Source organism: Neomonachus schauinslandi, chromosome 8, assembly GCF_002201575.2.
Source record: "Neomonachus schauinslandi chromosome 8, ASM220157v2, whole genome shotgun sequence".
In the NCBI taxonomy this organism is placed as follows: Eukaryota; Metazoa; Chordata; class Mammalia; order Carnivora; family Phocidae; genus Neomonachus; species Neomonachus schauinslandi.
In genome coordinates, this window is record NC_058410.1 from 103741069 (window position 1) to 104029426 (window position 288358).

The window sequence follows — 288358 nt, forward strand, 5'->3', positions numbered from 1 at the left end:
CAGGAATCTACATTTTCAAAAAATACCCTCATGATTCCCATGCAGGTAGTCTATGGAATACACTGTGATGAACAGGGCTCTAGGGAGCTGATGTTAACCAGATACTTCCACTCTGATTGTGCTTAGTAGTTAGCTTACCCCCAGTTCCCTTTTTATAAGAAAATTAGAAGATCATAGCAGCCTCCAGTTTCCTGGTGGGGACATATAAGACGTTAAGAATTAGAAAGATCTTCAGTACAGAAATCCACTTCAGAACACCTCTAGGAACAACCTCTCTGGGGACCAGCTTGAAAACTCACATTTTTAACAAGCATGAGGGTGAATCCTACATGGAAAATGGGAGACTCACTGACCTTTGCAGGCAACTCTATTTTGCACTGCACCAAGACCAATTCCAGTGGCCTCCATTGGAAAGCCAAGCAGAGACTTTCTACTGTCCTGGGCACTGAGATACCCGAAAAGCTCCTCTCCATGTCCAGGTGGGCATTCAGTGGGTTTGGCTTCAGCTTTTCTTCCTTTATAGGACCTAAAGAACACATGGTGGCCCATATTTCATGCTGCGGGGAAGAATCAGACAAGAGGCTTACTTCATTGTTTGCCAATTCTTTTCCCACTTATTGAGCCCTTGTAGACTACTTGCGGTTGAAACAGACTCAGCAGAGAGCTACAGGATTGCCCCCTGATTTTAGGAAAAGTCCATAACCTCTGATAATTACAAGGGTCATCACTGCCCAAGAGGCCAAGTTCGACCATGGCATCTGGGAGGAAGACCAAACACATGGGAATTGTTGAGTAAAGGGAAGACACAGTTGGGAATGGGCTTTCCTTTGAAAGGAAATGTGATTCTAAAGAGAAAGAGGTCCAACTGTTTTCTACCGTGAAATGCCAAAACCAAAACAACTGAGCAATTAGTTTGATGTCTTTTATCCAAGGGAAAACAGTCCACAGATTTGGGGAGCACTGTGCCTCATAAGCAGTGGAGTGCTCTTCCCAAGGGATTTTTGGCAAGAAAGAGTTTTATAAAGCGTTAGAAGCAGCAACACAGAAACAGGACATGATCAACTGGGGTGGCATATCTGACCTTATTTAGAAAGATCAAGGAGCAAGGAAGTAAGTATAGAGCCCCGAGTTGGCTTGGCGTTTGGGGATTGGCTGACTGGATACACTGGTCAAGTGGAGCATTTACAGGATCACAGAAGTTCGGTTTACTGATGTGGCACCCTGAACAAGAGTGGCTCCATCTAGCCTTGGAAATTTATTTCAACACTACTGTCCCCGAAGTTAGGGTACAAAGAAGCAAGCTTAAATTGCAAAAGGGACATTTAATTATTAGCTACAAAGACCTTCCTGGTCATCTGAGGATTCTTGGACTCTTAAGCATTTTAAGGACTGAGACAGTGTTAGTCATAGAGAATAATGCCAAAGCTACAGGCTGGGGTGAGGCAAGCACCAACAGATGAAATTCTTCAGAGAGAGATGATGTTGGAGAAAGAATGGGTGAGGCTTGGTTTGGGGATTTTTCTTTGTCCTGGGAGAAGTCATTCAGTTTTGAGATCATTTAATGGAAGCAAGATGATGGTAAGTCACACGTGTAACTTGATCCAGAAAAGAAGAAAGCTAACCCTCTTAGAAAACAAATGGGAATTTGCAGCAGATTTTTTTGCAGGCAAGTGGCCAGCAGCTCTGTTTAGGACCAGCTGCAATACCTGACACCTTAATAGAAATCTGAATTAGCACAGGGGGAAGGTAATGGGAGGGTTTGTATGGGGACATTATTGGAAATTCTAAGGGTCATTAGTCAAAGTAAGTAGACTAGCTAAGAATGTGAGCAGGTCTGCTCACATTCATAGGCTGAATTAAATCTGTAAACATAAATTTATCTTCTAATCACCAATGATGAGAGCAGGAAGACTACCGTGGCAGCCACTTTGCAAAACACACATGAGGACAGCTCTGCACAAACATGCAAGCAAGTATGCGAGTCACTGACGGCCTGTGAATGGATGGACTAAGTGACTCCACATAACAGGAAAGGAAGAACACTAGCCACCCTTGGGTTTTTCAGTTGAATTTCTGGGAAGAGCAGTTTGCTAACTGCCTACAAAGTTTCCTACCTTGAATGCCATTTCTTCTTATATAAATAATAGCAATTATTATGATAATAACCAGATGACCTATTAGGCACTGATGACCAGGCAGGCCCTGTGTAAGATGCTTTACATAAGCCATTTCATTAAATTCTCATAACAATCCCATAAGGTAAGAATTACTGGCCTCATTTTACAAGACTAAGCTCAGAGAGGTTGTGTATGGTACCCAGAACCTGAAAACTATCAAAATGAGTTTAATGATGTGGTTCTCTTTCCAGGGTAGTCTCCCTTCTCAGTTGACTAGCTAGACTGCCATATTGTGTTCATTCATTCATTTGTTCATTCATGCATTTGTCCACACATTTTTTCTTTAGCACATCCTCTGTGCCAGACATCATGTTAGGCATTGGGGAAATAGCCATGAATCAGACAGACACTCTCCCTGCCCTCATGGAGCTTAGATAGAGGTGAACATCATGGGAGAGTCAAACATCCCTCAACATGTTAGTAGATCCCAAAGTAAAGATGGATCAAAGGTAAATAGTTGAACAAATTGTGATGTATTCATAAATCACAATAGACTTCTAGTAGGATAAAATAGAATGCACAATAAAATACTGTCACCATGGAATACTACTAAGCAATAAAAAAAAAAACCCACTTGGACTACTGGCACACACAACATGGATAAATCTCAAAAGCATTATGCTAAGCTCTCAAAGTCAGATACAATACTATATGCTGTATGATTCCACTTATATCAAACACCGGAAAAGGCCCAACTATAGTAATAGAATCCAATTCAGCAGTTGCCAGAGACCAAAGGGTGGGAGTAGAAGGAGACTGACTACCAAGGACAAAAAGAAACTTGTGAGGTAATGAAAATATTCTGTATCCTGTGTCAGTGGTCACGTAACTGTATAAATTGTCAAAAACCAAGGGATTGTATGCTTAAAATTGGTAGATTTTATTGTATGTACATTATATCTCAATAAAAAGGACTTAAAAAAATCAGGAACTCTGGGGTCCACATCCCACCTCTTCCACGAATGTACTGGATAACATTGGGTGAAATACTCAATCTATGTTTTGGTTTATTCTTTTATAATATGGGGCTAGTGGGACTTGTTCCGCCTCTTTTATTACCATGTCAAGAGAATTTTAAATATGGAGAAATGTGTTCCCATGTATCAAATGCTTTGTAAAGATGTACTTTAACTGTTATTGTTTCTGCACTGAGGACTATGCTATCTCCAAATTAGAGGCCTAGAATGAATTTAATTTCATAGGTTTCATAACAGCTTGGGTTTTGATCTTGTAAGAAGGGCAGCTTCTGAGGCTCAGATAGAGTTTCATGGTCCTGGGTCCACATGTTTTAGAGAAGACCCAACCATCTGCTTTGGATTTGGACCATCAAGTGGCTGAGCAAATGGAAACATGTTCTGAAGCTTTTTCCCAATCACCACACATCCCTACATGATTAACAAGTCCATGTCCCCTGTCTGGCCGGATGAGAGACAAATGCTGAGGGTGGATCCATGGATCCTGGTCACAAAACCAAATAAGCAATTGATGGCTGGCTGTATGTTTAGAAAAGCTCTTGATTCTTATCCAGGGATTTATCTCTTTACTGCCAGCTATTTTCCTGAAGAAACAGAAATGTTTTATTCTCAATTCTGAAAGCAATACTCATGCTACTCATTTTTATTTTATTTTATCTTATTTCATTTATTTTTCAGTTTAATATGTGACTAATTATTTTGCAATTCCATGCACTAAGAAGGAACATGAGTAGCACAGAAACCCAGCTTGATACAGTAACCATCCAGCTGGTATTTGACCCACTTACGAAAACGCACTTGGGTCCATGGTGGACGCCAAGGAGAAAATCAAGAAAAACATTGCACATTTTTGTCCTCAAGGCCCTTAAGTTTAGCTTTTCATGGGAGTTCAGCCTTTTCATTTACTAGGTCAGGAAAAAAATGTAATAACATGCCCATTATGGAATATTTAATATTTAAAATTTAAAAATACATTAAAAAGAAAGAAAAATTACCACAAATCCCACTTTTTAAAAAAACTTATATATGTATATTTTATAATATAAATTTTTATTCACTTAAATTTTGACTATCAGGCCTTTCAAGGAAACAGTGAGTTAGCATGTCATCTATTTTTCCTAAATTATCTTTCTTGAGAATGTTTATCGGTGCTCAATCTTCCCTCAACAGGCTCCCACCAATGCACTGCCCCATCAAAAAAACTGGGGGCCCTCAAATGCTTCAGCTTTTTTAAAAATAATGTTTATTCAGTTTTCTTATAAACTTAATTTATGGTTATAAACTTAATTAGTAGTTTATTTTATAAACTTAGTAGTTATTCAATATGAAAAAACTTGAAAACACCATAGGAAAATGTTAACTTTAATCCCACTACCCAAAATAATCATTGTTAGCATCTTGGTATATGTCTTAGAATTTTCTCCATGCTTTTTCTTTTTCATACAAATGCTAGTTATATTACATTCATAACCTGCCTTATAAATGTTTCCCCATGTCAGTAGATATTCTTTAACAACATGCTTTTCAGGGGCTACATATGATTCCACTGACTGGATATACTGGAGTTAACTTACCAAGTCTGTGTTGTGGATATAGAGGTTATTTTCGGTTGATTTTGCTTATCACAGTCAACGCTACAGTAAATATCTTTGCATTTGCAATTGTATGTACTTTAGGTTATTGCCTTAGAACAAATTCCAGTAAGTGAAATTGTGAATCAAATGTGTTAAGCTGTTTTATTTTTTTTAAAGGAATGTAATTTTAAAATGATCTCTAATTTCCCCACCCTCTGAGAGCATGTCACAAAGGGGAAGGTGGTTTGAAGTCCTTTAGCCAAAGATCCTAAGAATGCAGAATTAACTCTTTAAGAGGGACACAGGATAAGACTTTTTAAGGCAGCATAGGGACATTCTGAACTCACCTGGTCCTGTAGACACACTGAATCTACAACTACATATGGATCAATTCCCTCTGAAAAAGACTTAAAAACTAGCAGAACAGCTCCTCACAACAAACAGTAAAAGGGCTACCTCCAAATGGGTAGGAGTGACAGAGACAAGGTCTCACCTAAAACCCCACCCACAGTGTGCCAACCCACAATCAGGAGGGGTCTCACAAATTCAGAGCTTCTCCCTAAGAACTGAGGGGTTCCTGCCCCACATCAAGACACCCCAACCCTTGGGACCTGCAGTGGAGGGATGAGTCCCACAAAGTGTCTGACTCTGAAAACCAACGGGAGCTCATGCTCAGGAGGCACATTTCTTAAAGGGTTTGTGCACAGACTCACTCACCGCAGAGACACGTGCAAAAGCAGCACTTAGGACAGGGAGCCAGACTACAATGTGAAGGAGATCCATTTGCTGATCTTAAAGCATCTTCCAGAGGAGCAGAGGTCTGCTGATACTCTCTGTAGGGATGGGGCACTGCCAGGAATCATTTTTGTGCTGTCCCTCTGCCTTGATATTGCTGGTGGGCGTGCGCTGGCCCTGCGCTCTCCCACAACCTTGCTCAAGGTGGTGGGCATGTGCAGCCCACACAGGGGATGCTCCTTGATTGCCTGGCTCTGGTGGTAAAGCTGCTTGTGTTCCTGGGTCCCAAGGGACTGTAACTGTAATTAGAGAGAGCGTTTTTTGTGAGGCTAATACCCCCAGGGCACAACATAAGCAGCAGACTAAAAATATACCCCCTTTTCTACGAAAAAGGCCTCTATACTTGTCTTAGAGCTTCAGCCTAAGAGGTTGAATTCAGGTTTTCCAGATATCTAGAGGTTATGGAGGAGCTCTCAGGGAATACAGGCTGGGAAATGCCATGTTTGGGCTCTCCCTTGGCCTTGCTACAGCTCCTGGTATCTCCTAGAAAGGAGCTTTTCACCCAGGGGATGCCCGCAGAGCTCTGGTCTGGAGGCCAGCAGAGGTTACTACTGCAGTCCCACAGGACTCTATATATTTGCATACTTTATTTTTTTTATTTAATTTTATTATGTTATGTTAGTCACCATTCATTACATCATTAGTTTTTTTAAATTTTATTATGTTATGTTAATCCCCATACATTACATCATTAGTTTTTGCTGTAGTGTTCCATGATTCATTGTTTGCGTATAACACCCAGTGCTCCATTCAATACGTGCCCTCTTTAATAACCCATCACGAGACTAACCCATCCCAATGCTCTGGGGGCATCCCCTGGGTGAAAAGCTCCTTTTTGGGAGATACCAGGAGCTGTAGCAAGGCCAAGGGAGAGCACAAACATGGCATTTCCCTGCCTGTATTCCCTGAGAGCTCCTCCATAACCTCTAGATATCTGGAAACCCACCCCCCTCCCCTCTAGAACCCTCAGTTTGTTTTTCAGAGTCCATCATCTCTCATGGTTCATCTCCCTCTCCGATTTCCCCCACTTCATACTTCCCCTCCTGCTATTTTCTTCTTTTTTTTAACATATAATGTATTATTTGTTTCAGAGGTACAGATCTTTGATTCAACAGTCTTGCACAATTCACAGCGCTCAACACAGCACATACCCTACCCAATGTCTATCACCCAGCCACCCCATCCCCCCCCCCCCCCCCCCACTCCAGCGACACTGTTTGTTTCCTGGGATTAAGAATTCCTCATATCAGTGAGGTCATATGATACATGTCTTTCTCTGATTGACTTATTTCCCTCAGCATAACACTCTCCAGTTCCATCCACGTCGTTGCAAATGGCAAGATATCATTCCTTTTGATGGCTGCATAATATTCCATTGTATATATGTACCACATCTTCTTTATCCATTCATCTGTCGATGGACACTTTGGCTATTGTGGACATTGCTGCTATAAACATCGGGGTGCACATACCCCTTCGGATCCCTACATTTGTATCTTTGGGGTAAATACCCAGTAATGCAATTGCTGGATCGTATGGTAGCTCTATTTTCAACTTTTTGAGGAACCTCCATACTGTTTTCCAGAGTGGCTGCACCAGCTTGCATTCCCACCAACATTGTAGGAGGGTTCCCCTTTCTCCACATCCCCGCCAACATCTGTCATTTCCTGACTTGTTAATTTTAGCCATTCTGACTGGTGTGAGGTGGTATCTCATTGAGGTTTTGATTTGGATTTCCCTGATGCCGAGGGATGTTGAGCACTTTTTCATGTGTCTGTTGGCCATTTGGATGTCTTCCTTGGAAGAATGTCTGTTCATGTCTTCTGCCCATTTCTTGATTGGATCATTTGTTCTTTGGGTGTTGAGTTTAAGAAGTTCTTTATAGATTTTGGATACTAGCCCTTTATTTGATATGTCATTTGCAAATATCTTCTCCCATTCTGTCGGTTGTCTTTTGGTTTTGTTGACTGTTTCTTTTGCTGTGCAAAAGCTTTTTATCTTGATGAGGTCCCAATGGTTCATTTTTGCCCTTGCTTCCCTTGCCTTTGGCGACGTTTCTAGGAAGAAGTTGCTGCGGCTGCGGCCGAAGAGGTTGCTGCCTGTGTTCTCCTTTAGGATTTTGATGGACTCCTGTCTCACACCGAGGTCTTTCGACCATTTGGAGTCAATTTTGTGTGTGGTGTAAGGAAATGGTCCAGTTTCATTCTTCTACATGTGGCTGTCCAATTTTCCCAACACCATTTGTTGAAGAGACTGTCTTTTTTCCATTGGACATTCTTTCCTGCTTTGTCAAAGATGAGTTGACCATAGAGTTGAGGGTCCATTTCTGGGCTCTCTATTCTGTTCCATTGATCTATGTGTCTGTTTTTGTGCCAGTACCATACTGTCTTGATGATGACAGCTTTGTAATAGAGCTGAAGTCCGGAATTGTGATGCCGCCAGCTTTTCTTTTCTTTTCTTTTTCAACATTCCTCTGGCTATGCGGGGTCTTTTCTGATTCCATACAAATTTTAGGATTATTTGTTCATTTCTTTGAAAAAAGTGGATGGTATTTTGATGGGGATTGCATTGAATGTGTAGATTGCTCTAGGTCGCTTTGACATCTTCACAATATTTGTTCTTCCAATCCATGAGCATGGAACGTTTTTCCATTTCTTTGTGTCTTCCTCAATTTCTTTCATGAGTATTTTATAGTTTTCTGAGTACAGATTTTTGCCTCTTTGGTTAGATTTATTCCTAGGTATCTTAATGGTTTTGGGTGTCATTGTAAATGGGATCGACTCCTTAATTTCTCTTTCTTCTGTCTTGTTGTTGGTGTATAGGAATGCCACTGATTTCTGTGCATTGATTTTATATCCTGCCACTTTACTGAATTCCTGTATGAGTTCTAGCAGTTTTGGGGTGGAGTCTTTGGGGTTTTCCACAAAAGTATCACATCAGCTGCAAAGAGTGAGAGTTTGACTTCTTCTTTGCCAATTTGGATGCCTTTGATTTCTTTTTGTTGTCTGATTGTGGTGGCTAGGACTTCTAATACTATGTTGAATAGCAGTGGTGATAGTGGACATCCCTGCCATGTTCCTGACCTTAGGGGGAAAGCTTTCAGTTTTTCCCCATTGAGAATGATATTCGCTGTGGGTTTTTCATAGATGGCTTTTATGATATTGAGGTATGTACCCTCTATCCCTACACTCTGAAGAGTTTTGATCAAGAAAGGATGCTCTACTTTGTCAAAAGCTTTTTCTGCATCTATTGAGAGGATCATATGGTTCTTGTTCTTTCTTTTATTAATGTATTGTATCACACTGACTAATTTGCGGATGTTGAACCTACCTTGCAGCCCAGGGATAAATCCCACTTGGTCATGGTGAATAATCTTTTTAATGTACTGTTGGATCTTATTGGCTAGTATTTTGGTGAGAATTTTTGCATCCATGTTCATCAAGGATATTCATCTGTAATTCTCCTTTTTGATGGGGTCTTTGTCTGGTTTGGGGATCAAGGTAATGCTGGCCTCATAAAACGAGTTTGGAAGTTTTCCTTCCATTTCTATTTTTTGGAACAGTGTCAGAAGTATAGGTATTAATTCTTCTTTAAATGTTTGGTAGAATTCCCCTGGGAAGCCGTCTGACCCTGGGCTTTTGTTTTTTGGGAGATTTTTGATGACTGCTTCAATTTCCTTAGTGGTTATAGGTCTGTTCAGGTTTTCTATTTCTTCCTGGTTCAGTTTTGGTAGTTGATACATCTCTAGGAATGCATCCATTTCTTCCAGATTATCTAATTTGCTGGCATAGAGTTGCTCATAATATGTTCTTATAATTGTTTGTATTTCTTTGGTGTTGGTTGTGATCTCTCCTCTTTCATTCATGATTTTGTTGATTTGGGTCATTTCTCTTTTCTTTTTGATAAGTCTGGCCAGGGGTTTATCAATCTTGTTAATTCTTTCAAAGAACCAGCTCCTAGTTTCGTTGATCTGTTCTACTGTTCTTTTGGGTTCTATTCCATTGATTTCTGCTCCGATCTTTATTATTTCTCTTCTCCTGCTGGGTTTAGGCTTTATGTGCTCTTCTTTCTGCAGCTCCTTTAGTTGTAGGGTTAGATTGTGTATTTGAGACCTTTCTTGTTTCTTGAGAAAGGCCTGTATTGCTATATACTTTCCTCTTAGGACTGCCTTTGCTGTATCCCAAAGATTTTGAACAGTTGTGTTTTCATTTTCATTGGTTTCCAAGAATTTTTTTAATTCTTCTTTAATTTCCTGGTTGACCCATTCATTCTTTAGTAGGATGCTCTTTAGCCTCCATGTATTTGAGTTCTTTCTGACTTTCCTCTTGTGACTGAGTTCTAGTTTCAAAGCACTGTGGTCCGAAAATATGCAAGGAATGATCCCAATCTTGTGGTACTGGTTGAGACCTGATTTGTGGCCTAAGATGTGATCTATTCTGGAGAATGTTCCATGGGCACTAGAGAAGAATGTGTATTCTGTTGCTTTGGGATGGAATGTTCTGAATATATCTGCAAAGTCCATTTGGTCCAGTGTGTCATTTAAAGTCTTTATTTCCTTGTTGATCTTTTGCTTAGATGATCTGTCCATTTCAGTGAGGGAGGTGTTGAAGTCCCCCACTATTATCGTATTGTTGTCAGTGTGTTTCTTCGCTTTTGTTATTAATTGCCTTATATAATTGGCTGCTCCCATGTTAGGGGCATAGATATTTCCAATTGTTAGATCTTCTTGTTGGATAGACCCTTTAAGTAGGATATAGTGTCCTTCCTCATCTCTTATTACAGTCTTTGGTTTAAAATCTAATTTGCCTGATATAAGGATTGCCACCCCAGCTTTCTTTTGGTGTCCATTAGCATGGTAAATGGTTTTCCACCCCCTCACTTTCAATCTGGGGATGTCTTTGGGTCTAAAATGAGCAGACAGCATATCGATGGGTCTTGTTTTTTTTATCCAATCTGATAGCCTGTGTCTTTTGATTGGGGCATTTAGCCTATTTACATTCAGGGTAACTATTGAAAAATATGAATTTAGTGCCATTGTATTGCCTGTAAGGTGACTGTTACTGTATATTGTCTGTGTTCCTTTCTGGTCTATGTTGCTTTTAGGCTCTCTCTTTGCTTAGAGGACCCCTTCCAATATTTCTTGTAGGGCTGGTTTCGTGTTTGCAAATTCCTTTAGTTTTTGTTTGTCCTGGAAGCTTTTTATCTCTCCTTCTATTTTCAATGACAGCCTGGCTGGATATAGTATTCTTGGCTGCATATTTTTCTCATTTAGTGCTCTGAATATATCATGCCAGTCCTTTCTGGCCTGCCAGGTCTCTGTGCATAGGTCTGTTTCCAGTCTAATATTTCTACCATTGTAGGTTACATATCGCTTCTCCTGAGCTGCTTTCAGGATTTTCTCTTTGTCTCTGAAACTCGTAAGTTTTACTATTAGATGTCGGGGTGTTGACCTATTTTTATTGATTTTGAAAGGGGTTCTCTGTGCCTCCTGGATTTTGATGCGTGTTTCCTTCCTCAAATTAGGGAAGTTCTCTGCTATAATTTGCTCCAATATACCTTCTGCCCCTCTCTCACTTTCTTCTTCTTTGGGGTTCCCAATTATCCTAATGTTGTTTCGTCTTATGGTATTGCTTATCTCTCGAATTCTGCCCTCGTGATCCAATAGTTGTTTATCTCTCTTTTTCTCAGCTTTTTATTTTCCATCATTTGGTTTTCTGTATTACTAATTCTCTCTTCTGCCTCATTTATTCTAGCAGTTAGAGCCTCCACTTTTGATTGCACCTCATTAATAGCCTTTTTGATTTTGACTTGGTTAGATTTTAGTTCTTTTCTTTCCCCAGAAAGGGTTTCTCTAATAACTTCCATGCTTTTTTCAAGCCCAGCTAGTATCTTTAAAATCATCATTCTGAACTCTAGGTCTGACATCGTACTAATGTCTGTATTGAGTAGGCCCCTGGCAGTTGGTACTGCCTCTTGTTCTTTTTGTTGAGGTGATTTTTTCTGTCTTGTCATTTTGTCCGGAGGAGAATAGATGAATGAGAGAACAAAATGCTAACACAGTAACAATGTCCCCAGAAAATATACTCTAAACAAATCAGAAAAGACCTGAAACCAGGGGAAAAGAAAGAGAAAGAAAGAAAAAAGAAAAAGAAAAAGATAAAAACAAAACAAAACAAAACGAAAAACAGAATATGATCAAATATGATCAGGCTGGTGCATAGATCAGTGCCACACACTAGATTTTGGGTGTATTTTAGTCTGTTACAAGAAAGTGCCTCCCAAAATTTTAAAGAAAGAAAAACTTATATATGTACAAAATAAGGGTTAATACTATGAAGAGATGGAATATGACTGTGAAGATGAAAATTATAAAAGGTTTTATAAAAGAAATTGGTAAGATAAGAAGTTGGTTGAAAAAAGAAAGAAGAGGATTTAAAAAAAAGGTGGGGAGAGAATGTGATCAGGCAGGAGACTAGAACAAAACCATACACTAGAGATTTAGGGTATATTTTGATCTGTTAGAAGAAACTGTATCTCAAAAGTTTAAAGAGAGAACAACTTATATATATATGCCAAAAATAAGGGTAACTACTATGAAGGGATAGAATATGACTCTAAAAATGAAAAATAAAAAGTATTTTTTAAAAAAGGGATTGATAAGATGTTGGTTGAAAAAGGGAAAAAGAAAAATTCAAAAAAAAAAAAAGACAGCTAAAAAAAAATTAACTTTGAAAGACTAAAGAATCATGGTAAAAAAAAACCATGAATTCTATGTGCAGTATTCCCCTAGCGCTGGAGTTCTGCCATTCTCATTGATCGGTAAACTTGGTCTTGGCTGACCATCTGGGGGAGGGGCCTGTTGCCATGGTTCCCAAGTGTCTTTGCCCGAGGCCAAGACCTCTACAAGGCCACTCCTCGAATTGCCCCACCCTTGCGGGTCGGGCTAAGTAATCTGCTCGGGTTTGATCTCGGGAGCTTTTGTTCCCTGCAAGCTTTCCCTATAGCTGTGGAGGACCAGAGTGAAAACGGCGGCCTTCCAATCTCCGCCCTGAAGGAGCTGAGAACTCAGGGCCCCGCTCCTCAGTGAGCCCCCAGAGAAAAGCAGTCGATCACTCCCGTCTCCCCAGTCTCCGGTCACACTCTGTGCTCACCCGGCCTGTGACTGAGCATTTCTATCTCTGGCACACAACCCCGTGTGGAGTTTCCAAACCCCACAGATCCCTGCAGTGTGCTCCCGTGCCACTCCTCCCGGGGGAGGAAGGGGAGTCTCCCCGGATCTGCTGCTTTTTGGGTCCCTGCTGGAGGAGCAGTGGCCCCACTGTGCCTCGGATCACGGTTTATGGCAACCCCGAGCTGAGAGCCTGTGCCTCAGCTCCGTCTCTGCAGCTGGCTTCCCCACTCCGATACCTGGGAGCTCTGCTGCAGTCAGGCACCCCCGGTCTTTCTGTGACCCCGAGGGTCCTGAGACCACACTGTCCCGCGAGGGTTCCACCCCCCGCTTAGCCACTGGAGCGACGTCCCTCAGCGGAGCCGACTTCTAAAAGTTCCGATTTTGTGCTCTGCGGCTCTATCATTTGCCAGAAGTGGCCGACGGAGGCCCCCTCCCCCGCCGTCTATCCTCCCGAATATCGCCTTGGATTCACTTCTCCGCACATCTTACCTTCCAGAAAGTGGTTGCTTTTCTGTTCAGAGAGTTGTTGCTATTCCTTTCTTTGATCTCCTGTTGAGTTCGTAGGTGTTCAGAATGGTTTGATCCCTATCCAGCTGAATTCCTGGGACCAGACGAAATCCAGGTCTCCTACTCCTCTGCCATCTTGCTCCGCCCCCCCAATACATGCCCTCTTTAATACCCATCACCAGGCTAACCCATTCCCCCACCCCCGCCCCTCTAAAACCCTCAGTTTGTTTCTCAGAGTCCATAGTCTCTCATGGTTCATCTCCCCCTCTGATTTCCCCCCTTCACTTTTCCCTTCCTACTATCTTCTTCTTCTTCTTCTTCTTTTTTTTTTTTAACATATAATGTATTATTTGTTTCAGAGGTACAGGTCTGTGATTCATCAGTCTTACACAATTCACAGTGCTCACCATATATATTTGCATACTTTAAAATCTTCTGCTAAGGTCTGGCTTCCAATCAACCTGAAACTAGGTACTAACTGAGATACACCTTGCCCTCCCATTTGAAATATTGACAGGTCTTGGCACACCCTCAACAACTGGGACCTATCAAGAATAAATCAAACTGCTTAGACAATCCAAAGGTTTAAGACACCACCAAGAGCTAGGGCAAAGTGGAAAGATAAGTTCACCTCTACAAGGCCACTCCTCAAAGAATGAGAGAGATGGCTGTTTTGCCTAATATATAGAAATAAACACAGACAAAATAGCAGAATGAGGAAACAGAGGAATATGTTCCAAATAGAGAATTAGACGAAACCTCAGGAAAAAACCATAATGCAACAGAGATTAGCAATTTATCTGATAAATAGTTTAAAGTGATGGTCATAAAAATGTTTACTGAACTTGAGAGAAAAATGGATGAATACAGTGAGAACTTCAACCGAGATAGAAAATATGAGAAAGTAGCAAGCAGAAGACACAGAGCTGAAGAATACAATAACCGAACCAAAAACTATGCTAGAAATGTTTATTAGCAGATGGATGAAGCAGAAGAAAGGATAAGTTACCTAGAGTACAAGGCATTGTAACTCACCCAGAGCAGCAGAAAGAGAAAAAGAATTTAAAACAGCAAAGGTAGCTTAAGAAACCTATAGGAAAACGTCAAGCAGAATAACATTTGCATTATAGGGTTCCCAGAAGGACAAGAGAGAGAAAAAAGGGATAGAAAGCTTATCTGAAGAAATAATGCCTGAAAATTTTCCCCACTTGCGGAAGGAAACAGACATCCAGATCTAGGAATGCCAGAAAGTTCCAAATAAGATGAACCCAAAACAATTCACATCAGGACACATTATAATTAAAATGTTAAAAATTAAAGAGAGAATCTTAAAAGCAGCAAGAGAGAAAAGCTTGTTACACACAAAGCAGCCCCCCATTAGATTATCAGCAGAGTTTTCAGCAGAGACTTTGCAAGGCGGAGGAAATGGTAGGATGTACTCAAAGTGCAGAAAGGGAAAAACTGCCAACTGAGAAGACTCTCCTTGGAAAGATTATCATTCAGAATTGAAGAAGAGATAGAGCTTTCTGGATGAACAAAAGCTAAAGGAGTTTATTACCATTAAACTGACCTTACAAGAAATGTTAAAGGGACTTCTTTAAGTTGAAAAGAAAGGGCATTAATTAGTAATAAGAAAATATATGAAAGTATAATTCTCACTGGCAAAGGTAAATATACAGTAGAAGTCGTGGATTAATCACTTACAAAGCTAGAATGAAAGCTAAAAGACAAAAGTAGTAAAAATAACTCTAACTACAATAATCAGCTAAGGGATACAAAAATATAAAGATGTAAAATGTGGCATCAAAAACATAAAATGGGGGATAAAAATATAGGGTTTTAGAATGTATTTAAACTTAAATCACCATCAACCTAAAATAGACTGCTATACACGTAGGATGCAAGCTTCACGATAACCACAAAACAAAAACCTATAGTAGATACACAGAAGATAAGAAGAAAGGAATCTAAGCCTAATACTAAAGAAATCATTAAATCACAAGGGAAGAGAACAAGAGAAGAAAAGAACAGAGAGGAACCACAAAACAGGCAGAAAACAATGAACAAAATGGCAGTAAGTACATACCTATCAATAATTACTTTCCATGTAAATGCACTAAATTCTCTGATCAAAAGACAGAAAATGACTGAATGAATAAACAAACAAACAAAAACTCAAGATCCATCTATATGCTCCCTACAAGAGATGCCCTTCAGCTGTCAGAACACACACAGACTAAAAGCGAAGGGATGGAAAAAAGATGTTCCAAGCAAATGGAAATGAAAAGAAAGCTAGGGAAATTATACTGATACCAGACAAAATAAACTTTAAAACAAAGACTATAAAAAAGACATAGAAGGGCATTATATAATGATAAAGGGGTCAATGTAACAAGGGATATAAAATTTTAAATATTTATTCACCCATCATAGAAGCACCTAAACATATAAAGCAAATATTAACAGACGTAAGGGGGAGAAAGTGACAACAATACAATAATCATAGGGAACTTTAATATTCCACTTACATCAATGGATAGATCATCTAGAGAATCAATAAGGGAACATTGGCCATAAATGACACATTAGAATAGATGCACTTAATAGATAAGTACAGATTATTCCATCACAAAGCAGCAGAATACACATTCTTCTAAAGTGTATATGGAATGTTCTCCAGTGTAGATCACATGTTAGGACACAGTACAAGTCTCAATAAATTTTAAAAGACTGAAATCATATCAAGCATCTTTTCCAACCACAGTGATATGAAATTAGAAATCAATGACTAGAGAAAATTGAAAAAATCACAAATATGTGATTAAACAACATGCTACTGAGCAATCAACAGGTTAATGAAGAAATCAAAGGAGAAATCAAAAAAGTACCTTAAGACAAGTGAAGATGGAAATATATGTATCACTATATTGAACACCTGAAACTAATAAGACACTGTATGTTAACTAACTGGAATTAAAATAAAAACCTTTAAAAAAAAGTTTACAACACAGAAATACGGCGCAATACAGTCAATATATTTAATATTATTGTTAGAGCCATTCTTTCCTATGCCAAACTTTAAATGATGAACTAAGTAGGAGACTTTCTTTTGAACATCCCAATAAAAACTACACAAGAAAAATGTTTAATGCCATACATAATGTTGATCATCATGGGATGTTAACAATTGAAAAATGATTCTCAACTGCACGTGTTATGAAAATCCTATGGAATCCTGGGGTGCTGGGGTGGCTCAGTCAGGTAAGCGACTGACTCTTGATTTTAGCTCAGGTCATGATTTCGGGGTCGTGAGATCGAGGCCTGTGTCCTCCTGCTTGAGATTCTCTCGCTTTCTCCCCTGCTTTCTTGCTCTCTCTCTCTAAAAAAAGAAGAAAAGAAAAAAAGAAAATCCTATGGAGTTCTGAGTCACAAGTTTTCATTTGCTAAGCTGCCAAAAATTCCACTATTAGCACACAAAGGGTTGCTAGAATCGATCATGTTGCATAAGATGCTGCTAAAACTACCCAAGGTAAAAAAAAACCCCTGAAAATGCCCAGCACTTATTATCACAGACTTAGGTTGTAAAGCAAGCGCAAAAGACTAATCAGAATTTGGTTTTTAAGTAAGCAGGCATTGTTTTGAACTACTCTTACCGATCCCTTTGGACCAAAATGACTAGAAAGAAAAAAAAGAAAGAAAATGTAAATACAACTTACCAAAGTCTATGGGATACAGCAAAAGCAGTTTTAGGTGGGAAGTTCATAATGATAAAGGCCTACCTAAAGAAATAAGAAAAATCTTAAATAACCAACAAATTTACACGTAAAGAGAAAGAGGAGCAAACAAAGCCCAAAGTTAGTAGGTATTTTTTTAAGGAAAGAAAAAGAAGAAAACAAAATGATTGTATAATGTTTTTGTGGCTTACAAAAGGCAACACAAAAGTGAGGACTATCAGCACAAATAACCTGGACAAAGCAAGGTCCATTCTTCCATTCTCTGTTAGATGCTATGACACAAGCCATAATACATGGCAAAATGTGTTCCCTGTAGTAAATCCTTCAAATGAGCTAACAGGTATGAACACAGATATGACAGATCTCTTAAGGAGCAAAAGAAGTCAGCTTGTGTTATCTGTGTGTTGCAACCAGAACAGAGAGCCAGTTTTCAGCATCATTACTTCACTTGATCTTCACGCAAGCCCTCGGATATATGCTATGGACTGAATGTATGTGTCCACCACCACTGCCCTTAAGTTCAAAGCCCTAGCCCCAATGTGGCTGTATTTGGAGATGGAGCCTCCAAAGAAGTAATTAAGGTCAGGTGAAATCCTAAGGGTAAGGCCCTGATCCTTGTAAGAGACATCGGGAAGGCACTCCTTCTTTTTCTGAATGCAAGCATTGAGGAAAGGTCACACGAAGAGAGAGCAAGAAATTAGCCATCTGCAATCTACGAGGAGCGCTCTCACCAGAAACCAAATTTGCCGGCAACTGGATGTTGGCCTTCCTAGCCTCCAGAACTGTGAGAAAACAAATTTCTGTTATTTAAGCCCCCGAGTCTGGACAGTTGGTTATAGCAGCCCCAAAAGACTAATATCACATGGGTATCATCACTATCATCTATGTTATCGATTAGAAAATTTTGACCAAGGAAGATTAATAATTTGTACAGGGTCACACAATAAGCCATAACCAGCTCTCAAATTCAGCTCTGTCTGATGCCACAATCCATGTTCTATCTGCTTTATCCCCTTCTCTCTAGGAGGGGAAAATGGTGACGATTTCAAGTGTGATTTGAGACACTGTATTCAGCCCTTCTAGGCCCCAAGACATGTCCTTTATCAGGTGTCTCAGTTCCTGAAAATCCACCATTAAACAATCTTTGTCCAATGTTCCAAAGTCTTCTCCCACTTTTTGGAACCTCCTATAAAATTCTGAAACCCCTAGAATGCATAATATTTTAAGCAAGGAATCTGACATGTAGCCCTTTCCCAAAGGTATAGCCTACCTGAAATGTTCAGAACATTGCCTTTGTCTAAGTATCAAGACTATGGGCCAACCAGTTGCTCCCCAATGCCATGATGTTACAAACATCAAACAAGGAGGCTTGAATCAATAAGAGATCACAATTAAAACTAAACATAATTATTACGTGATTTAGAGCTACTAAATTCTATTATAATTTCATCTTGAAACTGGGATATAATGAAAGTTTATTGAGAAAAATATGAGAGAACAAGCCTTCCGTTATACCCTTGACATTTTTTTTTTGAAGTCCCATCAACACTTGCAAGCCAGACACAGACTTCTCTAATCCTCTTGTTATCAATTAAATATCCATGTGGACACACACTCTCACAGAACATTTCAGACTATGTGGCTTAATCCTACAAAAACATGTAGATAACCCAGCCATTAACTTTTTTGGTTATCATTTCAAACCACCATTCATTTAAGCCTGCTCTTGTTCTCCTATTCCCTACCTCGGTTACCATCCACCCAATGGCCCCAAACCAGAAACTTAGGCACCATCCCTGCCTTTTCCCTCTCCCAGCAATTAATCTCAGTAAATCTGTGGATTCACCCTCATAACCAGCTCTCAAAACTATCAGCTTCACACCCATCCCAAGATCTCCCCATCCCACCTCAGGTGAGTATCATCACTCCCTTCCATGACTGCATCACCCTCCTAACCTGCCTCCCCACCAATTCACTCTACGTGGGGTGGGAAACCTCAAGCATGTTTAAGGAATACAGAACAGTAGGGTATTAATAAATGTTTTTATATTTACCATACTATCTATATGTGTTTCTCTTGACACATATCTATATAGTTGCTCAGCATGTGAATGCTACTTTCATGAAAGGTCTTCAATTCTTGTCAGCACCTCAGGGTGTGATGTTTTATGGTTTGAGGACAAGTCACTTCAATTCTTTGAGCTTTGGTTTCCCTATCTGTAAAATGATGTTATACCTTAACATCTAAGGTTATACCAACATTCTGAGGTTCTTTGACGTCTTAAATAGGCTCAGCCACCCACTTTCAAGGTTTTATTTACTTTCGTAATTCAGTGCTAGGGATTCAGTGTGTACTTTGGTGAGGGACGTGCATCGTATTTAAGACTTTTAGAGCTTCATGACTGAAATCTTTCTTTGGTGTTCTATAGTCCACAAGAGGGCACCTACTTTCTAGCAAGTTGAACATCCGAGCCTTGGCTTCACAGAAATCATCTCTTAAATTTCGGGGAAATTTCAGTTAACACAGAATTATAATTTAAACTGCGCCTGTAACCTATTGAGATATTTCAAAAAATAATTGTTAGTACAGATTGATTTCAATTTTAAGAAAAAGTATCTCCACAAATAGGTTGAATGTGTGATTTTACCCATGATATTGGGGTTCTGGAATATATGAAATTCATATGAAGTTGGACTTGAAGTTCTATTCAAAACTATAGAGAATCCCCTATTCCTGAGCCATGTTCCTACTTAATGGCTGTGTTTCCCATTTAATTCTGCTTAATCCACCCCAGAGGGTTTTATGGAGATTAATTTAGCGTATATGAAAATGACTACCTGAATGTATTGTTAAAGGCAGGAGTTTATTGCTGAAAAATAGGACTCAGGATGTGTGTTAATTATCTTAACTATAATCAGATATTTCTAGAAGAAAAAGGTAAAATGAAATCATAACAAATCCAATTTTTCTGAAATGTATTTATTTGAAATCCCCATCAAATAGAAGAAAGGTACCCACATAAATAGCATGTCTGTACTTAGCAACATCATATTTTTTATGTTACATGGTGGCTTTACCAAAATAAGGACACTGAGTCAAACACTTTCATTATAAAAATGATTCTGGGCACAATTCTTCACAAAAACAACAAAATATTTTGGAGAGCAAATAAGCAGTTTTGGGAGAAGATTCTTCTAACAATTGAGTGAAGTTGATTCAAAAGTGCACGGTTATGGGCCCCAGGTAAATTATAGGGCAGTTTGGTGGTGAAGGTGTGGAGATGATGAAGGGGTGGGGCGCAGTGGGTAGGGATAAGGGAGGGGAAGGGGGGGCGGGGAGACCAACTGGAAGGGGTCTGAACAGGGCAAACAAACTAATCAAAGGGACATTGTCAGGCCAGAAGACATGAGGTCAGCACTTCCCACACCAGAGGGCAGCTGCCAAGCCAAGTGGACTCAAAGAAGACTCAGAAAGTCCCATCAAAGACACAGCAGTCACCCAGAAGGATGGTCAAGGCATCGGGAGAAGATGTGAGAGATGATGTCCACAGGACTCCTTAGGAGGTGGCACAATTAGTTGAAAAACATGGGCTTTTTCAATTTGGGTTTGAGTGACCTTGAGAACAAAGATTAACATCTCCCAGCCTCAGTTTCTTCAACTGTAAGATGAGGATAAATAATACCTACCTCTCAGTGTTGTAAGGATGTCATAAATTAATACATAGAAAGCCACCCATGGTAAGTACTACAAAGACATCACCATTATCATGGCTCTCCTCTCTTTCTCTTCATCAGCATTTGCATCTTTATCATTATCCCCACGGATTGTTTCCCTTCTAAGGTCTGATGAGGAAAGTTCTTAAGTGTCCTGTGGGCCTTCCCACACATGAAAGCTAAATTGAACAAAACTCTAATAAAGTTTAACATACACCTTCCCTGTGACCAAGCAATTCCATCCCTGGGTATTTACCAAAGAGAAATGAAAATGTGTGTAAATAAAAAGTCATGTACCCAATGTTCACTGCAATTTTTTATTGTAGTAAAAACATTTGACATCAGAGCTATGGTTTTAGCAAAATTTTAAGCGTAAAAAATAAGTATTGGTAACCACAGGCACAATGTCATACAGAAGATCTCTAGAACTTATTCATCATGCATAACTGCAACTCTTTTCCCATTAAATAACAACTCCCAATTTCCTCCTCTCTCCAGACCCTGGCAACCACCATTCTATGCTCTGCTTCTATGAGTTTGGCTAGTTTAGATACCTCATATAAGTGGAATCATGCAGTATTTGTCCTTTTGTGATGGTTTATTTTATTTAGCATAGTGTCCTCCAGATTCAGCCATGTTGTCCCATATCGCAGGATCTCCTTCCTTTGTAAGGCTTAATAATATTCCCTTGTGTGTATACACCACATCTTCTTTATCCATTCACCTGTCAATGGACAAGCAGGTTATTTCGATATCTTGGCTGTTATGAATAATGTTTTACTGCAGTTTAATTATAATGACCTCAAACTTTAAGCCACTCAAATGGCCGCCAAGTGGTGAATTAATAAATAAATTACTCTGTATTTACCCAGGGAACAAACTACCGACACAATCAGTAACATAGATGAATCTCAAATACATCATGCTGAATGAAAGAAGCCAGACACAAAATAAGGCATTCTAATGATTTTACTATATGAAGTTGAATACGCCAAACTACTTTATGGTGACAGGTATCAGGACAGAGGTTGGTGGGGCAGGACCAGGGTGGTACAGACAGACTGGGAGCGGGCTTGGGGAAACTGTCTTGGGCAGTGGGAATGTTTTAATCCTGTTTATGGTGTAGCTTTCACAGGTACACACATTACACTGTCCACTTAAGCTTTGTGCATTTGACTTACGTAAATTATACCTCAATAACCTTGTAGTGCTCTGGAAAAATAAGAAAACCAGACAAACAAGTCTGTGATATTTAGCCAAGAAGCTCTCGCAAAGCTAAGCTGAGCGACCAAGATATAGTGAAGGCAGCACGTGCAGAGCTAGCTTTCCTGGCAAACAGACAGAAGCATATAGTGATGAATAAAGCAAGAGCAACTTTCCAGAAGAGTGAGCACATCCACAGCCATTCAGAAAAATAATCAGCTGACAGAGGCCACCCCAGCAAAAGGATATCCTCTGTGAAAGCTGAATTGTCATCAAGCATAATCAAGGTCCGTGAAAAGGGTTGATGGGGCACATCCTGAGCATTTGTCTATTTTCTATTAATGTGTCTATCACTTTCCCACCAGGTCCTCTGCTCTCCCTCCAAAGTACATCCCTAATCCGACTGCTTCTCATGGACTTCGCTACAGCCCAAGCCACCGTCATCTCTAGCCTGATTATGGCAATAAGCTCAAGTGACTGGTGTCCTTGCTTCCACCCTCGACCTCTACAACCTATCCTCAGCACAGTAGCCAGAGAGATGTACTCAAAACTCCGCAATAGTTTTCCGTGATCCTTAAAATGAAATGCCCAATTTTCACTGTGGTCCCCAAGGTTCACATGAACCTGCTGCTGTCCACCTCTCCAACCTCAGCACCTCCCCTGAGGCACCCCCCACTGGCTTCCTGATCCGGCCATAGCAGCTTCTTACCCTAGCTCAGATGTTCTGGACTGGCCCTGGATACTTATTATTCCCTCCACCTGGAAGGGCCCACCAACACAGCTTCTTGCTTTTACTTCATTTAGGTCACTATTCAAATGGCCTCTCCTTGGAGATAACTTCCCTGACTCCCCTTTATAAAATGGCACCCCTACCCACCACTTTTCTTATGAACCTGGATGATGGTTAATTTTATCTGTCAATTTGACTGGGCCACAACGTGCCCAGGTATTTGGTAAAACATTATTCTGGGTCTTTCTGTGAGGGTATTGTTGAATGAGATTAACATTTAAATTGATAGACTGAGTAAGCAGATTGCCTTCTATACTGTGGGTGGGCCTCATCCAATCAGTTGAAGGTCTGAATAGAAGAAAAGGCTGACTCTCCCCAAAGTAAGAGAGAATTCTCCTGCATGGTGGCCTTTTAACTGAGACATCCACTCGTCCTGCTACTAGAATAGCCTGCCACCTTTTGGACTTGAACTGGAACTTTGGCTCTGTAGATTTTGGATTTGCCAGCTTTTGTAATTGTGTTAGCTGATTCCTTATTACTTCTCTTCCTGCACCCCCAAAAACTGTTGCCTATGTGTATGTCTTCTTCAGAAGAATCCAGAGCTCTTAACCACATGGCTATGCTGCCTTCCAGTGGCATCTCTTGCTTGGGTTATTTCAGCACTTTCCTAGCCCTGCTCCTGTTCGTTTGCCATGTCACATCCAACCCTACCTAAAGCTCCTCAGAGGCTTCTCACTGCCTTCAGAACACCATCCAAGCATCACACCATGGCCAATTGTGACCTGGCTTTACAACCCCACCAAGGTCACCCCCCATGGTCACCATGTCCCCTGGCCTTCCTTGCTCCTTCACACACATTATATTTCAGCCTTGTCAAACGTGCTTTGGTCCCTCAGACTCAACACATATCCTCTATGGCTGGCCTGCAGAGTTCTCGCCCGACTCTCCTGCTTGCCTCCAGCCTACCCTTTGGTTTTTCATTCACATGCCGCTTCCTCCAAGAGGCCTCCTCGGACTTCTCCAGACTACTTTATGAGCTCCGGATAAGCGTTCCTAGAGAGCTCTGGGCCTCCCCTGTCACAGACCATCACCTTCCTTGGTTTTAGTAGTTTAACTTCCTGCCTTCCTAGCTGGACAGGAACTAGTCTCTTTCACTTGCGTTAGGACAAACAACTAGCATGCATAATATACATTGTGAAGTGGTTGATTGAATTTATGAGTAATAGAGATACGATTATCTGCCCTTAAAAACCCACCTACCCATCTGTATGCAGTTTCTAGAAAAGGGAAATCTACAGAGAAAGAAAGCAGATTGGTGTTTGGCAGGGACTGGGAGTGGGAATGGGGAGTGCCTGCCTAAAGGGCAGGAGGAATTTCTGGTGTGATTGAAATGATTTAAAATTGGATTGGGATAATAGTTGCATAATTCTATAAGTTAACTAAAAATTGTTGAATGGTACACTTGAAATGAGAGCCATAGCCATGGCGTGTTAAGTTATACCTCAATAATTTTGTTTTTTTTTTAAGGAATGCATCCAGTGTCTGTTGGCTCTTTGCCAGCCAGCTCCAGAGATTTTTTTTCTGATGGCGGGAAAGACACCCCAAAATCTTATGTAGCTTCACATTTTTATAAAAGCAATAATATCCAGACTTGACATTTCACGGTTTCCTACGCCACTCTACCTTCTCCGTGGAAGGTTATTTTGTTACTTGAGATTCTTCAGGATCTGCACTCATCAAGTTTCCCGGCAACAGATAAGGAAGCCCAGAATCATGTAGCCATGAGCATTTCTATACTGAACATTAAAAAAGAAATCTTTGTAGATGAATTTTCTCAAAGACTAGCACGATGTGCGCATGTGTTGGACGAGGCCAGAGAAATGTCCCGGTGGGAGCAGGCCAGAGATGGGAAAATGACTCAGACCGTAGAAGCTCTTTTCTCCAATTTCTGAACCCTTGGTGGAAAGTTGCTAAACAGTGATGTGATTGCAAGGGGATAGAAGTTCTCTGATTTTCCTTCTGCAAATGGAGCAAGAATTTGGAGCTCTCGAGCCCAACATGGGGGAGCCTGTGTGGGAACAGGCAGGCCTTAGGACCCCAGTCATATTCCAGGAGGAGCTCCTTCTTTGCCCTGGTCTGGTCAAATGAGATGGGACAAGGAATGACTTGCTGAGGGGCTTCTGCTATACCCGTGAAGGTGCCAAGTGCCAGGACAGCATGCCGCAGGGCCCAAACTGAAGAACCATGCTGCTTCTCAGGCCCAAGATCCCTGGACGGCTCAAAGCTGGCTGCCCCCAAAGTCTCTGGATCCTGTGGAATCTGGGACTGCCCGAGGATTGACGGCAGATCAGCAAAGCTAGCAGGGGAGAACACTCCACCATTCCAGCCTCAGGCTGTCTCTTACTGGGCATTTGCTCGTTTGCATAGGAATTATTGAGGATAACTGATTGCCATGGAGTTGGTTCATGTCATTTTATAAGGTGGAAGAAACAGGTCTCAGGAGAAAGAGCGATGAGAGATTACTGGACTGGAACACAGAAGATCTGAATGCAAGTTCTGGTTCTATGACTAATCAGCTTGTGACTTTGGGGAAATCACGTTTCCCCTCTGAGCATCTGTTAAATGAGGGGCTAGATGAATTTTAAGGGGTTTTTTTTGACTCTGATAATAAGAATAGTACTAACTGTTATCTCCTAATCATATCCCTAATCAGAGGTGCCAGGTACATTTGCATTCAGTCCTAAGAGACAGGCATAATATTCACTGTTTGCAAATGATGAAAAGGACGATGAGGCTGGCTAACCGAATTGCTCAAGTTCAAAGTGCTTGAAAACAGAATTACTTGGCCTTGCCCAAATGGGTCTTCTCTATACCAGGTCTGGAGACCCAACTACACAGCAGAACGCTGAGGCAATTGTTCCTTATTTCCTGGGCTCAGGGGCACCATCGACATTTCCAAAGGCCACTCGCTGCTATAGAAAAGCCTCTAGATTCCCTCCTCCAACATTGTATTTAGAAAACTTTTAAGCATAAGAAAAAACACCCTTATACTTGTTTTCTCCTAGCTCTCATTGCTTACTTTGCCACACCTCGAGCCACCTAGCCTCTATCCCTCTCTTTTTCCATGGATCGATCTTATTTTTTATGGAAGCCTTTGATTTTGATTAATTTTGAGAAAGTCTTCTCCCATCAAATTTTCTCAGTCTTTTCTCCTGGCAACATACGGTTCAGTCATTACAAGAGCCAATGCAGCAGGCAGGATCCCGCCCTACGGATGAACAATCGGGCTCACGAAGGTAAGCCCCCGGCTCAGAGTCACTTCGCTGAGAAGCACTGGTCCATCTCTCTCAGGCTGAAGCTTAAGACTTTAAGCCTTATGTTCTCATGCCCTCTTACATGGCACTTTTCCAAACATGGGCGTTATGCCTTCACTTTGACCAATCTTTGTTAATTTCCACTGGGGATGTTTTTCCGTAGGCAATTAACATCTTTTATAGCCAAATGAAACAACAACAACAACAAAACACCTCAGGGCTTATTCATTCTACTATGACTAGAACTTTTTTTTTTTAAGATTTTATTTATTTATTTGAGAGAGAGAGAGTGTGCGCGCATGAGCAGGGGGAGGGGCAGAGGCAGAGGGAGAAGCAGGGAGCCCAGCGCAGGATTAGATCCCAGGACCCCGGGATTAAGACCTGAGCCAAAGGCAGACGCTTAACCGATGGAGCCACCCAGGCGCCCCTGCTATGACCAGAACTTTAAATACAGTATCTTAAAAGAGAACATGTAAATTATGTGGCCCTTCTTCCATAGAGTTTAATATTTACAGTTTGATTTTGAGTATGTGTTTACACGTGGAGTGTGTATTTGTGTGTATTCCATAACTTTACAAATCTGTGCCTCTGAACTCAGTTCACAACCTTGTCTGGGTTTTATTTATTTCTTTGTTTTGTTTTTATGTTCTTGAAATAGTAGGGGAAGAAGTTCCATCAGGTGCATACGTGTGAGTATCAGCACTCGTGTGATACGGGATTGCTCAGATGGCTGAACGTGCCTCTCAAGACTCAGGCTTATTACCCTCAACCCGTCAACTTGGCTCAAACAAGTAAACAAATTCCCTTGCCAATCCGACTGAGCAGAAGGGCGTTGTCCACCAGAAATACCTTAGATGAACCAAGACCCAATCACCATTTGTATTTTAGGCTAGTCTTCCCCTCTGCTTTCATTTACATATGGGTGTGTCTGCAGTTATGGGAACCATCGTAATTCAAATCTTACCTTCGAAATGCTTAAGTGTTTTGTGCCATGAGTCCCTTTGGCCATCTGGTAAAGCATTGGACCTCTTCTAGAAAAAGGGTTTTTAAATTAAGAAAACAAAATGCAGAAGATAGTAAAGAAAACTAATTTTATTAAAATGCAATTATCAAAATGGATTCTTCCAGAAGTTACTATAATTTCCAACTAATGACGAGTGTTAATGTTATTTCAAGCTATCTGAAATATCATCTGGATATTTCATAATCTGAAATGTCATGATTTATAATATGATGTTAATATTGAATGAAAATTTATGAGATGTCTGTGTGCAGCAAAGTCATAGAAATTGTTAATATTTGAATTTTGTTACCCAAACTCACAGTTGAAGGAAATGCTAAATACCAGTCAGTATTAGTAAAAGTAAAGGTGGTTTTTTTCCTCCCCCAGAGAAGTTTACATATGTCTGAAATTCTGTGCCATCACAGGAATGCTTAGTTTGGAAAGGACGTTAGCAATTCTGTCTCAGGAGTTCTAAACCTAGATGGGCTTCACAATAATTTAGTGAATATCGGTGCTCGCTTCTGCAGCACATATACTAAATAGTGATTATCGAAGAAATAGAAATTCCTGGAACCTAACCATGACTTACTGAATTAGAGTCTCTGAAGTAAAATCCATGTATTTTTTATAAATCCCAAAGGTGATTCTGATGGATAGCCAATTAGGGAATTCACTGAACTCTTAATATTTCCAAAGAATTTCTCTACAAATTTCTGATGTATATTGCCTTTCCCCCCCCTCAGCTCTTATGGACCTCCTGGTATTTTGAAAGTCTTTATCTCAGTGTATGAGTTAGGTAAACATTAATTCCTTCCTCCTATAAAAAAAGTAAGGTATAATTTACATACAGGAACGTTTATATTTTTTAGTGTATCATATAATCACACAACTACAACAACTATCAAGATATGAAACAGTTACATGACCCTAAAAACTTACCTGTGCCTCTTTGGAGATAGCCTTCCCCTCTATCTCCAGTCCCTGGCAACAACTGGTGTTTTCTGTCCTAATTGTGTCTTTTCCAGATTGTTCTATAAATGATTCAAACAGGCCTTTGAGTCTGGTCTTCTTACATTTAGCATAATGCATTTGGGATTCACGCATGTTGTTGTGTGTATCAGTCTGTCCCCTTTTACTACTAAGTAACACTTATTTCATGGTATTGATGGACCAAGTTTGTTTAGCCACGCACCAGTTAAGGACACTTAGATTGTTCCCATAATTTCTGGCAATTATGAATAAAACAGCTATGAATACTTACATACAGATTTTATATGAATGTAAGTTTCATTCCACTTGGGTGCATATCTAGGAGTGGAGTTGCTGAGTCATATGCTAAGTATATATTTAACTATATAAGAAACTGCCAAAATATTTTCCCAAGTGTCTGTATCGTTTTGCATACACACACGCACATGCACGTGCACACACACACACACACACGACAAACATGTTCATAACAAAATAAGGAGGAATACTCATGAGAGTAACTGATCACATGCTCATAGTTGGTATTTGTTACTACCTACTTACACTACCCATTCTGGATTTCCTTTGCCTTCAGCAAGCACCTCAGCTAGTCATGGTTCTGATAACACAGAGAATAAAAGAGAGTAAGCATTGCTAAGAGGGTTATTTAAAATGGAGGATATTGAGGGGCACCTGGGTGGCTCAATCAGTTGAGTGTCGGTCTCTTGCTTTCGGCTCAGGTCATGACCTCAGGGTGGTGGAATCAAGCCCCATGTGGGTCTCTGCGCTTGGTGGGGAGTCTGCTTGGGGTTCTCTCTCTCCCTCTGCCCCTCCTCCCAAAATAAATAAATAAATCTTAAAAAAAAAATAAAACGGAGGATGCATGTCTTCTGTCTCAAATTCTCAGAATTGTTGAGAACTCGGCTAAAATTCAGTTTAGAGGGGTGCCTGGGTGGCTCAGTCGGTTAAGCGTCTGCCTTCGGCTCAGGTCATGATCCCAGGGTCCTGGGATCGAGCCCCGCATCGGGCTCCCTGCTCAGCAGGAAGCCTGCTTCTCTCTCTCCCTCTGCTGCTCCCCCTTGCCTGTATGCTCACTCTTGCTCTCTGTCTGTCAAATAAGTAAAAAAAATAAATAAATAACATCTTTAAAAAAGAATTCAGCTTACAGGTGAGGAATCTAGAAAAGTTGAGCAACCTGACCGTGATCTGCCACCTGAAGGTTAGGACTCCCTCTAACCCAGGCAGGCTTTCAGGACTATAGGAGTGTTAGCCCGGTGGCCTAGTGCAAGTCATGCAACCTCTCAGAATTGCAATTTGTGATGTCACTGGGGGATAGTAAGACCTGTCTCGCTGGGGCGTCATGAAGATTAGATACAAAACATGCTTAGTACAGAATCCACATTGCAGCAATTTCTTCATGGCGTCTGCTTCCTGTTGTTCCCATTTACTATGCACAATCTCTTTCTCTTCCCAATGCCTCGATGAGATGAACAATGAAAGGAGGAGTCAGCAAGGACAGCAGGAGGCCATGGGGGTATGGCCCCAGTAAAGGACCTTGAAAACACTTATCAGTTTGGTCCAGGTGTGTCTGGCCAATGGAAGACAGACTACGAGCCATGCCATGAAACTAGACAGGGCATATTTATGGACTGGACAATGGAGAGCCTCATTTGACCCATACAGGGCATTATTCCTGGCCCACTTTGGGATTCTTAGGAAAAAACTGAGCCTGCTCCTACAGTAACATCATACCCATCACAAGGACCTGCTACAGAGTGCCAATGGCAGCGTTAGTCCACACATCTCATCTCGTCCCCACTGCAACCCCAGGAAGGAAGGATTATTTTGCCTATTTCATAGAGGAGGATATAAACCTAAGCCCACTTGACTCATAAGCCCATGATCATAAAATACTGTACTTATTAGAAAAGACTGCTGGGCAAAAAGGGGGGAGAAATCAATTCAATAGACTGTAAGCAAAAGAGGAAATATTATTATGAAAGCAGTGTTCCACAGATTTCCTGAGTACAGAACCAGAACTGGAAACTAGAAAGCTGTGCATGTGCATGCGTGTCCCCACCTCCGACTCCACCGCAGCCACCATCTTTTACCTCAGTCTTCTCTCTGTCTCTGTGGAGCACCGTCCGACACTTCCTCAGCCCTGTGTAGAATGAGCCACTCCATACTTCTAAGGTTATATGCTACTGGTCTATCCTCTCATGATTCCTTTTCAACTTACCAGGAGAAGAATATTTTAATTCCCCCCCCCCTTTTTTTTTTATTATCCAGGTGGGGATGTGAAATCTGAGAGAGGCCACAGAAATTCCTGAGTCCAGCTTACTCCTATGGGTAAGTCTTGTGTATCCTCAAAATGTGCTCACCCATCTCCATTTGGACACCTCCAGAGCAGCCAGTTTCATTGTGGGAGACCTGGCTGTTAAAATACCCACCTGTGTATACTGCTCCTGCCTCTATTAATTCTCCTCCAAGGAGCATACCAAGGCTGAGGGGGGCAGGTCTGGGAGGCAGGCTCAGCCCCCAAGGTTTCCCAGTTCCTCCACCTGCCCCAGGCCCTGGCCCATGAGCTCTGGTCATCAATGTTCCTCTAAAATGGGTGCCTAACCACACCAGGCGAGACTGCCACCCTCCACGTCCAATCTCTGGGCAAGATTTCCCTGCTGTTTTTTTCAGCCCAGCACATGGCAGCTGGTGCTCAAGGGGACATATTATTCCAGAGGAAGACCTGCTGTGGGTAGCTCAGGGGCCAGAGGCAATGATGAGGACAGAAGTGGGAGTGGAGACCCCTCTGCTCTTGAGGATGCACAGGGAGGTAGCGACCCACAGGAGGGCCCAGCCAAGAGGGGAAGTGCAGAACCCAGTCCCGCCCTCACCTCCCCACCCCCTGCCCAGCTCAGTCACAGGCCCTGTCTACGCCTTTCTGAGGATGTGGCCAGTGCTGAGGGTGGAGGGGAAATTGTGGAGAGGGGACTCTTTGACGTGGCTGAGGAGAATGAGGGCCCAGTGAGGGAGGGGCTCATCGGTGGAGGGTGGGGGGACCCCTGAGAAGACTGGGTCTCAGGATGAGGGGGGAAACTACAGGCCTTTCTCTTTCGCAACTCGGGGGTGCTCAGTGTTGCAGCCTGGGCCTTTTCCCGCTCCACCCCCACCCCGTCTCCACCTGTGATCCTCTGCATGGGCTGTGGCGAGCAGTAGGGGGAAATGTGAACTCTGAGAGAGGATGGACTCTGCAGATGTCGAGGGCACCGGGGGGCAGGTCAGGACAGAGTTGGAGACCCCCCTGTACCCAGAGCTTAGTCTCAGATGCCAGAACCAGCTGGCTCCCAGGAAAAGAATCCGACTGGTCCAGCTTGAGTGAGGTGTCTTCCGAAGTTCATACGCCGGTAGAGGACCAATGGGAGCACGGCAAGCCGGAACCCCCTCTGGGAGCTGCTGAGCACAGAGAAAGGGGATTGATGCTCAGGATGGATACAAACTAGAAAAGGTATCCTCCACAGCTGTACTACTTTCCTAGCAGAGGTTCAAGCATTTATTCATTTCAGAGAATTCAAACCAAGCGTGGCCTGTATTAACATAAGCATTAATTGAGGAATGTGTAATGAAGATGTTAGGTGCCCAAAGACATTGATTTAGGTAGAAAAACTAGTAAACCTGGCATGTGGAGTAACCAGTTGGAGTGCACCAAGCCAGCTGCCTGGTGGAGACCCTAAATATTTTCTGGTTTCTACAGCAGGGCTGTCTGATAGGCCAAAAAACAAACAAACAAATAAACAAAGCAAGCCAGCCGTGTAATTTTAAACATTCTAGCAGCCACATATTTTAAAAAGTGGAGAGAAAGAGGGTAAAATTCATGTGAGTGATACATTTTATTTAACCCAATATCCAAAATATGATCATTTCGACCCATAATCAATAATATTGTTAATGAGCTGTTTTACATTTTTTGTCCTAAGTATTCAAAATCGGGTACATATTTCACATGTAGAGCACATGTTGGATGCGACATTTTCACTGGAAATACCTGATCTGTATTTAGATTTCCTAACATGTACACTGAACAAGTAGGGCCGTAATCACATGTTCCAGTTTTTATGCTACCTCTCATTCGTTATGTGGGATGGAACTAATCCTCGTCCGCGTTCCCAGTTCTTGCTCACCGAGTTGGTCTATCGCCCAGATTGTTCTTCCTATGGAGAAGAGATCATTGGTAAAAATGACCAGGCTGGGATTGTGAATCCCACGAAGGAAAATCGTAGCTGGAACCTGGGAGCTACATTTGTTCATCTCTTTGCTTGGTTTACGTGACAACAAATCATTTTTGTCGCAGATTAACTATACTGAGTATGTAGGAGATTTCTGAGATTTTGTTGTTACTTTTTTCTTTTCATTGAAACCATCAGGTTTCCTTAGGGACAGTGCTTTCGTTGCCCCCCTGAAATTCTATAATGGCACATAGCAGGCCAGGGGATGCTGACGGGCAAATGACTGGTGACCACATACAAGCAGCGAATGCTCGGCCCTTTCTGGCACTTCCTGTGGATAGCGCGTATCAGCAGGGTGGAAACAGCTCGGTTAGAGAACACCCAGCAAGGTTTCAGACCGAATGCCAGGTCCTGAGCTACCGGTAGTTAAGGCGTCTGGGTAATGGTCATAAGTAAAATCACGTAAGGACAGCACAGGTCTCACAACTCCTATTCTGGTCCAGGGACCGTCCCCCGCAGCAGACATGCGTGCTAGAGCCGCCGAGGATGCTCTCCTTCTCACGCTCTTCTCTCCTTCGGATGGCCCGGCCTGGTGGGGCCTCGGATTGTCTTATTCTTTTTCTTATTAGTGTTTTGATTCGAGGAAGGGAGAGACAGCTCCAGCTCCCTTTTCTTGGCATCCCAGTCTTCGTCCTGCTGGTCCAGAGGCAGCCCCTTCTGCCTGGCGGTGCGCCGGTGGTCCCGGCACTCGGGCTCAGCCCTGGAGAAGGGGAACACGGCGGCCCTCAGCCCCCCGCTGGCCGGGAGAACCTGTCCCGGCTGCAGCATGGGCCCCTCTTCCGGCCCTCTGCACACAGCCTGGCCACGCCAGCAGTCCAGGGGAGAAGGAAGAAGGTCGAGTTCGAGCATCTCCCAGGGCACCTTTAGGGATGCCTTAGACACTAAAGAAATGACTGGGAGATGGAGAAAACTGGCAAGCCCCTGAGTGGGAAGTTCTAGAGCTACCAGCATCTTAGTAGGTGGAGGTTTTCCTTCATTTCTTTTCCAATTGTATTTTTTCCTAAATATAAGACCATGTCTGTCCGTTGTGTAAGATTTTAAAGTATGGAAACATGTACAAAAGAAATAAAAAATACTCATAATCACATATGTATGGTATGTATAGATGGATTTATGAAAAGGATAGCTAGGTGATATATAGACAGATGACAGATACAGAACAATAGAATAGATAATAGAGAAATAGGTGAATAAACCATCATATACACATGGACAAGGGGAAGCATATGAAAGTATCATCTGAAGTAAAGTGCAAAGCATTACAAAAATCACGATTCAATCAGAAGACAGGAAACCTGTTTGCCCCTCAGCCCGCATCCCCCCAACAAGCTAGAAGTGACCGCTCCATATTTAGACCACATGGTACCCCTCCTCTGCCCTGTTCTTTTGACCTTTTCCACTTTCTAGCTGTATTAGTGCTATTTATGTAAACAAGTACCTCCTCTCTCAGGGAACTTAATGTCCAGCACTGTCTCTGAGTCATCTTTAAATCCCTTTTAACATCTAGTTCAAAGCCATGGGCATGGTAGGGCTCAAAAATATTTGTGAATGAGAGATTTACTCAGAAAATTGTCAAGTACTATCTAGGTTTCTTCTGAAATTCTCTTATATCCTTTCTCTTCATTATCCTAGCCCGGGAGCCCACCTGCTTGCAACAGGGGGTGTTAAGAAATTCCTCAGTGATCCCCCATCCCTCCACTATCTCTGCACGTCCTCACACATACACACAACCTATGCACATTTCCAACTTGATGCCTTCACTCCAAATCAAGAATCTTTCTCCCTCCTTCATTAGTCAGATCTTAGCTGTCTTTCAAGGTCCAGATTAATTTCCCCTTAATCAGGATTCCTTCTCTCTGAACCGTCTTAACTGTCAAAAGGGAAGTTCCGCGTGGAAGATGATGATAACTAGAAATGACTTACACGTGATGTGGCTGACCTTTGTTGTTTTGTCGGCTCAGCTCTGCTTGCCCACTTTTCCTGGTAATGGCACCCTCCCCCCACTCTTTGGAGAACCTCTCCTCTTCCATTTCAGTTATGCTGAGATCGTGTATCACACTCATCCACCCACTAGTCACTGGGGAGGGGCTGAGATTTTTGCAGAGAGAGTCAGCAGAGGAAAGCCAAGGACAGGATCCCCAGGAATTTCAGCCTCTAAAAGTCATGCAAGAATAGGAGCTCAAGAAAATCATGAGAAGAAATGATCAGATAGGTAAAAGGAGAAATAGGAGAGAATAGCACCAGAGAAGAGAAAACGTTATCCAAAGAGACACGCCAAAAGAGAAGAGTAATCAGATATCAAATTAAGTGGAGGTAAGACGTGAGTTGAGAAGAGGCCATTGATTTCGCAACAAGGATCTCCCTGGATGAGCACTGATTCAGTACAAAATGGAAAAGAAGTGCAAAGGTGGATGAGGAAGACACCCACATAGATTAACATTAAATTACATAGATTAACATTTAAGTAGCATAGAAATGCAGGAAGAGTTCGAGCCCCATGTAGGGCTCCATGCTCAGCGTGGAGTCTCCTTAAGATTCTTTCCCTCTCCTTCTCCCTCTGCCCCCCCCCCAAATAAAGAAATAAATCTTTAAAAAAAGAAAGAAAGAAATGCAGGAAGAAGAAAGAAACAGCAGACAGTAAAAGGACCTCTAAATGTTTGTGTGTTTGTTCAATAAGATCTATTTGAACATGTTCAAAGGTCAGATAGGACTGAGGGGGGAAGGAATAGAAAAAAGCTAAAAATACAGGAGAATAAAAGATGCAACAAAGAACACAGGAATGATGACATTGTAGGAGATATAAAGATTTAGGTCGGGGTCTATATGGAGGGACAACATGTAGGAGGAGGTTTAAACATGTAAACCCTTGGCTTCAATATTCTCTATGCAGTAGAAAGCCTACTTTCTGAGGGACAGGCTGAGGTATGACAGGGATGTGAGCTGTCAATGAAGGAGCAGGACAGGGAGACAGATTGCCAAACTGTTCCGAGGGCTCAGCTGAAGATAGAATTCCCAGAACTTCTGGTGGTGCCCATGAACTTATTCGTGGGTTTTTCTCTCCCAGACCAAGCACAGGAGTGAAGATGGAGACTGATGCAAGGGTGGGAATTCTGGGTCACATGGTACAGGAGGACAAAAGGTTGGAAATTTAAGAATCATGCGAACAGAGAGGAAGAAGTAGTATATCACGGTGTCCAAATGGGAGACAGATGGAAGATCATGAAACCTTCAGGCCGGTCATCAATCAGGAGAGAAAGAAGCAGTTGAATGAGAAGAGGTCTTGATGCACACAAATACCTGTGTGATGATCCAGGAACTGGCAAAATGAAGAAAGGTCACAGAGTGATATGTTAGAGTTTTTAAACGTTCAGAGAACAATGTTGCAGATGCTGAGGTCCACAATGGATGGAGGTCACTGAATGTAGGAGATGATGCAGGAATGGGGAGAAGAGTCTTCCAGTCAGGACTCAAGGTTCTGCTTTTACCCCTCAAATCAATTTGATTATGATTTTGAACATTTTTTTAAAGACTTTATTTATTTATTTGACAGAGAGAGAGCACAAACAGGGGGAGCGGCAAGCAGAAGGACAGAGAGAAGCAGGCTCCCCGCTGAGCAGAGAGCCCGATGCGGGGCTCAATTCCAGGACCCTGGGACCACGACCTGAGCCGAAGCCAGATGATTAACCGACTGAGCCACCCAGGCACCCCTGATTTTGAATACCACTGTTAAGAGAAAGTCTCTTGGGTTACTTCTACAGATATCTAACCACATCGTAAGCAACTCTAGTTTAACTTCTGGAAGATAACTTCATTTGCACGTTCTTAGAAGGGCATTATACAGTCATTCCCCCTTCCCACTGTGAACCGCCCTATAGATAGATTTTCTATGGATCTCATTTTGGTTTTCAAGCAACGCTGCCCTCATTCACTTACTTTACTGCCTCTTATACGAATTACTTATTAACTCAACCAGATTATAAATTCCCCAATTTTATTTCCATCCCTCCCAAAGCTGTACCTGTCAAGTACATAATTGATACTTAATTCTATTTGAATGCAGTGGGTGAGAGAAAAAAATTAACAAGTGCTAGAAAAGTCTTTGGTGAGTGTGTGAGTAGAAGATTCATAGATGAATAGAAGTTTTAAAAGGTAGAAGGGCCCTTACAGCTGATAGCCTAATTCACCAGCTTCCTTTTTAATATGAGAAACCTGAGGGTCAGCAAGGTGGCTTAACTTGCCCAAGGTCACACAGCTGGTTGGAATACCTTTCAGGGATCTGAAGGGGCTCCACGAATCTTCTACCATGACCCATTTTCAAATTTGGTGCCCCACCTCTCTTATCTGAGATAATTGTTCTATCGTCTAAAGCAATAATTATAATAATTACATATTGTTAAAATTATTATAAAAATGTGTCATTATAATAATTATAACTTTGGTATAATAGAAAAACAGTAGATTTCACATAATCTAAAACAATATAGTTTCCACCCAAACTAGTCATTTCAGGGAAAAGAAATAAAAACAACAGAAACGACAGTCAGCTGAATTTGCTCGTTTCATTTTCATGGACCTCAGACCACTGAGTCGGCAAAGACCTTGACCCCAGGTTCCTGTTTCTCTACCATTTCTCTAACTGGAAATAAATGCAACTTACTTATCCAGGAACGCCACACAGGCGGTCTGCCCGTAGATCTGTGCGATCCTCTTTGGTGTGTCTCCAAAGAAGTCGGGGGCATCGATGGCGGCGTGCAATGCATGGAGAACCTTGAGCACATTCACATGGCCTGACTCGGCTGCAAAATGAGCGGGAGTCCAGCCCACATCAGTTACCAGGCAGGGCCTGGCTCCATATTCTAGAAGGAGCTGCATCACCTCCATGTGCCCTTAGATGTACCAGGAAGAAACAGGAGGAGGTTAAGATTAAAATGTCTCTGCCTGACTAGGGCCAGACGTAGCCTGGATAGTGTAAAAGAAGGGATGACACTTGCTTTGAGGCCCTTCCTGGTTTCCTAGCATCATCCTCTCCTCCGTCTCCGTCTCTTACCTGGGACTCAGAGCCCCACCGTTACCTCAGGAACCTTGCTCCCACCAGAGTCCTGGGCTCTGCACATATTCCATCTACTCCCTCCAGGGCCCTCCCTTCCCCTGTTCATTCCCACAGGCCCTTCCTAGGAATCTTGCTTCCCCTCCCAAGTCACCTCTGCATGCCTATGTGGGCACTGGTAAGGCTCACTCCTTTTGGCAGCCTCAGTGGTGATTCAAAAGCAAGTATTTTGCAACAACATGGATGGAACTTGAGGGTGTTATGCTAAGGGAAGTAAGTCAGAGAAAAAGAAATATCATAGGATCTCTCTTATATGTAGAATCTAAAAAAACAAAAAGACACCAAGGTCAGAGGTACAGTGAAGAAACTGGTGGTTGCCAGAGGCAGGGGCTGAGGGGTTGGAGAAATGGGTAAAGGGGGTTAAAGGGTACAAACAATCGGTTATAAAATAAGTAAGTCCTGGAAATGTAATGTACAGCATGGTGACTATCGTTAATAATACTGTTGTGCATATTTGGTAGTTGTTAAGAGAATAGATCTTAAAAGTTATTGAACGAAAACTTTTTGTAAAAAAAAAAAAGCTTTTGTAACTATATGTGGTGACGGATTTTAACTTCACTTACTGTGGTGGTCATTTCATAATATCTACAAAAATTTCATTACGTTGTATACCTGAAAGTGATATAATGATGTATCTCAATTATACCTCAATAAAAATATTTTAAGTCTCACCTACTTTATAGTTAGATTCAAAGCACAGGCTTTCCATCCACAAGATGTGGGCTCATACCTGCCGGTAAGTAACACTTGCTAACTGTGGAATAGCAGACAGGAAACAAAGGTCTGAGGCCCAGTTTCCTCATTTGTAAGTGAAAAACGTTATTACGGGCGCCTGGGTGGCTCAGTTGGTTAAGCGACTGCCTTCGGCTCAGGTCATGATCCTGGAGTCCCGGGATCGAGTCCCGCATCGGGCTCCCTGCTCGGCGGGGAGTCTGCTTCTCCCTCTGACCCTCCCCCTCTCATGCTTTCTGTCTCCCATTCTCTCTCAGATAAATAAATAAAATCTTTTTAAAAAATAAAAAATAAAAAATAAATAAAATCTTAAAAAAAAAAAAAAAAAGAAAGAAAAACGTTATTACTTACCTCACCGAGTTCTTGTGAAGTACAAATGACATCACGGACATAATGCATACAGCATGATGCCCAGCGTACAGCAAACGTTCACTCAAAGGGGCTTCAGTACAGTTACCATCACTTTGTACCCAAATTTCTGCAAAACTCTCCCAGCTGATTTCTCTGCGGCTGGTCTTGCTTCCAGCCAAGGCATTCTCCATACAGAAATCCAAACAGGTTTTTTTAAAAAGCAAGTTGACTATAATACTCTCTTCCTTAACGTTCTTCAATGGCGTTCTATTGCTGAAGGCCTTGACAAGCCCAATGGCTGAGTTTTTGCCACTACCCTCCTCCAAGTTCGTAACTGAGCCATGTGAGGGGTGGGGGATACAGCAGTGAACATGAGAGAGTCCCTGTCCTACCTTTCCTGTTGGAGGTCAAGAGGGCAGAGCACTAATATTAATTGAGAGCAAACTATGTGCTAGGCATGTACACCCATTATCTTAGCGAATCCTCACCGCAAGACTCCAAGATAATGACGGTTCCCACTGTGTAGGTGAATAAATTAAGGCCTAGAGACATTAAATAACTTGCTTAAAGTGCTACAACCAGTAAGTGGTGTTGCCAGGGTTGACATGTTCCATTTGGCTCTCAAGAAATGTTCTTTCCACTACCGCACACAGACTACTGACTGGTAACTTCATGAAAGGTGGACTCAAAGGGATGGATTTTACCCAGGCATTGCCCACTCACCTTTGATTGCAGCCCAGTGAAGTGGGGTTCGGTCATTCCAGTCCACATCCTTGTAGTTTGGGTCACAGAGACCTTTTTTCAAAATCTTTCTCACTAAACTGTAGTCTCCTGCAGCCACAGCTTGGTGGAGCTTTGTCATGTCCGACATTTTGGTCAATTCCATGACCAAAAAAAAAAAAAAAACCTATGGGAAAAACATACTGCTTAGGAAATTCTCTACAATTCTTTATTCCATAGGAATAAAGTGATTCCATAGGATTCTTTATCATTTACTTTCTTTCTTACCTCACAAATTTGCATGTGTGTATTCTGCTGAGGGTGTATTTGGATTTCAGCCACTGAGATTAGTATATGCCAGTCCCCTACTGAAGAACTATCAATGGCTCCCCTCTGCCCCCAGGAATATAGGATGAACTCTTGGTTTGGGGTTTTCTATTTGGCCTCAAACCACTTATCAGTGTTATTCCCTACTCCTATTCCAAACTGTGTGATTCTGAATTAGTTGTGCAATTCTGTGCCTTACCTTTCTCATCTATGGCATGGGTATAATTTGTCAGAGTTGCTGTGAGGATACAGGGACAATCCATGTGAAAAATTTACTGACTGGACACAGAGCAGGCACTCCATAGAAATTTAATACTATTGGCACACCAATTCAGATGGACAAGATGTAAACATGCAAATAAAATGCTTACAAGCTTTTTACAGCATTAAGACATAAACTGACAATTCTTAAACTATAGTCTACAGATGCTTAGGAATCCTGACTCTTTCCAGGAATCCATGAGATCAAAACTATTTTCATTATAATATTAAAATGTCACTGGCCTCGTTCACTGTGCTGACATTTGCCCTGATGGTTCAAAAGCAACAATGTAGAAAGCAGCTGGTACCTTAGCACAAAACAAGGCCATGGCAGTGGCACCGAACTAGATTAGCAATCATGGTATCCTTCACCAGCACACACAGAGTCAAAAAAAAAAGGAAAAAAAAAAAAAAGCTAGTTTCAATAAGGAAACTAAAGTAGTAAGAGTTCTTTTTATAAATGTTGACCTTTGACTACATGACTTCGTAAAAAATGATTTTAAAATATTGCATAACAAAATGTGTCAACATTTGGAAAGTCTGCATAACTCCGTGAACAAAGGACAAGCGTATGATGTTACAAAATCATGCATGGGTAAAGAGACTCATTCAAGATAAGACAATGGATTTTAGTGAGACACAGTATGAAAAGTATGAGATTGTTTTAGATTCCAACTTACTTGTAAAGCACTACCACGTGTCCAGTTTTGGTGTAGTATTAAAGACAAATATCCACAGTTATCTGAAAAGGTTATAAAATACTCCTCCCTTTTCCAATTTTATATATGTGTGGAATCAGATTTTCTTTCTATATTTCTTTTTTTTTTTTTAAGATTTTATTTATTTATTTGACAGAGAGAGAGAGAAAGAATAAGCAGGGGGAGCCCTAGGCAGAGAGAGAGGGAGAAGCAGGCTCCCCACTGAGCAGGGAGCCCAACATGGGGCTCCATCCAGAACCCTGGGATCATGACCTGAGTCGAAGGCAGATGCTTAAAAGACTGAGCCACCCAGGTGCCCCTTCCTTCTATATTTCAACCAAAACAACAAACTGAATGCAGAATAGCTAAGAATACATCTGTCTTCTATTAAGTCACATAGTAAAGAGATTCAACTACATAAAAAATAAATAAATAAATAAATAAATAAGCTGTTCTCACTTCTTTTGCTTTAGAAAATATCATTTTTCATAAAAATATCATTCATCTTATTGTGTATTAGGCTTACTATGATTTTGTAAATGATTTAATAAACATTTAAATTTTTTCTAATAAGGTTAATATTGATAGCTATAATCCATATAAACAAAAGCTCTTTGGGGTTCTCAGTAATTTTTAAGAGTGTAAAGGAGTCCTGAGACCAACAAGTTTGAGAATTACTGATATAAACAAATAAGGGGCTGGGACAGAAGAAAAGAATGAGGAGAGAGCCACTTGAGGTGGGGCTAGCAGGAATGTCTCTTTGATCCCAACATTTAAGTTGAGATCTCAAGAAGAGTTTGGAATCAGCCAGACACACTGTGGCCCAGCAGCGGCATCACCTAGGAATTTATTAGAAATGTGAATTACTGAGCCTCATATCAGACCAACTAATGTACACTGAAATACGAGGACAGCCCTAGAATGGGAGAGAAGTACATAACACAATTAACATCCAATCTCCTAAGTGTTATGATGGTGGTGATTTTCTGGGGATAGAGGGAAAGGACCATTCCCCAGGACTAGGAAGTAAAGGCACTTTTTTCTGAAAGTGACCTAAGCTGGGTCCCGAAGGGATGAGTAAGAGTCATCTTGGGCCCTGGCAGTGATGGAAGATCCAACTCAGGCACAGTGTGTGTGGGGGGGGAGGCACATTCTGCAAAGGGCAAGTGGCTCCAACTTTGATATACAGACCAAGGATCCACAAATGTTTCCTGTAAAGGGCTGGGTACAAAATTTTTTTAGCCTCCGTAGGCCAAGAGGCAAAAATCAAGACTATGATGTAACATTACATAACTATTATGTAACAAGAGAAAATCTCCAGCCAGAGATGGGCCATCCTGGGGGAGGAAGGGGTGGTGGCGGTGGGTGAACATGCTTTGTGCTCAGTAGCCCTCAGCTGGTGACAATCTCAGGGGGAAGAGCAACCAGCTTGAGGGGGAGGGGTCTGGCTGGTAGGATGGTTACTTTCCTTCTATCCCAGGAATGCCCAGATCCCAGCATGCCCTCTCTCCTTTCCAAGAGCCCAACCATTTCAAGTTGAAAGCTGGTGGGAGGCAAGGTGACTTCAGTGAACTAGTTCTATTGCTCAGTGCCCAGAAACTGCTGACAGCAGAGTTCCCGAAGTGTAGGTGGTGACCAGCAGGGCCCTGGGCAGAGGCCAGGCACAGCTGTGGGCTCAGGAGACAGACTAGGAGCAGACTTGGGAGCAGCTGGCTTCCCAAAGCTCACAGGCTCGCCCACTAAGCGCTACCATCATAGGCGGTGGCCACGGGCCTGAAAAAATGGAGTGAGCCACACTTGGCCTGTAGACCATAGTTTACCAACCTCTGGTCTATATAAAGTATCTGGGATGTAGGTAAAATGCAGATTCTGGTCTAAGATGAGGCCTGAGGTCCTGCATTTGTAGCAAGTCCCCACAACAACTACTAGTTCATAGACCACACTGAGTAGCCTTGGCTCGCTGGCTCTACGGGAGGGGGGAGACCTGAGGTAAGGGAGAGGCACTAAGGATGTAGCTGCTCTTCTTCCCTGATGGACTACATGAGAATTACTGGTGGGTTTTAAAAAAATAGAGGCCTGGGCCTCAGCCTGCAGTGCTTCAGGGAGTTTTTTTTTTTTTTTTTAATTTATTTTTGACAGAGAGAGTGTACAAGCAGGGGAGGGGCAGAGACAGAGGGAGAAGCAGGCTCCCAGCTCAGCAGGAAGCCCGATGCGGGGTTTGATCCCAGGACCCCGGGATCATGACCTGAGCCGAAGGCAGATGCCCAACAACTGAGCCACCCAGCCGTCCCCCCATTTTTTTTTTTCTGTAAACAATACCTTTGAAAAAGTATAAAAGCAACTACGGATGGGAGAAGATATTTGCAAATTACGTATCTGATAAGAGACTTGTATCCAGGATATATACAGAACTCTTACAATCCAACAATAAAACAATAGCTCAATTAAAAATGGCCAAGGAATATAAACAGAAGTTTCTCCAAAATAATATGCTCCTGAAAATACGCCCAAAATAATAAGCACATGAAAAGATGCTCAACCTCATTAGTCATGAAGGAAATGCAAATCAAAACAACACTGACACACCGCTCACACCGTCTAGAATAACTGTAATCAAAAAGACAGACATTATGAGTGTCGGTGAGGATGCAAAGAAGTTGAAACCCTCATACATGTGGTAAGAATATAAAACAGTACAGCCGCTTTGGTAGTCCTTCAAAAAGTTAAACATAGAGTTATCATATGACCTGTAACTCCACATTTAGGTATATACCTAAAAGAAATGAAAATATATGTCTACACAAAAACATGTATACAAATGTTTACAAGCAGCATGATTTATAATAATGAAAAAGTGGAAACAACCTAAATGTCCATTAGTGGATGAATGCATGAATAAAGTGTGGGAGCTCATACATATAATATTATTTGACACTAAAAAAGGAATAAAGTTTGACCCCTGCTAAAACATGGATGAACTTTGAAAACATGCTAAATGAAAGAAGCCAGGCACAAGAGACCACATATAGTATGATTCTATTCATGTGAAAGGTCCAGAATAGGCAAATCCATAGAGATAGAGAGTAGATTATTGGTTGCCCAGAACTGGGATGAGGTAGGGGTGGGAAGTGACTACTAGTGAGTATAGGATTTCTTTAGGGGTGCTCGCTTTGGCAGCACATATACTAAAAATAGGATTTCTTTGGGGGATGAGGAAATGTTCTAAAATTAGACAGTGGAGCAAAGCAAAGTTATGCTTTCATAACTTTGAATATATTAAAAGTCACTGAATTATATCCATAAATACATGAATTTTATGGCATGTGGATTATATCTCATCAAAGCTGTTTAAAAAATGGTACTATTAATTAGAGGTTTTCTTTAAAAAATTATTTGTAGAAAACACCCAATTCACTAGCCTACAACTGACTACTGAAATTTAGCAAATTCGCCTTCACATAAATCTTTGTAAATTTGATTAAGTACACCTGAATGTCTATCTTTCTGGTGCAGGGGTCTAAATGTAAAAAAGTAGTCAGTAGATATAAGTTCTAATAAACATGAATGATCTATAATAACTAGTAAACATCTGAAGGCAGGAGTAATGTAAAAATACTTACTACCTTGTTTGAAATCTGAGGCTCTCAGCACTGGCAGGCGTCTTAGGGGCCAGAGCTTTGTTGTGTTCATGCCATGGAAACTGGCCCCTCCTTCCTCATTAAAGCTTGCCAATCAACGTCAGCTTCGGGAGGGGGTGCCCGCTCCTGGAGAAGGGCCTGCCTCTCTGCCTGCACCCAAGCTGGCCAACATTCTGGTCAGCTTCTCTGGTCCTTGACAGCTTCTCTTCAAATAGCGTTTGATCGAAATGCATGAAAATTGAAAGAAAGAAAAAAAAAAGATTGCCAGTCCACAGGGCACTGTGAGGGAGATAAGCTGCTTGGGAACCACCATGGGGTGGTGGAGACAACAGGGCCCCTCACTTTCAAAACCAGCTGTGAGATCTTGGGCAAGGCCCTTAACTTTGGTGAAACACATACTTCTCACCAATGAAATGAAGTTTTAACTCTTTTCTCATAAGGCAATGAAAGCTGAATAGCTGAAATAATTTATAAAGCACCAGCAACAGGGTACAGGAAGAAAAGGAGGGAGGAAGAAAAGCTTCAGGTCATTTCTCCTTGCCTCCTCTCTTTGATTCCTTACTCTAGCATCTGCTATCTTTATGATGATGCTGGTCTAAAAGGACTTCTTCCAGCCTTCCTTTTGCCTCTCTCCCTCCCTCCTTTCCTTCCTTCCTTCTCCTCTTCCCTCTGCTTTTCCTCTTCCTCCTTCTCCTCCTCCTCCTCCTTCTTCTTCTCCTTCTCCTCCTTCTTCTTCTCTCTCTCTCTCCCTCTCTCCCTCCCTCCCTCTCTCCCCCTGCCTTATATCTGCCAGACACTGTGCTGGGCCTGTGGAGAACACGGCACTCGTGTTCCTTTCTTCTTTGAGTAGAAGAGAATCCAAAGTAAAAAACAGAATATTGAAAAGCATTTACCATGCAAATTCAGTATCCCATTAGCAGATCCTACTTCTTGTAGTGTACAAAGAATTAATATTTTTGTAAGATCAGGATTTATCTTGGTCTTATTTTTATAAAGCTTTGTGTGCTATTTGTGTCAAAATTTTAATTTTTTTAGAGTGTGACTGAATAAATAACTTCCATCTGGGGTTAATGTCAAAAATCTACCCTCGAGGGTCTCTTGCCCATATTTTGATAGGTCACAGAGGCCACTGGGTAATATCTGTGGCCCAGCCATTTATCTTTGGTCACACTGGCTCAGACACTGGGACTAACATTTCTGACTGAGGTGACTTCCATGGAGTATTTTGTCCATAGAAACCATTTTTAGATCTGGAAGAGACTCTAGAAATCATGATTCAAAAATTCATTTTAGAGATGAGAATGTTGACATCATGTTATTTAATTAAAGTCACACTGATACTGTGCTTTAATACATCTCTTACCATCTCCCCCACCCTCACTAAGCTCAGAATACATAATAGATGCACAGTGACCACAAGTTCAAGGGTGGGCTGGGCTGCTTTGCCATTCCCTTGCATATTTACTGCTTACTGTTGACCCCTGCTCAGGACACTGCGATTTGATTTTCTTCTACCTCCCTCCAACTCTAAAGAAGATAATAATAACAAACCCATATAGACTTTGTCCTCAAACCAATACTTGTGAAGGAGGTGATACAGTGAGGAAGACAGAATGGTGACCTCGCACCTGGGAGGGACAGGAAGGAATGAGATATTTATTGAATGCTTTTGTGCATCAGGCATTGTTCTAGGTGTTTTAGGGATATTACTCATCAATATATATTTTTTAATTTTATTTATTTATTTGAGAGAGAGAGAGCACAGAGGCAGAGAGGGAGAAGCAGGCTCCCCGCTGAGCAAGGAGCCCGATGCGGGACTCGATCCCAGGGCCCTGAGATCATGACCTGGGCTGAAGGCAGACGCTTAACTGACTGAGCCACCCAGGCGCCCCATTATTCATCAATCTTAATATCAAGTTCAGAATATAGTTTGCACACAAGGAAATTGAGGCTCAGAGGGCTTAAGCATACTCAGGCCAGATCTGTCTACTTCCGGTTGAGAGTTGAATGTGAGAGCTGGTGAGACTCAGCGCCTGACAGTGTTACTAGTGAAGCCAGATGTCAGGGAATTTCCAGGGTTCCTGTATCTGAGACTGTGAAGGTGAGTGTCAGATTCCATTTGTGGCTTCCAAATCATTTGTTCCCTTCTGTCTATGTCCACCCTGTAGGGGTTTTCATGGAGCCTCCTACTCAGGGAGGGGATCTTTGGTACCCGTCGGCCCTTCAACCTAGCATCTCTTGTCCAGACATTTTAAGGCATTGCACTGTGCCTTGTGGGGTTCCCGAAATCCTACTCTCACCTTGGTAAATAGTGCCTGTATCAAACACTCATCAAGTCATCCAGGTTGAGGGGGCCACATGCTTCCTGCCAGGATCTGGACCAATAAAGTAGAAATTCTACTAGCAAAGGGGATGCCCCAACGTGGAGTCCAGAATGGCTGCATGTAAAATGGATTGAACACGGAAAACCTACGTGAAAAGGAGGCCAGATCCTGGAGAGCCATACTTGCCCTGTCAGGATATCTGGACTTTATTTCTCCCCATGTACAACAGGAAACATTGACAGGGTCTGAGTGGGGAAGTCAGATAATTGTAAGACATTTTTAGACATTTTTAGACAATTTGCCGCAAGAAGGTGTAATGTATATGCACAGAAAGACTTAGAAGGCAATCAAAATGCATACACTGTGATTCCGGAAATCCATTTCTAGGGATGCATCACAAGGAAATAATTAAAAACAGGCACAAGGATTTAAATGCAAGGATCATTACTAAAGTACTATTGCAAAAATTAAAAATGGTAAATAACCCACATTTCTAGTAAGTAACTCAAATTTCAATAAGGGAAAATATTATATAGTCTCTTAAACTGATACTACCAATTGGCTTGGTAAAATATTAGGATTACATTGCTAGATTAAAATAGGATCTTAAAAAATGACCAATAATTTGGTATGTGTGTGCTTGCTTATATGGAGAAATGGTTAATAGGATATACACCAAATTGGTATTAAAAACTATTTTTCTGGGGCTCCTGGGTGGCTCAGTCAGTTAAGCATCTGCCTTTGGCTCAGGTCATGATCTCAGGGTCCTGGGATCGAGTCCTGCATTGGGCTCCCTGCTCAGCGGGGAGTCTGCTTCTCTCTCTCCCTCTCCCTTTGTGCTCTCTCTCTCTCTCAAATAAATAAAAAAAATCTTTAAAAAAAAATTTCCTATAATGAGCATGTATGACTTGTGTAAACAAAAGAAACATTTTGTAATTGTCAAGGGTAGAGCTTTTGAGGACCTTGATTAGTGTAGTGACGGCAGGAATGGGAAGGCGGCGTTGCTGACACCATGCCTATAGGCTCACATAACTTGGCCACTGGATAAAAAAGCCAGCTGATCCTACATTACAGTGCCACTAAGAGAAACCTGGGAGTCTTGGACGTAGCACAATGCTTCCTACATCTTGATTGAGGTTAGTAAGGCTGTTACCAATGCCTTGGGCAAGAAAAAATGTCCTGGAGACCAGTTTGGCAAGCCAGATCATCGAGTCCAGTTACTGAACGCATACAAACAAGTCACTGGTGACATCCACAGTTTCAGGGTCTTTAAGTAAACTAAGTCTACAAAGGGTATGTAGACACTGCCAAAGAAGAAGGAAGGCTTAGCCTGGCATTGGAAAATGAGTTCAGGAAATGGCTAAAATATTGGAGGTATTCTTTGTCTTCTCTCCATTTTAGAACTTTAGAGACATGACCATCTGGGACCTGTCATCCTCTGGAAATGAGTGCTTCACCTCTGAATTCTTGTGCTTCAAACACCAACCATGACCTTGTACCTTTCCACTTCTGTCACTCTGCCTCAGGGTAGGTTCTTCCAACCCACTCAAGTCACCCATATTTTTCAGTTACTCCTGGTTATTCATGTTATGTATGTATGTGTATTGATATACATGAATTCTCTTTCCCATATGCATATAGATATATATGTGTGTATGTTTGCGTATACGTATACATAGATATATTTCAAGTGCTCACTCTGTTTGCCAAATATTGTTCTAAGCAACTTACGTGCACTATCCCTTTCAGTTCTTACTGCAACCCTGCAATACAAATGCTATTATTATTTCTATTGTACAGATTAGGAAACTGAGGGTTTAAAAGGCTATGTTTAATGCCCTGAAGTTTCCTGTGCCAGAGGATAAATATATTGTTCAGGTGGATGCTGGAGAAAAAGAAGATGTAAAAAGTTGTGCTGAATTTTTGTCTCTCTCAAAGGCCAGGATTGAGGAATATGAAAAAGAGCTGGAGAAGATGAGAAACATAATTCCATTTGATCAGATGACCATTGAGGACCTGAATGAAGTCTTCCCAGAAACCAAATTAGACAAGAAGTATCCCTATTGGCCTCACAAGCCAATTGAGAATTTATAAACTTAGGTTGGGGAGAAAGCTCTGGCCCTCGTATTGTAAATGCTGGACATTAAAAATAATGATACAGTAAAAAAAAAAAAAAAAAAAGGCTATGTAACTTGCCAAAGGCCTTGAGAGCTAGTAAAGGTAGAGCTGGATTCAAGCCCAGGTCTGACTGACTCAGCCCTTTTAATTACTCCACAATGTCTGGAAAATTGTCAGGAAGATATGTACCAAATGTTCAGTAATTACTTAATCAGGTTGGGGTTGGGGGACCCCCCCACTTTCCATGTTTGTTATTTTGTTTTGTTTAGATTTCTAACAACAGGAATGTATTACTACACCTTAACTAGAAAAAAAAAACCTTCTTTCAAATTACCATCAATCTTATTTGCCTTTGGCCAATCTGCTCCTTTCCAATTTTCCAAGACCAGATAAGCCTCCTCTCTGGCCTTGTTCCTGGAATAACAAACATCACAGGGAGAAGCACATGACCAGACCGACTTACTCCATGACTAAGGAGTGAATTCCAGCCACCATGGGGCTCAGAAAGCTTCAAACATCCTCAGTCAGAGCCCATGACCATCCCCCAGATTGTGACCTCATGCTCTCTCTCACCCAAGCTACAGCCCTATCTCTTTCCTTTTATTCTCCATCAAATATCTTAAAGGTGGTCTACACTCCTTGTCATTGTATCTCCATTTCTACTCCTTACTGACTCTCTGCCTTCACCCTTCTATTATGATGCAATTAGTTTTAGCAGTCATATGCCTTCCTAATTGCTGAGCCTCATGACACTTCCTTCAATCTTCATTCATCCTATTTAATCAACAGTGTTGGTGATACTTACCTTTAAAAACCTCTTTTCTCTCTTGACTTCCGCAGGACTTCTCTCTCCCATTCTCTATCCTCACTTTGACTAACCTCTCTCAATTTCATTCACTAGCTCCTCTTCCTCCTACTGTCCACGATTGTGATGTCCTTCAGAATTCTGTCTTCTACCTCTGCTTCCTCTGCAAACCCTTGATGGCTAATCCCATGCGTTCTCAACATTTTCACTTCCAAATAAATGACTTGTGCCCAGAGACTGAGACTGAGCTTCAGATCTGCGTGACCAAAGGCCCAGGAGATGGCTCCACCCAAAGGTGCTAGCTCACTGTAGGGGAAGAAAGGCTCATTTTGTAGTGTTTGTGGTTTCTGTGGCATGAAGCCCTCCCTCTGTCTGATTTCAAGATATCAGTGTGAAGTCACTGAATACAGAGCTGGAAAGAAATGTGCCCAGACAGCTGCTGAGCAGGAATAAGATCAAAACCACCCACCACTTGGGCAAGTGGCAAAGGCTCTCAAACATTTTTTTGACATATGGTAGAAAATACATTCTATGTCAGTTACCTATGTATGTATACAGTGAAAGCAAAGTTTCTGTGAAACAACACTTAACCTTATCACATGTGAAATACTTTAAAATCTGTCATGTTCCATTTCATTAAAAAATATTTGTCTGGAGGGCGCCTGGGTGGCTCAGTTGGTTAAGCGACTGCCTTTGGCTCGGGTCATGATCCTGGAGTCCCGGGATTGAGTCCCACATCGAGCTCCTTGCTCGGCGGGGAGTCTGCTTCTCCCTCTGCCCTTCGCCCCTCTCATGCTCTCTCTCTCTAATAAATAAATAAATAAATCTTAAAAAAAAATATTTGTCTGGGGAGGGTGCCTGGGTGGCTTAGGTCTTGATCTCAGGGTTGTGAGTTTAAGCCCATGGAGCCTACTTAACAATAAAAAAAAAAATTTGTCTCAACTCACCAAGTACATTGAATAGGCCCTTAATGGTTCATGGCTCCCAAATTAAAAACATCAGCCTCAGGTCTTTCAGACTCAATGTATACAGAATTGTGTTTATTATCTCACTTTTACAATCTGTTCCTTTTCCCAATTTTCCTTTGTCAATTAATGGCTCCATCACCTACCTGGTTTCCCCAGCTAGAGATCTCAAGGCCATTTTGGACTCATCCCTCTGCTGTCTCCTTCACCCCTTGCTGATATCTCTTAAGTAGATCTTCCTATCTCAGTTCCCACTGTCACTATCCTAGTTTATACTATCACCTTTCACCCCATAGCCTCCTAATTCGTCCCCTGTTTTCAGTTTCTCCAATCTCAATGCATCTTTTTTTAGTAGAAAATTGTCTTCCAGAAACCAGTAATGCTACTGCTCAGCTTACAAATGTTGATGGTTCCCCATTGCCCCAAGACATTTTTCTTTCATTTAGAAAACATTTTTTTGGGGGGGGGGGCAACTACTGTGTGCTAGGCTCCATATTGGATGCAGGGGAATAAAAATGACATTAGACCCTGTCATTAAGGAGCTCACAGTCCAAACCCCATTGCATTACTCGGAAGACTCTGTTGGTAGTGCCAACTTACCTTGTCATCCTTCCCTTCTGTGCCATCCTATCTATACACCTGGGGCTTGCCAATTGCTGAATGGCAAGTTCCCAAGGAATATCGTTCACTTTTAGGCCCTGTGTCTTTGCTTATGTAATTCCACATTCTGTTCCAGCATGCCACACACTCTTGCTCTCTTTCTTCCAGATGACTTCCTACTCATTCACAAAAGCCACTGTCTTAGGGAAGCCTTCCTTTTCACACATTCCTATTCTTGAAAAGTTTTAAATACTTAATCACTGTAATCATGTACATACTTCAAATAGCTAAATTGTTCTAAAGTACTAAAACATAAAAACCAGGCCCTCCCACCTCAGCCCACCCCAACCCCAGTCCAATTTCCCCAAAGATAATCACTCTTACAGTGTTTCTTGTTGGATTTCTGGTGATCTCCATGTGTTTCCAAAATAATATGCTATACTATTATTTCTTGGTGTATCATCTTAGGCACCATGTAATTTTTAGTAGGAGAGTGAGCATTTAGCTCACAAACACACTGGCCCTACCTTTTCTCTTCCCTGAGCCTTCTGATAGAATTACATCTGTATACTCAGGCTCTCTGCTCTCTCCGCTGCAGAATTACTATGCATCTAGACCTTTACTTCTGTCCTACTAACTGTAAACAGTATCTCTTGACTCTCAGTTTTCTAAAATGAGTCCTTTAGTAACCTAACCTTCTGTCCACCCTGCTTCCTACTTCTTCCTCCTTCGACCTACCTACCTTTACTTTTACATTTAAAAAATTAATCATATTTCCATTCTCTTGTATAATCATAGTTAATTCTACTCTGGCTTGTTTATAAGGTGATTCTAAAAGTTGAAAACCAATAAGCAATGTTCCCACTATGAAATTATGTGAATATTGTTCCTTATAGTCTAGTAGAGTGCTCTGATTATACTTCCTTCTCTGGGCCATTCAGAGAAGTATATTCTTGGACTTCTGGCTTAAATGTAGTCTCTGTGTTTAGATACCACCCAGTAGTCCAAAATCAATCTCTTGTAAGCTGTGTCACACTGGTAGTATGCTTTTTCTGGACATTTCCTCCCTTGGAGCTCCTACGTGTAATTTTTAAAATTTTAAATGTAATTAACTTAATGTTTTAATTTTTTCCTTTGCATCCATCACCATCCAAGAGCCCCAGGGGTTTCCAAGTTCCTAATCAAAATTTCAGTTTTATTGAATCCCATTTTCTCCTCCAGTTTATTATTTTCATCAGGATAGGTTGGCTTCCAGGCTAGGCCTAGCTGTCATCCTGGAATTCCCTTGCTCTGCTCATGTGTGGTGGAGCCTCTTTTCCTTGGATCCTGTGCAGCGAGGATAGTTTTGACTTCTACCCTTTCCAAGGACAATTAATAACTCACTTTTCTGAATTTTCACAGTCCTGTGTCTACCTAATGAGACAGCACTCTGTGTTGTGATTTCCTTAGCCGGCAGGACACAGTCTGAAATAGTAACTGACATGCATTGGCCCTTAATAAATACTATTTGAAAATACTCTTAAACACATTATTACTATTTATTTTTTTTTTAAGATTTTATTTATTTATTTGAGACAGAGAGCATGAGAGGGAGGAGGGTCAGAGGGAGAAGCAGACTCCCTGCCGAGCAGGGAGCCCGATGCGGGACTCGATCCCGGGACTCCAGGATCATGACCTGAGCCGAAGGCAGTCGCTTAACCAACTGAGCCACCCAGGCACCCACATTATTACTATTTAATCCAATATCTTGATTGAGGGGAGAGTCATCAGTTTTGCTTATATTAAAGAAGTATATAAGCACTGTTATGTTGATGGGAAACAGGAGTAAGAAATAAGAAACAGCTCAACAAAGAATCAACTTATAAAAACAAGTACACAATTTTTTCCTTTCCTACATAATATTAAAATGAAATCCATATCAGACCCACTTTTTAATCTGTATGTCCGTGAAAACTTGCCATTCTTTTGGAACGTGAGGCCCGTTCTTTATTAATTTCACTGGACTGGGTTGCCAGATAAAAATAAAGGATGCCTAATTAAATTTGAACTTCAGATAAGCAATGAAGGATTATTAGTATAAGTATGTCCCATATATTGCATGGAATATACTTACACATACCTATATATAAGGTTTTTTAGCTTTTGGTTGTTTATCTGAAATTCAATTTTAACTGGATATCCTGTATTTTTATTTGCTAAATCTGGCCACCCTACACTGGATATTTTCTCAGGGCACTAACCTGCTGTCATCAACCAACCACTGTCATCCCAGCAGAGAATCTGGTCTGATTTTGATGGGGAAAGCACAGAGCTGGCATTGAAAGAAACAAATAAAATATATCATACTTGCCTTCCAGACCTGCTTTCAAAGTCCACCACCTTTATAGCTGTGGCGCTGAGTCTCCAGCTTCTTCATCTGGTCTTAAGGTCAAAAGGAGAAGGTCCTTAGAGATCTCTTAAGTAGGGCAAAATGTACCCTTTTGTATTAATATTAATATTATATTAATATCACAGGAGGTTAGCCCAGGAAGTACAGGAAAATGTCATTAAGCTGATACAGTTTTGTTTTTTTTTAAATTTTATTTATTTATTTGACAGAGACAGAGACAGCGAGAGCTGGAACACAAGCAGGGGAGTGCGAGAGGGAGAAACAGGCTTCCCGCTGAACAGGGAGCCCAATGTGGGGCTCCATCCCAGGACCCTGGGATCATGACCCGAGCCGAAGGCAGCCGCTTAAGGACTGAGCCACCCAGGCGCCCCAAGCTGATACAGTTTTATTTAAATTTTCATCTATGGTTAGGTTTAAATAAGTCACTGCTTCTTTAAAAACACTGATATTAGGTAACAGCGTGAATGTTTCCCAGGTGCCCGCTCTGTCCTAGCATTTCAGCCTCTGACTGATGTATTTTGATTAGCTCCATTTTACTGATGAGGAAACTGAGAAGCTGAAGAGATAAAAACAAAAACAAAAAACTGGCCCAAGTCACACCACTAAGTGTGAGAAATGAGCTATAATCCATGCCTTGTTACCATAGAGTCCTCAGAATAAAAATAAAATAAATTTCATCTGCAGTTCCGTCACCTCACCAAAACCCAAAAATCACTATTTAAAAAAATACAGAACTTTCATAAGGTCGCCCATAAATTTCCAACTATTTTCCCGGAGTCTCTAAATGAAACTTTAAATGAATACGTTTTAATTAGAAGGTGGACCGAGGAGAAAGCATTGGAAAACGAAGGAGGGAATTTCAGCTAAACCCCAAGTAACTGGATTAAACCGAGTTATGAGATTGCCCCTTCTCCCAGCATTTCGCGTCAGAAATGCCCTTCTGATTGCCCTCCCCTGTAGCTCCACGCAGAAATGAAACTGAGCCAGCGGCAGGCCTTCCAGGCCCAGGCCCAGCGCATGGATTTCTGAGTTGGGGGTCTAGCGCACAGGGCACGGAATTGAGGAATGGGCACGGTCTTTCAAGATTACACATGGAAGCAGAGTAACTCGAAAGTTGGTAAGACAGACCAGGTTGGCTCGATGCCGAGTGAAGCAGGGAGCAGATGCGATCGGAATGAGGTCTGCGAAGAGAAATCGGGAGGCACAGCACGCGCCCTCTGCACGTTTGGGTCCACCCCCGGGCGCGTTAAGTTAACTCGAGGGTGCGGGTTGCGGGACCCCGGGCCCCGGGGCCCGTCTGGGTGCGCCTGAGCTCGCTGGCGTCCCAAGTGCCTCTGCCTTTAGGAGGCCGATGGCCACACGCTCCTCCCCGTCCCTCCTCCCGCCGCGTCGGGGCGGACCGAGGCCCAAGCCGACGCGCAGCCCACCCACCGGCCGCGCGCCCGCGGCGACTGAGGCTGGCAGAGGCCCCCAACGCTGGCGGCGAGGAGCAGTCAGGCTCGGCGCGCTCCGGTGCGGGGGCCTTGGTTCCGGCGAGCAGCTCACCGCAGCACCCGGGTGAGGAGGGAGCGCGGGCCGAGGCGGGAGGCCGCGGAGGTGCGGGGCGCGCTGGGCTCGGGCTGGACCCGCGCAGCGCGGGAGGACCGCCATCCCCGAGCGGACAAGGCCACGGGCGTGGGGGGCTGGGGGTGGGGGGCAGGAACCGCACCATCTCCGGCCGGGGGCCGACTCGCTGTCCCTGACCCCTCGCGACAGCGCTGGGATCTTTACGGGGAGGGTGACGGAATTCGAACCCAGTTCTCTCAAACCTTTCCCGGGGGAGGCAACCCTAACCTAAGAATTCGGTGCCGAGAGGGAATCGGGAACAGGGAACACGGGGAGATTTCTTATCTCTAGATCTCCGCTGGGACAAAACAAACAAAGGAACACCTCTCTTTGTGGAGTATTGCATTTTCCGGAGCCCAGTTCAGAGTAGCTGTTGTAGGACCAGAATTGTAAGAACAAAGCACTACCTCTGTTCTGCTCGCTTGCTCTGCACATCCCAGAGCTCCCCCACCGCGGCTCAGATAAGATCATGCCTGCTCTATCCTGAGTAAAGGGGAAGCTTGCTTATAAAAAGTCAAACAAAATCAGGCGGCAGAGAACACTGTCTTCCCCATCACACTCTGTAGAAGCTTCTAGCTCCCCAAACGAAAAGGTCAGGCTTGCATTCAGGCCTGTGGTTCTTGGGGTTGCTGCAGAGGTGATGAGGAAGGAGGGAGGGAGAGGTGTGTGGGGCTCATTAAGGGGAGCTTGCTGGGTTTTTCTGAAGGACACAGGAGCTCAGGTTTAGGAGAGATTTGTGTGAACAAATCAGTCCTGTGCAAATTACCTTTGACCCAAGTGAGAATCCTGAGCTGGGACACTGGTATGTTAAGTAGGAGCTGGAAAGTGTATCCCTTAAAGTGTCGACAATCCCAAAAGGCTCAGGACCAGATCTTGGGTTCCCATGCAACTCAGGGCCCAGGGTATTAAGTATTGACCACCACAGGGCATGGGTGAGCTGCTGGCACCCCAGGGGATTTCCTCACAGAGGGAATTCTGGTGGTCCCCTAGAAGCTGGTGAGAGAACCCACCTCCTTGGCATTTCCCAGCTTGCACTCATTGCCGGTGGGCCCAGAGGGTTCCTTCCCTTCCCCAGACATTCCTGCAGGAGTTGCTGCTGTGGACCACATGGTGATGCTCTTCATGGAACTGGGCCCTTTGTACTCAAGGCTGACACCGGGAGTTGTGAGGGTTATTAATCTGGTTCAGCCACTCATTTTACAGTTGGGAAATCCCTTCTGAGGTGTGATAAGGGCTTGCCCAGCACCCCAGGGCTTTCCCAAAAACAGACCCCTCCCTGGGCAGCTGGTTTCTTATTTCCTCTCCATTGGACGTCTGTGCCCTTTGAACTTCAGTAGTGAGGAATATGCATTCCCTACGCAGTGAGGTTTCCCCGGCTAATACAGTTTACCATCCTGTTTGAGACTCTCATCATAGAGCAGTAAGGAAAGTGCTAACTAGGTACCTGAGCAGGCGTGGGACCCCTTAGGAATGTCAGCTGGAGTTTAGGAATCTGTATTCCTTTCAGTGACACCCCAGAAAATGGGTATTTCCTGGAAAGGAAGGTGATCATCAGGTTATTTATACCTTGGTTCATCTTAAGGCTCATCTGATAATTGGCTTGACTGACCTCTTGAGACATTGAGAAATTTCCATGAAAGTGAACCGTTGAAGAGAAAGTATTGAGTGAAGGGCACCTGAAGGGGAACATCCCCTTCTAAAATTGCATTGTCCCAGGGTTCTGAGGAATCTCTGTATTTTAAAGGAATGGGCAGCAGATTCTTACTGCCTCTTTCTATGAAGCCAGGCACCTGCCATGTGCCTTCACTGTTACTTGCTCCATTTTGCAGGTATGACTCATAACACACTAATAGAAACAGTCTAATATATACAGGCTTGTAGTTAAAAAAACAACTTAGCGGTTGAGGAGAAAGAAGAAGCCTGCTATTAAGAACCAATACTGATTGGATTAAATGGCCTAGTTGATTCCTAGAGCAAGTTTTTTGTTCATTCCTTCTTTGGCTTCAAGAGATATTTATTGAGTACCTACTATGTGCCTGGCACTGAGTACAGAGCAGTGAGTAAGACAGATGTGGTCTCTGTCCTTGTGGAGTTCACATTCTAGAGTCGAGGGACGAGCAAGGTAAATTCAGATACTACTAGATGTTTTTGGAGAAAAAGAAACAGAGTGCTGTGGTAGAGTACTGTGATGTGTGTGTATGTGTGTGTGAGAGAGGGCAAGATGGCCACGTGGGAGGGGCCCCAGCTTCTTAGACTGGGTTTTATTTTATTTTTTTTAGATTTATTTATTTATTTATTTGAGAGAGAGAGCACGAGAGCAAGCAGGGGAAGGAGCAGAGAGGGAGAGGGACAAGCAGACTCTGCACTGAGCCGTGGAGTCTGACATGGGCTCAATCTCAGGACCCCAAGATCATGACCTGAGCCAAAACCAAGAGACGCTTCAATCAACTGAGCCACCCAGGTGCCCCCTTAGATTGGGTTTTAAGGAGAGATTTTTCTTTTCTTTTCTTTTCTTTTTAGGATTTTATTTATTTATTTGAGAGTGAGAGAGAGCAAGAGTGGGGAGGAGGGGCACAGGGAGAAGGAAAAGCAGACCCCCCGCTGAGCAGGGAGCCCAGACGCTGGGCTCGATCCCAGGACCCTGAGATCAGGACCTGAACTGAAGGCAGACGTTTAACCCACTGAGCCACCCAGGTGCCCCCTAAGGCGAGATTTTTCTGAGAGATGACCTTGAGACGAGCCCCCAAAACACTGACAGATTGTTCTGGTGCAGGGACTCACAATCACACAGGCATGACAACAAGCTCAGTGCGTTCCTCGCATAGTCGGAGGGCAGTGCGGGTGGAGGAGTGAGGTTGAGGGCCAGGGGCCAGGTCACGCAGAGCCTCGTAGGCTGAGGTACGTACGCCATCTGGACTTGAAGTGCAGTGGGAAGCCCAAAGCAGAGGCGTGTTGTGATTCAGATTGTTTCAGAGGTTACTGTGGGTGCACTGTGAAGAGCGGCTCATAGGAGGAGAAGAAGAGCAGTAAGGAGACCTGCTCCAGGTTTATTACGGTGACCCAGCAGACCGTGGTAGCAGTAGGTGGGCAGAAGCTGTTTCAGGAGGTCAAGTGGGAAGTTCTTTTATGCTTCTCTCTCAGATTTCCCATCTACCTAGGGACGATGACATTGCTACATCTGGTCCACTTCTCTTGTAAAAATAAATAAACTAGTGATTACACTCTTGAAGGTAAAGTAAGACTGTATTACTATTATTTGCAAATGATATGTGACTTTGAATTTCCTGTGCTTCATTTTCAAAAATTTTATAATAAAATTCTTTTGACTTTTTTATTCTTTACAATAAATTATGTGTCTTGTACATAAAATGCATTTTGATCTGTTCAGAAGGTTGATACATCTTAACTGTTACCCACAAAATACAGCATCCTAGAATGGAGTGAAACTAATTCTACAATACTAGTTGGCTTACTTTGGGGAGTTAAACGTGATTAGGTAGAACCCCACATAGAAGATTTGAGTCTGGAAACTGGAATAAAAATTCAAAAGGAAGTTAGCATGTTTGCCTTTGTCCTGGATACGGCTGCGTGCAGATATCTGAGTGCAAAGATTTGTTGATCATTGAAAAGCTATACGTGGCAGCAGAATTTCAGGAGAGGGCTGTGAACCAGAGTTGAATAGGATTGTTTCCCTTAGTGAAGCACTCTCTCTCACAGAGGACTCTTGAACTTTCTGTGGTTGATCACTGACGAAAGTATAGAGGGCCAGGGAAGAGTTTTGAAGTTGTTTACCAACGAGCGTAGGGATGACCTTCTCAGGGACAGGACAACTAACTGCCACAGGGAGGCAACCCTCTTTCTCCTTCCTGCCTCATTTTGACGTGCAGCTTACTAGGAAGAAAATAGAAGTCCTTCCTCGTTTACACGGTGTGCAGTGGAGGATTCTGCTCTTGGTGACTCGATGGACTCCTGGTTATCTTCCCCATTAATGATTTATTGGCCAGAGCATCTGATTTCAGCTTGAAGTGGCTCGTCTGGTGATTCAAATTGCAGACAAAATATGACAGGGATTGTGGGATCTGGACAGTCCCTTAGGGTTGGGAGTGGTTGGGGCATCTTTAAGGGAGAGGTTATCGTTTCTCCTAGAGGTGCCTAATTATTCTGTTTGATTTATGTAATATTTTAAACTGTTGAATTAGCTGCTATCCTTTAAAAATCAGGAGATTTTACATAGAAATATGATTTTCCAGCTTTTCTTGAAAAAAATCTAGTAATATTAAAAATCAGGAGATTTTACATAGAAATATAATTTTCCAGATTTTCTTGGAAAAAAAATCTAGTAATATGGAGCTCTCAACCCTACACACACACAGTCACTCACACACACACACACACACACACACACACACACACACACTATGTGGCAGCATCAACTGGAACAGGATGGTGGTGTTCCTTTTCAGATGGTGTCCTTTGCCACAGTCCCCACCACTGTTTTGTCTATCACTCATGTCCGGTTTAGCTCATTTGAGTTACCTGGCTGGCCCTCACAGGCTTCTGTTCTTAAACCTCAGGTTTAGGGCTACCTAGTCCTGCCTGTCCATCCCCCTTCTACCTGTATCCAGTGCAGGAATCCCTTTTTCAGGATCCTTGCAGGGAGTCGCCAGACCTGGACCTAAACTCCTCCTCTGCTCAATAGGATAATTGTCGAAAAGCTCCTGCTACAGAGCCCTACAGTCTGGGTTCACATTCGCGTCCTTTTTCTGTAGAACTCTAGTGGTCTTCCCCAGAGCTTCCCCGGAGCCAACACCCCTGGTGCCTTGAGCAGCTCCTCATATGACTCTGTTGCCTTGTTCCCTCATCAGTCTGGTTATTGTTCAGTGGTTGTCCTTTTGAATAAACTTTCAGTTGTAAAAGCCCTTACAACCTGCCCAGTTCAGTGAGATGCGGTTTCACTGGTGTGGAATATACAGCTAGGCTCCCAGGATGGCAGCAGACTGCCCAGTGGTCTTAGGTAACTTTTAACATTTACGGCCTTAACACTAGAGAGGACACCAAATGTTAGGAAACTGGATGCAGATGAGTTTCTATTTCCAAAATGGGAGTAGAATTGATTAATTTTGTTTTATTTGCAGCTGTTAAGAACTTAGGCTTATCAGTGTCTGTTTCATTCAATTACTCCCACAACAGGGAACTGCTTCTTATTTTGCTTTTTTGACCCTATCCCTCTTCTTAGGCTGTGAAATGATTACACAAGAGTTGTATCGACCATGCCTGAGATAAGAGGCTTCGCACACTTTTGCAGAAGTCACTTGAGAGTTGGACGTTTGAGATAATGTCCAGGTGAAGTTTTGATTCTCTTAGCTAATATGGGAGAGAGAAAATAATATGAATAGAGTAGGTACTATCTTTTCTCTTTCCATGTTTTGATATTGGCAAGTATGAGGCAAATTTGCTGATGTTTTTTAAAAGGAGTCCTATATCTTAGAAGAAGATGGAACCTTGGAGTCAGGCCACACCCATCCATCCATCCCTTCCCCCACACACACACCTCCGGCGCCCCTGGCGGGGGGCCAGTTAGTGGTGCCTGAACCCTTCTCGTGACAGAGCACTCTCCCCACACTGTAAGGTATACATACCTTACATAAACTTACATAAAGTGCTTCCCTAATGCCAGTTTCAGAAGGAAATAAATATTTCTTCCGTATTAAATGAGGATATAGTTTCTCCAGTCTCCCTTTAGACCAGGGTTCCTCAGGCTCAGCATTACTGACCTTCTGGGCCAGATATTTATGTTGTGGTATCTGTCTTATGCACTGTACGATGTCTCGCAGCATCCCTGGTCTCAGCCCCCCCGATGCCAGGAGCTGTCCCCTCCCAGGTGTGACAATCGAAAATGTCTCCAGACATTGCCCAATGTCTTCTGGGTGCCCCAGTTGAGATTTGCTGCTCTAGGATGAAGTTTGGCCTACTTCAGAATGAAGTAAATACTGTTTCCTTTATCAAAGAAGGTATAGTTGCTTAAAGATATTGCTGGTAGAAAAATGTATGAGGTCATCTACCTCTAATTATGAACAGAAGTTTTCGCTAGATCCAGAGCAGGGGAAGGAATGGGTATGTAAAGCTACAGAGATTTGCACTTTCAAAATTACATCTCTCCATAATTTTTGAATATTTGAAGAATGAATATGTAACACTAATATAAGAGAAAAACAAAATATACTGCAACTTAAAAAAAAAAGTAATACATTACTTTGGCATCGGGCTCCCTGCTCGGCGGGAAGCCTGCTTCTCCCTCTCCCACTCCCCCTGCTCGTGTTCCCTCTCTCACTGTGTCTCTCTCGGTCAAATAAATAAATAAAATCTTAAAAAAAAAATAAAGGTCTTGTTGATCTGCCAGGATGATATTTTATCTAGTGATCAAGGAGTCAAGATTGAAGAAAATGCTTTTTAGGTTTTATTATTTGAAAGAGTATTGATTTTTGAAAGTAAATATTCTCATTGATTTAAAATATTGGAAAAGAGAAAAGAAGGAAGGATTAAAAATTACCTTTCATTTCTAACTACAAACTCTTCAAAGAGGGTCAACTTTGTAAATATTTGCTATTTCTTTTATATATTTTGGGTCTTCTTGTTCTTATTGTTGGCCCCCCCCACACACACACACACTCCTTCTTCTTCATCTTTTATGTATCTGAGATCATGGCGAATCCTCTTTATTCTCTGCATAACATTTTACTTAATATTAAACATAAAACTCTTTATGGTCATACCAACTCTACTAAATATTCTTTTAAAATTATTTACTAGTAGTAAGGCAATATGTTTGGTTGTAAAAGAAAATGTGAAACATCATGGGAATTCTATCACCATAATTCTATCACCCTTATTTATTAATAGTCTTTTAGGGTGAATTTTTACACAGTAAATTCTATAATCTTTTTTCAATTAAAATTGCATAGTAACCTGTTTCCTAAGTCATAATGAATTGTTTTGTAAGTAACTGAATAAAATCTCATGGATGATATTCCCTTATTATTTGAAGTTCTGTAGGGTTTCCCCGTGTGTATGTGTGTGTTGGCTCCCATAAATAGAATTGGAACGAACACCAATAGTGCATTATATTTTTAGGGTTTTTCTTCCCTGTGAATATGATTTTTTGTGTGTGCTGATCTTAGAAATGAAGTGAAATGGTCAAAGGATATGGACAATTTAAGGCTTGCCAGATTGCCTTCCAAAAGTCAGGGTACCTATTTATACCCCCACTGGAACTGCCGACTATGCTTTGGTAAATTTCACAAATTTCCCTGTCCCCCAGCTTTTTGTTTACCAGTCATTCATCTGCCTGGCCAGACAGGTCTTTCTCCATAAAAATGTTGTATTGGCTGGAGGTGTCAGTAATGAACCTTCAAACAGTATGATTAGTTACATTGCTGTACAAAATGTTTCAGTGTCATCACCTTGGATTCTCCAGTTGTAAATGTCCAAAGTCAACAGTATACGTTTCCGGTCCCTAGTTTGCAAACGTAAATACAGATCTAGCTAACTCAAATCCCGCGGTTGAGTAAGAGGTCCTTTTCTGTAGAAAGAGAACCATGGGAGTTAACAGACTCCTTATGAATTATCCCTCTGTGTTGGGATTCAGAGGCCTCCCTTAGTCATCCTCTCAGACATCTCAGTGACCATCGGAAGTTCAAAGAAGCCAGTGTCCGAGAAAGCCAGGGACTTGGAGCCGTTGATTATAGTCCTTTGTTCAGAAAAGCAAGAAGCACTATTTTCATTTTACTCATACGGGAGATGTTTGGTCATATTGATCTAAAATGTGTAATACTCCCATAGAGGATTGGTGATCGCTTATAATAAAATCGCATGAAACAGCCAAACAGCTTTACCTAAGAAATCAAGCTAGAGAAATAGATTTGAAACCACACGAATGTGTTGTGAAGGTACATAGGACTGTGAGACACTTGAAAAGGTGAAAGGTATTGGACCTTTCCTAGGAGCAGCTTCAATCTATTTGGGGAAAGAAGATGGACAAGATATTTCAGTGTTAAGAAGTGACATATAGGGCGCCTGGGTGGCTCAGTTGGTTAAGCGACTGCCTTCGGCTCAGGTCATGATCCTGGAGTCCCTGGATCGAGTCCCGCATCGGGCTCCCTGCTCAGCAGGGAGTCTGCTTCTCCCTCTGACCCTCCCCCTTCTCATGTGCTTGCTCTCTCTCATTCTCTCTCTCTCAAATAAATAAATAAAATATTTAAAAAAAAAAAAAAAAAAAGAAGTGACATATAAATTAACCAACACGTAATGGTGTGGAGTGAGAGTGGTTTGGGGGTGCTGAGGAGACGCTGGGGGGAGTTACTTTCAAGGAGATCAAGCCCCCTTGACTGAGGAGGAATGAGGCTGGAGCCTGGGACTGGGAGCTGGTCATAGAGAGGAGAGGGTGAGCTGTGGTCTGGAATTAAATCAAAGGCAGAGAGAAAGGCTTCAGAGGGAGCGTCATCCTGGTGTTTCTGTTTTCCTTAGAGAAGGAGCGTTTACACCTTCGGTTGTAGGGAATAGGAGGGCAGCGTGAAGGAGAGTGCATCCATTTAAGGAGCGAAGACTTTCACCTAATGGGGAGAGGTGAGCTAAGGAGTAAGGAAGGGGCTGCCCTGAAACCACTGGGACACAGGTAGACTGAAGTGTGGCCTGGGGGGCACAGCTGTGTTCAGCGGCTGCGCTAGGCTCTCGCCCCCTGTACTTTCCATCCCCTGTAAACCCCAGACGCACACACGCACGCGCATCCACACATGGCCGGGCTACGGTCAGACGCACAGAGCATTCTGCGGGGCCAAAGTCATTCCTCTGCTAGCTCAGCCCATGTTCACTGGACACCTGCTAGGAGAAAGGCCCGCGATGCTGGGTGCTGGGCGCGGCGGGAAATGTCACTGTGAGACAGACGTCCACACTCGGACGTACGGCTTGTAAGGGTCTCTGTGTTCTGCCCCCCTCAATTTTTTTTTTTTTTTGCCAATTAAATACAGTTTTATTTAAGACATTGCATTTTCCACTTAACAATACAGTGCTTATAAAGTGCAATGTTTACTTCCTTTCCCTGTGCATGTATTCCATATTCAAGTATCAAGAATGCCCAGCTCCTGCGTGACAGCTCCTGGGAGGGCTTTCCACGCCTCGCGGCATCGCGCACCCCCTGGAATTGACCATCCTCCTTTGTGTCTACACTGAACCCACTTTTATCAAAGCATCTCAAACCCCAAGCTGCATTTTAAAGAAATCCCTGGCTCTCAGCCAGGGATTTTTTTTATATATATATGTGCCAAAAATAAGGGTAACTACTATGAAGGGATAGAATATGACTAAAAATGAAAAATAAAAATGTTTTTTAAAAAAGGGATTGATAAGATGTTGGTTGAAAAAGGGAAAAAGAAAAATTAAAAAAAAAAAAGACCGTTAAAAAAAATTAACTTTGAAAGACAAAAGAATCATTGTAAAAAGGCCATGGATTCTATGTGCAGTATTCCCCTAGCGCTGGAGTTCTGCCGTTCTCATTGATCGGTAAACTTGGTCTTGGCTGGCTGTTCTTGCTGATCTTCTGGGGGAGGGACCTGTTAAAAAAAATAATAATAATAAATAAATAAATAAATCCCTGGCTCTCTCCATGCCTCGTCAGCACTTAGCCAGAGCAGGGTGAAGACCTTAGAAGCTACAGTGCTGCAAACACTATCCCGACCCCGTCCTCCACGTGTCATTCGCGACAAAAGAACATAAAACCCGGATGTATTTAGAGTAATTCATTTACAGATATTTTGATTCAAATATTCTAAAGACATTTATCAAGACTGGAATTTCCTCCTAGCTTCGGAGTCCTTGCTGCACAGTCTCCCTTCAGAGGGTGTAGGATCCTTATTGTAGGAGCCAGCCATACACTTAGCACTCGGTGCTTGGCACATGGGTGGTGTTTAGTAAATGTTTGAATGGATGGATGGGTCAGCGGATGGTCTGGTGTCTAGGCTGTCGTGATATGAGACATCATGGGGGAAAGTACACACCATTACAGAGGAGCAAGTATGTGGGCATTGTGGGGGGAGGGGGTTGGGTGCTTCTGGCTGAGGAAACCATCCAGGGCATCACAGCAGAAGACCCCCAACTAGATTACGGGGGGAATACAATGAAAGGCAAGTGTGGTGGTGCATACATATCACAAGTTGAATACATTAATGAAGAATTCACATATCTTAGTAAACTTAAACCTATACATAAGACAAAACCTCCATATGCTGTTAGATAAACCTACCTGCTTAGCAAGGGGGCTCATAGTTATAGTTATTTCTCCTAAAATAGATGGTTTTCAACTCCACTCTGAATTGAGCATGTAGTTTTGTCCCCTCTCCTAGATAAGGTAGCCCTCTCCCTGCCTGTACCCACTTGCTCTTTATGTAGCCCCCAGTGGTTCTCCACCAGGGGCAGCTCCAGCTCCCAGGGGACACTTGGCAAAGTATGGAGACATTTGTGTTTGTCACCACCCCGGGGGGAGGAAGATGCTACTGGCTTCTGGTGCATAAGGTCCAGGGATGCTGCTAAGTATCAGGACAGTTCCCATGAGAAAGAATGAGCTGGTCCCACACATCAGTGTGCAGAGGATGAGGAACTCGGCGGTGCAGGGGCCTGTGCTACCCATGCTGTGTGGGGCCCTCGGCAGGATAAACCGAAACCCACCAACTTTCAGGTCACGGGCTCTTTTCTTTTCTTTCTTTTTTTTTTTTAAAGATTTTATTTATTTATTTGAGAGAGAGAATGAGAGACAGAGAGCACGAGAGGGAAGAGGGTCAGAGGGAGAAGCAGACCCCCCGCTGAGCAGGGAGTCACGGGCTCTTTTCTTTCTCAGAATGTAGTCTCTAGAGTCTAGTATATTTTGCTCCCAATGGATCTAAGCTGGTTCCTGGTGAGGAAGAGGAAAGGGACACGCGCTGAGAGTTGCGTTTGGCGCTGTGCCGGCGTGTTCCCTCACCCCATCAGCCTGATGACACAAGTAGCATTCATTCCACCTCATCAGCTGGGAGAATGAGGTTTCAGAGGTGCATTGACTGGCCAAGTTGATCCCTATGATTACAGACCCAGGCCTTTCCTCTTGCCCTTGTCCGGAGCTTGACGGGACCCCACGTTCTCCACAAGAGCCCAGGGGCACCTGCCCTCCAGCGTTGGGCTCGCTGCTATTGTAAACCTGATGACCTAGTGACCAGGGGACAGGTATTTTGATCCCAGCTTGACGACTGATTTGCTGTTTGGGTCCAGGCAAGTTTTTTCCCCTTTGGGGGCCTCAATTTCCCTGTACATAAAACAAGGGGATTAGATTAGTTAGTGTCTAATGGTTTCACCAGAACTGGACTAGGTTATGTTCATCTTTTTTTTTTTTTTTTAATTATTTAACTTTTTGAGAGAGAGAGAGAGAATGAGCAGGAGGGGCAGTGAGAGAGGGAGAGAGAATCTGAAGCAGACTCCACAGGGGGCTCGATCTCAGGACCCTGAGATCATGACCTGAGCTGAAACTGAGAGTTGGACACTTAACAGACTGAGCCATCCAGGGGCCCTATGTTTATCTTTATCTGGAGCACAAAACCAGGCACTCTTGGTTGGAAGCATATTATTCTCTTTTGTTTGTCATCCCACACCTCAGACCTCCCTCTTCTCCCCATCCCCCGACACTCTGAAACTCTCTTAGAAGCCTAGCACCATGCCTGGCTCATGGATGTTAATTTGAAATTGTAATAGCCACAAACCACTGATTTTTTTTTTCAGGAAAAATACCTACCCCAGACCTTCAAAATGAAATGAAGCACACCTTTCTCCTAAAATTATTGCTCCAAAACAAAGCCTCAAATCCAATGTTATCTCTGAATTGGGCCAAAAATCTCTAAGGGTCCAGCTTCTTTCTGACAGGAAGCTGTTTGTTTAGATTTTGTTGCTCAAGTAAAGAGCTAGCGTTTTGTTTGTTTTGTTTTGTTTAATCTTTTTTATATCTTTCTTTATCTTTTTATATTTTTATCTTCTATATATTTTTATATTTTTCTTTTATTTTCTTCCTGCTCAAGCAGTGCATGTTCCTTGTTGACAAATTAGCAAAGTACATGTTATATAAAGAAAACTAGAACCACCTATAATCCTACCACTTAAATATAACCACTGAGAACATTCTAGCTTTATATGCATCTAGACTTTTTTTCTACTTGTGTATAAACCTACATCTTTAAATGAAAACAAGAGCATATTACACTGATAGTTTCTACTCATATACCTCAAAGGGCTGGGCTTATTGATCAAGCCTCCAAAACCTGCCAGTCATTTGAGTCAGCAAATCACTCCAAACCTCAGTGTTCCTAACTGTAAGATGGAGGTAATAGTACCTGCCTAACTCTACTCCTTGTTGTGAGGACTAGCGATGACATTACACACACAGCTAGACAGCGCTAGCACATAGTAGGTGCTCAATGACAGTCATTGATACCTCATTTCACCTTTTTAGATTTCTTAACTAAATCAGGAATCAAGTTTTGATTCAGAAGGTCTGAGTGGCAGTCAAAATACTTCTTTGTTTAACTTTAGGAGTTTCTGCTAAGATTCAAGGAGACAAAAACCAAAGCCATCAAAGTTGAGACGCTGGAAAACCAATCTCTGAGTCTCTTCTCAGATACCTATGATATGTTAATCAGGAACATTGGTCGATGTTTCCAGAAGCAGGCTTCATCAAGTCCTCCTCCAGGTCCAAGGTGTTCTCATTCAGGTTTTTAGACAATGTAAATTGAAAATGCATATCAAGATCCTCTTTCCTATTACTTCTACAGCTTTTTGTATAACATCACTAGTTTAATTTTAAAAGGGCTTCTTGTCCAGAATTGCCTGTTTCACTGTTAAACTTCCTGAAAGAGGACTGGGTTCTATTGTCCAAAACATAGAGGAAAAAAATTGTTTCAAAAAACAACAATTTTCCCATTTTTGTTTTTATTTTTTTATTTTTTATTTTTTATTTATTTTTTTTAAAGATTTTATTTATTTATTTGAGAGAGAGAGTGAGAGAGAGAAAGAGCACAAGAGGGGGGAGCGGGAGAGGGAGAAGCAGACCCCCTGCCGAGCAGGTAGCCCGATGCGGGACTCGATCCCGGGACTCCAGGATCATGACCTGAGCCGAAGGCAGTCGCTTAACCAACTGAGCCACCCAGGCGCCCCCCATTTTTGTTTTTAATGATGAGAAGAAGTTGCATCTCCAGAAGAGAACTGTTTGCATCCCGTAAGTATTGTCTATTGCCTAGCTCTCTTAATCACAGAACTTACATCGCAACCTATACTCTGAATAATTCAGACTCCTAGTTTCTAGGCTATCTCTTCACTGCAGTGCTGAATGGTAGAGTGCAGGCTCGCTCACTCTTGTCGGAAGCTTGGCAGGCAGAGGGTGCTGGGGTAGCCAGAGTGGATTACTGCCCACAGGATCGGATTTGAAAGACTTTGAAAGGCCTTTTTTCCTCCAACGGAAATATAAAATTCCAGAATTTTCCTCAAGGAAAATTTTCAGGGGCTTTGATAGGATGCCCCCAGGAGACCTTGGCTCAAAGAAAGGGCTGTTATTTGGAAGTTGATGAGGAAAGCCTCATGAGCACACCAGAACCTCTTAGCAGCTTGTCAGACTAGGGAGCTGTTACCTTGAGAAACCAAGTAAGGAGCTGAAAGGAGGGACATTTCATAAGTCTTGAGAAGCAGGTGGTAGAGGACAAGAGGTAACCCAGGCCTTTTGAGGGCCCTAGCAGGCTACAGAGGGGAAGAAGGCCAGTGAGTACAAAGTTCCCGGAGAAATATAGGAGAAATGCTAATTATAGTGTTTAGGGGTTGTTAGAGCCCTTAATAAAACTATAAGATCTATTCAGCAGAACCGCCTATGGACGAAGGGGATGATGATCAAGGATGCCTTTTCCTGTTCTTATCTCAAGGTCTTGATTGATGCACTAGCTTTTATTTCTTTAACATTTATTAAGCAACTACTTACCTAGGGGCACGCATGCTGGTAGCAATGCAAAATGAGTATGCTAACATTTGCATTTAGCTACATGCAAAAACACTGTTTAATGTATATTTGTCATTTAATCATATGGGTTACCATTATCCTCAGCGCCTTATTATGAGGAAATAAGGCACAGGGGATTCCATAGTTTGCAGCGGGGTCACACTACTAGCGTCAAGGCAGGGATTCAGACCCAAGCAGTTGGGCTCTAGGCCCTGAAGCCCAAGTAAATGACCCCTACCCACTTCAGTGTCTGGAGAAGTCACACCTGGTGTGAAATCATCAGGGCCTGTTTCTGGGCTACCTGAGAGCCCACACCAAAAAGAAGATAGGATCCTTCCTCCTCATTCAAGACGTATGTCCGAGTGCTTGCTCTGTACTGGGCCTTTTGTTAAGTTGTAACAATAAATGGCCTGTGGGACCAATCCCTGCCCTGGAGGAGCTCACAGGCTACTGGGTGAAGCAGTTCTGTCCACAGAGCCTCGTAGCAGAGGCTGCAAAGTGCCCACATGGGGACCTGTACAGAACGCTGTCAGAGCGGAGGGGGCGGCCTTCTGTGTGGCTGGTGGCTCCCTGGCCTGACTCTGCCCAGACAAGAGCCTCTGCTGGCTGAGGTGGGAAGCACCTTCTTCTTTGGTGCCCTTGAGGAACCAGGCCCAGAGAAGGCCTCCTTTCTTGACTGTAGGGAAACTTTGGTGATGATTGTCCACTGCGTCGGACCCAGCTGTCTTGCCACCAGTTGGGGACAGTCTTGGCACAGCTTTCCCCCCCTGCTCCCCTTCAGAGCACACCGGCCTGAGGCAGCAGTGGAAGGCAGGGCCTTCCGAGGCGTTTGGAAGGTGGAGGAAGGAGAGGGACCCCATTTGGGTCCTTCTCTCACTCAGTATACTGGGGTCAGAGGAAGAAGACCTGCCCTCCAGTCCTGCCCGCAGATAGTGACTGTGTGACTTCAGGCTGGACCTGCAGCTTGGCTTTCACTGATCTTCTTCCCCCAAAATGAAAAATGCAGGGTGCTAAAATTTGTTTCTGAGTTATGTCCGCTACACCTTTATTCCCACAACATTTTGTAAAGACTCTGTTACAGCATTCATCATAATCGTTTGAAAGTCTCTCAACCCACTGGAATTTTGGAGAGAAAAATCACATCGATTTTAAAAACTTTTTTTAAAAAAAAATTTAGAAATCCTTTTATCCCAGGGATAGACTGACACATTGGCATTCCGAAAATTGAATAGGTGAATACATGAACAAGTGAATGAATGAATAAGGCAGCCAACCATTAAATTATTTAGAGGGTTACTACTTTGAGGACGAGAGCAGACAGCACATATGATAGGCTGGTGAGAACCTCTAAACAAATAGTACTCTCTGGGCACCTGGGCTCAGTCAGTAGAGCCTGTGACTCTTAATCTCGGGGTCGTGAGTTTGAGCCCCACATTGGGAGTAGAGTTTACTTAAATAAAAATAAATAAATAAATAAATAAATAAAAATAATAAATAGTACTCTTTTCATTCCATTGTACCAGTTTTCAAATACTACATTCTGGGCGTGGCTGTGTCGGAATCCCTCAGGAACTAAAGCACAGATGCTCAGACATGCCTGGAGATTCTGAATCAGTAGGCCTGGGGTGGGACTCAGGAATCTGTCAGTATGCTCTCTCTTTTTTTTTCTTTTTGAGAATGTAAGCTTGAGCGGGGGGGTAGGGGGTGGGGGCACAGAGGGAGAGAGAGAATCTTAAGCAAGCTCCACGCCCAGCTTGGGGCCCAACTGGGCCTTGACCTCAAGACCCTGAGAACACAACCTGAGCCAAAATCAAGAGTGAGACACTTAACCAACTGAGCCACCCAGGCGCCCCAGGCAGTATGGACAAATGTTCCCCAAGAGCCACTATAGCTTGCAATGGGTCAGGGTGGGAACTCCAGTGTGCCATTTCACCTGCCCTTACATCTGCCCTGCTTTGCAATGTCCACAATAGCCAAACTGTGGAAAGAGCCAAGATGTCCATCGACAGATGAATGGATAAAGAAGAGGTGGTATATATATATATATATATATATATATATATATACACACACACACATGCAATGGAATATTATGCAGCCATCAAAAGGAATGAGATCTTGCCATTTGCAACGATGTGGATGGAACTGGAGGGTATTATGCTGAGCGAAATAAGTCAATCAGAGAAAGACATGTATCATATGACCTCACTGGTATGAGGAATTCTTTTTTTTTTTTTAAAGATTTTATTTATTTATTTGAGAGAGAGAATGAGATAGAGAGCATGAGAGGGAGGAGGGTCAGAGAGAGAGGCAGACTCCCTGCTGAGCAGGGAGCCCGACGTGGGACTCGATCCCGGGACTCCAGGATCATGACCCGAGCTGAAGGCAGTCGCTTAGCCAACTGAGTCACCCAGGCGCCCGGTATGAGGAATTCTTAATCTCAGGAAACAAACTGAGGGTTGCTGGAGTGGGGGGTGGGGTGGGAGGGATGGGGTGACTGGGTGATGGACACTGGGGAGGGTATGTGCTCTGGTAAGCACTGTGAATTGTGCAAGACTGTTGAATCACAGATCTGTACCTCTGAAACAAATAATGCAATATATGTTAAGAAAAAAAAAAGAAGAAGATAGCAGAAGGGGAAGAATGAAGGGGGGAAATCGGAGGGGGAGACGAACCATGAGAGACGATGGACTTGAAAAACAAACTGAGGGTTCTAGAGGGGAGGGGGGTGGGAGGATGGGTTAGCCTGGTGATGGGTATTGAGGAGGGCATGTTCTGCATGTAGCACTGGGTGTTATGCACAAACAATGAATCATGGAACACTACATCTAAAACTAATGATGTAATGTATGGAGATTAACATAACAATTTTAAAAAGGGGGAAAGTAAAAAAAAAAAAAATCTGCCCTGCTTCAAGCTGAGGACCACAGGCCATGGCAGCGGTACAGGTCTGGCAGGAAGCATGGGGAGAGCAGAGCACTCCAGTCTTGCTTGGAGGACTTGGGGAAGCTCTTCTCTCACTCTTCCTGAGATTGTTACAGGGAAGATGTCACGAACCCCAAGGAGCTGTGACCAGGCAAACTTCCTTTGGGTTAGTGTGATGTTTCTAAAAAATCTCTGTTGACCTCCCTGTGTGTTTCACTTTGCCTTCCTTTTTCCTCATCATTGTCCCTGTGATTTTCCAAATGGCCAAATGACACTCCTTTTATTCAGTCATGGGCTGTGAGCACTACGGGTGGAATTTTCTCAAGCCCTCTGCTCATGTCCCTGTACATACTTTCTGTGGATGATGTTATATGATGAAAGACCCAGTTGTGACTGTCCATCAGCAGGATAGTGCTGGAGGCTGGTGAGCAGATAGCCTGACTCTGGTTCAGCTTCTTCTGTTGGTTATTCGGGAAACTCAGTAGCTGTTTCTCTGGATTCAGACACAGTACTCTGCGGTTTCCAAGGGTTCTGGCATGTTGCTCCAAATACAAATTAGGGCAAGAACAATGAGACAGACGCTCATCTCTTCAGAGAAAAATTTCTAACTCTTTATTAAGTCATCTTTTCAATCCAGGACGTTCCTGAACACATTAGCATCATTAAAAGAACCGTGTTCATTAACTTCAGAAGATTATCATTTTAGGGTGAAGAAAAATCGGTGCTACCCAAAGTTGGTGTGTTGTGCTTAAAAGCAGGGACTCAGATATTCTGGGTTCAAGCTCTGCCTCCAGCCCTTGCTAGCTGTGTGATGAGGACAAGTCAGTTAAATTCTCCTTGCCTCGATTTCCTCATCAATACAATGGGGATAATTAAACTTCCCTTACAGATTGTTTAGTGATGACTGAATAAGATAACCTGTTCCAGAAACTGAAAAATGCTGGGCACATATTAAGCCTTCAAATGTTGGCAACATTGCTATTTTATTTAGTGAACAAACTTTTTAAAAAAAATATTTTATGGAGCGCCTGGGTGGCTCAGTTGTTAAGCGTCTGCCTTCGACTCAGGTCATGATCCCACGGTCCTGGGATCAAGCCCCGCATCGGGTTCCCTCCTCAGCAGGAAGCCTGCTTCCCCTCTCACACTCCCCTTGCTTCTGTTCCCTCTCTCGCTGTCTCTCTCTCTGTCAAATAAGTAAATAAAAATCTTTAAAAAATTTTTTTTATTTATTTATTGAGAGAAAGTGAGAGAGCAAGAACAAGGGGAGGGGCGGAGGGAGAGGGAGAGAATCTCAAGCAGACTCTGTGCTGAGTGCAGAGCCAAATTTGGGGCTCAGTCTCACGACCCTGAGATCATGACCTGACCTGAAACCAAGAGTTGAGCACTTAACTGACTGAGCCACCCAGGTGCCCCAGTGAACAAACTTTTTTGAGCAACTCCTAAGTGCCATTTTAAAATAAAAAGACAAATTATAGTGCTAGGTACTCATATGAAAAGACTCTAAACATACTATCAAATTAAAAGTGTATCTTGAAGCACTGGAAACAAATTTTAAAACTATTTTATATACGTATATTTATATGTATGCATGTATATGTGTGTATTTATTCTATATGCATGTTCAAGCATAGAAATACATCTGGAAAAAATCCGTTATCAAGTTATTTATCAGTGAAGAGACAAATCAGTTTTTTGAAGGGAGAACTTCTAAAGGGTAAAGGTGATAGACCAATACAAGATAGTTTTTGCTAATAAGATGTTAGCATAGCGCCCAATTGTAATATCATTTCTTATTATCATGAGTCTAATATGCTGTTTGTGGGACTACAAATATTCATTCATGAAGTCTATAAACATTCACGCAACACGACTGCATTCCAGGCCCTCTGTTAGGCAGTGGGAACATACATAAGACCTGACCTCTGCCTTTGGGAAGGTTTCAGTATAGGAGGATTATAGAGATCCCCCAAAATAAAACATCATCAGCACCAAAACAGTCACAGCGGCAGCAGTATGATCATTTCATAATTGTGATGGAAACATTCGCCAAAACTTACGGAGTGTTCACTAATGTGCTAGGCATGCTTATGGATATTATTATGATTGTGATCTATGATTGTTACAGTTACTATAGTTTGATGGGCTATTCTTTTTTTTAAGGATTTATTTATTTATTTTGGGGAGAGGGGGCAGGAGGGAGAGAGAATCTTAAGCAGACTCCGTGCTGAGCACAGAGCCCAATGTGGAGCTTGATCTCACGACCCTGAGATCCCAACCTGAGCTGAAACCAAGAGTTGGACACTTAACCAACTGCACCATCCAGGCGCCCCTTGATGCTATTCTTTATAACCAAACCAGACTGCTACAGAGTTAGAGAGTGAGTGACCAGAAACCTACTATGACTGCTAGAAGTGTTATTTCTGTGCTCTACGATCCAGCATTAGCAAGGATTTTGCCACCCTGATGCCTTTCAAAAGCCCAGTTCAGACAATGCATGTTGCTTTGTTTCCAGGTGCTTTCTTCCCTTAATAATATATAAAGTCGTGTTGCTAGTACCTTAATCGCACTGATTTGTCAGCCTATTTAAGTCCTCTTTATTGCGTGTTTTTTTTTTTCTTTTAATAACCTGCCTTGAAGAAGGTTAAGCTGAAACCACTGCTCAGCTTCCAAGATGTTGCCATCCAAACTGCATGCGCTTTTCTGCCTCTGCAGCTGCCTCGCCCTGGTCCATCCTATTGACTGGCAAGACCTAAATCCTGTTGCCCATATTAGATCATCAGGTAAGAGGTCTCTTTGTTCAAGGGCTTGAGCAAATGGCCCGTTGCCAGACTCCACGTGGCCCCAGAGCAGTTGCATGTGTGGACTTCTAACCAAGTTTTATTAGAAGGAGGCTCATGGAGACCTTGTGTTCTCCTGGGGTAGGGGCAGAGCCTCACTTGCTCCTCATTCCAACTGAAACTGAACAAAGTCCTGTCTTCTTCAACATCAAGACTGCAGGACAGAACCAAGGTGAGGCATTTCCAGACAAACTGGAAGCTCAGCTCGCAACCACCATGGAGAACTTCCTCAACCCGGCCCCTTATCTCTCTCGCCGCCGTAACCTGCTGTCACGCAGGCGCAGTGACACCCCCCCCGCCGCCCCGCCCCGGCGCTCCCTCAGAGGCAACTGCAAAACCTGCTCCCATGGAGGGGGATGGACAGGCAGTTGTCGTGATCAACAGGTGTAGTCCTGATTTGTTCTGGGAGGAGATGTGAGAAAACGGCAAGTTAGGGTCTTGGGGCCCAGAGGGAAACAGTATTTTCGCTGTCATCACAGGAAGAGGTAGGGACAAGCTGAAGAGCTCCGGGTGAGAATGAACGTGCATCTCTTGCTCTTTCTTACCTTGTGGTGGGAGGGAAGGAGAGGAGGTGGAGGTTTAGTCAAGCCCAGAAGAGGTGGCCAGAGTGAGGCAGCCATCTCTAGACAAGTACATCCGCCATCACTAAGAAAGATCTTTACTGCAAAGAGATTGCTTCTGGAGCTTTGCGAATGCCTGCAAGTCCCAGAGCGTTGTGATCCATGCTCTTCTCTATCCAGCTTCCCCTCAGGTGAACCACGTAGGTGGCTTCTGAATGGTGTCACAATGTCTGTGGCCACACACCTGGTCACTCTGGATCTACCTGTTCAGGTTTGATGGGTGACTCCTTATTGTAACATTTACAAAAGAGCTTTCATCACCCTGTGCCTGATAAATATTGCTCTCCTTCATAGTTAGGGAAGTAAAAGCATCCGTAGAAAGGATTGTATGTTGTATCTACATTTGCATAGGAGATGGCATAACATCTCACAGGTCCACTCATTCAACAACACTTATCAGGAAGCTGAGGCACCAGTGACTGAGACAGTGAGCTTGTGGACAAGCTCAAGGAGCTTCCAGCCTAGTTAAATTAATTTTCCCAGTACCTTTTCCAAGGATTGGAAACAAGTAGCATCTTACATGATGAGCAGATTATCAGCGAGGAGACATTTACATCAGGCACTTCTTGTTGGTACAGGGTGGGAATTTCAAAACATGTCTTATATCCCCCTCATGTTTGAAAACCATTGGAAAACTGCCATTGGCCTGGCAGAAACTGGGGAAAAGAGACACAACGTTATTCATCTTTGTAGCCCCAGCCTTGAGCCCAATGCCCCATTCTCAGTGCTCAAAAATGAATGCAAAAATATTTTGTAAATTATTAGAAATCATTTATTAAATAAAGTATTAAAGTAATAGATAATTGTTTATATTCGTCTAGCCAAATGAATATAGAGTAAGTATGGTTATGCAGGTAAAGTAGGGGCTAGAGATATCCTTTTTGTGAGTGGAGGACGTAAAGCTGTGTAAGAAAATGTCATATTCCTGGCATATATACAATCCGCCTCAAAACCCAGGAATGAATATCAGGAATACTTGACAAATGAACACCACCGGAAATGTGTAACAAGATTCATAGCACTCAATGGGTTCTAATGCTCCTATTAAGCTAAAGTTAAAGAAAAATAGGACTTGACATGCATAAGTTTATTTTATGTGTAACAAATGAAGTAAAATATTTATTTTTTTACCTTTTTTTATTATGTTCAATTAGTCAACATACAGAACATCATTAGTTTTTGATGTAGTGTTTAACGATTCATTAGTTGTGTGTAACACAACAGTGCTCATCACAACACATGCCCTCCTCAATACCCATCACCCAGTTACCCCATCTCCCAACCCCCCTCCCTTCTGTACCCTCAGTTTCTTTCCCGGAGTCCAAAGTCTCTCATGGTTTGTCTCCCTCTCTGATTTCTTCCCATTCAGTTTTCCCTCCCTTCCCCTGTGGTCTTCTGCTCTATTCCTTATGTTCCTCATATGAGTGAAACCATATGGTAATTGTCTTTCTCTGACTGGCTTATTTCACTTAGCATAATCCCCTCCAGTTCCATCCATGTCGATGCAAATCGTGGGTATTCATCCTTTCTGATGGCTGAGTAACATTCCATTGTATATATGGACCACATCTTCTTTATCCTTTCATCTGTTGAAGGACATCTTGGCTACTTCCACAGTTTGGCTACTATGGACATTGCTGCTTTGAACATTGGGGTGCATCTTTACCTTTTTTTTGAATAGTTGTTATTTATTTTTTTTCACATTTATTCATCATTTTATTTTTTTATATACAACTAATGAATCGTTGAACACTACATCACAAACTTACGATGTACTATATGCTGGCTAACTGGACATATATAAGTTCTGAACCACAAACTGCATCCTCTAAAGGGTGGCCATTCAACCTGACAAGTCTCCTCCTGCCTCATCCTTCATGATGAGCCCTGATGAGCCCTGATCTAACAGATGGTTCGAGAACAGGAAATCCAGGACCATGACTGGATTAGCTGCAGGCCGATGAAACTTTCTGGCAACCGCCCTGGCACTGAACAGCCACAGGGCTCTGTAGACCTACACCCCAACCCGGGTCAGCTCCAGGTTTCCTGAGGGGTCAAGTGTCTCAGAATAGGCAGCCCTGTAGCCTCATCTTGACCTGTGGCTCCTGAATGCTGAGTGAGGAGGCTTTGGGGTAGCGCAAGTTTTAGAGAACCAGGGTACTCCCAGGTGACTGAGAAAGGTTCCCAGAGCCTATGAGGCATTGAGATCTCATAAGAGAAAACTTGTGTGACTCGGAACCCTCCCAGGGCTCTAGAACTGAACTCCTACTTCCAGAGGTAGTAACTCCAAGGCAGCTGTGTGCTCTCTGGGGCTCCTCCTCAAAATGTGTGAGCCAGAGTCCTCCCCCCTCCAACGCGGTACTGTCACATCAGGGCTGATGTGGGTGGCAGTGCAGCAGAAAACAGCCGCTCCTCAAGGAGGGAAAGACAGGTGTGGCGTCTCCCTATGGATTGGGGTCTCCCTGTTTTCGCCACAAATCAAGGCTTGGTATACAGTCTTAAATGGGAAAGAAAGAGCCTTTCTAAATAGGACTGAAAATGTTTGCCTTCTGGGTGAAGTTGTTTTTCTTGTTTTTTTGTTTTTTGTTTTTTAATGTCTGAAGAAACACCTTGAATCTGCCCAAAGGGAAAATGGTATGGTCTAGTTTAGATCTGCTAACACTCCTCTAAGGGCTTAAATCTGGGTAGCCAGAGTTAACTTACTCTAGGTAAGGGCCACATAACATCAGTTGTCTGCTGATTATGTGTTGTGTTCCGTGCTAGGCACTTGACTTACATTATCACTTCATTCTTATAGCTGTCCTGCGGCCTGGTCAAGTGTTTTTGCCCCACTTCACAAATGAGGATAAGAGAGGGGAATGAATTGCTTAGGCCAGAGCATTATAGCATCAGAGGTCTAGCTGGAATCCAAAATAGGATCACCTGGCTCTAATACCCCAGGTCCATTCAGCTCCTGCCTTCCTTGGAACTCCTTCCTTACCTTTGGACTATGAATTGTTGACCCATGTGTCAGACCAGGTGGTCTGGTACCCTAGCCTAGTGCTTTTTCAACTTTAATAGGCACGGCTTTTCTGAGTCAGTAGCATTGGGCTAAGGCTAAAGATCCTGCATTTCCAAGCTCCAAGGTGATGCCGGTGATGCTGATCCATGGACCAACTTTGAGAGCAAGCCTTATGTATTGAAGGGCTTGTCACTGGCAGGTCTTCACACATCACTCACCAACATGAAAGATGGACTTCTTCTCATAACTCAAAACCTTTCTGGGTGATGCCCTGTGACATCAATGTAAGTTCCATATCTAACATAGCTCCAAGTGTCTCAGTGGCAGAGGCAGAATGTGATGGAAAGCTTGAAGGAGTCTAACAGAGAAATAGACTCTCACAGTCCAGTAAAAGAAAATATGTAGGCAAGCTGAATCAAGAAATGCGAAAGTCTGGATATAGTGATATTTGGACTCACCATCTTACAAGTAAATACGGACTTGTATGGGGTTTAGAAAGGAGAACGGATAAAACTGTGCAGGTACTTTGAAGAGTTTTGGCACAAAACAGGGAGAAACAAGTTTCAAGAGTGGGTGGGTAAAAGGATATATGCCATAAAGCATTTGATGCAAATGAGAGCCCAGTGGCAATGAAAAGCTTAGCTCAGCTCTCTTCACGAATGTTTACGGAGCACCAACTATGTGCCAACATTAAGATCTGAGGACCCAAAGACATGTACACAGCTCTTAAGAAATAGCCTAGTGAGGGAGACAGAGTATGCAAACACATCATTTTAATATATAGGATAAGAAGAATGATAAAAATATATATAGGAAAGTGATTTAATACTGAGGTTGAAATGACTAAGTCTAGGGAGTGAGGGAGGGCTTCAGAGAAGACCTGACATCTGATCAAGATGTTAAAGGTTGAATAGGAGTTTGTCATTGGGATTTCAAACACAGGAAATAGAATTTATTAAGGTGCAGAGGCATCAGACAGCTCAGTGTGTAGCTTGTGCTGGAGCATGTGGAAGGTAGATAACTTAAAGGAAAAAGCAGAAGAAGAGGATAAGGCAGTGGACCTTCAGATCACAGAGGGTCTTTCTTACAGTGCCCAAGAACTTTAGATTTAACTTGTGAACCTACGAACATAGTAAAGGGCTCAAAACATGGAAGATATTGTCTTCCCTTGTCAGAGTGGTGGTCATCCTCTTGGGATAGAGAGTACAAATGCAAGAAAGTGCCCTGTAGAGGAAAGAAATTAATGTACTTTTAGTGAGGTTGCTTCTCCAGTTTGTTCCAGTAGCAATTTTGTATACTTAATTAGTGGAGACCCAAATACCTATGGGGAAGGGGAAGGGCTATGTCCACCTCTGTCTTTATCCACACACAATACTTTGCTTACATCAGGCCCTCAGTAATTATTTGTGTATTTTACTAGTTGGGTAAAGAAATGAAGGAGGCCAGGAACTAAGGGGTGTAACTTGTTTCCCTTGGAATTTTCTTTTGCATAATAAAGTCTGGAGTGTAATGAATGACAGTGAGATAATATCTACCTTTTTTTTTCAGCATGGGCCAATAAGATACAAGCTCTGATGGCTTTTGCAAGCGTTGGCCAATCTAAAATTCCCAAAGGAAATGGATCTTATTCTGTCGGTTGTACAGACTTGATGTTTGATTACACTGAGAAGGTAATGCTTTGATTAATACCACTTACGCTTATATTCTAATACTGACTGTTACTATTTCCCACTAGAGGGTTTTAAAACTTGCCCTTGCCCTCACCTGAGAACGACTCATTTTGCTATTTGTCTTGTCCCATAAGAAGCCTTTCGCTAGTTAAGTCATTCCCCAACTTGTTGCTGTCACCTGACTAATTTATCAATAAACTCTCTTTATTTTTCCCATCCTTAATGGTCGAAACCAACATGCTCATACTTTCTTTTCACGCAGAAAGCATATTGTTCTATTTTGCTTCTCTGTCTACTGTATTTCAATCACCACAGCAGCTTAAAAAAGTTTTCTCTGGACCTCTCTGTGAACAACAAAGGTATTTGGGTCTCCACTAATTAAGTATGCAAAATAGCTATTGGAACATATTGGAGAAGCAACCTCACTAAAAGTACATTAATTTCTTTCCTCTACAGGGCACCTTCTTGCGTTTGTATTATCCATCCCAAGAGGATGACCACCACTCTGACACCCTTTGGATCCCAAACAAAGAATATTTTTTTGGTCTTAGTAAATATCTTGGAACACACTGGCTTATGGGCAAAATATTGAGCTTATTTTTTGGTAAGATTTCCATTGATCCTGCTTTGTAGGCTCTAGAATATAAGAAAACCTTGAAAACAGCCAAAGTTTCCGGCAAAGATCAAAGTAGATTTTCTCCAGTCTAAACTTAGTATTTCTTAAAAGCCCAGATAACCATCAGAGAATCAAGGGTTCTCATTTGGTTTGTTCTGCATATATTGGGGTAGATGGAGGGAGTGAAAGTGTCAGACTTTCCGATTGGCTGTAATATCTGTCTCTGGCTGGTCTTTCATTTTCCTGCTTACATACTGTGGGGGAGCAATAATCTGGTGCGTAAGTAGCAGGCTGGCTGAGATGCCCAGTGCCCTGGATACTCGGTAGGAAGGTGAAAGCTAATTTCTCACCTATGGTAAATGAGAGACTCTACTCTCATTCCCATTGCCCACCCCCAAGGAACCAGCTTCTCTCACCAAGACAATCTGTTGTGCATTCATCACTTCGTTTGTCTACATATCACTAATATAGATGTTTCCTTCCTTATCTGTTTGACCAGACACTACAGTTGGGCCAGTGTTAACTATGTCTTCAAATTTCCCTCTCAAAACTACCTACAACTTTTCTTTTGGCCTTTATTTTAAACATCTCCTTGGGGTTTTCTTAAAAACCACTTTATCACAGAAATATGGAAATACAACTACACCTCTTTATGGTGTTGAATAAGTTATAAATCACTTTACGTATCACTTTATAAATCACTTTGTATATCACAGAGCGGTCATCACATCCAATCTTCATGACTCCATCTCCATTTTATAAATGAGAAAATGGAACACAAATAACTGAGCATAGTAATGACAACAGCAATTGAGAAGTGAAGGAAGGGAAGACAATATCTTCCATGTTTTGAGGCCCTTACTAATGTCACGAGATGGGTGCTTTGCATATATTCCCTACTTAGGTAACATTCTCACAAAAGCCCTGTAAGACATCATTTGCTCTATTTTACAAAAGAGGATGGTGAAACTCAGAGAATTCTTGTAACTTGCTCAAGACCAATGGTAAGTGGGAGAGCTGCATCCAAAACCACAGCTGAGTATGAAGTCAATGGTCTGTTCCTCTTGATCATAACCAAATTAGAATGAAAGGAGTCCCTGATTTGAAGATTCTGGTTCTCAGTGTAATGCTCCTGAGGTTCAATTTGGTTTCAGAATATTCCCTTTCAAGTTTTGCCAACACCTGGGATTGGTACTACCCTGAATTGAATACACCTATAAGAAGGAAAGCGTCTCATCTTAAGCACAGAGCTGGCAGTGGGAACTGATGATTAATGATTTTTTAGTCTTGAGAAAAACTACATGCTTCAGGTCCTTGGTTGGTAGGTATCTAGTAGCAGACTTTTTCATGAATTTACTAGTAGTACATAAAAACATAAATATAAATTCCATGGGTCAGGATTTACACTAAGAAGATGTAAGTTAAATTAACCAGCAACATTCAAGTTAGAGAAAACACTAATTATCATCTCTCATTGTCTAGGTTCAATGACAACTCCCGCAGACTGGAATTCCCCTCTGAGGACTGGTGAAAAATATCCACTAATTGTTTTTTCTCATGGTCTTGGAGCATTCCGGTAATGTTTGAAAGGCTGAACAATTTTAATTCCTAAGGACCAATGACCAAATGCATCCCCCCCACCAAAAGGAGAGCAGATTTTAGAGTATCATGCTGGCTCCTGTCTTGGAGGAATTGGGGTTCCTCAAATATTGGCTGTGGTCTGTTGGTCAGTCCAGCCCTATCTTGTCAAGTAGTTTGTTCCTTCCTTCTAGCTCATGGGGACTAGCCTCATGACAAGAAGAGAAGGGTTTACATTTTTGGCTGTCACCCTGCTATATTATAATATCTACACTCTCAAAACCACCCACTGGGTTAGGTCTTCTGAGAAATTGACACCAAGATTGGATTACCTGTAAAAGACATTTATTGAGAGAAATGTCTGTGAAGGATAGAGGGAATTGAGCAGGAAAATATAGAGAGAACCTTCAGATCGTGATGCAGCTTGGACACATGAGAAAGAGATGGGGAATGGAGAGATTGATATAAAGAGTCTCAGATTATAGCACTCTTCAAGGAGAGATGGGACCAGGCCACCTGAGGGAGTGCTTGACCAGAAGTTGCTCATCAAAGGAGTCCTGCATCTCACCAGAATGGGCCTACATTAGTACCTACGCTTTGCCCAGTCACTGGGTGCAGCCCACAGGAAGCTTAGCTGGTGGTGGTGGATCTAGAGGGACAGGGGCTGGGTGGGGTCTTTAATGAACTATGCTCTCTGTGGCATGATCTCTGAGTGGCACATTTTCATGACCTCCATTCCCTCTCCTCTTCCATCTTCTCAGCTGCCTACCCTTCTTTCTACCTCAGAGGATTGTAAGACTTTCAGAAATAGGTGGCTTTTAGCTGGCAAGAAGTTGGGTGGTATCTGCAATAGAAATTATCTTCAGGGGGCGCCTGGGTGGCTCAGTGGGTTAAATGTCTGACTCCTGATTTTGGCTCAGGTCATGATCTCAGCGTCATGAGATTGAGTCATGCAGCAGGCTCCACACTCAGTGGGGAGTCTGCTTGAGATTCTCTCCCTCTCGCTTTCCCTCTGCCCCTCCCTCTGCTCATGCTCTCTCTCTCTCTCTTTCTCTCTCTCTCAATAAATAAAGATAAATCAAAAGAAATTATCTTTGGTACTTTAATTGTAGTCTAGCTAGTTATTTGATTTCTACTTCATCCGGCCTGCTGCCTGTTTCTATGAATAAAGCTTTATTGAAACACAGCCACTTTCATTCCACCTTTCGCATTGTCCGTGGCTACTTTGGTGCTACGACAGCAGAACTGAGTAGCTGTGACAGATACTGTATTGCCCACTAAGCTGGAAATATTTACGTCCTGGCCTTTGACAGAGAAGGTTTGCTGATCCCTTCCTGAGTAGGTTGCGTATCTTCAACAGTAGAAGACAGAGTTCCTACTACCTCCCTTTTGTTCTCTATTGCCGTTTCCTATTGAATGCATGATATGAGAAGATGGTGCAGAATGAAGAATGGAAAGGGGGCATGAATGCAGTTGCTTAGCACATGGTTCTGTGTCCGATCATTTAAATAAGAGTTGGCCTATGTTCAGTCTTTACCCTGTTTTAGACACATAGTTACAAGCACTGAACATGTATTAACTTACTTCATCCTTACAGTAATCCCACCAGGTCCCTCACCATTACAGAGGAAAGATCAGTGACTTATCCAAGGCAGATCAGTGGTGGATCCAAATGCAGGGATTGGACTGCAGGTCCCGTTCTCCTAAGCACGACACTGCACTGCCTTCCTACATATGCTGTCTTACGGAAACTTTATAAGTGTTCTAAAGCAAAGGCGTTGTTAGTCCCATTTTACAGGTGCTGACAAAGATTCAGTAATTACCTAAAGTCATATAGCTGATAAGTAGTGGGGCCAAGATTAAAGCCCAGAACTCTCAAAAGTGATACTTAGAATCACCGCATCAGGGTTTCTCAATGTTGGCACTACGGACGTTTTGCAGGAAATAATTTCTTATGGTGGAGGGTGGTCCTGTGCACTGTAGGATGTTTAGCAACATCCCTCTACCCACTAGATGCCAGTAATCCCCTCTGCCCAGTCATGATGATGAAGATACCTCCAGACGTTGTCAAATATCCCCTGAGGGGCAGAGCTGCCCTCTTCGAGAACCACAGCTATCTGGTTTACTCCCGGGCACTACTACGGGGGTGTAATGGCTTCCATGTTCCCAGGTTTATTAGGGGACCCTGGACCTCAATGCTTTCCTCTTTATTTATTTATTTATTTATTTGAGAGAGAGAATGAGATAGAGAGCATGAGAGGGGGGAGGGTCAGAGAGAGAGGCAGACTCCCTGCCGAGCAGGGAGCCCGACGTGGGACTCGATCCTGGGACTCCAGGATCATGACCTGAGCCGAAGGCAGTCGCTTAACCAACTGAGTCACCCAATGCTTTCCTCTTTTTGTTTTGAAGGACAATTTATTCTGCTATTGGCATTGATCTGGCATCGTATGGGTTCATAGTTGCTGCTGTAGAACACAGGTAGGTCACCTGGGCTCTAACTTTCAAAAAGATTCATAAAAAAAATCAATGAAATTGTCAACTGTGGTTACATGATGAGGAAAAAAATAAAAGGAGACTGAGTTAAACTGTCAAGAGTTAAAAAGCAGCTAGCATTTCTGGTGTTTATTGTGTGCCCTGTTCATTCACCATCATTTAATCTTTGTAAGAACACTTTTAAATGGTTACTATTATCACTGTTTTAAGGAGGAGGGAAACAAAGCTGGAAAAGGGCAAGTAATTTGCCTCACCACATGGTGAATAAGTGGCAGCCCTGGGATTTGATTTCTGGTGTGAGTCTCCAAAGGACCTCCTAGAATTGTGAAGATAGAATGGGTGGACTTGACCTGTAGCAAAGACGTTTTCTGAGACCTCCCTTGGGGGACCTCTTTGACTTTAAAACAAAGGTAGAGTGGAAGAAGACAGGGAAGTCAGAAAGATCAGAGTGAAGTTGGGGGTGGGGAGCATGGGAGGGGATGGAGAAGAGCAAGAGCGAGTGTAAGTCATCGAATGAATCTGTTTGCATTGTAGAGATGGATCCGCCTCTGCGACTTACTATTTCAAAGACCAGTCTGCTGCAGAAATAGGGAACAAGTCTTGGCTCTATCTTCAAAGCCTCAAATCAGAGGAGGAGGAGATGCCCTTACGAAATGAGCAGGTAGATGGCAGCAGGAGGGGAGGAGGTGTGGTGACTAAAAAGCATATGCAAAAGGATGATGCTTGCTCATGTCATTTACATACTGCAAGGTGTGCTCCCCACTCTCCTATTTCCTGTTCCCCAAAGACCTGTCAGAAGATTCTGAGTGATAAAATTCCCTTAATGATAAGCCTGGATCATAGTAAAAACAAACATAAAAATCCTGAGAGAAGACAGTACATATTCAGAAATCTTTTGCCGTAGAACTTCTAATTTTAGAAACTCAGAAGTGCTAGAAAAGAAACTCACAAAGATCCTCCCTTCCAAGGCGATATTAAAGACAGAGATGCATGCAGTATGGAATGGTAGTAAGAGGCCAGGCCTTAGAATCCAACATTCTGTGTTTGAATGCTCATGCCATCACTTCATAGTGGGCTGATCTTGGACAAGTTACTTACGCTGTTTTGCCTCTATGCTTTATTGTTTACAACATAATGAATAATAACAGTATCTTTTTCGCAGGGGTGTCTGGAAGATGAGGTGAGAGAAAGCACACTGGCTTTCACCTGTGGGCCAGACTTTACAGTGGGTGCTTTACCTATATGTCCTTGCATTTAATCCCACCCACATTTCACCGAGGCATTATCACACAATAAGTGTATCACACAATAAATTACCACACAATAGATGGTGTGAGCCCTGAGCTCACACAGCAGGTAAGCAACAGAGCTAGGATTTGCACTAAGCTATAACTACCTGCAAAGCTAGAGCCCATGTCATGATGCTGGGTTGTCTTCCAGTCACTAATCACTTGGATATTTCCAGTTTAGAAGCAATCAGCCACGTTTCCCACATGCAACTCCTACACAAACTCTAAAATAAGTGTCACAGCTTTTTACTTTGTCATTTCCTTTTTCTAATAATCGTATTAGGTACAGAAAAGAGCAAAGGAGTGTTCCCAAGCTCTCGATTTGATTCTGGACATTGATCGTGGAAGGCCAGTGAAGAATGTATTAGATTTAGAGTTTGATTTGGAGCAACTGAAGGTGAGCTTAAGAAAAAGCCATTTCCCTTGCCCTGTCGTTCTTCATTGTTCCTTTTCATCTGCTTTTCTACTGTAATGCAAGGTATGACATGACAGAGGGCTACAAATTAAAAAAAGAAAAAGGATATGCGAAATATTACAGCAATGAGGAATGTATTACGTTGCACTAGATATGAAATGGCCAACAGCCAGCTTTGAGCTACAAAAATAGCAATTTCTCTGGTTCAACTCATTACCTCCAGGGGAAGTCGTGTAAGTTCTTGGAGGGCGCTTGCATGTTTTTGAGCTTGATCCTGAAATGGTGGTCAAAAGTTTTCAGCAGACTATTGAGAGGGGGTGGAAGACCATCAAAGTGGACAGCATGAACAAAGACCCAAAATTGTGTGTGGAGGATGGAGTACAAGGGATAGAGAGAATTAGAAGTACTTCAGTTCAGGCAGAAGATGATGGTCTGTTCTCCTGACACAGAGAAGAGTTTTTGTCCCTTAGCCAGCCCCTCCCTCTCCTGCCTCCCTGCTTTTGTACATGTTGTTCCCTTGGCTTGACACATTCTTCTCCCTGAGTCTTGCTTGCTCTTCAAATCAGGCATCACCTCCTCCAGGAAGCTTTCTTGTATTCCACTGCCAACCCTGGGCTGGTGAGTTATCTATCACGTGTGCTCCTTGGCACCACCCTGATGTATTTGCATCACGTATCTGTATCTCTTTCTCCACTGGTGGACTGGGAGCCCACTGAAAATGGTCTACAGTGCCTGGCACAGAGCAGGTGCTCAACAGACACACATGAAATGAACACATGAATTAAACGTGGAGTGGGGAGAGGCAGAAGTCAGCAATGATGTTGGTGTTTCAAGTGTGGGTGCCTAGGAAGATCATCAGGTTCACTTCTGAACTTCTATGAATGCTCAACATGTGTATTTGTGTGTATATATATGTATATGCATATGTACGTGTATGTATATGTGTGTGTGAGTGCATGTGATTGTGTGTGTATTTCTCTTACAAGAAATCAGAGTACTTAACCATGTCCATGAAATGAGTAAGAATTTTATAATTTGAAAAACCATTCTATTCTAACCAGCTGTGAGAGAATGATGAATATGTATCGTGCTTTTTCATATAGGACTCTATCGACAGGAATAAGATAGCAGTAATTGGACACTCTTTTGGCGGAGCCACAGTGATTCAGACTCTTAGTGAAGACCAGAGATTCAGGTAAGAGAAGGAGGCAAAGAAAGAAAACAGTAAGTTACTGGAAGAGGCAAAGCGATAACCCACGTGAGATAGAATATTTATCAAATTCTTAATGAGGAAAGGATCCTTCAGGGTTTATAAGTCTGTTCTTTTGCCTCCATAAAGTACCTTATATGAATTTTCCCAGACAAAAACCATCTACTTTGCTTGCTATTAAAAGCTTTCCCCATTCCTATATATTTTCCCTCATCATTCTTATTTATCTGCTTAAGGGCTTAATATTTTCACTTGGAAATTTATCCTTATATATACATTTTATCTATGACATAATGGTTGTGATATCAGTAGTGTATCTTATAGTACTTCTAGACTTCCCCAATACGCAAGGCATTTTTAAATTTTTTTTTTCCATCTTTAAGATCGATAGAGGTCTTGGGGCACCTGGGTGGTTCAGTCAGTTAAGCGTCCGACTCTTGGTTTCAGCACAGGTCATGATCTCAGATTCATAAGAACAAGTCCCAAGTTGGGCTCTGCACTCAGTGCAGAGTCTGCTTGAGATTCTTTCCCTCTTCCTCTCCCTCCCCCTCTGCTCCTCCCTCCACTGGCTCTCTCTCTCTCAAATAAATAAATAAATAAATAAATAAAATCTTCTTTAAAAAGATGGATAGAAGTCTTAAATTACAGTAGGTGAGAGTCAGGACCAGACACCAGTCTTACAACTTGAAAAATATTTTCTTTCTTGAACCACGGCATCACAGACTTGATGAGATCATGAAGAGCCAACCATCTAGAAAATGGGTAGGACCCTTTATGAAACTTCATCTCACAAATTTTTAAAATCAGTTTCCATAAGGGAATTCTCTTCTTTTGCCCATTTAGCACATAAAGTGGAGTGTCCAAAAGGTCCAAAAACATAGGATAAACTTACTTGTAGAAAGCAAGTTACATTTTCAAATGATATACCCAGTATGTTTTTCTTCAACCTCCAGACACTTTTCCAGGTGAAGTACCTCTAAATATAAAGCAACTGGTCCAACAGTTAACTGTGAAAAAGGCATAATAAATCGACTGCAGAGTGTCCAGAAGGTCTGGAAACATAGGGGCAATAGGGCATATATTGTATGTCTTCAGACACTCCACAGTTTTGGAGAAATTGTTATTTAAGAATTTATTTTGAAAGCAATGTAGCAAAAATGAATAAAACATTTTAAAGATACTATATCTTTCTAAAGGTCACAATTCCTAAATGTCTCCTAAAGAAAATGATTATATAATTCCAAGTCCGCTACCTTATAAAGCTAATCATATTCCCTTCCCACACTGAGGTATAATACCAGTGAGATAACCCATAATAAACCAGGACGGTGTATGCCCATTAAACCTAACATCATTAGAAATTCCACATGTCAGTCAGCGTGTAACCAGCCTTCTTTTGTCATTGTCCCCAAACTCCTGCAGGTGCGGGATTGCCCTGGATGCTTGGATGCTTCCGCTGGATGATGAGATATATCCCAGAATTCCTCAGCCCCTCTTTTTTGTCAACTCAGAACGGTTCCAGTATCCTTCTAATATCAAAAAAATGGAAAAATGCTACTCACCTGGCAAAGAAAGAAAAATGATTACAATCAGGTAAGTATTAGTAAGTGATTTATTTCATCATCTGAAACAGAAACTTGAAACTTGGATAAACACCAAAAGATACCATTTGGTAGGCATGATAGAGTTGTTAAATTCATTGTTTAGACTTTCAGTGAGGGAGAATATTAGATAATTTCAGGGTCTAAGTGCATTTATGCTTGCTCTTTTTTAAAATGCAGATGTTTTGAGTAGGTTTTTTTTTTTTATGTTATGTTAGTACATCACTAGTTTTTGTTGTAGTGTTTCATGATTCATTGTTTGCATATAACACCCAGTGCTCCATACGATACATGCCCTCCTTAATACCCACCACCGGGCTATCCCATCCCCCACCCCCTCCCCTCTGAAACCCGCAGTTTGTTTCTCAGAGTCCATAGTCTCTCATGATTCGTCTCCCTCTCTGATTTCCCCCCCTTCATTTGTCCCTTCCTTCTCCTAATGTCCTTCATGCTATTCCTTATGTTCCACATATGAGTGAAACCATATGATAATCGTCTTTCTCTGCTTGACTTATTTCACTTAGCATAATCCCCTCCAGTTCCATCCATGTCAATGCAAATGGTAGGTATTCATCCTTTCTGATGGCTGAGTAATATTCCATTGTATATATGAACCACATCTTCTTTATCCATTCGTCTGTTGAAGGGCATCTCGGCTCCTTCCATAGTTTGGCTATTGTGGACATTGCTGCTATGAACATTGGGGTACATGTGCCCCTTCTTTTCATTACATCTGTGTCTTTGGGGTAAATACCCAGGAGTGCAATTGCTGGGTCATAGGGTAGCTCTATTTTTAACTTTTTGAGGAACCTCCATACTGTTTTCCAAAGTGGCTCTACCAACTTGCATTCCCACCAACAGTGTAATAGGGTTCCCTTTTTTCCATATCCTCGCCAACATTTGTTGTTTCCTGTCTTGTCAATTTTTGCCATTCTAACTGGTGTAAGATGGTATCTCAATGTGTTTTTGTTGTGTTTTTTTTTAATATTTTATTTATTTTTTTAACAGCAATAGAGACAGTGAGAGAGGGAACACAAGCAGGGAGAATGGGAGAGGGAGAAGCAGACTCGATCCCAGAACCCTGGGATCATGACCTGAGCCGAAGGCAGACGCTTAACAACTGAGCCACCCAGGTGCCCCCCAATGTGGTTTTGATTTGAATTTCCCTGATGGCTAATGATGTTGAACATTTTTTCAGGTGTCTGTTAGCCATTCGTATGTCTTCTTTGGAGAAGTGTCTGATCATGTCTTCTGCTCATTTTTTGACTTGATTATTTGTTTTTTGGGTGTTGAGTTTGAGAAGTTCTTTATAGATCTTGGATACCAGCCCTTTATCTGTAGTGTCATTTGCAAATATCTTCTCCATTCCATGGGTTGCCCCTTTGTTTTTTTGACTGTTTCCTTTGCTGTGCAGAAGCTTTTTATCTTGATGAAGTCCCAAAAGTTCACTTTTGCTTTTGTTTCCCTTGCCTTTGGAGATGTGTCTTGAAAGAAGTTGCTGTGGCTGATGTCGAAGAGGTTACTGCCTGTTCTCCTCTAGGATTTTGATGGATTCCTGTCTCACATTGAAGTCTTTCATCCATTTAGAGTTTATCTTTGTGTATGGTGTAAGAGAATGGTCGAATTCCATTCTTCTGTATATAGCTGTCCAATTTTCCCAGCATCATTTCTTGAAGGGACTGTCTTTTTTCCATTGGATATTTTTTCCTGCTTTGTAGAAGATTAGTTGACCATAGAGTTAAGGGTCCATATCTGGGCTCTCTATTCTGTTCCATTGATCTATGTGTCTGTTTTTGTGCCAGTACCATGCTGTCTTGAGTAGAGTTAATGTAAGTTCTTCATATACTGATAATTAAAATTTGCATTAGGATACATGCTATTTTTATTTAAACACAGGAGCAGGCTTATGCATTTGGGGGCTGGGGTAGGGAGAAGTATTCCATCATCAGCCTAGACTAGGAACTCTTTGGGAAAAAAGGCAGAGCACTGAGATCTGCAATGTGTACCTGTTTAGAAAGAATATGAATTTATAAATTCCCCCAAAGCTATAATCGGATGCCCTTGAACATCAGTGATATGCTGATATCATGGGTGTGAAAAAGAAACCCCAATAGAGTTTTGAACTCACAGTGTGATGTTCCAAGGTAGGGCTCATCCCTCTTCTGAAACCTGGTTATTTCGAAGAAGAAAAAAAGAGGGGGCGGGAAGGAAACATAAACCGTATAGGCAGTAAACCCTACGGGGTCAGAGAATGGTGTGTTCTCCACCTGAGCTGTTCGGGAGAGGCTGCTTAGAAGACATGGGAGTAGAATTTGTCTTGAAGGATCAAGAGACTTTAGAAAAATAGTGAGGAGGGTCTAGGTAGTTTAGTTAAGGACCTCAATTTAGCTTCAAGTTAGTTAAGGACTTCAATATTTGGATGTGCAAGTCTATTTAATTTTAAAACAGAAATAATGCAGAATGCCTAGCCTGCCTCAACCCCACTTCTTTACTAGACTCTTACTCTACGTCTTTTCCTTCCTTTCACTGCTAGGAACCTGGAAAGAATAGTCCATCCTTACTTCCATTTACACTTTTTTTAAATTAATTTATTTTTTAATTTAATTTTATTATGTTAGTCACCATACAATACATCATTAGATTTTGTGTCCATTTACAGTTTAATTCTTGTGGGCTAGCTTCCAAAACCCCCACCAGTGTACTGAAACTGGCCCTACCGAGGACATAAAAGGCCCAGCAGCCTATTGCAGCCTGGACCTTGCTCTCTGCATCCATTTGACCTTGACCTTGTGGACTTCCCCTATTTCTCCTTCCCGGGATACTACAACCCCGCTCTTTGCTCTCATCCTTTAGACTGCTCCCTCCCTTTCTCCCCCACCATCTCCTCCTGAGGCCATTCCTGCCCTGTTGGTAGCATCCGGGCTTCTGCTCCTGACCCTGCTTCTCCCTGCTTTGTGCTTCTGACACTCAGGTTGTGATTGGAAGCAGGGAAGAAGGAACAGGAGGCAGGTGGCCCCGGTTCGGGTATAGATAACAGAGGGTGGTGGTTGGCTTATAAGCAGCAGCAAAATGAAGAGGAAGAGGTGCACCAGGTGGGGCTGGAGAGATGTGTTCTAACCTTGGTATCTCTTAGCTTGAGCCAGGGAAATCTGGGTAGAGATGTCTGGCCACACACTGGGAAAGTAGAGAATTTGTGTATTATACATGAAATCTTTGGAGTAGATAAGATCACCCAGTGGGTAAAACTTGGTCTGAGAACAGAATCTTGAGGAATGTCTATATGTATGTGAAGAGCCAGTGGAGAACAGAGTGGTCAGGGGAAGAAGGGTAGGTACAAACAAGGGAAGAGAAGGTCAAGGAAACAAAGGGGGGGGAAAAAACCTGCAAGAAAGTGTCAAATGTCTCAGAGGCAGTAGAAAATGAGAACTAAAAAAAGGCCATTGTACTTGATGTTAGGCTATCGGTGGATTTAAGGAGCCTCATAAATGATACCTATAAGATATAAGCTTAAATAATACAAGGAAAATGGTTTTTTTCCTTAAATCTACTTAATCCCAGGCTTATGTGCAGTGTGTTTTGATTAGCATCAAGTAAGAAGTTAGGTGGTGTTGGTAAGCAAATATAATAGGCTTCTGGCTCTGAGTACACAGTCCCTGCAACATGTAATACATTGTATTGGCTCAAAAAAAAAAAAAAAAAAAGAGCTGGAATCATTTCTTCTAAAGCCAAGATGCCAAGGAAGACTGGAATCTTTATCTAGAAGGGAAGATGAATATATACTCTAAGATCCTTATATGCACAGCCTGTGACCCGCAAATACAGCTAAAGAGATCAAATCTACAAGTTTTATTCCCTTAGTTTCCAGTAAATAGCCAGCTAGGATACTTCCTGCACCCTAACTATAAAAATAATTTTGCCAAACTATGTGATTTATAAATGTCTCATTTCTCTTTCAGGGGTTCAGTCCATCAGAATTTTGCTGATTTCACTTTTGCCACTGGCAAAATAGTTGGATACATATTCACCTTAAAAGGAGATATAGATTCAAATGTAGCACTTGATCTTAGCAACAGAGCTTCATTAGCATTTTTACAAAAGCATTTAGGTAAGAAACTAAGAGTATTTCATGACATAAACCAGGTGATTCTTAGGGCAAAACTGTCCTAATCCAGCATTAGTCCTGTTTTAACTGTCTCCAGCTGGTTTACAAGGTAACATAGCAGTAAGTCAGTCTGAAAACAAAAGCGTGAGAAATTTAATTCCGCTGCTGTGCATGCTTTGTATCCCAGACTGCAGCAAGTCTGCCTGTTAAAGGGAATAGTTTTTCTGTGCAGACTTGGCAGACTCCCGTGCTGAGTGGCCTGACAGTCCCATCAGTGTCTAGTCCCATCTCTTACTCAGAAGCCCCAGCCGTGGGCAGCTCCCAGGGAGGGGAGCTGGTCTCCGTAATCATCTGTCACCAGTGAGGCTGTGCTGCCACCTAGAGGCACTGAGCTGTTTCATGCTCTCAAAAAGTTTTCTATGCCTATTACCGTTTCTATTTTACAGGACTGCAGAAAGATTTTGATCAGTGGGATTCTTTGATTGAAGGAGAAGATGATAATCTTATTCCAGGGACCAACATTAACACAACCAGCCAACATGTCACTCTACAGAACTCTACAGGAACAGAGCAGTAGAATTTAGATTAAAAGCACTTTTTAAAGTCTTGTTTAAAAATGGTCTGAAAGTATGTGTGTGTGTATGATTTTAATGTATTTTCTCAAATAAATCATATTGTAAAATGTAGACTATACCATAAAAGTGATTGAAGCTTGGACTAGGACTTTTTTTCTTTAAATGTAAAGAAAGACAGATGTATATCAAAACCATGCCAGCCTAAATTTTAATTTTAGTAAAATGATGCTTTTTGGTGTCAAAATCACGACTTTTACATTACTTTAGTGGACAAGGGTATCAAAATGGGCACAATGCTAATGAAAACATGTTGCAATGACATAATCCTCCTTAAAAATACAATACAGGTTTTCATGACTCCCCCCCCCTTTCTTTTTTTATTGTGAGTAGAATTGAGTTTTAGCAACATGGTATTCTAGGTAGAATTTGGAAGCACTTCCTTTTGACTTTTGGTCTTGGGAAGAAAAATTAGATCAAGCAAATGATAAAAGCATTATTTTACCACAGGATTAGGGATACTAAACATTTCAATATGGTAAATAAATGGGGAGTGGCCAAGGGCAAGAATATTGGAGACAAGGCAAATGCAGCAGATTAAAATGGATTAAAGAGAGTTGATAATCTGTTTGCCTTTACTTGATTATCTCTGGTGGATTCTACCTACTCAAGAAAGGCGTGTAAGACAGGCCAGGGATTCCAGTTATAATACATTATTCACCCAAAGGCTGTGAAGGATAACAAAGGAAACATTCAGAATTACTTTTAACTGGTTGATTTTTCCAGTTAGTTTTACTTATGTTCTTTAATTCTGTATGAAGTGGAAGCAGAATAACACAATACGGGCATATGTTGCTTTAGTGAGCATTGCAGTTTATTGCATTTCTTACAAGTTGAAGGTTCAAGATTTGAGTGGAGGAAGTAACAGCAGGTGGGGTGGAAATTGCAAGAGAACTTGGGGCGCCTGGGTGGCTCAGTTGGTTAAGCGACTGCCTTTGGCTCAGGTCATGATCCTGGAGTCCCGGGATCGAGTCCCACATCGGGCTCCTGCTCGGTGGGGAGTCTGCTTCTCCCTCTGACCCTCCTCTCTCTCATGCTCTCTGTCTATCATTCTCTCTCTCTCAAATAAATAAAATCTTTAAAAAAAAATTGCAAGAGAACTTGATTCAAAGTGGGGCCTGAAGATGGGACTGACTTGCTTTATCATCTTATGATAAAACGTGAATGGCTGAGGAGTAGCTTCTTATGGATGAACAAAGAAAGTGGTTTCTTGAGATGGAATCTACCCCTCGTGGAGATGCTGTGCAGATCGTTGAAATGACCACAGAGGGTTTAGGATAGGAGTTACACTTAATTGAGAAAGCAGCAACAGGGTGTGAGAGGACTGACTCCAATTTGGAAAGAAGTTTCTGTGAGTAAAATGCTGTCAAACAGCATGCGCGAGAAATCGTTCATGGAAGGAAGAGTCCATCGATGTGGCAAGCTTCATTGTTGTCTTATTTTTTAAAACTGCCACAGCCAGCCCAGCCTTCAGCAACCACCCCCCTGATCAGTCAGCAGTCACCAACACGGAGGCAAGACCCTCCACTGACAAAAAGATCACGACTCACTGAAAGCTCAGATGATGGTTAGGTTATTTTTTTAGCAATAAAGTAGTTTTTAATTAAGGTGTGTATATTGCTTTGTTTAGATAATGCTATTGCACATTTAATAGACTACACTGCAGTGTAAACATAACTTTTATATGCACTGGGAAACCAAAAAAGTCATTTGACTCACTTCATTGTGGTATCTGTAGTGGTTTGGAACTGAACCCATGTATCTCTGAGGTAGGTCTGTATATGGAGGTTTATATAAGCATAAAACTTTATGCTTATACATCTGGGAGTCATGAGAAATGGTTTTTGTTTCCTGAGGAATATAAAAATGTGTGCCACTCATTAGTTAAGTATATTTTGGCTTAATGATGGTCTGGTTCCTATGAATTCTTAATTGTTTAGGCCTTGTGAACAGGGATAATCAGGACTTGGTAAGCAAGCCTGGTAAACTATTCCATCCCTACCCCTTGTGCTCAGTTAATAAGTAACTGTGTATTTTGATTTGACACTTTAGGCTATCTTAATGTTTCAGGGTGCAAAAACACTCACTTTGAGAAGTTTGACTTCTCCTATCCTATAGCCATTCTGATTTTAAAAATTTTTGAAGAGTTAAACTCCTTAGCATGAAACTGAAGGCTTTCTATAACCTGGCCCTAATGTATCTTCACTGACCTTTTCTGCCACTAATCCACATCCGTATCACCTGCAGGAATGAACCAGACTTGTCTATTCTTATCCCAGGAACAAGCAATATGCTTTCTACCTCAACTATGTTTACTGCAAAACCCTCTCCTTTCTACTTATTGAAATTATACCCAGCTTTCAATGTCCTTAGTTCTCACTGTTGCCCCACCAGGCTTCAGGGTCTGATAATGTTTCACAGACGTACATCTTCCCCCGACCTTCATGTAGCAAACCTCCTTATTCATTTTAGAAATGGATAACACTTCCAATTGTCCTGATGTCTCATTCAGTAATATCTTTTTAAAATCCTTTGTCGGTGGTATATGCAGATGCTAAAGGAGAATATAACCACAAAAAAAAGATCTAATGAGTTAAAACTTAAAAATATAATAATGACCCAATGTGCACATTGAGTATCTTTCAGGGAAAAGAATGCTATTTCCAGTCTTAAAAGCACTTCGAGAAAGGTTTTACTATCCCGCTTGACAGATGAGGAAGATCAGGTCTCAGAGGCCGTTTATAACCTGTCCAGGTCACATATCTCGTCAGCAGCACACGGCTAAGAGGTGTCCCACAGCTAGGATCTGTACCACCAGCTATACAAAACCCTGTTTTAACAGCATGGGCTTTGAAGTTAGATGGGTCTGCGTTTGATCAGGTTTCTGAGGCTCTCCAGCTCTTTGGCCTGTAGAGAAGTTATGTAACTTCTCTAAAAAGCGTCAGTTTTCTCACCCATAAAATATGGACACTATTGCCCCCCCTTGCGGTTGAGAATTAAATGAGAAATGCACTTACAGCACCCGTTGAGGGACTGACCTATAAGAGCTAATATTGACGACTGCTGTTTCCCCCATTACTACAGATAATCCAGAACCACAGATGTTCCAGAATCATATTTCCTTTTTAATAAAATGAAACCACCACACCTTTCAGGAGAAACTTTATTCACATCTGGGATCGTATTAGAATACTTCCAAAATCAAACGGAGTATTAGTCAAATGTTTAACTAGATAGACAAGGCAAAGCTTCAGAAACAAAAACAAAAAATCTGGAGGAGTTACTGCTAACAAAGCCATCCCTCAAAGTAGCATCATATGATATACTTGTCATAAACCTATAATTTTCTATTTTAATTTAAACACTATATTCAAAAGAAACAAAAATGGGGTTGTTTATTTTTTTTTTTTAATTTGAGTAATATGTTAGCAAACTGTTTAGCAAAATAAATCCTCCTAACTGATTAGGAACATAACACATTTAAAGGGAGAACAAAGACCCCAGATCCATATATACAGCAACACCACTATAAATCCACTGCATAATCACCCTGAGATCTATTTTGTTTTCAGTGCATATCAAAGTTTTCAAAAATGACAGCTTCTTGTGATTACATGCTCTCGATAGGCTCAAATGCTCTGTCAGTCTGGGTGAGATGCCACTTGTTTAAGAGCAGTTTCTGACTGACTGGCACATGTATGGATCCACTGTTAAATCTATATCACCTCCAGACCCCTTTTCTGGAAAAAAAAAAAAAGAGAGAGAGAGAGAGAGAGGAAAAAAAACCTTCAAGTTGAAAAAGAAAGAAACAAGAAAATTATTTACATGGTGCTATCACAACAAATTTAACGTCCTCTCAAAATGGTGAGAATTATTCTGTGGAGAAATTCTCGCAGAGATTGCTGTTGTTGTTTTTTTTCTTTTAGTAATTTTGTTCTACACTCTACCTATTATCAAACAAAGTTTCTCTAAAATATTATAAAATTGGCATATTTTGTATTTTGCTAGAATGATGTTAGCCAAGCTGATAACCAAATAGTTCTCTTTCATTAGTATGTATTTTTCGAATAATACTATAGCCACCCAGAGCTGATTTCCTTCTCAGTGTACCTCAATTCTAAGAACCAGTGTGCTGCTTATGAACAAGATCATGCAATAACCAGTAACTTTCAACAAATTGGATCTTATGAGCTAAACTGAAAACCCAGAAAGAAATTCCAAGAGATCATTTCACATACAAAGATCATTTGAATGTATGAGCTAATCAACACTGGAAAATTCTCTAAAGTACTTTAAAATATAAATTTATCAAATTCACAATGTAATTTTCAAGATGAATTCAATCAACAAATAAGTTTTCTTATAATATTTCAAGAAATCCTCTTCTTGGTTATTTATCCCCAGAAGCACATTTAATATTTCTAACTAAAGAGTTTTGTTTTGTTTTTTCTACTACTGACGTCTAAGTAAATTGGTAAACCATTTTTATTTGAGGATTCATGATAATGGTATCTTTAAGACTTAGCAAACTGGTGATAACAGTTATTTTATTTTAAAAACACAAGTTACCCTCAATTGTAGTATCAACTGATGACATAAAGTAAAGGTCTTCCCCCCCGTTTGGAATATAGCCTAACAGAAGGAACCTTTGGATTACTACCAATTTTTTGTTACAGACACAAAATGATTAAAATCAGAAAGGGGACCATAGATCAACCAGAAAAATGGTAAGCAATGAAAAACTTACCCTTTTAAAAGTATGACAATCTGATTTTATAGCAAAGAATCATCCGAGTACATTTCTATCTTTCCAATACTCATTTCTCTGAAACATGTCTACTGGAGCATCCAACAGAGGGAATAAAGTACCTTTTCCAATTTTTAGCTCCCAAACCGATAACTCTGGTGTCTGGTACATTTTTCAAAGGGCTACTATTCAAACACATTATCCATGGTGAGCCACACATCCTTTATTAAAGACTTGATGAAGAGGGATATTTCTCCTATATTCCTTTCAACAAATAATAGCACTGTGTGTGTACATGAGGCCTATACAGAAATTAATTCATGAGACATATTCTTACAGTGAAATGAAATCACTCAGATGAAAAAAATTTCTAAAAAATATGTAATCAGAAAGACTCCCAGATCACAGTGCCTTGACATATTACCAGAAAAGTCACGTATAATTTAATACCTCACAGTATCCACTTTTTAAGGAAAACCAGTTCATTTGTAGACACATATGTAAGAGTTTCTTCAAATTTAAGGAAAGGATCATTTCAATCTCATTAATAACCAAATTTTAAAAAGAAAAGCCTTACTCATAAGTAGTCTCTATATTTGCTAATCGATGTAAGGCCAGAATTATATCTATACTATTTTATGAACACTTTGTCTTAAATTGTTACCTTCTATTTGGCAGGTATAGGGTAGTTCATCCAAACAGAATCTTATATGTATCTATCTATGCATTTGGCTGTGGCTTCTTGAAAATTAATGAATGGAAAAGATCACAATGTAAAAGAACATTTTTTTAGTAAATACTGATGCAATATAAATGAAGCAAGTTGTTATTTTTGACAAGTAAACAAAAGCATGGAATTAATATAAGGCAGTAGAGAGAGATGTTCAATGATTTTTTATAGTGGAACATTTTAAATGACCTCAATGTGCACCACTGGGAGAAATGGTTTAACAAGGGACTGACCATTCATGTCATATAATATTATGCAACTATGGCCTTCTGGTTGCAGCCAAGGCAGAATGAGCCAACTACGGCCTCTCTCTCACACTGATTACAATTAAAAATTCTGGAAAGGGGGATGCCTGGGTGGCTCAGTCAGTTAAACGTCTGCCTTCAGCTCAGGTCATGATCCCAGGGTCCTGGGATGGAGTCCCACATTGGGCTCCCTGCTCAGCAGAGAGTCTGCTTCTCCCTCTGCCTGCTTCTCCCCCTGCTTGTGCTCTCTCTCTCTCTGACAAATGAATAAAAAAAAATCTTTTTTAAAAAAAGGTAAAAAAAAAAAGTAAACTGACATTGGAACCAACAAACTCAGGAGAGACAGAACTTGTGGTATGAACCTAACAGTTGATCACCTGCTAAAACAAAAATTTCAATATTTTCTAGAAGATTTTAACAGGATCCAAAGTTTTACAACATAATATTCAAGACATTCAGGACATAATCCAAAATTATTCAACATACAAAGAATCAGGAAAAGTTAATCATTTTTCAAGGCAACCATTAAATGGCAAGCCCTGAGATGACCAGGTACTAGAACTATCCGACACAGATTTTAAAGCAAGAAGTTCAACAAACTCCAAACAGAATAAACTCAAATGCCCAGAGATTATAATGGCATAGGAACTGCCCACCATATAATTTTAAATGAAGAACATAGCATATAAAACTACGCAGAATGAAATAAATTATGCTCAAAATATGCAGATGATATACTTACATTCCATATAAACAGAAAAAAATTATGAAAGAAAACAAAACTGATCAATCTCTTTGTCTTGGATAGATGTATTACAGGTGACAGATACTTTTTCCTTTTTAACTCTGCCATTTTTCCAGATTTTCTACATCAAACATATTTTATAAAGGTCTCAGACATCAAACAATTTTCATGTTTAAAATCCCTCCAAAAAATCAAAGAGTAAAACATTAATAACTGGTTTGCCCAAAGGGATACCTGGCATAAAATCCAGAATCACTGATTTTGTTACTGCTGTTTTTCATTGTTGTTATCCCAGTATTAGTATTTTTTTTTCTCCATCATTCCCAACACAAGGGCTTTGGAAATAGCTTAAGTCATCTTTCAAAATGAAAGACAATGCTTTCGTTAATTAGTGTTTATATAATTCCATACCTCAAATGGACTCTTATCCAATTTGGGTATGCCATTCCAAACGTCCTCAGGGTTCACTATCTCCTCCATACCATTTGAAAGGTTCAAAACCTGCAAGAGAAAAAAAAATTAATAAAAACTGGTAGTTTCCAAAAACTGTAAGTGATTTATGGACCACAGCAATCCTTCTTCAAATGAAATACCTCAAAAGGCAATGAAAATAATTTTATTAAACTTCAATTTTACATTTCAACTCAACAGAACTTCTGTTCAATTAACATATTGTGTATCTATGCCTAGAGATCAAAGATGGTTAACAATGAGATCTCAAGAAGTTCAAAATTTTGTGGAGAAACAGACCTATAAGAAGAACATTACAATACAAGGTAGAAAGTACAGACTTCTGTAGCAGGAATAATAGGAATAATATAGGTATCAAGCCAAGGTTTTTTGGTAGGAGGGGGAGGGTGAAAAGATGGAGAGATTTAGAAAATAATGCTAGCGAATGCTTCCTGGAAGAGGCAGCGCAAAATGAAAATGAAGTTGCAATGAAAATCTTTCAAAAATAAGTGAAAATTAACCAGTCTGGGAGGGGGATAGAATACAAGTGAATAGAACTACATTACTTAATATATCAGAGGAGCCAAGTAGAATGGTATACATAAGAGAAATCAAGCAGTTTGATGTGCATCTAATATAAGGTACAAAACATAAACATAAGGCTGGAGAATAATATGGACACTCAAACCTAGAGCACTTCCAGGGCCTCTAGAGGACCATGCCATGTTAATGAGCCTGACTTTTCTATCCTAGACTACTGGTTCTCAAATTTTAATGGCATAAGAATGCACATTCCTTGTCCTCCCCCCCAGATATTCTGAATCAGCCAGCCAGGGCAAGATCTAGGCATCCACAATCTAAGAAACACAGCAGGTGATTCTGATACGGGTGGTCTTCAGATCACGGGAGAAGCACCATCAACTAGAAAGCCCCAGCAAGTTTTACATGCAGGAATGCCCTACTCAGATTTGCGTTTGACAAACTTCACACTGGCAGTGTAGAGAATCAACTGAGGAAGACTAGAAGTAAACCAAATAGAAGGGTAAATAGAGTAATCTACTTGTAAAAATGGGACTTAAAACAAAGGCAGTGGCATTAGGCATAAAAAGTTTTAACTACGTGGTAAGAAGTGGAAAGTGTAGAACTTGGTGACTGATGGGATTTCAGAGGCAAGGGAGATGAAAGAGCCTAAGAAGGTTTCTTGCTAGGATGCTTATATATGAACTTTGAAATGACTTTTGCACTGCACCAAATTATCAGGGGGAATGATCCAGAAAATGTCTGCTCAATTGCATTTTCTAATCTGGTCACTTCCAGTAAAATTTCCTTAACAGTCGCCAAGTACATTTGGAGATGAAACACTCCCACTTCACTTACCCTTGTGCCTTCTTCAGCGATTTCCAGAATCTCACATTTAGACCATGTGTTTCTTAGATTTGACCACACAACACATTTGGATCCAACAGTAAATCCTTTCAGAGTGTAGGTTTTCTCTGGTTGAGCTGCCAAATTGAATAAAGCCTCAATGCATACCTCTTAATCCCTTGATACACAAGCAAAGCATTTTCTTAATCTGCACTCACTATTCCTATATAATCAGCATCATGTCTGGTCTGAGTCTGTCTCTTTTCCTGAATTTTTATTTTAAATTCTCCCGGTGCCCCTTCCCAATATAATTCCTTACGGCTTTCTTCAAAAAACACCACTATGATGTGATGTGTCTTTTTTAGGATATGAATCGGATACTATTGCCACATGTGATGTGGTCAATGGTTACAAGAGCCATTTCTTTTTTTTTTTTCTTTAAGATTTTATTTATTTATTTGACAGAGACACAGCGAGAGAGGGAACACAAGCAGGGGGAGTGGGGGAGGGAGAAGCAGGCTTCCCACTGAGCAGGGAGCCCGATGCGGGGCTCGATGCAGGGCTCGATGCAGGGCTCGATGCAGGGCTCGATCCCAGGACCCTGGGATCATGACCTGAGCCGAAGGCAGACACTTAACCACTGAGCCACCCAGGCGCCCCTACAAGAGCCATTTCTTTAGCGAAGCAGCATATTACAAATTAGCAGACATTCTTATCATAAAGCTATTACTTATTATTATTTAAATGTGGCAATGAGGACTAAAAATCTAGGGTAATACTTAAATAAACCACAGTATATCCACAGAGTGGCATACCATAGAATTAAAATATTTTGAAAGCATATTTAAGGGATTAAAATGCAGGATTCAACACTACGATTGTGATTTGTGTTTAGTTTTGAAAACTGTACGTAAACAGACACACACAGGGTGAAAGACAATAGCAAGCAAGTGCATTGCAGCTTATCAATGGTGGGATTATGGTAATTTTCATTCTCCCTAGACTGCTGCTTTCTCTCTTTTGTAGAATGGCTCATATTTAACAATATAAGAACTGACTTATAAAAAGTCTAACATTGATTATTTTAAAAATCCTAAAAGTTAGCCATTTCTTGTAACTTTTAAATCTTACTAAGTAGCCAAGAAAACATCAGTAAGTGTAATTTGTAAAAAAGCTAATGACAATAAATGTTCTCCAATATTTACTCATGGCTGTTCTCTTGTATAGTTAATATAAGCTCCCTAAATCTAGTGTTTGTTTAGGGGTTTCTAAATCAATGGCAAGGTATATGCATAAAAGAAAATAGTTAAATTTGAAAACTGCCAAAGTGATCCCTATCATCAATTCATGCCTATAGTTGTGCTTAGCAAAGGAATGCTGTTTTTTTAAGACTTACCAAAAAAATAACCCCTTGATTTTAAAGCTTGTTTACATTTTAAACATAATTTCTTTTTGGAAACACTGATTTAAAGCATTCTACTTTTAAACACAGTATTAACAATTCAGCATTTCATACAGCATGATTCCACATTGATTTCACAACTTAATCTCCCCACATTTAAGATGCCCTTCATGAAATCTAAATCTGATTCTCTTTCCAGGTTCTAAACTTTTTCCCCCAAAATTCATTTAAAAAACCAACCAAGACAAAAATAAATAAATAGTCATTATCTTTGAGACAAATAAGTACTTTTCAAAGACACGGAGTTAAATAAAGTCTGAGGAATCACCTACCTAAGACATGATCTTGTAAAGCATTATCATGGTGCTTCCTTCCGGCTCTGGATTCTTCTTCAGAGAACAAAGTCAATGATGAAATGGCATCTCTATTGTTATACTCTATAAATTCTTCTTTATATATATTCGTTTCAGTCTGCATGTTGGGATCACGATTCTTCCCGTGTAGGTGCAGTGGTGACCCGCGCTGGTCCTCGAAACATTCCACACAACTTGACTCTCTTGTGTCTTCCGTACACGTGGGTCCTTGGGCCTTCTGACCAGCTCTGAGCAACACAGGGTTTATTCTGTCATCCAGACACAGCTGGGCTGTGGGTAATGCGAGTTCCAGCTGCTTCTCCACGTCACAGCTGAGGGGAAGCCGCACCGTAAATGGCTGCAGGGTGCCTTCTGGGTCACAGCCCTGGGGCAGCGGCGCGATGGGAGGCCCCAGGCCTAGCTCTTCCTTCTCTTCGTCCCCAACAAGGGAATGCTGTAACTCAGTGGACTCCAGTTCCAGGAACTCTTTGGATTCATCATCAGGGGAAAGGGGCACCTCAAGGGAGTTCAGTTCTAGTATCTCCTTTGTTTCGCTCGCCTGCGGTAGTAACGCGTTGAATCCTGTCATGAGGTATTGGTCATCAAACTTGGCCTTGTCAACCAAATGGCACTCTATTTCACCTTCCAGGACCTTGGGGCCAATTTTATCTTTGCATGGGTTTTCAAAAGCTTCAAAAATGTTATCAGTGTCAGGGGCATAGAATTTACTTGGCTTGGTTTCGAGAATGTTGAAGTCTTTTTCAACTCTTTCAGAGAGCTCATCTGTCTGTGGCTCTACATACGGTGTTTTCTCTTGTCCAGCTTTACTACTTGGTTTCTTAAGTCCAACCTCAGGACTGAGGGACCCAAGGGCTCCCTTTATCTCTGGGCCTTTTTTTTCATAGGGCAGATCACTGTTACTAATACCAATCTTAGAATATTTCTTCATTTTCTCATTAATACTCTCGCCTTTGCTTTTCAAGTCAACAACTGCTAAAGGGATATTACAAACATCCCTTTTGATTTCTAATATTGTTATCTCCAACACATCTTCTGTTACTATTTCATAAAAGTAGTCATTTCCCTCCTGAGGGCACACACCTTCTGAAATATTAAATCCTGAGAGGCAACATGGAAAGGCTTGCATGGGGACCACCAAAAGTTCAGAAGGAATGTTCCAGAGGGCTTTGGGGTCCACACAGTCTTCAGTGTTTCCAAAGTCTACAAGTCTGACGGATACAAGATAATCATCACAAATACTGGTGATAAGTGCCCGATAATAATGTCCATCTTCTCTATATCTCACTATGCAAGGATCTCCAATATGAGGGCATGGGACACAACTTCGCCTATCTGTTACCTGTTCTCCAGCAGTTTGTACTTCTACTTCTAAATACTGAAGTTTCTCAGTATCGGCAAACTGACACCAAAAATACTCCGGTCCATCTATCACAGTGGCATAAGCCCTTATCATCTTCATCTTTGGATTATACCAGTTAAGAAACAGTGAAGTGTCAATGTCAGTTTTGTTTACAGACTTGGAGCAGGCACTTTTAATTATTTGATTAGAAAGTCCTACTTGAGATTTTTCACTGAAAGCATATCTGCTAATCATATCTTCTGCTATGATCCCATGTTCATCCACAAGAATAACTTCCCATCTGCCTTGAAATTTAACAAATTCACATCTTATTTGAACCTCATCTGTCCTTCGAGAAAAGTAATGCATCATTTCCTTACATTTTAAAATCTCAGGGACCCAAAGTCCCCTCAAGGAGCAGTGAATGCACAATCCTGGTAACAGTGCATTCATAAGGTCAAGCTTACCTACCTTGTTAGTATGAACCATAGAAACATTGCCATAATCTATAAATTGTACAGAGAGAAGGTCATTGGGTTGCTGTTCCTTGACCACAGCTCGATACCATAAACTGTCTTCTGGAAAAATGGCACATATTACATCTCCTCTCTGCAAAGGTGGACCTGAATAATATTCTGGCCTCGTTCTAGGATCATTTAACCTCTCTGAAAGATGAGTGATTTCAGCTTCATCTTCTGTTAATTGAACATAAAAGTCTGAAAGGTCATTTATATGAGAAACATACACAGCTGTTTTAAAGCCAGGCATTATAATCTTCTGAGGGAAGTCAGAAAATTTTAAAGGCAAATCTTTGTTATATAAATCTCCTATGTTTCTCTCTGAAGGAGTAGCTTCTAGTTTTGTCGCTTTCAAAGGTGGCTCAGCAAAACTTTCTTCTTTCTTTTCTGGTGTTAGGGGACACACCTGATTACCTTGATTTCCCACAGAGTCCTGATACTGAGTGACTATGTCTGTCTTTGTTGAACTTCGTAAAATCTTGGTTTCCTTACATGCTGAGGTGACCTTAGATTTGTAAGATTCTCCCAATATCTCCATACTACGTAATTTGTTTTCTACTGATTTACTTATGTACTCTGTAGGCGACAACTTCATATTTTGCTTCTTTATTTCAAGAGTTTCAGTTGCAGCAAGGAGTGCTTCACTTTCTTTTTTTTTTGTCCCGCCTTTGTAGCCGAGTAGCCCTAACTTCTCATTAATGTTAGCATTAATTTGAATACTGTCATCATATAGTTCTATAATCAGTCTTCCATCTGGATCTTTTGCTACAACCAAAGCCTTCAATGACTTATCTAAAATAGTCTCCTGAAACCATGTTGTAATTTCTTCTGGTATATGGTCAGGAATATCAGATAATGAACATTTAACAGCTTGCATGGGCAAAAGTAAGACATCATATGCATCACTAGGTATTGGAAGCAGATCCTTGTTTGTTACCACACAAATGTTTCCAAAATCCACAAAAAAGACTTTATTTGGTTCTTTTTCTATTATTATCCCCCTATACCAGTTTCCATCAGTATACTTGGCAAGGCACAAGGTTCCAGGGATCAAGGGAGATGTTTTTAAATTCAGCAAAACTTTACTTAATTGTGTAATATTACAGGACAACTGTTCTAAAATACTCGCATTTCTTCCCACTTGGCAATAAAATGTCCAAGGGTCATCAACATGTGTTATATACACGGATTCTTCACTTCCAATTTTCATATCATGTGTCGAATAGTAGAAAGAATGTAACTGAACAGAGGCCTCCAGAGGCTTCTGAAGTTTAACTGGTCTTGCGAGTCTCTTTTCTACCAAAAAATGGCATGCGCTCTGAAAGGGTGTGAGCAAATCCACAACATTAAACAGTTCATCTTGTACTGAAGCCAAAGCAAATATTGTGCATTTTAATTCGAGATTCTCTTCCCATGCATTGTCAACAAACTCACTAAAAGCCTGTATTGCCTTTTCATCCCAAGCAAAAGAATTTTGACCAGTTGGTTGAATTAAATTATAAAGACTGCACCGAAAAGCCTGAGCCTTAACCTTGAGAAATTCTTCACTAATTGAGTAAATATTCTTCACAGATACCATTTCTTTGTCTCCATAATCCACGAACATTACTTTGACATGCTCTGCAGATTGTGCCCTGCTAATCACAGCCCTGGACCATTTTCCATTTACTGTTCGTTTTGCCAAACAAGCGGGGGTGGTCCCCTGGTAAGGAGTAGCTGTGTTCTTGCAGTAGTCCTGGATATTACACATCAAAGTTTTAAATCCTTGAATGTTCCTGGTCAGCTGACACCAGAAGTAGCCAGGGTTTTCAACATAAGACACTTTGACTTCTACTGTACTTCCAACTTTCAGCTCTCCTTTACAAGAAGAGCCTGGCTTAATTTCCAAGAAATTCTGTATAAGAGAAGAATAAACAGATACTCTTTTCTCTTTTTCCTGCACAACTAGTCCAGTTGGAATATCTGTAATGACTGTTGTATCAGTCAAAATTTCTGAAACAGATGTAGTTTTATTGTCGCTCTTGGCTTTCTGTTCTACTTCTACCTTTTTGGCAGGAGATATTTTATCATTCTCAGCAGTAAAATGGCTTGAAACATGCCCTGGAGAGTGGACATTTCCGGGAATATTTTCCTTTGTTTCAAATTCCTGATACTTGGCATACCCAGCTTGAGCAATTACCTTACTAATGTTTTCTTCCCCTGTTCTTGATTCATCAAGAATCTCAATAACATATTGATTATCCTGCTTATCAAGGACATGGATAACTAATTCTTTGTGGAGTACGGTCTTTTTAAAAAAGGAAACTGCCTCCTGGCTCCAATTTTTCCCCAAAGGCCAAATATCTGCTAGTGTGCACCTGAGAGCCAATATGGGTAGCCGCCTAAACTGGGGAAGCAACATCTTCACGTCATACCAATCCACATTTTCCAAACTGCCACGGTCAACTAGAAACACATCCACACTCTTGTCATCTAATCTGGTGACCATAGCCCGATAATAGCCGTTTTCTTTCCATTTGACACAGCAAAGGTCATCGGGTTCGGGTTTCAAAACTATGCCATCCAGCTTACTGGCTGAGGAATAGAAACTGCACATTCTTCTCATCAACTTGCTGAAAGTGCTTTTGTGTTTCCTCAGCCTAATCCAAAACTTGGAAGGATTTTTCACAAACTCCACCTGGGCATCATAGAAGGCATTTATCTTTAACCTGATAGATCTTAAGGCCGGGAGTGAAATCTCTTCATCCACTTCTTCAGCAGGAGACTGAGACTGAAAAGCTGTTTCTTGTTCTTCCTCCTCCTCCTCCACTCCCTGGCTCTGAAGGAACCGGTCGGCCAAGCAACAGGACTGGACTCCGAAGACACAATTCAGATTGATCCCATCTTCTCTGTACAGGGTGACATAATAAACGTGCTCAAAGGAACAGTAAAATTCAATCTTTGCATTCACTGCCTGGCCCAGTATCAGGGCCTTCAGGTCACCGACCTGTGACCGAGACCAGCCTCGCCCACCGTCCCAGAGTCCATACAAAGCACAAGGGTAGGTCACCACGGGCATTCGGAAGTACGCAGGCAGCAAATAGCGGAGGCTACTACAACTCACTAACTCCTTCCTTCCATAGTCTACGTGGAGCACTTGGGCACAGCGCTGGGGCCGAAAAGTCTCAAGCAAGAGCGCTCTGTACCAATGTCCATCCAACCCCCAGGATGCACACGGAGAGCCAGGCTTGTCTGGGCTCTCCTCCCTCTCCTCCCAGGTGGCACTGGTAGAGTTCTCATCCCCCGTCCCCGGGAAACCCCGGTAGATCTGGGCCATGCTCTCGGACAGGCGGTGGATCTCCTGCGAGAGGCTCCGGAGCTGGCAGTGAATGCGGTGGGGGTGGCACACCTGGGTCACCACCACGGGCTCCGTCACGCCCAGCTGCAGCTGCGGGTAGAAGTAATCCAGGCCAGGCTGCTCCTGCTTGGGAGGGACGCGCGGGAGGGCCGGGGCCCCGGAGCCCATGCTGACGGTGGCCGCCGTTAGGTAGCGCTTGAGCAGCGAGCGGAAGAGGCGGTCGGGCACCTGCCGCGCCAGGCCGAGCTCCTGCATCTGCTGGAACAGCCCGGGCACCTCCAGAAGGACCAGGCGATGGAGCAGCAGCACGTCCAGCACCCGCCCGTGCACCTGCTTGCCCTGCAGGCTGCTGAGGAAGTCCACGGCACTGGACGGCCAGTGCTGGGGCTCGCCCCCACCTCCGCCGCCCGCCGGCACTAGGCCGGCCAACACGCAGCCCAGCACCTCGGACGGCAGGTGGAAGAAGTCGCTGCGCCCTGGCGCCAACGAGCCCGCGCCCGCCGTGATGGTGCGGCCCTCGTCGAGCAGGAAGACGCGGCTCTCCTGCGCCTGCTGGCTGACCACGCGGCAGCGGTGCCACATGAGCCCCACCTGCACCAGGCACAGCTCGCCCGGTGAGGCCGAGGCACCGCCCAGCGCCCACGGGCCGCGCGTGGCCGCCGCTTCCTGAATCTCCCGGCTCAGCCGCACGTACTCCTCCCGCCGCTGGCCCACCAGCCCCCAGAGCTGCACGGGGATCACCTCAGGGTGCACGTCCACGAACGACACCCGCAGGACCAGCGAGGCGCCCGGCGTGGGCAGCCCGGGCGTGGAGCACATCTCCGAGGCACGGCGCTGCCGTCGGCCCCCGAGCGGTCAGGGCGGCGCGTCCGGCCCGCCCAGGCCCCCGCGCCCGCTGGACAGCCCCGCAGACCCAGGCTCAAGGCACAGAGGGACCGGGAGAGACGCCTGGCGAGGCGTCCCCTCGGCGACTCGCCCGACGCCGCGCTCCCCGGACTCGCGCCGACTGGTAAGACCGGCGGCGGGACCAACCGCCCACGGTCGCGCAGCGCAGGCATTTGCTGCGCGCGGCGCCCGGCTTCCGGGCGCGGGAGGCGGGCCGGGCCGGCCGGCGCGTTGCAGGGGAGCCGGACCCCCGGGGAGGGCGGAGGCGAGGCCGGGCGGAAGGGGTTTCGAGGGCCGTTCCGCGGGCCACGCGGTGGCAGCTTCTCAGAGCGCCTTCCACCGTGGAGGACGCGGAGGGAAGGCCTGGCAGAGGGCGGGGCGCTGGGAACACCCCTGAGTTGCTTGCCTTTCGGCCGGCCGCGTAGTACTGATCGAGCCCCGTGTGCCCGGCGCGGTGCTAGGCTGCGGAGAAACGGGAAGGAGACCTGGAGGCGCCAAAGGCACGTGCCCGGGGCGTTAGGGCCCGAACTCTCAAGAGGGCCCCGCGCTCCCGGGCTGAGGCTGAGGCGGCGCGAATGCCCTTGCGCCCCGCGGCGGAGGGGGTGGCTTGTGCACCTTTAGGGTTGTGACCCCCAGCAAGTTGCTTACCCTCTTCCATGAACCCGTTCGGTCACTTGAATTGATAGAGTTGTTGGGAGGGTTACAATAAAGTAAGAATATACTTGGAGACTGTTAAATCTTCCTTCTCCACAATTACTGGTCTGAGTTTCCCTGCTTTTTTGTTTGCCTGGCTCTGGCTTCCCAACCTTGGAGGCATGTATTCTTTTACTCACAGAGCTGGCACAGAACCGGACTTAAAAAGGGGGGTCTAGAGGAACGGAAGAAACATGACTCGATACTCTTGCTGTATCTACTACGGCAGTGGACCTCTTGGCTGGACTCCTTGTTCTGTTCCCCCATCTAAATCTTTTTTTTTTTTTTAATTTATTTATTTGGCATAGAGAGACACAGCGAGAGGGGGAACACAAGCAGGGGGAGTGGGAGAGGGAGAAGCAGGCGGAGTGGGAGAGGGAGAAGCAAGCTTCCCGCCGAACAGAGAGCCCGATGTGGGGCTCGATCCCAGGTCTCTGGGATCGTGACCTGAGGCGAAGGCAGACGCTTAACGACTGAGCCACCCAGGCGCCGCCTCCCTCCCCCCCCCCCCATCTAAATCTTAACGAAGGTAACTCTCAGAAGACTCGGGGAGGGAGGGGAAGGGAACGTGCAGGCAAACTGTGAGTAGCTCCCAGAGATGTCTATAGTGGATTTTCGTTCATTTGCCAAGTCAGGCACATTTGTGGGAGTTTCTTATGTCACTCCTTCACATTTTGAAATATCGAATACAATGTAGATAAAATCAAGGCAGTGCTTAATGTAATCCTGGCCTAACAGTGTAAATCTTCGCATTTTCAATCTATCCAGTTAGATGTAATCCCATGTTGCCAAAGCCTCCTGTGCTTTTTTCTTTTTTAAAGTTTTTATTGCTTGCTTGTTTGCAAGCTCTACATCATGGGGCTTGAACTCAGGACCCTGAGATCAAGAGGCACATGCTCTAAGGCACTGAGCCAGCTAAGAGCCTCTCCTGTGCTTACTTTTTAATGGCAGTTGTCCTTGAGCATTCCTGGCACCTATCATGGGGCCTCGGAGATGTGCTCCACGCCCGGGCTGCCCACGCCGGGGCAAATTCACAGAAACAGAAAGTACAATAGTGGTTACTATGGCCTGGAATAGGGGAGAATGAATAAAAGAATCATTTGATTTCTTTAAAAAGTTAGATTTTTATCTGATAAACTCATCTTTGAAAATTCAGTTTTATTTTACAAATTTAATTAATGCTTTATATTCATGATGGAAGAAAAATAAACATTTGATTTAAAAACATCTAGCAAGATCTAGCTCTGATGTCCTCTTCCTCTACTATCCACCCAGGTGGAATTGATTATCCCTTCCCTTTTACACACCTCTGTTATATTTAGTGTTTGTGACATAATGATATATCTATCATGTCATGCAATTGTTTACTATTTCTCTTCCTACCAGAATATGAACTTCTTGAAGGCAAGGACTCCTCTCATATATTTAATATTCTCAGTGCCTAGCACGATATGGAACTTTTAGTCAACATGCAATAACTGTTTAACAAGAGAATAAGTAGATTACCTGGCACTGTGTCATTTATGGTGAAAGGAAGTTGCTCATTATAATATGGTCTTATTATCATCTGGAATTGTTTGATCATCCCATGGACTAATGGAGATTTCAATTCTCTATATTAGCTCAAGCAGTATAACCAAACTCTGATGGAGACTGCAGGGTTGTAGACAGAGTAAATGACTTCTGTTTTCTATCGAACTTGTCCCCCAACCTCCTTCTATGGTTCAGGGCCTTTACTCCTGGATAACAGCGGCATACCATTTGGCCATTATAGGCTGAAAGCCTTTTGCTCCCATCTTCCCAAATATTTCCAATGTCCCACGTCTGTGTCTAGGAGAGGTAGCTTTACTTGCTCTGTATTGCTCTGCTGCTGGACAGGGAACTTAAAAAATCAGACCACTGCACGTGAAGATTAAGCTTCTGCTACCACCATCCATCTCTAGAACTTTTCCATCATCCCCACCTCTGTTCCCATTAGACATTAGACACTGACTTCTCATTCTCCCCTATTCCAGGCCATAGTAACCACTATGTACTTTCTGTTTCTGTGAATTTGGTTATTCTAGTTATCTCATATAAGTAGGATCATACAATATGTGTTCATTTGTGTCTGTCTTATTTCAACTCAGCATATTGTTTTCAAGATTCATCCATGTTGTATCATGTCTCAGAATTCCAATGCTTTTTGAGGCAGAATAATATTCCATTGTATGTGTGTGTATATATATACACACCACATTTTGTTTATCCATTCATACTTTCATCTGTGGACATTTGGGTTTCCACCTTTTGGCTATGTGAAAAATGCTGCTATGGACATTGGTGTACAACTATCTGTCCAAGTCCCTGCTTTCAGTTCCTTGACTAGGTACCTAGAAGTGGACTGCTGGGTCATGTGATAATGTTATGTTTAATATTTTGAGGAAACCCTATACTGTTTTTTATATAGTAGCTACAACATTTTGCATTCTCACCAGCAATGCCCAAAGGTTCCAATTTCTCCACATTTCTCACCAATGCTTGTTATTTTCTGTTGTTGATGTTGTTGTTGTTAATAGCCATCCTAATGGGTATGAAGTAGCATTTATGAATTTTTGCATCTATGTTCCTAAGAGACATTGATCTGTAGTCATCTTTTTTATAAATGGATTTAAGCATTTTGGATGATAAGTAAAAAAACAAAAATAAAAACAAATGAGAAGTCAAGGCTGTCCTGAGGTTTCTTGGCTGCATTAGTGAGTTTGTAGTGCAACAGAAAATCCTGGAGCAGGACCAGATTTTAAAAGGCAGGGAGGAAGGATTTGTACAATATTTTTTGTACAGATATTTTTGTACACTATACAGAGGTTTGTACAATATTTGTACAAAATTTGTACAGTATTTTCTGTAATATTGGGAAATGTCAGCTCACAAGGACTGTGGCCATCCTGGAAGAGGTATATAGTTGACAACTGAGAAAACATGACTAAAGCCTGAGAACTGTGTAAGGGCCAGAAACACAGATAATGGCAACATCTATCATTTACTGAGCAATGGTGAATGTTTGGGAATTACCAGCTTAAGTGTAGTAGCTGAAGTCACAGAACTGCCTGATTCTTCCTAGAGACAGAGAGTGAAAAGTGACAAGAGGGCCAAGAACAGAACCTCAGAGAACCAAAATTTAAGTACGATGCAGCAAAGAAATGGCCAATAGAGACTGAAAAATAGTAAGCAACAGAAGGAAATAGTATCGTGGAAATCAAAGTAGAATATGGTATTAAAAAAGAAGAGAATGACTCTCCAGTGTTTCAAGGCATTCCATTGTTCTCTTCCTCCTCTATCCTCAGCCAGTGACTGTGCCCATCACTGTAATTATCAGTTGTCAATCCTTTTTAGTCACAGCAGAACTGGACTAATAGGAGAACTGGATCACTAGCAGAGATGGATTTATTTTAAATTAATAAATTTATAGTGACAAGGCATAAGCATTCTTTTTTTTTTTGCTAATATAAAGATTTCAAATCTGATACCTAAATTAAGCCAATTTTTATTTCAATTGTGAAAAGTAAAGATTAAGGTTTAAGAATTATCTCTAAATTTGCTATTACCATTTTAACTTAAAAATACATCAGGACAAAACCATGCCAGGACAAAAACAAAACCTTTTACAACCAATCAGGCATTTTAAGACATTTATTTTAAAAATCAGAATAATGCACTAGATTTACTCACATATATTCCTGTTTGTTACCAGATACTTTCAGCAAACAGACATCTTTAAGCATCTTCATCTGCTTTAATCAAACCTTCAAAGTGGTTCCTGCTGCTGTTGACAATCACAGCAGCCTGTTGGGGGTAAAGTACGGGGAGAGAAAAGTAATCATGTATTCTTCAAAATTCAAAAATAATAAAACACTTGAGTGGGTAAATGTGCATTTGTATGATACCAACGAAGGCCAAAATAGTGATGTAATTTCCATACACACTGTAAAAGGAAGAATAATAGAAACTGGTCACATTATTAACTACTAACTAACCAAATATTTTGTATTAAACTATTAAATTCTCGGGTTTTTTTTTTTGTGAAATAGCTATTTAACTATTGAATATTTCTTAAACATTATAACAATTACATATGTTTAAACACACACGATCTTTTGAAAATGCAGTTAAGCAGTATGGTAAAGAATCTCATGAAATCACCTGTTACTGACCCAACGTTAATTATTCTGAAGGTAGGAGAAAAACAACATATGACTTTATCGTGTTTGCTCCATATATACAGACACACATCCTCAGTAAGGGAAGCAGTAGGAGCACAGAGGTGTTGAAAATGTGGAAGTCTTCCGAGATAATTTTAGATATTAAAGTAGGCTTTAACCCAAAAATGAGCATGAATGGGGGGTAGTGATGGGAGCAGAGTTAGGTGGGGAGCACAGCAGGAGCACTGCATGAGAAGCAGCCAAGTGAGGAGCATCTCCAGAGAAAAAAGTGGAGCAATGCATTTGCAAGGAGGTCGAGTGCAGGTATGCAGTGAAATGCAAGGGGTAGGAAAATGGCTTGGAGTCAGAATGAGAGGGTCCTGGATGTGGCATTAAAGATGCAGTTGAAAGTAAGAACTTAGGGTAACGTGCCCAGAGTTGCCTGAACAAAGAGAACTCTGCTACTCTGTGAGGGAGGATTTTCTCCTGAGACAGGCCACCCATATAAAAAGTTTGTATTATACTTTAAGGCCTGAATAAACCTTAACCAAGTTTGAAATATGAGAAGTTAATCAAATTCAGGAAAAAGCAAATCCCCACAAATTTTTTAAAATCCTGGCTTTTTTCTCCATGACATCAATATAATGCTCACCCTCAAGTATATGCAAGTTAAGATTCTAGAAGATTCTAGAGTTCAGTCACTTCCTCATATAAAGAAATGGAAATCAAGAGAAATGAAAGGACTTGCTCATAGTTATGTTACTTTGTCAGAAGTAGAACCCGAATTGGATAAAGTTCTTTAGAATTCATGCTCAATCTGCCCTCCGCATTACCTGGCATTTAATAATAATATATATTTGTTTGATAGTCATTTTTAAAGAGTCCTGGTTTAATTGGGGAGAAGAGAATTGATTACCCCCCTCAATTTTTTAACCATCATGTATTAAAATAAAATACACTTTTTTTTCCAGTGGAGGTTCTGAGGGAATCCGTTTTCATTAATGAGAAGAACATGTAAACTATTTCAGTTGTAAATAAATGGTTGTGCTTAAAAAGGTGAAGATGACGGAACAGAATTTTTTTTACATTTAACACCTCCCTGAATTATTTCCTTTTTTTATTTCCTTAGCAAAAGGAAATTTCAGACTAGTCTATGATAGATTCTTAAAATAATGAAGACAAAATTAATTGATTTATGTTATATATAATTGTAATAAATTTTTGTTGAGTACCTAACAGCAAAGAAATGCTACTAATGAGAGTAAAGATTTATATAAAAAAAAGACATGGTCCTACCATTAGTGGGTTATAACGAAATAGGACTTGGAGCACTTGATAAAGACACTTTATTCCTTACTAAAAGCAAATTTAAGAAATGTTATCTCTATTTAGATATACATACTAATTCACTTATACATATAAAAAACAATTGTATATAACTAAAAATAACTATTTTTCAATGAGAAAAAATCATTTGGGAAGAGAAAAATGTGGAAGCTAAGCAAAACAAACTTAAATGCTAGGTATTCAATAGTGAGGATAAATACCATATTCAGTAGTATTATAATCAACAAGTGAGATTGAAATGGTTACGTCTTTTAGTATGGACACAAAATTACTGAAATTTTTATTCCTTTTTATTTATTGTGGGTTATTTTGAAGAGGATCAAGATGATTTCAAGTTGGTAAAGATAGAGCAAAATTCCAAGACACATTAATGAATATGACTTCACTGGAAAAATATGAAATGTGAAGAGACATATGTGTTAGATATAAAGGATTTGGTCAGAAGGTGGAGGTCCTTAATGTTCAAGCTAAGGCATGGTGACTCCATTTTAAAATTTGTGTTAAAGACAATTCAGATTTATTTAAAATGTATAAGACAGAAAAATGTCATAAAGACAAATCTTTTTTTGGAAGATTCAAGAGCACTGGACTGGGTTGTTGTGAAGATAACATAAGGTATTGACTGTGTACTGAATTAGTATATAATAACTGCCAATTATAATAATAATAATTAGGAAATCTATATTTTTATCCAGGCTCTGTTATGAAGTAACCTATGAGCATAAGCAGCTCTACTTCTCTGGGCTTCTCTTTCATAACACGTAAAATGAGAGGATTAAACCAGATGATCCCAAGGAGTCACTTCAGGTTAAAAAATTCCAATTTCGTGTTGAATCCAGATATCAAGGAACAGTCTCAGTATTTAAAACAGTGTTTTCACCCCACGCCCCTCAAAGAATAAAGCTAAATAATATTTTTCATGGTCCAGTTGGTATATTTTGATCCAGTCTTTACTTAATTTTAAAAGTTATAAAACATGAAAACCCAAAGAGTTCCCAAAGGTGGTCCCAATGCAGAACACTTGGGAATTTAAGTACATAATATTATTTTAAATATATTTAACAACTCAATTCATACAGATTGACAGATGCAATGGAAAAGTAGACCACCAACAGATTTTGACTAAACTCCACATTCTGAAAGTTTCATAGAAAAACAATAAGCCACTGCATATTAGTACATCACATTAAAATATATTTTAAAGTATACTTCCCCTTTTAAATGGCAGTGATTATACATTAGTGCAACCACAGAGCACTTGTAAACTTTTTTTTTGTTCAACATCCTCTATGTCCATGACAAACTTTGTTGGGTTAACTCCAAGGTGTTTCTTGGGTCTAAGCTTTTTGAGTGTTCCTATGCCTCCAGAAATGCCCACTGTCTGAGGTTGGGGGAACAGGTGGCATATAGGTCAATCTGAAGAAAAATCTCACCTTTCTAAAATAAGAAAAGGGTATTTGATTCAATGATTGGAGACATAAATGTATACCATAGGCAGTTTATACTCATCGCTCATTAGGCAGGAAGCTTTTCAGAACTGGGTAAGATTCAGGCTAGAGACAGCTTCAGTGTGATTTCTGAGTTCTCTCTCTCTGGCCCTTAGTGTTAGGGAAGGAGAGATGAGAAAGGATGCCTGTCTGAATTGGCTGACTTCATCTCAGCCTTGCTTTTGAAATGCCCCTGAAAGGCTGATAATAACAAGTTGCTTTATGAAAAGGACCTACCCACCTAAGCTTTACTCAAACAAGCTGCATTTTTTTATATATCGAGATTCTTGGGGGCCAGAGACAAACTCTGGTTGCAATGGCATATGTAACAAAGCAAATGCTCTTCTCTATGTTCATCAAGACTCAGTCTGTGGCTGTCGGGAAGTCCTTAGCATGTGCAGTGGAGTGCTAGTCAATAATGCAGATCTAACTAAAGATGGGACACTGCCAGAAAGAAGCTTCTCTCCTTGAAATCCAAGTATCATCTCAACTTGATGTTTTTTGTCCTCTTGGCAAGAAAAGGTACATCAACTTCCTTCACCACTAGGGAAATTCAAAATGTTTATTCATGAATTTTCATTCACCTCCCTTTAATTTACAGTATGTGCACTTTAACAACAGAAAAAGGAGTCATCAAATTTCAATTGAAAATACTGACAACAGTTTAAATATATTTCTGAATCACTACGTATGTATGTATTCTTCCAGATTCCTATTGTCTACTTCAGGTCTGAGATGCTGTCTCCCTTTTGGCAATTCTCTAAGTAGGCTCCTCAGCATAGAATAGCATCTCAAAGGTCAAATCTTCTCGCCCAAGATAAGTGCTCAGGATTCAAATCTTCTTGAAATTCTGTGCCGGGTCTCATTAGGTGGCCTTGTGTAATCCAACCAGATTGCTTTTGAACAAAAAGAGGAGTCAAAGAGAACTTGGGTTTCCAGAGAAAAATAAAGTGCTGCCCCCTATAAATCACAGTCTCTGTGGAGTAAGGTGTCTTCCTAAAGAGGTAGAAATAATAGGGGTGTGTGTTGTAGATGCCCATATTTCAATGATACTGAACACAGTATCTTTAAGGGCTGCATCTTTAAGGGCTTAAAATGGACTGACTCCACTCATCTCTCTGATTTTTTCATAAGTAAGCCAGAACACCAGTGACCAAGGGGTCTGAAAGATTAACCAAAGAAGTTAGTGCATATTTCAGAATGATTATGAATATTCTACATTTATGCATATACATCTTTGAATGACAAAGTAATTTTGAATCCACTTAGGCTGAAAACAAATACTTTGGTATTTCACCTTTATAGAGCACTTTATAATTGACAAATATTTTCATGTCTTATTTCTCATAGATTTCTCTGAACAATTTACAATAGAAAGGAAAGGTAATGATATCCCTATTTTACAGATGAGGACATTGAGGCTTAGCAATCAAAAAGCTGGAGTATAGGCTTCTGGCTTCCATTCTAGGGTTCCTTCTACTGAACCCTTCCTGGCTAAGAGGCTGAGACTCGGTATGCCTGAATTGTAGACTGGGCTTCTCTGTGTGTAGTTTGTCTGTGGAGCGTGACAAGGAGACAGTTAAGAACTTGAAAGTGAAGATGAAAGATTATCCTTTGAGAGTTAGATCATAAGCTCAACACCTGATATATCACAAAATGGATATAAAATTTCACATTAAATAGAGAAAAGAGTTTCCAGCTCAGAAAGACTTGACTAACTTGAATGAAGGTATAACCGCATCAAAAGGAATTATAAAGGGATGAGGTTTTTCAACAACAGAAGATAAAAACAACAGAGACACAGAAGGAAATTGCAGAGGAAACACTGGAAGTAATCATCAGAGAAAGGGTATCTTGGATCCAGTTCCTGTCTGGTTTGGTTCATAGGTGATAGGTAATATTGACCAGAGAGAAACTATCATACTAGAGTCAAAAAAGAAGCTTGAGCAATTAGAATATAAAATGTATTTGGTTAGAGAGTTTGCACAGCAATATTTATGTCCTGTGTTTGGAAATACTGAGCATGTTACATTGGGAGACAAACTTTACCAGTGGATTTAGAACACATCTTGGCTAGTTAAATATAATGGAGACATGGACAAAATAAAGAATATATATATATATATATATATATATATATATATATATAATGTTCTTGTGACAACAAAAATGAAGTGAGCCAGTGATATAACTGCAATCAGATCAAGGAATAGAGGTCTTAGTTAAGAGTGGATTATGTAATCATTCCTAGCTGCTCTGGTAGTCAGACTTCTGTATGCAAATAAAGTAAATATTAATCAGTGAGTGAGCAAAACAAGGTCATACTACCTTTACCTAGTAGAAGGGACTGAGGTTGAATTTAGCTGGGTTATGAATAGAAGTTAAACAGGGAGATCAAATAGCCAATAACAGCAGTATTATACAAATGGCGTATACTGAGCCGCTGTGTGGGAGCACATGAGGGCATGGCATGTTTACTTGTTTTTTCTTCCCTAGCATAGTTATAACACGGTAAATAATGCAAGTGTATATGAACCCGTGTTGTCTGCTCTGGTCTGCCTGTTGGAAAACAGAGTCCTTCTCCGTGCCTTTTACTGTGGGGCTGAACATAAGGGCTCTTGGGTATTCCTAAATACTAAGATTATGAATAAGCTCCTCCTGTTACTATTCTATGTTTAGCAAGCAACCTTCTGATTATAACTTGCCTTCACGTATAGCTTGAATTTAGGAGGAAGCACACTGTTCAGAGGACTTCAGCATCTGGATCCCTTGCCAAGTGTGTTTCTCAACATGAATGAGTCAATACTGTGGTTTGATCATCAGTTTCAGTGAGTTCAGTTGAGGGTGAATCTGTATTTGCAAGGCCAATTTACTTGGAAGTGCCCATGAGTCAGCTTTTAAACTCAGGGTCATACACTGTGGCAGATCAACAAGGCAGTGCCACCCTGGTGACCTCTGGTGGTTAGCCAGCCTTTCTCTAGTAACATCTCTTTACCACTACACACTGTCTCTTTCCCCTGACAACTTTTATAACTAGCTGCAGGATGTGGAGACACTCCGTATATTGTATTAGTTAGGAGCATGGGTTTAGAACTGAACAGACCTGTGGTCAGTTCCCAGCTCTGCCACATACCAGGTATATATATGAACTTGAGCAAGTTTCTTATACTTGGAGCCATGTTTTTCTCATCTGAAAAATGAGGATAACACCACCTGTTTCCCTAGGTTCTTATAAGACTTAAAAACAAATAATGTGTATAAAGAGCTGAGCACAGTGTCTGTCATATATGACGTACTTTTTTTTCTCATTTATACTTCTTGAGTCTCATGCATAAAGAGAATGGGTCAGATTAAATCGTCTCAGTGTTCCTTTGTCTTATTCTCCCTGCCCCCATACCTCCTGACCCTGATTCTGTTTTTCATTAATGGTCTCACCATCCTTACAGTCTTCCACACTAGAAATATAAAAGTTCCATTTCCTTCCTTCCCTCCCCCACCTTCTACATAGAGTCAATTATTAAATCCTGTAGAGTTAACCAAAAATGGCCCTAGAATCTGCATTCTCTCCATTTTTACAGTTATCTCCAGGCTAGACCAAGACTTCCTTTCTTGGGTTCTAGCTTTCAGTGTATCTTCTACATTGCTGCCAGAATAATCCTGTCCCCAAACAAACCTTAGTACTTTGCTCCCACAATTAAACAGCTCCTTGCTTACTACAGGTTCCACATAAACCACTCAACTTGCCCCACAAGGTCCTTCTTAACCTGGTCCTTAAGTACTTCTCTAGCATTCTGCCCCACCACATCCCCTCTGAGGACCTGTTCTTCAGCTATACTGAATTTTCTGCAGTTGTCCAAACCTGTTGGGTCCACACATGACTTGATGCCTATGCTCGTGTTGCTCCCTCATGCCTTTCTTTTTAAATGCCCACTGATCTTTCAAAGCTCAGATCAGATATCATCTCTGTGAAAGACTTTGTGACTTCCTAAACAGGCAAAGCCATTTTTTACTTTACTATCCATGTTCTCACCCCATTTTGTTCATACCGTAAGTAGAGTACTAATACAACCTGCTTAGTAAGACCACGTCCTCTGGAGTCAAACTTCCTGGGTTTGATTCCTGACTCCGTTAAATAATAACCACCTAACCTGGCCAAGTTATTCAGACTCTTTAAGCTTTTGTTTCTCCTCTGTAAAAGACATATGATAATAACCTACTGAAGAGATTATTGGGAGAATTCCGTGAGTTAAGCCATGAAAACGATTAGCACAGTGTTGGTGCTAATACCAAGTGATTTAATAATATTGGCTTTATTATTCCTGAAATTTTAACTACTTACATGTCTGTCTTCTCCAACACATTATAAACTGCTCTCATGCAAAAAATAAGCATCTCACTCCTTAGTGAGATAGTGCCTGGTTCATGCAGGCCAAATCAGGATCTTCCTTTCCATTAAGAAATATCCACAGATTTGAGATAATTTCAAGGTATAATCAAGACAATCAAAATAAGGTTTTATACTTGGGTACACTTTTGTATCAGATATTGCTAAGGGCTTTGGATATTAACTCCATGTCAATAGATACCCACTATTGCTTGGTGATGTCATTTATTCCCAGAACTTCAATTCCCATCTATATGTAGATGGTGCTCACCTCTAAAGCTCCATCCCCATATGCTCTGTAAGATCCAGATCGATATATGAAGGAGCCATCTAGACATCTGTTCTTAGATGTCCTATGAATACCCAAAACTTAAAAAATCTAGAACTGTGCTTGCTATTCTACCACAGAATCTTCCCTACAAATGATCTCCATGTTAGGAAACTACATCATCTGTTGCTCAATTTGGGAATCTGGGAATGAAGCCCAACTTTCCTTATCTTCTCTGACCATTTTCCCCTCCCCATCCAGTCATGCTTCTAGCTCCTTGCTATCTCCTAAATTATTTTTTGAATCTTTTTCTGTCCCCATTGTAATACTCTCATGCAAGCTATCATTATGTCTCATCTACCACTACTCCGGGCCTTTCCCACATGGCAGCCAGAATGATCTTTTTAAAAACATATATGTCATCAAGCCGGTGCCCCTCATACTTACGGGTCCTACAGCCCTTCCCAAACTGGCCTCTGCCTCTCTCTGGCCTCATCTTGTGCCTCTCTCATCCATGTCTCCATGCCTTGGCCTGCTGGGTTTCCTTCAATTCCCAGAACTCATTATGTTCTCTGTCCACTCCAACTATCCCTCTACCCAGAATGTTTTTTCTGCTCCTTTTACCTGGCTAAGTCCACTCATTCTTCAGAACTCAATTTTAAAGTCCGTTCTCCAAGGAGGTGTTTCTAATCTCCAAGCCTAGGCTGTATGTGCTTGCTATATATTTTCATAACACCATGCACTTTTCCTTTACCACTCGTCACTTCTAGTTTTTTATTCAGTGTTTGGCCTTACCTAAATTAGAAGCTCCAGCACTAGAGCAAGGCCTGAGATTCTCCTGTTCATCCCAAAGCCAGGCATTGAGTACAGGGCTTTGCATGGACTAGGTGCTCAATTAATATTATTATATTGTGTAAAGTGTTGATTGTTTGAATTTCTAAATCCATGACTAGTTCATTCTTTCAAATATGTTCTAACTTACAAAATACTTGAGTACCTTATTTTTATTATATATCTTATGTTACTTGAATAAGTCTATCTAATTCTACATCTTAGCTTACCTCAGTAAAAAGTAATATCCAGATCAAATAAAAATGACATGCTTTCTTACTAAGCCGAGCTTTGTGGTAGTAAGTATTAATGGATATGCAACATTTGCCGGCAAAGTAACAAATTTTGTTTGAAACAGTAACATTTTCATAGGAACAGTCTCTAGTATAAAATCTTTATACCTGTCCCAAACTTACAATACTTTGGCTAAATGGACTACTAAAGGTTTTACATTGCAGAAAACCCTATCCACTGGCTTTATAACAGAATGTCAACCTATTCATTTCTAGATGTAATTGAATTATTTTACTTTAATCCAGCAAGGAAGGTGATGGGACTCTGAGGAGAGGTAAAAAGAAAACAAAAAGAGATATAAAAAGGAGAGAAAGAATTGTGGTTTGGGGGAAGAGCCATGCTAAAAACCAAAAGAGAAAAGGGAAAATATTTGTGTAGATTAAAAGCAATTTAAGTACAAAGAAAACAAAAACAAAGGAAGGAAAAACCTGACGTTACCATTCTCAGCCAAGATGGTAAAAAGCCTTTATATAGACTCATGAATCCTTCTCCTTGAACAGCCTGAATCAAGCAGTCAGTTGATGATTTATACAAAAGTCCCCTAAAAAGGAAAGTGGACAGTTTGCTAAACTTTTTGTGTGTAAATAGATGTATAAATAACACATAAATTAAAAAATAATCTAAAGAAACTTACTATAAGGAAACTTAAACATTTTCTGCTATTTTAAAACAAATATTTGTGGTTCAGTATATATAAATCACCTCTTTCGAGTTTAAAGATAATTTCTTTAGGTGTCTAAGGTTGACTCTTCGGATTCATCCCACCCTTAGTCTTATACTTAGAATTCACTCCACCTGATCTCTTCCAGAGAGAACATACTGTTTTATATCAAATCAAATTCTCCATGTTACCTGTAAGTCATAAGCTTCTGAAGAAAGTGCTCTGTAAATTCTCAGCAGAGTATATTTTCATAAACTCTTTGAAAACAATAAAATCACAATAAATACCTTGTGTCTAAAGAATATGATCATTAAATTAACTTATATCCCCAAATGCACAGTATTTTTCCATCAGACAAAGAGCAGGTAATTACATAAAAACAGTTTGCTGGTTGAAGACATGATCACACAGATATATTTCTATCAAGAATAAATACAAGGAAACATCTTTAAGGAACATTATTGTTACAGACATTTGAACACATGGAGAGTGATGACTTTGTATCTACCTTCCTTGTTTATCTCGTGGTTGATTCATTATTCGGCTTTTGATGACATCAGCAGGGGTTCCCAGAATAGAAGCTACCAGTCCAGAACATAAACTATAAATACAAATAAATGAATTTGAAGGATAATAAATATAGCGGTTTCTAAATTGTAAGAAAAGGAAATTTGATAGTTAGAAAGAATGGAATACTAAATATATTACTGTATTATTCTTCATAATAATCTTACTTTTGCTTAAAATCAATGCTTAATGAAATCATTAGAGGTAGAAAAAAATAAAAACTTTTTAAAAAGAATGTCCAGTCAACAAATATACATTGGACACCTACTGGTGACAGGCACTCTTCTAGGCAGTAAAGAGGACACATGGGATCCTGTCCCTGAGGCCCTTACTTAGGAAGAGGCAGAGAAGAAATGAATAATTTCAGATGCCGTTAAGTGCTACAAACAAAATAAAATGGGATAGCATGATAGGGAGTAACTGGGTGACAAGCTGTCGTGGAGAGGCTCTTGAGTGACAGCAGAATGGTGAGGAACAATTATGTAAAGACATGAAGGAAGAATGTTGCAGGCCAGAGGAACAGCCCAGGACAAGCCCTGACTCAGAAATGGCCATGGTGGGCTGAAGAGAGAGAGCGGCCGACACAGCCACGGCATCCTGAAGGAGTCCAGCCAGATGAAAGATTGAAGAAGCAGGCAGAGATCAGCCCATGAAGGCTATTGAAGGATTGTGATTTTATTCTAGATATGAACAAAAGTCACTGAGAGGACCTTCCGCAGGGCAATCACCTAATTTGGTTAATATTTAACCAATAAAAAAATCACTTTGACCAGTTTAAGCCTCATTCACTAAGCTATTCCATTTGAATATAATCTTACTTTCTTCTGTCCATCCTAAGGAATCTAAAATACAAGCCTAATTATAACATTTTCCCCTACTTTATGCCATCTAAGACTCATTCCCTATTACCTGACTTAGCTCATACACTGGCTGTCATACATATTACTCCAAGATCATATCTCTCTTCACCCATTACACTCTGACAATATAACTAAGTGTAGCTCTGTATTTACCATACTATGCAACACCTCCATGCCTGCACCCCTACCTAACTGGACAATTCCTGTTTATCCTTCAGTCTATGCTCAGGTATAAAGTCTAATGAGTTTCTGTTTATCCCTTCTCCCTTTGTCCAACAAGGTTAATGGCTCCTTCTTGTCAGTTACTCAGAACAGACAAAATGGCTGTGGTCAACCTACTGCAGAGTCCGTCGCAATTCAGTAAATGAGTGACTAAAAAGTTAAGAAATCCCTAGTAGTTCATTATACTTGTGGGCATGAGAGGCCATACAGAGCATGAATTTCCACAAACTGAAAACCCACGAGCTGCTTTAAACTTTTCCACAAGAAAGACCTATGATGAGAAAAGGGGTGGTTGACCTGAGTCATGGAGAATGAAGTCCCGCATCCCATAAGCTGAATCTACAGAAACTGGGATCAAGGCAGCCTGAATAACAGCTTATGTTTGGCTAATGGAAACCTGGAAAGGAAAATTGTGAAAAACTTTTAGGTCCTTCTGGGACATCAAATACCTCACATAAATAAGGACCACTGACTTCTGTCCCAAGGCTTTTGAAGTCTCTGAAGGCTCTATGGCAGGGAAGTTGAACTACCTTAGGAATCTTCATACTCTCTCTTACTCTAAACTGCTGTAGCAGAAATTTTGTCTTCCTCTTTCAGGTCAGGATTTATAATTCAAAGGGGAAAATTACTTTAGAAATACTTGAATTCAAGGGAAGGAACCCACATAACCTTTTTCACATTACAGCAAATGACCCAACTGTGCATATAACGTCCTGGGTCTCTGTCCACACGACAGGTATTGTATATGTGGAAAGAGCTCTTGTTTCACCATATACATTCCAGTAGGTGTACACTACTGCTCTTTTTATATTCTTTCCTATTAGTTCAGATTCTTTGAAAGTTTAATACCATTGGTTTTAATATACCTTAATATTTTCACAAAGGAACCTCTTAACTAACACCTAATATAGTGTGATCTGGCTAGACTTCTTTAAAACATAAATATTAAAAGACAGAATAATGTATTCAGGAGGCCTCAAGGAAGATGGTATCTAGAGTCAAAGGGAAAAGATAGAGCAATAAAAGGAACATTGATTTCGCCCAAGTTACTTGCACTGAAATGGACATTGCTGCTTTTTGCTATTGGCCTTCATCACTCCTGGCTAGCAACAGCCCAAAATGAAGCCGAGGACACAGCTGAAGTGATAACAGACAGAAAGTGACTGGGCGAGTCTTCTGATCTCTCCAGGAGGCCACATGGCTATCTGCAAGACCAGGTTCAGATACTCCATCAGCACTGTTTCAGAGAAAGCCAGCCTCTTAAGGATGAACTAAACAAGCATGCTCATGTGTCATCTTCACACAGAGTAAACTCGCCTTTCTTACAGTTTTACCTCTCAACAGCCTCATGATTTAAAAAGAAGAAAAACAAGGTTATCCTGCTCTTTCTGTCCTATATCATTTCCTAACCATTAATTCAACTCCCTACTTTTCCTCTGTTTCCTTGATTAACATAACTTGCTACCTGCCTTCCCACCTCACTAAAATCCTGGCTTGTCTTTTCTGCTCCTGCCCTACCCCAGGACTTTTTACTTACCCCATTTTTAGAAATTGTGGTAAAATAGACACAACATACAATTTACCATTTTAGTCATTTTTAAGTGCACAGTTCAGTGCTTACACCGTTTTTATTCTTCTTTATATCAAAATTTTTTTTTTCCTTAGGTGTTGGATGTCTCATATAAGGCTCTCTGGTTGTACAGCTACAATCCCCTTCATTTTCTTCTAGGACACAGTATCCAGAACTTCCAGACCACATAGCACCATTTATCTACTTAGATTTGAGTTCATCATTAGCAACTTCTGAGCTGCCTCATATACCACACATATTCATACCAACCCATTTAAAAAACTGATCCAGTGGGTACAGCTTAAAAAGGAAACAAATGCCCATCATCCTAAAACCTGAATTAGAGAAGAATAAGACTAAGTTATTTCACATTAGGACTGGAATATATACAGCTGGAAATCTTGTTTTTCCACAAAAGACAGATCTGTTTGGTAGGGTAGTATATGTTAGGAAGATTTACACCTGCCAGGAAATCCATGATTCTTTGGCTAGATGTGGTATTTCAAAGACCATTTGGATAGAAACACAATGAAATAGAGTGTTAATATCAATGTGGTACTATAGGACAGACCTGAATATCTTGCTTCTGGAGTAGATCATAACACCAGAACAGACCAGCATCTTGAAAGATGAAAACGTCTCACAAGGTGACTCAGCTGGGTAGAAACTGGAGACAAAAGTCTCCTGGGCAGAGTGAACAGCATGAACAAAGATAGTGCAAGAAAGATGGCAAGGGTAGATACAGATATAATACATATGTTTATCAGGATGGAAATAAGAAGTGGAAGGAGGCCAAAATCCTCAGTTTTCTCTGAAAGAGGAGGCCAGACTATTGGCTACAGAAAGTCTGGTGTAGCTTGTGAACAAATCTGGGTGAGAATGTGGAATGGAAAAGAATGGTAAGCAAAGACATAGACAAAGATTGCTCTAGTAGCACTAAAGATCACACTTATTTTAAGAGTGGAGGAATGAAGAAAAACTACTCTAGGAATATAAAGCTAAGGTGAATCTGAATTAGGAATTGCTTATATCTATATATCTCCAAATCTCATTGGTTCAACACTATTAATATACTTTTGGGGTCATCTAAATAGCATAAAGCATTCTGGAATTTGGACACAAGATCAGAAGCTAAATGAAATCACTATAATGTTATGAACACTAGACATCTATAAAGTAACTCAATCTAATGGATAATCTGAAATTGTGTTGCAAAGAGATAAGATACTGCTCCTTCCTGGAGTGCTCTTCTTCCTGTCTCTGTCAAGAGCTACAGCCCTTCAAAACACCTAATTCTAGCTCCTTTATAGGCCCCTCCAAGTGGTTATTTTTTTCTTCCTCTTCTGAATGCTACAGAAACTAGTCACTTTGTTTCAGCATTTAAGATTTTATTTATTTATTTGAGAGAGAGAGGGGAGGGGTAGTGGGAAAGGGAGAGGGAGAAGCAGACTCTCTGCTGAGCAGGGAGCATGACAACGCAGGGCTCAATCCCAGGACCCTGGGATCATTACCTGAGCCAAAGGCAGATGCTTAACTGACTGAGCCACCCAGGTGCCCCTGTATATTTTTATATTTGTCTTGTTTTCCCCTTGGTCAACTCCCTTCAAAGGAGCCTGGATTACCCTTTGTACCCACTGCAGGGCCCTGCAGGTGCCTTTATCATAAAAGATGCTCAAACATATCTGTGGAATTGAATTGGAGAATTGATCAACAGAATCTGACCCCAGGAGGGTCCCATCAAGGTGCAAATATTTGGGACCGTTTGATATGAAACATTCTGCAATTTTGTCTCTCTCTTCCCCATTTTAACTGCAAAAAATTTTAAGAAAATTGTTCTTTTTAAATGTACTATCACATTACTCTAAGGGTAATATCACTAGATTCTTGATCAAAAGAGACAAAAGGTTAGAATTTATGCCAAATATGAAGAAAAGTAATATAGAAAATAATTCAAACTAAAATAATCACCTACCTCGATAAACCATGAGTCATGATATTGTCCTCAAGTGGTGTATTCAGTACCAAATAGTGTTTCACTGTATCATAAGTGGTTAAATCTGGCAATAAAAAGAAAAAGAAGGCTGAAATATTCATTTGGCAATGAATTTCTTTTATGTTTAGAATATATTAGTCTTAGGATGCCTGGGTGGCTCAGTCGGTTAAGCCTCCGACTCTTGATTTTGGCTCAGGACATGATCTCAGGGTCATGAGATCGAGCCCTATGTTGGGTTCCACGCTGAGCATGGAGCCTGCTTAAGATTCTCTCTCTCTCCCCCTATCTCCCTGTCCCTCTCATCCCCCTGCTCACATACACACTCTCTCTCAAGAAAAAAAACATAAAGAATAGGTTAGGCTTGGGGCAGGAATGTGTACAAGGATGAAAGATACCATTATCATTCTCAAGCATGGGAAAGCGACCTACAGATGGAGGGGGAGAAAAAGAGGAAGAGAGACAGACACTCAATTATATTGTTTGAACATCTGAATCCAGCTATGCCTAATGTCAGCTCAACCCCTGGACTTCTTAGTATTTGAGATGATAAATTCCTTTTTTAATCCTAAGTAGGTTGAGTTGAAATTCTGTCACTTATAAATAAAAGGTCCTGGCCATTATTCTACATTAAGCTTTTTATATTTTTTTTTTCTAACGACAATGAAGAGCTGTTGAAGAGTTTTAAACAGGGCAGTGATATATTACAACTCTGGAGTTTTATAATGACTACCTACAGTGAAGTACAGGAAGTAATTATAAAGAGGCAAGAATGGATAGATGCATTTGGTCATTCACCAAATATGTGTCTACCGTGTGGTAGTAGGCATTATTCTAGGTGCTGGGGTAAGAAGAGCCATCGACAAACTGAACAAAATCCTCATTCTTTGTTGAGGGATGAGACAGCAAGCAAATACGTAAACCACAGCATTTCAGATAGTTGTAACTGCTCTGAAGACAAATAAGGCAAAGAAAGGGGATAAGAATATCAGAAGGTGGAGAAGAATGATGTATGTGAATTTTAAAGATGTGATCAGGGAAAGCTTCTTAATAACATCTAAACAGAGACCTAAAGGAAACATGAGGAAATAAACCTTATAGCTATCTAAGAAAGGGTGTCCCAGGAAAAACAACATATGTATTATATCCCTGAGGCAAAAGTCAGCTTGGTATGTTAGAGGAACAGCAAGAATACTGGTCTAACAGGAGCAGAGTAAGCAAGGGCTAAAGAAGTAGCAGAGTCCAGAAGATGGGGAGATACAGAAGCCAGGGCAGGATTTTGAGCAGAGCAGTGATGACTCTGGATTACTATTTACACGGACATTTTGGCTGTTCTGCTGTGACTAGACTACAGGGAAACAAGACAGATTAGAGATGAGACTATTGCATTTATTCTGGTGAGAGATGATGATGGTTTGGATAAAGGAGTTGTGGAGCACTGGTCAGATTCTAGATATGTTTTGAAGGCGGAATCACCAAATTGAATAGAGAGGGAAAGAAAGGAATCAAAGATGACTACAAGATTTTGAGCTTAAACAGTTTGAAGGGCAGAGCTGCCATTTTTGGAGATGGTGAAAATGAGAACTGACTAATTTAAAATGTTTTAAGTAAGATGATGGAGTGGTGACCTTGATCAGAGCAGTTTCCAATGCATGGTGGGACAAAATGGCTGTGAGGTAGGTATAGGAAGATTAGTTTGGAGGCTTCGTAGTGATCCAGTAGAAGGAAGTAAATAATGCTTGGACAAAGGAGTGGCTCCAGGGATGAAAAGAAATGGATGGATGTGAGATATAGCTAGGAGACAGAAGTGGTTGGACTTGGTGACCGATTGGCTATAAGGAGTAAGTGAAAGGAAAGAGACAAAACTCAGGCCTAGGTTTCTGCATTGTTCAAGTGAGAAGGTGAGATATCATATATTGGGGTTGGGAAGAATGGAGAAGGAAGTAGTTTGATAAACGAGTTTGGTTTGGACACAAAGTGTTATATTCAAGATAACCCAAATAAACATGCTGAGTAAATAGCTGGAAGCTGGAAGAGAAATCTGAGCTACAACAGATTTTGAAGCATCAAATTGAGAAATTACAATCAGTAAAGATTCCTGATAACTAAAATAGCTACCAATATGATGCAGTAGCCATGGATGGACTGAAATAGCAAAATAAAAAAAAAAAAATAGATTTACTTCCTTTGATGTTTAAGTGATATGTTACTATAACCCTCAAAAAGGCCATTCCTGGGGCGCCTGGGTGGCTCAGTCATTAAGCACCTGCCTTCGGCTCAGGTCACGATCCCAGGGGCCTGGGATTGAGCCCCACATCGGGCTCCCTGCTCGGCGGGAAGCCTGCTTCTCCCTCTCCCACTCCCCCTGCTTGTGTTCCCTCTCTCACTGTGTCTCTCTTTCATTTTCCCTTTTTTTTTAAAAAAAGGCCATCCCTTCATTTCCTAGAATCATATAATTTTGGTCTTAGAAATAATCCTTTCATTCAATAATACGTTCATCAAATGTTTACTGACTACATAAGGGACTAGTTAAATAATGATAAATAAAACATCCTTGTCTTCAGGGGACTCATTATTGAGTGGAGGAGATAGACACACAGTAGAAAGCAATGGAATGAGGTACAAGTGACCACAGAGATAAGCACCAGGAACTACAGAAACTCATAAAAGGGGACCTCACACAACACAGATAGGGAAGGGTGGTTGTAGGGTTCAGGAAAAATACAAGGTAGAGAGACATTTCAGCGGAGTATGAAAAGATCTGCAGAAGGATACCAAATAGAAGAAGAGGGAAGTTGAGAAAGTAGAAGATGAAGAGCAGCGTGATATGTGCAGGCAGAGGAACCTTCTAGCTCATGACTCTCTGCTTCACTCTTTACTCCTGAATCAGTGAATTGCTCAATTCCCTGAAGGCACCTGTTGGGCTGTAAAGACCTTCTATATTAATGTTATGAAATTTCCACTTTCTTCTGTGAGTGATGAGAAACCAGTAAAAGGTTATAAGGGTCCCAGTAACATGTTCAGACCTGTGTTTTAGATACATCCCTCTGGATACTGGGTATAAATTTGAGGACAGAGGAGAAGACCAGCCTGATGGCTATGGCAGTGCCCTAGCTGTGTGGCTTTGATAGTGAGAATTGTAAAAAATGGTCATTTTAAAGACACTAAGGTGGTAGGTATTGGAGAGGGTACACTTTTAAGAAATATTTAGAAGACAGAAGCAAGGGATGCCTGGGTGGCTCAGTCAGTTAAGCATCTGACTGACTATGAGAAGTGAAGGGCAGGATGAGTTAAGGAAACGTTCAGGTTTCCAGTCTGGGATGCCTGCTGCACAAGCTGGGGGAAGAGCTGGACATTCTGGATATAATGATTGTCACAAGGTTACATGTGCCAGTTTGGATCTTGGAGGAGAGTGTGAGTAGAGAGGAGGCCTTAGAAATAGTTTAGTCCTATCTCCTTATTGTCACAATTTGCTTGTTTTAGGAAATCCTTTTCATAGATCACCATGGAGAAAAGGGAAAATACTCTAGAGAAAATATTCAATTAAGGTGTTACAACATAAAAGAAGACTGTTGCCAATGTATATTACTAAAAATAATAAAATAGAATTTTTCATTTTCCCTGATGTCAGTGCTTATCATTACAATGGTGAAGGCAGTTAGGACTTATCAGAGTTCAATAAAGTTTCCATTACCTCCCATATTCACCAGTGCTGCTCTTTGTATATTGGGTACCCAGCCTGCCCAAAGCCCACGTATTCCTCCTTCAGATAAGATTTTTGCAAATGCATGATGCACACCACGAAATCTAAAGGAAAAATAATAACGAAATGTGAAAAGTCTATGCATTTCTGTGGAATGCAACTGGATAAACTTCACCTATAGCTGTTATGATTTGGAGTAAAATAACATCTTAATTATCCAGAACTGTTAGAAATTTTTAAAAAGTCAATCCTCACATATTCTCATAAAAGAAATGACATTTTTAGTCCAAAGAGTAGGGAGGCCAATCTTATAATAGAAGTTCTTAAAATTGAATACTTTTTTGGCTTATAAAAATTTACTACCCTATCCTGATTTTGTTCATTTTTTTTTTTTGTACACAGGTGAAAAATGGTGCTGAACCATGAATCAAATCTGGAAACCTCTGTTATAAAATAAGAGTCTGGGTTTTATATAGTCAGAAATACCTAGAGTCCAATGCCACCTTTACCACTTAGTAGCTGGGTGGCTTTTACTTAGGTACTACATTCCCTGACTCTCACCAAAAAGATAATATGACATATTTATTGGGCATGCATAATTGCTATAATGTTACATGGAAAGTTATATTCACAAATGATGGTCATTGTAGTTAAAATCTGTTATGCACTTGTTAAGCACAAGACTTTTTATATACATAAGATAAATTTTATTCCTTAAAACTCTATGAAGTGTGAATTTACATTCCAATTTCCATCTGAGGAAACTGAGGCTTAGAAAAGTTAAGGAACTTGACTAGGGTCAGAGCTAAAATGTGGTAAAGGCTGAATACGAATCCCGGGTTGTCTGACCCCAAGGTTGATGTTTTTTACAACAATAGGAAATGTTTTTTACTACTATATCAAACCAAAAATTTCCAACAGTGAAGACAAAGGAAGGGGAAAAATTGATGAGATGAGTTAAAAACTCAGATTTTTCTGGATCCCAATAGTTCTCTCCATATAGCCAACCATGGCAACATCACTTCTTCCTGCTACTTTAGTAATTAATTAGAAGTTGTTACAAGATGACAAAATGGGTCCTGGGATTCTGTAAACTACTTGGTTAAGTCTGAGTGGTACCCTTTTCTCCTCTGTGGTGGGTGTTCTCTCTGTTTGGAGGGCTCAAGGGGGGCCTGGACTGCCAAGCCCAACCTCAACTTCCACTGAGCCAGCTAGAGGAGCAGCACTGTGAAGAGCAGTGGTCAGTGAGAGTGGTGTGCTCCCAAAGGAGGTCCCAAACCCTCCTTCACCTCTGGCCCAGCCACAGACCTGCAATGTTCAGAGGAGCAGACCTCTTCATACTCAGCCCAAGGCATTCTGCACTTTTCCTCTTTTCTGGGAGAGGTCTATCAATCTCTAAGATTTTGCCCCTTTCCCAGAGAAACAGACTAAGTGGTATTTTAATAAATTGTTGAACATGAAGTCCTTTGAAGAAAGGCAGACTTCAATAATGTAGAGTAATGCAACAGGAGAATTTTGTATCACAAAGGCCTAATAAAAATCTTCCTTAAACTTGGGGAAAAGAGGAGGAATGGCATTAGACAAGGAAGTGGGAAGAACTTGCAAGGTCAATCTTACTATTTCCCTTCTTTCAGGGATAAAGGGAAAGGAACCTAGCTTTTAGCCATGGAAGAGCCGAGGCAGTCTAACTGTCATGCAAACCTTCTGAACAGTCCCTTTTAAAGATAAAGAAACAGAGAGTAGGAGTGCTAAGTGATTTCTACAACACTAAACCACAAGAGTAAAATTGGGGTTCACACTGGGGCAAATTGCAAATTTTAGTGATCAGACTCTTTATATCAAGCTGTAATGGGACAAGTCTAGCTGATTAGGCTGGGAAAAGCAGCAAACAGCTACGAACACATATAATTTTTCTGATAGAGAACACGGGCACCTTATCATGCAATGAAAAGATCCGTGTTAGCCCTCCTCTTAATGAATACATCCTCCAAGTTGAAAGAGTCAGAATTAATGTCTTCACTGAATGTTGGATTACAAAAATGCATAAATCAGTAGGTACATGTTCAAACTATGACAGGGGGAAGGAATGGAATCAGTTAACTGGAGAACTTACCGCAAAGGTTTTCCTTCAAGTTTCCTTTTTCCTTCCATTTGCATCTGAACCTTCACTAGATCAGTTGGGTTGGCTAAAAATTGGCCAACAACACCAGCCATCATACCTCCAATTACTGATTTCCTAATTACAAAGGGAGATACATTTTTTAATAGTTTCTGTTAATTTTGCAAATTTTGTAGTGAACAGAACCAAGCTGATCCAGCCCCTGCATAGGGGATTTAAGACAAAGTGAAGAAAAGGATGGACATACAAATCACAGAGGAAAGTAGATGGTTTGTCTGTTTATTGAAGGGAGGGTTAAAGGACTATAAGGAGTTGAAATTCAAATCTGGTTTCAGCGGCCTTCTATGGCCTGAAATTCAAAAGAAGGGCAGTTGCTTCAAAGTTATAAATATCTGAACTAACCATTTAATTGTAGTTTAATTCTGACCACAGGGGAATAAAAACAGCATAGATGTAATCAGTCTAACACACAAAAGCTGGTACGTCAGAGTTTGTAAATTACTATTTTAGTAGTTTTACAAAGTAAAGGGGGGGTTGATAACTTTTTTCTCTTCGAAGAAACTCTCTCTGCCCCTAGACTCTTCCTTCTCCTCACTTCCCAAAGCCAACAGTGATCAAATCTAGACTACTATACTTAAACGTGCTTTGAATCCATCCCCTCCTCTCCATTCCAGCTACTTGTGTTGCAGACCAGACTCTGATCATCTTTTACCTTTTCTTTGAAGAAAAGGGATAATTTCTTTCCTTTTACTCTAAAACTATATTTGAAGAGGTACAAATGGGTATAAAGTAAAAAGAGTCCCTATTATGAGTTCCCTTCCTCTGAAGCAATCACAATTACTAGTTTCTTATGATTTCCTGCACATAATAATAATGCATTCACTGATTGCTTATTATTTCAGGCCCTGTTCAAGCATTTTAAAAAACATTTATTTTTCATATCAACCCTATGACATTAGTATTACTGTTAAATCCTCTTTACAGATAAGGAAACTGAGGCATAAAAGCAGTTAAAGGACAGCTCAAATCACACAACTAGTGAGTGGTACGGCCAAGGTGTAACAGCAGGAAGTCTGAGCGCAGACCACACAGTCTTAAGCACTAAGTTACAATCAATAGTTTGTGTACACACAAATGTATATGTATAAATACTCATTTTTAAAAGAACATATGTAGGGGTGTCTGGGTGGCTCAGTCGGTTGAGCCGCCAGCTCTTGGTTTCTGCTCAGGTCATGATCTGGGGGGTCATGGGATCAAGCCTCACATCAGGCTCTGCACTCGGCTCGGGGTCTGCTTGGGATTCTCTCCCTCTCCCTCTGCCCTCCCCTTCCCCCACTTGCACTCTCTCTCTCTCTCTAAAATAAATAAATAAAATCTTAAAAAAAAAAGCACAAATGTAGAATGCCAGGTTGTATACTGTTCCACACCTTAATTTTTCCCTAATAATATCCTTTAAGATATATTTTTCCTAATTATCTCAAAAGTTATCAATTCATATAGAGCTGCTTCATTTTAAAAAAGTTTCATAACATTCCATTTTATGGACACATAACAACTTATTTAGACAGCTTAACTTTTAACTAATAAATCTGAACATTTACATGGCATTTGATAGGCCCTGCAAATTGTTTTCCATAGAACTTGTATCAATCTCCATCAATACCAACAGCCTAGGAGAGTGCCTGGTTCTCACAATGATGAACACAGCACTGTTTTTTTCTCTTTGAGAATGTCATAACTACTGCCTCCACAGTAATTGTGACATAATTCTAATTGTTTAGGCATCTGTCTCTATTACTGTGTGCTCAGTGATGGCAGGGACTACTATCTTTTTCATTACTCTAGCCTCAGTATTGGGTACAGGACAGGCACACCATGATCACTCAATCAAAAATACCTCTTGATTGAATTGTTCTGACTGGGTCAAAAGACATCAAGCCCATCTACCCTGAGAGTTGACTTCACAGTGAAATATTTCCTTTGAACCCTTTATACCTTTCTCTTCTGGGGGGAATTACAGAATGTAAGGATTATTAATCTATCTCATCACTAATTCTGGGAAAACAATTAGTATAGCTTAGTACATTATAATTTTTTTAAACAAAGCCAAGAGATTTTACCTGAAAGGTGAAATTCAGCTTACTGCTATTTTCTTATAGTTGTGACTTAGATTTTTTTTAGCCCAGAAAAGATATTATAGACATCCTTATAGGTTAGTCATATAAAACCTACCTCATTCTTTCAAAGCTGTATATTATGCTTCCCTGTATATATCAAAATTTATCTACTTCCAAATTGATAGTTATTTAATTTTTTTAAAAAATTACTATTCTCAACACTGCTACAGTCAATATCTGTGTGTGTGTGGGTCTGTGTGTTTATGCATAGGTACGGGTATTTCTGAATGTGAGTATATCATAAAGGAAGAGCTGCTGGGTCAAAAGATTATACATTTAAACACTTTAACAGGTACTATATTCTCCAAAAAGACTATATAGTAACTTACATTCCTGTTAACAGCTTAATGGCTAAAAGATAGTTTTAATTAGTTTCCCTGATCACTGGTGAGGTTGAACATTTTTAAATGTTTAATGAACATTTATATTTTTTCTTTTGTGAATTTTGTCTGTTGATATCCTTTCCCTATTTTCTTTGTGTTTTTATATTTTTTTAATTTATTGGTATGAGTTCTATGTATATTATTTATAATAACTTATTTTTGTTTCTGTTACAAATATAAGTGATATGCACTTACATTCATTATCTCATCTAATCCTACAAAAACAAAAGCCTGATGGTAGGTATTACTTCTACAGCTAAGAAAACTGAAGATCAAAATGATAAAGTAGTTTAACCGGATTACATACGTACTAGTAGAGCAGGAATTTGAGCCTATCTCTGTGTAACTCAAAAGCTTGTCTCCCAGTAGAAAGAGGCATGAAGAAGGTGCTCTTTTAATATTGGGACACCTGGGTGGCTCAGCCAACTAATATTGGGACACCTGGATGGCTTAGCCAGTTGATCTGCCTTCGGCTCAGGTCATGATCCCAGGGTCCTGGGATCGAGTTCTGCATCGGGCTCCCTGCTCAGCGGGAGGCTGCTTTTCCCTCTGCCTGCCGCTCCCCCTGCTTGTGCTCCCTCTCTGACAAATAAATAAATAAAAGCCTTTTTTTAAAAAAGGAATTCTTTTAATATTAAAATATTAAATAATATATATGCAAAATTTCATATACATATGCAAATGTATGTTTGTGTACAATGTGCAGTAAATGCTCACTTACTTGGATTTATATTCTATTTATTATTTTAAGCCTATAACTTGAGGCAATATGGGTACAAATACAAAATTTTATACAAATCTAATGGATACACATTAGTGCCTTAGGGTCAATAGTATATATTATTTTCAAAACAAAACTTACCAAAGGGGATAATGCTTATCTTCACTTTTGCCAAATACAACTTCACGAAGATGTTCGTAAGTGACCATGCGGCCTCCGGAGTACACTGTGTAGAATGGATCATTTAAAAGGTGAATTCAGCTAGATGTTTAATAAAACAAGAGGGCATTTGACCTGGCCAGTTGATCTCTCTAGCTAGGTTGTTCTCTCATGCACACGTGGTCTTTTCTTGATGTTTCTGTAAAGGTGGCATGCTTTCTTAAGCCTCAGGCCTTCTCACATGCTGCCTGATTTTTCTTGAATGGATTCTTCCTCTCTGCTTTGCTAACTCCTCCTAGTCCTCCAAGACTCAATTCAAAGAACATGTTTTCTAAAGAGTGCTCCCTGACCTCCAGTGTTCTAGACTGCCACTGCACCTGCCAAGCTTCTCCTCTGTTCCCCCAGAACTACCCAGGCATACATTGAATATGACATTTATCACATTAACTAGAGATTAACTTGATTTTGTTGCTCATCTTTCCATCAGACCATGAGCTTTTCAGGGCAGGCTTTGTGTGTTTTCATTACTCTATGTGCCCTAATACAGAGCTTGGTACACAGCAGGCATTTTCATTTAATAAACATGCATAACTTCACTGGATAATTCATTATATTGGGGTAACTTTTTCAGAAAGTTTGTCAAAAGTATGAAATGAATCTTAACTGTAAAGCTGTATATGATGGTCAACAAAATACAAATGAAAAGAAGTGAAACTCAAAGCAAGCATGGGAAGCAAAGGAGAAAATATTAAAAAAAAGATTGGGAAATAAAAATCATTAAAATCAGTACATGGTATTCATAGAGAGCACTTTCCTTGATATTTCAGGAAGTCTGATAAAATATTTTAACATATTCACAAATACACAAAGCACTAAAACAACAATAGTCTCTGTACACACTTCTGGAAAGCTCTTGATGAAGACACTCTAACTCACTCATCTGAAGAACTGAAGCTTTAAAAATCATAAGCTGGTAAGTGTTAGTACTGGACCCTTTTCTGGTCAAGGGTCCCTATGTACTTGCAGAAATATTATGAACATAGAGGAGAAGAATGCCGCACCTGTCCTACCTCCGTTTGAAGCCAAGTTTATGTTCTCCTGTCCACAAGCTGAAAACCCAACAACTATCTTTGTGAGTGCCACTGGAGAAGCAGAGCAGAAAAGTATTCTCACTGGCTGTGGCACAGTTACAATTATTTCCTTTTAAGAGTGACTAAAGGCCCACACAGGTAGGTAGGTAGCCTTGGGAACTGAGGCGAAAATCAGCTGCACTGCAATCACTCAATTGCCAGTATTGGATCAGTCATCCCTGTGCTCTTTCAGAGTTGCCTAGTCTGTAGTGTATGGGACAAAGACTAGTGATATTTGGCATTTTAGTCAAATATATTTTAGTTTTCAAAGAACATGAAAAATTTAAATTTTGTGTTTTAAAGTTTCTAAAGTGGAGGAAAATATCAATTGCTCATTTTTTTTCTTAAAAATCTTCGAACATTTAGAGAAGTAGAGAAAATAACTCCCTCTGTATCCTTGAGATGTATCAATTGCTAACATTTTTGCCATACTTGATTCATTTTTCTGCTTAATTATTTTGAAGTACATTACAGACATCATGACAGTTCATCCCTAAATGTTTTTATATGCATTTCTAAAAATGTAAGGCAATCATTCCTTAATAATTGGTGGTTAATTTTCTTAAGAGACTATTCATTTATCACTGTAGTAGAAAAAACTACTGGATTTGGGCACAGCTAAACACAAAACCAGAGGACACAAACACAGAACTCATAACAAACTTACCAGCTGGAATCAAGATAGATACCTATGTGTCTGTAAATGGCAGGTGTCACTCCTTGCCAAAGCTTTAGAAAGCCTTCTTCTTGAATAATCCCTAGGGCTGTGCGTACCATGCCCCTATAGGGAGCAGATTCTCTTGCACTGTCTCCCAACCGAGCAAGGGCAGCTTCTCCTTGCATTTGGAGTCGAGTTTTTGTGAGATCGAGGGGAAAGGTTGCTAATAAAAAAACAAAATGAGGGGGAAACCCATAACATTCAGAGAAACAAACAAAAATTCTAAAATTCTAAAGTCACAGGACTAATATTTTAGTCACCACAAGATCAGTGATTCTCAAATTTTAGAATACATCAGAATTAGTTAGAGAAATTGTTAAAAATTATTTCCTAGCCCCATGCCTATGGATTCTGAGTAGGTTGATGGGGATTTAGAAATCATTTGATTCTTATGCACTCCCAAATTTAAGAATCACTGTCCCAAAGCACCCCCACCCCCAGATCATCAGGAAAAAAAGTGACAAGACTTGGGTTCTTTTTACTCAGAAATTTCAGCCTAAAATCTACGTTAGTCCTTAATTTTTGCTTTCCAATGGGAATAATTTCAGATATCCATATTCTGTGATGCTCCTTTGACTGCACCCATGATTAAGACCCAATGTGACTTTTAGAATACTATACTAATTCTGATAGGTTCATAATAAGTGCAGGTGAAGCTGCATTCTGTAATTTCATGGGTGATATTCACTGATCTGAAGTTTGAGATACAGAAAATGTAATATAAAGTTTATACAAGGGCAGCATGCTCAATATACTTTCAATTAAGGCATATATTGAGTTCTTTTTCCAGTACTGGGTTTTATGTGTGGCCTCCTCATGAGGACCAATTGTACTTGAAAAGTTTTTTTCTAACGATTACATTTTGAATTCAAGAATACATTTTACCTTGAAACAGTGAAGCTAACTGCCCCACATTAGGAAGATCAAGCTCATAACTTTATACTCATAATGTCCCGAATAACTGAAGTAATCAGATTCAGGTAAGTTCATGAACATTATTGACATTACATGAGTCTTTTAAATGACCACCACCTGATAGAAAATCATAGTTATGCTTTTTTCCAAGAGAAATCAGAGTAGGGGGAAGAGAATATTAAATCTTACCACTGGTCTTTGGAAAAAATATCTTGCTGATAGTTCCCCTAAAACAGAAGTAGTTTGCATGTAGAGAATTTAAACAATGCCTTATTAACATACGAACCCTGAAAAAACTATATAGGTTCTTCTATATTAACATGGGTTATGCCTCTCAAAATAATTCTGGTTTCCTTACTGGTTACTTAAATAATGTTTCAGGTTCTGATCCTAAAGTGTTTTGTACTCAAAACCATCCCATATTTTGATTTCCTAACTTCCCATCCCCAGCCCCCACACCATTCTCCACAAACCTTTAACAAAAGGAATGTTTCTTTGCCATTGGTCACAGGGGGAAACATCAGGTTAAAAAAAAAAAAGCTGGAAATATTTAATTCAGCAATCTGATTTTAAATTTTTTTTGAAAAAAGTTGAATTGTATTTCAGTAAAAACAGTGGATAACAGAAATTTTTCCCATCAGCTTTAAGAGAAGAGAAAGAGAAAAAATAGAGGGTCCAAAGGGCAAGAGTAGAAGAGCACAAAGGGCAAAACAATGGATCCTGTGCTGGCTGTGCTGGAAATACAAAATAAGTTAATTTTAGATGAGGACAAAGTAACATTTTCTAATGATAACACACCAAAACTGTTGCTTGTTTTGTTTTTTCAACAGGCAAGAAAATGAAAGGGTAATCTTAAAATGCACAGCGAAGGCTTCACAGGGAACACACAGGCACTCTGCTCACAAAATTATTGGAAGGAACACCACCTGCTCATGCAAGGGCACCATAATTCTCCCTAGGTGGCCTCGAGTTTTCTCTGACTTGCTTATGCATAGGTAACTATCGGTCCTCTATGTTCTTACGATATTTAATGCTTTCATTATAATCAGTAGCACACTGAAACTGTCTGTCACTGCATGTCTCCCCACCCGCCTGTAAGAAAGGTCAGGGCTGAGTCTTTTAAGCACTATCACCACAGTCTAATATTGTAGTAATTACAACAATGTTGCAATTAATAGGTGCCCCGCCTTGGATTTCACATTTATATATTACCTACTTCTCAGACTCCTGAAACGTAGACACAGTATAGATGAGATAAGCTCAAGGAGGACAACTGGCAGATGTTGAGAAGATGCTCAGTAAGTGACAGGTTAATAACTTAAGTCCTACGAGTCCACAAGAGATAATGACATGGTGAGGCTATGTAAGAATATAAACCAGAGAGATTATTTCAATAAGGATGAAGAGTGGACTGTGTTTTTAAAAGGTCATCCTCACAGATGGGAAAATGATTCCTATAGAGAAATGACAGCTCTTGCAGCTCCCAAGCGTAGACATTCAGACACAATAGCACACCTCTGAGGGAGACGAAATTGGAAGGAAAAGACCTTAGTGACCTCCAGTGCCGCCTCGTCGCAAAGCCAGCCTTGTCCCCGCCCTGCCACAACGGCCAGGCAGGTGTGCAAGAAGAGGGCGCAACCCAGCGGGCCGCACACCCCGGGGGGCCGAAGCCGCCCGCCGGTGCCCTCACCCCCCACCCCCAGCGCGGCACCTCGACGAATCGCGGGGGAGGCCCAGGCGGGGGCGGCCGGGTACCTAGCTCGGCCACGGTAGCCGCGCAGCCTGACAGGAGGAACTTGCTCGCTCGGGGCCATCTCTGGGCAAGCGGCAAAAGCCTCTCCTCATCCTCTGGAACCGACATTCAGCAGCAAGACGGGACGATAATATACCCCTTCTGGCCGGCGCCCAGCGCCACGGCTGGCCTGCCACTCTGCCAGGGCCGCCCGTCCTCAACCGGCGAGGGGTGGAACGGAGACCATTTCCCTCGCTCGGCTCCGCCAGCCGGCCTCGCGAACCTACAGCTTTCCTCGCAGCCCCGGGCTGGAGAGCTCCACAGAACTGATAGCTGAACAACGCGAAGCCCATGAGGCTTCTGGGAAATGTAGTCCCCCGGACTGCGCGCCTCTTGGGCGCCATTCTCTGATTGGCCGTGAGCGAGGCTTACTCGGCGCCGCCAGCCCCGGTCTCCATGGCAACAGAGCAAGTTCTCCCCCCGCCTTCCACCCCTCGGCACCCGCACCAGTTTGGTCCAGCCCCTGCGCTGGGTCCAGCGTGGCCGGGTCTGGTAAGACTAGTGGAGGTGGGAGGAGGGAGCGATGATGCAGAAGTCATCTAAAAATTGGGGCGGGGAAAGGAGGCTACAGTTAGGAAGGCAAACAAACTGCGGAAGTTGTAGCAGACAAGTTGGGAGGTCCGGTAGGTGCCCCCTCCCAACAGGGAATGAGCAAGTGCCACGGCGGCAGGACTTTTCCCTTTTCTGATTCTGGAAGGTGCTAGACAAAAACATGGAACTAATTTCCCCGACAGTGATTATAATCCTAGGTTGCGTTGCTCTTTTATTATTCCTTCAGTGGAAGAATTTGCGTGGACCCCCGTGCATAAGGGGCTGGATTCCTTGGATTGGAGCTGGATTTGAGTTTGGGAAAGCCCCTCTAGAATTTATAGAGAAAGCAAGAATCAAGGTATGTGGCCTTAGCAGGTGGGGTTTCCGGAGGAGGTAATGTTTTCTTTTTTATTTTCTTTTTTTGGATCTCAAATGCAACATTAAAACACAGGCAACATACCTGCTGTCCACAGACGATCATTCCTCAGCTATCAACAGCTAAACCTTATGCAAGTTTTTTCGAAAGAAATGGATTTTTATTGGTTATTAATAGATTTTTATCAGCTTGTAGCTTCCTTTTTGGAAGTAGGTATTAATTTATAAATGCTAGTTACTTCATCGTAGTTTAAAAGTCCTAAAGGTACACATATTAACTAAACACTTGGCAATAATTCGGAAAGACAAAAATGAAATAAGGTTAATTTAAATTTATGAAAACGTGTAATAAATTAGTATCCTAACTGAATTTAACACCAGGCTGCTGTAAAAATTACTTGCAAACTTAGTCTTCACAAATTTAGCCCGCACTGTATTTTCAGCTGGTGTTATTATTTGATGATGATGAGATCCATTTTCACTGCCTACTAAGGAGATTAGTAAGTTGTTGTAGTAGATGTTTTTGTCCTTAAAATAGCTTTCAAATATAGTGTATCTTTCAAAAATAGTATGTAAGTTACTGCCAACTTTTTTCCTTTATTTCAAGGAATGCTTCAGTGTACATTCCCGTGTGTGTTGTGGGGTTGTGCTTTTGGCACTTATCCAATTGTTTCCTCAGAATAAATTCCTAAAAGTGGAATTGCCTAGTCCAATGACATGAACATTTAAATTGTTCATGTTATTGTGTCACTCTTGCAAAAGAATGTAACAATATACAACTTTTCTTGATCTTTGAGTGTAGGGGATTGCCTAGTTCCTCATATTCTGGCCCACACTAGGTGCCATAATTATTAGGAGTTTGATATAGGAAAAATGTTATATTTTAAAGGAATATTTCTTTGTCTTCCATAGCCTTCCTTAGTCATGATTTTGATAAATTTTAAGGAAAGTTATTTACAAGCATGTGTCAGAAGGTCAAGCAAGGTCAAAAAGATTATTCTGTTTGCTTCTAAAAGGTTTGTAGTTTTCCATTTTACGTTTAGGTCTGTGATCCATTTTGAGGGTTTTTTTTTGTTTTTTTTTTGGTTTGGGTTTTTTTGTATGGTAAAAGTAAGGGGTGAGGTTACTTTCTTCCCCATCTTGATGTCCAGTTGTTCCAATATCACATCCTGAAGGACTGTCCTTCCTTCATTGATCGCCTTTGCAGCTTTTCAAAAATTAATTGGCCATATATATGTAGATCTATTTCTAGCCTTTCTATCCTAGTCCATTGATTATATACCCACTCCTTTGTTAATACTACACTGTCTTAAATACTCTAGTTTTATAGTAAGTCTTTAAATCAGGCAGTGAAAGTTCTCCGTATTTCTCTGTAATTGACTTGCCATTCAAGATTATTTGCATTTTACTCTAAGTTTTAGAACTGGCTTGTCAATATCTATCATAAAGACTGCTAGAATTATGAATGTAAGTTTGTTAAATCTATCGAAAAATTGGGGGAGAATTGACTTCATAACAATAGTAAGTCTTCAAATCTATGACTGCTGTGTATCTCTCCATTTATTTAGCTATATAATTTCTTTCAGAAGTGTTCTGTAGTTTTTGTGATGTGGTCTTGCCTGTGGTTGTTAACTATTTTATATTTTGAGGCTATTGTAAATAAGATTGCTTTTACTTTTGTTTTCCACTCGTATCCTGTTGAAACATAAAAAATACAACCTGTTTTCTGTATATTAACTTTATACCTTGTGACTTTATGCTAAATTCAGTTGATTACTTCTAGTAGTTACTTCGGAGATGCTTTAGGATTTTTATACATAAAACAATGTCTTGTAAACAGATAAATTTACTTCCTTTTTTCTGATCTTGATGCTTTTTATTTCTTTTTTCTGTATTGTAATCAGTAGGATTTCTAGTATATTGATGAATGCAAGTGGTGAGAGTAGACAAGCTTGTCTTTTTCCTACTATTAGGGGAAATTGTTCGGTATTTCACCATTAAGTGTGATATTAACTGTAGATTTTTCAAAGGTGCCTATTTCAGTCCTGACCTTCGGCCCACACATAGAATTCATAGATGCCACCAAAGAAATAAATAGTGACTTATTATCTGTTCATGTCCATCGTTTCCCAGCTGCCAGTGAAATCCTTATTTCACCTGATTCTACCTCATCGTACACAGAAACAGAAGCATCTGCATTTGTTTTAAAAGTTGCAAAGTATTCCCTGAATCACAGTTTACCTAAACAGTGACTTAATGATTGACATAATTTGTTTCCCATATTTTGCAGTTATAAATATTGTAGGAACAAGTGTCATTTCTATGTGTGAAAATATATCAATAGAATGAATTATCAGATTGAAAGTATAAATGCATTTATAATTTAGAGTGAAATAGGAAACGTTTTGAGTGTGTTGAGCAGAGGAATGATGGGCTCTGATTTAAATCTTAAAGTTTCACTTTGGCTGCTCAGTTAAAAACAGGAATGCAAGAACAAAAGAAAGAAGATAAGTTGAAGGTTATTGCAATAATCCAAACTTAAGATTATTGTGGTTTCGGAGACTGTGGTTTCAACCATGGTGATGGCAGTGGAAATTTGGGAAGTGGCTGGATATATTTTGAAGGTGGAAGCAGCAGGATTTACTGGCAAGTTGCATGTGGTGTGTAAAAGAATGAAAAGGGCCCACGATGACTCCAAGAAGTTTGGCTTGAGTAGCTAGAAAATGAGATTTGCTGTCAAGTGAAACAGCCACAAATACAAGAACTTACTGGAAGGAAAGAAGTTATCAGAAGTTCCACTTTAGCTATGTTGGAGTTTGATAAAAAATAAAATAAAATAATTAAAATTTTAAAAATTAAAAAAAAGATATGGTGAGATATGTTGGAGTTTGGGATGTTGATATCCAAGTGGGAATACTGAGTTAAGCAGCTGGATAAATAAATTTGGAGCTTGCAAAAGATGTCCACTGATGCCTAGTTTCAGTCTCTTCTACCAATCTTCTATAGCTGTCATTTCCCCTGAAATTCTTTTCACATATTTATTTCTATTTAATGTTTTTTTTTTTCACATTTCTATACTCTCTTTTCCTTAGATTCTTTATTTCCTGTGGGTTATAGTCTCCCTTGTGCTTCTCATCATTGTCATCTCTCTTTCTCTTTTTTAAGATTTTATTTATTCATTTATTTGAGAGAGAGAGAGAGAGAGCACGCATGAGTGGGGGTGGAGGAGAGTGAGAAGAAAAAGAATCAGACTCACCACTGAGCATGGAGCCCAAAGCGATGCAGGACTCCATACAAGGACCCTGAGATCATGACCTGAGCCGAAACCCAATTGGACACTTAACCAACTGAGCCACCCAGGCACCCCAGTCATTGTTATCTTTTATTCAAAAATGTCTTTATTGTTTCTTTCTTTCCTGCGTTCCTTTATGTCCTAATTTTCCTCTTTTGTCTAGGTGCTTCTTCCATGGCTTCTTATATTTCTTCTTTGCTTATTTCCTTTGCAGTTGCAATTATTACATTAATTTTTTTATTCCAAAAATAATTTTATATTACAGGTTTTTTTTTCTCCTTCTTTTATCCATGGACATCTTTTTGTATTACAGGTTTTAGGTACCCCATGGAGGAATGTTTTTTTTGTGTTACTTCATTTTTAAGGAAGTTTTTCTTTCCTTTTTTTTTTTTTTTTTTTTTAGAATTTTTCTTATAGTACTGAATTTTTCCTTTTTTGTTTAACTGTATTTTAAGGAGTTGAGTTGTCTTGGACCAAGGAGGTTTTGCTTGGGGGCAGTTGCCTTCCAGGTTTCTTAACCTTTTATCCTCCCTTGCTACAGGGAAAATATAGTGTCTCTATGCACCCATGGCTCTGCTTTTAGGATATAATCTTGCAGATTTGAGCTCTCACTGCCTTTCTTCAATAGCTGCTGCTAGTAAAAGAGGCGACCCGTCTTCCCAGGTGTACTTTTCACTTTTAGAGGATAGTGCTTCCTGGAGCCCACTTTCTGTGTTATCTTTTACTACCCCCCCTCAATATCCATGGCCTGTTTATCTTAGCCCATCTCATAGTGGTTCCAACTCTGTATATTTCCTTCTCATATCTCAGAGTGTATATTTCCGAGCTTTTCCCTTGTTGAGCCCCATGCACATCCCCTTTTTCTTTCCCACCATGCTGTGATATGTTCTAAGAGCAGAACTGAGGAGTTCTGTTGGAGTTTGGGATGTTGATATCCAAGTGGTATCCAAGTGGATGTTGATATCCAGGGGCAGACTGTTGTAGTTAGTAGATTTTCTTCTTATTGTCTAGCTCAATATGTTGCTTGTGCACCTATGTTTCATTCTCCTTGTGGCTCTGTGTGATTTCCAGGAAAGAAGTGGAACAATTCAGAAAGAAGTTGCCATAATGTCACTACCAAAATTGGAAGTCAATCTTCTTAAAAATCAGGTGTTTTTTGCTTTCTTTTTCAGATAGGTCCATATTTTTAAGTCATGAACATATATACAATGAAAGGTCTTCCTCTCATCTCTGTCCTCTAGCTGCCTATCTTCTCTTCCAACAAGAATATTTCCATTCTCTTGTATAACTTTCAGAGATATACTGTGAATGAAAAAAAAAAAAAAATGAATTAGGAATGTTTGCTTCTGAAAAGATGGGGTAGTTGTACTTTCCCCATCCCTCCCACTAAGTGCAGCTAAATCATAATTGAACATTATACATAAAACAAACATAAGAAGATTCTCAAAGGTGGGGAGGGGAAGGCAGGCAGCTAGGGACCACGGGATCTGATGAACAATATGGCACTGAATTTCCTTGATTTTTTTCTGCTTCACATATCTAGATTGGACTCTAGAAAAGCCAGCAACCTGGAGATGCCTGTGGGTACAGATAAAAAAATAAGCCTCAAGACAAGCCTAATCTCTGTAGGTAAAGGGCCAGCAAAGGAGCAGCCTAGCAAGACAGAAAACTTTTAGACTGCAACTGCTCCAGGCAAACACCACAGGAAAAAATTATGGCATCACCTCAGTCAGCAAGTGCCAAGTGAAAAAGGCTATCCCTAAATCCTGGCCAGGCTGTAATGAAGTAACCCTCCCCCTCCTAGCAGGGGTGGTGTCAAAGGAGGTGTAGAGGAGGGTCATGACTTTCCATACTGTTCAGCAATAACAAGGCCATCCCCACTGCAGTGTTAATGGAGACCACTCCAAGAGCACAGGCCATACCACCAATGAGAAATAACAAGGAGTCCCCTCCTACTCACTGGAGTGGTGACCCATGAGCCTTAGAAAATGGGTCAGGAATTTCACTACCACTTAGCAAGAAAGAGGCTACTCCTCAAACACCTTCTCACCTCCAGGCCAGTGGAGGTCATGTGGGAGCAATAATGAGGAATCCCTTCTTATCCCAGCCAGAGTGATACAAGAAGAACCTAGTAGGGAGACTTGCTTTCACCCTCAACCAGCAGGAACAAGGAGTCCTCTCCCCATGCTGAGTGATAAACCTAAATTTCTATCCCCCGATGTGGCAATAATGAGGTGGCATTCCCCTTCTCACACCAGAATAATGCCAAAAGAAGCCTGGAAAAAAGATGAGTTAAATAAAATGCAGTGTCATAACATAATATCCAAAATATCCATATTTTAGTAGAAAATCACTCCTCATACCAAAAACCAGGAAGATTTCAACTTAAATAAGAAGAAACAATCAATAGATGACAGAGATACTAGAATTATCTGACAAGGATCTTAAGGCAGCCATAATAAAAATGCTTCAACAAGCAATTGAAAGCATGCTTTAAACAAATGAAAAAAATAGAAACAGAAAGTCTGTAAAGAAATAGTACATACAAAGAAGAAACATGGAAATTTTAGAACTGAAAAATACAATAACTAAAAAAGAAAAAAAACCCTCAGTGGATGGGTACAACAGCACAATGGAGAAGAGTGAAAAGAATCAGTGAACTTCAACATAGGTCAATAAAAATTGCCAAATATGAAAAACAAAGAGAAAATAGACTGGAAAAAAAAAAAAATGAACAGAACTTCAGGGACTGTAAAAGACCTAACATGTCATCAGAGTCCTAAAAACAGAAAGAAAGAGGGTGAGTCTGAAAAAGTATTTGTAGACAGTAGGGCTGAAAATTTCCCAAATGTGGCAACAGACATGAACCTACAGATTCAAAAAGCCAAGCTAATCCCAAACAGGATAAACCCAAGGAAGTCCACAGCAAGACAAATGACAGACAAACTTCTGAAAACTAAAGACAAATATAATTCTTAAAAGCAGCAAAAGACAAATGGAATTTTATCATAATGGGGAATGAAACTGGAATTATAGCAGATTCTTCATCAGAAACCATGGAGACCATGAGGAATGGCATACCAATTTTCAAGTGCTCAAGGAAAAGAACTGTCAACCTAGAATCCTATCTCCAGCAAAAAATATCCCTTAGGAATTGAGGAGCCAAGACATTCTCAGTTGAAGGAGAAAACTAAGAGAATTTTCTTCTAGAAGACCTACTATCCTAAACAAATGACTAGAAGTAGTTCTCTAAACAGGAAGGGACGAATGAAAGAAGAAATCTGGACATCAGGAAGGACACAGTAAACAGAAGATATGTAAATGCAGTAGACTTTTTTTCTCCTTTTGTGATTTCTAAATTATGTTTGGTGGCTGAAGCAAAAATTATAACACTGCTTGATATTGTCCTAGATGTATGTATTACATTACAAATGGGAGAGGATAAAGTGATATAAAGGGAGATTCACTTGAAATGGTAAAATGGCCACACTATGCAGCCCTTGTGGAAGACAGTACGGAGTCTCCTCAAAAAGTTAAAACTTTTTAGAACTACCCTACTATCCAGTGATTGCACTACTGGCTATTTACCCCCAAAATACAAAAACTAATTCAAAGGGATGCATGCACCCCAATGTTTATTGCAATATATTTACAATAGCCAAGATATGGGAGCAGCCCAAGTGTCCATTCACAGATGAATGGGTAAAGAACATATGGTATATATATATATATATAATGGGATATTATTCAACCATAAAAACAAAATGAAATCTTGCCATTTGCAACAACATGGATGGAGCTAAAGAGTATAAGGCTAGGCAAAATAAGTCCGTCAAAGCAAGACAAATACCATATTATTTCATTCATATGTGGAATTTAAGAAACAAAACAAACAAACAAAGGGGAAAAAAAGGAGAGATAGAGACAAACCAAGGAATAGAGTCTTAAGTATTGAGGACAAACTGATGGTTACCAGAGGGGAGGTGGGTGGGGGAAGGGTGAAATAAGTGGATTAAAGAGTCACTTATGAGCACTAAGTAATGTATAGACATGTTGAATCACTACATTGTTCACCTGAAACTAATATAACACTGTATGTTAACCATGCTGGAATTAAAATTAAAAACTTCAAAAAGTGGCTGTATCAATTGACTATGATAAGTTATGTATATATACTGTAGTAGCAGGAGTAATCACTAAAAAATTCTACACAAAAAGGTCCACTTAAAAACACTACAGATAAGTCAATGGAATTCTAAACAATGTTCAACTAACACACAGGAAAGCAGATAAAACAGAAAAACAAAAACCAGGGAGAACAGAAAAATACAAATAAAATAACAGAGACTTAAACCCTAATACATCAATAATTTAAGCTATGAATGATATAAATATAATTATTAAAAGATATTTGCAAAATGGATTAAAAATGGTGCAACTATATGATGTATAATAGAAACTCACTTCAAATATAATGAGATAAGCAGGTGAAAAACAAGATTATGGAAAAAGATATATTGTGCAAGCATTATTCAAAAGAAAGTAGGAGTGGCTATGTTAATAGCAGAAAAAGTACCTTCAGAGCAAAGAAAATTACCAGAGACAGAGGGGGACATTATAAAATGATAAAGGGGTCAATATGCCACAAAGAGTTAGCAATTCTAAATGTGTATGCACCAAATTACAGAGCTGTGAATTATGTGAAACAAAAACTAGAACTCAAAGAAGAAATAGACAAATCTAGAGTTAAAATTAGACATTTCAACAACCTGAACAATGGGTAGAACAGCTAGATAGAAAATCAGCTAGAATATAAAAGACCACCAACCAAAAAAGATTTAATGAATATGTGTAGAACATTCTACTTAACAAAGCAGGTTATGTATTCTCTTCAAGTGCCTATGGGATATGACAAGATAGACCATATTCAGGGCCATAGACCCCCACAAAATTTAAAAGAATTTGAATCATACAATGTATTCTCTGTCTACAATGGAATGAAACTAGAAATCAATAACAGGAAACTCTCCAAACACTTGGAAACAAACCACATATTTCTAAATAATCTATGAATTGAAGGGAAAGTCTCAAGGGAAATAAAAAATTATGCTGAATTGAAAGAAAATAAAAATGCAACCTATCAGAATTTGTGGGACACAGCTAAAGCAGTGCTGAGAGAGAAATTATCACTAAATATTTTCATTATAAAAGAGCGTAAGTGTGAAATGAACAAAGCTTCTCTGTCAACCCCCTCCCCATAAAAGAGCAAAGTAAGCCCCAAACTAGAAAAAGGAAGGAAATATTAACAGAAATCAATGTAAGTGAAAACAAAAAAATATAGAAAAAATCAGTGAAAGAAAGAGCCAATTCTTTGAAAAGATCAATAACTTTGAAAGACCTCATACAAGAAAAAGAAAAAAAAGACACGATTATTAATGTCAGGAATAAAATAGGGCGTAGCATTGAAGACATCAAAAGGATGATAAGGGAACACTATATGCAACCCTACACATAGAAATTTGACAACTTAGATGAAAAGGACCTAATTCCCCCCGCAAAACGCAAACTACCACAACTATTAAGTATGAAATAGATAATTTGAATAGCCCTATATCTGTTAGGAAATTGGGTTCATAATTGTAAAACTCCCAAAAAAGAAATCTTAAGGCCCAGATTGTTTCACTGGAGAATTATGCCAAATGTTTAAAGAAGAATTAACATCAATTGTATAAACAATCTCCAGAAAATAGAAAAGTTTATTTTATGAAGCTAGGATCATCCTGATACCAAACCAGATAAAGACAGCACAAAAGAAGAAAGCTGCAGATCAGTATTCCTTATGAATACAGATGCAAAAGTCCTCAACAAAATACCAGCAAATAAAATCCAGCAATATATAAAAGAAATTATAGATCCCATGACTCCATGGGTCTCTTCCAGGGATTTAAGACTGGTCCAATATATGAAAATCAGTTAGTGCAAGCCACCATATTAACAGGTGAGAGAAGAAAAGGCACATGGACATATTGATTTGTACAGAAAAAGCATTTGACAAAATACCACACCCATTCATGAGTTTTAAAAATTATCAGAAAAGTAATAATAGAGGCTTGTTCAACTTATTAAAGAACATCTACAAAAATTTTACAGCTAACCTCAATCTTTTTTTTTTTAAAGATTTTATTTATTTATTTGACAGGGAAAGATACAGCGAGAGAGGGAACACAAGCAGGGGGAGTGGGAGAGGGAGAAGCAGGCTTCCCGTGGAGCAGGGAGCCCGATGCGGGGCTCGATCCCAGGACCCTGGGATCATGACCTGAGCCAAAGGTAGATGCCTAATGACTGAACCACCCAGGTGCCCCTCAATCTTAATGGTGAAAGAATAAATGCTTCATCTCTGATTGTAAACAAAGCAGGGATGTCTACTGCCACCATTTTTATTTCACATAATGCTGGAAATTCTCGTGAGTACAATTAAGCAAGAAAAAAAAAATCATATGGAAATGTCTCTATTTGCAGATGATGTGATTGTTTACTTAGAAAATCTCAAGGAATCTACAAAAAATCTCCTGGAATTAATCAGTAAATTCAGCAAGATCACAGAATATAGTCAACATACAAAAATCAATTGTATCGCAACATACTAACAATGAACATGTGCAAATGGTAGTTAAAAATACAATACCATTTATAGTCACTCAAAAAGAGAAAGAAATATTTAGGTGTAAATCTAATAAAACATGTATAGAACTTTATGATGAAAACTAGAAAACCTTGATGAAAGAAATGGAAGAACTTAATGAAGAGACATACCGTGTTCATGGATTGGAAAAGACAACATAGTAAAGATGTCAATTCTCCTTAAATTGACATATAAGTTTAATGCAAATTCTATCAAATTTCCGGTAAGGTGTAGATATAGACAAGATTATTAATAATCCACATGTAAAGGCAAAAGAACTAGAATAGCTAAAACAAGTTTAAAAAAAATAAAATGGGAAGAGTCACTGTACTCAGTTTCAAGACTCATTACATAGCTACAGTAATCAAGATTATGCGGGTGGAGGGATAGATACAGAGATTGATGAAACAGAGTTGAGAACCCAGAAATAGACACACTAAATGTCCAATAGATTTTAACAAACATGCAAAAGCAATTTATTGAAATAAAAGTAACCTTTTCAACAAATGGCAGTGAAGCAGTTAGACACCAATAAGCCAAAACCAAAACCAAAACAAAATGAACCTTGACCTAAGTCCTGAGTCATATATAAAAATTAATTCAAAATAGATCACAGACTTTTATGTGAAACATAACACTATAAAATTTTTAGAAAAAAATAAGGAGACTGTCCTCTTAATCTGGGGCTGAAGAATAGTTCTTAGACTGAGCACCAAAAGCACAATCCATAAAAACAAAAACTGACAAATGGGACCTCATGAAAATTACAAGATTTTGCTCTGTGGAAGACCCTGTTAGGAGACTGGGAAGACAAGCTGTAGACGGAGAGAAAATATTTGCAAGCCACATATCCAATGAGAGACTCTATCTACAATATGGAAAGAACTCTCTGCACTCAACATTTAAAGAACCCCAACAAGTCAACTAAAGAAATGGCAAATGACATGAACAAGTTCCTGAAAAGGATATAAAGCTGGCAAATGAACACATGAAAAGATATTCAACATCATTAGCCAGTTGAGGATATGCAGATGAAAACCACAATGAGATATCACTACACACCTATCAGAATGGCTAAATAAAGAAGAGTGACAGCGCTCAGATGTTAGTAAGGACAGAGAGAAACTGGATCATTCATAGATTGCTGGCGAAAATGTCAAGTGGGACAACTACTCTGGAAAGCACTTTGGCAGTTCTTTAAACAAGAAAGCACACAGCTGCCAGCAATTCCACTTCTAGAGAAATGAAAACATGCGTTCACACAAAAACCTGTGCACTGATGTTTGTAGCAACCTTATTTGTAATAGTCCTAAACTGAAAAGAATACAAACGTTCTTCAACCATGTTTAAACAAGCTGTAGTACATCCATACTATGGAATACTACTCAGAGATGTAAAGGAATGAATTATTGATACATACAGCAACCTGGGTGGATCTCAGATGTTTATACCAAGTGAAAAAAAGCCAATCTGCTGAAGTTTCCATTATTCCAAATATTCACCTTTAATCTTCTATTTGTATACCATTGATTCTATTTGTATATCATTCCTGAAATTCAGTATTATAGAACTGGAGAACGGGTTAGTAGTTGTCAAGGGTAACCAAAGAGGTGGCGGTGAGAGTAAAATGGGTGTGACTATAAAAAGGCAACTTGAGTCATCTTCGTGGTGATGGATATACTCTGTACCTTGACTTCATCACTATCAGTGGCCTAGTTGTGATAACATTCGATAGTTTTGCAACATGTTTACACTAGGGGAAACAGAGTAATGCATACATGGGGTTGCTCTGTATTATTTCTTATAATTGCACATTACTCTATTGTTATGTCAAAATAAAATGCTCATGAAACAACACACAAGCACCATTTCTACAACATACTGTATGCACTTGCCTTTGCTTCATAACATCCAGACATTGCACAAAGGAGGACAAAAGCCAAGCAAGTAAGACAGATACACCCCCACTGCCATAGAATTTGTACCATCGGACATGATCATTTGTACAGTGCACTTTTGCCGTAAGTTATTTTAAATACCTTGCATCAGCAGTTATGTCAATTCTTCAGTGTATTTGAACTTGGCTGTTCTACACTGTGGTCCAGGTACCTATATGTGTTACATAGGCCACTTTCCTAATGGAAAGTTAAGAATTCTTATTTGTACAAAACTTAAAACAGTAGAAATTATTCATCTTCTAAATATTGATTAGCAAGTAATTGTAGATAAGTAATACTGGAAAGTCATGCAGACGTCCGGATCACCAGTGTAAGAAAATGAGACTTCACTGTTTGGTGGCTTCATGGTTTTCATGCCCACAGTTGCCTGATGGAGCCCAACAATGGGTTGTAGGAATGATCATGTGCCATTTCAGGGGCACCTAGAAATGACTGCAATATTGGAGTAGTGACAAGCATAATGTTTTGAAATACTTACAGTAACTGTAACAGGATATGAAAGTATGGGTGACTGCTCCAAGAACGTACATGTTGGATGTGGTATTGTAAAGTTAGTGCCAACACAGGAGGAAATGAGAAGGAGAGGTTGGAAGGAAGATGTTTATTATACTCACGGGTCTGAGAGGGGGGCCTCTGCAGGCCATGCAGGGCCACAGGGAAAAGCACTGGTATCAGTCAGGAGGCAGAAGATAACAGCCAGAGAAAAGCCTGTGCCTGAGCCTTTATTGGGGCTTCCTCAGGAAAGGCAAAGCAGGGCAGGGAAAACAATTTAGGATTGGCTACTTTGAATAATTCTTTTCGGCTTTGGGCTATACAGGTGGTTTCGGGTTGCCTGGTACCTGGCCTTGGAATGATTTTGGGCAGGGGAAATACTGGTGTGTGAGCATAAGATAAGGAAGTAGATGGGGATATAGACTGAAGATTGGTTGGTTTGCATGTGAAAGGTATGCTTCTGGCTGGCTGAGCCCTTCACTCTCTCCAAGAACTGGCTAGCCCTGGGAAGGCAGTCTCCACCCAGTAGTGAAGCCTCCCAATAAAGTCATGGACTTCCTGAAATCAAACTCAGGACTAGCGTGTGTTTGTAGGCTGCTGGTAATCTCATAGAGGGCAGATCTGATGATGTGGGATGACAGGAGGCATAGACATAGAATGAAGAGAAGGCAAGAACGTAGAATCCATAACACAAGTGAGGGAGCACTGGCATTTCACAGGGGCAGGACCTCTCATCTGTGCTAACCTAGGGTGAGGCACAGAGAATGGGTACAAATGTGTATCTTTGCAAGATTTGGTGGTAAGAAGTTGTGAGTGCTTTTACTTGATTGCCTGAGTTTCCTAGTGAGTTAGAAAGCAGGAACGGTAGGTATCTCAGAGTGGAGAGGGTTGGGCAGGTATCCAGGGGAAATAGTAATTTTGGAAAGTGAGAAAGTGAACACATTAGAGAGCTTTTTAGGATTGCAGGACATTGTTGAGTGACCACAGATTTAAGTCAGCTGTTTTGTATCTTTTTCTTAAGGGTCTGGAAATATCACAAAACTGAGCTAGAGGTTGCTCGTAAGCCTACTGATATCTGGAAAACAATGTTTAAATATCACTGTTTGACATAATTTCTAATAATTATTTCTAGGGGCGCCTGGGTGGCTCAGTTGGTTGGGCGACTGCCTTCAGGCTCAGGTCATGATCCTGGAGTCCCGGGATCGAGCCCCACATCGGGCTCCCTGCTTAATGGGGAGTCTGCTTCTCCTTCTGACCCTCCCCCCTCTTGTGCTCTCTCTCTCTCTCTCATTCTCTCTCTCAAATAAATAAAATCTTTAAAAAAAATAATTATTTCTAATTATTATTTCCTACTACAAGAAAGGAAGTTTCAAATAACGATCAAAATGAAGGTTAAGTATTAGGACAGAATAAATTATGATTTGTATAATTTAGATTTGGCTGAATCCAGCAAAATTTATAATTAATTATCATATATAATCATAATAATTTGTATCTTGACTATAACTTCAGCATTAGGGTTCTTGCATAATCCATGGCCCAGTAGCTTATTAGAAATCCTTACTAATATCTGTATTTGTGTTATCTTTCAGTATGGACCAGTATTTACAGTCTTTGTTATGGGCACCCGAATGACCTTTGTTACTGAAGAAGAGGGAATTAATATGTTTCTAAAATCCAAAGAAGTAAATTTTGAACTAGCAGTGCAAAAGCCCATCTATCGTACAGGTAAAGAATATTTTCAGATAGTTTGTTTGAAATACAACATCGGAGTCCAAGAATAGCTTTGTTAACAATCATATCCTCGCTCCTCTATCAAGAATGTTGACAGCCCCTTCCTTATTTTACTCTTTAAAATCAGGATGGAAGGTAGAAAGAGTATCTGATGAGTTTGGTCTTTGAAAAACAAATTATTGGCAGCCTCATGTAAGTCTTAATTAGATGTGGTAAGAGATGAGGTTACCCCACTGCTCTTTATTTTGGAAAATATTTGGAATCTGTATCCTGTTACAGCTCCCAAGATGTCCTTCACTCTGCTCCGCTGCTGTGTAGACAATGCTTCACAGGCTATAGCTCTTGGCTTGATCACATGTTGCTACTCTGTTCACTGACAGTAGAATTCCACTGCTTAGTACGCCCTTTACTGTGGCATTTCCTGACACATTCCATAGGGCTATTAAGGTAAGTGGGGCTTGGCCTCATGTAATTGGTGGCCTTTTGTTCTCCCTTGTCAGAGACTGCTGGATTGTATTTGTCAGCATGCTTCCGGTGTAACTGTCCATTTTATTTCTTCCCAGGCTGCAAACATGCGGTGCTGAGGCCATTTGTCCTCCTAAGAATGGGGAGCTGTTTCATTTTGGTGCCCGATTCTTTCTCTGCTTCCCTAATGTCTGTGCTTGCTTCTGTTGTCTATGGCTTCTTTCTCTTGGTTTCCTTTTTGGCTTCTTTCTTAGGTTCCTCTTCATGTAGCCTCTCATTCATCTCTTGCCATTAAAACAAAACAAAACAAAATTTTAAAGCTGTCAGTGACCAAGAACATGATGGTTATTTCTTCTTGTCCGCATGAAGATCACAACATGTTGGTTAAATTCTTTGACTATTTAGTGCTTCTCGGTATTTAAACTATGGAATTCCAGATCAAAGAATATAAATATTTTGAAGTCTGAAGGCTCTTGATCTGTAAGTTCACATATCCCTCCAGAAAAATATGCCAACTTACTCACCGATCAGGGATGCATGGAAATGATCAAGTTTTTTCACCTCTGCCTCCTCTGGGGATTTTCATGTTTAAATATTTCTATTTTAATAGACAAAATATGTTAATATGTGCTCTTGAGCCAGCCTCCCAGTCCTCTCATATATCCCCCTACTAAGGAGAAGATGTATGTTTGGGAAATCGAAATATTATTTTTATTTATTTTTATTTATTTATTTATTTTGGAGATTTAATTTTACATTTTTTTATTATACTATATTAATCTCATACATTACATCATTAGTTTTTGATGTAGTGTTCCATGCATTGTTTGTGTATAACACCCAGTGCTCCATTCAGTACGTGCCCTCTTTAATACCCATCACCAGGCTAACCCATCCCCCTACCCCCTCCCCTCTAGAACCCTGTTTGTTTCTCAGAGTCCATAGTCTCTCATGGTTCGTCTCCCCCTCTGATTCCCCCCCCTTCATTTTTCCCTTCCTACTATCTTCTTTTTTTTAACATATAATGTATTATTTGTTTCAGAGGTACAGCTCTGTGATTCATCAGTCTTACACAATTCACAGCGCTCACCATAGAGCATACCCTCCCCAATGTCTATCACCCAGCCACCCCATCCCTCCCATCCCCCACCACTCCAGCAACCCTCAGTTTGTTTCCTGAGATTAAGAATTATTTTTAATTAACTTATACAAAATGTAACCTACACATAATAGGCTGACGAACTAGAAAACTAAAAACTATTTTTTGAAAAAGTTACTTTACAGACAATAAGACAGGATTAAAGAAAAATACAAAAGAATAATGAGTTTAAAAACTGATACTCTTACTAACCGAACTCAAGCAGGAGTGTGTATCATGGAAGGAACGTGAACACTAATACAAAGGAAGTAATGGAGCCAAAGCTCCTCATGGGGTTAGGAAGTGTAGACACTTGAAGGAGAAATCGAAGTTAGCAGAAGAAATGTGTGGCTTGTAGTTGTGGGTGTGTGGGAATGGGGTGAAGTTGGTCAGGGAGAGAGTGTTTTGAGCAGATAGAATGTCTAATAAAAGTACTGAGGAAATATGAATATAAATATTGGAAATATCACGCTGTACCTGAGATACAAATTTGCGGGGAGAAGGGTCTGGAAATATCACTGGAGAACTAGAAAGATGGTGGAAGGCCTTGTGTAAACTTTGTTAAGGGTAGGAAGCCAATGAAAGCTTTTAAATGTGGAAATAAAAATCACTAGATTTGTGTTTCCCAGAGGCCCTCCTAATCACCCATTTGTAGATCACCCCTGAACGTGAATTTCCCTACAGACTTTTACTATCTCATGGGATAGGTTGAATCTTTGCCTCCTTTTACTTGCAGGAGGTGATTTTATGTACTGGGAAGACTTTGGCTCCAGTCCCTACTGACCAAGTAGTAGTATAGGTAGATTGACTGTTTGCTTCAAGGAGTTGTTGCTTCTTTTGAAAATAGTTTTCTCTGTTTCTAGCGTCAATTCCAAAGAATACTTTTTTAACACTGCATGAAAAACTTTATATCATGATGAAAGGGAAAATAGGGACTTTCAACCTATATCAACTCACTGGACAACTGACTGAAGAATTAAATGAGCAACTGGAGAACTTAGGCACTCATGGGACAATGGAGCTGAACAACTTAGTAAGGTAAATAGATGCATTAGTATTATTTGATCTTGTTGGTTTTTGTTTTGGGAGGTTTTTTGGAATAAAAAACTTTGAAGCCTGTGCATTGAACTTTAAAAATTATCTGGTGGATTAATGAAGTCTATCTAGCTAGGTAATTAAGAGATTATATTAATCTTTTACATTTTAATTAATGGAGCAATTTTTCATTAGCACTCCATTTTAAGGTGAGCCAATACAATCATTTTAATACATTTACAGTAATTTCTCCTCAGTTATTCCATGCCATGTAGAATGTACCTACCTAGAGGGGATGCTGAGCGACAGGTGAGACAGGGAAGGGTGCTGGAGGGAGTCAAGTGGCCTCAGCCATGTTCTGAAGCTTTCTGGCAAAGGTAAGGGCTGGGCCTAGGAACCTTGAGAAAAATTCTTCCAATGCATAAGGAGATTTGGTAAATTGAAGTTACCAGTTAGGCACTTTTCCATCTCAGTGGGATACTGGGATGCTGAAGGCAGGATTCAATAGTTCAGACTCATAAAAAGAACAACAGTTAATATTTTGTTAGAGGTCCAGAAAGAGAGAGAGGAAAAAACCAACCAAACAAACAAAACAAGGCAAGCAACCAACCAAACTTTTAGCATGCCCAGTATCTACAATAAAACCAAGCAAATTCTTGGCTATCTTTGAAACTTTGGGGGAAGGAGATCCTGAAAATTTTCTAGTGAGGAAGGGATGGCAAATAAAACTGAAACAAACAGTACTCAGTGTACTAATTTAGGTCATATTAACAATCTTTGATATTCTTTCCCTTATGAATGCCACAGTAATCATTTTTCACTTATGGCAAAATGTAATGATGATAGGTACTATCCTTCAACGTGTAGTAGTTTAAATCTGTAGGATCCTGTGAGAGCTTGGCATATTTGGTAACTAGTATTGCCCTGATTCTTTGGCTCTCTTTTGCTGCTGTCTAAAGTCATGGACTGTATCTTAATTATTGCTATTATTTGCTGAATAAGTACTCGTTGAAATTATATTGAATCAATTTATTTCTGCACATCATCTCACGTTTGTCAGGATCTAACAATGCTTGCTTAGAAAGCATTTTAAAATCTTCAGATAAATGAACCACAGTTTCAGTTACCCCTAAGTTATCTTGACCACAGTAAGCAAATATTAAAACCTTTCAAGAGTGACTCTTTCCCAAAAGAATCTGCCGCATATTATTATCTACCCCTAATATATAGCTATTAAATAATGCCCTTTATTGTGTCCTTTGCCTTTCTCCTTTGGTCATTGGATCTGACTTTCTATGTGTTTTTCTTTGTAGGCATCTCCTTTATCCAGTCACAATGAATATACTCTTTAAAAAAGGTTTGTTTCCCACAGATGAGAGAAAAATCAGGGAGTTCTATCAGCATTTTCAAGCTTATGATGAAGGTTTTGAGTACGGGTCCCAGATGCCAGAACATCTCCTAAGGTAGAGAGCTCTTCCCTACAATTAATTCACTGACCAAGCTCCTCCCAGCAATTCATACCTGTCTCATTTCCCTGTCCTATGTAGAGAGAGCAGCATCTACGAGGAAGAGACAGAAGCTACTTCTTTTTTTTTTTTTTTAAAGATTTTATTTATTTATTCATGAGAGACAGAGAGAGAGACAGGGCAGAGGGAGAAGCAGGCTCCCCACGGAGCAGGGAGCCCGATGCGGGACTCGATCCCAGGACCCTGGGATCATGACCTGAGCCGAAGGCAGACGCTTAACCGACTGAGCCACCCAGGCGTCCCAGACAGAAGCTACTTCTTAAGACCAGTTTGTTTTTGGTGTGTGTATGACTTGACGAAGGAACTGAAGAAGAAAGATGCATTATTTCCTTTTTTTTTTTTCTTATTTTGAGGAGCAAAAATTTAACAGGGAGTAAGAGAGAGACAGAGAAGATATGAGAATGAAACAAAGAATTTATTTTGAGGCCTTTTATCCTGTTTACTGCTTATTATGATCACATTCATTGCTATAGTTTGGAACCATGCTAAATCATCAAGTGTGACCCGTGGTTGTCCTTGTTCTCCCTGAGACAAAAGGAGGTGTGGTCAAATGTATTTTTCACAGCAGCCTCAGGGGTTTGAAAGTAAAATAACACATGATTTTTTAAATGTCTTAGCAGTTGGTCTATAGTGGTGACTGGTCAAAAAATATGAAAAAGATCATAGCCAATTTGCTTTACCTGACTTAAGCCAGCACCTGTCACTGTGCTAGTTCTTCATCCTCCAGGAACTGGTAACAGCCAGAGTAAAAGTAGGACAAGCAGGTCATGGGCTCTGGTTTTTTGTTTGTTTTTGTCTTTGTTTTTTATTCAATGCCAATCCTATAGAGATTCAAACATTTGTTTGCAAAACACCCCACTAAGATGTGGCTGCCTACCCCCTTGATTTTCCTTGTGATCTAGTAAGTCTGAAGGTAGACCTCAAATGAAATTCTAGAAAAACTGAAGAAATTTGGAGAAATAATTATACTTCCATAGATATTCCCCCTTTAACGCCATGACCTGTTATTCCTGATGTGCTTTCACATTAATTTATGCACATGTTTTTTTCTTGCCTAGAAACTGGTCAAAATCCAAAAAGTGGCTTTTAGCACTTTTTGAGAAAACTATTCCAGATATGAAAACATATAGATCTGCAAAAGATAATTCCATGGTAAGTATCCCTGAGCTTTTTTGTTAAAATATGTGGGATGAAAACAGTAATAAGCTATGATTTTTAAAATAATTTTTTTCTCAAAAATCATGAGATTATTTAGGTAACATTTTGTGTCAAGTACTGTGTTGGATTTCTACACTATTCTATTAAACAACCTCATAATAATGAGGTAGGTATTAATAGTCTTCTACGTAAGAAAAAAACTAAAGCTACAGACAACAACATATAACAAGGTGCTGAGGTTTTTATTGATTTATATATTATACAGTTGTGTCAACAGTGACAGGTGGGAGTTATGGCACATTAGACAAGGATAGCAGAGCTCTGCAAAGCAGACTTTGTTCTTGATGCCACTACCACTAATTATTTCTCTTTTCAAATAAAGGGAGGTAGTAAGGTATAATTTGAAAAGCAAGGCACTGGAAGCCACTGTTCGAAGTGTCCTAGGTCTGTGGTTCTTCAAGTGTGGTTCCTAGACCAGTGGTACCAACATCGCCTGGGGACCACTCAGTCAGAGCCTCTGGGGTGGAGCCCACCAATCTGTGGTTTCATAGGCCTTCCAGGTGGTTCTGATGCTTGTGTAATGACAAGTTCTCAACCCTGCCTGCTCATCAGAATCTCTGGGAGCTTTTGAAAACTACCTGATTGTCCAGACCCCCTCCCCACCTTGGAGACTGGGATTCACTTGGTCTGAATACGGGCTCAAATCCAGTCCCCAGTCTCATGACCTTGGGCATGGCACCTGGCCTCTTGGCTCAATTTCTACATCTACCTCACAGAATGTGGGGATTAAATGAGTTAATATTTGTGAAGCAGTTAGAGAGTAGTGAGGACTACATAAGAGTTTATACCGTGTGTTTATCATTAAAAATATGACCTTTTATTTATTTTTTTAAAGATTTTTATTTATTTATTTGAGAGAGGAAGTGAGAGAGAGAGAGAGAGAGAGGGTGTGCATGCATGCACAAGCATGGGCGAGAGGCAGAGGGAGAGGGAGAAGCGGACTCCCCACTGAGCAGGGAGCCCGACACGGGGCTCCATCCCAGGATCAGGAGATCATGACCTGACCCGAAGGCAGACGCTTAACCACCCAGGTGCCCCCAAAATCAGACCTTTTAGTATTTATAGATGATATCTAGTGCTTTTGTTCCCTTGCCTTTCATAATTATAGCAAGTGTTATCACAAGCAACTCTACCTAACACTGGAGAGGAAGATTGCTTCAGAAAAAAAGGGACGTATGAATGTTTAGATATCTCCCACCTGAATAAAGGGAATAGAAAGCTACTCTGGAATGCCCCACATTGATAAACGGTGTTTCAGCTAAGGATTCTATTTTACAAACAGACCCAGACAAACACATTTTTGTTTGCATAATTTTCCAGGATTTAGGGGTGAAGAGGCATGTGTATAAAAGCTGCACTCAGATAGATCTGTAATCGATGGGCCTGACAAACAGGGTTTTTAATGCCCCAACTAAAACTCTCCACTGACAGTACTTCTAGAGTGGCATTTCTTTTTCCTACTCTGAAGAAATGAGGCATTTTTAATCCTATGTACTCTAACTCTCTATTTGAATAAAGACAGATTTTGAAGTTTGCTGAAGCTAATCCACTGTTTAAGACTTTGGGACAGAACTCAGTTTGAACATTCAGGAGCAGTTTTCATTTTTTTATGTATCATTTCTGTTTCTTCCAGCAGTATTCACACTGAGCTTGTGTTTTGCACCCAATTTTTTTTTTAATGTGGTCTAAGAAGAAAATAAAAGATTCTGTTGTCTTCTGTATAAGTAGATTTCAACGGCTAGTTAAGCAGAAGACTGGAAGAAGTTTTCGTTTTTTGGAAATATCACACACACATTTCATCACATCATAAACATCAAGTGTGATGATTTCTCCCTTGTTATTCTAGATATGTATTAAACTAGTGTTTTCATTTAAAACGAACATTGCACCAGAATAGCATATCCAGAGAATGAAATCCATGTATAGGATTTTCCATGAGATGTAAACTTGGTGTTATAATAATTTATGTTGTATGATAGAAACTAGCAGTAAATAAAATTTATACTTAAATGATTTTCAATTTTGCTAGCCCATTGTTACAGTAACAATAACGATAAGACATTGCTAACATTTATGGGGAGCTTACTCTGTGCTAGGCATAATATTACACATTTCACAAATTCGTGACTCATTTGTTTTTCACAGCAACTCTAATACCCAGCAAACTGGGGATTATTAAAACCAGAAAGCTGAGGATTAGAGTGGTTAATCACTTTTGAAACATTACGTGTCTTTGTAAGTCACAGTACTAGTCTCTCATCGTGTATTTTCTTTGATGGTGATTTAACAGTTGTTTCATGTATCCTAAGATCTGAAGCAAAACTACTACATGATGGTACAATACAATTCTCTTAATCCCTAATCCATGTGAGTTGTGGGCTGTCTCTCTCATGGGGCAGTATAGGACAGTAGCTAAGAGTGTGGGCTCTGGAGCCAGGGCCAAGCTCACAGAGTTTGAATCCCAGCTCAACCACCGACAAGCCACCTGTCCTGGCAAAGTTCCCTAACTTAATTGTGCTTCAGTTTCCTCAAATGTGAAATGGTGAAGATAATAGTATCTACTTCTTCGAATTGTGCTGAGGATTGAATGGTTCGATACTTGCAAAGCACTTAAAACAGTCCTTGCCTTCGCAAGCAATGACTAGGCATTAGCTGCCATTATTTTTATAACCTGAACCTGAGTTATTTAAGATTCAAAATACATGAGTAACTTAATGAAAATGTGTCTGAATTTCTTCCCCATGATGGGGAATGACCATTGACAAAGGTGTGACTGGGAAACCTCCCAGTGAAGATAAATCTTTCATGGAATTTGTGTGATGACCTGAGAGCAACCATCAGTGGCCTTGGATGGGGCCCTGATCTTAGTTGGCACCATTCCAGTCAAATACTACTTCTCTGCATATTGTGGTATTTATACCATATCCTGGCTTGGCAGTGCTTTCTCCATGGTGTATAGGCTGAGAATCTTCATGGCAAATGGGGGAAGGGTTGTCTCTGGAATGCTCCAGATATCTGTGTTTCTGTGTTGCTTGCATTTTCCTAAAAGCAGAGGTTTATTTTAAAAATTTGTCAAAATGATAATATGTACTAAGTTTTGTTTTAAGCTCTTGATAGGTAGTAACTGATTTAATTCTCACAACAATCCTCTGAGGTAGGTACCATGTTATGACCATTTTATAGATGATGAAATTGAGACACAGAGCTTAAAGTAACTTGTCCAATGTTACCCAGGTCTTGACTAACTAAGCCAGGTTCTGGTTCCATGTGTGAGGATCTTGGAAGTTGCCACTCCATCCTAACAACAAGTACAAGGCTGAACAAACCAATATTAGAATTATCAGACTGGGACTTTAAAACAACTATGATTAATATGCCAAGGGCTTTAATGCGTAAATTTAGACAGCATGCCAGAACAGAGAGACAATATAAGCAGAGAGATGGAAATCCTAAGAATGAACCACAATTAAATGCTAGATATAATAAACAATATAACATAAATGAAGGATGTCTTTGATGGGCTTATTTGTAGACTGGCAGAGCTGAGAAAAGAATCTCTAGAGGATATATCAGTTGAATTTCCAAAAACTGAAAAGCAAAGAGAACAAAGACTAAAAAAAAGAACAGAATACCCAAAAACTATGGAACTGTGGGGCAACTGTAAAAGGGATAGCATACATACAGTGGGAATACTAGAAGGAGAAGAAAGGGAAAAAGGAATAGAAGAAGTATTGGACACAATAATGACAGAATTTTCCACAATTGATGTCAGACACCAAACCATAGATCCAGGAAGCTCAGAGAACACCAAGCACGTCAACACCAAAAGCATATCATTTTTAAATTACAAAAAACCAAAGATAAAAAATCCTAAAGAAGCCAGAAGGAAAAAACACCATATCAATAGAGGAACAAAGATAATAATTATATCTGACTTCCCCTTAGAAACCATGCAAAGCAAAAATAGTATAGAGTGAAATATTAAGAGTTGAGTGAGAAAAAAAAAAAAAAAGAAAACACACCAATCTGGAATTCTGCACCCTGTGAAATTATCCTTTAAAAGTGAAGGAGAAATAAAGGCTTTTGCAGACAAACAAAAAATGAGGGAGTTTGTTGTCAGTAGACCTTCCTTACAAGAAATATTAAAGGAAGTTCTTCAGCGAGAAGAAAAATAATACAGGTCAGAAATTCAGATCTATATAAAGAAGGGAAGAGCATCAAAGAAGAAATAAGTAAAGGTGAAATAGAAATTTATTTTCCTATTCTTAATTGATCTAACAGGTAACAATTTGTTCAAATTATAGCAATACTATATTCAGATTATACACACACACACACACACACACACATATATATAGACACACACACTTATGTGTGCTTATATATAAATGAAATCATTATGTGTGGTTATCTGCATGCCTGTCTGAATCCTTTATCATATCCTTCTATAATAATAATCCAGTAAATAAAATGTTTCTCTCACTTTTAGCCAATTAACTGAACCTGAGGAAGGGGTTGTGGGAACCTCTGATTTATACAGCCAGTCAGCTGGAAGTACAGATAGCAGCCTAGACTTGCAGCTGGCATCTGAAGTCCAAGGAGGAGGCTCTTAGAACCTCCAATCTGTAGCCAGTTGGTCCAAAGTACAGGTAATAACCTGGGCTGTGACTGGCATCTGAAGGGCAGGTGGGAGGTGGAGAAAGGGCATAGTCTTGTAGGACAAAACCCTTAACCTGCAGAACCACATGCTAGTTCTGGGTAGATGGTGTCAGGATTGAGTTGAACTGAGTTGAATTATAGGGCACCCAGGTAGTGTCCTGAGTATTTTTATTGTTGTTTGGGACTCCTCCTTCCACATATACACACACATTAGAAATTGGTACCAGAACTCCAGAGCGAGGATGTCCTCTTTACCACTCCTTTTCAACATAGTACTGGAAGTCCTATGCAATAAATCAAGAAAGGAAATAAAAGTTACACATATTGGGAAAGAAGACATAAAACTGTCTTTGTTCACAGATGTCATGATCATATTTGTAGAAAATCCAAGAGAATCAACAAAAAACTACTGGAACTAACAAACAATTACAGCAAAGTTGCAGGATACAAGTTAATATCCAAAAGTTAATTGCTTTCCCATGTACCAATAAAGAATGTGTGGAGTATGAAATTAGAAACACAATGTGCCATTTACATTAGTATTCCCCAAAATGAAATACTTGGTATAAACCTGACAAAAGGTATATAAGCTCTGTATGAGGAAAGCTACAAAACTCTGATGAACAAAACCAAAGAACTATGTAAATAGATATTTTATGTTCATGGATAGGAAGATTCAATATTGTCAAGATGTCAGTTCTTCCCAACTCAACCTATACATTCAATGCAGTCTCAATCAAAATCCCAGTGAAGTTATTTTATGGATATCAACAAACTGATTCTAAAGTTTATATGGAGAGACAAAGACCCAGAATCACCAACACAGTATTCAAGGAGAAGAACAAAGTTCTTCAAAAGAGCAATGCTACCCAACTTCAAGATTTACTGTAATGTTATAGTGTGGTATTGGTGAAAGAATAGACAAGTAGATCAATGGAACAGAATAGAGAGCCCAGAAATAGACCCCTTTAAATATAATCAGCTGACCTTTGACAAAGAAGCAGGAGGCAATATAGTGAAACAAAGATAGACTCTTCAACAGATGGTGCAGGAACAACTGGACATCCACATGCAAAACAAAAAGAAAGAAAGAACGCATCTAGATAGAGATCTTATACAATTCACAAAAATTCACTCAAATGAATCACAGATGTAAGTGTAAAATGCAAAAGTATAAAACTACTAGAAGATAACCTAGGAGAAAACCTAGTTTACCTTGGGTATGGTGATGCCTATTTAGATATAACATCAAATGCACAATCCATGAGAGAAGATGGAAGCATATGAAAAGATGCTCCACATCATATGTCTTCAGGGAAATGCAAATGAAAACAACCCTGAGAGACCACTACACTCATTCTGGTCAGAATCTGGAACACTGACAACAGCTCACCTCCTGGTGAGGACGTGGAGCAACAGGAACTCTCCTTCATTGTTAATGGGAATGCAAAATGGTGGAGACACTTTGGAAGACACTTTGGTGGTTTCTTACAAAACAGAGCATACTCTTGCCATAAAATCTAGTAGTTGTGCTCCTTGATATTTGCCCAAATGACTTGAAAACTTATGTCCACACTAAAACCTGCATATGGATGTTTATAATAGTTTTATTCATAACTGCTAAAACTTGGAAGCCACCAAGATGCCCTTTAATAGGTAAATAAACTGTGGTACATCTAGGGAATGGAATATTATTCAGCGCTAAAAAGAAATGAGCCATCAAGCCATGAAAAGACATGAAGGAACCATAAATGTATATTACTAAGTGAAAGAGACCAATCTAAGAAGGCTATATAATGTATGGTTTCAGCTATATGACATTCTGCAAAAGGCAGGATGTGGAGAAAGGAAAAAGATCAGTGGTTGTTGGGGAGGGAGGAGAGAGACATTGGCAGAGCATAGAGAATTTTTAGGGCAGTGAAAATAATTTGTATGACATTATAATGGTGGATATATATCATCATGCATTTGTCCCAACCCATAGATTTTACAATGCCAAGAGTGAACCCTAAGGTAAACTATGGAATTCAGGTGATTGTGATGTGTCAATGTCCTTGATCCATGGTAAAAAAAAAAAATACCATTTTGGTGAATGGTATTGTTAAGTAGGGAAGACTATGCATGCGTGGGGGTAAGGGTTATATGGGAATTCTTTGTACTTTCAATTTTATTGTAAACTTAAAATTGCTCTAAAAAATAAAGTCTTTAAGAAAAAAAAAAAAAAACGAAGCCAGGATTTGAACCAATGCAGTAAAGCAGTTGTGCTCTAGAGTCCCTATTCCTAATTACTATGCTACCGGTAAGTGTATAAAACCCTTAGCATGCCTCAAGCTGCAGACCTAGGAATGGCAGAAATAATATATTTGAGATTAAGGAAAAATTCATGGTCTTTGTTTATTAACATCATTCTTTGTCACATAGCTGTGGTTTGATAAAATGTCTTTCTTTTAACAGACGTTAATGCAGGCTATGCTGGATATCGTAGAGACGGAAAGAAAGGAAGAAATGAGCCCCAATTATGGGCTCTTATTACTTTGGGCTTCTCTGTCCAATGCTGTCCCTGTAAGTATATTAGTAAAGTAAGGATTACACTTCTGTCTACTGCAATTTCAGTTTTTTTTCCTTCATTATTCTTTCTTTTTTTCAGTCTTTTCACTTCTTGATTATGGGAAAGAAAAAGGCTACAGTGGATTTGGTTGTGAGCTAGAAAAACAAAACTGAATGCCTAATGAAATCTGATAAGATCACAAAGGAGGCAGAGCAAGATGTCAAGTGAATTCTGCCCTCTGCAAGGCAAGCCTGTAGCAGGCTAAGGGAAAAGCTTGCACCTTGGGGTTAGTTGTGACAACACCTGCTTATGGAGTACTTTCTTTGTCAGGCAACATACTTAGTATTGGTGCTGCAAAGATGAGTAAGTCTTGACTCCAACATTTTATTGGGGAGAGAGTAGGTAAATGGATAGTCTGGGATAGAATTGGGCTTGAATCAAGATAACCCCCGCCAGAGCTATAGAATCTCATGGAGAGAATTTAAACCCTCAGCCTCCATTTCCTCATGGGTAACAAAGGGATAATACAACTCCTGATATAGTCCTAGGACTTGGGTACATAATAAATGGTAACCCTCCTTTCTCCACAAGGTGGTTGTGAGGATTCAGTGACATAAACCCAACTGGTGCCCAGTGAATATTAGTTCTTTGTCTTCCCCTCTACCCATTCTCCTTCGGCACACCATTCCTGTTTGTGTTTCTTGGCGTCTTGGTCCTGTAAGCTTCCCCATGAATGGAGCTGGTGACTTTGGAACTCACAATACTAAAGAGAGCAGAGACTTTTTAACTGTTTCTTTCTAAAGCTGTTATGAACTAGATTAAAGCCATGTGATATGTCTGCCCCTTCTTGCCTGATGCACATCAGGGAGGATCTCACATTAGCTTAAGCTGCACTGGTATTATTTGAGGAATTAAAGGGTGACCTTTTTTACATATTTGTTTTCTACTGAACAGGAATATTCAACCCATCTCTAATGATAAAGGTGGCCATTTTCTTTTTTCTTCTAACAAATAGAAATGAGATATTTCAGGTATTATTTATTTCTCCTTCCTCTTAGTGAAGGCTTTCTAAGTACTGATAGTCTAGTTTCTTTTCACGTGTTATAAAACTGATTGAGTAAAGAGCAGAAATAGAAATTCTGGCCTCTCTGCTATATGTAGTTCATCTGGCATGGGCAAATAAAAATCGTCTAATCCTTTCCCCTTCTTTATGTACCTCTGATATTACGCCCTGATTTCTCTTTGCATTGCTTTCTTGGATACTGATTAAGCTATAGCAAAATGAAAAGGCGAACATCAGAACAGCTCCCAAAGCAGCAACAAAACAGCCACTCCTGTCACAGGATTAATTTTCAAGATCTCATTAGAGAGATCCTCCAGAAGAAAGGGACACAAAGCCCCATTGATCTGACTCAGGGGAAGTCAGTTCTTTGGAATTTGTTCCTGGCACCGGCCTGAAAGGATTTAAATAATGAATTTCAGAAAGAAAGTGTCTGATGATTAGTCAGAGTTCCATTTTGCTGGCTGTCATTGGCACCTCCAAGAAGCAGCTGGTGTGCAGGCAGAGACCCTGGAAAGGCTTTAGAGTCAGGCCCAAAGCCAAATCCCAGTGCTGGGTGACAGTGAGCCAAGTGTTTAACCTCTCTGAGCCTCAGTATTCTTATCTATAAAATAGGATGAATGTTATTTACCTCATAGGATGGTCATGAGCATTATTATTTTTAAGATATGGAAAGTGGCTGACAGTCCCTTGAAGAAAGAAGGTGCTCAGTGAATGTTAGCTTTCTTCTTTTATAAAAAGTAAGGCCATCATTTCAATCATTACGTTCAATGGCCCATTCATAAACTGCCCTGACTTCCAAAACTGGACCACTCAAATGCCCCAGGGTGGGAGTGGCCACTGCTATCTGGCTTCTGTGATCTCCCATCAACACTTAGAGAACCCCAAAAAGCCCCGCCATTGGACAGGTGGTGGGGCCTGGCCTTTCTTGGTGCCCAGGTCAGGTTCTCTTCTCTCCCATTCTGGGCTCTGCCTCAAAGCCCATGGAACTCAGAGCTAGGGCTTGAGGTAGTTGGGGACAGGACAGATCACTAGAAGGCTCCATGGTGGTCGAGGTGAACCTTGGTAGACTGGCCCAAAATATTAACCATAATCAGTAAAATCATTTGTATGGGAAAACCATTTCCAACTTACAAGAAATTCCTGCCAAATGAAATTTTTAGGAACATTTTTCCAAAACAAGTTTCACCGCTGACATTTTATCTTTGTTATCGCTTCTCCCAAGCTCTTTCCTAATCCTGACCCCACGACCCCCCATCCCACCCCACCTCACCCTCAACTCCCACAGCCTGTGTTGTCTGTCCCACCCATTGCCTGTACACTTAGTTCTTTTTTTCTCCTGATTTTTATTTCATATCCCCAACTAGATGTGAAAGTTCTTTGGGCAGGAATGATACCTTATACGTGTTTGTGTTTACCATGATTGTAGAAGACTGTCTGACCTGTTATAGAGACTCCATCAGTATTTGTTAAATCTCTTTTGAATGGAGGAATAAGTGATGCTGAAGAACATACCCATTTCATCTTCTCTTACTGGGCAGGGCTTTCCTCCTTGTCCCTTTCACCTTTGTTCTTACTCCAAATGAATTGCAGTGGCTGCTTGTGAAGTTCAGTGAGCCAGGTGGCCCTTCTCCTTTTTGAGCAGCCCTCATAGACCTGACCCCTTTGGCAAAATACTAATTGCTACTTTGGGGAGCAATTTTTAACTGGGAGTATGCAAAGATCCCAAGGTCATTTATTCTTGTTTGTTTCAGTAATATATGTAAATTTCTTATTTACTCATACCTGTCTTTTATGTGACTCTTCTTTTTAAAAAAATGTAATTGAGGGGCGCCTGGGTGGCTCAGTCGTTAAGCGTCTGCCTTCGGCTCAGGTCATGATCCCAGGGTCCTGGGATCGAGCCCCACATAGGGCTCCCTGCTCTGCGGGAAGCCTGCTTCTCCTTCTCCCACTCCCCCTGCTTGTGTTCCCTCTCTCGGGCTCTCTCTCTCTGTCAAATAAATAAATAAATTTTATTTATTTTTTTATATTTATATTTATATTTATATATATAATATTTTATATATATAATATATATATAATATTTTTACATATAATATATTTATATATATTTATATTATATTTATATTTATATTTTTTATATTTATAATATAAAATAAAAAAATAAATAAATAAATGTAATTGAGTTTTTTACCAAGTTTAAAAATGATAAATAGCACCTTCGTACAGCCATTTATAATTTAGCTGAATTCCTTGTGTTCATTACAAAATAAATATTACCCAATTTTTGTGAATCTCTAAATCTCTAAAACTCTAAGCACTATTTAGTATAACTCTGAACCCCTCTTTTGTATAACTGAAAATCTGTGTGCTATCACTAAGCTATTTTTCCCCCAGTATGAACTTTGACCCTTTAAATGAGATGAATTGAGTTTGGAGTGGTTATTAATTAAATCCAGTAATTCAGCACTTCCATCCGTAGATAATAGTAGCAGGGGCCTGAGTGGGGAGACAGAAGAGAGCTCTCTGAGCATGTTTCTTCTACTGTAAAATGGACTGGATAATGTCTAGGGTAAGTCTTCGATACTCTGAATCATGCCACGGAAAGAGGCTCTCCAGATGGTGGTGGCCTTGGTTCTCTGGTACCGTATTTACCCTGGCACCAGTGGGTTTCATGCCCCAGGGAGGAAAACCATGAGGAGGGTTGAATTTGGCTTACTTGACCGCTTGCTTCAGACAGTTGCTCTTCCCTTTTTGGCCACAGAGGGGAGTATTGGGATTATGTAAAGGTACTTAAAGTTACCTCACAAAAGAAACAAAAAGACTTAAGTGTTTCAAATATGAAGTAGTATCGGAGTCTTTCAGGACTGATTTTCCTAGATGAAATTTCTTTTACAATACATGTTTACAGAAAAGAGGCAAGGGAAACCCAAACTTCTTTTATGGATTTTATACAGGTTTCCTCTAGTGTGTAATCTAAAAATAGAAACAGGGGCGCCTGGGTGGCTCAGTCGGTTGAGCGTCTGCCTTCGGCTCAGGTCATGGTCCCAGGGTCCTGGGATCGAGCCCTGCATCAGGCTCCCTGCTCAGCAGGAAGCCGCCTTCTCCCTCTCCCACTCCCCCTGCTTGTGTTCCCTCTCTCGCTGTCTCTCTCTGTCAAATAAATAAATAAAATCTTTAAAAAAAAATAAAAAATAAAAATAAAAATAGAAACAAAAACATCTACCCGAGTTAGTGGAAAGTTAATTTTTGAAATATATGGCAGTATAATTTTAACCTTGTAATACCACAATGAGGAAAGATGTGAAATAATTTTCTTTGGTCTAGAGAGAGAATTTGCAAGCATGCTATGTTCAGTAACATTCAGGTGTGAAAGGACCATTATTTTTGATATTGACTACTCTCATAATTTAGTTTATGGGATTTGAGGTATATTTTTCTGCACTTATTGAAAATTACCATATTTTATTTGCAGAATATATGATTTGCTCATTCATTTCTATTTCACGAAAATTAAATTTTAAAAAATATTTTCATTTGGATTAACATTTTAAGTGTCATAATTTGCTGTTTCTGAATATTTAATGTATGCATATATAATATTTTATAATGTGTATTAGTAAAAAGAATCCTTCATTTTGTAGTAAAGATAATTTATATAAACAACAGAATTAAACTATAGTGACAGAATAAAAGTATAGATTTGACCTCTCAGAGGTCTGTAACATCTCTCTTGTTCATAAAATCTAGTTGTTTCCAAAACTGCTCCTTACTAGCATGCTTTTAAGTTTAATTTAAACATTTTCCTGGTTTCTTTTAATGTTTATGGTGAATACTAAGTATGCTTTTATTCACTGTCAAAGAAGGCTGTACTGTGTGATACATGTTTTTTGTTTTGTTTTGTTTTTTTAAGGTTGCATTTTGGACACTTGCATTTGTCCTCTCTCATCCCACTGTCCATGAGACCATTCTGGAAGGCATATCTTCTGTGTTTGGCACAGCAGGTACTAAACCTGAATGAACTTACCTGGTTGCAGAGATATCTAATGTGTGCTTGTCACATGTTATGGGCAAAACTAAATGCCCAGAATTTTATAGAAATTGAGCATAATCCAAAATTGAACACAAGTTGTTGTGTGTTTCAGGATATAAACCGATCAGGAAGATTCCTAGAATTTAATTACTGTCCAGGTGATTTTAGAGGGCATCTAGTCTAACCCCCTTACTTTCCAAATCATGAAAATGCTGGAGAGATTGTGATTTGCCTAATTTCCCTACTTAAATGTAAATACACACACACACACATACACACACAGGCTTTTTCTTCAAATCTCTTGGCCCCTCAATTATTTTTGGAATTCAGGATTTTCTAGATTTTGTAAAAAGTAATACAGTGCATATATTACATAACACAGATGTCAAGTAAGGTTTTGTCACCAAAGGAATTGTTTTAAAAGTTAGAGATTTGGGGGGTTAGAACTGTAGATGGGGATTGACACCTTGTATTTTTTAGTTCAGATTTGGACTCTTCAATCATCATCTGTTTTAATGGAGAGAGCATTCAACTACTTGTTTATTTGACCTGTTTGGAAGTAGTGTCTTTTAGAAAAACCTAAATATGTCAAATTATGTATTCTGATATAAAAAGAATAATAAATTACTTGGAAAAAAACAATGTAATAGGACAAAAGGTAGGATGCCAATTGACAGCACCCCCCTGCTTCATGATTGCTGAAAATATTTTATTTGATATTTCATTCTTTATTTTCTACTGCTTCTTAATGAATTAAAGGCAGAAAGCAAATTGGCTTGCTCAACATCACTATCTAAACCATACTGTCTCTTGAGCCTTGAGTCTTATCTCATAGAAATAGTGAGGATTAGAATCACTGAGTACAAACCATGCTAACAAGTTAGATTCTGGAGATACGTTAGTGAGTACAAGAGAAAACTACCTGCCTTTATGGAGCTTACCTCTACAAAGTTAGTGGAAATACTCATGCCTTTACGTCCACAAACAATAAAAGGGAATGTGTCCTTGACCGTCACATTTCCAACTTCAGCATTTCCTTACTAGAGTCTACTCCTCATTTAGGGTTCTCCAAAATCCTGGTCTTTAGGAAATCAAGAAGTAGTTATGGGATGGTGGAGATAATGCTGGGAGCCTGTCTGACCCAAAGGCTACAACAGAAGTATTACATTCATCTAAGTGTCTACAATACTTGAATCTTGAACTCTTGAACATAGTCCAATGGAGAAAGACAAAACCTTTATTCTTTTTCTACATTCTGGTTTATTTTTAGAACCCATTGTTCTCCACTGACAGACAAAGGCTCCTCCAAATAGCGATACCAGTGTATTAGCTACATATATATCAATGCTTTCAGTTTTTAAGACTCTTGCAAACTTGAAAACAATTTACATAAAATATCAAATTTTTTTGCTGTGTTTATATGGAAGCAATTCAGATCAATTCATGTATAAGATGTAGTAGCAGCTCAGGAATTTAGATGTGAGAGGAAATTACTCACTCACTCTTGGAGGTTGATATTAAAGAAGATATCCACGTGCCCATACAAAGGATCCTGTCAAAGAAAGCACATTAGAGTGCATGGAACAAGAATCTGACTCAATACAGCAGTTCTCCATTCTTAGTTCTTCACTATTACAAGATGACCATTTCTTTCTTGGAGATGTCCTTAGTGACTTGGACACCTCTTCACATCTCTATGGCCTCAGGCATGTTGCTCAACTTTCTTATAAGTTTCAGGGTACAAGCTGCTATTGAATCATTGGTCCTTTGTGTCTGGCTTTTTTTCACTTAGCATAATGTTTTATTTTGTATCATGATGTTATACATTAATTGATTTTCACATGTTGAATCTCCCTTGCATTCCTGGGATAAATCCTACTTAGTCATGTGGTATAATACATACAATTTTAATGGCTATAAAATATCCATATTACATATAGGTATTTATATCCATAGAGCATATATCATTTTTATGTTGCTGGATTCAATTTGCTAGTGTTTTATTAAGGAATTTTAGGAATTTTACATCTATATTAATAAGGGATATTGATTTATGGTTTTCTTTTCTTGTATTTGTCTGGGTTGGGTATCAGGATAATTCTGGCTTTATAGAATGACTTCAGAAGTATTCATTCCTCATATTTTTTGGAAGAGTTTGTGAAGGATTGATGTTAATTATTCTTTAACTATAGGATAGATTTACCAGTGAAGTGATCTGGTGCTGAGATTTTCTTTGGGAGAAGTTTTTGATTAATTCAATCACTCTACTTGTTACAGGTCTATTCAGAGTATATATTTCTTCTTTTTTATTAAAATATAACTGACACAAAACATTGTATTAATTTTAGGTGTGCAATGTAATGATTTGCAATATGCATATGCTATGAAATGATCACCACAATCAGTTTAGTTAACATCCATTATCACACAGCTATAATTTTTTTCTTGTGATGCAAACTTTTAAGATCTACTTTCTTATCAACTTTCAAATGCATAATACAGTGTTGCTAACTGGTTACCATTGCTGTACATTACAGACCCAGAAAAATAGGGACACTGAACGAATTTGCATGTCATCCTTATGCAGGGGCCATGCTAAACTTCTCTGTATTGTTTTACATTTAGTAACACTATTTTTTCTTGGGTCAGTTTTGTAGTTTGTGTCTTTTTAAGGAATTTGTCCATTTCATCTAAGTTATTTAACTTGGTACATATAACTTCATATTATTGCCCACAGTCTTTTTTATTTCTGTAAAATCACTAGAAAAGTATCTCCCTCATCCTTGATTTTAATAATTGTGTCCTCTCTCTTTTTTCCTTGGTCAGTATAGCTAAAGGATTGTCCATTTTGTTTTCAAAGAACTAGCTTTTGGTTTTGTTGATTTTGTTTGATTTTATTTTTTTATATCACTTTTCTATTCACTATTTCATTTTTCTCTGTCCTCATCTTTATTATTTATAATTTATATCTCTTTATGAATATTCTTTATTTTGTTCTTTAAACACAATTTTTCTTAAAGTCTTTGACCATATTTAAAATCTCTTATTTAAAGTCTTTTTTTTTTTTCATAAGTCCAACATTTGGGTTTTTTCAGGGATAGTTTCTACTGATTGCTTTTTTCCCCTGTGTATGGTCTATGTTTTCTTGTTCCATGTATTATTGGATATTTCTCATTGCATGTCTTGCATTTTTTTTTGAAAACTGGACATTTTAAATAATACAGTGTAGCAACTCTGGAAATCAGATTCTCCTGTTTCCTCATGGTTTATTGCTGTTGCTGCTTGTCATAGCCTTGTTTGTGTGTTTATTTATTGACTTCATTAACTAATTCTGGAAATTGTGTATTATTACACTGTATTTTGTATTATTATCATGTGTTGCCACATATGTTTCTGCTTGGTTAGTTTAGTATTCAGCTAATAGTTGGACAAAGATTTCTTTACACTAAGAACCAATAAGACTTCCATATTTGCATGTTTAGGATTTTGTTTGCATGTTGGAGCATGCCTTCAACACTCAACTAAGCAGTTGGTAGCACTGCCTTAACTTTCACTTCCCACTTGCACAGAAACTCAAGGTCAGCCATAGGTAGACAGTAGAGCCTTCTCAGGTCTTTCCTGAGCCTGAATGAGGCCTTGGGCATTTGTGCAGTCCTACAAAATTGCATGCATTTTTATATTTCCAGGAATACACTGGACCTTTTAAAGACCCGGGGACGTCTCATTCCCTAGCTCTTCATTTTAATCTTTTTGGTTTGCCTGTTGTTTGTCCAAACTGTTATCTATTGCCTCCCGTAGCTGCAAAGTTAATTATCCTTAAAGGTTTCCAACCAATACCCCTGGGGGAAATTCCACTGTGTGAGTTCCAAGTCAGGTCAGATAAAGATAGTCTTATAAGTGGGACCTTTGGGGACCTGCCAGATAGGTCACATAATGAGAACTCTCTAGGAATGAGGTCTTGAAGGAGTTCCAATCTTATTCTCACCCCTCTGGTAACTGCTGGGCTGCTGGTTTGCACTGTGGTTGTAGGCTATTGGTTTTCAAGGCTACCGTGGAGCTATGGAGAGAGGGATGGGAATAGGGCAAGTTAAAGTGTCATTAAGCTTGTTCTTCTTACGAAGATTTAGCCATTTTTCTTGGATAAACACTCCCTGGGTTGCTGCAAGCCTTTGGTTAATTTCCAAAGTTCTGAAAAAGTTGATTCTGACAAATTTTATCAGATTTTTCATTGATTTTAAAGAGGGACTCTTTGGAGTTCTTAGTCTGCCATTTTTGCTGACATTACCCTGAACCGTAAGTTTTAAAATTTCCTTTAGGAAACCTTCCAGATTCATTGTTAACCCTTCATTCATCTATTTATCTGGTGGCCCTCAAATATCTTTTTGAGTACTCACTATGTCAAGGCATTATATGAAATATCAGGGCTATGAAGATGAGTGTGTGGTGCATGCTGTCAAGGAAGTTCATGAATGAAGTGCATTTTATAAAAATGAAAACAGATTTGGAAGTTTACAGAAGATGTTAGGAGAGAGAAAAGAACATTTACGATGTTTCTTTGGAGATGTACACTTGTTGATGAATTCTGTAGGTTTTCTGTACTTGGAATCTTTTCCTTGTTTTTATTCATCTTTCAGTCAGCTTGAATGTCATTTCCTCAGATAGATCTTTTAGGCTTGCCCTGTCTGAAGTCACTTTCCCTAACTCTGTGCTTAGTGATTCTCTGACTCACTTTTTTTGTTATCTAATATTTTCTGAACAAATTTAATGAACAAATACAAGCATATATTTTAAGAGATGAATGTCTTAGTTTAGCTTTCATTTGCGGTTTTATCACCTATCCCATTAGACAGCTTATATGAAATGAGTATTTTATGTAAAGAAGTTTCAGATAAGTTTCTGCCTCTAAGTTTTGAGTTAATAGAACCCTAGTTTCAGCCAATATCTGATCTGTGCTTTGAGACACTCAGTAGTCTCAAGTCCAAGAATCCACAAGAATGGTAATGAATGCTGAACATGTCTCTAGGGTTTTGAACTCTATAAAGCATCTTCTTGATTATGGTTTTATTTTACCCATTGATCCTGGGTGAAATATACATTATCAAATTATTGAGTATCTGATGAAGAATATTTTGCTTTGTTACAGAGTTTTTGGGCATAATTCCTGGAAATTAGTCATTTTGTTTTAAATTTTAATGGGTAGATCACCACACATTTTTTCAGTTGCCTGTCCTAACCTCAAAAACATAGTGCAGATATGGGGGTCAGAATGCCTGCATTCAAATCCAGTCTGAGATCCTTACTACTGGTTAATTCCTTATTCAAGTTGCCAAATTCTTTAAGCCTTTTTCCTCTTCAGGCAAATGGCAAAATAAGAATGCCCATCTCATGGAGTTACTAGGAGAATATGGTAAAATATAAAGTCGACAGCACAATGTCTTTCAAACTGTAATCATTTTATGAATCTTAGCCATGACCAAAACTGATATAACCATATTAGTTATATGAAATTTTATAACCTTGCCATATCATGAAATTAGTAACTATTATGACTTCGAATTTTTCTACTTCTAAATATTAGTCAGTGTTGTTTTTCAAAATATAGTTTTCCAGGTGCTTGGATGGCTCAGTCGGTTAAGCATCTGACTCTTGATTTCAGCTCAGGTCATGATCTCAGGGCTGTGAGATCAAGCCCCACATTGGGCTCTACCTGTCTCTCGGTCTCTCTGTCTCCCTCTGCCCCTCCCCTCTCTCACGTGCACACATACATGTTTTCTCTTGGTCTCTCTAAAATAAAATGTATATATATATATATATATGTATCATAATTTTCTGGAGTGTTTACAGCAAAAATTGAATTATTTTATGTCAGTTGGCCATCCCTTTAAAGAGACTGAATGCAGTAGAAATATAGCATGAAGATATTTCTGTCTAATATTATCCTAGGAGGTAGAAATAGTAGCAACAATAATAGCTAACACTTAGCTAGCTCTTAGTAAGTACCAGGCCCTGTTCCAAGTGCTTTTCTTATTGACTCCCTAATCCTTGAATCATCCCTCCTAAATGTTATTATTTATATGCATTTTAAACATGAGGAAAATGATGTGCCAATTAGGTAGCTTACCCAAGACCACACAACTAGTAAGTGACAGAACTACAGTTTGAACCCATGTTGGCCTGGCTCAGGAGTTGATAATACAAATTATCAAATCTCCTTATTTCAAAATTATGCTCGGAATGTCTGAATTAACATGCTGAGGTCCAGTTTCCAGCTTAATTCCAAGGCGTGAACATATTAATCTTCCTAAAGCATACCTCTAGTTACATTGCATGTGTATTCAGAATATATTCCTGGAGTAATGTTCATACCCCGGAGCCTGAAACCATAGCCTGATGGTCTGATCCACCTTTGCAATCAGTATAATAATTTAACTAAGGTGGCCCCTTGAATACCCTCTAAAATTCTCTTCATTTTCTTTCTGCTGTGCTATTTAGTGTAAATGTAACCCTAAATGTGATTTAATTTTGATGCCTTTAGAAGACCATACATAAGTAAACTTGTAGATTAGAAAAAGTATTTTCTAAACTATGTACTTCATTCTTGGGTCAGAAAATATGACTACTATGTTCATAACCAAGGTGATTTCTAAAACAAATGTATTATAACTGTCAGGAGAGTGTAATTTACCCCACCCAAAAAATGGTGACTGATAATAAACACCATAAAAGATAGCTAGTTTGTGGTTTATGTGTAGAATCATCTTTACTTATTGTGTACCTATGCCTTCTTCTGACCAAGGCCACCTGAACATGTGGATCCCTAGTTAATGACCTCTGAGGCTCTGTTCCATTAATCACCAATCCCTTGGTAAGTTCAGCTGCTCTACTGGCTCTTTGCCCTTGATCTGTCAGATCCAGGTACTCTGTACTCAGCAACATCGAGTGACTTCACATCTCACTCAGAATAAAATCTAAAGCCTTCATGTGGCCGTGGAGACTTTTTGTCATCTCAACAATCTTGTCTCTGTCACCCTGCCTCTTATTTATTTCACCCCAGCCATATCCATTCATTCATTGAACAAATATTTATTGAGCTCCTATTATGTGCCAACAACTATTTTAGGAGTTTGGAGTGCACAAGAAAAACAACAATTACTTCCCCTTTGGTGCTTACATTCTGGTAGGGGAGACAGACAATAAATCAATGTAATGCATAAGTAAGCCCTAAAAATATTAGATGGGGACAAATACTGTGTAGAAAGAAATCAGAGCAGAGCAGGGGAACAGGTGGGAGCATTCAGTAGCTGGATCAGCGTGGGTCTTAATGGCAGATGAGATCCAGGAAAGGACTTGAAGATGGTTAGGAGTTAGACAAGCAGGTATGCAAAGGAAGAGCTTGTTGGGGTCAGAGACTGCAGGTGTGGCTTCACTGTGTTCTCACAGAATTCTCTTGGATCGACATCATCCGTGGCATTTTTGTGGCACTTTGTCCAGAGAAGAATGTGAGCATATTTCTAACAAATGAGAAATAACCTGATTTACTATATTAGGAATATATAAAGAGGAGATGTCATGGTTTTCATTGCAGCGGACATCTTCCCCTTTTCTTGACAAGCATATGCCTCATCCTTCCTAGTTTCCGTCCTCACAAGAACCTGCTAGAATCATGGCTTCCAGACTTCCGTTTTCACTGACCTTCTGCCCCTATGGATGGATATTTCAGGTGGAAAAAGTTCACTGTGGGACACCTGGGTGGCTCAGTGGGTTAAGTGTTTGACTCTTGATTTTGGCTCAGGTCATGATCTCAGGGTTGTGAAATCAAGCGTTGGGCCCTGTGCTGGGCGTGGAGCCTGCTTAAGATTCTCTCTCTGCCCCTTCCCCACCCACCCTGCTGTCCTCTCTCTCTCTCCCTTTCCAAAAAAAAAAAAAAGTTCACTGCAAGGTGATTGCAGCAGAAAATCCGGGTGGATGTGTCTTCTCTTCCTCATCGAGCCCCTCTTACCACCACTGGAGATCACTCCCCTTCTCCTCCTGTGGCTCCATTCACTTGCCCCGATAACGGAACTTTATCATTTCTTCTTTTTTTCTCCACATTAGTCACTCTGGTTACTCCTTCTATAATTTATCAGCAAGGTTTCTTAGAGGCAGCTGCAGAACCTAACTAGGCTGATTTAGTGAAAAACCAAATGTATTACAAGTTCATGAGTTCACAGAATGTCTAGGAGGACCGAACACCTAGGCTTGGAGGATACACAGCCTGAAATCATGCTCCACATCAGGCTGCAGAGCTGCTGTGGCAAGCGCAACGCTGCCACTAAATGCCGAGCACATTGTGGCCACCGGCCCAAGACCCTAACAATGCTGGGTCCTCAGGAACCTGATCCTGCGAAACTTGCAGTTGCTGCCCCAGAACACTCTTCCAGTCTCCACTTCTTTAGGTCACTAACTCTTGACGCAAAGCTTGGGTTGGTCAGTCTGACTGTAAGGTCTTTTCTTCATGGTAACATCCTCGCTTCAAGGGTGGCAAAGAAAGCAAGAATCTGGCATTTTTTGACTTGATGATAGGCAAGCTTCTGTTGAAACATAGCGTTCAGATAGTGCATAGCCAAAACTAACACATATCAATATGTGTATGTAACATAATACATATCTTTACATAGGTACATGAGTATAGGAAATAGGTATATTATATTACTAGATAAATATATTTTTATTAATATAAACACATTTCATAAATATAACTATGTACCGTTATATCTGTATATCTGTGTACATATTCACATGCATCCCTTACCTGTTCCCAGGTGAGGTGACCCCTTGCTAACAGATTCCATGAAAGGAGACAAAGTATAGTTAAGTCTTCTCACCTTTCTCAGGAAACGTCATACTTGTACGAACTATGAATTTTAAAAAACAGTGCAATAATTAACTGACACACCTTTGTATTGACCAAAGACAAAAGCTCATCTTCTTTATTCTGTTTATTTAAAAATTCACACACTTACAGTTCGAACAAACTTGTTATATGTGTTTGATAAAGAAAGGGAAGGTTTTTTTTCTGAATCTCTTCTTCTTCCTATAGGGTTTTATCTAGTCTCAGTATCCTGAATGTTGTACCCGTAGAACTGTTCTAAGAAGAAAATTAAGTTACTCATATTTTTACTTTAACATTAAACTACATATTATGCCATGTTTGGCTTTATTTAAGTATTTGCATTTTAATTTAAGTGTCCTTCCATTAACCTACCATGATGGTTTACTTCTCTTCTCTTTTATTTTACTTAAGGTGTAGAAATACATATTTAGATGCTTCTTGCATTTTTAGCATCATAATACTTTGTATTTTCAAGATAACTACTAAAGGACTGCTGGATCATAAGAGATTAACCAACACAACATAAATACTCATATTTATGAGCAACTGACCAAAAGCAATCTCAGGCATTAACATGTGGGTCCTGTTCAGACTATTATAAAGCAATTTTCCTTTCTAATTCTGGACCCCCATGCTGAATGTCTGCCCACCAGGAGAGGGTCATTCTATCTTAAAAACAAAACAAATAAAAATGCAGTTGTAGTTTTTAGCTGGTTGTATTGGCCCTTTCTACCTATTCTTTTTAATGTAAGGGAGCATTAATACTTTTTTTCATGCAGTTTTACTGTGTGTTTATTTAAAGGACAAATTCGTAAAATTTTTATGTTAATATACAAGGAACCAGATTAGAAATAGAAATTAATAGAAATTGCATCTACATAGAAATGCATCCCTGTCTTCTATAGAGTCATCCATTTGTGCATCATAAAAGGTACATTACCAGATTTCCATTGGATTAGAGTCAGGAGCTTGATTCATGAGTTTCAGTCGGGCCACTCACTAATAGTGTGACTTTGGATACAGGAGAAAATTTACTCATTGCCAACCATTGTTTTTGGTTCCCTTGTGTTCTGATTTAGCAGCAGTCCTGACTGGAGACTACTGACATTGACACTGTCCGAGTAGCCAGATGCTATTACTTGGTGACATTGACTTACATGGCTACATTCACCATACACTGGTGAGAAAAGATTCTGTCTCTGCTCCTAATTATAAACAAGTATAAAAACTAGCAGAGTGATAGGGGTGCCTGGGTGGCTCAGTCGTTAAGCGCCTGCCTTCGGCTTAGGTCATGATCCCAGGGTCCTGGGATCGAGCCCCGCATGGGGCTCCCTGCTCTGCGGGAAGCCTGCTTCTCCCTCTCCCACTCCCCCTGCTTCTGTTCCCTCTCTCGCTGTGTCTCTCTCTGTCAAATAAATAAATAAAAAATATTTAAAAAAAAAAAACTAGCAGAGTGATAAATGAAGTTCAGAACATATGGTGATGTCCTAGGCAGAGTCCATGTTGTTTGTATTATTTTAATTAGTTCATCAGTTTTACTTCATTGCATTTAAACATTTTCATTTATTCTTGAAACCTTACCTATAGTCACTTCTTACCTATATTATAATTTGTATACAACTTCCCTCCACTTGAATATGTCTCAATACCATCTTGCCAACCAATAACAACATTCTTGGGAGGACTCCATCATGGCATAACAGAGACCTAAGTCCCTCCGCTAACTGAAGAAGCTCACTCGCGTTATCCCTCTGCAACCTGCCAGGGTTCAATGGCTGATAGCCAAAGTTGTGTCTGTGATCAATTCTTAGCCCTTTGTTGCCCAAAATATTGAGAAAAGTGATCAAATAGCAGAGCCAAGGGCACTTCAATGGAGTCATGAACAGAGGAAAGTTATTAAAAAATTTCTCTCTACTCCCTCTGGTTGCTTGACAATATGAACTTAATATGGAGGTTTGGGAGGTTGTAACATCATATGGGAAATTTCGTGCATAGCCTTCTTTTCCTTTGCTAGCGCAGCTTTTTAAATATGGAATGGACCCAGCAAACATTCAGTTATGCTGGAGCTTCTCAAAAACTACTTTTCATTCATCAACCTTGAGGACCTTACATCGATTACCTAAGAAAGTATTTATTAATGCAGGACATTCCATCTGGAACTGTTCCATTCCACTCTAAATATATAATTTTCTCATCTTCTTTTTCCCTTGACCTTACAGACAAGATGGTGTCCCTTTAGAACATACAACTTGTCACTTTCGAATCCATTACCTGAGCCATGAAGGCCAGGGTGAAACTTGCCGGTAAGATTTCTGTTCCTCGAGAGATTTCCCAGGTGGCTTTGTTTCTGCCAGCATTTCTTGCCTTTCATACCTGATGTGTGTCTTCTGATATTCTAACTCAGGAGACTGTGTGTGAAGTCACTCTCTCTTTTATTGCCTAGCTTCAACAGGCTGAAAGAGATCCTTCGGATAGCTGTAGATCATTTGATATCCTGTTCAAATTTACAAGCTTGGAGACGGGTCCTACTCTGGCGCTTCTCATTTTATTAAGTCTTCTGTTATCTCACTCAGTGGACACGTTCATCTGCTTTATTTATCCTCTACATTTTTCATTCTGACACAGCTCTTTTTCCAGTGTGTTCTGTTAGAGAATTATTCAGGTATTTGTATAATCTTTCTTCCCCTTTAGAAAATACTGAGGTAAAAGCCTTGAGGTTGGGTTGACAGGTCCAAAGAACACCATCTAAAAATTCAGAATCATTATGTAGAGTTTATAAATAAAGGGTATTTCTAGGTCAAAATATACTTAACATTTTATTATCTGCCTACTGTTGTCTTCTGTAGTCAATCTCTCTCCCTTATATTTATTATCAATTGGACTATGTCCTTTATTCCTTGAAAAAGTCACTGTAATTATAAAGCAGGCTTCATTTCATGTTTCAGTAAATAGAGAAGCCAATAACCTCTTTTCAATATATGAAAGAAATATTTCTGAAAATAACACAAAGTATTATTTTTTTAGAGGAGAATCTTACATGGTTGACTTGGTATGGTGGCATTAAACTTTTTTTGAAATGATAGAATGGGATTTGGAATATTTTATATGTGTATGTATCAGAAGAAAGGGTGGGAGGGGTTGGTTTGTGGGTTATCAACTCCTGATCTTCCATCAGTAAAAATAACATTGTTCCAAGCAACATAGCATTCCTTGGTGCCTTTTTTTTTTTTTAAGATTTTATTAATTTATTTTAGAGAGTGCGAGCAGTGGGGAACAACAGAGGGAGAGGGACAAGCAGACTCCCCACAGAGTGTGGAGCCTGATGTGGGGCTCAATCTCACGACCCTGAGATCACGACCTGAGCTGAGATCAAGAGTCAGATGCTTAACCAACTGAGCCACTCAGGGGCCCCTCCTTGCTATTTTTCTCTGTCCATAGCTATCACTACCTCCTTCAAAGAGAGTCAGTCTATGGTTATGAATGCCAAACTGAAGTCACTGAGCAGAAGCTACTTCCAAAAGGTATTTCTTCTAATGTTTCAATAGATGTCAGCCCAAGTACCATGCACTGGTTATCAACCCCAGAGGAGGATTCTAAGCACTTCTGCCCATTGCAGCTTGGTATCAGAGTCTTCAGGAAAAAAAAAAATGCAGTGAAGCACTAGATGGAACAGCATTTCCATACATAGAGAAGAGACAGCAAACTTAGCTTCGGTAGTGGGTATCAGTCCCCCTAGCTTACCTAAACTCTGTGCCTCAATGGAAGGGACTCTGTGCCCTCTCCCGTTGGAAGGACAGATAAAACAGTGTGGTTGGCCAGATGCCATATATTGCACATGCTTTAAGCAGAGACAAAGGGGCTTTCACTACGCCTGAAACAAGGAAGGATATTCCCACACAAGGTGGTAAGACCAGCACAGGCCATGTGGGCTCTGTATTTCCTGGTGAGGAGTGCTCCAGGCCCAAGGCCCATTCTTATGCAGCTGAGTAGGAGTCCAAAGACTGGCTTTCCCAATGACAGGAACATGCCTCTTTGATAATAAAATTTTATCTTAATTCCTTCAGATGCCAAAAAGTCATGTCTACCCCTAGAAAAATCAGAAGAACCAGAGCTGGAAGTTCCAAAATCACTGAGGGCTTGGAAGAAGCTGGAGGCTGGAAGAGAGAGTGAACTGTGGTTTGCCAGCCTCCAGTAATGCCCCCAAAGCCCCTAGTGCTCATATTCCCAGAATCTGTGGACAGCCTCTCAGCTGCTTCTTTGCTTTCTCATCTATATCCACTACCAATGCCTTAAACTGCCTTTTTTTTTAAAGCCTTCCTTTTCATTTTACATCTGTCCTTCCTATTCATTTAACTGGTATTTGTCTTGTACAAAGAAATTGGGTTAGGACATGACCTATATAGAGGAGTTATAACATTTTATAAAGATATAGTTTTAAACTAAACAACCTAAATAAAGAAAAAAGTACACATGTTCCTCTACAGAAAGGTTTCATATCATGAAAATGCCAACCCTTTTCAAGTTAATACATATTTAATCAATTTTAATGAGAATTTGATGGATTTGAGGTGGGGGAGAATTAAATAAATGACTTAGATTTTTTTTTATTTAAAATGTAAATAAAAATAAAAACTACTGGAAATATAAATTAGTAAGACTAGATTTGTCCTACGGATACTAAAATGTATTATAAAGCTGCTATAACAAAAGAGAACATAGTTGGTACAGGAAAAACAATTGATGAGCACAACCCTTATTTATTTACCTTTTGCCAACAAGCAAACTCATGATCTTTTCTTACATCGGGCTCCCTGCTCAGCAGGGAGTCTGCTTCTCCCTCTGACCCTCCCCCCTCTCATGTGCTCTCTCTCTCTCTCTCATTCTCTCTCTCAAATAAATGATCTTTTCTTTCAAGATTAAAAAAAATTATAGGAGAAAAACATTTCTAAAATTCTGTTTCACATTCTTGAGGCAAAAGTTTAAACTATCAACATTTGCGGGGCACCTGGGTGGCTCACTAGCTTGAGCGTCTGACTCTTGAGTTCAGCTGAGGTCATGATCTCACCTTTATGGGGGTAGAGCCCCACATCAGTCTCTATGCTGGGCATGGAGCCTGTTTGGGATTCTCTCTCTCCCTCTTCCTCTGCCCCTCCCCCACCTCTCTCTCTCTCTCTTAAAAAAAACTATCAACATTTGCAATGAATTAATATTCTAGAAACCTGCAGTCATTGGAGAGACTATACCTATCAAGAATTTATAGGAAACTGCAGTGAACTAAAAGCACTTAACTTCATAGGCTACCATGTACTTTATAAACTTTCATCTATTCTCATCTCGCTCTTGAATTTTCTATTAATTTAATGTCTTACAGAGTTTTGTCTCACAGAACATGTACAATAAGGCACATGTGTAATAATGTGCATGCATAGAATGAAGTTAATATTTTGTAAGAAAGAAAGACCCAAAGACTACATCTTTTTTTTTTCTCAAAGAAATATTGGAGAGATAATATAGAATACTGATTTTTAAATCAAATTTTTGCAGGGTCTCAGCACAATAAGCTCACAGTTTGCTTGATAAAATGGGAGCGCAAGCCTTGTATTTTCAAGAAGGGTAGAAATATCTTTTGCATATGTTTTCTCACCTCTGGAGCTTCTCTGAGTGGACCTCCTTCTCTCAGTCCTTTCTTCATATTCCAGAGGTTTCTGAGAGATAACTGAATGAGGCAACAGGATATAACTGACCTCAAGGGATCTCTTCTACTCTTTCTTTAGTTAACTCATTATCTTTTTCTTCCGTGTGTGTGTGTGTGTGTGTGTGTGTAAAATCGTACTTACTCCCTAATTATTTTAGGTGCCCCAATAAACTCCCATTCTATGTCCTCAGATGCCATAAATCCAGAGTCACCCCCTACTACATGGACAAGGATCTGAGCATTCGTCCAGAGGGAGGGGAAAGAGGCAAGAAGATAGGAGAGGAAAAGGGAGGAGGAAGGATTAGAGATTGGAAGACTGTCATCGTGTGGGATGGGTCCTTAAACAGCTCAGATCTCTGACACAAGGGAACCCCTGTTTTATTCCTCAGGCCCCACTACCCACTGACCTTTCTCCATCACTCTATCCCTTCTTAAAAATAAAACAGCCTTTCCCTTTCTCAACACACTGGTTTGGTTTTTTTTAAATTTATTATGTTATGTTAATCACCATACATTACACCATTAGTTTTTGATGTAGTGTTTCATGATTCATTGTTTGTGTATAACACCCAGTGCTCCATTCAATACGTGCCCTCTTTAATACCCATCACCGGGCTAACCCATCCCCCCTCAACACACTGTTTTGAATCGCCTTTATTCCTTTCACATCTGCTCTAAAAATTCCTTTAAACTTGATTTTTTCTGTTTAAAGACATTTGGTTGTGGTGTGCTCTGTGTCCTACCGATATGGGTGGGGCCTGGTCTTGTGGCCCATACTACCTGAAAAGGTCTAGCCCCAAACACAATCCACCACATCAGGGAAAACCTGGGTCTTGCTGTGCAGAATAATTACCTCATAATTTGCATCTTGCTTAAACTACTTCATTCTGTAACCTTGTTTTCTCACTACTTCTTTTCATCATTTTCTTCTTTCCATCCTTGCTACCCTTTGTTTCTCAGTTCTGGTCTACTCCTGTTCTAGGCCTTTCTCTCACTGTCTCTCAGTCCTCAGGAATAGAGGGAGGTACATATTTGGAGATAGGAAAGGTCATTGGAATCTTTATCCAAAATTAAAAATAAATTTTCCCTTCCAATAATCAGAGGTCAGTTTCACAATATTCTTTTTAAATTTAAGAGGATAATTGTAGAAAGCTATTGCTTTCCCCATTTGGGAGACAGGCCAACAAACAAATCTTCATCTCACTAAAAATTAGCAGAAATCTGTAACTAGCACATTCTTACTACCTGTTACTGTTATAGGGTCATCTGATATATAAAACTCGTTATAAATAGTGTTATCTATTTCAGGACATTTTATCCACTCTGATTCTCTCTATTTGAGATGTGCTAACTTTTCCCAGTAAATATAGGTTTCTCCTGGGAAGACAATAGCAATTTTGTAAAATAAGAAAATATTGCTGGAATAAATTAGAGGCTAAAAATTGAATTTTTGAACATTGTTTATCCTATGAAGTTTTTAAAATTCCTGAAGTGAAGGACTGGATGTAAGATAATTCTTTTCCCCACTGGAATACTGTAAATTATTTATTAGTTCTCTTTAGCTTTGTCTCTGTTCTCTAAAAACTGATTTTTTTTTTTCAGGAGCTTATCTTGAGGTCCCTGGTTGAGAAAACATGCCAGAAAGCTAGTTTCCTGCCCTTATTTTCTGTCAGCAATTAATGTCAGTGCTTCATTATTTTTGAGTAGAGGTTTTAGAAATGCTATGTTCTTTTCAAAGCTGTTATATAATTTCCCTAAATAAGTCTAAAGTAAACACTAGCTTTTTGTTATTTGATTTTTCTTTTTAAACAAATTATTATACAATTTTGGAAGCAAATTTCTTGATCACATTTTGGTGGGAATCATTGCTCAAGGCTATGACATCAGTTTATTTTTCAACCTTTGCCTCATGTATTTCTATAGGTTCATTGTCCTTCATGTGTACTGTGACCTTTTGCACACACCTGAGCTTCAGATATTTTAAGCAAGCTGCTCCATGAATATGAAAAGGCAACGTTTGTAAAGGATCTCCCAGCCTAGAATAGCAAACAGAACTGAGAATCCATGCTTTCAAAAGTAAAGAGAGAGATGATGGAATGTGTAGGGATGCACTCTTTACATTCCAGTGGGAGTTGATGATCTGCTTCTTGTCACCTTGCCATGTGTCCCTGGGTGGTAAATACACCTGTCTTTCACCGTGGAGGAGCCCGGGGCCTCCTGGGTATTCCACCCCTACTTTGCACACCCACCTTCTGATTCAGACTCCTTGGAATTATGTCTCAAAAGGTCTGAATGACTCAGCAAAAGCCTACTGTTCCCCTTTGTTTCTGTCAAAACATGGATTATTTCCCCAAAATTGTTAGTTGAATCTTTATGTAGTGTTGTTCCTGGTCTATAGATACAGAATATTTATATTGTACATACTTATTCACTTACTGGTTTTGGGTGCATGCAAGTATATGTGTGTGTTTGTGTGTGTGTGTGTGTGGGTGGGTGGGTGTAAGGAGAAGGGGCTTGATTAAAGAACCAGAGGACTACAAAGAACAATTGACTTTAGTGATTCTACTTGAGTCATGTTCCTTTTTTTAAGTCCAAGAAATCATAGCTTTATGATTAATTTTGGAATTTAAGTTGCTTTTCTTTCTGCCTGGTTGAGTCCTACCTGGTTGAGTCCTTCCAGGCTTAGCTGAAAGCCCAGCCGTAGGCAAGAGGGGATGAACGCCCCTGCCACTTGTAGCCTCTCTGGTGAAGCTAATATTATAGTCATTTATATACAGAGAGTATTTTGTGTCCTTGTGTCCAAACTCCTTTAGGGCAGGGACTGTGTCTTTCTCATTCCTTTCTTCTCTTTCTCCTCTTAGGGGAAGTGGTGGGTCACGGTAAATGGGGACAGAGGTTTGAAGGCAAATCTGACATGTTCAGTTTGTCTCCTGGGGCACATTAACTCTGAGGCTTGATAGCTGGCAGGTAGTTACGAGGAATAAATGAAGTGGTCCAAGATATTTGTGACATTAGATGGTCAGTAAATTAGTATTCCTCTCTTCCTGTCTCTTACAGCACCTATGCCTGGGCAGGCACATAACAGATAGGAAGCAAATATATATTGAGTGAATTAATGGCTAACATAAAAGAATTCCAATATATAACACATGATTAACAGGTATGATTCATTGTGTTGTAGCATGCTTGCCATCATGCCTATGGAATCCCAAGCCATCTATATTTTAGAAATGTTTTACTGTTTCTGAATGCAAAATCATCCTTTCTCTTGTTTGGTTTCAAATATCCTAAGATGTGGTTTGACCTTTATTGCATTTATGCCAAGACTTAAAAGATGGTTTCTGAATTTTACCCCAAATCACCCATAGCTTCTTCCCTGGTTGTCTTCTGTACTGGTCCCAATCTCCGTTAGGCTCTAGTTCATTTGATGATTACCTTGGCAGTCTTCCAGTGGAGCCATCTATTTTTAGAGTCAAAATGCTGGGAGAAGAAACCACAGATGTGCATTGAAATATGCACAGTATGGGTACAGAGCCATTTCTAAGACTTATAATAAGAAAAGTCTTTAACCTAAAGCTGTTGTTTGAAAACTTAGCATATTTCCTTTTCTTTTCCTTTGTCTAGTCCCAGAATACTACTCTGTTTGTCCAATATCACACTGGGATTTGAAAAACTAAAAATACTTTATCAGAACATCTATTTTCCAAGAGTACTCTGTATCTCTCATACATTTTGTTTAAAAAATATTAAGACAATTTAGGTGATAAAAGCAACCTTATTTAATACTTCATGAAATGGGCAGTCTCCTTTTTGCAAAATGGGGTGGGAGGCAGGAAGGTTTTATAGGATAAAGAATAAAGAACAAGGAAGAGACAAATAGAAAATACTGGCTGGGGCCACATAGTCAACTTTGTTTGGGGTGAAAAGAAACAAGAAAATAATAAATATAGAGCCCAGATGTGGCTTGGCATTTGGGGATTGGTCAACTGAAGCAATGTGTGTTTATGGTCAAGTGGAGCATTTACAGGGACATGAAAGTTATCTGAGTTTCTGATGTAACCCACTGAGCAGGAAGCTCCATCTTGGACCTAGAAAGTTCTTTCAACAACTTATATATCATATTAGACTTTAAATATTATTTTGAATTCAAAACAAACTTTTGTTTCTGTTATATAATACAAAACATTTTTGCACTTTATAATTCAATTAGTTTAATAAGAATACTTAATTTAAATATTTATTTATTTGTTTATTTTTTAAAGGAGCTCAGAAACTTCACTATCCTTAGGGTCAAAGTTCTTTAGGCCAGAATTATGCCTGTCTTATGATAGGTAGGTCACTTTGGAGTCACAGAGATCTGATTTTAAATACAAATCCTGCCTGCTGATAGTCATCTATCCTCAATCAAGTAGAAAAATATTTATTTTCTGTGTCCTGTAGCTGCAGTAAAATAGAAAAAAAAAATAGAGGGATTGTTTGTCTAATGTAGATTCTCTAAATAGATTTTTAGAGAGAAAATAATTTTTTTCAAAGAAGAAGATTTAAAATCTGAATTGTAGGTCACTGCCAATTTATTTGTAGCATTCATTTGTCAAGGGCCCTAGCTTACTGAGGCCATCTTGGTTTTCAAGATAAGTGAAATTGGTCTGAAACCCTTTCCAGCATTCTAGGAATCCTTGAAGGGAGGAATGGGGAAGGCAGCAAGTAGTGGAGGCTTGTATATCTTGTAGCTTTCTCTTGACTCCTGGCTCTTGCCTTTGCTGATTTCTCATTTCCCACTCTCTTTTCCCTTCTGCATGTTTTGCTCCTTTTTGGTATTGCATTGCCTCACTGGACATCACACAGATCTTTATTTCCCTAAGTGTTGACTTAAGGCTATGTCTTAGCAGACTTTTCAGAATATTAAAAATATGGAACGAGGAAAGAGAAAAATACGTTGCAGCCAGAAACAACTTAAAATTGAGTATTTGACATCAAGTTGAATATTCTGTTCTTAAAAGTCTTATCGACCATTGCCCTAAAGAATTTTCCTTGGCCTCCTATTAGGTAACCAGTTACCTGCCATGTAGCTGGGTTCCTTCTCTTCTCTCAGATCTCCAGCCTTGTCTTACTTACCTTGAAGACTCCAGCAATTCCAGTACCTTCTCACTTCCCTTTGTCTCACCAAGGACATTCAGGCTTTGTACCATAGGGCTTCATCTTTTAATGCATGCCATTTGTCAGTGATTTTCTTTCCTTCTTTCTTCCTTTCTTCCCTTTTTCTTTTTTCTTTTCTTTCTTTTCTTTCATTTTCCCTCCCTCCCTTCATTCCTATCTTCCTTCCTTCCTTCCTTTCTTTACTCAAATACACTCTAAAAGAATTTAGGATCCCCTCATACATTTTTAATTTGATGTGTAAAATTTATTATTCTGCATTTCAATAATCTCAAAGGATACCATTCCTGGTATATTGCCTACATGCTTTTAGTCTATTTAAAGTATTTAAATGTCAAAAATTATAGATTTAGTTTGTTCGGTTATAGAAAATGGCTGCCTTATAACCTAATTCCCAAAGCCAGTTCTTATTACCAAATTAATCAACCAATCCAACTTGTTTTCTAAATGGAAAATATCTGTTTTATTTTTCTCAATTCAATTCAAATAAATATGTTAATATGTGTCAGTCTGATGCTCATCTCACTCTTGAATTCTAAGATAGACATGTGGACAAACATGGGAACAGCTATATGGTTTGTGTGCAAGGGCTAGTGGACAAATAGATGAAATAAGACCTGTCTGTTTTCAATATTTCTTTTCTGTGTCTGCTTTACTTTGCTTTCAAGGGCTTCTCTTTTAGGTACAATGTGTTCTCTACTTGTCCTTTTGTTTGGCACTCAAGAGATTTTTATACTGCAGGGAAAATGTGCCAGTGTGAATATCAAGATGACTGAGAGGCAAACTTTTATAAAGTGAGGGAAAGTTGATTACCTTAGGGAGGTGGGGAAAGAGAACTGAACTACAGTTTTTTCTTACACAGACCAATTTTAGAAGAGAGTAAATATGGAAGTATCAGAAAATTGATTTCCTTAACATTATTGTGTCCATGTGCCCTCTGTTTATGAATGTGATTTGGAGCCATTATAGTACAGTATTTTTTTAAAAGATTTTATTTATTTATTTGACAGAAGAGAGAAAGAGAGCACAAGCAGGGGGAGCAGCAAGCAGAGGGAGAGGGAGAAGCAGGCTCCCACTGAGCAGGGAGCCGGACATGGAGCTCTATCCCAGGACCCTGGGATCATGACCCAAGCTGAAGGCAGACGCTTAACCAACTGAGCCACCCAGGTGCCCCAGTATATTTTAAACAAAGGCATTTCTTTTCCTAAGAGGCAGTTTATATTTTCCATGTAAAATTGCCATATATTACAGGACTATTCAGATTCTATGCTAGCCATTGTCCACTTGACTTAGTTATATAAAAGATATATGTAATAGAGATCACACAGAATTTATAGTACTCGTAAAATTCAAATGAATTGGAATTAAATCTGAGCTTGGGAGCAATAGGAAGTACACTGAGGAGCAAACCAGGAACTTGTTCCTTTGAAGCCTATTAGTCAGGAATTGGCAAGCTTTTTCTATATAATGCCATATAGTAGTTGTTTTAGACTCTATGGAACATAAGGTCTCTGTCACCACTGCTCAACTATGCCATTATAATGTGAAAACAGCCCTTGACAATATATAAACAAATGAGTATTTTTGTATTCCAATAAAACTTTATTTGCAAAAACAGATGGCAAGATGGATTTGGTCTGTGGGCCATACTTTGCCAGCCCGTGCCCTTAGCTGTAGCCTCTTATAAGGGAGAAGAAGAATAAGACCTGAATATATGGCTACTTGTAAGCTCAAGTCAATGACCTCCAGAAGGTACATTGGCATTCTAGTTCAGATGAAGATAGTGTCTTTGTAGCTATAAAAATGATAAAATTTTGGACCAGTTCTGAAATCCTGGCTAATTAAAAGTTCAGGGTTAATTATCACATTATTAAGTTTCAAGGTTCATAATAAATAAAACCCCTTTGCTATCTTGTACTTTCATGTTAAAAAAAGCTAGTGACTTTTGGTGTCAATACAGTTGACCATTAAACCACACTGGCTTGAAGTGTACATGAATTCTTTAAAATAAATACATTGGACAATATTGTTATAGGTACTGACAGATGATTTATCTTATAAACAGATGATGTAAACTTATAGTATTCATAAATACGATACCCAATATTGTCAATGTATTCTCTTTTCCTTATGACTTTCTTAATAGCATTTTCTTTTCTCTGGCTTACTTTGTTCTAAGAATACAGTATATTATATATAATATACAAAATACGTATTGATCAACTGTTTATGTTATCAGTAAGGCTTCCAGTCAATAGTAGGCTACTGGGGGGGGCTTGGGTGACTCAGTTGGTTAAGCGTCCAACTCTTGGTTTCAGCTGGGGTTGTGGTCTCCAGGCCGTGAGATCAAGCCCCACGTTGGGCTCCACACTCAGCATGGATTGTGCTTGGGATTCTATCTCTCTTCCTCTCCCTCTGCCCCTCCCCCATCTCACGTGCATGTGCGCTCATAGTAGGCTATTAGTAGTTAAATTGTTGGTGAGTCAAAAGTTATTACATGGATTTTTGACTGGGGGGTGGGAGGGCAGTCAGCACCCCTAATCCCTGCATTGTTCAAGAGTCAGTTGTGTATCCACTCAGAATTTCTAATTTAAATCTTATTTTTTGCCTACTCAGTGTGTTTCCCTCCATTGTCTTAAAGAGGTCATTTAAAAACTGATAATAAAAACTATTTTAAACCCAGATTATTTAATAAAATTCAAGCATTTCTTCTACTTCTTTCAATCTAGCACAGTGGTTCTTAAAGTATGGTTGCTGGGCCAGCAGCATCAATAGCACCTGAGAACTTGCCAGAAATGCAGATTCTTAGGCCCCACTTCAGACTTACTGAATCAAAAACTTTGAGGGTAGGGCCTTTAGATCTGTGTTTTAACAAGCCTCCCAGGTAATGCTGAGGCATGCTTAATGTTTGAGAACCACTGGTCTAGCATATACCAAGTTCTCAGTAAATTCTTATTTATTTAAAGATTCTCACATTCTCCCTCAGAAATGTCTCTAAAATTTGACTTCTCCTCTGCATCCCTCCCATTGTTGTTACACAAAATAAAAACTTCTTAATTGATTTCTCCCTCCACTATTTTAGACGTTTATCCATTTACTCATTCAATAAAAATTTATCAAGTACCTACCACGTGCCAGACAGTGTGCTGGATACTAAGGATACATCAAAAAATAGAAAGAACAAGATTGTGAAAAACATGACATCATATCCAACAATCAACAATAAGCCAAATTATTTCATATATTAACAGGAAATCTAAAGGAAACAAAACAGCATGCTAGTGATTTGGGAGACATTAGCTGGTAAGGGAAGGGCTTCCTGAGGAGAAAATATTTTAGCAGAGGTCTGAAGGATAAGAAGGAGCTAGCCTTTCAAACAGTTGGAATAAGGCAGAAGAAATAATAATGATGATGATGGTTACATTTACTGAGTTTTGGCCATATGCCAGTCATAGTTGTAAGAACTTTACATGTATTAACTTTTTTAATCCTCACAACAACCATAGAGGGCAGATACTTTCATTATTCCTATTTTGTAGGTGAGCAAACTGAAGCACAAAGAGGTTGGATCATTTATAAAGGTCACACAGCCCCCAGGATTCAGTATGAGATGAGATTAGAGTGTTAGATGGGGGTCTCATTTGCCAAAGTAAGAATTTTGGATTTAATTCTAAATAGCATTGAAGCCTTCAATGGGATCTGCACAGGGTACTGACCTGGTCTGATTTACGTAAGGATGATAGCAGAGCCAGGTGGGAGCAAGGAGCGTGATGGGGGCTATCACCATGGGCCAGCTGAAAAATGATGGTGCATTTGGACAAGAGTGATAGCTATGGAGATGGAGTGATGTGAATGGCAGTAAGATCTATTTGGCAGATAGAAACAACAGGTTTTGGTGATTAATTAAATGGGAGTAAAAGGGAAAGGGATGAATCATGGATGACTTGGGCTTGAGCAACTGGACAAATTTTGCTACCATTTGCAGTGATAGCAAGACCAAGGGAGGAAAGGCTTTATTCTGGTGGGGAAAATGAAGAGTTCGATGTTGGCCAAAGCATGCTTCAAGATGTCTTTTAGACATCCAAGCAGTGCTATCAAGAAGCCAGTTGGATAAACCTAAGATGGATCTCAGAAAGGTGATCAAAGGCAGAAGATAAAATTCTTGGTATGACCAGCCTGTTGGTGGTATTTTATAGAAAAGCATTTGTTTGAATCCCCAAGAAAAAGAATCTACCTAGAGAAGAGAAGGCCCAGAAATGAAACCTAGGCACTCCTGGGTCACACTCAGAGGTTGGATAAAGGAGCCATCTCTCACTAGCTCTGGCTTCAGCTGGTATGGGCAGCCTGGGACTTCAGTGGAGCACTGAAGTCCCTTGATCTAGTGACTTCCTGCACTGAACTCTATTCCAGCTAGCTGAATTCCTCTTCTGTGAACATGTCCTTCACTTTGGTGTATCCAATCCTTTGTTCTGGTTTTACTTCTTCTGGAAGCCTCTCTGACATCTCCTTCGTAACCACCCATCCCCACCGACCCCAGTCTGGTCATTGTCACCACTGTGCCCCATAGCACATTGTGTGCCTCAGTGCAGTAACCCTTACCCCATATTAACTACTTTTAGTTCTTTGCCTTCTCTATCAGACTATAAACTCCTTAAGAGCCAGGGCTCTTCCATTCATCTTCATCCTCAGCACTTGGACACTGCTCAGAGGTTCTCAGTAAATATCTGCTGGGTCAATGATTGAAAGACTTCCTCAGGCATGGTATCCAATTAGTATTGGATAGGCTCTCAAACTGTAGCTTTTCTCCCAACTGAGGTTTCAGGGAAAAGAATCATTTTATCAGCTATAGAACAAAAGTTGATCAGGAGGGTGTGGTTTCTAGAGTTATTACTAAATTCACACTAATAATAATGGTAACAGTAATAGATACCACCTTGTACTGAACACCTACCACATGTTAGTGCTGTAAGTTTGTGCGTCATTTATAAACTCATAAATTAGAACCTCAGAATTCCTCATTTTAACACTGTCTGGGGAAAGCACTTACCCTTCTTTGCCTTTAGTTTCTTATATCCCCTGCGATGCTTAGTTAGCACTTTGCTCTCCACTAAATGCCAAAAAGATATTTGTTCATTTGATTTAGTAGTGATATCTCTGGCATTTGCAACAATTTCAGTCCTTTTTTCAAATAAAGAATTTCTAATTCCGACCATGGATTTTCTAAATTATTTTTTCTGAATTAGCTTAGAAAGTACAGGGATACTTCAAGAAAAGAGTAAAGAAGTACAATTTTGGTGCCATTAGCTTTCCATGGCATATCGAGATAGTTTTCTGATGGTAATAATGCCTTTGGCTTGCAATAACTACTTGTTAGAGGATTTGGCCACAGGCACACTCAGGCATATGGTATGTGCTGGTAATGCTCAGACAAATGAAAACCAGGGTTTGTTTGTTTTTTGGTTTTTGGGTTTTTTTTGAAAGATTGTCTTAGGATCCATAGCCATTACTTTATATAGCTAATTATCTTTTATGTCCTTGTTAAATAGCTATTGATGATGCCTGTATAGATAATGGGAGTTTTAAAAAGTTTGGGAACGTTGGCATAAATAGCTGTCTCTACTACAGGATTTCTCAAAACCTGTAATATGCTAATGTGTTCAGTGAATCACCAGTAGAATATTAACATTTCCTGGTATTTGGTTGGCCATAAAACCTTTTGTCTGCTTTAAACATTTGACATCTTGAAAATGTTCTTTCATAGAACACAATTTGGAAAAACTGTTATATTTAGGTTGTGAAGATGCAAAAGGCATACCTATTATTTTCCAGTCCTTGTAATGGAAAAGCAAAAGCAACAGTTTTGCGAGACACTGTCTGTGAAGGTTAACCAAGTAGTCCACATTTGTCTCTCTTTAATATTAGGTTACTTAGGTCTGAGCAAATGAGCAGAAGGTCTTAATAAAGAACAGTGCTGTGGGGGTGCCTGGGTAGTGCAGTCGGTTGAGTGTTCAACTCTTCATTTCAGCTCAGGTCGTGATCTCAGGGTTGTGAGTTCGAGCCCTTATTGGGCTCTGTGCTCAGTGAAGAGTCTGCTTGGAACTCTCTCTCCCTTTCCCTCTGCCCCTCCATGCCACTCTCTCTCTGTCTCTCTGTCTTTCTCTCTCTCAAATAAATAAATAAATAAATAAGTCTTAAAAAAAAAGAACAATGCTGTGTATCACTATTTCATTGTTGAAGTTTTCATCCTCTCTTAGCCCAAGACAGGAAGTCCCCAAATTCCCTGGTCTCCACATTTTCCAGAATGGCCTTGAAGGTGGCCTATAATGGCCTCAGTGGATCTCTCACTGTTCCATCACATTTACCTCACCTTCTAGGCCCTCTACACCCATTACCATTTTCTGAACATACCCATGCTTTCTGCAGTCTTCCTTTGACTCTTCCTCTTTCCTTTGCCTGGAATATGCACTCATTTATCTCCCCATGTTGAAGCTGGACCATTTGTTAATTCAATATTTATTTACTAATGTCTACTCTCTGCAAAGAACTAATTATAGTTGTAGTTTTAGAGGAAGACACTCACAGAATTTTTTGTTTTTCCTTTAGTTGGTCATGAACCTCCCTGCTTTTATATTAGAACAAAATACTGGAATAGTTTACATGTCACAGAACAGTTTCCTTGCTTGTGTGGTGTACCAGTTAACCGTGTGCTTGTCTCTTACCTCCTAGTAGACTAAGTATATTGCAAGAATGCCTTAATTGTTGTAACTCTAGTAGAGCCTAACTCAACTCCTGGCCCTTATTCAGAGCTCAAGAATCTGTCAAGTGGAATGGAATGTATAGATGCCCCTATGGGTACTAACAGAACTATAGCTCAAAAAGCCTGGTTCCCAGATTCCACCAAAGACATTTGCTTCTGACTGCTCAGGAATTCCATATGTACTGACAGATAAGATTTCCCAGGCAGCACCCACCTAGACCTCTCCTGTAGGTTGGGCTTGCTTTAGAACTAGCCTTATCCAGAGTGTAAGAGAGACATGCCTGGAGACCTTACATTTCACTCTTAACCCATTCATTCCCAATACAGTTGGGAAGCAAATGTGAAAGTTGACTTAACTAAACTGACAATGTTGTTGACTTTTATTAAGCAAATACTGTCAAAATCAAATTGAAAGCTGAGTTGTTTTAAATAATTTTCAAAATGCAAATATGTCATTTGAAATACCATTAACTGAAATGTCTAATTGGACTGAAAGACCCTAACCATATTTTGGGTCATAAAAAGATTCACCCCAATCCTTTTTCAGGTGCCTCAATCTAAATATAAGCTGAAGTATGCATATTACATTAGGAGTGTTTGATACACCTATGTTTAGAGGGAGAACTCATCATTCCAGATGTAATACATGTGCCCCATTGTCCCTTTCCTCATGTTCTTTTTGGGCCTTCTGAGATGTATGGTTGAAAAATCAAAAGCAAAAATAAAAATGAATCATCAGGGAAGAGGTAGAAGTAGTAAGGCAGATGGCTTCTCAGATCTTTTACTTTATGCTTTTGATGCCAATCTTTTATCACTGTTTCCTTAAGTAGAAGAAGAATTTGGACAAGAAAGAATGAAAGGAGTGAAAATTGAACACTTTTCTGATGGACCCTATCTTAATCATTTGATAGCCGTAGGAAGGTGAAGACCAAGGTTGGATCCCAGTCCATCACCTTGAAATAATCAACAATGGTTTAATTTTGGGGGCCATACATTTGATCTTGGTAAGAGGAAAATGATAAAAAGAGGCACTCAGTTACTAAACTTGGTATGCAAAAAGTAATAGCAATGCTAACACTTGTTGTCAGAGGCAGCTTCTAATCTGTGGGTTGATGATCTTCCATGAAATCACTTTCTGGCTTCTTTAAGTGCACCTTTTAAAAATTTTTTGGAATTCTCTTTACAGGTAGAGATAAGATGAAAGTATCTGAGGATGACTTGAAGAAACTCCCACTAATCAAGTGGTGTATTTTGGAAGCCATTCGTTTAAGAGCCCCTGGTATCATTACTAGAAAAGTGCTGAAGCCAGTTAAAATTTTGGTGAGCTTTGGTTTGGTTTTAAAAATGAGCACTGGGTATTATATAAGACTGATGAATCACTGAACTCTACCTCTGAAACCAATAATACATTATATGTTAATTAAATGAATTTAAATTAAAAATCAATCAAAAAGAGAAAAAAATAATCAACTTTGAAGGAAAAAGAGTACATATAATGCCCATATATTATTAGATAATTCCTTAAGTTCCATGAAACACTAATGATGCTGGAACAGTTTACTAATAAGAGTTGTGCAGCAGCATCTTATTAATATGGATATTTATCTGTTGACGACTATTTTAGCTAAAATATAACCCTTTAATAATTATTCTGGCTATGTGATTGCATATCAGAATTCGTATAATCCTATAGAAATCAAGCAGGAATGCTATGGATAATAGCAACTGATATTAGCAATCAGCACTGAGTGAGGGAGAGAGGTCCTTTCTTTTTTTTTTTTTTTAAAGATTTTATTTATTTATTTGAGAGAGAGAGTGAGAGAGAGAAAGAGCACAAGAGGGGGGAGCAGGAGAGGGAGAAGCAGACTCCCTGCTGAGCAGGGAGCCCAATGCGGGACTCAATCCCGGGACTCCAGGATCATGACCTGAGCCGAAGGCAGTCGCTTAACCAACTGAGCCACCCAGGCGCCCGAGAGGTCCTTTCTATGAGCAAAGTAGGAGAAAATTCTCAAGTGCTCCATAAAAGTTATGTGCATGTGGCTGACTTTCAATTTAATATTTGGCAAATCATGCAGAACAAAATATTTTTTTCAAAATGGCTTGACGTAGGGCCTGCATTATCCAGATAGATCACATTTAGTCAGCCCTCAACTCTTACTAGCTTTTTTACACACAGTTTGAGATGGCTTGGATTCAAACCAAGAAAAATTTTTAGTAGTAGAACACAAAAGAAACAAAAAAATCCAAATTTTATAAAAATCGCAACTTGCTACATCTAAAGGAGACATAGTTTATTTAGCAGATCTTACATAAATTATAGCATTTAGTTTTAGTGGGATTTTAACAATTTTTGTTTTTTTTGGGTTTTTTTGTTTGGTTAGTTTTTTTTTGTTTTTTTTTTTTAAAGATTTTATTTATTTATTTGAGAGAGAGAATGAGATAGAGAGCATGAGGGGGGGAGGGTCAGAGAGAGAGGCAGACTCCCTGCTGAGTAGGGAGCCCAACGTGGGACTTGATCCCGGGACTCCAGGATCATGACCTGAGCTGAAGGTAGTCGCTTAACCAACTGAGCCACCCGGGCGCCCCAACAATTTTTGTTTTTAAATAATCTATTAAGTACTTTAAAATATGAGTATAAAAAGGGGTGCCTGGGTAGCTCAGTTGGTTAAGCATCTGACTCTTGATTTCAGCTCCAGTCAAGATCTCAGGTTCTTGGGATCAAGCCCCATATCGGGCTCCTCACTCAGAGGAGAGTGTGCTGGAGATTCTTTCTCCCCCTCTCCCTCTGTCCCTCCCCACCCCTTGCCCCTGCTCACACTCTCTCTCATAAACAAATAAATCTTTTTTTAAAAAAAATATGAGTATAAAAAGATATGCTTTGAGGAGATATGGTCCAACAACTTGGTGCAATTTAGTAGAGGAATGTGTTTATTACTCTGAATAATACTATAGTTTTTATTGAACTTTTATTAGCTTTATATCTGGCTAACAGATAATTAGCTGAATTATGGAAGTTACTTACCTGCTAGTAGGTATCTTGATTGTTATTTTAAGTATACAGATCCTATACATGCTTTGTTACATTTATACCTAAATATTTCAGTTATTTGGAGCTTTTGTAAATGGTACTTTTAAGAATTTTGGTTCCCAATGGTACATTACTTGTTTGTAGAAATGCAGTTGATTTTTATGTGTACACCTTGTATCAGCAACTTTGCAAAACTCAACATACTTATTGGTCCTACAAGTGTTGTTATAGATTCCTTGGGAGTTTCTATGTAGATAATATTTTACTTCTTTTATTTCTTTTTCTTGCCTTATTACACTGGCTCTAATGTCCAGCACTATGTTGAATGAGAGTAGTGACAACAGATATCCTTGCATTGTTCCTGATCTGAAGGAAAGTCTTTCACTATTAAGCTAAATGTTAGCTATAGGTTTTTGGTAGATACTTCTTTTTTTTTTTAAATATTTTATTTATTTGACAGAGAGAGACACAGCAAGAGAGGGAACACAGCAGGGGGAGTGGAAGAGGGAGAAGCAGGCTTCCCATGGAGCAGGAAGCCCGATGAGGGGCTCGATCCCAGGACCCTGGGATCGTGACCTGAGCCAAAGGCAGACACTTAATGACTGAGCCATCCAGGTTCCCCTGGTAGATACTTCTTATCAAGTTGAGGAATATCCCTCTATTTCTAATTTGCTGAGAATTTTAATTATGAATGGGTGTTGGATTTTGTCCAGTGTTTTTTCTGCATCAGTAGATATAATCATAAGCTTTTTCTTTTTAACATGTTGTGATGGATTACATTTATTGATTTAAATGTTGAACCAGCCTTTCATCCCTGGAATAAATCTCATTTGATCATGATGTATAATTCTTTTTATACATTGTTAAATTTGTTTTACTAATATTTTGTTGAGGATTTTTTGCATCTCAGTTCATGAGAGATAGTGGCCTGTAGTTTTCTTTTCTTTTCTTTTCTCTTTTCTTTTCTTTTCTTTCTTTCTGTCTTTCTTTTGTACTGTTTTGTCTGGTTTCTATAACATGACAATCTCTTAAAAAATAGTTTATGCTTGTCTTTCCCCCTTTCTCATGAACACCTAGATTCCTTTCTTTACTTCTTTATTCTCTCTTCCACCCTCCCTTCTTTCTCTCTCTTTCTCCTTCCTTCCTTCATTCTTTCCTTTCTTCTATCCTTCCTCCTTTTGCTTTCTTTATTTCTGTGTGTGTGTGTGTTTGTGTGTGTGAAAGACCGTAAAAAGAAAAATCAGCAGTATGTTTTCCCTCTTCTTCCTTAACTCTTTTCTTTTTCTCTCATTTCCTCTTTCTGATCTCAGATTATAAATTTGTTGTGGCCATTAACATCTCATATTTTTTCAAAGGTAATTTTACTCATTCAAGAACTTTACCAAAAGAAACACCAAGCTCAAACACATGCACACACATATACACTTGTGCATGTACAACCCTGATGATCCTTTATCTAACTTGCCCCTTGTATGACATCAATACTGAAACCTATGTTTCATCATAGTATAAATCTTTGATTTAAACATTTTTTAAACATTATTATACTTTTCATGCTTCAGAGTTTTAATATTTATTTCAATTGCCTTATAATAGGCCACTGAATTGGTAGCTTAAATATTTAATTATTTCCTAACTCTTGAGAATTTAGATTGTTTCCTTTGTGGTTATTTTAATGTGGTAATTATTTGCATCTTTGTGCATAGTAAATTTTTTTAATGATTATTCTTGAACTTTGTTTTAGTAGTGGATTATTGGTCCAAGGCAATAAGCACATTTATGATTCACTGCATATAATACTCTTACACAACTGAGCTGTTTTATAATTCTAACATTATGGATTCCCAATAAAAATTTTTAATTAAAAGTAATAGATGTCTGAAACAATTAGAGAAGTTATGAAAAGATCATAGTCTCTTACCTCCACTTCCTCACATTCACAGTTTCTTCCTAGAGGACATGAGGCCCAGATGGATCCAGGCTCACTCCAAGCCCTAGTGGTGGCTCTCTTAGTGATTGGGCAACCCAAAGACATGTACTCAGGATGCCATCTTCCAAGAATGCTCCAGAACTTCCTTTCCTTATTTTTCACAATATCTTTTTAATATTTGTAAAAGGTGCAGCAGTGTCTTCTGTACTTACTATTTCTTTTATAAATAAAATAAATACAACCTTTCCTCCGAGGAAGCGTACGCTAATCCCTGTGAACTCCTCCCCTGCAGAGTTGAGGCTTTAACTCTGAAAATGACAACTTGCACAGCTTTTTCTTATTATTACATAAATAAATCATGGTAATTATTTTTCAGGAGGAAACCATTAAAAAAAGCTAAAAGAGGAAAATAAAGATTGCTCAAAATTTTACAAGTCTGATAACCACTAAGAACATTTTGGTATTCTCATAATTTCAGATTTTTTTCCTGTAGTCTGTGCATTTTAAAAAATTCAGTTGGGGCCATACTGTGCTAATTTTCTCATAATCTGCTTTTATATTAATAGTAGTTCACAAAGTTTTCTGTCTCAATAAAAGACATCTACACCACTTTGAATTATAGCATAATAATCTAATATTGGACATAGTATTGATTTTTAAATCAGTTCCCTAATCCTGAATGTGTATGGCTTCCAGTTGTTTATAAACAGTGCAAAGATGGGCATCTGTATAGCCAAATCCTGGTACACATTAGTAATTATTTCCTTAGTATAAATTCATACAATGTGGTCCTTTTAACCTTCATAAATTTTCTAAAACAGGTGAAAAGTCTGTTGAATATATTAATGGGTTCCCAGAAATTTGGATTATAAAAACATTTCAAATGGGGTCATCTGTGTAAAGTAGTGGCAGAGGTTCATGTTTCCTACACCGTTGGACAACTGGTCAAAGTTTCTTGCTGTGAACACAGCAAGTGCTCTCCCACTGCTCTTTCCTGATGTCATCTGAACATGGTCTCATCGTTTATTTTTTGCTTCTCTACTTACTCCTTTCTATATTTTTGGAACAAATTAAAACGGACAAATATTATCTACTTTCTTTGACTTATTCTATTCCTTCTTTTTCTTTACTATACTATCTTTCCAAAACTTTTAAACTTCTACCAGTATTCTCTTTTCAAGGTTTTATACTTTTGGTACACAGTTAATCTGCAAGAATGCCCAGAAAAGAATAAACAAGGAAGTGTTGGAAAATATGAATTATTAAAGACTATTAATTATCTTCTCAAGGTATTAAAACATGTTATAAAACTACAACAATTAAAATGGCATGAAATTTAATAAAATAAAATGGTATGATAAGGTGTCATACTAGATGTTCAGTATCAGTATAACAGACTGGATAGATAATACAGAAACAAACCATTTTGTACCTAAGAATGTAATATGGGATAAATGAATCATTATAAGTCAATGAAGGGGAAGAGATTAATATGTGGTTTGGGATGACTGGCTAAAAAGTGGGTATTTTTTAACTTTCAGAGTAGCAGTTCTCAAACTTTCTGTTCTCAGCATTGCTTTGCACGCTTAGAATTATTGAGAACCCCAAAGAGTGTTATCTATGTGAATTATATCTACCAATATTAACTTTATTATAAACTAAAGCTGAGAAATTGTTATAATATTTATTTGGTAAATAAAAATAACAGGAAACCTATTACATGTTAAAATAATAACATGGTTTTATGAAACATAACTGTATTTTCCAAAACATAAAAAATGTAGAAGAATAGCATCATTTTAAGTTTTTGCAGATCTGTCTAATGCCTTGCTAATAGAGGACATCTGGATTCCCATAAATGTGTCTGGAATCAATCTGTTGTGATTTATTATTTCCGTTCATGGAAATAAAGAAAATCCACAGACATGTCACTGGAAAAGGAATCAATATTACAATAGCCTTTTCAGATTGGCTGTTCTCTCATACCTCACTCAAACTCAACAGTGGGAGTTTCTCTCTCTCTTTTTTTAAAGATTTCATTTATTTATTTGAGAGAGAGAGAGCACGAGCGGGGGAGGGGGCAGAGGGAGAGGGAGAAGCAGACTCGCCACTGAGCAGGGAGCCCAATGAGGGGCTCAATCCCAGAACCCCGGGATCATGAGCCAAAGGCAGATGCTTAACCGACTGAGCCACCCAGGTGCCCCAACAGTGGGAGTTTCTTAAAAGTTTGTTGCAATCTGAAATATCAGTGAATTTTTTGTACTCAGTTACATGAAAATCCTTTGGTTTATCCTATATTTTGAATGAGTCTTTTACCCAGGAATGATTTTTGACCTCGCAGAGCCTCTGAAAAGGTCTTGAGAACTCCCAGAAGTTTCTAGACCACCTTTGAGAACCACTGTGTTAGAGAGAATAGGGCTACCAGAGCTTAGGGTTCATCAATGAAACCACAAAAATGAACAGATTTGAATATATTGCATTAAAATTTAACATGTCTTTTTTTTAAAGTATAATCCAAGTTAAATGTAAACCAAAAATTATGAACAAATATAAATATAAGTACAACACAGGGGTAAATAGTCTTAATATTTAAAGAACTTGCAGATCAATAAGTAAAGCATGAATATAACATAGATTATTGAGGACAGGACATGAACACAAGAGTTCATGGGAGAAAATAACTTAACATGGAAAAATGCTCAACAAAGACATAAAAATGTATATAGAAACCAAAAATAACCTATTAAAAATGTCAGATTAGCAGAGAAGAGGGCAATGAAATTGGCATTCATATATTACAGCTAGAAATATATTTAGGCACAAGATTTGAGGGAACAGTTGAGCAGACTGTATTAACAGCCTTCAAAAATATCCATGCCCTATGTCTTCTGAACATCTATGTTAAAAGATTTTATATGAAAAATGCTTTGTGGAAGAAGATGCTTTTGATGGCATTTATTATAGAAAAAAACCTAGGGAATGATAAATTATTTATGGTTTAACCTACCCAGTAAAAGATTAAACAAACATTGGAGATAAAACTTCACAATGTGTCTACCATATAAAGGAAAAAATACTTATGCTATAATATTAGGTGAACAAAGTAAGATTCAAAAATTAACTATTCAGCATGTTAAAACTATGTTTAACAACAACAACAAAACACTAAACTGTTTGGTAAAAGTACTGGAGGGAAGTCTAGCCAGTTGATGACTGTTTTTTGATGTTAGCACTCTGGTTGTTTTCTAGCTTTTTCTATTTTTCTGAATTTTCTAAAATTTTGACAGCATTTTTTTATCATGCAAAAATGTATGCTCTTTAATTTTTTTAAAAGATTTTATTTATGGGGCGCCTGGGTGGCTCAGTTGGTTAAGCGACTTCCTTCGGCTCAGGTCATGATCCTGGAGTCCCTGGATCGAGTCCCGCATTGGGCTCCCTGCTCGGCAAGGAGTCTGCTTCTCCCTCTGACCCTCCCGACTCTCCCCCGCCTCATGCTCTCTCTCTCTCAGTCTCTCTCTCTCTCAAAATACATAAATAAAATCTTTAAAAAAATATATTTTATTTATGTATTTTGAGAGAGAGAGCACGCATGAGCAGGGGGAGGGGCAGAGGAAGGGGGAGAGAGAGAACCTCAAGCTGACTCCATGCTCGAGTGGAGCCCAACATGGGGCTCTACCTCAGACCCTTTATGCCATTCATCAGCCTGGCATCTGCCTCTGTGACAGGAACTTCTTTCTGGTCTGCTCCGTGTTAACTCTGTTACTGAGATTCCATTTGAAGTCTTTTCCTAGCCAGTGTTGTAGGCTTTGGCAGCCGGTAGTCTCCAAGTCATAATTATGGCTCAAAAGCCACTAAACGGGTCTATTTGGTATGGAGGGGAAGGGCAGCTGTTGACTTACCTGGAGCCCTGTCCCAGGGGTCCCCAGCCCCGCCTCCAAATACACATCAGAGTCCTCATCAGCTGATCTCAGAGTCAGCCATGAGCTCTCTAACCCCAGTTCCAGGAGGGGTAGAAGAAACAGACAGGCTTGGGATCTTACAAGTCTTTCCCTACTTCAAAAACGGTAAGAGGGCACCAGCACAATCCTCGCTCTCTTCCCAGTTTGAGAGCTCTCTCTGGCACTTCTGGCACTGCAATTGCCAAACCTCAAGCAATATTCAGCCCCCACTGGAGCCAACAGGGCTTCTCTTTGGTTAAAAAATGGTGACCCCATGGTCAACTAATCTTTGACAAAGCAGGAAAGAATGTCCAATGGAAAAAAGACAGTCTCTTCAACAAATGGTGTTGGGAAAATTGGACAGCCACATGCAGAAGAATGAAACTGGACCATTTCCTTACACCACACACAAAAATAGACTCCAAATGGTTGAAAGACCTCAATGTGAGACAGGAGTCCATCAAAATCCTAAAGGAGAACACAGGCAGCAACCTCTTCGACCTCAGCCGCAGCAACTTCTTCCTAGAAACATCGCCAAAGGCAAGGGAAGCAAGGGCAAAAATGAACTATTGGGACTTCATCAGGATAAAAAGCTTTTGCAAAGCAAAGGAAACAGTCAACAAAACCAAAAGACAACTGACAGAATGGGAGAAGATATTTGCAAATGACATATCAGATAAAGGGCTAGTATCCAAAATCTATAAAGAACTCATCAAACTCAACACCCAAAGAACAAAGAATCCAATCAAGAAATGGGCAGAAGACATGAACAGACATTCTTCCAAAGAAGACATCCAAATGGCCAACAGACACATGAAAAAGTGCTCAATATCGCTCGGCATCAGGGAAATCCAAATCAAAACCTCAATGAGATACCACCTCATACCAGTCAGAATGGCTAAAATTAACAAGTCAGGAAATGACAGATGCTGGTGGGGATGCAGAGAAAGGGGAACCCTCCTACGCTGTTGGTGGGAATGCAAGCTGGTGCAGCCACTCTGGAAAACAGTATGGAGGTTCCTCAAAAAGTTGAAAATAGAGCTACCATATGATCCAGCAATTGCACTACTGAGTATTTACCCCAAAGATACAAAAGTAGGGATCCGAAAGGGTACGTGCACCCTGATGTTTATAGCAGCAATGTCCACAATAGCCAAACTGTGGAAAGAGCCAAGATGTCCATCGACAGATGAATGGATAAAGAAGATGTGGTATATATACACAATGGAATATTATGCAGCCATCAAAAGGAATGAGATCTTGCCATTTGCAACGACGTGGATGGAACTGGAGAGTGTTATGCTGAGGGAAATTGGTCAATCAGAGAAAGACATGTATCATATGACCTCACTGATATGAGGAATTCTTGATCTCAGGAAACAAACTGAGGGTTGCTGGAGTGGGGGGTGGGGTGGGAGGGATGAGGTGACTGGGTGATGGACACTGGGGAGGGTATGTGCTCTGGTAAGCGCTGTGAATTGTGCAAGACTGTTGAATCTCAGATCTGTACCTCTGAAACAAATAATGCAATATATGTTAAGAAAGAAAAAAAAGAAGAAGAATGTAGCAGGAGAGGAAGAATGAAGGGGGGGAAATTGGAGGGGTAGACGAACCATGAGAGATGATGGACTCTGAAAAACAGACTGAGGGTTCTAGAGGGGAGGGGGGTGGGAGAATGGGTTAGCCTGGTGATGGGTATTGAGGAGGGCATGTTCTGCATGGAGCACTGGGTGTTATGCACAAACAATGAATCATGGAACACTACATCTAAAACTAATGATGTAATGTATGGGGATTAACATAACAATAAAAGAATTTTTTAAAAAATGAGGACCCCAGGGTGCCTGGGTAGCTCAGTCATTTAAGTGTCCGACTCTTGATTTCAGCTCAGGTCATGATCTTAGGATCGTAAGATTGAGCCGCATGTCAGGCTCTGAGCTGGGCATGGAGCCTGCTTAAGATTCTCTCTTTCCTTTGCCCCCCCCCCACTTCTAATTAAAAAAAAATAATGACCCCCCTTCCCATACACCACTTCCTGCTACCATAAAAAGACATGTTTTTAATTGTAAGGTGCTTATATTCTAGGTGCATAAGGTAAGTGTTTTGCAAATATCTTGAGGACATTTCAAAGTCCCGCAGGGTTAAATAGATAAGTGGCTTCCAGTGATTGGTTCTGGGAGTTACTAATAAAATGTTTCTGTCTCAGTAAAGCTGATAGCCATCTAGTGGTTACACACTATGGGAGAGCTCTTTGTCCTATGGTTCCTGAACATGATAATGGAAGAGTGATTTTATGACACGGTTTTTAGTTCTTAGAATAATTTATATATCATGAAAACCTACGATAGCATAAACAGGGAAGGACAATGCAGACTCTTCTGCTTGAGGAAACACGCTACTTAGCCTCAGTCTCACAGCCACAGCGATCCCAAACGCAAAATCAACCAAAGACACACACAATACTCGCTTTGTCCTATGTCTTCCTAACCAGTTGTCTTCACATTCTTTCTGCCCTAACAGTTGCTTCAGGAGTGAGGGGAAAAAAAAGAGAGAGAGAGAGAGAGGATCCACTGTCTCTTCCTTGACACTACCATGAGTGTCCCAGGGACAGAACACCCACTGCCCTGTCCTCGGTGCTACTATGGCCGGTGTCCTGTCTCAGATTTTTCTGTTCCACAACCATAACCTAGGGGTCCACTGTGGTTCCCATCATCAGAAGCACTTGCTGCAAACCCCAGTATCGAATATCAAAAGCTGCATCACAGCAGACATATACTAGTTTCTAAAATGTTCTCATTTATCTCATTTATCTAATATTTTTCCCGTGTAACCAAATTTATAGGCACATGTAACTAATCATCAGAATTAGAACATAGCCATCGCCTAAGCTGGAAAATAGAAATGATCCTTCCAGGAAGGGGTTAGATTTTCTCACCATTGATTATAAAATGTATGTGTCTTCCCTACAATATAGTTGGAGCATTATTTTTAATGACCCAAACTCTCCTGAAAGTAGATTTCAAAAAAATGACTTGAAACTGATTTTTCTATCATAGAATTACACTGTTCCTCCTGGTGACTTGTTGATGTTGTCTCCATTTTGGCTGCATAGAAATCCAAAATATTTTCCTGAACCTGAATTGTTCAAACCTGTAAGTTATCTCTCTCAATATACATTGTCCTTTGATTTTAATTTCTTTTAAACCAGGAGTATGAATTCATAGATTAACTATCCCTCTATCATTAAGCATCCCTATTCTCTGGTAACTAACAACCAAGTTGACTACAAAGGAAAAATTTAGACTTGTAATATGGATGGTATAACACAAATGAGATAGAAAAGTTTTTGAATAAGATTCACCAACTTTAAAATAAATGACCTGAAACCAGCAAAGTACATGAAAGTAAATATGTCTGGTTCTGACAGAAGACTTATTTTATATTTGTCAGGCAAATTGGTTTTATTATTGGTTTCCAAGGAGTATAACAAAAGAAGAACAAGGCAAATTAAAACTACTTTGCTGTATCTTAAAATTGAGGAGTTATGGGGCTGAGCAGAATCTTAAGAGTTCATTTAGTCCATTCTCTGCCTTTAGGTAAACTTTTTTAAAAATGGCATCCAAATGTATTCATTCCACATCCCAAGTTCCCTCCAGTAAGCAGGACTGCCAGTAACTGACTGAATTTATTACCAAGGGCAATTCTGTGATGGAGCCTGAGACCTTATTATAAATAGTCTTCCTTTTCTGAGGTCAATTCTGTGGTTGATTTACATTATCATTTACATTTACCACTTAACAGAATTCTTTTTAAACCTTTTTTATTTATTGGTTCACATTCCAAAAACACAATTGTGTCTGATATTAATAACAGGTTGGGAAAAAATTACCAACAGCCCTGCAACTTTATATGCAAGGATTAGCTGTACAAAGTCATTTTTAGCCTAGAGAAATAAAGTTAAGCTTATTTATATAAGGCTGATTTGGGAAAAAAAAAAAAATGCTTTCTTCCCACAGGAACGTTGGAAAAAGGCAAACTTAGAGAAGCATGCTTTCTTGGACTGGTTCATGGCATTTGGAAGCGGGAAGTACCAGTGTCCTGGAAGGTCAGTGAGACAGCTGGGCCACATCTATCCAAAAAGTCTAAGAAAGATGATGGCTCTGGGGGGGGGGGGGGAATTTTGGCTTAATCACCCTTTTCTTTATTATCAAACTACAGGGAGATCCAGGAGACCGCGTTTTGTTTGGTTGGCTAGTTGTATTGTGCGATATCTTTGTGGGAATGTCTACAGTGGCTTCTGATGAACCTCATGAGAACAAAAATATTATAATTGCTGCTACATGATGAAAGCAGGGTTATTAAAATTTTTTTTTATAGAATGGATTAGAGTGGGGTGTAACTTAGGTTATATAATCATGCTTATATTCCATGTGAGAGACATGGAGTGGTAGGATCTACCAGATTGGGAAAATAATCAGAAATAGGATGGATCAAGGGGAAGGATTTGTGGAGGACTGTGGCTTGAATGTAGGTGGCTGGAAGACGTGATGGAAATAGAGAAATCAGGAACAAGAGCAAGTTTGGTGGAAAAGATGTTAAGTTTTCCTTTGAAAACTACTTAGTCTGAGATGTGGCAAGTATGTATCATATAACCAAAGTCTGTAGGTTAAATCTGAATGTTGAATAAATGTAACAATAAATAAAACCTCCATAGTCTAGTTTTTCTGCTTTTAAAAGTCCTTAACTTTTCTATTTAAGTAGCCAAACCATGAAACATTGTTTCTAAAGACAGACAAAGCAGAATTTTTCAGGAAAGTGATGACTTCATTTGGACAGTGTTCTAGCAAGATGGATCTTTGCACTAGAAACTTAATCCCATAGATCTTTAGTATAATCCTCAGAAAACTGCACCCATTCTAAATTTGTATACCAAGAGCCAGTTTATCTTCTCATGTACCAAATACTTAGTGAGTCAGAGAAAATTGCCTTTAAAGTAACTGACGATCAAAGTTCATCATGAACACATAGCCTTATGGCCTTGCAGCTGTCACCCCTTGGAGTTGTGGCCACTGAGGCAGTATGAGAACCCCTCTCATTAGTGAACACAGAAGGTTTTGCTGAATTTAGTAAATAAGTATTCAGTGCTGCTATCAGCTGCCAACCCAAAATCAGAATGGAAGAATATTGTTCCTGCTCTGAATAATGGGAATGCTGGAAATATGTTTGGAGGAAGAACCCCTGCTAAGCACTTCCCCATTGCTGGGAAGCCCTTGGAAACAGGTAGGAAGGGAACTCTTCCCAGTAATTCTATTGCTGGAGAAGTCTGGTAGTTTTGTAGAAAAACAGGAGAAAGCAGCAAGAACTACCAGACTTCTTCAGCAATGGTAGCATGCAGAATGAGGAGTTTGCCTTACAGAGGACATTCTCTTCTTAAACTATGAATTTAAATGAAGGAATAGAACAGGGGATTTCCAGTGTCGAGTGGCTATCTCTGAGAGTTGATGATCTCAGTACAAAGGAATGTGCTTCCTGTATTGTGCTTGCGTGGGCAGACACACACACACACACACACACACACACACACACACACCACCCTTCATCCAACAGCCTTAATTTCCCTTGCTTCCCATCCCTGCAAGAGGATGCCTGGTCGGCTGTCTCACTGTGGTCGCTGATATGGGTTACATTCCAGTGTAAAACAATAACCCTGATCTTTGGCAAGATACCTCACTTACAAAAGCTTGCTTGGTTAAGAAGAGGGTGTAGTAAGAGTAAGTCTACAACAGTTGAGAAGTGGAAATGAAGCGTGGATTCCTCAGGAGTAGAAACTGTGATCTCTACTTTTTGTGTATGTGTTTGGGTCCTTCCTATATCCTGGGGCAGTACTAGGCAACACTTGTATTGAATTACTAATGAAAATTACACAGTGATGGGAAAATTATTTCAAACATAGGTCTGGCTGATAGTAGATTAATAGTAGTAGGGTTCAACCTAACAGATATCTCTGGAGCACCTAATATTAGTATGTTTATTCTTCCATTCAGTAAATATTTACTGAGGGTATGCTCTATGCCAGGATAGGGTTCTACGAGCTACCTTGGAAAACAAAATAAGGGATGAAGTCCCTTCCCTCAAGGAGGTTATTGTCTTAACTCCAGTCACTTCAGGAACCACTGGGGAAATTCAAAGACGCATAACATTCCTGAGTCGCTTATAATGTAGCTGGGGAGATGAGACAGAACAACATGAAAAACAAGCTCTACTTAACAGTATAAGATGACCCATGAGAAATGCCAAATGACATATGTACATAATAACCACCGTAGGAGTTTTGAGGAAGGAGATTAGAAAAGGCTTATGGACTCGATGAGAGTCATCAATAAGCAGCACAGAGGAAAGCTCACCTTCCCAAGGGGCAGTGATATCAAAGTTTGAGGGGAGCAAGAAAAGTAAGCACTCACAGGAATGGGATGGAATGCAATGTACCTGTACGTTGGGGTTTGTGAAGCTCTGCATACAGTTGGTTCTACATGTTTATTTGAACGATAATACAATCTTAATAACTGTGCCTTATTCAGTAAAGTATCTCGCAGTACTTGGAGAAGTACTTGTATACTTAGAAATAGTTGAGTGCTTTTGAGGAGGGAGCACACTCAAATCTCTGTGGATTTCATGATAAGTTGCAAATTCAGTTTACTCTGAGGAGTTTGTTACATAAACAAATGTATCCCCTCAACTCCGGTTGTTAAGTAGACGTGAACAAACTGTATTTACTTACCTAATTGTTTCCTAACATTTTCACTATGCTGTGCACATGTCCTGGGGGCCGGGGGGGGGGGGCTATAAAAAAGAGTTGGGAGTGAGGGTGGGAAGGGGTAGATATGGTCAATTCCCAGACAGAGTCAGGCTACCAGACCCCTTTATGAATTGTTAGCCCTGCTTCTCTCTCTTAGTGCTTTACTGAGGAGCAGGGACTTGCTGAAAGGAGACCAGAAACCATTGGCAAAATTGCAGTCAGCTCTGTCCCAGCCATTTCATTTTGACACTTCATTATGAGGCTAAGATTTAAGTCTGTCAAGCGCAGAAGAAGCAATTCAAGACTGACTTTTGATACTGGGGCCAAAGTGCTCCTAAAATAAAACATGTTCATTTCTGAGCAGAGAATGTCAGAGAAGACCCTCTTTTCCTTCTGTTTACAAACTAGATCTCCAGCCTGGAACACAGAATACCTGGACGGGATTTCCATCTGTGAGAGGAAGAAAGGACACTCTCTGCCTGGGTGTCTTCCACCGCTCTCCCCTCTTTGTTTTTGTTTGTTTGTTTGTTTGTTTGTTTGATGGGCTTTCTCCCTTCATCCAACTCAGTGACTGCTCTTTTTTTTTTTTTTTTAGATTTTATTTATTTATTTGACAGAGAGAGACACAGCGAGAGAGAGAACACAAGCAGGGGGAGTGGGAGAGGGAGAAGCAGGCTTCCCGCCGAGCAGGGAGCGCGATGCAGGGCTCGATCCCAGGACCCTGGGATCATGACCTGAGCCAAAGGCAGATGCTTAACAACTGAGCCACCCAGGCGCCCCACAGTGACTGCTCTTGAGCAAGTTAGATGTCTCCTGTTCAGAAACAGGGTTTAATTCCCAGGAAATGAGGACCGAATTAAAACTGTACGGTGTCACCATACTGCCCATGGGCTATTGTCTACCCATTATCTAACATTCTCTTCCCTTCCTGACAGCCCTCACTTTCGTTTGGGGATCCATGAGATTCTGGGGTGCTGATTCCGCCCCCAGCTCCATAGGAGTGGAGCACTGTTCCCTAAGCCCATCCGCAAATCCCATCCCTGTCCCCTCCCTCCTTCCCATAATGATAGGTTTCATTGTCAGTGTAGGTTTCAAGCAGTGCCATTAACTACCTAGGTTTCTGTTGAGACTTCTGGGTCAAACATAATCATTCCCTGTGGGATGTGAATTACAGAAGCACTTGGCCCCCAAAACTGTCGGCAGCTATTTTGAGACAATAAAAGCAGGCAGTGTTAGGATGCAATTGGTCCCGTAGAGCAGAGCAGTGGAGGCAAACTGGCTTCCTGGGAACATCGCTGAGCTGCTGGAGTGATCTCTGCCTGAGGCCAGCACCAGCTCTGTTTTTCAGGTACATAAAGCAATGCATTGTCAACTTTGTCTAGGTCAGTGATTCTTAAAGTGTGATCCCCAGACCACCAGTAGTAACACTACCCGGAAACTTGCAAAAAATGCACATTCTTGGGCCCTTCCCCAGACCTACCAAATCAGAAACTTTGGGAGAGGGGCACAGCGATCTGTTTTAACAAGCCTTCCAGGGGATTCTGACGCAGGTGAAAGTTTGACAACCACGAGCCCAGAATACTTCGCCTCCTGCCACCAAACTGATTTTATTTTCCTAAAAGATTTCAAAGGCGGATGAGATTATGGGGAAAGTCCTTCCCCTTTAAGTCGAGTAGCCATGCGTGCATGAAGGATGCCTGTGAAAGTCTGTCAGTCTGCTGCCTTCCCTGAATTCCAGGGCGAGATCATTCTATTTTCATAAGCCGCAGCTGGCAGCAACTCGGAATATACTTCAGAGCCCCTGCTCCTGGCAACCGTGGCAGTTTTCCAGCCCATGCTGCCATTGCCCGCAATGACTTCTGGGGGGGGGGGAAAGCAAGAGATTTTCTTTTCAAAAGCAAGAGAGGGAGGCAATATCAAAATCAAGACGTTAAACTAAAATCTTTCGCTTCCCGTAATCTTAGCATTCCTTTAGCACCCCCTGTTTCTTCCCGATGGAGCCCTGTTCTAGACCCCTGGCCTTTTGGAGTGACCCTCTACGCCTCCCTCTCTTTGGCCTTCCATGACGGCTCCCACCTCCTAAGCCAGGTCTTCATGCCCCACCATCAGGTGACATTAGAGTTTCCTGAGCCTTCTCCCAGGCTCTATTATCTCTTCTTTCAGTCCATCTTACTCACTACCCACAGATTCATTGTCCTCAAATAATCATCTCAGACTCTCACTCTCATTAAGACTCTGGTGCTGCTGCCTGCAAGCCAAGCTCAACAGCCTAGAACTCCAGGCTCTGCACAATTTGATGCTGATTGACACCTTTCTGAACATGGGGAGGCGCCTCCCAGAGGGTCTACTAGCCCCCAGCTACAGTGCCCACTCCTTCGCTTGCTCATACGCTCTGCTGCGTGTGGAATGCCCGCACTCAACATGTCTGCTTAGTTAAAGCCCGTTTGCTTCCGTCCAGGTCTAGCTCGGGTTTGACCTCCACCAAAGCGATCACCGATTGCTCCAGATCACAGCACTCTCTGCAGACTCCAAACTTCCACAGCCCTTTTGTTTCTACCTTTACTCATAGTGTCACCCTGTCTCTCCATGTGCATTCCTAGCGTGAGGCCTGTTGCGTCAGACTCTGTGCTCTCGAGGTCTGTGTAGTGCTCCCTGAATATTTATCTACAAACGGGGAAAACACCCAAGTACTAGGTATTTAAGGAATTTTCAACATGTTTATATTTTAATGAGCTTTATTTGTAGATGTGTAATGTTGTCCTTGTAAGTGTAAAAAATAAATTTGTTATAAATAACATGCCTCATTATTTTCACTGTTTTGACATAAGAGCATTAAGAAAACTTTCCTAACATGAACAAAACTCAGTTTGCTTCTGTAAAAATACAAATTTATGAAGCCCATTTTCCTTGACATAAAAGCTTTTAATGTTACAGGGACGTATAAGTTAGTCTCTGATATTTTAGGCATCAAACAAAATTCAAGAACATGGTAAAGGCTTGAAAACACTTTTTTGCGATTGTAGAAAAAATGACTAGTGAAAAATTGAGGTAATTTTCCTACAATATTCAAATATTTGGCTTTGGAGAAAAGTATCATTTTTAGTACATATTACTTACTATCTGTATTATTAATTCACTTTACCTTTCCTCTAACTAGGATATCAATCAAAATGCTTAGAACTAATATGAAATATGTTAACTTCATGCTCTTTTAATAACTAATACTAACTTAATAACTAAACTAACTTAACCCTCAAAGATAAAAGAAGAAAAATATTAAAGCCTCTCTCAAGCACAGTATGAATTGGTCAAAAGCCTCCATTATCATTTTACCTTATGGGAAGTGCAGTTTTATGATTTTAAAGAACATCGCAGGGACTCAAGTTAGTTAAGGAAATGCCTTACAGACTGTAGTGGGAAGCTCTTTTAATGAATTCATAAATATTTTTCCAATTACTTCTAATCAAAATATATGTAGTATTGCTAACATGTCTACTCTTAAATAGCTTGTGGACATTGGTCTTGCTTACGTTCTCCTCTGCGTGTAGAGGAACTATATGTTGAGGGTCTTCTGTGTGTCATAATGCTTAAAGAAATGGCGTTTCCACACACAGGTAGAATTTTTCAATAAGCGCAATTTATTCACTAGGTCTACAGCACATTCAGGATCAAAGACCCAACACTGTCACTCAAATCCTCCATGAACAGGGTCATCCTGCTCCGCCAGCTTCATCTCTCATCACCTCACCTCCTAGAGGGCAGGGCGTGAAGCCCTCACAGGCCCCTCGATGTTCCAGGGCCCCTTGTGAGCCTGTACCTTGGAACAGGTTGTCCCTCTGCCCCGAGTGCCTTCCTCACTGGAACGGCCGCCACCCTGCCCTCCAGAGTGTTCATTGTCCTTAGGCTGCGGCAGTGCCTCTGCGGAAGTGCCAACGGTCCTCTGTGCCAGGGGGCCCAGCTCATAGCTGTGCACTGCTCTCTAGCAGACTACTGTCAGACAAGGGCTAAAGCCAGAGAGGCAAGGAAATAGGATTTGTTTGGATCAAGTGGAACCTGCGAAACTGTTTTGTAATTCACAAATGCAGAACTAGCCAGTATTTCTCCAGTGCTGCCAGATAAGCGTTGAATACTGGGAAGTCACGGCTTATTTACCCCCCAAAACGTCAGCTGGGTTATCTGAGAAAGGGATCTCATCTAATTTACTTCCAGGAAAGGAGCTAAGTACTGAGAATTGGTCATTTTAGTAACTGGGAACTTTGATATTGAATTTCATATGTTGGTTGGTGCCTGCCACATTTTTCATTTGATATGGGGGCTCATGCCCTCCATGAAATACTTCATGGGGCTTTAGAGATAGCACTCTTTTTTTGTTATTCTACCCCTTTGGCTACTCCTTCCCAGTGTCCTTTGCTCATCTTTCTCACCTTCCTGACCTCCAAATTTTGGAGTGTCCCAGAACTCTCTTGTCAAATATCTAGGTGTTTTTGTTTTTGTTTTTGTTTTCCTATTTAACTTACTCCCTTAGTGAGTTCTCCTGTCCTATGGCTCTAAATAATCCTCTGAATAGTGATGACTCTGTATTTATATCTCGTATGTCTCCAGTCCTGACTGAATCTCTCCTAAACATCAGGCCCATTTACCCAGCTTCCCCTCAGCGTCTGCACAAGCTATGCTTAACAGGTCCAAAACTGAGCTCCAGAAGACAGCTCCCCAGCCTGCTCTTCCTTCGTCCTCACTATTGCTGAGGTAAATAGCAACTGTATCCTTGCATTTCCTCAGGTCAAAAACTCATTGTCAAGTCAAAAGTCATTCTTGACTCTGTCTTCCACATCTATAATGCAAAGCCCATCATCCAGAGTATATCTGGTCTCTCACTCTGGCTCATGACTATTTCTGCCATCCTGGTCCAAGTCACCACTTTCTATTGTCTGGAAAACTGTAATGGCTTCCTAATCAGTCTTCTGGCTTCCATCTCCATCACCTTATGTTTTATTCTCAATGTAGCAGTCAGAATAATTCTTTTGAAACCTAAGTCATGTTTGCTCAAAACTGTCCAATGGCTTCCCATCTCACCGAATAAAATGTAGTCTTCAGCATGCCCCGTGGGCTCTCTACTTGTCCGGGGTAGTTCTCTGACAGCACCCCCCCCCCCCCCCCCCCCCCCCCTCTCTGGCAATCCTAGCCTCCCCGTTGTTCCTCGTTCTCCTTTCTCTGGATTTGTGCACCTTCTACTCCTTCTGCATGGAATTCTGTACTCAGATATTCATATGGCATATTCTCCTCCTCCATTCCAGTATCTGCTGAAATGTCACCTCCTCAGGGAGACCTTCTTCACCTGAAATATTGTAGCCCACACCATCACTCCATTTCCCCTTATCTTGTCTTACTTATTATTTTAGTACTTATTCTTGTACTTTATATATGCATTCCTTGTTTATTTGCTGCCTACTTACTACCTCTCTGCTAGAATTTAAACATTTTTATGAAAGCATGAGTGGTTTTTTGTTTACAAAAGTAAATTTTGTTAAGTTCAGCACTTAGAAGAGCATAAAGCACAGAAAGACAATAAACATTGAATGGATAAATGAATGGAGATCTCATTTTATTATAAGAACTCTTAGTATGTAACCTAAGTGACAGTTCACTGTTCCCATAACTGTTACTCTTTTCCAGGAGGGGTAAGGAGGAAGGGCATGTGACTTATATCCACACCCTTAGTTGTCTCCTCCAAATTAGACCCTTAGTGTTCTGCGATGTTTGCCACGGTCCCAGCTCCTCGTGGAAGATGAGGTGCTGTTTCTTTCACACTATCTCCAGCAGAGAGAGGAAAGTGAGGCTCTTTACACTTTCTGTATTTTATTATCTTTATTCTTCACAGCACTGTTGTACAGGACCATGTAAGTGCATCACTCGTGACTGCATTAAAAAAAAAATTATACAGGTTTGATTCCAGACCATTGTAACAAAGCAATTATAGCAATAAAAGTGAGTCAAATGAAATTTTTGGGTTCCCAGTGCATATAAAAGCTATGTTGTGGTCCGTTAAGTGTGCAATAGCATTATGTCTAAAAAATGCATGTACCTGACTTTAAATACTTTATTGCTAAAAACATGCTAACTATAAGCTAAGCTGAACTTTCAGCTAGTGGTAATCACTGATCACAGATCACCATAACGAGTTTAATAATAATGAAGGTTTGAAATACTATGAAAATTACCAAAATGTGATTGAAAGACACAAAGTGAGCAAATGCTGTTGGAAAAATGGTGCCCATAGACTTGCTCAATGCAGGGTTGCCACAAATCTTACATTTGTAAAAGAGGCAATATCTGTGAAATGCAATAAAACGAGGTATGCCTGTGGTATAGTCTGGAAAATATAAAAATTGTACATGGGGCGCCTGGGTGACTTAGTCAGTTAAGCGTCCAACTTGTGATTTCAACTCAGGTCACGATTTCCTGTATCTTGAAATTGAGCCCACGTCAGGCTCCTTGCTCAGCCCACTCAGCCAGGAGTCTGCTTGAGATTCTCTCCCTCTGCTCCGCCTCCTCCACTCATGTGCATGCGTGCTCTCTCTCTCTCTCAAATAAATAATCTTTTTGTAATTGTACATAAAATATTTCTTTTACCAGGGCACCTGGGTGGCTCAGTCAGTTAAGTGTCTGACTCTTGATTTTGGCTCGGGCCATGATCTCAGGGTTGTGGGATTGAGCCCCAAGTTCCCCAAGGGCTCATACCCCCCAGGGGCTCCATGCTCAGTGCAGAGTCTGCTGGAGATTCTCTCTCTCCCTCTCCTTCTGCCCCTCCCACTCATGCTCTCTCTCTCTCAAATAAATAAAATATTTAAAATATATATATTTCTTTTACCATAGCTCAGGAGAAAAGCACTTCACAGGAAGTCCCCTGTCTCTACCATTGACTCCTGTACACAGGGCTGTGCTTGTCTGTTGCAAAATAGCCACAGAGCAGTCACCCTCCTTTTCACTTCATCCCTTCCCCAAGGACTTGCTTTCACTCCAAGATCCATCACCTTCCTCCATTAGTTCATTTCTCAAAGTCTGAGAATAATACTGGGGTCTTTCAGCACGACTGTCCACCATTGTCCTTGGGACTTGAGTTCCTCGAAACAGTTCTTCATGGGCATGGCACATCATCTCCCCCTCTCTTAAGATATGCTCAAAATGTGGATTCTTCAAATTCTGTACTGAATAATTGACTGCCATTTCAATATCTCTCTTTCTCTTTCACATAGCTCCCAAAGACAATCATCTTTCTTTCCTATGAGATGGTTTGCTCCAAATCTATAAAGAGGAAATTAAATATTTACCCCCAAATTATCAAGGCTGGTCTCTCTCACAATAAAGTTAGGGTATTATTATAAAGAACAATGGGAGGAACAATGAACATGTATTTCTTACAAATCACAGCATCACAGCTGAAGTTTTGCCAGCCTTTGTCCTGGGCCCATTTCTCTATCAGTCAATTAAAAAAAAAAAAAAGAAATATAAACAAACAAACAAAAGAACAATGTTTACTTTTTTCTTTCAAATCTTCAAAGATGTTGTTCTATTGTCTTCTGGCTTTCATAATTTCTGATGAGAAGTCTGTGATCATTTTAATTAAATAATTAATTAATTTGCTTATTTATTTATTTATTTATTTTTTATTTATTGTGTCCCCCCCTCCCCTGGCTGCTTTTAAGATTTTTTTTCTTTGTCACTGTTTTTTAACAATTTGATTATGATTTGCCTTGGAATAGTTTTCTTTATGTTTCTTTTGCTTTGGGTTCATTGTGATTCTTAGCTCTGTAAATTAATAGTTTTAACAAATTTGAAAATGTTTTAGCTATTATTTCTTCAAATATTTTTCCTGCCCACCTATCTGCATCACCAAATTACATGTATGTTAGACTCCTTGATACTATTTTATAGGTTACTTATACTCTGTTTATTTCTTTTTTCAGTCTTTTTAATTTATGTACTTCGTTTTGGATGTTTCCCATTGTTCTGTTAAGCTCCATGATCTTTTCTTTTGCAGTGTCTTATCTTCTCTTAATCCCATTCAGTGTGTTTTCATTGAAGAGACTGTATTTTTCAGTTTGAAACAGAAGTTCAGTTTGATTTTTTTTTTTAATCTTCCATTTCTTTCTTCATTGTGCTTCTACCTTTTTGAACATCTGGATTATATCTAACTGGCTGTCTGCAATGTCTGTCATTTCAGGCTCTATTTCTTTTGAATGATTTTTCTCTTATGTGCCATATTTCCCTGTTTCTTCTAGGCATGGTAATTTTTTGAATAAATTCAAGACATAAATTTTAAATTTTAAGGTACTAGATTTTATTGTATTCCTTTAGTTTTAGGCTTTACTGTGGCATGTAGTTAGTTGCTCGGAAAAACAAGTTTTCAAGACTTGTTGTTAAGCTTTGTTAAGGTAATGCAGGAGTAGCATTTAATTTTAAGATAAGATAATACCACTTCCAAGGCAATAACCTTGTAAAGACTCTATTCAATTGTCCAAGCGTTACAAGATCTTCCCACTCTTGCATGTGGAAACACAGGCTTCCATATCTTGTGGGAGCCCTGGGCATTACTCAGGTTATTGCTCCTTAGCTTTATTTTTCATCTTTCATCTCCACCTCAGTAGCTTCCTTTCACATGCTGAGTTGAGTACTCAGCCAAATACCCAAGGAGACCCCATTGTATTTCTCTGAAGCACTCTTGCTCTCTCTGTGAAACTCCATCCTCTCTTTTATTCTTTCCTCCAAATTCTAGTCTCTTTAGCTTCCCTGAACTTTGATCTCTGACTTTTTAATTTAGTGAGACTGTCAGGTCTGTGTGGGTTTTCCCCTCCTTGCACAGTGACCTGGAAACTGCCATGGACGGTGTGTTGGAGATTTCAGGGCTCACCTCATTTATTTCTTTTCTCTTGGGAATGTCCATCCTACACTATAAATCTTACTCAGTTTTTGAGTTATTTAGAGCAGGACATGGCCAGAGTGGAAGTTCCATTTTGTTAGAAGTTTGACAAAAATTTAGTTGTGAGAAATTCTGAACCTGAACACAAATTAGCAGAATTGCCTTTTCTTAGAATTGCTCTTTGATTCGAATCAGTAAATACTGTGTATGTTTTATTTCATAAACATTGATAGTCTCTTAGAATAAATTGTTTTTAGCACATGTAAGTAAGTAGGGTTAAATTTGCATCATAAATATTTGTGAAGAGGTGATGTGTTATCCAAGTGGGTTTTAACAACACCTGGAGTACTCAAGATTTCATTTGAAGTAAAATATAGACAAGATGTTTCAAGAATACAAGTAGGAAACAAATGTAATTATCTGAGATGAATATAAGATCATTCATATTCATTCAGTCACTCAGTAAATATTGAGGAGTCAATGGAACAATGGTTCCCACTGTTTGTGAATACTGTTGTTTATAAGGGAATACAGGCATGCAAACAATTTACTGTAATATGGTTAGATATAGTTGGATTGTAGATAAGGACATTGGTGGAAGAATATGTAAAGTGCCACAGGAACACAGAGAAGAAAGAAAGCTGGAAAGGGCAGGAAACTGAATTTGTTTTATGGAAGTCATCTCTTTCCATCATCTATTCATTCATTCATTCATTCATTCATTCATTCATTCATTACATTACATTCATAACATCATTTAGTCACCAGTACAGTGCTCTGCACTGATAAGTCCCAACAATACAATTCCTCCTCTAGGAGAGAAGTGGCTAATAAGCAATTGCAATTCAGTGCAATAGATGCTATGGCTGAGATGTGCACAGGGGACCACAGAAGTCGAGAGGAAGGGCACCTCATCACGGAAGCAAATGATCAGAGAATGCCTCCAGAGGAGACCTAGCCTCAGGTAGGGAAAGGGCTTGCAACAGAGAGCATCACCATTCAGGAAATGTTAGGTATACAGGGGGCTAGAGCATGGGTTTCAAAGAGGAGTCAGTGGGGAGGAAGCTAGGAGATAGATGGGGGCATATTTTCAAAAGGCTGTCTGTGTTCTCTTACGGCATTTTGAAGAAAAAAGGGAGCATTGACAGATTGTGTGTGTGTGTGTGTGTGTCTAAAATGAGGAATAGTGATAGATTAATGTTTTAGAAAGTTCACTCCAATGGTAGAATGAAGGATAAAGTGGAGCAAAGTGAAACTGGAAGCAGGAAGATTAATCTGGAAGCTGAGCTAATTTAGTAATCCAGGAAACCAATCATGAAGAACCACACTGAGGAAGTAGTGGAGGGATTGGAGATAAGACAACAAGGAGAGGGATCGGGTAGTATTTATTTATTTTTTTTATTTTATTTTTTCAGGTAGTATTTAGAAGATAAAACAAAACAAAAGGACTCAATGCCAAATTGGATATAGAGGGTAAAGAAGAGGATTGAGTCTATGATGACTTCCAATTTTCTGACCCATTGGACTAAATGTATTCATTAAGAGCTAGGACCCCTAAAAGGCATTACCTACCCCAAGGAGAGCTCAAAACAACCCACTGAGATGCAAGAAAAAATAGCAGAATTCCATTTATACTTTTCTCTATATTTTTTGTTTCTATTTGTGTGTGTCTTGCAAAGTATATAGTAAACTAATATACTAGTATGTGTATATACTTTATAAGTAAATGAATATCAGTATATTGTTGGCTGTGCTCAAATATTTCATTATCAGGGTGTATGATAGAAAAGTTTGGAGACATCTGAGTGAAGGACTACAAAAGGAATAATAAATGTGGTAGTTATGGGGAATTTGGTAGTAATGGGGTAGTTATGGGTAGTTATTTGCCTATGAACAGTTAGGCAGTAATTTCTAGTGGGCAATAAGAGTCTAGCTCAGACAAGAGCATCCAATAGAACTTTCTGTGATCATGCAAAATGTTCTAAAGATGTACTGTCCAGTATGGAGACCAGTAGCCACATATCGCTATTGAGCACTTGAAATATGACTGGTGCAACTGAGGAACTGAAAATTTTCATTTTGTTTAATTTTAATTTATTTAAGTTTGAATAGACACATGTAGCTAAATGGCTACAATGATAGGAAGCACTGATCTAAAACTTTGAAGAGAGACCTTCAGCTCTCATTTATTGAGTGCTTCCACTGGCTAAGCATTTTACATACATTTCTAAGCAATTCAATCATCCCAGCTACCCTCTGAAGTAGACAGTATTATAAAAGAAAAGAGTAAGTTCTTCCTTACTCTATGCTTTTAATGGTCAAAATTCATATTGTGAAGAAGAGCATACTTGCTCTGAAATATGTGTACATTCTAGATATTCTCTCTTGGTAGATATTTATGCATCTTTCACAACCAAGTGCTAATTTTATATTTTTCTTTCAGGTGGTTTGCTCTGTTACAGATTCAAATATGTATTATTTTAATACTTTATAAATATGACTGTAGTCTTCTGGATCCATTACCAAAACAGGTAAGTGTTTTCAGAATTTTGAATATCATGGTTTTCAAATTTGCTATAAATTCTAACCCCTTGGTTTTAATTACTAGAGATAAGCTGCTAATTTCCTCACCTAGGCTTGATCTTAACAGGTGTCTTACATGGAACCGGACTGAGAAGATAACCCCTTAATTCCCTTACTTCTGAGTCTAATGTATATGCCGTGGTAGCACAAGACCAAGACCACATAGCAAAAAGCACCACTTACAGTGTTAAGAAGGTCCTCAGTGAATTCACCAATTTTGACACTGTTCCCTATGCTAAATAGGCATGGCCTTGATGTTGGGCTTGTTTCCCCAAAGAGGCATGTCTGTGGGTCCCAAACTGAACCATCAGTTTTAGAGGCAAGTCATAGCCCTTAGTCCATTTGGGAAGCAATGTCATGGAAGAAAAGAGCAGACAGTGAGCAACCGTAAAGACAGTAAGCAAGAATAAAAAGCCTGTGACCTTATTCCTACCGCTGACCATTGAATGGTCTAATCATTGAACTCCTCTGTGTTTCTATAGGTCTGCTCTCCTAGACCAGTGGCTTTCAAACTGGTGCAAACATCAGAATGACCTGGAGGGTGGGGGGCTTTTTTAGAACACAGAATACTGGGCCCCGACCCTAGAGTTTCTGATCTAGGACATCTAGGGAGGGGCAATAATTTGCATTTTTAACCAGTTCCCAGTGCTGCTGATGCTACTGGTCTGGATAACACTCTTAGGACCACTGCCCTAGAAAATAGGAGAGTGCAATTTAATTCCAGATGTTTGGAAGTCATTTTGAAGACTCTGGATAAAATGTGCTGTTTGAACTGAGGGTGAAGCTCAGAAGTTAAGCATTGCAATTTCAGGGCTATTCACATAGCATGTTGTGCTTTGATTTATTCTTGATATAATAAGGCTAGTGTATGGAGGGATAAATAAAACTCTTGGGTGACATTTCAATAGAAATTATGTAAGTGCTTAAGTGACACAGACAATATTGTATTACTCATAAATATGCACATTTCAGCACTTGCCCCTGATTTCTTTTGCACTTCTATTTTGAGTACACTAACTAGCAGTGCTGAAGAGCCCTCAAAATCCTACCATGAAAGGGAAATCAAAAAACCCTTCATAAAGGTTCTCAGCAAGTATAGTTTTATTATCAAAAGGAAGAATAGGGCCAGGCAAATACTCACAAAATACCAGTTCCTGGTCCACTGAGTTGGATGTCACAATTTTGCCCAGGACTGATTCCCCATCCAAATATTTTCCCACCAGTGAGAGGACACAAGAATGCCTTACCAGATTAGAAGGATGACATTTGTCAAAACCATGTAACAACTAACCCTAGCGATCAGTAATTTTGACCAGTTCCTTAGGCAAGATTTTGCCCAGTACTTTCTTCCTAGCTACGAAGTCTATTAGTTATATTTATTATACTCTTATACACACATTCTATTTCTGTTTTGACGCTACTAAGAACATTTTTAAAGAAATATCTCAAAAAAAGGAAAGAAAGAAATATTATCTCAGTTTGTAAAAAGTGTGTAAGTGAATTCTCATGATCTCAAAGGGCATTTCATTTCATAATTCTTATTCTAGAAAGAGATGAATTGAAATTATGTAATTATTGGAATTGTTTTAATAAATTGTAAAATGAGGTGATCAAAAAATACAGGAAATGACCTTCGAATTGCCAGGCTCTTGTAGGACCTGGGAGGGGATGTGTTGCCTGGGCATGTTCTGAACACTCTTGTCAAGCACGGGCACATCTCTGGGCTTGGAAATCAGCTTCCTCAAAGAAATATACTTGTCATAGTAGCAAAAATCAAATGCTAGAACCCCCAATTTTAATTTTGCAGAAGCCCAGTGTTTTATTTTATCTCAAAGGGTCTTAGGAAATTAATTTTAACTCTCATTAAGAACCAAACACTAAGCAAATACTATAAAGCTTCCCAAGATCCATGACCAGGCAGCAGTGTCCAGATGCTGGCAATGGGGGCTGTTCATTTTGAAGCATTTATAAGACCAATTCAATTTTCTTGCAAAAGCAAGCACATTTTTGCTAATATAGTGAAGTTTTGCTTGTTTGGTTGGTTGGTTTTGTTCTGTTTTGTCTTTTGGGGGGTCATGAATCCTTAGATAATCTCACGAAGCCTATGGATCCCTTTCTAGAGAAGTACATAACTTTTCATACCCACAAATTTGTTTGCAATTTCGAGGAGTCCATGGCAACCCTGCACCTTGTTCTATCAACTCCCCTAGGGATCTCCTTCTTAAGAAGCCCATGCTGTGCCTTGTTGCATTCAAACTTGACCATAGACTGATGACTTAAATTGGACTGATTGTCTTTTCCTTACTCTTGATCTTCCCCCAACCCTCAAGGCTGATAGAACAAATTGCAAATGTTCTGTTCCTTGAATGGAAGGCTAAAATTGATGCTTGACATTATAAGACACTTCAAGTCTTCCAAGCAAACACTCTAGTCTCTTAAACCTAGACTCCGTACTTTTAGAGACAATTACACTTGAATAAACCTTCGGTCTAAAACTGTTGGCTTATGTCTCTTAATTTCTATATTTCTTCTGCATTTCTGCTTTCAGAGTCCTCTCCATTTGGTGGGTGTCCAACAGCCAGAAGGACAATGCCGAATTGAATTTAAACAAAGAAAATGACATCTGTTGGGCCTAAAGAGTGCCAGGGCCTTCTGGAAGAGTGACTGTCCCCATCCACTAGCCTGGCAGCATCTAGCTCTGAGCTCTACTAAAACATACGGCTTAACTTTGTTTTAGGATTTAGTTCAAGGGAATGTAGGTAGGTGTGTTTGGTAACTTAAGAGTAGACCAAGAATCTGACATCACTCTCACCGATATGAGATCTGAATATATGGTTTGTAGAAAATGTTTAAATGATTTAAAGAAGAGGTGTTTCTTAAGGAGTTGTAATTTGGTTTCATGCATAACTGTATTAAAACTTTAATTAGAAATAATGCCTCTTGAGTGAAAATCTTAGTAAACTGTGAAGGCAACATACTTTAATTTCTGTTTTGAAAAAGGCTGAAAGTCTTAAACTCTAAGGAAATATTAAATAGTAATTTCTGGAAATTTTTCAGTTTTCTTAATATGATTCTCAGCTGGCAATTGGAATTCTTAAGTTGCATTCATATAATTCTTTATGGTAAATAGGACTAGTGCTGAAACAATGAATAAAATGATAGCTTTCTAAGACCTGCGAAGACAGGGAGCATGTCTTACACTCATTCCGTGCTCAACTACACCTAGGACAACCCCTTCTGTATAAGGTTTATTCAGTAAAGGTATACTGATTGATATATTGATTTGTATTTTAATTGAAGGTGAAAGCACTCTTTTGATTCAAGGCATTAGTAGTTATAGGTGAAGAGGTACTATTTTTGTGGGTAGAAACACAGATAAAGTGATGTCAAGGCAAATAACAGCATTTGAATGTATTACTTAGGACTTCTGCCTGAAATATTTACTAGGAAACCCTGAAAAGAAATCCCGTCATGCCCCGGGGGAAACATACAACAGTAGTAACAGAGTGATCAGTGATGTCATGATTTGTCCTCTAATATTCAGTAAAATGCTGCTTGCCTCCTTTATTTCACAATAAATAAGCTTTGTGTGCATGTTGTCCTCTGGATTATTTGCTCCCCTGTGCTAGAATTATCCTGCAGAGTTGATAATGATTGCTTAGTCATCTATTTCCTACCAATGAGCAGATGACTCCCTAGGAGAAAATTAAGTACTCTGGAGTGCATTAACTCTTGCAGACTAATACAGAGATTCTGAAGCTTAGCTACCTGGTGCTTGCAGCTTAGCTTAGTGGGTTTGGGGTGTAGAGACTGGAGGGGCTGAAGGAAGCAGTTTAGAAGACCTGGCAGGGTTTGCTAAATATGGCAGGAGTGTTCTTGGGGCAGACATGTCTTCCTGAACATCTGAGGCCCACAATAAAACACTGTATTTGCCTGTAATATGCATTTCAGCTGAATTTGCGGCCACTTGGGGCTAGTGTTTATCTCCATATTCTTGCTTGGTAAGGATAAATGTTAGCTGACAAGTTTATGCACTTAAAAAAGAATGCAGACGCAGGAGATCCATTGACCTTTGATAAATATAAAATAATGGTAAAAGAAATATACTTGGAGGTCCCATATCTTTTTATTTTCCTAGCCTGGGATTTTATATTATATGTCTAAATCACTGCTCTGTCCAGGGTAAAGAGTTCAAAGTGGCTGGCTCTCCCCTGTAGTGCTGGTGTAGTAAGAACTCAGTATTGCCCTCTTCTGGTAGGTCAGGCATTCAGCTGGGGCAGTGACTATGTCTGCTTTGGTAAGAGCCTCCATCTTGTCAGCCATTGTCCAAATTTCCTTTCAGACCTTGATCAACCAACCAAACATTTTGCCATTGCCCAAGAGTCTATGGATATTCTTACCTCAGACTATTTCTCCCTCTACACAAAGGACATGGCCAAGTATACTGCTCAAAACTCTGCCCAGTGGGAGAATTTCCCTCACCACTGTCTTTTGGGGGCACTTCTGAATGTGGCTGAGTGGAGTGAAGTCAGTTTGCTCCATCATATCAAGCCAACCAATATGTCATCCGGGCCCAAGACTTTTTCTTTCCTCTCTGTCAACTAGTTATAGCCAGTGGGCCAAAGGTGTGAATTGAGAGAGATGCATCAGTCTAACAGAGTAAGTGATGACCTGTTTATGTAACTGACTCCTGGACTTGCTCAAATCTGATCCCAGATGTACCATATTCATTGTATAATAGATTGCTGCTGCAATATACTTTTAATATACTTGGTAAATATAACAATACCCAGTTCATGATGCGCAGCTCTGGTCAAATATTCACTTGGCATGTTCAGGCATTGGAGGCTGAGAAATATGTCAGGAGTTGGTTTTCAAATGATAAATAGTTTTCAGCTGCAGAAGGCATGATCTTGCTCTGGAATCCTATGGATCTATCCATCTATCTATTGGCCCATCACCACTGGTAGTGGTAGTGCTTGAAGTGCAGTCAGAGCTTAAAGATGCTACTGGTAAGCTGACAGTGGAAGTGGGAGTAATCTTGCTTGCCACTGATGAACTTGAAGGCATGTTCTTGTAGGGTGGACTTGCATGGAGGCACAAGATGGCCAAGCTCTTATCCTTTGGATAGACTTTCAGAAAGTACTCTGATGTCAAGTGCTTGTCGAGATCTGGGTAGATATTGAACTTGGGTAGCCCAGTCTTAGGAGGCAGGTTATCAAAGTCACCGTGGTTCTTGTACTTTTTCTACCTGAAGCCCATGTAAACACCGTAGAAGAACAGAGTTGCTGTTGCACAAGCAGTGTGCTGAAGAAGGCATAGGAGGAGAGAAACAGAGACACACACATAACATGGAAGGGGTTTTCCTGTGAAGGGGAGAAAAGGGAGAGTGGTGTTTGGAAGGGGACATGAAAGGATTTCCTTCCTTCTTTCCTTCCTTCCTTCCTTCCTTCCTTCCTTCCTTCCTTCCTTCCTCTTCTCTCTCCCTCCCACCATCCCTCCCTTTCTTTTATACAAGGAAGACACTAGCATATTTCAATGTTTATGGGAAGAAGCCTGTAGAGAGAGATACATTGAAATAACAGTCAATGGAAAAGATAGTTTTTTGTGCCAGACCTCTGAGATGGGAGGTATTGGGATAGAGATCCTACACACAGGAATTAGCTGTAGACAGGAGGCAGGAAGGTGACATATTTCACTCTGAAAGAAACAAGGAGGAAGGACTCAGGGTAGAGGCAATAGCAGGAAATTGAGCAAATTCTCATTTGACGGGTTTTATTTTCCCTGTTAAATGGAAGGTGAGTTATTTCCTGAGAGTGAGGGGGTGGGAGAGGTGGGGGCAGCAATGACGGGAGGGGAGATATTCTCATGATGAAATGCCATGGCCGTTTTGTGTTTGAGCTCCCGAGGAACTTCCATCAGCCTGCAAGACAGCTGGAAAAATAAGATTAATGCAGATTGGGACTTTGACCATTGGAGGAATGTGTGGCAGGAGAGATGTGTGGTTGACAGTAACCTAAGGAGTATCAGGTGGAGAGGGAAGGAAGAGGAGGCAGAAGAAGGCCGAAAAGAAGAAACAGTCAGCTGGGGAACTTGAAGAATCAGTGTAGTGGGAACAGATAGTGAGAGACCCGGGAGGGCAGAAGGCTGTGGTCAGAGGACAGACTCTCTCAATTTAAAATTTCAGAGGACATCAGTTAGGGGTGGGATGACAGTGCTCGAGGGGAGGCTGACATGGTGGTCAGGTGAAGAGAATGGAGTTCAGAAGGTAGCCGTGATGGTATTTGGCATAGCCACCACCTTCTAGCTGTGTCCATATGGTAGAAGGGTGAAGCATCTCTGTGGGCTCCCTTATAAGAATAGTAATCCCATTCGTGAGGGTTCCCCTCCCCCCCCATGACCTAATCACCTCCCAAAGGCCTCACTCCTAATGCCATCAACTTTGGGCATTAGCATTGTACCATATGAATTTGTCGGGGATACAAACATTTAGACCATGGCAGGAAGTAACCCTCACAGTTGCTTACCTTTCTAAGTGGAGCTCAGGCTACGGATTTTGCTCTGATAGAGGACCCTGGACAGCACTCAAAAATGCCTCTCTGAGAACAAATTGGTGGTTGCCAGAGGGGAGGGGGATGGGGAGATGGGCAGAGTGGGTGAAGGGGAAAGAGAGATATGGGCTTCCAGTTATGGAATGAATACATCATGGGGATGAAAGGCACAGTATGGGGACTATAATCAATGATATTGTAAGAGTGACGGAACAGGACAGGTGGTAGCTAACACTGGTGGTGAGTACCACGTAACATACAGACTCTTGAGTCACTCTGTTATACGCCTGAAACTAATGTAATGTTGTGTGTCAATTATATTCAAATAAAAAAAAAATAAGACCCTACCCCACAAATGCTTCTCTGGGTCCTGTGCCTCTTGGTGTAGCAGTCCGGGAGATGGTGGTCACCTCTGCTACCCCCACGAGAGTGGACCACGGCACCCGGCTTTCATCAGCACAGTATCTTTTGTTTTAGAAAAGGTTTTAGAATACACATCCCCATATTTCTCCATTAATGTTGGCTTTGGGTTATCAAAATGAACTTGATTGGAGTTTTGTTGTTAGCTTTACAATCTCATTTTTTGGTATTTTAATAAATAGCTAAAGGTTATTACTGACTCGGGAAAAACTTGTATAAACCATTTTCTTAACAAAATAACTATTACTTTCTAGAAACCAACAGTAAGACTTTTTGTCACCTGAGCAGTTACCATATGCTGCTCACTTGGCTAAGCTCACCTCTCCATCCATTTATTTTAGTCTCATAAACACATTTAGTCTGATGTGTTCAGTTTGTTTCTATTATTATTCCTATTTTACAAATGAGAGAAATGGAGCTTGGAGAGACTGAGTGACTAACTCAAGATCACATGGCTAATAAGTGTTGGAGGAACGATATGAGCCCAGGGCTTCTGGCTACAACACACAGCCTCGTAACACCAAACAGCACTGTATTCTTCCATAAGACAAAATGTTACCCACAAGTGACAGCACTTTTGACCTTTGTGTCATCGTAATCCACACTCTCAGTTCTCTCTTAACTCCCAGGGAAAACGTGGCTAACTTGTGGTGTAGCCTAGATTAGCAAGTATAGGAGGAAGAGGACTCCTGTTTTGCGCCAGTTTCCTTCCTCCTCAGCTTCCTTCTCCACCCCGACCCCCAACCCTCATGAGAACCTCCAGATTGACTGGCTTAGAGTGAGACCCCACAGATGGCGGAGGGGGCCATCCACTGTTTTAAGGAAAAAATCTGATAAAAAATACATCTTTTGGTAGGGGTATATAAAAACATTGAAAAGATATCATAAGTTCCAATAATATATCATGCATTGTCTATTGAGACAGCAATTGGCTTTTTTTTTCTTTTAGCATTGTTCTACCTCCTTCCTTGACAAAAACAGTCATTGACAAAAATATTGGTCATTAGGGACCCAATAGGCCATAGGGTAAGAAAGATATATGGATTTTCTCTTCTGGCAGAGTCAGGTACTAGTTAAATACCAAATCGTCTTAGTTTAAGCTTTGTCTTCAGGTGACTCGGAACTTTGGGAAGAATTCTTTACAAGTGACCTAAAGCAAAGGGTGTGGTGTTTGCTTCACGATGCATATAAACTCTCCTTTGATTTTTATTGTTGTTGTTACTGAAAATAAACATGTGTAGAATACATAATTTGAGATATCAGCCTAACATCTGGTTTTACTGCTTAAGAAGCTAAAATCCAAGCTGGAGAATGTTATGTGCCCTTGTAGGATGTTCCGTGTTGGTGAAGACAGCCTTCTGAGCGAGACGGTTTAAGTGAGTGTTTCTCTGAAGACAGAAAAATGGAACAGATAAGTAAATTTCCAACTTCTTTGGACAGCAAAACTTTTCATTGCTCAACACATTGATGTGTAGATCTCCCAATAAAAAGACAGATAAAAGCTGATAAGTCCAACTTAGCGTTAGTTGAATATACTTCATTGTTTGTCGAACCCATTAAATGCACACCTCTGCAGAGCCCCAGGGATCAAAACAGTACATGCTGAAAAACGCTGGACTAGATGAGCTCTGTGTGGCAGAGACGTTTAATGCCTGCTGAATGGCAGGCGCTTCCCCAAACTTCCCAGGACCCGACAGTTACGCAGGGTCATGTGACTAGTTTGGGCCAATGGTCTGTAAGTAGAAATGATGGGTGTCAATTCCAAGTTGAAATATGGACGTAGGGATATAAATCGTCTTTATTACCCTCTTTCCCCGATACTGTGATGGGGGAGCTAGCAGCAAAAAGAAGGCAGAGCCTGTATCAGCCTTGGTCCCTGAGTATCGATGAGGAGGAAAGAATCCTTTCTCCAAAATTTGCACGAGACAAATTTGCACGTGTGAGCAGGAAATACTGATATTTGCCAGACTGCCTGAGCAATCTCAGAAAGGAAATCTAGCTCATGTTCTTTTTCATGCCTGTAGTCTTCTTTTCTGCAATCTAAAAAGCAATGAAATATTGGTAAATGCTACAACATGGATGAACCTTGAAAACATGCCTAGTGAAGAGGCCAGATAGAAAGGACTATGTATTGTATGATTCCATTTATATGAAATATCCAGAAAGGCAAATCTGCAAAGAGAGAAAGCAGATTAGTGATTGTCTAGGGCTTGGGGAGGAGGGTGGGGAGAAGGGTGAGATGCCTGAACGAGTGACAGCTAAGGGGCAGAGGGTTTCTTTTGGAGGCCATAAAATGTTTTAAATTGGTTGTGGTGATGGTTGTACATCTCTATGAATATATGAAAAGCCATTGACTCTTACACTTTAAATGGGTAAATTATATGGTATACCAATTATATCTTAATAAAGCTTGCCATTTGCAACGTGGATGGAACTGGAGAGTGTTATGCTGAGCAAAATAAGTCAATCAGAGAAAGACATGTATCATATGACCTCACTGATATGAGGAATTCTTAATCTCATGAGACAAACTGAGGGTTGCTGGAGTGGTGGGGGGGGGGAGGGATGGGGTGCCTGGGTGATGGACATTGAGGAGGGTATGTGCTAAAGGGAGTGCTGTGAATTGTGCAAGACTGTTGAATCTTAGGTCTGTACCTCTGAAACAAATAATGCAATATATGTTAAGAAAAAAAAAAAAAGAAGAAGAAGAAGGTAGCGGGAGGGGAAGAATGAAGGGGGGGGAATCGGAGGGGGAGATGAACCATGAGAGACAATGGACTCTGAGAAACAACCTGAGGGTTCTAGAGGGGAGGGGGGTAGGGGGATGGGTTAGCCTGGTGATGGGTATTAAAGAGGGCACGTACTGAATGGAGCACTGGGTGTTATATGCAAACAATGAATCATGGAACACTACATCAAAAACTAGTGATGTGATGTATGGTGATTAACATAACATAATAAAAAAATTTTAAAAATAAAGCTGTGAAGAATAAGCAATGTGGTATGACTCTTAGAACACAAAGCAGATGTGCAAAAAACACAACTTTTTTTCTTTTTAAGATTTATTTATTTATTTATTTGAAAGAGAGAGAGAGTGCATGCAAGCGGGGGGAGGGGCAGAGGGAAAAGGAGAGAGAGAATCTCAAGCCAACCACCCACTGAGCATGGAGTCAGACCAGGGCTCAATCTCAGGAGTGAGGAGCCTGACGTGGGGCTGATCTCATGACCCATGAGATCATGACCTGAGCCGAAATCAAGAATCGATGCTTAACCAACTGAGCTACCCAGGCGCCCCTCAAAACCACAACTTATTAAATACTCTATAAAGCATCAGAGTTCCAGATTCTGAGGTCCTGTTCTTTGGGGCCAGCAGCAAATCCTATATGAATAATTAATTCTGAGGCCCCTCTATCCCCGGAATCACAGTGAAATTAGGGATGTTCCCAGGTGCATAGAAAAAGGGACAAGTGCCCCTAATCACCAATGTTTCCAATCTGCCTCTGGCCTCACTGCCGTCCACTGAAGTCCCAGGACTTCTTGCAGTCTCTGTGCCTCCCTCCGCACAGCGAGAACCCTGGGGCTCTCACATCTCCATCAAGCTCTTCGAGACTTGGCTCTCCCAGACTCAGCCACCTCCCCCCTTGCCAGGCCAGTGGGAGCTCTTTCTAGTTAGGGAGTGCTTTTTGCTTCTCCAAACTGCACTGCAGTGCAGTTCTCCCTGTTCTTTAAGAGTTGGCCTTGAAGGCTCATAAAACCCCCAAGGTAGCTGAATTTGAAGGACAGAGGGCGGTATGGTAGTATATCAGTAGGTGCCCACTACAGGCAGAATTTGTGGGGCAATAAGTCCCAGCTACAGGCTTATCAGCATCTTCTGTCACGAAAGGAGGAAGGGCGAGGCAGCTCAGAGCAGTGGAAAGAACCGAGTTTAGACTCAAACCCCTACATCCCAGTCCTGGCTCGTGCATTTACTGCTTAGTGTCTCTCAGCAACAGTTTCCCAGCAGGCTAATTCCAACAGCCACCTCACCCTAGAGCTCAGACTGAATCACTTTGTGAATTCTGCTACCTATCCAGTGCCATATGGCAATAAGACGCTGTGATGATTAAAATGTTTCTGGATCGACTTCTTGGCCCCTACCCTCCCCTGCAAACTGAAGTCTATATTCACCGCAGCCCTCGGCACTGCTAGACCTAGGAAATTTCTAGCTGTCATATTTTCAGGAACCCTGCTGTGTTTTTCTCCAGGAGCTGTAAGCCCTGCCACTCTGCTCTTCCTGTGACAAATGTCCTCTCACTTCAGTTTTAGACAAACAAATCTCTTGTCTGAGCCCCACGCCCTTCACATTCTCCTCGGCCAGCTTGCTGTGACCAATTTGACTTCTTCTCTGACTGACTGTGTAGAGGTGTCTCTCCCCTCTGCTTTCTCTTGGGGAAGAGGCCACTGTGAACCCCTCAATGGCCTCTTCCGTGAACATGCTCTTTTCGGGTGAGGTGAAGACCAACGCCAAACACAAAGGACAAAAAGACTTGTCTAGCCCCCAGTTGCATTTCCAGCATTCTTTTCCCAGGCTGTGCTAATCTGTCATCTGGCCAAAGGGAAAAATAAATACAAAATCAAATAAAAATAAGGCACTATCCCCCATACGTCAGGATCTGAAACATAAATAGATTATACTTCATAAAAATGTTTCTAGATGAGCCCCCAAACCACAATCCAATTTGTAAGACTCTACACAGTGAGGTTTTGCTGAGGTTTTTCTATGTCATAATGTCTTTCAAGAAAGTACCTTTGAGGATATTCATTCATTCATTCATTCATCTAAAATGAGCCAACAGAGTGTCAGGCACTGGGTAAAGAGAGAGAGAACACATTCTGCTCTCAAGAATATCCATATTAATAGAGGAGTCAGACTATCTTCCTCCCAAGAGCCCTTCTAACATCACATACCCATTACAACCCTATGATCTATGATATAGGTACTAACATTCTCTCCATTTTCAAAAGAGGAAACTGAGGCACAGAAGGGTTGAGTAACGTTCCTAAGTCACACAGGCAGCAGGTGGTAAGCCAGGTGTCAATCTAGGCATTTTGGTTCCAGGATCTATGCTAGCTTTGGCTTTGCTTCCTTTTCTAGTCACTGTTCATATTTTACCACAAAGGAGTGAGTCCATCGATGGTTCAGATACTGTGTTGAAGCCTTTCAAAGTCCCACACCTCTAAACACCACATAGGAAATCAGCTCTTCCAGTAACTTATAAGCCCAAGCATATCTGAGACGTTTTAAGTATCAGGGAGCAGTTCTGTCCACCGGGAGGTTGATTTAGTGCATTTTTAGTTCTTAAAAAAAAAAAAATCTGTTTTTGCTAAATCTTTGGGAGGAATAACATATAATCAGAGAAAGGAGACTCGAACCCTAGTAAAAAGCATTCACTTTGTCTAGCTTGCTAGGCGTGTTATTAAGATGCTTCAGCTATTTCACTGTGCAAATATCTATCAACTTCCATCAACATTCCATTAACCCACAGGACCAATCTCCAGAATCTATGTGTGGTAGATGTCAAGTGCAGTAGACGGCTATAGAATTTGGGTTCATTTCCAACAAAACAGCCACTAGTAGGCAATAACTAGCATTTATAGTGCTTGATAGTGTAGTTGGGGGAAAAAGTCCATTCAACCTTCTACCAATTCCCCCACATAGTTCGTTTCTATGAAACATTGTGCTGACTGCTGGATCTCAGCTCCCTGCCTGCCTCCCTTCTCAACAGCCATCCATTATCAACCCCCCACCCCAGCACATACACACACACACACACGCACAGATACACCACACATTCTTGGGACTTTCTGAAATATGGGGCGTGCTTCCTTATCACAAGATTATATGAATACATTTCAATATAGAAAAAGAAAGCAGAGCATCTTTAAACACAGTGGATGCAGAATGAACTGCTGCTATCAAAATCCCAGAGTGGATGAAGGACTTGTGTCACCTCCCAGCGAGGGGCATCATAGTCACACCTTCCAGAGCCCAGAGGAGGCTCTCCTGTTGTGATCCCCATCTTCCATGTGGACAGACAAAGGTCGAAACTGCAGACCCCTTGCTTTGTGCCTTTTTCCTTCATACAGTACCACTTTCTCCTGTTTCCAGTTTCCCTTTCCTGACCCAGGAGCCTTTTCCGATTGTCACTGAGATCGCCAGACACTTTTCCACCAAACTGTTTCTCCTTTCCTCCTGGAGACTCAGCATTACATTTCCCAGCCTTTCTTGCACTTGGGTGTAGTCACGTGACTGAGTTCTGAGCAGTGGAATTTGGACCTGAGTGGTAGACTTCTAGGCGAGCCTAGTAAAAACTTTCCATGTAACCACTCTCTTCTCTTCCTCTATCTGGGTATCTGGGTTTCAGTGAATGGCCCTGAGGCCCCAGTGGAAGGTGAAACCATGGGCAGAAGAAGTTGGGGTCCCTGAATACTGTGTGGAGAAGGGTCACCTCCCACCAGCCCAACCCACATTGAAATGTAAAGAAAGTACTTGATAAAGATTTACAGTGTTGAGCCACTAAAATTTGGGGATTGTTAGTTCAGCAGATATCCAACCCCATGCGTTTACGTAAGAATTGTGTAATATAATTTAAATGCTGTGCTGTCCTCTGAATCAGATTTAAATAAACATCAGCATCACTTGAAAATTATTTCTGTTACCATGCCATGAAGAAAACTAAACTGAGTTTTCTTAGTTTGGAGTGCAAGTACCATAAAATGAAATGAAACAAAATTAATTTAAACCAGATTAAAATTTTATCTGATTTGATGTACTGCCTTTCATCCATCAATAAATGGAATGTGGTGAAATATCTTTATATATCCTTCAAATGTTTATGTTCTATTTATATGACTCTTCAAGAGCTATGTCCCAACGAGCTTGTTTTTGTAATTCTGAACTCCTTCAGAAAGTAGTTTTATATTTAATGCAACATGTTTGATTGTTGCTAAGCATCCATTTGGTGCAAATTAATAAAAACACAAGCACTAGCTTCAAAAGCCAAAAACAGAATGGGGTTGGAGAGGAGTCCCTAGAATTATTTCCCTCTGATTTGGAAAAACAATGTTTCACATGTGAAACCCTACCAGGTTTTGTTGTTTTTTCTTTTTTCTTTTCTTTTTCTTTGCTTTGCTTTTGCTTTCCTCCTTTATCAGAGGCTTCTTCTCTAGTTGAGAAGAGAGCATAAGTGCAAAATTGTGATTGTTACATGCTTTTTTATTTTTTTTAAGTTTTTATTTAAATTCAAGTTAGTTAGGGGCGCCTGGGTGGCTCAGTCCTTAAGCGTCTGCCTTCGGCTCAGGTCGTGATCCCAGGGTCCTGGGATCGAGCCCCGCATCAGGCTCCCTGCTCTGCGGGAAGCCTGCTTCTCCCTCTCCCACTCCCCCTGCTTGTGTTCCCTCTCTCGCTTTGTCTCTCTCTGTCAAATAAATAAAATCTTTAAAAAAAAATAAAATAAAAAAATAAATTCAAGTTAGTTAAATATACAGTGTAATATTAGTTTCAGGTGTACCATTTGGTGATTCATCACTTCTATACATCACCCAGTGCTCCTCACAAGTGTACTCCCCACCACCTGTTTCCCCCATCCCCCACCCACCTCCCCTCTGGTGACCATCAATGTGTTTCCCCCCATGTGCATCTTTTTTGCTTCGTAAATTCCACATATGAGTGAAATCATATGGTATTTGTCTTTCTCTGCTTGACTTACTTCACTTAGCATAATCCCCTCCAGTTCCATCCATGTCAATGCAAATGGTAGGTATTCATCCTTTCTGATGGCTCAGTAATATTCCATTGTATATATGGACCACATCTTTATCCATTCATCTATCAATGGACATCTGGGCTCTTTCCATAGTTTGGCTATTGTGGACATTGCTGCTATGGACATTAGGATGCATATGCCCCTTCTTTTCACTACATCCGTATCTTTGGAGTAAATACTTAGTAGTGCAATTTCTGGGTCATAGGGTAGTTCTATTTCTTTCTTTTTTTTAGTTTATTTATTTATTTATTTTATTATGTTACGCTAATCACCATACATTACATCATTAGTTTTTGATGTAGTGTTCCACGATTCATTGTTTTCATATAACACCCAGTGCTCCATGCAGTATGTGCCCTCTTTAATACCCATCACCAGGCTAACCCATCCCTCCACCTCCCTCCCCTCTAGAACCCTCAGTTTGTTTCTCAGAGTCCATAGTCTCTCAGGGTTCATCTCCCCCTCTAATTTCCCCCCGTTCATTTTTCTCCTCCTACTATCTTCTTTTTTTTTTTTTTTAACATGTAATGTATTATTTGTTTCAGAGGTACAGGTCTGTGATTCATCAGTGAATTGTGTAGGACTGTGATTGTCACATGCTTAGAGGTTGGTTAACTCCTCTCTAATTCTTCAACCAGGGAAAAGCCTCATCTGCAGCCGGGAAGTGCCTGGCAGGTGGAGAAGGATGGCAGAGCCAGGACTGGACTTACTGCAGGTATGAGAGGATGAGAAATGACTCCGTGTGGTCATTCCAGGCAGTGGAAGCTGCAAAGGAAACCAAGGATTAGTTATTGCAGGAGAGACACTTGTAGGCACGTGAACCCGAAGACAGCTGCTAAGCCAGAAAATCGGAGACGCCAAGTCCAAGTTTAACAAAGATATGCATGACCGCACTGCAGTTTAGGGAGACTCTCAGGTTGCATGTGGCTAGCCCACCTGAGTCCCAAGTCTAGAGGCTTCCCCTTGACCATTTAGCCCCCCTCTGCAAGCTTGGTGGGCTCCATGGGGTTTATGAGTGCTTTGAGCAGTGGACCTGCTGTCAGGGGGGGAATAGGGTAGGGGATTCTCCACACACAGCAAGTCAAACTGGGCTGAAGCAAAGACACAAGGCTCAGACCAGGATCATCCTCCTGGTTGACAAATAGTCATCGTGCTGATTGCTGCTAAGGACAGTCTTCATCCTATGCCGGCAGGAAGGAAAACTAGCGTGGCCCTTGAGTATAGGAGATGTTCAGGGCTCACAAGGTGGGAATGTAGGACACCAGGTTGGCTCCTCTTGGGCCCCTGGCTATGGCTCATGCACGGTGTTGATAGGGAAGAGGCCAGGCTATCTTCAGACACTGAGCCTGCTCCTCTGCCTGTTCCCTTCAGATCATGCCCACCACCCTCTCTCTTTTCCCTCTGACCTCTCTTGCTTATTTCCCTTTCATCTTTTCTTTCCTTCTGCCATATGATCTTTTTCTAATCTGGGGACTGTGGTGAATAGAAACCTTTCTTTTTCTCAAGTTCTGTTTTGCCCAGATTTCATTGGCCAAAGCAAATCCTATGCCCTTGCTGAATGTCAGTGTGGTGAGCACTGGGGGGTGAGCAGTGGGGTGAGCGTCCTCATGCAGGGATTGGCCATCATCCGGCTCCAGCTCCTTCTAACAAGTCGGCTGTGGACAGGATTGGACCTGTAGACAGTGAGGGGACCAACTTATTCCACATTAGGGCATCAAGGAGGCAGAGGGAAAGGAGTTTGATTTGAAACTTGAAAGAACTATTGAAGTCAGACCCCAACCCCAGGCAGATTTTGGCCTCAGTGAGGAAAGGGTAAACCTTGGCACAATACTAGGATTACTGAGCTGTAATTGATAAAATTTAGTTAATGGATGAGCCATGTGTTTGGTCAAATTAACTTGAAAGAGAAAAATGTTAACTAGCCCATCATATGCAATAGAAACTTTGAACCTTGGTTTTATGGGGTTTCGTGGGAATGGCAGCAGAAGGTAATAATGAAATCTTTGGGAAAAATTGTATTCGATGAGCCAGGGGACCTCCAAAGATACTCAGTTTGACAAATATTACTTAAATGTCAAATGAAGAGTTTCAGTCTATATTGGAAAGGAAACTTTTTCTTGTTTTGTTTGTTGTTGCTGTTGCTCCTGTTCCTTTAATTTCTCTTCCCCTCCTCCCCCTCCCCCACCTCCTCTCCTCCTCCTCCCCCTGATCTCCCCTCTTCCTCTCCCCCCCTCCGCTCCCCTTCTCCTCCTCGCCCTTCTCCTCCCCCTCCTCCATTTCCTCTCCCCTCCTCCTCATCCCCCCTCTTCCTCCTGCCCCTCCTCCTCCTCCCCCTCCTCCCCCTCCTCTCCCCTCCTCCTCATCCCCCCTCTTCCTCCTGCCCCTCCTCCTCCTCCCCCTCCTCTCCTCCTCCCCCTCCTCCCCCACCACCTCCTCTCCCCTTCTCCTTCTCCCCTTCCTCTCCCCTCCTCCCCCTCTCCTCCTCCCCTTCCTCTCCCCGCCTCCTCCTCTCTTCCAACCTTTTTCTTCTTCTCCCTTTCCTCATCACTATTTCCATCACCACTTTTTGATTTCTTTGAGTGTTCAGTCAAGTCTTGTGGAGTTCCTCAAATTGTACATTTTTAATACTAAAATGTACACCGTGGGGTGCCTGGGTGGCTCAGTCGGTTAGGTGTCTGCCTTCAGCTCAGGTCATGATCCCGGAGTCCTAGGATCGAGCCCCGCATCAGGATCCCTGCTCAGCGGGGAGCCTGCTTCTCCCTCTCCCTCAGCCTCTCCCTCTGCTTATGCTCTCTCTCTCTTTCTCAAATAAATACATAAAATCTAAAAAAAAAAAAAAGTACACCAATTTTCTCACTTAGCATTATATTTGGCTACATAAAAGGAAAATTCCAAAGTAACAGTCATGTAAGCATACAAGGGCTCATTATGTCCCATTAAGGACATCCGAGGTCAGCAGCCCAAGACGGGCTTGACACTCCATAGTGTCACCAACCTGACACAGAGAAGGGCAAAGAGACCTGATAAGGTCCCACATCAAGTTAGTGGCTGAACTTGGACCACTGGAGCATAAGACGAATTCCATAACTTGAACAATGAAACTCCAAATGATTTCTAAATTTAGCTCATTTTGAGCTTGCTTTTTATTCTCCTAACTTCCTTCTTTTCTGTGATTTCCTTCAGCTCCTTTGTTGGTTTTATCTTCCCTTTGCAGCTTCCATGTGATGAAACACACTGCTCGGTCTTATTCACCAGGAAAACCAGAGGTGTCAGAAACGCGGAAGTCGCCACCTCTGAGGTGATACAGGCTACCTCCTGATGGTTCTGACAGGATTTTGGGAGGTAAGAAGAAATACTGCCCAGAGCCCAGAAACGGAACGTAAGAGCAAAAAAAAAAAAAAAAAAAAAAAATCAGAGAGAATTCACCTGGTTACAAAATGGGACACAAAGGTCCTGTTGACTTAGTCATTTTTGGTTCTTTTGGCCTTTTTCCCCTATAAATAACTGTTGGGCTAGACTAATATTATAAGAAGGCAGTAGATGTGGTAGAAAAGGAGGCAGGCTTTAATTTCAGAGCCTCTGGGCTTATATTCAGATACCACCCATCTCCTAACTAAATGTCTTGGGTAAATTATTTCCATAGCCTCAATTTCCTCATGTGTCAAATAGAGGTAATAGTCTCCACTATTAGCAATAGTTTCCACCTCCACAGGCTGGTTGGCAGGATGAAATGAGATAATATAAATAGACATTTTGGCCCTCCTACTTTATTTATTTATTTATTTACTTATTTATTTAATTATTATTATTATTATTTTTTAGAGAGAAAGAGCAGGGGAGGGGCAGAGGGAGAGAGAGAATCTTAAGCAGACTCCACGCCCAGCACAGGGCTCGTTCCACCATCCTGAGATCATGACTTGAGCTGAAATCAAGAGTCGCAGGCTTTAACCGACTGAACCACCCAGGCGCCCCACTGGCCCTTCTACGTTCAACAAATGACAATGAACTACAAAGAAAACAAGTCATATGGAAATTCACGTTTACAGAATTAGGTAAATTAGTTACTGATAATTTGAATTTTTAAATAATAATTACAGTGGTTTAAAATATTCAATTCCCAAAGGAAGTGCAGCCATTCAATTTTTAAAAAAATATCCAACGTACAAACAATTCAAGGAACAGACTGACATCTATTTTACTTACTACTGTGTCCAGACTGGAATGGTTTGGGGTACATGACAAATATTCAGTAAATATTTGTTGAATGAATAAATACATGAATGAATGAAACAACTTTCATTTATTCTCAATAAACCTGGCACCATAGTTGTTGCTGGAAGCATAAATAAGACTCGCCTTTCAGGAATCTCAGATTTTAAGTATAGAGAAACCAACAAGATAATTTCAGGTAATGATTAAGTGCTATGAGAAAAATTAAACAGGATTATATGACAGAAATTGACTCAAGAAATGTGAGGGGGCAAAAGGAGCTTTAGATCTGATGGTCAGAGAAGTCCTGAGTCTTAAAGGAACACTAGTCACAGGACGATATAGATGTATTGTTGAAGATTTCTTCAACAAGCACCGTATATACATTTATTTGACTTAAATTAATAGAACTCTGTTTAGTTCATTTTGGAAGTGTTTCTCCAGGTATTCATCACAAGGCTTCTAGTCATAGATATTGCTCTCTCCTAGATATTGTGAAACTTGAAAATCCTGAGGCTTTAGGATCTCCCTGGGACAACTTTGAAATTGTTCTATTGGGCAGTGTTTTCTAAAGTATGTCTTCATGAAACATAAGACAGTCATAGATGTCTGACAATAGAGTAACATGTATTACATACATCCTGATGTTTTCTCATCCTTCTTTTCTTTAGAGACAGAGAGAAAGAGAGAGAGAGAGAGAGAACATGCACAAGTGGGGGGGGAAGGCAGAGGGAGAGAGAGAGAGAGAATCCCAAGCAGCTTCCACACCCAGCACAGAGCCCAACATGGGGCTTGATCTCACGATCCTGAGATCATGACCTGAGCTGAAATCAAGAGTCAGATGCTTAACCAGCTGAGCTACCCAGACGTCTGTCTCATCTTACTTTTAAATTTTTATTTTATTTTTTTAAGATTTATTCATTTATTTGGGAGAGAGAGAGCGCGCATATGTGCATGAGCAGGAGGAGGGGCAGAGAGAAAAGGAAAGAAAGAATCCTCAAGCAGACTGCCCACTGAGCATGGAGGGCTTGATTCCAGGACCCTGAGATTATGACCTGAGTTGAAATCGAGAGTCGGCTGCTTAACCAACTGAGCCACCCAGCACCCCAAATTTTATTTTAAATTTATTTTTTTCCTCTCTCTGTACACATATTAACATAAAAATACAGTTTGGGAAATACTGTTATTGTGTAAAAGATGAAACTTTGGTACAAATAGAAAGGGAAGAAGTTGGTCCTTTGTCCGTAAGCCTTGCAATTCTAAAATGGGATATTTACACAGAGCTTTCAGAAACTTAAAATAAGCTCTAGATATCATATTTACCTACATTACCCACTTTGACTGAATCCGTTGAACTGAGAAGAGTTACTCATGTTTAGTTTTTTTGGTTACTGGAGGTTTTCAAAAGTAGTCCTGATGTGAAAGGGGCATATACTTGGGTTCCCTTTATTTTTGCTTCATGAGTATTAACAACGTTCAAGCAGATCTCTCTCTGGTTTGGTTGGGTTGGGTTGGGTTGGCTTGGCTTTAGCATAAGGCAAGCAGTGAAATATGGCAGAAACTTCATGAGTTTTTTGGGGTTTTTTTAAGATTTTATTTATTTGAGAGAAAGAGTGAGTGAGAGAGAGCACGAGCAGGGTCGGGGGTTCAAGGGGCAGAGGGACAAGAAGACTCCCCGCTGAGTAGGGAGCCTGACTCAGGGCTCCATCCCAGGACCCCGGGATCATAGCTGAGTGGAAGTCAGATGCTTAACTGACTGAGCCATGACATGACATGACATGAGCTTTTGCATATGAACACCACACTCAGTTCCTTTGCTCCATCACTCACTAGAAGTGATTTTAGACAAATTACTCAGACTCCCAAAGCTTCACTTTTCTCATCTGAAAATAGGGACCGTAATCACCATATCCTGCTTTTTGCAGGGGGAGTCAAGCTGATGGAAAGGGCCTGGAGGAGAGTGTCATTCTAGCCTCTTTCAGAAATGCTAGCATGGGAACTGTATATTCTCCCTCTAAACCTCTTTTCAAACCCCCACTGGAAATTCAATGGGAAAAACAGAATGTTTGCTCTTTGTTCCTGCAATGATGACTCACAGACTGCTGATTTATTGAATCAATTAGTGAAGAAGTAAAATTAGTGTCCTATTTTATAGGTGTGAAATGAGCTGTTCAGCAAGTACCTTGTAGGATATACAGCATTCTAAGCCAGCGCTTTTCTGGATACTTTACGTTGCTATTTCACCCAAACCAAGCTAACAGGAGTTCAAACTAACAGGAGTCCCTGGCTAATAAAATAATTTCTCCTTAGCTGCCTAAAATGTTCTAAAGATGTAGAAAATCTCAACAAGTAATGACTGAATTCATCACATCAGTTGTCTAATAATAACTATGAGCTCTCCAACTATTCCCACCGTGGAGAAAAGTCAGATTGCCTGCATCTTGGATGACTACACCATTTTCAGCAGACCACACGCACAAAATTCAACACAATTTAACTTTGATAAGAACTGATTAATTTAACAACACCATTTTAGAAGATTGTTTAACAAAACATATTTTTAGGCCTTAGAAAATGTCCATGAAGGATTTCAAGCCCATAGCACACAATGTTTTCAGTTCTCAGGAATTGCTTCATGAGTCATTCCTAATATTAACCCAAAGTTGAACCAGTGGTATGTTCCTTTGCTTGGATTATTTAGTTTTAATCTAAATGTTGATTTCAGAGCTGCGGAATATAAAAGTAGACTCAGACTAACTGTCATGGAGAAAGAGAAGCAGTGTATCATCGGAATGAGGGGAGCCTGAACATTCCACCACATATCCTTCCTTCTTCTAAGATGCATTGCCTCCTGATGGAAAGTGGCTACAATTATTGAGTACATCCTGTTTCATCAGAATACCGTAGGAAAAATAAATCATGACTAGAGTAGGAAAAATCCTGGACTTAAGAGGCAAGCCACTCTCTGAGTTTTACTTTGTTCCTCTGTAAACTGATGATTTCATAGATTATTTCTAAGAAATCTTCCAGTTTTCTGATTCTATCATGGTCCAAAATCCATACATAACTTTTCTCTCTTTTTTGACTTCTCAAGGCATCCAGATATCTTCCATGTTCTTTCTTTACAGTTTGCTTTCTGTTAAGTCTTTAACAAGAAGCCAAGTCAGTCTGGTCTCCCCAAGACAAATACTGGATTATTGGGAGAGAGGCTAAGTAGTGTTTGTGATGGTGGAGACCGACTCCATTTTCCTGAAACAGAAAATCATGAAGTTGAACCTTTAGTTCTACCTGTTGGTCTTTTTCACTACCTGCTGCAAATAAAATTGATCATTAATTGGTGACCCTTTCATCAATCAAAAAGTATCTTTTACCATCTTCTGTGACATGAATGATATGTCAGGAATTACTAGAATAGTAAGAAAAGTTAAGGGCTTTGTCTTTATTACTGAGGTTTTTACATTCCAACAAGAGTGAAAAGGCTTGTGTAAATAAATAGTTGATACCATAGACCAAAAAGATAGCATGTGTTAAATTGTGTGGTATTGGCAATAAGTGCATAGAAATTCCTTTGCAAGTTTTGTTTTGTTTTGTTTTTGGTTTTGGTTTTTTTGTGGGGAAAATAATTGGGGTAATGCTCCAGGGAGAAAAATGAATGCTAAACCTTGAGAGTGGGAAGAATTAGGACGGAAATGGCAGACATTGTAACAATTGAGGAAAGTTTAAGGAAAAAGATATGAAAAGGTGATGGGTAGGGGCACTGGTTCCCCATTATCTTCTCATCTTGTCAATTAAACCTTGCCAAATAGTGGCTCCAAGGACCAAGCACATTGTGCCTGGCTAACATCTAAGGATGAGGAACTTTCCTGAAACAAAAGGGAAAGGGATGCACGCAGGAATGTACGATGCTGTCTGCAATTAGAAAATCCAGTAATTAACTTGAGTTTTCCCTAGCAATTGCAATAGTTGAGTTTATCCCAGGGCCTAAGGAATTTCCAGGTTTTAAGAAAGATCCTACTGGCTCTCCTTGCTTCATTAAGGTTACCTCTCTTAGATAATATGTCTTTTTCTGGGCATGTAGGTGAGGATCAGAACCTTCCTTAGGCATTGAGATAGAAAGGTGACAGGAGTTAATTTATCAAGTCCAAAGACTGTTGAGAAATGTGGCAGTCATAGTAATTTTTTCCAAGCTAAAAGGGACACTTAAGATTACTGAGCTTTTCATTTATATATGGAAGAATAATGTCCAGAAGTTTAGGTGACTTACCCAAGGTTGTCACAACTGTTTTTATATGAGAACAGTTTGGTTATAATTTCACTATAATGTTCTTCTCTTAGTGAAAAATATTTATATTATTTTTCCCATCTCTCTGCTATAATGATAAAATCCTTACCCAAACAAAAAAACAAAACCATTTTTTAACATCGCACGTGTACCCAAATTCTTGTCCTTGGACACTAATTTGAAGAAAAATTGCACAAGGGATACATATTTCTTGTGGAAAATTTAAAAAGACAAGTAAATACAAAAGGGAAAATTAAAACAGTCTGCAATTTTGTCCCTAGAGAAAACCATGGCTATATATTCCATATATCTTTCCTGTGCGTTATATACATATTTTTAATCTAAAAAATGAGATTTTACTGTTTTAATGGTGTGCTATTTTTCAGTTAATATTTGTAAGCAAGTTTTAATGTAAATGCACATACTTCTAAGCCTCATTCTTGACCCTACATAAAAAAAAAAAGGAGTTGTAGTCATCCCTGGTGAATTGCTTAAATATATTCCATAAAATGCAAAGTTTCTTCAAAACTACTGACCTTGCTTGAAAAAAATATGCATTTGAGCATAGATATACAGAAATATGAAGCTCTTCCCCTTTTAAAATCAGATGATATTATCAACTCCTATTTTAAACTTGTTTATGGAACTAGAGTAATACGGAACATAGATATATAAAGGTGATTACAGCAGTGGAAGTTTGACCTTTGAAAAATCCTTCCCTGTATAAACAAAATCTGGAATGTTTTAAAACCTCCAAGCCAGTCAGTTTCTTTTTTTATTTATCACAAACCTGGATCAACATAGAATGTCCCCTTTATTTAGAGTATGGAATGAAAATGCCTCCGTTCCCTAATCATACATGAAGGAGGTGTTTTTGGACACCATGTGTTCTTTGCCTCAAACCCACCTGGCTCTGCTGGACTCTCAGGGCCCTGCAAACCTGGCCTCACCCTGCAGCCCTACCTGACTTCCCCGAATTGGTGGACCTGCTTGTTTGGTTCTGCTTGAGTTTTTCTTCACTGTCCCACACCCATCCTGTTCTTGCTCCCAGCTCCATTTTTATACTGATAAGGTTTCCAAAGAATATCCATCCTTTCCTATTCCAACCTATCCTTCCTTTACATTACTTCCTTTACTTTAGACCGTTTGGTATCCTGTGTGTGCCAAGCTTCTCCAAAATCACTTAAGACAAGAAATTTCCAAATCCTATGGTAAGTCTTCTAATGTCCTCTTAATGCCATGCCACATTATCTCCATGGACTACATTCTCCTTTATTGCAGTGAGCACAAATTCAGCTTGTTTAAGTAGAGGTGTGTTTATGGTGGTCTTTGGCTGGAGGACATTGACACCAAAGTTTCCTTGAGCTCTTAGAATCATAGTCCATTATCTTGACTTTATTTCTTTCAGGGAATGTGTGTATTCTTTTGTTTCCTCCCATGTAAAGTCTCCAGACCAACAATGAATGAATGGAATGTGAAATTAAAAACATAGTACAATTTACATCAGTACCCCCCAATAAAATCTTTAGGTATAAATTTGACAGAATATATATAAGATCTATATGAGTAAAGCTACAGAACTCTGATAAAAGAAATCCAAGAAAAACTAGATAAATGGAGAGATATTCCATGTTCATGGATAAGAAGACTCAATATGGTCAAGATGTCAGTTCTTCCCAAATTGACCTACAGATTCAATGCACTCTCTATCAAAATTCTGGCAAATTATTTTGTAGGTATTGACAAACTGATTCTAAAGTTTATATGGAGAGGCAAAGACCCATAATGATCAACACAATATTGAAGGAGAAGAAAAAAGTTGGAGGAGTGATGGCACCTGACTTTAAGATATATATAAAACTACAGTAATGAGGACAGTGTGGTGCTGGTGAAAGAATAGATCAATAAATCAATGCAACAGAATAGAGAGCCCAGAAGTAAACTCACATAAATATGTAACTAATCTTGGACAAAGAAGTAATGACAATGCAACTGAGCAAAGATAGTCTCTTCAGCAAATCCTCACAAAGATATTTATAATGTTATAGCGGCTTTATTCATAACTGGTGAAGCATCTTTAAAAACTATTAATGAATCGTTGAACACTACATCAAAAGCTAATAATGTACTGTATGTTGGCTAACTAAACATAAGAAAAACAAAAAACAAAAAAACAAAATCTACAATGCCCAACATGCAAAAAAACCTAGGTGTTCTCATAGCCTGCTAGTGAGTGTCCATTATTAAGAATTTTTGAAGGGGCAATTTGGCAACATATATTAAAATCTACAACAATAAACATAAATCTGTTTTAGGAATTCCATTTCTAGGGATTGTTTTAACAAAATGATAGATTATGAAATGATTTATATTCAGACTAGTTCATTATATTATTTATAATAACAACAAAAAAAAACAGAAACAATTAAACATTCAACAGAATGGGCCTGAAAAATAAATTAGTTTTAAACCCAAATAATGAAATACCATTATGCCATTAACATTCAGATTGTTGTAAAAAAAATTAAAAAAAGCAAGAATCATGAATGTGAAAAAATGTCTATAGATTATTAAATAAAATAAGCAGGTTACAAAACATAATGTATAATATAATCTCACTTCGTTTTTATTAAGTGTCATGTTCTTACAACTTTCTTATAAATTTGAAGTTATTTCCAAAGAAATTTAAAAAGAAAGTGTGTTTGTAGGTAGATAGATATAAAAACAGATAATGGATAGGTGGAAAGAAATATTGATATATAGATGGACACATAATCAGCAAACACGAAGGTGGGGCTTATTCTTTCTTAGGGGAATTGTAAACTAAATATTCCAAATATATAGGAATAGACTGCCTGATCAACATTAAATCAAGGCCGATTAGGAGACAGAGGACTGGAAATAAATACCCTAACACATCAGCAGTGGATATCTTCAAATGGTGAGGTTGTGCTGATCTTCGTCCTTGTGCTTTCTCTCCCTCTTCTGACCCCTGAGACACCCACATTTGGAACCTGGCATCTGCTGATCTGTGATACTAGTTTGCTTTTTATATCTGAGTGTTCTGCTTCTCAGAGATATTACAAGCGGAATACCCAGGAAGTATGAGTGGACTGCCAGACCAACATTAAGTCAAGGCTGGTTCCGGGTCAAAAGATTTTAAATGAAAAAATGAAATGGAAAGCATAGGGGTTACCATTTCCTGTGGTAGTTTAAGGAAAGCACACATGGTGAAGTGGGAGACTTACTGCTTCAGTAAGTCCAGACCCTAAGTGGTTCAGAGCACAGGTCTGAAGCCTGGCTGCCTAGCCCTATGCAACTGCCCTCCGCCTCAGCTTCCTCATCTGTAACGTGGGGATATTAACACTGTCCACAACAAAGAATTGGCGTGAAAGTTACAACAAATTAATACTTGTAAAGCACCTAGGATAGTGTCTGGCACTCAAATATTAGTTCTTATTATAAAGAATAATGTGTTTCTTTTCTCATTGTAAACATAATGCAGAAAATTCAGAAAGTAGATATAAGGAAAAATAACTATCCATCTTCCATATTGTCAATGCTCAGATATAAAGTTCTCAGATAAAATTACTCTTAATATTCTGACACACAGGGCACCTGGGTGGCTCAGATGGTTAAGCGTCTGCCTTCGGCTCAGGTCACGATCCCAGGGTCCTGGGATCGAGTCCCGCATCGGGTTCTCTCCTCGGCAGGGAGCCTGCTTCTCCCTCTCCCACTCCCCCTGCTCGTGCTTTCTCTCTCTGTCAAATAAATAAATAAAATCTTTAAAAAATATATATTCTGACACACATATTTTCAATTTGTTTCTCTCTCTTTGTATGTATGTATTCACACATATTTTAACTCTTTTTACAAAAATGGAATCATACCAAAGAGAACTTTATAAACTTGTCTTTGTATTTACAATATAGGGATTATTTTTTATGTAATTAAATATTTATATGAACATTTTAAGATGTTCTAGTGTTATTTGAAAAACAACTAAACCATAAAATAAAATTAATTTAAAAATTTTTAAAAAACAACTAAACCAATAAAGGCAGTTTTGGCAATTTGAAGTATCAAATGTCTTTCATATGAGTCAATAAAGAGAATGAAACATAAGAAAAATGTAATTGTCTACTCTAAATATTCAAACAGTAAAATTAGGAAATGTCAAGAGATTGTGTATAGAGCTTTTAAAAGTGCTAAAAATAGTATTAAGGACATTTATAAACTAGCCATGTTCTCCTTTTAGGAGGAATTTGGTTACTTAATTTTATAAAATAAAGTATTAAATTATTTTCCCTCATTTTTTATTTTATGGCTATTTATAGAAAGAGAAATAGTTGTACTTTATTCCAAGAACAAGGAGATTTGAGCTAGTTCTTTGAATGCTTTTACAAATTTAGCCATGATCTGACAAAATCAAATACACTCCTCCAGCTATTTAAAAGTCTCATTCCAACTCCAGGGCAGGTGTGTTCTTGCCAGGTGGGAGAGGGATGGTCCTCCAGACACAGAGAAAGTGCTCTGGTGTAGTGTTTGCTGAGGAAAGAGAGCATGGTACAGATGATCTATGGGAGCTAGAAAGGGTAGGGAGGGGGAGGTGGCAGTTGGAATACCAATGACTTGGATTTGGACTCCATACATGGCTCAGGAGCCAGATGCATGGGATCTAATCCTGCTACTGTAGCAATTCTGTAACTTCAAACAAGTCATTAACCTCTGGGTGCCTCATTTGCCCCTGGTTGTACCTCTCTCATAGAGGTCTAGTGAAGACCACATGGAAAGTGCTCCTAACAGGGTCTAGCGTACACAGACTGTGCATCATAAGGGTTAGTGCTATCATCATCATCATCATCATTAATTTTTGTTTTTTTAGGATTTTCCAAGGCTTAGACCTCCATGCTCTGCTGTAGATATCCCCGATAAAAAGAGAAGTCAGCAGGTGGAGAGGTCCTGGACCATCTCTGCATGTGTGTGTGTCAGGGCAGAGACCTGAGGAAAAGCAGTTTGCACTGGCCCCTTCCATGCTACCCCCTGCCTCTACCCAACCATGGAAGAGAAATCACATAAAATAAAGAACACTCTAAATGGGAAAAAAAGAGCAGACTGTCAGTGGCTGTCAATGCATAAGCTTGCTGGGGACCAGGGGTCTGACATACCTTGAACATGTGAAGGGACATGGGTTGACTGTCTAGTTATAGAGATGAAGCCCAGGTTTATATTCATACCAACCTCTAAAGCCTCTTCTCACCAGTACCCCCCTGAGCCATGGCCCAGCAGTCTGGAGTTTTGGAAATCCACCCCCCGCATTTTCTGTACCCTGAGGTATAGAGGAAAGGAAATTTTCAGCTGAGGTGGGAGGTGTGAGACAGGTAGAAGGCAAGAGATCCAACATCCAGCTGTGAAGTGAAGACAATTTCCAAGGCATAACTGTCCCCTCTCCCATACTGCCATGATGCTACTTTCTGTGCCATCGACCCTGCAAGATAGTTTTCTTTTCCCCTTCATCTGAACTCTGCCTCTGAGATCCCCTTCTCACTCTTGGCTTCCAAATATCCTTCTGTGTGGAACTCCAGAATCAGCTTTGAAAACTAGACTTATTTCTCTGGTCCGAGTCTCTGGCTGTCTTGGGAGCACCCCCACTTGAGTATCTGCATAAAACCAGGAGTTCAACTTTTTAGAAACAGAACCATCCCCTCCAATTCAAATCAATTCAATTCTGAAAATGTTTCCTGAGGGCAAAGCCCCTTTCATGCAATTGAAATTATTAGTTTACTCGTTTACCTTAGCCTTACCCACTAGGTAAGGAACATAGGACCATGATTTTGCTTTTTAGATTTATAGCTCCAGTGTCTGTCATAGTACTTGGTAAGTGGTGGGTAGTAAATAAATACTTTTTGAGTGAATCATAGATTGAATGAATGAATGAATGAATGAGTAAAAAAATGATACAAAGATGAGTGTGTGCTGCCCCTGCTCTCCTCAGACTCTCGTTTCTGTTTAAGAACACAAAACACGCTGCAACAAAGCTATACAGAAGCACTTAGGAAGTGAACCAGGAGAAGAAGGGAGAAAATAAGTTCCATGAATGATCTGATGAAAAAGAGGAAAGACTTGGTCTTCAAAGCCCTGGTAAGACCTTCCTCAAATCGCCAATGACTGTCAGTAACACCACTGAGATGCTACTACAAATAACATGCTACCCTCACACTCTCACCTGGACATTCTAGAAATGATAGAGTACTTAGAGGTTGTTTGGGCCCATTCCCCCATTGAGCATATTAATCTTGCCTATAGTATACTGGTCTGGTGATTATGGAATCTCAGGCCAGATTACAGTTTACAATTCCAGATCTGGGATTAAAAATTGAGGCCACCCAAGAGATAATGATTGTTCTCTCTTCCTTAGGGAACATTATTCAACCCTTGCCCTTCAAATCCAGATGATTTCCAAGATCTTTTTTTTTTAAACTTGAAATGTCTGTGATGCAGTTGTTTCTCATAGCAGATAAGTTCTCTGTGCCTTTGAAAGAATGATAATGAAAACTTTGCTAGAACTGAAGTGAATACTTTATATATCTAATTTCCAATCCTCACTGCAACTCTACAAAATATGCATTTTTATATCAGTTAGGATGCTTTTTGGAAAGTGACACACAATCCAATTCCAACTGTTTTAAGCAAAAAGAGAGAATTTGTTGGCTTAGTCTGTAAAAAGCTCAGTTTGTGGAGTGCAGGCATGGCTGTATCCAGGAGTCCAAACAAGTTCTTTGACATCTTCTATCTTCATTTTTTTGGTCATGCTTTCTTTCATTGTGCAGGCAGGTTCTCTCTACATAATGATCTCCAAGAGCTCCATTCTTACATCTGTATAGCTCCAAGTCTAGGGCAATAAAGAATCCCTTAGCTCATAGGCCCAAATCTTAGCCCAGTTGGGTCATGTGATCATCCTAGATCTAATCATTGTTATGCTCTTACTGGCCTATCTTGGCTACAAGCTCAATCACATGCTCAAATATCACTGTGGAAGAAGTGTTCCTCCCTCCAACATTTAGGATAATGAATAAGAGATAGAGCAATCATAACAGGTTTGATCTTAATTTCACAAATGAGGTAGGTGAGACTCAAAATAATTAAGGTCACACATCCAGGGAGCAGCTGTACCAGCCAGGCTCTGGTAAGAAACAGAATCGAATTCAATGGGTTAAAGACCAACAGGCCACAGCAGAACCACTTTGAGGCCTGAGGGGCAAGACCTGGATCCCAAGAGGCGAGACCACCTGATAGCAGCAGTAGCAATGGAGGGACACCACTGCCAAAAATGCAAAGTGGAGAGGGAGCATGGGATGGAGGCAAGATCCCTTGACTTATTTCTCCTACACCCCAATCTTCTTCCCAGTAGGTCCCACTGGGGATGTAGCCAGAGCACAGAGCCGGGAAGAGAGGGACTGGGATGGATAGAGAAGGAAAGAGGGAGAATAACTAAGCATGGCAGCTATGTCAATTTCTGAACCCAGCTCCAAGTGCTCCAAAAGATTTGCCTACTCCCTTACCCATCTTTCATACTTAGGAGGAGTGTGTGTGGTTGGGCCTCTAGGTAAGAACCTCTAGATAATGAATCTATAGGTAAGATGTTGCTCCACTGTAAACTTAACTGACTGCTCTCCCTTAGCTTCTGACTCTCAGATACCTTGAATCCGTAGCTTCAGGTATTTGTTTCTATGGTGAACTTCCTCATGGCAATACTCATCTCATCATCCTGACACTAAGATTCAGAACATATTTATTTGTTCAGTGCTTCACCAGAAAAAAAGCTTAAGCTGGAAGGAGTGCTAGCAGGGCCCTTTCAGATATGACCCACTTCTTTCCATCTAAAGGAGAATGCATTGATTATCCTTCAAGGAACCTCTGCGATCTGTGCTCGAGTTAAGATAGACTGCTGGGCTACAGGGCTCAGCATCTTAAAAATATAAGACTCCAGGGTTTATGTTAAATAAGGAAATGAAATGAGAATTCTGACCATTGAAGCAAATGCCCAATGCTATCTAAACCTGGGGACTATTGTTTTTCTGGCAGTATTGACACTATCCCTTCTAATCTAACACAGTGTGAACTCTCCAAGCCCTTCTCCCATAGGTGTGTAGAGGATATTTCTATGTTTTGACACAGAGATAGCTGGTATACCTTGTGATTATTTTGCATTCCAGAAAATACACTGGGTTCCACTTCACAAAAGATGATTGCTTTTGAGAAACCAAGGCAGATTAGCCATTGGCAGTCCTGCTTCTTGTCTTCCCGAAGGTTGACTGGCATCACCTCTTCTCGCCACCATCCCAGTGGTCTGCACTTGGACAGTTGGGAACAGTCCTGCACCCGGTGAGAGAAAGAGTGGGCCCTGGATCTGAAGGGTGCATTGAGGTCATGTCTAACAAAGTTTCACCTAAAATAGGCCGCAATGTGGTCTCTGCCTGAAGATTTCAAGGCACCTGCCCTTTGCCTAAATTTGTGTTTAAAAATCCCTGTTTTATGGTAAAGTGGAATTCCATTTCTATCATTCTCTCTGGTGCTTTCCCTGCCTTCGACATTGACGGTGAGTAAGCAAACATTGTCTTGACCACATTTCATCTTTCCAAATCCTGAAGATAGCGATCACATATCTTTTTGATTTTTCTACAGAAACTCAAGCTAATGTCTATTTTCTCCTAACCACTCATCACATGATTTGACTTATAGACTCCTTCTATCTTGGTTTCCCAGCAGCAAACACTTTCTAGTTTATCATTTCTCCAATAAGATGTGACTTATACTCCCAATGAGGCCTGACCCATGCAAAGCACCATGAGGTCACAGCTTCCAATAATCTGTTAGGGTTTTGTTTTGTTTTGTTTTGTTTTGTTTTCTTGCTGCTGTGTCATGAACTTGGCTCACATTGAGCCTGACTTCAATAAAACCCTTGGATCTTTTCACAGGGACTCCTGCCAAGCCACAGCTCCTCCCTCAGTATTTGTGGTATTGATAATTTTTTTTAAAAAGTTTACATTTTCTTTTATTATAAAAGCAATACACAATAATTAAAGGGAATTTAGAAAATACAGTTAGGTAATTTGCTGACTTTTAAAAAAATCAGCAACCATCCCACTATCCAGAGATATTTGCAGCTAATACTTTGGTGATTATGGCTTTGGTAAAATGCCAAAAGGGTTCAGGCCAATATTGTAAATTTGTGAAACAGGCTGGGAGTGAAACAGTAGGGCATGGGTGTGCCTATTGCTGGCTAAAGATGGCAGCTATTACTCAGCTTGGGTCACCTATTACTCTCTAGAGGTGAGGGCTACAAAAACCCAGAACCGGATATTATGATTTTCTTTTCCTCAGGAGACACTGTAAATGCAGAATTTTATGAGAAATCTGCTTATTAAGTGTTGGAAACCAATTTATTTTCATCGAAGTATTCATGTCTTTGGACTCTCTTGGGTCTTTGAGCTGCTAGTTGCATGGTTTCTCTGGTGCCTATCCTTCCACCTTGCTTTCTTTCTTCTCTCAACCTCATCTTCTTCACATAACCGACAACAACTTGTGATCACCTCAGTTAACTCTAACTATCTTGGCCTTGGCCAACCATCCTCATGGGCTCCCTTCCCAACATCACTCTTCTCCTCTTGGGATGCCTTTCAATCTTGTCATCCACATATCTTTCTCATCCCCTCCTCAGAGCCTGTACTGGGTTATATCCCTGCTGAGCTTCATTCCCTTTCATAACTCTCACTCCAATTTCAATATTTCCAACAAGATTTGGTCCAAAAACCCACCACTTTTTAAACTTGAAATGTCTGTGATGTACCCACCACTTTTTGCTGTACCCACCACTTTCATGCTGTGGAAAATTTCAGGGTTTAAAGTCTGAATGACCCAGGTTCAAACCCAGATCTGTACTTGACTAGGTGTCTAACTCTGTGGAAAATTGCTTTGATATCTCTGAAACTTGGTGTCCTTAGGCATGATGTTGGAAATAATAATGTGTACCCTGAAAAACAGTTAGAGGGTAAATAACATAGAGAGAGCATCTCAGGAAACCATAACTGTTGTGATACCATTATACTTTATTTTAACCCAAGTGTAATTAACATTCAGTGTTATATTGGTTTCAGGTGTACAACATAATGATTCAAGAATTCTATACATTTCTCAGTGCTTATCAAGGTAAGTGTACTCTTAATCTCCTTTATCTATACTTGGTTTTATACTTGGTTTTAATCATCATCATAAGTCATAAGTGGATGCTTACATTAACTATTCTCCTCCAACTTGATTAGGAAATTGTAGCTACTTTAAAATATTCATTGAATACGTGATTAATAAAAGAATGAGTGAATGAAGCAAAATCTACAAGAAGGCTGAAGGATTCAAGTTTTTCTAAAATATAGAGATACAGGGAAGCAATCCAAACTGAGAAAGGAAGAAAAGAGCTCACACTGGGTGATTCTTGTTCTTTACTATCTGATACTATCTTTTTATGTTCCCAAGAATTGTTGGCATCAAATCAAGTATCTCATCAGACTGGTATTAGTGGTAATAATTAGTTATTAAATAGCTTGTGGATTCTGCAATTTTTCAAATATGTAGGAAACAAAATTTTGAATTCATACCTTTTGGAAATATCTTATTTTATTAGAGATTTGTCCTTCAGTTGTCCAGTGGCAGACTTTTCCCGGAACATTTTATGAAGGCCTAGGAATCCATATATAGCAGTGGCAGTCTCTGCACACGTGCTCACCCTGCTGTGCCCCCTGGAAGCTCCACCCAAGCCCTGAAGCCAGAAAATGCCACAGGATCTAAGAAGGTATCTTGTAGACCTAATAAATATTTTTTGAGTAAATTAATGGACCAAGAAAAAGTTCATGGAAAGAGATAAAAATATACTTTATTCATTCCATTCTCACTCCCTGCTCTTTACTAACTGTATAACCCTGGAGAAAGTTATTTTAATCTCTCTGAAACTTAGTTTCCTTGTCCACAATGTCAAGAATAATGATGCCTGGAGTCTCTCACTCTCTGTGACCTCCAAGTTAGGTTGCTTTGGGCTGCAAGTAAAAGAAAACCTGACTAAAAATGGCTTAAACAATTGGGACATTTATTATCTTACTTACCTAGATGCCCAAAGATAGATGGCCCAGAAGTTTGCTGATAGCCTGTCTATGGTTCTCCTGGATCTCGTCATGGCCATACCATGGCCACCATCACATCCCCTCACGACAGCATTCAACACAGGAGGCAAAAAAAAAAAAACAACAAACTTCCTAGAAGCTACCAGCAGATTCCCCCTTATGTTGCCTGGCCAGACTTCAGCCACATTCTCATACCTAAAGAGGGAAAGGAATTATTATGATTGGCTTATACCAATTGTGGTTCATCCCCTGGGGCTAGAGTAGAGAGCACTTCTTTCCCGGGTATCTTGCATCCCCATATCTGAGTAAAATGGGGTGCTGAACTTCTAAGAAAAGGAAGAAATGCTTATTGAATAATGACAATTAATAGTAATAGCTATGTGCCAAGTTAGCTCTGTGCCAAGCACTGTTCTAGAGATTTGACATATATGAATTCTTCATAACATATCTTTGTGAGGTAGGTGCTATTATCCACACTTTACGGATACAGAGTCAGAGGTGTTGAGAAGTCGAGTTGGTCTCCCAAAGGTGCACAGGTAGCAAGCTGATAATAGGCTGACTGGCTCGGACACCCATGTGATTAACCCTTAATCTGTGCAGCTTCTCGCATTGGTCTGTCACCCTTTCCATTTGACGAAATAGTCCTGAACTCTCCAAAGTGAGGTCTTAGGAAAGTGAAATGAGTACCTGACAATTGAATGAGTACTTGAGTATTGTTGCCAGGGCCCATGCCCTGTGGATAATTTCTAACAATAACAATAATAATAAGACCTACCTATTGTAGGCCAGGGGTCCTTATGATATTATTTCGTTTGATCATTTGATTGACAGCAAGTTCACTATTCTTCCATTTTACAATGGAAAATGAGGTCGATTAACTTGCCCAAGGAGGTGAGACCTGGGTTTGATCTCAGTTTTCCTTGATTATAAGGTGTTTGCTCTTCCTCCTTCACTCCACAACCTATAAAAAATAATAAACTAATAAAGTTTACATCTGCATTAGTCAGGAATCAGAAAGCATCTCCAGTGTGGAGGGAATCCTACCAGTGAAATACTGACCAAGCAGAGTCACCACTCAAGAAGGCAGGAATTGTAAAGTTGTGCGAATTAACCAGTCAGTGGATTTGATCATGGACAACAAGGGTCTTTATGAAGCTGGTCCTTAATATAGGGCTGACAAGAGTTTGTTTCCACTTCTATTAAGTTATTTACTACATTCCAGCCAATTTATAGTAAACTCATTGCTGTCCTATTCTCAAAATTAGACTGTAAGTTCTTTGAAGACAAAGTCACATTTTCCTTATCTCTTGATCTTTCATGGTGCCTAGCACAACTTTGTATTTACTGCATTCCCAAGAACTATGTGTGGCATTTAAAAAAAATAACTTTTTTATTTTGGAATAATTTCAGACTTACTAAAAAGTTCCAAAGATGGTACAGAGAGTTCCTGAACACTCTTCCCTCAATTTTCCTGGTATTAGCATTTTACATAAGCTGCATTATTTTTGATACCAAATTAACTAAGCTGTCGACTTTATTCAGATGTCACCAGTTTTTCCAGTAGTGTCCTTTTCTGTTCCAGGATTCAATCTAGGATATCACATTGCACTTAGTACGAGTGGCATTTTATTTTGAATATCTTTTATTACTTCAAATGTCTAAATGTGATAGGAAAGGAACAATATAAGTACATAGAGTTTCTGTGTGTAATAGTAATCTTAAAAATAGCCAGCAAAAAAAAAATAAAATAAATTTAAAAATAATAAATAAATCTTTAAAAAAATAGCCAGCATTCACTAAGCTTTTACTAGGTGCATGCTGGGTATAGTTCTAAGAGTATACAATCTCCTTTTTTCCTTACAAAAGCTCTGTGAGGTACGTGCCATCATTAACTCCATTTTATGGATAGGAAACTAAGGCAGGGGGCATCATGTCACTTAGCTACTAAGAGCCATGACTAAAAAGACAGTCAGACTCTCGAGTTAGATATAAATGTGGTATTTGAGAATAAGCTGCAAAGATGTGAAAGAATGATTAAGCAGGCTTGTTTTACTATTGTGTTGTGGTGAGAGGTAAGACTAAAAAACTTGCTATTCCTTCCAGACTTGTTTTCCAGGTGTTCGATTTTTCCATCCACCTCTTGTGAATGAAAGAAGGACAGCAGCATGCCGGGACCCTGTGACTTTCGAAAACAGAACTGAAGGTCCTGACACTGAGTCTGAAATTCCCTTCCTGTCTTATGCACCAGAGTCTTGTGGCCAAGCCTGAGATATAAATGATAAATGAATGTGGTTGGTCATCACTTTTTCCCATCATAAACCTCTGCCCAAGGGCTATCGTGCTGGAAGGGCAGAGGTGTTGAAAGAAAGAATGGAGGTGAACTGGCAGAATACCATGGAGAGGCTCAAATGTCAGGCTGACATCTGCCAGACACAGAGTGTTCTAAATGTGTCTTAGTTACAGTGACTCAAGCTCCATTTAATTTACAATGGGGAGACTAATAAAACATCAGAAATGGGAAAAAAAATGCAAAACCAAACGTCTGTTCTTTAAATTCCCAAGTTTTCTTTTTCTTCTTCTTATTCAACACAAGAGTCCGTAAAATCGGCTTTTCATTCAAAAATTCCTATTGGGAGCACAGAAATTCATTGTGTAGGTTTATAGTTGTGGTTGGTGGTTGATAAACAAGCCTTTATATTTTTTTTTTCTTTTAATGATGGCAGTGGGACCAAGGAGTTAAGGGGTGGACTTGCACCGGCTACCAAAGCAGATCGTAACAGATTCATGTATCTGTTCATTATTCTTTCAACAAACATGATTGAGTCCCTACATGTGTCAGACATGGGGCCACATCCTCTTTCTCTAGAAGAGGTGATAGACATGAGACCAGATCACTGAGTAGCACAGTCCCTCTGAAAGAAATAGCTCTGCACAGCTTTTACAAATTGTCAGTTATGACCCTTAGAGCATGCCGACACATGAAATAGAACAGATTAATGTTGAAAATATCTTAGTCCATTGCACAGAGTAAATAAAGGTATTCTTTCACAAACCTTTCATTTCAGCAATATACAGGGTGTGTGTGTGTGTGTGTGTGTGTGTGTGTGTGCGCGTGCGCGCATATGTTCAGGTGTGTCTATAAAATATATTTCTTATCATGGCTTGCCGTCAAAGAAGTTCCAGCAGCATCGATCTGACCTTTAGTGGGGAAACAGAAGTGGAAGTGGTGAATTCTCTCTTGGAATAGAAGGAGGGCAGATAGAAAGAATCTCCATGATACTGAGTTGCATCTTGAAGAATGGTTTTGACCAGGTGGATTATCAGACAAAGGACATTCTCAGCTAATGAGAGCAGAATAGCAAAGGCAGATGGGGACCCAGCAGCCTGACACAGTGTGGACACCACAAGGTCTGCCTTTCTCCTGAGATGTGAGCGCTAAGGAATCTCCAAGGCATACACCATCAGAGGGCCGGGAAGAACTGAGGCCCTGTGTGTGCCTGAGAGGAGAGCTTCTCAAATTCAGTGTGTACACAAGTCACTGGAGGACCTGGTTAAAATATACAACCTGGGGTGAGCCCTGACACTCTGCATTTCTAACCAACTCCCAGGTGATGATGATGCTTCTGGTCCAGGGACCACACTCTGAGAGGTAAGGCCGCTGAAGCCTGACAGGTATGCACAATACTCTTCCCATTTTATACGTAAGGAAATTGAATAACTTCCTCAAAGTCGTAGGGCATGGTGGAGCAAAGATTCGGATCTCAGGCTCATAGAGTCCTGGGCTAGGTGAATGGCTGGTATTGATGGTACATTCAGTCCTGTCTTTTTTCTGGGCCATTTGCTCATCCTCATTCAATTTTTTTTCTTCTATGAACTGGAATATAAGTGCTTATGAAGCAAAGTGGAAATAACACATACTTCACTAGGTTGTCTTAAGGGTTGAGTTAAATAATGCATATAAAGCACTCAGCATAGTGTCTGACACACAGTAGAAGGCCTATAAAATATTATTATTTAGATTCAAGCACTAGGTCTGAGACCTGAGATTCCAGAGGTTTTAGAACCAGAATCACTTGTTCTCCCAACCCCCAACAATTCCCCAGGATTCTTAGACAGCTGGCTAGAAGATGGTGAGGGTTGGGGAATTTTTATTGTGTATTATTTGGGATAATTTTTGCATTTGTTTTGTTTGTTTTGTTGCTGTTGTGTGTGTGTACGTGTGTTTGTTTTTAGGGAGTGAAAGCAGAAGTTTCTGTTCTTAACCTGGTCAGAGAACTGAATCTCATTAAAGATATATGGCAGTGGAAACTGATTGGATTTTCTTGAGGTTCCTAATGCCGACTTTAGGTATATCCTTAGCCTATCATAGGGGCACAGTATCCTTATAGGTGACATGGAAATCCTGAGCTCAGATTCTATCAGATGCCACCAATCCCAAACCCAAACTGGGTGATGATAACCACATTTCCTCACTTCTTTTCCTCTAGGTAGTATTACCTTTGGCAGAGGGGTACTCTATCAAAGAAACAATATATTTTGTTTTGAGTTAAATTCCAGTCTCTGGTGGCACATGTTAAAATTAAGTGTATTGATTCTTTTTAAAGATTATTTTTTCTGAAGTAATTTCAAATTCCCTTGAATTTTTAAATTCCTTTCCTCTTTATACCTTGCATGTGAAAATTCTGATAAATTATTATTACTTTACCACTTTGATCCTTAATTTGCTGTGTGTTGAGAAATGTCTCACTGAGTACAAGGCTTAAACCCAAAGAGCTATTATCGCCCAAGTGAAATTTGGCTGTGGGCAAGTGAGAATTAAATGAAATAAAATTAATTTAATAAGAGTGAAATGAAACTGTAACTTCTCAGTCTTGGTTCCTTTTGGTGCATCTTTGGCCCTGAGATGAGATAAGGTTTCAGTATTTCGCTGCCAAGTATGGAAAATGTAGGAGAACAGTTGGCAGATTGGCAAGTCTTTTCACAAGGAAGTAGAGGAAACTATTTTTATTGAATTCTGAAATATTAGATCTAGAAAGAACTTACAGATTGTATAAACCACACCCCTTCCCAATATTTTACAAATGAGGAAAGGGAGGCCCAGAGAACTTAGCTTCATGTCACATAGCTACTTCATTATAGACCAAGGAAAAGCTAGAAATTTGATTCTCTTTTCTACTTTTCAGCGGCAGTTTTATTTTTAGTGCTTATTCCATATTCCTCCCCAAACTATTATTCTAAGTGTGATAGGGGAGGTGGTTACAGTTGCCTTGAAGTTGAAACTACAGGTTGTATAATGTTTCCAAAATGCAGGTAAGAGGATATCAGAGGTTAGTACAAGCACTGCTGAACTGAAGAGCTCTGAGCTAAGGTCTGGGGCAGCTCCTGACCACACGAGTGGAGGGAGTAGGGTTTCATTGGATCCCAGGTAGTCTTCCTGGAGTGATAACTTTTTCTATCAGGTGACTAGTAGCCACCAAATATGTGCGTACGTGTGTGTGTGTGTGTGTGTGTGTGTTGAGGGAGGGAGGAGAACCAAGGCATGTCTCAGATACTGCCACAGCCCAGTCTCACCCAGAAGTCACCGTGCTCCCATAATCCCCAGTTCCTAGTTGGTTGGGTCCCAGCCACGTTTCCCATGGATGTCCATGTAGCCCATCTGAACTGCTATTTCAGACCGAGTGTTCTAAATCAGGTTTTGTATTTTGGCAGAGGAATGGAACCCTTTTTCTAATATTACTTCTGTGGGAAAGTGTTTTCTGAGTTCCAAACAACTCAACTTACAAATACATTTTTGGAATATGACCCATTTATACATATATATATGTATATATGCTGAGGACTGCCTGTTCTGGGGGTAAAAACAACTTTATCATGTACAGCTCAGTGTACCAAATGCAGGTGTATCTTACATGAACTTATTCAAGGAATATTATATGATGGGCTTAAAATCTGAAGCATGTTTAGGCTTTCTTCCAGGAAGGGTTGGCTACAGGGTTAGCAACTCCCCATAGGATAGGATTTAAGGGTCCAAAGAGCCCCCCTTTCCCCATTCATGCCCTCAGCTTGGTCTCACCAAACTATCTGAAATTGTCAGTGCCAGTTAAGGCAGGGGGTCTATAGGTACAGAATCAGTTTGTTGGGAAAAACTTTTTGTTCAACCCAGGTTCTTTGTGTGGGTTTGATTTTTTATATTTCAGATTTCCAGGCTCCACTTCTGGAGACTCTGATAAGTAGGTGAGGGACGAGATTCAGGAAAGTATTTTTTTTAAAAGCTCTCTGGAAAATACTGGTCAAGTTACTTCTGAGTCAAGACATTTATTGATTCACTGATCAATTCATTCAATTATTCATTCCTTCATCAAATATCAAATTTGCTCATTGCTATATACATATTGGTACTGGGGATAGAATGACAAGAAAATCACGAGTATCACAAGAGAAGAAAGTGATGTGAGTACAATTGATGTTGCCTGGTGAGATTTGGGATTGAAATCATAAGAGGCTTTGCAGAAGCATTGATCCAAAGGGTGACACAGTTGAGAAATAGAACAACCACATTCTTGAGCCAGATTGCCTGGATTCAAAGCCCAGCTTTACCACTTACCAGCTCATGACCTCTGTCAAGTTGCTTAAACTTTCTGTGCCTCAGTTTCCTCATCTGTAAAATGGGGGCAATCTTAGTACCTCCCACAGAGGGTTGATGTGAAAATCAAATGAGCCTATGTAGGACAAATGTTTAGAATACTTGTTTCGAGCTTTAGCGTATGCCAGAATCCCTTGGAAGTCTTGTCAAACACAGGTTTCTGGATTTCGCCCCAAGTTTCTGAGTCAATAGATCTGAGGTGGGCCCGAGAATTTGCATTTCTCACTATTTGTCCAGTGATGCCAATGCTATGGGTCCTGGGACAACTCTTTGAGAATCACTGTCTTAAAATGTAATACATAGCATTTGTTGCTATTATTTTCAGTTGATCACTGATGGAAAAATTTGAGCTTGCCCAGCAAAGGCACCCAGGCAGAGGGAACTGCCAGTGCATAGCCTGGGAAACTGAAAGCAGAGGGCATGCTCCAGGAACAGGGAGAAACAGGCTGGCGAAAAGACAGGATGGATTGTGGCCATCAGACTCTGAAGAACCTGGCCCCATTTAAGTATAGATGTTATCTGAGAGTAACCAGAGACCCTATTATCCGCCATTACCACCTTAGCACAAATTCATTTATCAGTGTAATCTGTCACCTTGTCAAATCCTGGAGGAATCTGACTAATGCCTGGCAAATAGGGATGCCCTATGGGTGCTCCTTCTTTGGAAAATCAACCCACATTAATGAGTCACAGGCGTCCTTGAGGGCGATCAGTCATCCATACCCCTGCAGGAGGACTTACCTCACTACGGGACTTGGGGATCTGTTATCACACCTGGAATCAGCCTATTGACATCTGCACACTCATACTCCTGGTCCCCAAAGCATTTGCTTTTCTTTGCAAACTTAAAAAAAGTACAATAACAGGAGAAAGCTTCTTGTGTCCATCTAGGTATGAATATTTTCCACACTCTGGACCATGAAAGACTTACTTATATATACATTTTCTACTCCATGGACTGTCAAAGGAGCATTAAAACCAAAACACAAACTATCTGTCATTTTGTTTTTCTTTTTGTGGGGTTTTCTTTCCCTTTTTGGGAAAACCAAATCATTCATGAGTTTCAGTTTAACAGACAATTCGCATATCATAGCCAGCCCCTTGCACATTCTTGTTTCTGTGAAGGAAGCTCAGATCAGCCTGGCTGCCCTGTGGTTGTTCTTGTGCATGTCATTCTACCAATGCTTTAACTGTACAACTTTATATACTCCACATGCTCCAAAGCCAAGTAAGATCCAACCTGGGCAATAGTGGCTTTTATCCTGGCATGGTGAACCTGAAGCCGCTGTGAAAGCAGACTAGATTATTTTGGGGCATAGCATGCTGTAATGAATGGGAAAAGAGAAATCTGAGCAATAATACTGATGTGTCAGGCAAAAATGAAGAAGGAGTCAGACAGAGGGAAACTGCTCTTACTGCTGCATCAAAATTGAAGGAGGAGGAGGTTGTGGGCGTAGAGAAATCATTTATAGGAGAAAATGCTCTGGTAGGCAGAAAGAAAGAAAACCCACATATAAGTTTGCAGTTGACTGCCTGTACATTGCTCTTCAGTTATAGGTGTCTTTGTGAGTGTAGGGTGTATGCACATGTGTGTGCGCATGTATGTATGCATGCCCATGTAAGAGACACAGGGCTGTGCAGAGAGCTCTGTGCTTGCTTTAATGCTCTGCTGTCATCAGCTTGAAATTCTTAATCCTTTTTGATCAAAGGGCCCTGTATTTTCATTTTGTGCTGGGTCCCCCAAATTACATACCTGGTCCTGGAGAGAGAATTAGTTCCATTGATCTGAGATGACTGGAATATGGCATACAATTTTAATTCTTAATTTTTAAGACTATTTAAAACAAATGTGTGCCTCAACTTACCTGTTCAACTTTTCTTACTACTTTCTGTACTACCTCTGTGCTTTTTTCACATGGAAGTCCTTACAGCTGCCAACACAGCCATAGTCATTTGATTTCTTTTCTTGCTATAGAGTAGAAGTCGGCTAACTTTTTTTTTTTTTTTTTTTTTTTTTGTAGAGGAGGAGATAGCAAGTATTTTCAGCTTTGCCGGTCTTGAAGTCTCTATCGCAACTACTCAACTGCCTTTGTAGGAGAAACAGCCATAGACAATACATAAATGAATGAGTGTGGCTGTGTTCCAATAGAACTTCATTTACAAAGGCATGTTGGGGCTGGTTTGGCCTGGAAGCCATAATTTGAGGACCTCTATCTTAGAGCATTCTCCTCTTTTTGATGATGGTGATGCAGCCAATAATGAAACAGATGATAGTGTTGATGATGATGATACGGTGATGGTAATGATGATGGCTATGATGGCTAAATTTTACTGAGGCCAGACATTGGGTCAAATGCTTTATAAACATTTTAGTATAATTTTCACAACAATGTATAGTATGGTTACCATGATCCTGACTTCACAGATGAGAAAACTGAGGTTTAGAGCAGTAATTTATTTATTCAAAGACATCCAGCTAGTAAATAGCAGAATTGAGATGAAAACTTCAGACCTGCCCTGGGCCCCAGTATTTTCAGTCCTTCACTTCTTATACCCTTATTGCAATTCAGCTGCATGCTGGGCTCTAGAATTGATACAAACTTTAGGCGAGAGGGATGTTGTAAGGAGCTCCAGCCTCAATGATACAATCAAGCTCTCCTTAGAGCCTCCTGAGCCTCTTGGTATCCAAGAACCATTTCCCACCTTAGGATCTTAGTAATGGAGTCTCTCTCTTGTCCTTTCTCCAAGCTTTTTGTTTGTCAAGATGAGCCAGTGTTTCTATGGGAGACTTCTTGATGACAACAATGTGCTTAGACAGTTATTTTTGTCTTCTATGGTATTATTTGAGGATCACAGTGAGTCTTTTGGACTGGGTTTGGCCCAGTGTTAGAAGAATTTCCTCTCCCTCTGCCTCCATCTATTCTCCATCTCCATGCTTGTCCAGCCCTAAAGGTGAATCTTGTCCTGGCTGCTCCTCCCCTCCCCGTCTCCCCCATGTTATAGTAAAGTTAACAAGGCCACAGATCATCCTCTACAGGGTTAGTGTGGCTCTTGAAAGGTCCACTGCCTTATTTTCTTCTCCAAAGTCAATTCATTTTGAAGACTAACCCAAGTCCTGACCTCTCTATAGCATCTTCCTGCACCGTTCCTATACTCACAGAACTTTTCTTTCTTTCATTGCCCATCACACAGCCCAATCTTTTGTTTTTCTCTAGTTGTCTTGGGAGACTTATGCTTATTCATTTCTCTTTCAAAATCCCTGTGATTTTGTACACATATTACTTTTGTTTATTTTTTACTTGTAAAAACCGTGGTGGACATTAGGTAGTAGGTATTATTGATTATTATTAGGGATTATTGATGGGCTGGTAAGTTACATGAGATTGCCAAGGTGAGGGAGAGTTTATCTGTCACAGTGATGACATGTCACTAGTGAGAAAGAGAAAAGTGGCCTGAACAGCTATGATCTGTCAGGCATGATCAGCTTGGCCTTGGTGTTATCCTCTTGAATACAAACAGTTTCTCAAAATATCCTAGGACCATGAGGCATCAAGACAAAAGCAAGAGCTTCTGCAACCACATATAAACAGAAACAAAAATGTATCCAAACTAGAAAAAAATGATCAAACATTCCACTATCCTGGCTAATATGAAAGTCTTTCCTTTGCCAAGTATAGCTGTAGACTTACTTCATTTCTCCTGCCTTATAGATAAGATTTTTTAATATTTATGCAAGCAAATTAGTATTCCTCCTTTCTAAGAGCATCCAATGTAGAGCAAAGCATTGCTTCCTCAAACCCTCTCCAAAATCACTTAAGAGAAGTCTAAATCCTATGGTAAGTCTTCTAATGTTGTCTTAATGCCATGCCACATTATCTCCATGGAGTACATTCTCCTTTATTACAGTGAGCATAAGTTCAGCTTGTTTAACAATAGGTATGTTTATGGTGGTCTTTGACTGGAGGACATTGACACCAGAGATTCCTTGAGCTATTAGAATCATAGTCCATCATCTTGACTTTATTTCTTTAAGGGAATATGTGTGTTCTTTTGTTTCCTCCCATGTAAAGTCTCTAGACCATATACCAACAATGAATGAATGGAATGTGAAATTAAAAACACAATACCACTTACATCAGTGTCCTCCAGTGAAATATTTAGGTATAAATTTAACTATATATATATATATATATATATAGTCATATATATATGACATATATGGGTAAAGCTACATAACTCTGATAAAAGAAATCCAAGAAAAACTAGACAAATGGAGAGATAGTCCATGTTCATGGATAAGAAGACTCAATGTGGTCAAGATGTCAGTTCTTCCCAAGTTGACCTACAGATTCAATGCACTCTCAGTCAAAATTCTGGCAAATTATTTTGTAGGTATTGACAAACTGATTCAAAAGTGTATATGGAGAGGCAAAAGATCCAGAATAGCCAACACAATATTAAAGAAGAACAAAATCAGAGGACTGATTCAACCAGACTTCAAGACTTACTATAAATCTACAGTGATTAAGAGAGTGTGATATTCTTGAAAGAATAGATCAATAGATCAATAGAACAGAATAGAGAGTCCCTAAATAGAGCCACATAAATATAACTGGTGTTTGACAAAGGAGAAAAAGCAATACAATGGAGAAAAGATAGTCTTTTCAAGAAATAGTGCTGGAACAACTGGACATCCACATGTGAAAAAAATATGTTATACACACAGACACAGACCTTACATCCTTCAAAAAAATTAACTCAAAATGTATTATATACCTAAATATAAAATGCTACAAAATATAAAACTTCTAGGAGATAAAATTGGACAAAATCCAGATAACTTTGGGTATTATGAAGACTTTTTAGATAAAACACTAAAGGCACAATCCATGAAATAAATCATTGATGAGCTGGAACTCAATAAAATTAAAAACTTTTTTTCTGTAAAAGACATTGTTAAGAGGATGAGAAGTCCAGTCACAGAGTTGGAGAAATTATTTACAAAATACATATCTGATAAATAACTGTTATTCAAACTATAAGAGAATTTTTAAAACAATGACAACAAGAAACAATAAGAACAACAAGAAAGTGAACAACCCAATTAAGAAATGGGCAAAAAATCTGAACAGACATCTCACCAAAGAATATATATAGTTGGCAAATAAGCATATGAAAAACTCAAAGAATGTACAACACCAAAAGTGAACCCTAATTTAAACTATAGTATCAACTATATGGTTGAAACTGATGTGTCAGAGGAAGTTCATCAATTGTAAAAAATGTACCAATTTGGTGGAGGATATTGGTAATGAGGGAGGCTATGACTTTGTGGGTGCACCGAGTATATGGGATATATCCATAACTTCCACTCAATTTGTGATGAACCTTAACCTTTAAAAAACAAAGTCTATCAAAAAATAAGAATACCCTCTTGCACTGTTGGTGGGAATGCAAACTGGCGCAGCCACTCTGGAAAACAGTATGGAGCTGTCTCAGAAAGTTAAAAATAGAACTACCCTATGACCTAGCAATTGCACTACTAGGTATTTATCCAAAGGATACAGAAATACAACTTCAAAGGTATACATGCACCCGATCTATAGTAGCATTATCAACAATAGTCAAACTATGGAAAGAGCCCAAGTGTCCATCAACTGATGAATGGATAAAGAAGATGTGGTGTATATAATCAATGGACTATTACTCAGCCATCAAAAAGAATGAAATCTTGCCATTTGCAACGATATGGATGGAGCTAGAGTGTATTAAGCTATGTGAAATAAGTCAGTCCAAGAAAGACAAATACCATATGATTTCATTCATATGTGGAATTTAAGAAACAGAACAGATGAACATATGGGAGGGGGAAAAAAGAGAGAGATAGGGAAACAAACCATAAAAGACTCTTTAGGATAGAGAACAAACTGGGGGTTGATGGAGGGGGGTGGTGGGGGAGGGGCTAGATGGCTGATGCATATTAAGGAGGGCTTTTGTGATGAGCACTGAGTATTGTATATAAGTGATGAACCACTCAATTCTACTCTTGAAACCAATATGTTAACTAACTAGAATTTAAATAAAAATTTGAAACAAACAAACAAAAAGAATACTGTATCTCAGTGGGAGGAAAATGACCATGTTCACTTTTTATAATAGCTCAGATAAATTGAATGTTACATGTATTAATTAATCTTCACATTGAATCTTACATTTTTCAGAGTTTCTGCAATAAACATATTACTTTCATCACCAGAAAATTTTCTTTGTAAATATATATTTACAAAATAGATGCTATTAAGATCAAAGTCTTCAGGTTGGTGATGATTCTAGGAATTACTTACTGCAAGTGAGATTTTGTCTAAAGGATTAAGGATGTTTTACAGGGGGGTCTTGGAGTGAGTGAGACATGATGACTATCTTTACATATTTGAAACACAGTCAGTTGGAAAAGGAGTTGGACTCTGTCTCCATGGCTTCAAAAAGTGAACTGGAACCAGTGAGTGAAAATCCCAGGAAGGCAAGATTGGGCTCAGTATATGAATGCCTTTTCAGCTGATTCTTTTTTTCTTCTTCTTCTTTTAAAGATTCATTCATCCATTTTAGAGAGAGAGAGAGAGAGAGAGCACATGAAGGGGGGCTGAGGAGGGGCAGAGAGAGTGGGAGAGAAGCAGACTCCCGGTTGAGCTTGAAGCCCACACAGGGCTCCATCCCAGGAGCCTGAGATCATGACCTGAGAGGAAATCCAAGAGTCCTTTGCTTAACTGACTGAGCCACCCAGGCGCCCCAGGAACCAGAGAATTCTATTCAAAATTGTAATTCATCTAAATCAGTGAATATTTATGAATTTATGCACCCAGAAGTTTGGAAGAGTAGGAGTCTAAGGCCATTTTCAACTCTGAAATTCTGTCTTTATTTATATTAGTGCAGATTAATCAGAGCGAAGAGCTAAGGTTTACCTTTTTGTTTTTGTTGTTTCTTGGTTTTGTTTAAGATGAAATTTTACATCAGCCTTGGAAAACACAAGGTGGTGTGTGGGTGAGGGAAGAATAATTGTGAAACTTATCCACGGCTTCAATTCAATTTTAGTATTGTTATCAGGAAACAGAAAGGCATAAAAAGCAAAAGGAAAGAGGCCTATTTATATAGCAATGAGAAAGCAGAACACAAGAGTGATTTAAATATTATTTATTCCCTCTTTGAGTTGGTCCGCACTCCCACCCCCACCCGGCCCTTCTTCCTTCAACTTTCCCCACTTTCCCTATTCTGGTCGTGTACACTATTGACTTTCTCCTGCCATCAGCCCTTGTCACCCATGAGCCACAGGCTTCCTCAGGCTCTGAATTGCTTTATTTTGTAAAGCAGACCGTAAGTTTGTTGAGCAAATAGATCTAGCCTAGAATCTGCTTCACATTCAACCGTTTACTGTAGGATAGCAGCCTCCCACTTGTCACCGGCTCTCACACAATAGGAGTCCTTGAAGCCCTCTGTCCCCAGGTCAGGTGGCTGCGAATCCTGGCAAAGCCGAGGAGCCCGTGCAGGGCACCTTCAGCGCGTGGGCGGGGCGGACGCAGGTCTCCAGCCAGAGGGCGCCACACCCACCCCGCGCAGACGCCCCGAGGGCGGTCCAGGGGCTTCCCGACCTTTCCCGACCGGAGTCGGGGGCTCAGTCTGCGTGTAAGAAAAGTCTCTCTTCCAGTACTCCCCACCCACAGTTTGCTTCTCCGCCAGTTTCTTCTGGGCTGTCGCTGCCCAGTCATCCCTAGCTTCACAATCCCTGCCCACTCCGACCCCCCAGGAGGCCCCCCACCCGGCGGTAACTCCGGGGAGCCCCTCCCCGCTGGGGCCGGGACTCCTGAGGACTGGCATCTGCGCTAGGGGTCCAGATGGGCTTCTCCGCTTCCTGGGCACTCCGAGGGGAAAGCGGGGTGTGGCGGGGGGAGGCTGAGGGCAGGGTGGGAGCCCGGAGAGCGGAGCGGGTGCGGGCTCGGGAAGGGCGCCGGGTCAGGGGGGGGAGGGGAGGAGAGGAGGCCACACAGGGGCTTTCGGTTTCCTGGGGTCTGATTGGAGGTTGGCCCGATGAGTCGGAGCTGGGGGCGCGCCCATCTCCGCTGGCTCCTGCGAGAGCCGCCGGCTCGGCCCCTCCCCGGAGCCGCTTTGTCCCGGCTGACGGCGGCCGAGGTTGCGGGGAGGAGCGGGCGGGAGGCCGAGAGCCGGGGACACACGGACCTCGAGACCGGGAGGCGGGGCGCGCCGCGCACGGCCCCACGCCCAGGCCCGCGGGCACCGCGCCCGCCCCCACGCGCTCGCACCGGCGGGCAGGTGAGCAGACAGCGCCGCGCCCGCAGTCTCCGGCCCCGCGGACGCCCGAGCCGCCGCCTCAGCCTCTGCCGGCGCATCGCGGACGCCCAGCAGGTCGGTTATGTAACCGCGCTGGCCCGCTCGCCCCTGCGCCCTGTCCTGTCGGGGCTGCGCGCTGCGCCCCGGCCGTGCCGGAGGACGCGGCAGGGGGCGGGCGAGCGCGGCGGGGTTCTGGGGCCGGGCAGGGGGGAGGCAGCGGCGGAGGGGCGGAGGGTGGTCTGCTCCAGCTGTCAGCCCCCGCGGCCGCCTCGGGGGTGGGGATGGGGGACAGAGGTCTGCCTTGACCCCCCTCTAGAGGGCGCGGGTCTCAGAGAGCCCCTGCCCCATTCCTGGTGGCCCAAGAGTTCGCCTTTCCAGTAGCAGCAGGTGCATAAGTAGAACAGCGAGGATGACGCCTGTGGCCCCCGGGACTGAGGTCTGGAGAGAGGGAAAGGGCAGGTGGACTACACTCTGAGAAAAAAGGAAGAAAACGGAGAAACTCCTTTCCCGGTGCTTACAAAGAAGTGCCGGGGACGAGGAAGGTACTTTGAGGCGCAGCGGGCTGGGAATTGTCCTGCCTGGGATTAGCGGGCATGGGTCATCTAAAAATAACTTCAAGTTTGAAAAGTGAAATAGAAGGGAGTGCAGTGTGCCGAGTTTGTCTGCCTGTGGGATGCTTCGCTCTAGAAGTCACCAGAGGGAACAGGCAAATCCCGGCTGCCTGGCCTCACTGGTTTCCAGGGTGTCTCGGTTTGACTTTTAGTTAATGATTTATTCTCCAAGGCACTGTCTTTTTCTTATCCCAGAATGAATTATAGCGGAGTGCATGTTTCAAGTGTTCAATGGACATCTAATTTAGAGTTCGCTGCTCGAGCTTTTTTTTTTTTTTTTTTAGTAAAAACAAAAGTTTCTGGGCTCCCTTTAACATACAGTCCCACAAATGAAGGTGAAAAAAATGCTACAACGTTCCAGTCCATACTTCTTCCTTACTTCAGCTAGAATCCCACTTAACCTGGCACACAGAGGGTAGGCTTTAGAAAAAGTAGGACATTTTAAAAAATGCCACTCAACTTTCTCACATATTACATCAACATCAAAACACAGGGCAAATATATCACAAGTACAGGGCAACACTTGCTAACTGGCCCCCTCCATTCTGGGGAAACAGTGAAGTCAGAAAATCTCAGAAGCTGGAAAGGATCAAGAAGCAGGTCAGCATTGACTGTGGAACAAGGCAGGGGAGTGAGCATTTGGCTGCTTTTCAGTCTAGCCATTGATTTTCTTTAGCCTTAGTAATATTATCTTAAGTACAATCAGTCATTGCATTGAATTAGTCTACAATGTGAGTTGCACTTTGCTTTCAAATCCACTGCAAATCAAATCAGCATTTATTGAGCACATACTACCCGAGTCCAGTCCACAGAATTTTGTGAGGGGAAAAGTGTCCTCAAATAAAGCTACAGGATTGCAGGAGCTTTCAGAATGTCTGGTGTGTGCAGGCCCTGCAGAACCCAACTAAATCTGGGAGGATGTGGTGCTCTCTCTCCATTGATGAACATTTAAGAAGCCTAAGTGGGAACTTGAGAGATTTGCCATTTGCAAGTTCGTATCACACTCTTTTGAAAAGTACTTACATAATCGTTTGCAGTTAGTTATATATATTACAGAAATGAGCTTTAATTGAGATCAGCTTTGATAGTCACTGAGGTCTCATTTTTTTTTATTCCTTTTACTTTGGGTACCATCCACTTGGTTTATTCAGCAATTCTTTGTCATGCATGTACTGTGTGTAATGTAGGTCCTGTGACAGTGGATAAAAGAATGAGGCCCATGCCTTTCAGGAATCAATCTAGCAGAAAAGAAGGATAAGAAAATGAGTGGTAGTGATCAGTGTGGTGAATGGTTAGTGGAGATAGGAACAAGTTCATTGGAAGCCCAGAGAAGAAGGGTGGAGGGAATCTGAAAGAGCTTGCAGAAAAGTTCATGTTTGGACTACATTCCAGTAGACAATTGCAATTTTCTAGAGAAGGGGCTAGGTAGGTGTTCCACATGGGAGTAAAGTTTGTGTTGAAAGAACATCTGGGTGCTCTGAAGTGAGGGGGTGGCAGGAGAGTTGTGGGGGGATGTTTCAATGAGCCTGGGATGTGAATATACTCTGCTGAAGAGGAGAAATTATACAGCCTTTATGAGAGAAATGATTTGATCTAATTTGCATTTTGCACAAGTGACTTTGGAGGTGATAAGTAGGTGGTGTTGCAAAAGGGGAAGGAGCTGAGATTTTATTTTATTTTTTATTTTTTAATAGATTTTATTTATTTATTTGAGAGAGAGAGAATGAGAGAGAGCACATGAGAGGGGGGAGGGTCAGAGGGAGAAGCAGATTCCCTGCTGAGCAGGGAGCCCGATGCGGGACTAGATCCAAGGACTCCAGGATCATGACCTGAGCCGGAGGCAGTCGCTTAACCAACTGAGCCACCCAGGCACCCAGGAGCTGAGATTTTAGACCACTGGAGTGATCCAAGCAAAAATAAATAAATAGATAAAATTAGTTGTGCCTGAACCAGGTAGAATAGAGAAAGAGAAGAGAGATCCTCAGAGAGCCATTTCAGAGGGAAAATCAGAGGCACTAGGTCACCAAGTGGGTAAGTGTGTGTAAGGAGTTGATGTCTAGATGGATGGTCAGATTTTTAACTGAGTTAGGAATTAAGTGAGAAAGATTAGGTTTGAGAAAGATGGGGAATTTTAACTGAAATCGTTTCCTCTAAGATCAGGAACAAAACAAGGATGCTCATTCTTGCCACATAGTTCTGGAAGTCTTAAACACAGAGCAATTAGGCCAGAAAAATAAATAAATTGAAAGGCACCAAATAAGCAAGGAAGAAGTGAAACTGTCTATTTGCAGATGACATATATATATATATACATATATATATAAAACTCTGAAGACTCCACTAAAAAACTGTTAGAACTAATAAACAAATTCAGTAAAGTTGCAGAATATAAAATCAATATACAAAAATAAGTTGCATTTCTATACACTAATAATGAACTATCAGAAAGGGAAAGTAAAGAAACAATCCCATTTATAATTAAATCAACAAGAATAAAATACCTAGGAATAAATTTGTCCAAGGAGATGAAAGACTTGTACACTGAAAACTATGACATTGATGAAAGAAATTGAAGAAGACACAAATAAATGGAGAGATATTCCATGCTCATGGGTTGGAAGAATTACTATTGTTAGAATGTCCATACTACTCAAAGCAATCTACAGATTCAGTGCAATCCCTATTAAAATACCAATGCTTTTTCACAGAAATAGAACAAACAATCCTAAAATTTGTATGGAACCACAAAGACCCCAAATAGTCAAAACAATCTCAAGAAAGAAGAACAAGCAGGAGGCATCACACTTTCTGATTTTAAACTATGTTACAAAATTATGGTAACCAAAACAACATGGCATAAAAACAAATACATAAATCAGTGGAACAGAAAAGAGATCTCCAAAATAAACCCACAAATATATGGTTAATTATTTTATGACAAGGGAGCCAAGAATATACAATGAGGAAAGGATAGTTTCTTCAATAATGGTGTTGGGAAAACTGGACAGCCATATGCAAAAGAATAAAACTGGACCACTGTCTTATACCATACACAAAAATTAATTCAAAATGGATGAAAGTCTTGAATGTAAGATTTGAAGCCATGAAATTTCTATAAGAGAACATGGGGGGTAATGTCCTTTACATTGGTCTTGGCAATGATTTCTTGGATTTGTCAACAAAAGCAGTGAAAACAAAAGCAAAAATAAATGGGACTACATCAAACTAAAACTTCTTCAAAACAAAGAAAACCATTAACAAAATGAAAAGGCAACCCATGGAGTAGGATAAACTATTTGTAAATCATTTATCTGAAAAGGGTTAATATCCAAAGTATATAAAGAACACATATAACTCAATAGCAAAAAAAAACCCCTAAACAATCCAATTAAAAAATGGACAGAGGATCTGAATACACACATTTTTTTTTTTTTCAAAGAACACAGACACATGGCCAATAAGTACGTAGAGAAGTGCTCAACATGACTAACCATCAGGGAAGTGGAAATCAAAACCACAATGAGATATCACCTGACACCTATTAGAATGACTATTACCAAAACAAAACAAAAAACAAAACAAAAAAACAAGAGGTAAGTGTTAGCAGGTGTGTGGGAAAAAGGGAATCCCTGTGCACTGTTGGTGGGAATATAAATTGGTGTGGCCATTATGGAGAACAGCATGGAAGTTCCTAAATGAATTAAAAGTAGAACTATTACATGATCCAGCAACCCCACTTATGGAAATTTATCAGGAGGAAACAAAATCACTATCTTGAGAAAATATCTGCACCGCATCTTCACTGCAGCATTATTTACAATAGCCAAGAGATGGAAGCAACCCCAGTGTCCACAGATGAATGAATGGATATATATAGAATAGAATAGAATAGAATAGAATAGAATAGAATATTAATCAGCCATAAGAAGAAGAAAATCCTGTCATTTGCAACAACATGGATGGACCTTGAGGGCATTATACTAAATGAATAAGTCAGACAGAGAAAGATAAGTACTGCATGATCTCATTTATATGTGGAATTTAAAGAAACCAAGCTCATAGATACAGGGAAGAGATTTGTGATTGCCAGAGAGTGGGGGATGGGAGGTGGACAAAATCGGAGAAGGGGGTCAAAAGGTACAAACTTCCAGTTATAAATAAGCCCTGGGGATGTAATATATAGCATGGTGGTTATAGTTAATAATCCTGTACTGTATATTTGAAAGTTGCCTAGAGAGTAGATCTTAAAAGTTGTCATCATAAGGAAAAAAATGTGTAACTATGTGAGGTGCTGGATGTTTACTGAACTTATTGTGGCAGTCACTTTGCAATATATACAAACACCAAATCATTATGATATACACCTAAAATAAATATAATATTATATATTAATTATATATCAATAAAACTGAGGGAAAGGGGAAGTTAATGAGAAAGTAGGTTTGAGAAAGATGGGGATTTTGACTTTCAACATCAAATGAAAATGCTCCGTAGGCAATTTTATTTTCAAAGGTAATTTCTTTATTTCTGGTGCTAACCTTCTACTCATCTCACCTTCATTCCTGAGACTGTTAGGCCTGCCTTTAGAGAAGATGGAGATGAATTTGATAGCAGGAAGTTGTTTCTACCTACTTCCCCAAAGGTGAAAGTATGAGCTGTCAATTATCTGAACTAGACTAGTAGTAACAGTAAAAATAATTTTAATGATAATAATATAACATTCATTCATTGTTTATGCTGAGCACAAAGAAGTTAGAGCTCCATGAATTATCACATTTGACCCACACAATAACCGAATGAGGCAGACGCTATTGTTATTCTCATAATTGATAAGAAACCCAAGGCAAAGAGAGAGTACCTTATCTAGGCCACACAATAAGAGGCCTGACCAGCACTCTGAATCATCAGTGTGAATTAATACCATTGGAATAAGTCCTATGAGTCTGGAATGTGTTTTTTACCCTATGTTTGAATATTTGTGGCTAATGCTGTAAAAGAGAACAGCCCTGAGTCAGGAGGCCTGGCTCGCGTCTGGGCTCTACACCTGATTTGTTGTGTGACCTCTGCCAAATCACAGCCCTTCTTAGGCGTTAGTTGTTTTAAATCTGTACATTAATGGGAGAAGAGCTTGACTAGATGATCTCTAGAGTCTTGACATTTTGAAGTCCTGCCACCATGTCTCAAATTGTACATTAGAGCCACTGATTTAGGTTAAAATCATGCCTGCCTGGTAACTTTTAGTTTATTCTTATTTTAATTTTTTTTTGAGAGAGAGAGAGAGGGAGAGAGTGCGAGGGGGGAAGGGGTGGATGGAGAGGGAATCTTTTTTTTTTTTTTAAAGATTTTATTTATTTATTTGAGACAGAGAGAATGAGAGAGCACATGAGAGGGGGGAGGGTCAGAGGGAGAAGCAGACTCCCTGCCGAGCAGGGAGCCCGATGCGGGACTCGACCCCGGGACTCCAGGATCATGACCTGAGCTGAAGGCAGTCGCTCAACCAACTGAGCCACCCAGGCGCCCCTGGAGAGGGAATCTTAAGCACATTCCACACTCGGCGTAGACCCCATCAAGGGGCTCAATCTCACCACCCTGAGATCACGACCTGAGCTGAAATCCAGAGTCAGATGCCCAACTGACTAAGCCACCCAGGTGCCTGCTCACTTTTAGAACAGGAATACGACTACTACTGTTACCACTGCCTCTTCTTTTTCTTCTCCTTCTTAACAGTATAATGATTCAGTGGTTCTATACATTACTCAGTGCTCATGGATAAGTGTACTCTTAATCCCCTTTATCTATTTCACCCATCCCCCCACCCCCCCACCCCTCTGGCAACCATGTTTGTTCTCTATATTTAAGAGTCTGATTTTTGTCTTTTTATTTGTTTTGTTTTTTCTTAAATTCCACATAGGAGTGAAATCATATGGTATTTCTCTTTCTCTGACTGACATATTTCACTTAGCATAATACCCTTTAGATGCATCCATGTTGTTGCAAATGGCACGATCTCATTTTTTTTTTTTATGGCGGAGTAATACTCCATTGTATATATATACCACCTCTTCTTTATCATTTCATCTATGGATGGACACTTGGGCTGCTTCCCTATCTTGGCTATTGTCAGTAATGATGCAGTAAACATAGGGGTGCATATATCTTTTTGAATTAGTGTTTTTGTTTTCTTTGGGTAAATACCCAGTAGTGGAATTCCTGAATCATATGATTCTATTTTTAATGTTTTGAGGAACCTCCATACCAATTTCCACCAACAGTGCCGGGCACGGAGCCTGCTTGAGGCTCTCTCCCTTTCTCTTTGCCCCAACCCCGCTCGCACCCCCCCCCAAAATAAATAAATCAATCTTACAAAATTTAAAAAATGAAGAAGACTAACTCAAATGATGGCCTGTCCTTAACTGTGTGATGTGAACTAGTCTATAGTGCAGGTACTAACTAACACAGGGGTGTCTGATGTTGGGGGAGCCCAGTTCAGTGAGGGGAAACCTGAATGAGCACCTATGTGGAAGACCGTTCCATAGTCACTGATCAGTTTCTTTATCTTAGATGGGTCACTCAACTTCTATGGGACTTAGTTTCCTCATGTGCATGTTGCACGGCTGCAGTAAGGAGTGACAAAGATAACAAAGTAGGCACTGCATACCCGAGTGCCTCATTGGAGGGGCTCAGCCAGTGGGAGTCCTAACCCCTCATTCCCAGCAGAACAGACAAAAGGAGGTAGAGCGTTTCTTAAGAAAGCCTTCTTCTACTTCATAGTTTGGCTCAGGGCCACCCCTTAATGAGCATCATTTCTCTTAGAAAGTAGTAGATATTGAGAATATAAAAACACATGGCACATTAAAAACCTTCCAAGATGTGAATCTCAAAGTATCCATTAGTAGATATAAAGAAGGACTTGACCAGACTGGGCCAGGAGGAGGCTGACCAGGCTGTAGAAGCGGGTCCTGCTGGTGAAGGGGGTTGGAGAACAAGACTTACAGACAAGAGGTAACTGCCGGAGGGGTGTTTTAGTATAAACAGAGAAGGCTGAAAGTCATGGTAAAATCATACAAGGGAATGCTATGCAGATACTGAAAACAGTGTTCACAAAGATTGTCGACTTTACATGAAAAGTTATTTAAAACGTTTGGTGAAATGCACAGAATGCAAAATTTGGTATTTTACCAAAAAATAAAAAAAGCTGGTATTTGTTGAATGCTGCCCTTGTTCCAGACACTGTGCTCAGCACCCTGCATATGTTATCTCATTTAATCCTTACAACAACTCCACCATGCGGGTGTTATCATCACTATTTACAGATGGGCACACCCTGAGGATGGGGGGGGGGGGGCGTGGGAACAAGCCACTCAGAGCCCATTCTCTGAATCGCAGTTTCCTTAGCTGTACAAAATTAGGAAAAAAATACTTGATCTTCCCACCTTACAGAATCATGAGGATGAAATGCTGTGAGTCTGTGAATGTGCACTGAAAAATGCAAAGCCCTGCATGGATGCTAAGGATGATTGCCACGGTGGGGACCTCCCAAGAGATCAGTTATAGTTGGGCCTGGGGTAGTTGGGGAGGGAGGGCCACTGTGTATAAAATGCTTTTATAGAATGCATTACGAAACCTGTATTTCCTGGCCCTGTTTATTGGTTAGTTTGTTTGTGATGCCTGTTTTTTTCAAGGGTAACTTGTCTATACTAAGACTTGACCAGACTGGGCCAAGAGGAGGCTGACCAGGCTGTAGAAGCGGGTCCTGCTGGTGAAGGGGGTTGGAGAACAAGATTTACAGACAAGAGGTAACTGCCGGAGGGGTGTTTTAGTATAAACAGAGAAGGCTGAAAGTCATGGTAAAATCATACAAGGGAATGCTATGCAGATACTGAAAACAGTGTTCACAAAGATTGTCGACTTTACATGAAAAGTAAATTCTTCCATGTAAAGAAGCTTCAACGTTCCATAACACAAAGTTTTAGGCTCTCCTTTTGTCATATCATAAACAGGCCAAGATTACCATTAAAGAAATAGTATGCCTAGGGTTGGCAATCCTGGATCCCATTATTATGGGATTATTACTATGGCATCAAATAAATGTCGACAGAGTTTTCTTATTAACTTCCTACTCTGTTTGTGTGCATGTTGCCTTTGCCTTTAACATGTTCCCTGTCTTTGTGTTGTCAGCCGCCAGGTGTCACATGTTGTAAGTTAATTAATCGAGTTGAAGCTTTTTTTAAGAAGCAGCCTTGAACTCAACCAAAGCTGTTTTTCAAGTCTCTTAAAGTGTACCATCATGAATGGTACTTTCTGGAAGCTAGAGAAAAGTTTCCAAAAATAGCTCAAACTTCCTGAAGTTCAGAATGCCCACAGAAAAGATTTTCTATTATTGGTATGGGAAAGGGACTTATTTTCATATCTGATTTCCCTCTACACAACTCACTTTGACACGGGGATGAAACTTGGGTTTCCTACACTTTGGAATGTGTGCATAAGAAGATAGCGTAACAGTTAACAGTTGCTGTTGGAACAAAGAATTGTATGATTTGAGAGCTATATCCTAGTTTTTATTCCAGTTGCCTTAGCTCTTTGTGGGAATAGCTGCTTTGTTGTTACATGTACTTGAGATAGGCCTCCTACAAAATACTACAAGTTCTTTGAGGGCACGAGCCATGCCCTAATACTCCTCTTACGGTGATGGGGACAAAGTAGAAAAAGTGTGGACTTGGCATGAAAAGGCCTGCATTCTCATCCTGGCGCTGTCACTTCCCAGCTATGTAACC

The 288358-nt window shown here is 40.2% G+C and overlaps 6 protein-coding genes and 1 non-coding gene across 12 annotated transcripts in view; 3 read left to right on the top strand and 4 right to left on the bottom strand.

Moving 5' to 3' along the window:
* Window positions 1-32643: 32643 nt before the first annotated feature.
* Window positions 32644-39221, bottom strand: ANKRD66 (ankyrin repeat domain 66). The gene is made up of 3 exons (XM_021691930.1): window positions 39059-39221; window positions 36803-37031; window positions 32644-32845 (listed from the first exon to the last, which is right to left on the bottom strand). The coding sequence occupies exons 1-3, from the start codon at window positions 39219-39221 to the stop codon at window positions 32644-32646; spliced, it is 594 nt and encodes a 197-aa protein (XP_021547605.1).
* A 15340-nt stretch (window positions 39222-54561) lies between these two features.
* On the top strand, window positions 54562-93907 carry PLA2G7 (phospholipase A2 group VII). 3 transcript variants are annotated; one of them, XM_021691901.1, is made up of 13 exons: window positions 54562-54737; window positions 74398-74540; window positions 79767-79888; window positions 80345-80492; window positions 81987-82080; window positions 84492-84560; window positions 85110-85236; window positions 85738-85755; window positions 86148-86261; window positions 87383-87474; window positions 88912-89082; window positions 93047-93195; window positions 93639-93907. In XM_021691901.1, exons 2-13 carry the CDS (start codon window positions 74432-74434, stop codon window positions 93767-93769), a joined length of 1344 nt encoding a protein of 447 aa, XP_021547576.1. In that variant the 5' UTR covers window positions 54562-54737; window positions 74398-74431; the 3' UTR covers window positions 93770-93907. The 3 variants fall into 3 exon arrangements, with proteins under 3 accessions (XP_021547576.1, XP_021547577.1, XP_021547578.1); XM_021691902.1 differs by having other exon boundaries at window positions 74401-74540; XM_021691903.1 differs by lacking the exon at window positions 85738-85755 and having other exon boundaries at window positions 54563-54737.
* A 3569-nt stretch (window positions 93908-97476) lies between these two features.
* Window positions 97477-109895, bottom strand: TDRD6 (tudor domain containing 6). 2 transcript variants are annotated; one of them, XM_021692100.1, is made up of 4 exons: window positions 103841-109895; window positions 102119-102243; window positions 100703-100792; window positions 97477-97564 (listed from the first exon to the last, which is right to left on the bottom strand). In XM_021692100.1, exons 1-4 carry the CDS (start codon window positions 109893-109895, stop codon window positions 97541-97543), a joined length of 6294 nt encoding a protein of 2097 aa, XP_021547775.1. In that variant the 3' UTR covers window positions 97477-97540. The 2 variants fall into 2 exon arrangements, with proteins under 2 accessions (XP_021547775.1, XP_021547776.1); XM_021692101.1 differs by lacking the exon at window positions 100703-100792.
* An 8579-nt stretch (window positions 109896-118474) lies between these two features.
* SLC25A27 (solute carrier family 25 member 27) lies at window positions 118475-143287 on the bottom strand. 2 transcript variants are annotated; one of them, XM_021692049.1, is made up of 9 exons: window positions 143097-143287; window positions 140398-140589; window positions 138561-138645; window positions 135133-135255; window positions 133011-133123; window positions 129299-129383; window positions 124616-124708; window positions 123885-123987; window positions 118475-118831 (listed from the first exon to the last, which is right to left on the bottom strand). In XM_021692049.1, exons 1-9 carry the CDS (start codon window positions 143200-143202, stop codon window positions 118760-118762), a joined length of 972 nt encoding a protein of 323 aa, XP_021547724.1. In that variant the 5' UTR covers window positions 143203-143287; the 3' UTR covers window positions 118475-118759. The 2 variants fall into 2 exon arrangements, with proteins under 2 accessions (XP_021547724.1, XP_021547725.1); XM_021692050.1 differs by having other exon boundaries at window positions 118535-118565; window positions 123880-123987; window positions 143097-143202.
* Window positions 143288-143772: 485 nt separating this feature from the next.
* On the top strand, window positions 143773-232433 carry LOC110582099 (24-hydroxycholesterol 7-alpha-hydroxylase). 2 transcript variants are annotated; one of them, XM_021692051.1, is made up of 12 exons: window positions 143773-144022; window positions 158056-158191; window positions 160664-160838; window positions 162149-162298; window positions 163420-163513; window positions 170693-170800; window positions 175760-175850; window positions 203544-203677; window positions 214310-214405; window positions 215270-215358; window positions 229410-229497; window positions 232098-232433. In XM_021692051.1, exons 1-12 carry the CDS (start codon window positions 143846-143848, stop codon window positions 232167-232169), a joined length of 1410 nt encoding a protein of 469 aa, XP_021547726.1. In that variant the 5' UTR covers window positions 143773-143845; the 3' UTR covers window positions 232170-232433. The 2 variants fall into 2 exon arrangements, with proteins under 2 accessions (XP_021547726.1, XP_021547727.1); XM_021692052.1 differs by having other exon boundaries at window positions 160724-160838.
* Window positions 178422-178528, bottom strand: LOC123325602. Its single transcript, XR_006540537.1, has one exon. It is a non-coding gene; the product is annotated as a U6 spliceosomal RNA (small nuclear RNA).
* Window positions 232434-278809: 46376 nt separating the features above from the next.
* The window catches only part of RCAN2 (regulator of calcineurin 2), a 268091-nt gene continuing 258542 nt past the window's right edge, over window positions 278810-288358 (top strand). The window contains exon 1 of the mRNA XM_021692084.1: window positions 278810-279048. The gene's annotated coding sequence lies outside the window, so the exon portion shown is untranslated. The remainder of the gene's footprint in view (window positions 279049-288358) is intronic.

Excerpts from the sequence above, each read along its gene's own strand:
- ANKRD66 (XM_021691930.1), bottom strand. The coding sequence starts at position 39,221 with ATGGAATTGACCAAAATGTCGGACATGACAAAGCTCCACCAAGCTGTG. Across the intron at positions 37,032-39,058 it reads TCACTGGGCTGCAATCAAAG|GGCACATGGAGGTGATGCAG; the intron begins GTGAGTGGGCAA and ends GGTACATCTAAG. Across the intron at positions 32,846-36,802 it reads TGTGTGGCGTTCCTGGATAA|GGCTGAGCCCGAGTGCCGGG; the intron begins GTAAGTTGCATT and ends CCCCTTCTCCAG.
- PLA2G7 (XM_021691901.1), top strand. The coding sequence starts at position 74,432 with ATGTTGCCATCCAAACTGCATGCGCTTTTCTGCCTCTGCAGCTGCCTC. Across the intron at positions 84,561-85,109 it reads GTTGCTGCTGTAGAACACAG|AGATGGATCCGCCTCTGCGA; the intron begins GTAGGTCACCTG and ends TTTGCATTGTAG. Across the intron at positions 86,262-87,382 it reads TTGATTTGGAGCAACTGAAG|GACTCTATCGACAGGAATAA; the intron begins GTGAGCTTAAGA and ends TTTTTCATATAG.
- TDRD6 (XM_021692100.1), bottom strand. The coding sequence starts at position 109,895 with ATGTGCTCCACGCCCGGGCTGCCCACGCCGGGCGCCTCGCTGGTCCTG. Across the intron at positions 102,244-103,840 it reads TTTACAAGATCATGTCTTAG|CTCAACCAGAGAAAACCTAC; the intron begins GTAGGTGATTCC and ends TCAATTTGGCAG. Across the intron at positions 100,793-102,118 it reads TCGCTGAAGAAGGCACAAGG|GTTTTGAACCTTTCAAATGG; the intron begins GTAAGTGAAGTG and ends TTTCTCTTGCAG.
- SLC25A27 (XM_021692049.1), bottom strand. The coding sequence starts at position 143,202 with ATGTCGGTTCCAGAGGATGAGGAGAGGCTTTTGCCGCTTGCCCAGAGA. Across the intron at positions 140,590-143,096 it reads GGCTACCGTGGCCGAGCTAG|CAACCTTTCCCCTCGATCTC; the intron begins GTACCCGGCCGC and ends TTTTTTTATTAG. Across the intron at positions 124,709-129,298 it reads ATGACTCATGGTTTATCGAG|TTTATGTTCTGGACTGGTAG; the intron begins GTAGGTGATTAT and ends TTGTATTTATAG.
- LOC110582099 (XM_021692051.1), top strand. The coding sequence starts at position 143,846 with ATGGAACTAATTTCCCCGACAGTGATTATAATCCTAGGTTGCGTTGCT. Across the intron at positions 144,023-158,055 it reads TAGAGAAAGCAAGAATCAAG|TATGGACCAGTATTTACAGT; the intron begins GTATGTGGCCTT and ends GTTATCTTTCAG. Across the intron at positions 175,851-203,543 it reads TTCTGTGTTTGGCACAGCAG|GTAGAGATAAGATGAAAGTA; the intron begins GTACTAAACCTG and ends TTCTCTTTACAG.